The sequence below is a fragment of the Copidosoma floridanum genome, unplaced genomic scaffold, assembly GCF_036245765.1.
Source record: "Copidosoma floridanum isolate Cflo_tuat_1 unplaced genomic scaffold, Cflo_Japanese_pri ptg000021l, whole genome shotgun sequence".
Classification (NCBI taxonomy): domain Eukaryota; kingdom Metazoa; phylum Arthropoda; class Insecta; order Hymenoptera; family Encyrtidae; genus Copidosoma; species Copidosoma floridanum.
In genome coordinates this window covers 16,086,754-16,375,111 of record NW_028321898.1, presented here as the reverse complement: position 1 = coordinate 16,375,111, position 288,358 = coordinate 16,086,754, and the positions used below count along the sequence as shown (strand labels likewise).

At 34.7% G+C, this 288,358-nt stretch overlaps 9 protein-coding genes across 12 annotated transcripts; 4 read left to right on the top strand and 5 right to left on the bottom strand.

The window, feature by feature from the left end:
- Nucleotides 1-51,782: 51,782 nt before the first annotated feature.
- Nucleotides 51,783-54,456, bottom strand: LOC106638955 (man(5)GlcNAc(2)-PP-dolichol translocation protein RFT1). Its single transcript, XM_014352358.2, has 7 exons — nucleotides 54,155-54,456; nucleotides 53,737-53,939; nucleotides 53,463-53,649; nucleotides 53,082-53,369; nucleotides 52,872-53,003; nucleotides 52,165-52,797; nucleotides 51,783-52,085 (listed from the first exon to the last, which is right to left on the bottom strand). The coding sequence occupies exons 1-7, from the start codon at nucleotides 54,212-54,214 to the stop codon at nucleotides 51,927-51,929; spliced, it is 1,662 nt and encodes a 553-aa protein (XP_014207844.2). The 5' UTR covers nucleotides 54,215-54,456; the 3' UTR covers nucleotides 51,783-51,926.
- A 499-nt stretch (nucleotides 54,457-54,955) lies between these two features.
- LOC106644151 (uncharacterized) lies at nucleotides 54,956-57,879 on the bottom strand. Its single transcript, XM_089594749.1, has 3 exons — nucleotides 57,756-57,879; nucleotides 56,074-57,518; nucleotides 54,956-55,963 (listed from the first exon to the last, which is right to left on the bottom strand). The coding sequence occupies exons 1-3, from the start codon at nucleotides 57,877-57,879 to the stop codon at nucleotides 54,956-54,958; spliced, it is 2,577 nt and encodes an 858-aa protein (XP_089450875.1).
- Nucleotides 57,880-58,227: 348 nt separating this feature from the next.
- LOC106638956 (mitochondrial S-adenosylmethionine carrier protein) lies at nucleotides 58,228-60,794 on the top strand. The gene is made up of 6 exons (XM_014352360.3): nucleotides 58,228-58,751; nucleotides 58,845-59,001; nucleotides 59,082-59,191; nucleotides 59,355-59,595; nucleotides 59,677-59,815; nucleotides 60,284-60,794. The coding sequence occupies exons 1-6, from the start codon at nucleotides 58,686-58,688 to the stop codon at nucleotides 60,411-60,413; spliced, it is 843 nt and encodes a 280-aa protein (XP_014207846.2). The 5' UTR covers nucleotides 58,228-58,685; the 3' UTR covers nucleotides 60,414-60,794.
- Nucleotides 59,917-63,015, bottom strand: LOC106638964 (ras-related protein Rab-24). Of its 4 annotated transcripts, none has more exons than XM_014352376.2 (4): nucleotides 62,347-63,011; nucleotides 61,836-61,927; nucleotides 61,478-61,752; nucleotides 59,917-61,294 (listed from the first exon to the last, which is right to left on the bottom strand). In XM_014352376.2, exons 1-4 carry the CDS (start codon nucleotides 62,458-62,460, stop codon nucleotides 61,167-61,169), a joined length of 609 nt encoding a protein of 202 aa, XP_014207862.2. In that variant the 5' UTR covers nucleotides 62,461-63,011; the 3' UTR covers nucleotides 59,917-61,166. The 4 variants fall into 4 exon arrangements, with proteins under 4 accessions (XP_014207862.2, XP_014207861.2, XP_014207863.2 ...); XM_014352375.2 differs by having other exon boundaries at nucleotides 59,917-61,297; nucleotides 62,347-63,008; XM_014352377.2 differs by having other exon boundaries at nucleotides 61,259-61,338; nucleotides 62,347-63,010.
- Nucleotides 63,016-65,311: 2,296 nt separating this feature from the next.
- Nucleotides 65,312-68,486, top strand: Ent1 (Equilibrative nucleoside transporter 1). Its single transcript, XM_014352373.2, has 11 exons — nucleotides 65,312-65,684; nucleotides 66,059-66,208; nucleotides 66,554-66,635; nucleotides 66,714-66,892; nucleotides 66,996-67,090; nucleotides 67,156-67,206; nucleotides 67,274-67,506; nucleotides 67,569-67,803; nucleotides 67,888-67,973; nucleotides 68,039-68,238; nucleotides 68,314-68,486. The coding sequence occupies exons 2-11, from the start codon at nucleotides 66,063-66,065 to the stop codon at nucleotides 68,423-68,425; spliced, it is 1,419 nt and encodes a 472-aa protein (XP_014207859.2). The 5' UTR covers nucleotides 65,312-65,684; nucleotides 66,059-66,062; the 3' UTR covers nucleotides 68,426-68,486.
- Nucleotides 68,487-115,670: 47,184 nt separating this feature from the next.
- On the bottom strand, nucleotides 115,671-121,641 carry LOC149374145 (vascular endothelial growth factor receptor 1-like). The gene is made up of 10 exons (XM_089594583.1): nucleotides 121,619-121,641; nucleotides 121,360-121,530; nucleotides 117,617-117,756; nucleotides 117,327-117,507; nucleotides 117,045-117,214; nucleotides 116,814-116,952; nucleotides 116,568-116,723; nucleotides 116,316-116,468; nucleotides 115,915-116,208; nucleotides 115,671-115,784 (listed from the first exon to the last, which is right to left on the bottom strand). The coding sequence occupies exons 2-10, from the start codon at nucleotides 121,439-121,441 to the stop codon at nucleotides 115,732-115,734; spliced, it is 1,368 nt and encodes a 455-aa protein (XP_089450709.1). The 5' UTR covers nucleotides 121,442-121,530; nucleotides 121,619-121,641; the 3' UTR covers nucleotides 115,671-115,731.
- Nucleotides 121,642-126,817: 5,176 nt separating this feature from the next.
- LOC106641985 (putative inactive allantoicase) lies at nucleotides 126,818-166,677 on the top strand. Its single transcript, XM_089594748.1, has 6 exons — nucleotides 126,818-126,871; nucleotides 129,148-129,210; nucleotides 129,312-129,662; nucleotides 165,827-166,192; nucleotides 166,272-166,454; nucleotides 166,531-166,677. The coding sequence occupies exons 1-6, from the start codon at nucleotides 126,818-126,820 to the stop codon at nucleotides 166,675-166,677; spliced, it is 1,164 nt and encodes a 387-aa protein (XP_089450874.1).
- A 2,002-nt stretch (nucleotides 166,678-168,679) lies between these two features.
- snu (ABC-type transporter snustorr) lies at nucleotides 168,680-258,674 on the top strand. Its single transcript, XM_089594933.1, has 15 exons — nucleotides 168,680-168,710; nucleotides 170,700-170,858; nucleotides 233,510-233,776; nucleotides 241,170-241,484; nucleotides 242,619-242,726; nucleotides 248,644-248,737; nucleotides 248,841-249,001; nucleotides 249,264-249,429; nucleotides 249,819-249,964; nucleotides 253,657-253,864; nucleotides 254,725-254,902; nucleotides 255,073-255,259; nucleotides 255,352-255,617; nucleotides 255,781-255,867; nucleotides 255,980-258,674. The coding sequence occupies exons 2-15, from the start codon at nucleotides 170,785-170,787 to the stop codon at nucleotides 256,192-256,194; spliced, it is 2,472 nt and encodes an 823-aa protein (XP_089451059.1). The 5' UTR covers nucleotides 168,680-168,710; nucleotides 170,700-170,784; the 3' UTR covers nucleotides 256,195-258,674.
- Nucleotides 258,675-268,123: 9,449 nt separating this feature from the next.
- LOC106641986 (prolonged depolarization afterpotential (PDA) is not apparent) lies at nucleotides 268,124-278,815 on the bottom strand. The gene is made up of 5 exons (XM_089594483.1): nucleotides 278,463-278,815; nucleotides 277,417-277,588; nucleotides 277,238-277,343; nucleotides 268,587-268,953; nucleotides 268,124-268,490 (listed from the first exon to the last, which is right to left on the bottom strand). Exons 1-5 carry the CDS (start codon nucleotides 278,617-278,619, stop codon nucleotides 268,417-268,419), a joined length of 876 nt encoding a protein of 291 aa, XP_089450609.1. The 5' UTR covers nucleotides 278,620-278,815; the 3' UTR covers nucleotides 268,124-268,416.
- Between the last annotated feature and the right edge of the window lie 9,543 nt (nucleotides 278,816-288,358).

The following is a 288,358-nucleotide window of genomic DNA, read 5'->3' as shown; positions in this document are numbered from 1 at the left end:
ATCATGTAACGGCTTGGGCCAGAAGGGACGTTGATACAGTTTACCCTCACCACCGGCGCCAAAGACTATGATGTTATTTTTACCCGCTAGTTAGTATGCCTCGTGAATGAGTCGATTTCTGGCAATCGGCGATGATATTTCAAGTATAACTGCCCTTGAGGACGGAGTGGAGGTCTGAGCAGAAAAAACATTAGGTTACTTTGGGGCCCAATCTCGTAAAAATGTGACCAGAGGTGCCATATCCTGCAAGTTGAGAGTTAACAGAAGTTTATTGAGCAAATCGTGATGAGACATGGTTAGAGTAGCAGATATGCCTGCGAATAACACCTCGCAACGATCGTTATTAACGGATTGGTCTAAAGTTTGAGTAGGAGTAGTGATCACCATCAAGGTTTTTTCCACCTCTTCCAGCCGCTGAAGAACCCTGGTTAAATTTTCCTCGGCCACTGTGATACGGGAGTCAAGAGACTTTTGCATCTCTTTGAGCTCTTTTACGTCTGCAGCATATGTACCCGTGTATTGTTGGAACCATACAGGCAGATCCTCTGAACCATGGCCTGTCATGTTTTCTGTAAGGGCGGATTTTGCTGCGATCGACCTCTTGTTCAAGGACTGGCAATGAGTCTGTACGAGCTGTTTTGTTAATTTGCGTAGACAATGAAAATGGTGGAGATTGAATTCGCTTGCCTGGTAGTGGGGTAGAGAAAGAAGACGCAGAATCAAAGCCTTCAAGACAGGTAGGAGATGTGTTGGTCTGCACGGGGCAGAGCTTGGAACATCCTAGAAAATAGCTATCTGTAGGTTTATATTCAAGAAAGCAGCTGTCGTGGAAGCGCCTACGACAGATCGAGCACACGACTCCTGGGTCACAATTTCCATTCAACTTTTTTACAACGAAGACAGCTGTTTGACATACTCACTCGCTTGTTTACATTACCAATACACTAACCGTAGCATGCATGTAAAATAGTGTTGCAACATGACGTGTAAAATATAGCACTAGAGACCTCTAATGGCGCAAACTTGAGGTAGGCATATCAGCCATCGGCTGGTGGGGACAGCAGTGGTCAGTAAAATAGTGGAGGCCCGCAGAAATACGCCCAGGAGACGATGCTTCACTGACTCTAGGTGGAGAGAGTGCGTGTGCCGAAGAGATCTCACCACATTCGCAGAAATGGAGGCTGACGATGGAACTCCACGTCAGGCAGTGCAGGCTAAGGTAACTTGGTGAGTAGGCAGCACAAAATCGAGGCGACACAAGCAGTTTTAGGTTATGGTGGAGTGTTGAGTCAAAAAATGCGAGGATACCAGGCAGGTGACACCGTAGAATCAAGTGAGCAGACCTGGTTTCTGGCTGAGGCTCACCTAGAAACAGACTCCAACTGGAGCTATCAGAGGGGCTTACTTCGGATAAAGACCAGGAGCACACAGAAAACATATCAACACGAGAGCCCACCAGAGAGAGAGAGAGAGAGAGAGAGAGCTATCTATTCAATTTTTACAGTTACAGTTTAATTATAGTGGTAATTGTGATGTATCGAGATCTTAGATAGTCTACGTTATTGGCGTTCTACCTTTATATCTGCAAGTGTCTAAAATACAAGTGCGTAATCGACTGCCTAGCGTGTCATACACCCTTTTCAACATATTTTGCCACAACCTGCCCCAGCACGAAAACATCAACACGTACGTATATGCAGACGACGTCGCGGTCAGCTGCACGTCAAAACAACACTCTCGGTGCACCACCTGTCTAAACGAGCACATCGTCACTCTCCATAACTGGTATAGTCTTTGGAAACTGGTCGTAAACGAGGCAAAGACTATAGCCATGCTCGTCTCTTAGAAAACTCCAAGGAAGAAACTGCAGAAGATAAAGGTCAACGGAGTAGAAATCGACTGGAGCTACTCTGCCAAGTACCTTGGCGTAACACTAGACCGCCGACTCACGTACGTTCGGCACATCAACTACACCCGCGGCAAGGCATACGGAGCCTTCGTGCAGCTTAAGCCCTTCTCCAACAACAAAGCCGTCTCCTAGAAGACCAAGCTGCGCACCTTCAACGCCATAATCAAGAGCATCAGCACCTACGGGATACCAACGTGGGGCACTGCAAAGGGAAACCGACTTCAGGGCATCCAGGGCCCTTTCATGAAGATACTGAGGTCGGTCCTGGGTATTCGGTGGAACATCAGAAATACCTAGATTATCAAGAAGTTTAACATCGTCCCTCCAATACAAGCAGCCCCCGTCCTTGCGTCTAAAATGCGCGCCTCGATTAAGGACCACTCAAACCCCACCATCGCCGCACTCGCGAACCTCCAACCCGGTCGCTTCGACCTTATAAGACGTCCCTGCGCTCTAGCACAGAACCCCGAGGACCCTCAATATAATCTTGGTCTTCAATCTCCCCTGCTTCCATCGGATGCATCATCTCCATCTCCATGATCTCGACGAAACGAACGCGACTTCAATTCGTGCGCTCCCTTCAGGAGTACCCTTCTATCCGCCGTATCCTTTACGGCCTCAACCCTACACAACACTTACACTAATCACAAGTACGCTTCCAAATACTCAATACCCAGCGGACTCACACATCTACACACACACACACAACAACATAAAATTTAAGCTTCTCTAACTCTATTCCGGCGCAAGCCAAGATTCGAGCTTCGCCCAGATGCGTAAGTGCCCCCTCCTCTCATCTTTCGAGAGCGAGTCGGCCTCTGGAATTTTCCATAATTTTTCTTTTTCTTTCTCCTCTTATGCTCTTTTGTCTTCTAGGGGAGTGGTCCTCATGGACCTGTCCCATGCGGGGAAGTTAGTTTTTAGTCGGTAGGCACATCGGGTGAATCCGAAACTACCACCGGATTAGCTGGGGTGTCTATGAAGATTTTTCCCTCCCCGCTCCTTCAAACAAAACATATATATATATATATATATATATATATATATATATATATATATATATATATATATATATATATATATATAAATATGTACATATATACATATATATATGAGATATGTTATGACCGGACTTGTTCAGAGTATGGCCTTAACTGTTTTATTTAAGTGTCATTCGTGGGTCTCTTAGAATTTAGCTCGTGAGCTTTATTTGTTATTTTTTATTGAATAATAATCTTTATTTAAATAATATGGAAGATTTTAAGTAATGTACTTCTTTATTAAATTAATTAAACAATAATTTATTCTTTTAAATACAATTTAATCGGGTACTTTAACAAGGTTCAGCGTAAATTTTTTTACTGATAAATAACTTACATCTATCCCTGATTGTTGTTACTGCTGCTTCAGAATTCCCTAATGCTTCGTGCAGTAATTTTCAGTGTTTCCTTAAACTATATGTATGAGTTCATGGCCAGTAGGATGTTGCGATTTCTGCTTTCTCTGCTATCGTTGGATCCACTTTCAGCGGGCCTCCTTTGCTGTACCTCGCTCCTTAGCGTAGTCCAATACTATTGATGTTCTCGATACGCACTCGAGTTACCTCAGCCAACACGTTATACCTTACATGTATAAGGTACTCACGAGTCGCGAGAGTCAAGAGTTGACTAAAACTTTAGAGGACAAAAGAGAGCAATTTTTCCTCTTGATGGTGCATTTTTGTAGCATCAGAGCGAGTAAAAGAGGCCTTTGGATGTATTAGGTCAACCAATGAGCGATGTTCTTGCAGACTGCGTTAATAGTTGCACGATGATACATGTTATGATTTTACGTATTACGAAATTACATTACAACAGTACCAATTGCATTTTCCTGACAAGTGCGATTGAGTTTCTTATTGGGTCAGTAATGATGAAAGCTCGCATCAGCAATATAAGAACGCCAAATACAAGTTCAATTGTGACAGTCAATTTACAAATTTTAAAATTATTATTTCTGGGTATTTTACATTCATTTTTAAATATAATGAAGTAATGTGTGAATTACAAATTTTAAATCAGTATACATTATCTGAGTTAAACAATTAATGAGCAAGTAACTATTCATTCATACATACAATACGATATATTCATTCACACATACATGCATTCTTACAACGAGGTTGGCCGTATTCTACTTCAGCATATTATGCAGCATTTACCTTAAAGCTAATACATACACGCGCACACATAAACGACGTACGAGCTCCTCTTGTCATATGAGCTTTCTTTATATTCACAATACGTCTTATCTGAATTTGACGGACGGATAGCTTTTAGGTATAATATAATTCGTATCAACTCGGGATGTAACATGTATATACACTCGCGCATGAAGGTATACATTAGGCAGGAAGTCCACTGTATAAGCATGCATAATAAACACAATAAATCTCTTATTGTAATCTCACTGACACATAACGCAAAGTTCCAAAAACCGTTGTAATCGCTGACCACAAAAACTACTCAACACATCTTGCTGAAATTTTGCATTAAGAATGGAGTTGTAAGTCGTGCAGCTGAGTATCCCAGCTACTAACGATACTATTTTCCATTCAACAAGCGACTTACGACAAATTCCACCCCAAACCATCAAGATTCATGAGTGCCACTAATAAAAGGATTTCTGAACGCCAACGTCCCTGGCATAATACCAGGAGACATCGTCCAGCTAAAGCACAATCTGCTCTAACTATTTGAGGTTTCATGGCCATTCTTTCAACTGATATGGTGCAACCAGATCTCCATCATCGATGGTGCAGCTGGCTCTCTATCATCGGGAATAATAATAAGGTATGACTGAAAGTATCACTACTGACCCTTTTTATAAACAAACTCAACGTTTTGTAAAAATACGCTAGCTTTTCACTTTAGTTCAGTAGAATCCGCTAGATGGTCTCAAAGAAAAATCGAAGCCACTTGCAATCGAAGTAAGTGAGTCTGGTATGTTATAATATCCCGAGAAAATGGTCTATTACCACAGTCGTTCACCCACAGTACTTCAAGAACAGAGTAGTTAGTCGTACAGCTCGGTAACCCAGCTACCTTCAAGACTATTCTCAAATAGACAAGTGACTTACGTCGAATTCAACCCTAAACCACGAAGATCATCACCCATACGCTAAAACTTCGAGGGCAGGAGTCAAGCTACCCACAACTGGTTCTCCGTTATTGTGGATAATAATAAGGAATGGCTGGAAATACCAATGACTCTTTTCAGAGTCATCATAAGCCTTTACGCTTATCAAATCACCATCAATCTCATAGGTTCTTTTTAGGGCCATCCAACGTTAAACTATCTTGCCAACATATATATTTTTATAACTATTTCCAACAACGATTCGTCTACTAAAAAACTGTAGAAATTTGGTGACCAAAACGACTAAGCTCCGACAAAAAAAGTGCTTCAGACATCAACGTCTCCAGCGTAACACCATGAGATTTTGGGAAAAAGCTTTACAACTAGCTCCAATTCAGATTGCTGTAGCTTGTCTCCCAACCAGTTTGGTGCTACAACAGCAGGCCACAGAAGACCACTCTGAAGTATTCAGGCAGTCACATTTGCTAAAAACTTCAGTGAAGAAAGATTTTAGCTCAATGGTCCTTCTTAGGGCCATGGAAAGTCGAACTACCTTGCCAACAAATATATTACAACTTAACAATGTTGGAAAAAAAGGATTAGGGCTTATAAAAGTTCTAATCAGATATATTTTTGCAAAAGGGCGAATTAGAAAGAAAACTTCTAATATTTCAAATGTATACAATTTTAGGCATCAAGAAACTGACGCAAAACATTTGTCAATATTGAAACAGCAGCTTCAAAATACAAATAAAAAATCCATCATGTGAGAGATCTGCTTATCATTATAACCTTGCCAGTAATTACTTTAATCTTGCATCTTTTCAAAATAGGTAGAATACTATGTATTTGTAATCATTTAAGCGCTAAAAATTGAGAGATTAGGCTCAATGACTTGGTTGCTCAAGTAATAAATTTTTGAGATTGAAAAAAAATATCATAATTTTTTTTTGTCAGTTTTCAATTCTTACAATTTTCGCAAATAGAACTTTTAATTTATTGTAACGTGAAAGAATGTAAATAAATTGCTCTTTAGGGCCAACAACTTTTTTTTGGCGTTAGGATCACACGGTACTTTTCAGCATCATTATATTTTTTAAAACTTTTTTACAGCTTATTATACGACCAAAACTGCGTTTATTACTAACAAATTTTTTAAAATTATAATTGCATATCAAGAAACTATGGTGTTCCACTCAGTAAATTTTGGGTAAAGCCGAGACTGGGGGCCGCTGCCTACTGGTCCATATTTACATACATACGAAAAACGTAACTCTCTTTTTGATATGAGGGTACATTGCATTCAGCTCATTCGTCAGGTAACGTGATCGTATCTAAGAGAAAATTGCGTCGTTTACGTATTATTGTATACATATGTATACAATTTTAACTTATGCTCCTGTACATATTCTGTATATAGGAGACTCGTACGTATACAGTATGCTTTTATAAGTAAGTGACGCCATTTTTCCTAAGCCACGGTTGCGCCATCTAATGAATGAGCTTTATGCGATTGCAATTATCTTCATAGTCAGATAGCATGCTTCTTCTGATAAAGCCGAGTAGTATCTCGGACTATCAACTTCTTGAACTAACTGAAAATAATTTTTTATTTAAAAGATAACGACTTAATCCGAAAAGTTATATTTATGTTTGCAGGCTAAACTGAAAGAAGTAAAAAATAACCTCCAAGCAGAAAAAACAAGTGAAAAATGTGAAGACGAGAGAAGAAAGGAACAAAAAAAATCGAACACTCAACTTCTACTAAATGCCATCAGCTTTATCGACAATTATATAAAAGAGCCAAGAAGTGGAATGCAAAAAAAAAGCTATCATTGAAGTGATATTTTTATACATAAATAAAAAAAATTTGGTTTTTTATTTTATATTTATTAAGATGAATATTCAAAGATATCGCAAGTATAGTTTAAGTCATTACGTTGTTCAACTGTACAAGTTATGTCATGATATTATCTAGATGGCGCATCAATATATATATAATAGCTAAGATGTATTTATATAGATTGGAACCTCTTAGCATCACGTGACTTCCATGCACTTGAGATGTTGATCACCATCCCTATACGCACCATATTAAGAGGTTAAGAAATACCCTAGATTTCTTAATAATTTCGATCGTGCTCAGAGCTGCTATAGAGAGAGTGAAGGGAATTTTTACCCTGACTGAGGATAATAACTACAAAGCTCTGCTATAAAAATTATGGAGACTAACTATAAATTTAACTGTTCCCTGAATTTTTGCCGTGACTCAGGGTAAAAATTATAGTTGACACAGGATAAAATTTACTCCATTGCTGGATTGTCACAAAATTACCCTGACAATCAGGTTAAGAATTTACCTTAACTGGCTCTTTGTATACATGACATTGTTGTGAGCAGAATGAGCCTGATTTTGAGGATATATCTCAAAAAAAGTTTCAATAAAAAACGGGGGATAAAGATAGGACATTTCTTTTAGACTTATTTATGTATATATATATACTAGTGGGGCTCCGCCCCCCTGCGCGCTCCGCGCGCCAACACCCCGTTTTATTGTGTAATAAGTGTAATTTTTTCAAAATAAGGTTTGTGTTAATATTTTTTAAAGCCTTAAAAAATGACAAAATTAATTGTTAGTATAAAAATAATATGTTGAAGTATATTTCACAGAAATCGGAAGACTATGGCATTTTTCGAAAATACTCGGGAATAAATTTTCTACGCTGGGGAATAATTACTGGTCTGCTTTTAAGGAAATATGAAGAACAAGCTGCTAATTTCAAATAAAAGTGGTAAAGTTTACATAGACAGAGAGATGTGCCCTTGACTTTTTGTTGGTGAGCTTTATTATTTTTTTTAGTGGCTTTCTTTTTTAAATAAGCTGTCTATCCTGTATGCGTCAATAGATATTTCTAAGCTCTCATAACTGTATATGCCCCCTGCGCGCTCTGCGCACCAACCCCCGTAATTGCAAATTAGATTCACGAAGTATGGAAAAAAATCCGAATTATATTAATTATTACTTAAAATTTATATATGTAATAAATGTATATTGATCATAATTCATTACATGAATTTTTAACAATCACTTTTTATTTTTCCTGACTAATGCCTAATTTTTATATATTTAAAACGATAACGTATTGAAAGATTTCAAATATCGTCAAAAATTACAAAATTACGATATTGTGAGAATCACAAATTGATTTTGTTTTAACAGTATCGTTAGTTAATTTTTTTTTTTCTTTTAATTTTTTATAACCAAATTTTGGCCCAAAGGTATTGCTTCTATTCTGCTCCCAAAGCGAATGACCACTCATAGAACTTTCAGACTTCCTTTAGACTTAAGCACTATAGAAAGTGCATTCTTTAAGTTTGAGCCAGATAAACAAAAATTACGTAATGTAGAAGTAATCATTTGGGATGAAGCTTCTATGATACCGAAAAAAGCGTTAGAAATCGTTTATAGGACTTTAAAAGATTTATCTAGTAGTAATAAACCTTTTGGAAATAAAATAATAATTTTAGGTGGAGACTTTCGTCGAATTCTCCCAGTAGTAAAAAACGGAAGCAAAATTACTATTGTTCAAGAAACCATAAAATTTTCCAATTTTTGGCCTTTATTTAATATTTTTTATTTAAAAAATAATATACGTTCAATTGATAAAAAATTTTCTTCATTGCTACTGGATATAGGAGAAGGCAAAATTAAAACTTTTATAATTCCTCAGACATGGAAAACATGTACATGATGTATGTTCTAAAATTTTTAATAATGATGATGATTCTTTTATAAGTAAAGCTATATTAACATCTCACAATGAATACACTCATTTTTTGAACAAAAAAATTTTAAATAATATGGTAGGAACATTAGTAACATACTATAGTTGTGATAAAGCAACTCACAAAGGAGTAGATAAAGCAGACAATAATATTTATATTAATTTCCCTACAGAATATTTAAATAGTATTAAAGAAGGTCTTCCTCCACATGAATTGAATTTGAAAATTAACGCTATTGTTATGTTGATACGAAACTTAAACATATCTGAAGGACTTTGCAATGGTAAAAGATTACGAATTACAAAATTATTTAAATACAACATCGAAGCTGAAATAATCACAGGTGAAAAAAAAGGAAATAAAGTCTTTATTCCAAGAATAACACTACAAACAAAAAATTCTTCTTCGCTTCCATTTATATTGTACAGAAAACAATTTCCATTTACCTTAGCTTTTTCTATGACTATCAAAAAATCTCAAGGTCAAAGTTTTGATGCCTTAGGATTATACCTTAGAAAACCATTATTTTCTCATGGGCAATTATATGTTGCATTATTTAGATGTAGAAACCCAAAAAAAATTTTTTCCAAATTGAATCAGAAAACAAATTTGAAATCAAAAATATTGTTTGGAATGAAATTTTAGAGCAACAAAAAAACTATTCTATAGTTCATTACTATTTTTATACTTTCTTGCAAATTTTCTCTTTCATCAAAAAAGCAAATTTCAGAACCGTCTAGTACCCAGATTTATGTAATCATAAACAATCCGTTTTTTGTAATATGTTTTCAGATACACCATCATGGATGCAAAATTTTATCAGTGTGACAAATGTAACTCAAAATTTTTAAATCAAGAGTGTCTATCATCGCACGAAAAAATTCACAATAAAAAATTTTTCGTATGTGATCTATGTAGCATTATAATATTAGACAAAAAAAACTATGTGGGTCACACAAAGGAATTCCAAAACATTGAAAAAAATTTTAAGTGTATTCAATGCGAAAAAAGTTTAAAAAGAAATTATCACTTACAGAGACATTTAAAAAGTCATGAAAAAAATGTTCAAACAAATATTTGTCAAAATTGTGGAAAAGGTTATGTAAGAACAGAGCACCTAAAAAGACATTTCAGAGTATGTAATCAAAATAAACATCGTAAGTAAGACAATTGTAACCAAATTTCTTGTTATGGTTAAATAAAATAACATGTGAAAATTAGACCACTTGTAACAGTTAATATATTAGGCTTTACGAATATATTTAAATTATGTATGGGGAAGCTGGGGGGGAGTGAGAAGGGGCGCTGGGGGGGAGGTTGGGGAGAGCGGGGGGGAGCTAGCAAAAAAGTAGGATTACTCGAAAAATGCAAGAAAATGAAAGAATAACTACCTTATTTGGGGGGGAGCTGAGGGGGAGCTGAGGGGGAGCAAAACCTCGCTTTAACTCTTACGACTATATAATATGGGAAGATATATATACATATCACCATGTTATGTGGTACAGGCATATTCCAAACGGGTGGGCGTGACATGGTGTGGCTGGGTGAATGCGTGTATAGTAAGGTAGGGGCGAGCCTCTGACCGTGGAGCCAAGGAGAAGCGAGGACGACCGGAAACACATTGTTCCATCGAGGCCGCGCTCGACGTAACTTTTTTTTTCCCTCCTCCTCTCCTTATCCTCCTCGTAAAGCCGCGTTTTTGTAGCAAGCTAAATGACATACACGCACACATACACCAGGTACCGAAACTAAGGCTTCGTGACACACATATAAGGAGAAACCGAGTAAGACAAAGAAGAAATAGTCTACATCTCCCTCCCTCCTTATACGGCGACATCGCCTGATGAAATTTAATAATTTTCTATCCTTTCCCTCTTCTGTGTCTTAACCATTCGTAAATAAGCCGACGCGTGAGCCGGGATGTTGATCTACACATCGGCCAGCGTTCATGCAATGTGACTTGACAACAGCATGCTTTACTCCTACCACCTTCTTTCTCTAACACTTACATACCCAGAGACGCAAAGCCGAAAAATAACGCGAACTATAATACGACCTAATCCCGATAAGCAAGCACTGGGACCAGTATCGTTACTATACTATATTCTTTAGCAAGTAAGCGTCACCCCAAAACCAAAACAACATATGTAAAGGAAGACGGAAAGCATATAGGAAATCTTTCCCTCTCCCTGCTATGAGATGATGCAGACTAATTCTAAGAACCTATGTGCGTCTTGTCGTCTCTGGCCGTAGTGGCAGTGATAAGGAGACAAGATCTTCGGCTATATAAGCCTATGGCCTCCTGCACGAGCAGCTCAGTCTAAAAAAAAATTCGTTCAATGGTCAGGCCAGCTTGGGTGTATACCTAGAGCAGTAGCCAGACTAAGGGCATACGACCTGGAGAACCCGGTTGATGCATTCAATGGTCAGGCCAGCTTGGTAAACCACCAAGAGTAGTAGCCAGACTAGAATACACGACCTGGAGAATCCGGTCGAAGTCTATTCGTGACCTGGAGAATCCGGTCCACAATTTCGATTTAAATTACATCCGGCCACCCAGTTCTTGCCTCGAGAGCCACTTATATTCCCCCTTTTTTTTCTTTTTAATAAAAGTAAGTAACAATACTTTTTAAACTTAATTCTTATATATCCCCTAATAATTTTTTTTTTTTCTTCGCAAAACCCACTTTTGCATGCCGTTCAATCCGGATATTAATGGCCAAGCAGGTGGTGACAAAAAATTATAATTCAAAAAAATAAATTAAAGGAAGCAACGCTAAGTTGTGTGCCAGTTGGTGCAAATGCTAATGGCCAAACAACTAGCATCTATTTAAAAATCAAGCAACGCTAAGTTGTGTGCCGGTTGGTGCAAATGCCGATGGCCAAACAACTAGCCTCCATTTAAAAAAATCAAGCAACGCTAAGTTACGTGCCATGGGTACAAATACCGATGGCCAAGTAGCTAGATAACCCTTCTTGAATCATCTACCCTGTTCCTACCCTAGTGCCTCGTCCTCAACCCTTGCTGTCGTGTCCCCAAGCTACTGAGCGAAAGCTTAGGCCTAAATATAAAATTTACTATTACGCCGTCTTCGACGTAACAACATACATCAACGAGCATACTGACCTTAAATGCACCGTGTATTAATGCTCATATCCATAGCTCAATTTATAGGTGTAAAAACATAAGAGTAGGTGGAATTGCAAGCTGTCATAATAATAATAATAATAATAATAATAATAATAATAATAATAATAATAATAATAATACTTCAAACATTGTCAGTAAACATGTGAATTTACGTATTATGCCGAAGTAGTATTAAAGAAGCAGCCACCAGCCTTCCCAGGCCTAAACAAACGACCGCACACTGTACCCACACCCACACAATTCACACAAATAAACACAGAGCAAATCACAGAAAAACCCCCCGGGGAATCCATAACAAACCAAATCATCAATAATATTTTCAATTTACTAAAACTGCAGTTATAGAGACTCGAACAGATGATAAACGAAAATAACGAAAAAGTAGCTACATTATACGAAATGCTACTAGAAGACGATAACACTGAATCAATGGATTCAACGGCATATATTAACATTCATAGATAAGCAACTAAACATAATATCCGTAAATATAAATTCTATTGTCTCGAACGATAGAAGATACATACTGCAAAACTTAATTGAAAAAGAAGATCCCGATGTACTACTAATAAATGAAACAAAGCTAAAACTCCAACACAAATTTAATATTAAAAATTACAAAATATACAGAGAAGACAGAAAAACACCAAATGGTGGTGGCGTAGCCATACTCATCAAAAATCACATAAAACACGAAAAAATAAATACACCCTTCATACCTAATATACTTGAATAACTCATTATAAAAATGAAACTAAAAAACGCAAACTCGATCTTCATGATATGCGGCTACGCCCCAGATTACTGCGCCACAGCATTTATACAAGATTTAAATAATCTTTTTAACCTCTTCAATATAAGTGACCTAAAAGATTACTACCTACTTGCAAGTGATCTAAATGCCAAGCATCAAGACTGGGAAAATGCCATATATAATGGAAGACGCCTGGCACTAAAAGACTGGGCAGCAACAAATCTGCTGGAATATAAATTAGTACTAAAACACACAAATCTACCTAGCTTCCCTAGAAGCAATGCTTTCATTGACCTTGCAATATATGACTGCAGACTTGTTGCTGACAACCTAACGAAGAGAGGAACCCTGCCAACAATAGACATAGAGAGTGATCACAGAGCCTTTAATATAAAAATCACACTACCACTAGTAGATGACAAATTTGATTTCACACCCCCCACTCACCTCCTAAATTACAGTAAGACAAACTGGTCAGATTTCCAAAGCGAACTGTTAGAACATGACAACCTTAACATCGCTAATAATGAAAATCTTAACAATAGTGAGATAAACTCTTACCTTGATCGAATAAACACTAACATAATAAATGCAATGAATGAAACAGTACCTACGCTACCGGACTACAACTCCGTAGACCTATACCTAAACAAAACGATAAAAAAACTACACAAAATCAAATCTCAATTAGTTTCTCAGCTCCACAAGGAATACAGACATCCTACAAAATTTTCACATATTATCAAAACAGAAACTAAGCAACAAATTAAAAAAATCAAAATCTCAATAAAACAAGAATTTCAAAAATCTGTAAATACTTACTAGATTAATCAAATAAAAAAAATCCCAACAAATTCCACCCACATGTTCCCAAAATTGAATAGAATCTTCAAACAAAAAACAAACATAGATATCCCTAGTTTATACATAGACGAGAACAGCCCACTAATCATGGCAGCAAATATAGATGTAAATAAATACATAAAAAGAGATAAAAATATCATAGTAACGCATGAAAAACAAAAATTAGACGTACTGGGTCATGCCTTCACAGCTGCAAACAAATAAAATGAAAATTTTGGCAAACGTAGATTAAACGAAATAATAGAAAATTTTTATACGAAATTTAACAATAAAATAAATTTAGAGGCCCGGAATAACGTTACACTTATAAATTTTACAAAAAACAAGAAAGCTACAAACCCAACCTGGGGAGATGACCCAGAGTATTTTACTAGTGTTAACGAAACAGTTAAAATTTTTAAAAGTTTAAATAATAAAAAATCATCGGGCCCTGACAATATACCTAATATAGCCCTAAAAAATCTGCCGATAAAAATAATTAATGACTACACGATTCTTTTCAATAACTGCCTAAATAATGTATATTTCCCAAAAAATTGGAAAACCGTTAAAAATTCATACCGATAAAAAAAAAGGGGAAAAACGAAAACGATTCAAATAATTACAGGCCCATAAGCCTTCTTTCAAACATATCAAAAGTATATGAAAAAATAATTAAAAGAACACTAACAAGTTTTTACGACAAAAATAAAATCATGCCAAACCAACAGTTTGGTTTTAGAGAAAAACTAAGTACAGTCCACGCCGTCCACGTACTAACATCTGACATCCAACAAGCACTAAACAACAAAAATAACATAGCAGCCTGCTTAATCGACCTGGAAAAGGCATTTGACACCGTATGGATAAAGGGACTGCTATTTAAACTACACAAGAACAAATTCCCGCATCACATTCTTAAGCTTATAGCTGACGCAGTCACCAAAAAAAAACTCTACACATACCTGAACAACAAAACCTCGAACTTCACGCTGGAACTAAGTGACGGCCTACAACAGGGCACGGTTACTGCCCCAGCCTTATTCAATTTTTACACCGCGGCAATTCCAAATTTTTTCGACTTGAAAAATAACGAAAGCACAAAAATTCTCTTCTTTGCAGACGACTGCATAATCTACACAAGGGGAAAAAATGTAAAAAAAAAATGCAAAGCGTCACGCAATCCTTTTTCGATAAAGTAAAAGACTACTACCAAACTTGGAAGCTAAAAATCAATCCTAAAAAATGCGAAAGAATACTACATAGGGAAATCATACAAAAACAGTGCAAAACGTTCAAAAAAACCTATAAAAACTTCCAACTAAAAGCGGATAACATTGACATCCCGCATAGAAATACAGTAAAATATCTCGGTATAAATCTAGATAACACATTAAAACTAAATAAACACATAGAAATCCAGCTAGAAAAAGCCAAAAAAGCTTTCACAGCAAACGGTAGATTATTCTTCTCCGATTACCTAAATTCAAAAATAAAAATAATAATGATTTGCTACATGCTCATGATAAAACCAATCATAACATACGACTGCCCAATTTGGTTCAACATAAGCCCACCAGTGATGGAGAAACTGAGAGCTTTCGAACGGAAATGTCTCAGAGCATGCACCAAATTATACAGAAACCCGAGAACAAAATTCAAAACATACATCAGCTGTAAAACATTTGTATAACGCAGCCAAAATACCAAGAATTGATTCTTTCATAATGAAACTAATAAGAGATTACTACGCAAACTTCAATAAAATAAAAAACAATTATCTAATAACAAATAAGCTGAACGTAGTTGAGGAATTCCTCAAAGAAACGCTTAAATCTGGTCATATGCAACCTGAATCTTTCATCTATCTTGATAAACAGGCAGGATAACCGATAAAAACAATATTTCAATAATATATCACTTACAAAGGAGAGCAGCAAACAAAAAAATTCTGTATGGCGAATTTATTGATATAAAAAAGACATCTCTTAAAATTGTCTATAACACAGCACTCCCAACCGTTGATGCAACAAATAGATACCTAGATTTGGAAAAATACTGGTGGATAAATAAATAAAAGTATTAAATCCAAATGTGTGTTACCAAAGTTTTTTGTATTATAATGTAAATTATATGTAATTGTAGTGAATAATCTACGTACAGTTTTGATTGACAATGGCTATGCATTAGTGAGACTACATGGTTAATTATACGCTCGCAGTCGGACGGTTTGGCAAAAAGAAATTTTACGGTGCTCTTAGGCTCTATGTATTGAGGATTGTGGAGATATATTGATATTATAAAAATAATATGTTATTTGTGATTTTGCATTTTTGTGCTACGAGAGTCGTAATCCGCAAAAAAGTTAAGTAGAAAAACAAAAGATCGGATGTGCATATTGCGCTTACAAGTATGTAGCTATATGAGCGGAAGGTAAATACATGTTTAGAGGTTTTACTTAAGTCTACTCATTATTCAATCGCTTAAATATAATGCGAAAAAATCTTTGCCATTATAATTCTGAATAAAGTTCTTTAAAAAAAAAAAAATCAGGTGGCTAGAGCTAGAGGGTGGATTTTAGTTTTGCGGCTCCGGGTTCTAATCTCACTCAGAGCAAATTTTTTTTTATTTTTTTTTTATTCCAACATTACTTTAAATGTCTCATACTTTTTTTTGGTGTGTTGGTTCCTAATCTTAGAGTTTCCTCGGTACAGATAATATTCTTAGTCGATTGTTACTACCACCAATTAACCGGGGTTATACTCAAAGAAAGGGAAGTTGTACACTGTTGCACAGTGATCTCTTCATAACTAAGACTGGTTTATTAGTTTCCTTGTATAGTTATGCTGATGTCAAAGATTGTCAGTTTGTCGAGAGAGGAGAGTCTATACTCACCAGACCCATTACTCTCGTTCTAAAGGTCTAGGTGTTTTTCTGGCTACTGCTATAATTTACGTCATCGGTCTTACTGGTGTTAGATTAATGGCTAGAGCTTTGATTGACCAAGCATTGTATGATTTATTGAAAGTAACTGGCCAAAGAGAGAGAGAGAGAGAGAACATAGTAGGATCTAGGATTGTGGACGAAGTGTGTGTGTGTGTGTGTCAGCGTGGATCTAGGACGAGCAAAAGCCCCACCTGATCCAGGATGAGCAGGACGTAGTGGACGAGCGCTCGCGGCTCGCTGTGGAGGCACCTTTTTTTGCTTTCAGGTCAAGAAGCAGTGTTACACTAGTCACTCTTTTACTGGTTATTTCTCCCTCATCACGGACTCCTCGAGGTTTCTAGCTCGTCTACCCAACTTAAGACGGTCTTCAACGGTTCCTTCTGGACCACGAAAGGCACTTCTTTACCTTCTCGATCACAATCTCCTCCCTAATCTATTTTATTTAATTTTAAATCAGCGTAATTAGAGATACGCATTTGTTACTAACGTTGAGAAAATGTTTAGGCAAATTCTTGTTTGTAAAGTTGATCGTTGTTACCAACTCATTGTTTGGAGATTGTATTCAAAAGCCCGTTTGAAATGCTTTCAACTCTCATCCATTCCGTATAGGCCATGCTTGCTCACTCTTCTTAGCTTGCCAAATAATCAAACAGTTAGCTAGCGATTGTGCTTCTCAGTTTTTGTTAGCTTTTGTCATATTAAATAAAGAAGTCAATATGGATAACGTTCTTTAAGGCGTACATGTGCTTACCACAGTAAAAAAGGAAAATATATTGATTGGAGACACTGATACACGCAAATTCTCACTTCGGAAATGAGCTTATAATGATCCACATGTTTTACATGGTTTTTCTTCAGATTTGTTTAGCACTAATCTTCATCAATTTACCGCCTTTGAAGCTTTTGTGACCATTTTGGAATTTTCTTGGTATCCGAAAGAGGATGATTTCCATTATAAAATCAATGTGCCCGAGATAAAACAAGTCTAGACCAAACGGTTGATTCTTTCAACTGCTGCTAAGTTGTCCAATCCACTTGGTTGATTGGCCCCTAGAATTATTTATGCTAAAATCATCATGTAAGAAATTTGGTTAGCGCAGATATGGTGTGACGCAGCAATCCCTGATAAAATTATTGAACATTAAAATCATTGTCTTAGAGAAATTTATGAGTTAAAGGCTGTTACTATTCCTCATTTTAACGATTATTCTTCTAAGTTCGTAATTTTAGAATTATACGGTTATTTGATACTTTTAAGGTTGCATACGCCACAGTGTTGTATTTAGTGTTGTATTTGCAAAGCTTATTCGCTTTGAGTGCAATTCCGAAATCACGCCTCCACTGGGCACTTTCAGAACGATTGGTAGTCATCAAAAAAGGTAATTATTATAAAATCAAGCTTTCAGCTCCATTCACCAGGTGGCCAACCCTTAAATATCGCTTCTCTACAAGCATATGGAAATCAATTAATAGTACTGTTCTTTTCTAATCACGACCAATCGTTCTTAAAGTGCCCAGTGAAGGCGCGATTTCGGAATTACGCTTAAAGCGAATAAAGCATCGTCCCGATGCTTCTCCACTCAAGGTTGATTCTATGCATCTTTGGTCAAAATTTAAGGACGTGTTTTATTAGTTAAGCATTCAGCCTTCCGAATGCCCTACGTTGATGGTAATCGTTGCAGCACTAGTCATGCGTTTCTTTCCTTAGCGTGTTGGTATCATGTCTCTGGAAAGCTAAATCCAGCTAATATTGCTTTCTGAGGAGTGTTACCGACTCAATTATCAACTAGTAAGACATGATTTTACGGAGAGTTTCATCTTCACGAAAAAAGGTTAACGTATCCTGAATTAACTACTAGACTGCAAGATCTAGAATCTTATCAAGCCATGACTTGTGATGAAATTCCTTAAGTTAAGCCATTATATTTAAGGTTTAGTCACTGACATAAATTTTAACGCGTTACTGCGTACTGAGTAAGATTTAGTTTTTAAGCTTGTCTTCACTTACTCAACCGACGATCGTTAAAAAATGCTACACTTTTTAATCCCCGTCTTTTTTGTTTGCAAATTCGTAATATACTCGAAGCGGAAAGTCTCGTTTTGGCTTTCGAATTGAATAATCCAGAGTTTATCCTTATCCAGTATCACCAGATGTTGTACTTCAAACAGGAATACCAGATTTATGAGCGCTCGAGGCTCTACAAACCGAAAGAACGAGTCTTACTTCATTGTACTTCAAAACAGCTCTCTTCTTTCTCTCAAACCGATGTTGTTTATTTTTTCAATTCTAGTAGAAAGTAGATTGAGTTAATCACTACTTACTGATCATAGCTAGCATCTGATCATTTTGCAACCTGCTGATAACTTTATAAATCTTATTATTTGTGATTTCCATCTTCTCATACTGTATGGTGGTACACAACTCACGCTCACTACGTTAAGGCAGAAGTATTGGGTTCTCTGTGGCTGACAAGCTATTCGCTCGATCGTTTCACGCTGCTTCACGTGCCGTCGATATTCTGCCCCAACTATCACTCAACAGATGACTGATTTATTCAAAGCCTAATTCTTCCTCACACCTCCGTTTGCTCGATGTGGCGTTGATTATGCTAGGCCTTTTCCTGTTCGATTGTCTACAATGAAAGAGAGAGGAACGCCTAAAGGTTACATAGTTATTTTTGAATGTTGTTGCACTCACGCCATCTAGCTTGAGCTCAAAGTTACAATACGGAGAGTTTTCTCACCACCTTTAGCAAATTTACTGCTTGGAAAGGTCAATGTACTGACCTATTAAGTGATCGAAGCACTAACTTTATAGGTGCACTCGAGGAGTTGATTGATAAAGTTAAAGTGGTAACTCAATCCGGACCTTTCTTAAATGAGCTTTCTCGTCGTGGCACAAAGTGGCATTTTAACCTTTATTTTAGTGGATCATAGGAGTCAGCTGTCAAGTCGGTCAAACACCATTTAAGACGAATTATTAATAGTTAAATCCTTACAGTTGTAGAGTATTCCATACTTCTCTGTCAAGTGGAAGTATGTCTCAACTCTAGGCAAATTACTCCCTTGACTGACTCCACCAAGGATCTTTTACCCCTCACTCTAGCCCACTTTCTCATCATGCGACCTTCGTTTCTCACCCTTGAACCCGATTTAAGTGACGTCAAAATCTCTAGTTTTCATCAGTGAAAACTTTTGACCCAAATAGTTTAACAATATTGGTGCCGTTGGTCGTACAAGTATCTGCGGCAGTTAGGAACTTAGATGATGTGGTATCAGCCACATAGATCGTTAAAAAAAGGCGATTTTGTACTCATCAAAAAATAGAATACTTCCCTAGGTCACTAGCTGCAAGCATGAGTTACAGAGGTTTTTGCTGGTAGAGACGATATGAGCTGTGTGGTTAAGCTTCGTACAGTTCTCGCGACTTTTGATCCACTCGTGACTAAGCTCATTTTTCTGCGTGCGAGTAGCGAATGATTTGTAAAAGGAGAAAGCGTTCTCATGTCGAACTTTACAAGTCTTACTTTAAGAGTATTAGAAAATTGCATTTAGTACTTAAGAAAAAAGGGGGGGGGATTTTTTTTTTTTTTTGGCTACCTCACTCAAAAATTCGAATTTGGTGGCAGTGTACAGCGATGAAGGCCAATGTTCCTTTCCTATCGACGCAACATCTATAATCAGTCTTGCTCGAGCGCTCGTACCGAACGCACGCTTTCTGCGCACGCCCGTTACGCATCGCTCTTACTCAGACTTGAGTTCTCTCTAAACGGCCGTTTTCAGGGCTACCTAATTCACCTATTTCTCTTTCAGTAAACGCGACTTAGTCGCGCCGCGCGACTGTGTTCCCGCTAAATTATACACCCGCGTACACGCCACCCTCAGAAGTGGCCCAATTGGCTAGCCCTTCACTAGGGCACAGCCAAAAAATGAGCACTGTGGATAATCCACAATTCAAAGTCAGTGTGACTAACTCTTTCGACGCGATGTTAGAAGAAACAGACTCATCATCATCCGAGATGTCCACGCTAAATGGTGAAAGTGTCAGTGCTAGTGCAAGTGACAATAGTGTACAGTTCCCCACAGTGTCTGACATGACAGTCAGCCGGCCAAAGGACCAACGATCCCTCGAGCTAAAAAGCCGAGACCTCCGCGTCAACCGACACGACTCCCAGCAGGAACGCAGCCCGCTCTCCCGTGGCAATACACTGGCCAAAATTGCAGCCGAACTCGCCGAACTCTGGCAGCGGAACGAGTACCTGGAAAAGATTACGAGTGAGTACTCTATCCAGCTGGAAAAATCCAACCGGCAAATTGCTAAACTTGTCCAATCCAACGAGAAGAAGGACAACATTATCACGGCTATTTACACTAAGTCCCCCCCGCGCAGCGGAAAATACCCCGGTAATAGTTCCGGATTTCATATCTCCGTCATCCACAAACCGTGACCCATTAAACCTGCTAAATCCCTCCACTTCAGGAACAAAGCAGCCCCCTTTCATGCCCAGCCCTAGGCCAGTAGAAAATGCCTCCAAAAATTCGACCATCAAGAAACCCGCCGCAAAGAGAAGGCGTACGAGGATCGTGAAATAATAGTTGTCATCCGTGGGGTCAACATCGGCTATACGGAAGCAGAAATCCTGGAGATGATCCAGGAAAAAGTACTATCCGCCCGTCGGGTCTATCGAATGACCGAGGGTGAACAGACCTGGCCCTAGTTACCGTGTACTTAGATGCGTTGGATGCCAAATCCAACGACATCTATAACCTCAGGTCACTCGGGGGCACTTCTGTCAGAGTGGAACAGAAGCGCAAATCGAGTGATGTACCTCAATGCCGTCGCTGCCAAAAGTTCAACCACACGGCAACCTACTGCCGCGCCGCCTTCGTCTGTGGTTTCTGCAGTTTAAACCACGCTACCGCAACCTGTCCAGAAAAGGACAAGGACCAAGTCACCCCTCGCTGTGCTAACTGCCATGGTGAGCACCGCGCCTTCTACCAGGGTTGTCTGAAAATCCCCCAAAAAGGAGTTCACGCTCCAAAGAAAAGCACTACCCCACCTCCCCCCCCTTTTGGGAGAGCCTCCCCTCGGACAACAGCCCAAGGCTCGAACATCTTTCGCCCAGGGATGTCGTACGCGAATGTGACATCCTCTCAACAACACCGAACAGGAGCTTCTTCCCCGACTCCTCTGCTCAACACACCCCCGACCACCAAGACAATCCTCCACTCAATCATGACCCTGCTGACTCGCCTCGACCAAAGAGTGTCCGGTCTCGAGGGCAACAGAACAGCAGCACGCTAGACAGAGACTTTACGCTACTCAACTGGAACCCGAACAGCATCACACACAAAACGACTGAACTCACACACATACTCCAGACAAAAGACATCGACATTGCATGCATCACTAAAACACACCTAGACAACACAAACACACTCTACATACCAAACTACACGGTACACAGACGTGACAGACACTAAAAATCCCATGGCGGAGTGGCTATCCTTGTACGCAAGGGCATCCGCCATCGAGTCCTAAGTACGGACGCTGCCAACTGCGAAGCAGTCGGCATTGAAGTACACACCACCTCATCTGTCTCCATCAGGATCATCTCCCTCTATTCTCCTCCAACGGATGATTCAAACCTCCAATGCGTAATCCCGCTGTTTAACTCCAACATTCCTACGATAGTTGCTGGTGATTTAAACGCCAAGCACAAATCGTGAGAATGCAAACACGAAAATCCTAAGGGTCGTTCCCTCCTCAACCACTTGCGCAACCTCAACATCAACATTGAGGTTCCGAATGAACCGACTCACTACCCCAGCTCACCAGACCAAGACCCAGACATCTTAGACATATTCCTGACAAAAAACTTGACCATCCCTACGGAACCACGAACATCCCCAGACCTCCCTTGCAACCATAACCCAGTCTACCTAGAGATCCCAAGATCCATTCTCACCATACCCGTCACCACCAGCCGCATAGACTGGGTCCACCTTGCGTATAACCTCTAATCCTCCCCATTTAAATGTCGTCCCATGAGGTCCCAAACGGAACTCGACATAGCAGTAGACGAATTCACTGACGAACTCAACAAATGCACACACGAAGCCACCACAACAACCACAGCTCCCCAACACACACTTAAACTCCCTCGCGACCTCCTGCGTCTCATAAAGGTGAAGAAAAGAGTCCAGAAACTCTGGCAAAAAAGGAGAACCCCCGAACTCAAAGTTCACCTTAACTCCCTTGAAAGTAAAGTCAAATCCCAAGTCTTCGAATTCCGAAACAAGGAATTAAACAAATTCATAGCCGAGGCAGAGTCCCACCCAAGAAATGCTTGTAAGGTCGTTAAAAAACTCCGTAACAAATGGCCTTCCCTCCCCCCCCTTCAACAAGGGAACAAACTCTACTCGCTAGATTCGGAAAAAGCAGAGATCTTTGCAGATTTGCTGCAAAATCAATGCTTCCCCAACCTTAGCGCTGAAGAACTAGCGCAGGAACACGCGAGGATCACCCACACGGTGCAGCAACAGGTCCTTGACAATCCAGATTTCGAACACTGCACACCCTTCGAAATCAGAGGCATCATCCGATCCCTAAAAACTCGAAAAGCCCCTGGCAGTGACGGTATCTCCAATAGCGTCCTAAAAATCCTTCCTCAAAAATTCATCACGGCGATTTGCAACATCACCAACGCCGTAGTGCGCCTTCGTTATTTCCTAATTGCGTGGAAGGTTGCTACAGTCATCTGCCTCCCAAAGCTGGGAAAACCCCTAAGCAACCCCGCGAGCCACAGACCCATTAGCCTACTCTCATCGCCCAGTAAAATCACTGAAAGCGTCATTCTCACCGGCCTAAACAAGCACGCCACGAAAAATAACATCCTTCCAGACGTGCAGTACGGTTTTAGAACCAGACATTCGGCCGTACACCAGCTTCTGAGAGTCACCGAAGACCTCTCCGATAGCCTCATCCACAAAAATTTCACCGCGATATCTTTCCTAGACGTTCAGCAGGCCTTCGACAGAGTTTGGCACGAACGCCTCCTGTATAAGCTTATTTAGTTAGGTTTCCCACACTACCTCATCGGCACCGTTAAATCTTACCTCTCAGACAGATTTATCCGCGTTAACGTAGGCAACTTCCTCTCCAACCCCCGTCCAATAACCTCCGGAGTCCCCCAAGGCTCCAAACTTTCACCCACCCTTTTCAACAGTTTTTGCGACGACCTGCCCCAGCACGAAAACATCAACACGTACGTATATGCAGACGACGTCGCGGTCAACTGCACGTCAAAACAACACTCTTGGTGCACCACCTGTCTAAACGAGCACATCGTCACTCTCCATAACTGGTATAGTCTCTGGAAACTGGTCGTAAACGAGGCAAAGACTATAGCCATGCTCGTCTCCTGGAAATACCCAAGGACGAAACTGCAGAAGATAAAGGTCAACGGAGTAGAAATCGACTGGAGCTACTCCTCCAAGTACCTTGGCGTAACGCTAGACCGTCGACTCACGTACGTTCGGCACATCAACAGCACCCGCGGAAAGGCATATGGAGCCTTTCGTGCAACTAAAGCCCTTCTTCAACAACAAAGCCGTCTCCCAGATGACCAAGCTGCGCACCTTCAACGCCATCATCAAGAGCATTAGCACCTACGCGATACCAACGTGGGGCGCTGCAAAGGGAAACCGACTACAGGGCATCCAGGGCCCTTTCATGAAGATACTGAGGTCGGTCCTGGGTATTCCGTGGAACATTAGAAATACCCAGATTATCAAGGAGTTTAACATCGTCCCTCCAATACAAGCAGCCCCCGTCCTTGCGTCTAAAATCCGCGCCTCCATTACGGACCACCCAAACCCCACCATCGCCGCACTCGCGAACCTCCAACCCGGTCGCTTCGACCTTATAAGATGTTCCTGCGCTCTAGCACAGAATCCCGAGGACCCTCAATACACTCTAGGTCTTCAATCTCCCCTGCTTCCATCGGATGCATCATCTCCATCTTCATAATCTCGCCGAATAACCGCGACTTCAATTCGTACGCTCCCTTCAGGAGCACCCTTCTATCCGCCGTATCCTTTATGGCCGCAACCCTATACAATCACTAACACTAATGACAAGTACGCTTCCAATCACACAAGACCCAGCGGACTCACACATCTACACACACACACATACAATAACACAAAATTTAAGCTTCTCTAACTCCATTTCAGCGCAAGCCAAGATTCGAGCTTCGCCCAGATGCGTAAGTGCCCCCTCCTCTCATCTCGTCGAGAGCGAGTCGGCCTCCGAAATTCTCCGTTATTTTACTTGTTCTTTCTCCTCTTATGCCCTTTTGTCTTCTAGGGCAATGGTCCTCACGGACCTGTCCCATGCGGGGAGGTTAGTTTTTAGTCGGTAAGCACACTGGGTGAATCCGACACTACCACCGGATTAGCTGGGGTGTCTATGAAGATTTTTCCCTCCCCGCTCCATCAAACGAAAAAAAAAAAAAAAAAAAAAAAAAAAAAAAAAAAAAAAAAAAAAAAAAAAAACATCTATAATGCGCAGAGGGGTCAGGAACTCCCTGCTCCTTAGTCCTTACTTCTCCGTGCTTGAGAGAGAGATAAAGAAAGAAAAAACAAACAGTAGTGCAAAAGGGCATGAGTAGCAAGTACTTATCTATGCAGCGTTTATTTTCTTTTTTTGAGCTGAGAGAAAACTTCTACATGAAGCATGCGTCCAACTCGGGTATGACTATAAATTTGTCGTGGAAAGCATGCAATCTCTTTCGATAATATGCAACGTAGCAAATTTCTAACCTTAACATAAATATAGAAACAATGATTAAATGATTGTTGAAAAATCTTATAAAAATCAATCTTGTGACTTTTGCAGCAACCGATGTGCAGAAGTGTAAGAAAAAATTATATAAGCGTTTAAATGTTTAAATTCTGTTGATATAAAAAAATGTTCATCAAATAAAAAAATTTATGAAATGCGATTTAATACCAAATGAAATTTAAAGAATTTTTAATAAACTTGAGTTGTTCTGACCAACTTCTTTTGCTTTTTGGGCCTGTTAACATACATCCAATAACCAACAACCTTCGCTTCACCTCCAGTCTAGCAAGGTCGGGAAAAAATGTAGAATATTCGAAAACATTCACGATCTCAATCTAATGTAAGGTAGTCCACTGACTACTGCTCGCGCGTGGGAGAGAGTTAGATGATACGTGTGTGCATTTGTACGACTGTTGTGTGTGCGCACGTGTAAGATTTTGGGACTCTGGTACTCCAAGCACCAGTTCACATCTACTCGCCTAGCTTATCGCATCATTTTGAGTAGGTCACTAATAAATTAAGTCAAACTATAATCAAACCAAATTTTCGTACTAGATTTCTCTGCTCATTATTTTTGTTCAAAGCTAACGAATTTCGTACTTTAACATTAAATGTATCATTGTTTTTGTTATATTGTGAACTGGAGTGCTTTCTTGTTATTTAGCCCTAATTAGAGACAAATTTGCCAAGAGCTGTGTGCATCAGTTTCCTTTTCTTTCTTCCTCCTCTACTTATTATAAAAAGTAATTAAAAAAAACTCTTTGTTTGATTTTGGAAGATAACCAAGTAAGTATCGCGTATAGGGCAATTTAACCTTAGTATTGTATATCTATATATAAGATTGACCTATGTATTGAGAAACAACTACCTTATGGGGTAACGGCTATTAAACGGCTTTTAAAAGACATAACCTCTACATGTTATTTCTCAAAATGTTAGTTTTACACTTGTTGATAAGTTTTAAGAAACTATATGCCTTTAGAAAATCTTTTAAATGCATAAGTTTTCTTTAGGTGTGTTCTAACCAATTGACTACATATAATTTTTTAATTGGATAAGTCTGATTCTCTTTAAAGGTTCATTTAGAGTCAATCAAATTTCACGAAAGTATCACTTTTTGGACCCATAAAGTGTATTAACATTTTTATTAAACTATAAGCTGCTGTTATGTAGGATTCTAAAGGTTCGGGGTGCTTAATAACAACGTGGCAGTTAAACTCAATCAATCACTTTATTGCTATATTCCTTGAGGGAAGGCGCCTTGCGGTCCCGGGTGACTTATTGCGACTATCCTCCTTCTAGTCCTGACGTTCAAGAGCCCTGTGGCCACTGCTGCGAGCCTTTTTCTGCTCTTTCTTCCCCCACTTGTGCTTCTTCCTAATTGTAGTAGCTGAGGCCCATCCCACATAGTATGTTCCATACATACTGTACGTGACACGTCCGAGGCCGCTTCGTTTTCGCCCTCGACAACGTTCTTTCCTATACCACCTCGGGAATGATTGTTTAATTAGTGTCTGTATCATGTTGTTCGTGTTGTAATGTATACTAATCATATAAGAAAAATTAATGAGGTGTTCCTATGAACATCATCGTTAATTTCTCTTTTACAGGCTTTGATTAGTTTTCCGCAAGTTTATAATTGTGTTATTACATATATTGTTCGTGTTTGCGCTCTTCCCTCTTACATAATAAATTGATAAATATGCCCTTGTGGGTCTTACTTTCATTGATGATTATTCAATTACCATTTATTGCTTATTACCTAATTTAATATTTAATTATTTACTTACATATTTTTTTTCCTAAGTTATTTCATACATATTTATTTTCCTCATTATGATTATTGTTTTCCTTCTTTCGGTTTTATTTTACTTACAACTTTTGTTTTGTGTATTCATTTTCTTTTTTTTTTATTTCCTTTTTTTTTGTGTTATACTATATTTATTACATTTAACGCAGCGTCTTCCACACAACATAACAAAAATCTTTTTATTTTTTTACTTTATTATCATCATTATTACATACGTATTCTTCTTTTTTTTTTTTTTACTAGACATCGTCAATGCTTAGGTATTACGGCTCTACTTGTAACTTAGCTAAAGTTTGTTTGTTTCTTATGGTAACTGTTTGTTACTGCTCGTCGGTTGATCTTCTTCTCGCCGCTCACCCCGTACTTGGATAAGTATTGGCTGTAGTGCCATAGAATTCCCCGGATTTTCATTTCTTGCGACGTTGTTTCTGGTTCTTCTTTCTGCAAACATTCTATATAAATTAAGTATAAGTGGGGCCCCCCATTTTAAAATATCGACCGATCCTGCAGCCGCCCCCAACGCTATTTCACCCCTAAAACATGAAATAGTTATCTTTTTTTCCCGTTCTCACTCCTATTTATCGTAAGCTCCTAGGTTACTAGGTTACCCTTGATTAAGGAAAGAGAAAACAACTACGAGAGAGAGAGAAAATTTTTACCTTTCTTCTTATTTTATTTTTATTTCTTTATTTTTATTTTGTTTTAACGTTCTGTGTAAATACAAATGCCTATGCTATACAATTCATTATACATATTTTCCTAATAATCATTAAATGTAATCTAGTATTAGGGCTTGACTGGTTATTACGGCAAGTAGCGAGTGTGGCTCCGTCTTTACATTCAGGGTATATCGTTGCATATAATATTAATGTTATACTTATGTACATCTATATTTGTTACACTATGTATGTGTATGCTATAAACCTAAGGTACATAATAGTCTTATTCCTTAGGAATTTCTTTTTTTTGCTCAAAACTCTGTTTTCTTTTCCACGTCGCAGGTTAGGTATATGCGTGTCTGTATGTTTACAGCGTTGTTTCCGCTGATTCTTGCGACATTTGTGTATGTATTTGTTTATTGTACCTTTGGAAGGTATCGCTTTGTATTACAGTCTGTCCCTATTTTGGTTGGGATGAGCCTGGAGGAGTAGATGATTTGATGATCGCGCCTTTCCGTAGTGAGCAGTATGTCATGTTGGAACCAATACTTCACTCATTTCCCCTAATTATACCTTATCTCCTTTCGTCCCTTTTTTTTTTTTTTTTTTTTTTTTTTTTTTTTTTTTTTCTTTCTTTCTTTTCATGTGACAGAATTCAAGGAGGGAATGTCAAAGGGATTCTGTTGGGTTTTCCTTTTCTCATTGCTGCTCTCCCGGCTGTGTACTCGCTGATTTTTTCCGGTACTCTTCCTTGTTGTTTCCACACAACGCAAAAAAATTTTACTATGACTGGTGCAAGTGCGATTTTTGATATTTTCGTGCGGTTGCCCGAGTCTCTGAAGTTTCAGAAAAAATTTTAGTTGGGTACACGGCTCGTTGTTGATCCGTACGCTTATTTCGGCGTACTGAGGCCTCTGTGTGAGCAAGGGTGGTCTCACAACGTGGCCCCTTTGCCCTTGCGGCGGTACCCATACTGTGGAGGTGTTGGAACCTGCGAGGTTCGGTGCCCCTTAGGGGTACCGTTTCTCCTTGTTTTCCAGGACCACGAGGAAGCGGTGGCGTGCACGTCATTCGACGGCCGCGTGCTGAAGAAATACTGTCGAAGTCTTGAGTCCGGGGCGACTTATACTATTGTTATCGGGTGTACTTGCCACCGGGCCTTCATGGTGGTGGTAGTCGACGTGCAGTTCGACGCTGCTTCCTATCCTCTCGACAGCTGACCGATAATCCAGGTGCGCTATCAGTTGATTTACTTCTCGTCATAGTTGCCAGTTATATACTTTTGTAAATAAAAATTACCATAGGTGGACGGTCCAGTGGACGGTCTGTTCGTCGCCAAGGACGTGACCACCGATCCAGTGTTGTCTCATGACGACTGCGTGCGCCGTTCACGGGCGCTGTTATTATCCAGGAGTGACTATGGCGGGGGCAGGATAGTCCCTGACGGCGGGTGAAAGAAGGACGGAGGAAGAGGGAAGAGGAAGATCTGTCATAGTTCGCGAACTCGTGGCCCACGATAAAAGTGTGATAAAAAATTTTTTTTTTGCAGTTACCCCCCATTATTTCTATTTACCGTTCCTCCATGCTCCTCCCGGCCGTACAAATATGTAACTCAAAAAGGTTTTTTTTTTATACATATATATATGCCTATATTTTGCATATGTCTCCTAAGTGTATACTTATGTGATAATTGTATTGACATAGTTTTAACGCTAGTTAGATAGAGCCACACGCACTTTTTACCCACCTCAATCATCGTTCATGCAAAGAGTAACAAAGAAAATAAAAATAGAATATCACTTTATTATACAAGTTATTTATTCATTTCCTCTCATTATTATGATTGTTATTATTATTCTTATATTGCATGTTTCTCTCTTCTCCTTAATTCCTTAGTCTGTGCTAATTTTAAACGTAATATATTTCCCTTCGTTACGTGTCTTCTCCCGTATGCCTGTATTTAATGAATCTTCGCGGCGCGTCCGGGGGCCGCGAAAGAAAAGGAGTTCCCGAGAGAAGTGGTATTTATTTTCACGTCTATTTCTACCCCCTATTCGTCTATAATGCTATTATTCGTAAGTAACTATTGGGGTGGGGAGCAAGTTGCCGCTTGGTCCCTTTCACTTTTCTTCTTCTCCTCTTCTTATCATCTCATCCCTTGGACACGGAGATTTCAATACACAAGCTTTTTTTATTTTGTCCACATGTGAGACCCGTATTTGTTCGTTTTTCTGTAACTTCACATTATGGTTCCTGTAATCTATGCCGACTATTTTGTAAGGGCCCTCGTATTGGTCATCAAATTTCCCTTTAGATGGCTCTTTTAGTACATACACCATCTCACCTTCCATAAAAAAATTCGTGTTCAGCGCCCTATCATAATAGTACTTTGATCTGTATTTGTTCTGTGTTTGGGTCATTGCTGCCAACGATCGTAATTGCGCGAGTGTCCCCGTTATTTGCAGCAGTAACTCTGTATATGTTTGACCCACCTCTGGCCTCTTGAAGCTTGACGGGAGTTTTGCCTGTTGACCAAATATAAGCTCGTAGGGTGTGTAGCCTGTACTCTCGTGTTCCGACGTATTGTAAGCAAGCATACACAACGGCAATAGTTCGTCCCATTTTTCGGTCTCGCTAATGTAAGCTTTTAAGTATTCTGTTAAAACGTGGTGCATGCGTTCAACTGCCCCGTTGCTCTGAGGATGAAATGCCGTGCTCCCAAGTTTTTCAATTTTGAATAATTGCGTAAACTCGTCCATCGTTTTGTTCATAAAATGCGTTCCTTGGTCTGACAATAATTTTTCTGGCGCTCTAAAGTATGCTAAAAATCTATTCGTTAAGGCTCTTACCGTTTCTTCAGCTGTTGCTCTTTGTACCGGTATTAATACAATAAACTTGGTTAGCCAATCCTGTATTGACAGAATATGTGTATAGCCGTTTGTTGAAGGCTTATTAATTGGTCCGTAATAATCGATCGAGATTTTTTCGAACGGTCTGCTGGGCGTATCTGTAACGAGCATAGATTGCTTTGTTTTTACGTGCACTAGTTTCTTAGTCTGACATGATCTGCATCCAAGTATAAATTGCCTTACATCGGCCCTCATGTGCCTCCAATAATAGTCCCTTGCTATTTTATTGTAGGTTTTATTCATTCCTTTATGACCCCCGATTGTTGATTCGTGATACTCCTTAATAACCTTATATCTTTGATCCACTGGTGGTATAACTAAGGTGTTCATGTAAAAGGTCGCTGTGACCTTGAGGTTCTTGAAAGTTTCCTCAAATTGTTCCACGAAGTAGATCCATTGGCTCATGTTGAGTATTGCCAAGTCACGTATCACGCCTATAGACTTTATTTTATTTATCATTACTAGTGCCTTGAGTGACGTCATGCATTTCTTGATGTCCGATTTTAGCGCCGTATCTTCAAAATGCGATTTAATATACATTCGCATTACCGCGACCTTTCTCACATTTGCTCTCATGACGTCACCAACCATCTTTTTTTATTATTTAGGGCTATTGGATCTATGTATCCACGCTCATATAGGGCGTCTATTGTTTCCGTATCAGGCACACTTTCTGTTACCGTCACGAATACTAGGTTATCTAGATAATGAAATGGGTGATCCTTTGCCCGATGCATTTTTTGGAATGGTTGTATGTCTGTTTTTTTTTCCGGTAGCCACGGTGGTTTTTCATGTGGTAACCGTGTCCTGCATACTCTGTACTTCTTTAGCTGTGGGACTTTAGATAATACTTTTTTTTGAAGGTCTGCTTCCTTTGGTTCGCATTCCGACTCCAGTCTGGCCTTGTTTAAACCAGCCCCCTCATCACTCTCATTGTTTAGTAAGTCTGAACTACTTGAAGAGTCTGGGGGTGGTGGTGGATCAGGTGGGGGCGTGTCCCCATCTTTATAAACGTCCTCATTCATGGAGTCACTTTTATTACGCTCTACTTCTTTAACTCCTTCCTTTTTTTCTTTCCATGATTCGTTTACTTCACTTTTCCAATTTATATTGGCGCCCGATTCGTCACTAACCCGCGATTCCCTTTCCACCGGGCTTTGTTCCTCCTCGCTATGCCTGGTTGCGGCAACGAGTGGTCTAAAGTGGTTGTTGAGGAGATGCAAGTGTACATATTCCTCATTGGCATTAATCGTGAAACTTTCGAAAATTTCACACTTTTTTCCCCTCTTAGTGCCCTGTAGATGTATACAAATGTTCTTCCTGAACTCTTGTGCGAACAACAATATGCAATCATCATTACCATATTCTGTATTGGACTGCAGGATTTTTTCTACCTCCTCCGGGTCAACACATATATTTTCCACTTCGAACATTGTAGTACATCCCGGAGTTCTCGCGCCGTCAATTGCAAGTCACAGGAAAAAATAAGAGAGTCGAATAAGCAATTACCTGGTATTTCTACCGGAAGTTCTTCAATGAGTTCTAAATTCTTATTCGACTCCATGCAGTTTTGTTCTAAATCCGTTCGGCTACATTTCCGCCTCCTGTTTTACTTTCAAGCTTATTACCTTCATCGGTATAATCGTCCGTTACCCCTCTTATTCTTTCATTCCCCGATGGGTTTTCATTTATCTGTGGTGATTCACACGGGGTATCTTCCTCGCTAAAGAATTTCTCTCTATCCCCTGAGCCCGTTCTCTCCTTCGAGGGCTGTTGAGATATGATTGTATCATTATCTGTACTTACCGTCGGATCGCTCAGAAGTCGATCGGTGATAGTATTGGATTCCCAAGCGTCTATTCTGATTCCCGGCTTGCCTTCCAAGTCTCGGCGCTTAACATCTTGTCTAACTTTCGCTTGGAAGTTATCTATTGAGTCATTAAGTAACGCTCCGATCTTTTTGTTTACTTTCGTCCCTTTTTCTGGACTTTCTTTCGTCTGTGTACCCCGTCGCGATTCATCCATTTGCTTCTCGCTTACACTCTTACTAGACGGTCTGCTTTGTACCCCTTCCTTTGGCATCGGTCGGTCCCCCTCGACCGCATTCGGTATTTTCTGTTGCTGCTTGTTACTCTCTTGGATCACACCCCGCGCGCGAGCCTGGGCCCATCGGTCATTCTCCTTCTCTCCTTAATTCGCATCTCTGCTTGACATACCCGCACCCAAACTCATCATCTCTTTGGCATCTATAGGGTCAAGCATTCCTTCTCTCTTTCCGATCAACTCTGTAACCAGGCCCTCCTGTGCCTGCCGGTGTCCCCCGTGCTTATCATTATTCGCATATATGACTATGATCTCTGTACCCACAGTTCCTTCTTCCTCTATACCTTCCTCATTCGCTAGGCTAGCCGCGGCTAGTTGGAATTCCCAATGTTTTACCAGCTCGAATTTTCCTTTTAAAGCCACCGGTGAGTCACAGTTCGCTATGATAATCTCCTTCGACACAGTTTCTATTTGCGGTGTTACTGAAAAATTTGGCGGGTGCCTATGCAGCGTATCCAATTGTCTTTTGCGATTTTTTCGTTGCATCTTCGGTTGTATTTCTAGTTTTAAATACGGTGTGCTTGTTATTCCCACTCTTTTTTTCAAATTTTCTTCTTTGCATATGTAAGCTAATTTATCCTCCGTCAGACCCTGTGATAGGATTTGTTCTTCGCCATTGTTTAAGGATCCTATTTGAATATTTTTCCCCTTATTCCCTTCTGCGATCTGTACTGTCTGTTTACGCGGCCTGCCTATTTTCCCTTGTTTCTTACGTGGTTCTGCTCCTTTACTCTCTATATTTTCACTCGCCACCGGCCACTCTGATTCTGAATCAGCGTCGCTGTGTTCATTGACCGTCAACTCATCTGAGTTATTCGTCTTGCGAGGCTTTTTCCTTTCTACCTTTTTGTTCGACTCGTCTGGATCAGATATTTCTATCTGCCATTTCTTATCCTTTCTTATTATGTTTCTCTCTCCAATTGTCCGCATTTTGAATATTCGTTATGTCGCCATGACCATCTCTCTCCTGCTCTTCAGCAAGTTCATATAACTCTCGTCGCAGTAGTTCAGGATTTTTCTCTCCATCCTCTATGATCGGATTTCGGGACAGTGCGTCCAGTGCCTTATTGGCTATTCCTGGTCTATAAACAACGTCAAATTCGTAGCCCCTTAATTCAGTTCTAAGCCTATTAAATCTTATATCTGGCTTCTTTGATGAGTGAAAATGTTTAAGAGGCTCAAGGCTGGATTGTCTTTTCCTATTTCTCCCTGACTCAATATTGCCCCAATGGCATAGTCAGATGCATCCGTTGTCACCACAAATGGTTTTTCTAGTTCGGGTGCTTTAAGTACAGGCTCGCTGCAAAGTGCATCTACGAGCGTTTTGAATGCTTGTTCATGCTGCTCTTCCCATTTAAACTCTGTACCTTTTTTCAGAAGCTTCGACAGCGGTTGAGCAATTTTAGCGTATCCTTTAATAAATCTCCTATAATATCCAACAAATCCAAGAAATTGTTTGATTTTCTTTGCATTTGTAGGCTTTGGATATTTTCTTGCAGCCTCGATTTTCTTTGGATCCGTTTTTATTTCACCATTTCCTACAATATGGCCTAACACTTTTGCTTCACGTTTTAAGAATTGGCACTTCTTTGGCTCAATTGTAAGATTTGCCCTTGACAATCGCTCTAAAAATCTTATAAAGCGTTTGCGATGTTCTTTAAGATTCGACGCGAACACCATTATATCGTCTAAATATACCTCTACCTCATGGCCCTGCAGCTCTGCCAGTGCAAGCGTTATTGCTCTTAGAAACGTGTTCGGAGAATCCATGCAACCCATTGGCATTCTTTTGTACTGGTAATGCCCATCCGGTCCCGAAAACGCTGTTTTATGAGCATCGTCTTCATGTATTTCGACTTGAAAAAATCCCTGCTTCAAGTCTACCACTGTAATATAGCGTGCTGTCGCCAGATGTTCCAGTATATCGCTCTGGAAGTGAAGTGGATGACAACTGCCCATTGTTATCTCGTTGAGTTGCCTGAAATTCGTTACTACCCGCCAGCGCTTTTCGCCATCCAGTCCTGCGTTTTTAGGTACGATCCACATGTTTGAGCTGTACGGTGACTCTGAAGGCTCTATTATACCTTGTTCGAGTAATTTCTTAATTGCAACTTTCATTTGCTCTCTCACAGCTGGCGGATATCTATACCGTTTCGTTACTATCGGTTTATCCGTAGTCGTGTTTATTTTATGTTTTAAAAGATTTGTCGCTATCAGTTTTTCCCCGTCGAGTCCAAAAACGTACGGGTCAATCTCTGTAAGCCCTCGCACATGTTTTTTCTCTTCTTCGTTGCACCCCGATATGTCGACTAACTCCATTATTTTGTCGACTCGTTCTTTCCTGCAACTTAGGACGTCTGTTTTAATGTTTTCCTCAAGTATTTGAGTATTCTCGTTGTCACGGCCGTCCTTATCACAACCCACGTTTCCCACGATATTTTTCTTCGAACATGTGTAGCTGGCGTCGTTTCTTATCTCATTGCCTAGTTTTTCATTCTCTTCAGGGTTTCCAGTTTCTCTAAACATCCGTACAAAGGCTCTTTCAAATGCTTCTACGCTATCCCCATTGACGTCCGATGAGTCAGCTTTCTTCGTCGTCTCACACTCTAAAAGGTCCACGACTGGGACTGGTACATTTATTATTTCATTTGATATATTTAGACATTCGGCATACACCCTACCATTATTGTTCGTTGCGATAAAATTACCGAACAAAATACCCTCTGTAAGCTTTTGTAGTGGGACCTAGCCCACTTTAATTTTCCTGTGCGACTCTTTTATATACGCATATATAACTTGCCTCGTTTTCGGCACAATTTCGAAACTTTCTGATTCTCGTAGCGGAATTCTCCTTCCATTCAACTTAAGTGTGTTGTCTTCGGCATTCATCTGACCGTTATACAACTTAAAAATATCCCATCCTATGATTCCTTCCACCTCTATGGGAAAGTCATGGGGGACTACGTGTAGGGTACACATAAAGTTTTCTAGGGGTAATCTTATAGATCCCAAACTTTGGCGAGCTCCGTGCGTTACGCCTTTTATTTTTAATTTTTCCCAACTATTTATCGCTACTCCAATATCAAGACAATTCTCTTTAATTATTGAAATTTCCGCGCCCGTATCGGCATAAAATGTCGCACCTTCGTTTATATAAGGGCTTTTTAGAATTACTGTGGGTGGTGTGTGTCCTATTTTTGATAAATTTATTTTCACTGTGCGAGATAGCTGCTGCTCATCTTTTCCTTCAGCTTTAGAATTTTCACGCGTCGTGGCATAAGTCTCCGATACCTTATGCTTGTCGTTATCCATACCCTTCTCTAACACTCCTAACTTCCTCTCATAAATTCCTTCATTTATTGCTTTGTCATTCCCGACGATTGAAGATCGCGTCGAACATCCTGCGAGTTTAAATGTCCGATTTTCGAGCTGTTTACCCTCGCACTTTGACTATGAAGATTATCTCTCCTATAATTATCCCTGCGATTATCCTGATTTGAGTATTGGTTATTTCGCCTGTCCCGATAATCGTCCTTCCTGTGGTCATATCTATTATAATTATGATCTACTTTTCTGTCATTGTAACTATTTCCGTCATAATTATTACTGTTATTGTTATTGTTATGATAATTGTTATTATCGTATTTATATTTTCTTCCCTGGTAGCGATTATCTTGGTTGTAAGGCCTTTTACCATTATTCCCTTGTTGTCTATCCAAAATCCTATCGTTTCCATACCGACGGTGATAATCATTACACGCCACCTTCCTATCATACCATCCTTCTTCTTCTATTGTTTCTTTTTTTGGTTCTTCATCAACGTTAGGATTTTTTATTATTCCTTTTTTTGCATCTTGCCACAGTTTTTCACATCCACTAGTAGAATGGGCGCCATGCTCTCGACAATACGAGCAGTACTTTACATCAGCCACACCATCCCACTCGTCCGTATCTGACCTCCCCACGGGTGGAACGCTACCGATAAGGCCCACCATGGCGTCATACCGTCTCTCGGCGTTATTTGCTCTCAATCTGCTCTTTTGCACTATCATTGAGCGGCGGAGGCTTAATTTATTATCTACAGTAATGGCAGCTTCAATAGCCTCCTCTAGCGTTTTTGGTTGGAACCCTGCGACGTTCCAGTTATACGGTGCCTTTAATCCGTACAGAAACTGCCTCACTGCTTCACCGTCTGATCTCTTTTTCGACGCGTCTTTCTCGGCCCGCGTCAAGTATGGGTTCGCCTCATGTGCCATCATGATTCCATTGTGTAATCGCTGGACTCGCCCGCAATATTCCATAAGTAATTCGTTATTCCATTGCGTGACAGTTTTAAGCTCCGCTGCAAGTGTCTCTATTCCTCCCATTTTATTGAATCTTCGTGATAGAGCCGACAGAAACTCGTCAATTGAATTAAATAACGATAATCGCGTGCAGAATTGATCGTCCGCTATGTCCCGCAATTTATTTCCCAAAAGTCCTATGAAATATTTTTCATACTGGGCAGGTATTGTTCCCTTTACCATTCTAACTATTTGCTCAAATAAGGGAAACTGCACGGGGTCTCTATTATACAGTGGTATACCATTTACTGCGTTGTTTAGATAGCCTAATATATTAAGATTCGAGCCTAAGGCTAACGGTACCCCTGTTTGTTGCCTATTACAAGGAGAAAATTGCATGGTTTGATGCTGAGGGTTATCCCGTATGTTACTTTGTGTCCTTTGAAAAAATTCTGACTGATTATTTATCGGCAGCTCGGTTGGTCGGTCAAATGCAGGGAAAAGGTATTCTGTATTTGTATACACGTCATTTTAATTTTCTTCGTATCCAAACCTCAGCCTACCTGTCCTATTGTTTGATGTATAGTAGTTATAATTTTTGTCATTTGAATGCAAAGGTGGCCAATCGCAGAATGGTATGAAAGGTTGTTCACTGTTTGTATTTTCTTGTTCTCGCCGTTTGGTATACTTTTCCTGCCAACTCGTTTTGCCTAGCCCTTCCACGCCTAATTGATCACGTTTCCTGTCCACCCCTACGTTCTCCTTAATCACATTCTCTTTTGATTCTGATTTTTCTGGTGCAATTTCCAACATCTCTATTTCTGCTGTTTCATTCGTTGGCTCTGCTAATTTTGTATTAGGATTTTTCTTAAATGAAATTTTTGGTTTTATATTTTTAAATATCTTTAACATAAGAACTTGATTTTTCTTATCCATCTTCTCATAGAGTGCATACGATTCGGGGTTGTTTTCAAGCATAACCGTTATTGTATCTGAATCTTCCTGTGTCATGGAAAAAGCTTCGTTTAAACCATCCCTACCGTTATTAATCTCTTCCTCGTAGTCGGACATCATTATTTCCTTCCCCCTTTTTTTTATATTAGAGTGATGTGAGCTTCATTATATTAGTTGATTTCAGTCCACGCACGAAGAAATAATAGAGAAAAAAGGATTCCTAATTTATTTCCGATTCTGTATTTCTATTTTACTGGCTTCTAAAACGAGCGGAACTAGCCGTATTCGGGTTAAGTATTATTTTTTGTACGTCGTTTCCTTAGCTAAAAAACCCCGAGGGACAATAAGTATATATATTTGGGAGGATAAAAAGAATTATTACTTACTTTGACAGAAGGCACAAGACGATGAGCGCCAATATACTCCAAGTCATCCTCTTTACGATGGTTCCTTTTAAAACTGGATGTTGACTCTTGTCCTTTCTTACTCGATAGCAGCTGCAGGTGACTGCCTTAAATTTTCTGCGCCTGTTGTTGCACTGCACTATGTGTGCTTCCCGATTGTTGCCCGAAAATTCCGAAATATCACGTGTAAAAAAAAATTTTATTTTGCGACAAAACCTACCCCACACTTAGCACCAAAACTGTTACGTAGGATTCTAAAGGTTCGGGGTGCTTAATAACAACGTGGCAGTTAAACTCAATCAATCACTTTATTGCTATATTCCTTGAGGGAAGGCGCCTTGCGGTCCCGGGTGACTTATTGCGACTATCCTCCTTCTAGTCCCGACGTTCAAGAGCCCTGTGGCCACTGCTGCGAGCCTTTTTATGCTTTTTCTTCCCCCACTTGTGCTCCTTCCTAATTGTAGTAGCTGAGGCCCATCCCACGTAGTATGTTCCATACATACTGTACGTGACACTGCTGAGTCAAATTATTTAGATTTACGCTCGGTACCGACGGCTACTCTCTTTTATTTTTAATGGCTGGATTAATTTCTAATAACTGCCAGAAATTAAAAATGTTTACTACACAATTATTTTAAGGAACATATTGTCGTATATTTTTAACCAACCGTTGTATAAATTTTTATTTAATATTTACTTCTTTTGGATAAGCCAAAAACATAGTAGGAAAGAAAAGTTGTAAAAAGACTATCTGTCAAAGAAGTGCACACGACAGCAATTTTATCAAACACAACAACGAATTTCGCTTTGTTATCATAAAAGTAATTACCTGTTGTGTGAAATAAAGTTAAGAAAACATTTTTTCTTCTAGTATCAGTTTTAAACAAGTAGGTCCTAGCATACTTCTTATAAAAACTGCAGTCTGTAACGACTTTGTTATTCGATTCTTTTTATAAGAGGTATGCAAGGACCTACTTGTTTAAAAATGATACTGGTAGAAAAAATTTTTCCTTAACTTTATTTCATACAACACGTAATCATCAGCATCTAAACTAATTAAGTCTATAAACAAACAAATAAGTCGATAAAGTAGAAACGTTGGTGCGTTACATTGATTTTTTTATTTAATTATTTTAATTACTTTGTAGACATGCTCTGTATCTTCTCCAGAATATTCCATAATCAGAGGTATGAGTATAACCTTACATGGTATTTTATTTTTATGTATCTCAACAGAGCAGCTTTTAATTTCTGATACAATCTTGTCAAATTTTTGTCTGCATTTTTTGTATTTTCCTTCATCATGAAAAAAATTTGAGTGGTACTATTTGCTTTAAGAAACTCTTCCTGAATTGTTTAAGAATCTACACAGCAACTTATCTGCGTGTATTCCAAAATATTCTGATTTACTTATGTATGGCTACTTCGTTACGAAAGTTTCAAGATCTATTTTAGCTGAGTTTTGTTGTTTTCTTTGAGATACGTATATAACTGTATCATTAAATTATGAATGAAATCATTTTTTTTATCAAGAAGTTAGTAAGTACTGTTTTCATAACTGCAATAGTCTCACTTCTTGACTTTCTTCGGTCTCATTTTGTGGAAAACTGGGCTGACAAGTGACACACCCATACTCGTCATGTTTAATGTTTTTCCGCCTTCTAACCTCAAAATAGCACCTTCGCCTTACTATTACTTTAAAACTATGTGGTAAAAAATTCTCAAAAAAAATGTATGTTTTTTTACTGCCTAAGGTAGTTTTCAGCAGTTTTTTGATTATTGATAAGTATGCGATAAGTTACAGTTTTTTTAATAATAGGGGCTATGTAGTGTTTGCACCATTGCTCCAATTTTAAAGGAGTGGTTTTTTGACGAGGATATTTCAATAACAACGTAGTATATCGATTTCAAATTTTTTACACATACTTCTCGACGCTTATATTAGTTGTGCTGAAAATTTCGTACCTTTTTAGATACTTTTGATTTAGGAAACAACTACCTTTTAGACTAAGTTTGGCAAGTATAAACAAAATACAACTTGCAAGTACAAAAAATCAAAATTTTTATTATAATATGTATATTAGGACATTTACAGTTAAGTAAGACAGTATAATAATACGATTTTACAAGCAGACAAAACGACAACATTTATAAGTTCCGTTTTTGTGGAACTTTCAACCTTCGTCACTTCAGTGGACGAGGAGCTCCCGGTGACCGGGACTGAGGATACGGCTGCGGCGATGGTGTTGCCTCCAGGATCTTCCGAGGCGGCAAGCACAGCTTTGCTTGAGGTGGAAAATGTTGGTAAGTGATAGCAATATCATTAAATGTTTTGTGTCGAATCTCGGAGACAGTGCTACGGCGAGAGGCAGTCAAACGGGAAAAGGTCAGCGAGTTCCGAGAAGAACTCGGGAAAAATAAAACTGTCTACTCGCACGTGATGACAAAAGCGCCGCGGGTGCGTGCTCGGTTGTTTTCGAATGTGTGGGAAAAAGACAGGGTGAGGTAACGAGCAGAAAGAAAGCGCTCGCTTTCCGTCTCACTAACATGAGACCACATGGCCTCTCTCGCGCCAACGAATATAGACGCTTATAGAAGCCCACTCAACATAGGACTGGTGGCGGAAAAAAAATCTGATTAAAAGTAGACAGTAGATGGCGCTTCTATTTACTATTTGGGAATAGGTAATAGTGTCAATGGTGAGTGATTCGTTATTATAGTACGAGAACGTGCCGAAATACTAAATTGTTGCGCTTATGACGTTATTTATTTGGTATAGTAGGGCCCTAATCTCTCGAAATACGCGTGGATGTACTAGCTTAATATCAACCCAGCACATCTCATTAAGCTGAGCAGATAAACGGATGACGGAAAGACCTGGATATTTTTTAGCTAATTTGTAGCTCTGAGATGCATTAAAGGGGAATAATCGAATAATCATGCCTAATACAAGATGGAATTAACTGTCGGACAAGCTGTGGCCCTTTGCGATAAACATATGTAACTATTAATCGTGTAGGACGAAATGTGTAGTTAGCTTAGTTAGCTAGTGCGGGCTCCGTTTGTTTCCAATCGGCAGTCGGAGGTTCGAATCTCGCTCGCTGCAATTTTTTTTTTTTTTCTACGAAAATTGCAGTTTTTTTTTTCTAATCGCTCTCAGTACTTATTATAATTCCAGAAAACAACCACAAACAGAGTCCCCTAAGATATTGAATTTTATACAAAATGGTGAGTTTGTATGCATCAAGTTAATCTCATTGATGAACTAATGAACTCTATTCTCTGTCCTTTTTGAGCAATAAAAATGTTTGTTACTCTGAAATATTAACAATTTCGTAACTTAAATCATATAAACAAGTATTAATTAAACTACATCCAGTTAATAACTACTAAGTCACACTTTATATCAATAATTTATTGAGCCTGGTTTTATTATTTTTTGTCAAATTTTAATACAACAAGAAATACTTAAAAAATCTAAAACTTTATAAAAAAATACAAATAATGATATGGACGTATAAATACTTTTTAGGATTAATATTTAAAAATCTCAAAGAAACAACTTTCGGGAATCAACAAAAAAGTGCGCAATAAAGTTCAAATTATTATGCTAAACGGAAAAAAAATAATCTCAACCCACAATATCTTAAGTTTTTTTGACTTACAATTTTCCTTATTATTTTATTACTTTTCACGAATCACAAATTTTTTTTTTTTCAACAAACAGAACACGCACTGACTTGCTAATAGGATTATTCATGTCTTAATTTTTTCAGTTTGGCATTTGGTTTTTTTTCAACATTTTTTTTTTTTTGGCATCTAGAAAATCACGATTCATCCATTTTAATTTATAAAAAATGTAAACTCTTACAAAATATGCAATGACTTCGTTGCGATGGGATTGACAAGGCTCTTCAACAAGCCAAAAGTCAGAATAATGATTTATTATGCTTGATGTTATTTCTTTGATCAACATTTTATCTACATCTTTGGTATGAGCGTAATTATTAAAAGTCGAATCAAATGTTTCAATACATACCACGATTACTTTAAAAAACGAGTCCGAAGGTACACACAGATTACCGAGTTCATTTGTAGTTTGAAAAACTTTGCAAGTCTTAAAAAATATTAATAAATCATCATTTTGCTCAAAATTCTTATTTTCCCGTGTTGAACTGGATTTACAATCAGCGCAGCCAGATTTTGCCAAACATTTCATAGCAACGTATCCAGCAACGTACTTCATTGAAGCTCGCAGAGGCGTGTACGAATCACTTAATTCGAGTGATTGAGCGTCGAGAGAGTTATCCAATTGTAGATCAGCACTTTCATTACAAATATTAAGCAATTTCAATGAGCCGTTGCTGGATTTGACATTTGTTACTTGCTCTGTGTTTTCGTTACACAAATTGCTATCTGTACCACTCGCTGTGCAAGAATCTTGAGGGTGCGATACGTATTCGTGAGTACAAAAATCAAAGTAACTATTATCATGAAAAAAGTTTTCGTCATTATTTACCTTTTTTTCAGAGCTTTCGTTCTTTTCTAGGGTCTTATGTGCTTTATCAAATTCGGGGGATGCTAAAAGAGCGACCGTTCCGTCCGGTTTGCAGGTACTGGAATGGGAAGCTAAAGATAAATTAGCAATGATGCTGTTCTGTAAATTATATCTAATTTGAATTGCTGTCGGGTTCTGATTATGGCCAGAACGGTCTCGCAATGCCGCAAATAAATTTTCCAACGGGTCCTGTTGTAGACGAGTCGTTAGCAGATAAACTCCCCCTTGCTCTTTCATGTCCTCCCACTGAAGTAGAATACTTTTGATAGTTAAATAAAAACCGTCAAAGCAAGGAGGATTTCCATTTTTATCACTGCATTTCCAAGAATTAACGTACTCTAAGCTGTTTTGTAAGTACTGTATGACTTGAGGGTTTTTATCAGATAATGGTAGTCTTAAAGGATTTTTATCGTTACCCGACCTACTATTCAGACAGTCAAAAAGATCGTTAATATTTTTAAAAAAATTTGCTGTAAAAATACAGTATGGGTGCATAAGTGGACGTTCCGGTGCAGTAGCACCAGCCATAATTGCCGACGAAACCGAGTTACTAAATACTTGAGTTGCCAAGCTGACGTTCATTAATTCAAAGACAGTCGGGTGAGTCGGGTCAACTTGCTTGTCTGACAATTTTGGTGCTGCTTTGCATGGTTGATCTCGCTCACGGATTCTCAACTCGCGAATAACACCCCACGATACGTATTCGTCACCGACCATGAGTTCGTGCTTTCGAAAGGTATTTCGAAGGCATTTAATCAGATGTGGTGCATCGTAATTAAAAAAAATCTTACGCTGCAAACGCTCAATGTACGGTTTTTCTTTTGAAATACTTAAAATTTTAATGGCCTTGTGATTGGGGGAACCGAGATCACACACCATTGATTTAAGAACAAAACCCGCTTCTTCAACATACTTGATCACATCTAAGATTATTTTACTCAACATTTTTCCATTAACAGCATTATGTGACACGTAATAGCAAATAGGTTGCCTCCATTCAAATTGTCTACCCCTCAATAAAAATACCAACACATGATTCCCACGGCGTGAACGACCGAATATGCCTAGATCGGCAAAACCTTCGATCAAATCTCTTTTGAGATCGTATTGCAACCAAGTTTTTATTGACATTTCGTCCCATAATCAGGAAAACACACATTGGTACTGAAAAATTAAATCATGTACAAACTTAATATGTACATACTATATATTTCACATAACCAGGAATAATATGCGCAAAGTTTCTCATTACATCATTTGAAATTTGAAATTCCCGCATGATTCTCATTAATTCAGAGCGCTCAGCCACCAGCGCCTCTACGTGGCTGGGTACCAGAACTACTATCTTGGTACCCAACAAACTCTTCGCCACTTTTTAACACAGAAGTGGGCTTCTATAAGCGTCTATATTCGTTGCTCGCGCGCATTGTACAGCATTGCGCAACTTCTAACCACAAAATATTTTTCTCTCTCGTTCCTCTATAATAACCGTGTGCGTACCCGGTCGGTGTTTTGCTTTAAATGAAGGCAGAAAGAGTGATACATAAACACTCTGGGATTGAAACAACAAAGACAGATACTTGATATTAAATAAAAATGAGAGATAGTTCGTTAAATATTTTCAGTATAAAAGGCAGCAAATTTTTTGTAGATGAGCAGACTTTCAATGCTCTGTCCAGAGCTTGTCACGGTATTTGTCTGCGCATAGGGCCAAATGTGCGAGGCTCGGAAGTCGTGATATTGACAGACGAAAGCTGCATCTGGGCTCATGTCAGGCGTGATATTATAAACGTCGAAGGTGTGTAATATACATTTTTAAATTTTTCGCTGTGACCTGCACAGACATGTGAGGCTTGTGTTCGGCCTCGCAGGACTGTGTAGGTGTCCAGCACACAATAGTGCTATGTGTTTGAGTACATTTGTGTGCACCGAGCCGAGTGACTAGAAACGACTTGTGTTCGGTCAGTCTAGGTTAAGTCTCTAAAGACTCCTGATATTTGTTGTGTTTCAGAATTCCTGATTGGAAACGACATTTTATACTTGCTGAATTTTCTCGACTTAAAGGGCGGAACACTAATACTACCAGGAGATCTTTTTAAAGAAGATTATGAAAATGGAAATTCTGCTCAAAATAAACCCGGGTTATTTGTTAAGTCGGTTGATGTGAATAAGACAGTTGATGAGATAAAGTCGGTTTATAAAACGTCTGATACTGATGCTCTCAATGCTATGGGTAATGGCAGAAAACGTGACGAGAAACTGAAATTAGACGGAAAGGCAGGCATTGAGAACACGTCAGAAAAACAAGCAGAAACCGTTTTTGGACTAAGCACAGGCGAAACTTTTCGAATAAATATAAAGAAAATAGAAACAGTGCCAAATAAATACAAATGGTCGAAGGCAGTGACTGAACGACCGTCGACGTCAAACGAAAATGAAGTTTCAAAATTTCCACAAAACAGTCCAACACACCGACTGGAAAGTATGATGGCCGAATTCGACCGAATGCTAAAAAGGCTGGAGGAAGAGAACAGGAAGGCTGCAGAGGAAAGGAGGAAGACTGAAGAGGAAAGGCAGGAAAGAGAGCGGGCAAGGGAGGAGTTCTACACGGTCTTGCAGAATTTGGACCAAAGGCTGAACAGGTGGAATGAGAGGCTCATGAGACTCGAGGCACAGGCCAACCCCGATACCTTCTCACACTCCACGCCAAGACTCCGGTCAAAAGGACTACTGTACGTACCTTCAGTTAAAAGCTTAAAGTCAATAAGTGAAGACGCGATTCGTGATGATAAGGTAAAAGTCAGAGATTTACTGTTGAACAGAGTAGCTGAGAGATATCATCTTAGGATATTGCGATCGCAAGACCCGATTGCAATTTTAAAAAGTCTGAAAGATTTTAAAAGGCGAGAAACACCCATCACTACGGCCGCGATTCGAAAAAAATTACACGAAATTAGATTTAATAAAGGGAAAGAATCGGTGTCTAAATTTATTGAAAGATTTGAAGAATTGGAGAAGAACTATGAGATTACAAGTACGTCTGGTCCCTTTTCTGAAGAAGAAAAGAGAGATGTTTTTTATACTGCCGTGGTTGGAATAGTACCTAGCGTGCAGGTGACAGACTTCATCCTTAAAATGCAAAGCAAAGACGGAAAGGGTATGACATACGAAAATCTCTTGTGGTACATGTTAAAGGTTGAGTTGGTCGGCCTGGCAGAAGCAACTGGAGGCCGACCCACGAGGGCGGCGTTAACAGCATCATGGCTCCAGGATCGCCTTCGGTGCTTTAATTGCGACGACTGGGACCATATGGCAGACTAATGCCCGAAGGCTGGAACCGGGCTTAAAAAGTGCTACACTTGTGGCACTTTTGTGAACGATATACCAGCCCACAAGAAATGCAGTCCAAAATGTGGTGAGCAATTTAAGTCAGATTCATGGGATTTTAAAAGGCAAGGGCGAGGAAGTCGAGGAAATCGAAGTGGCCGCAGCCGTGGCTGTGGCGATGGTCGGGGCTGCTCAAATTCCCGGGGTTTTGGGCAGAAAAGAGACTCTAGCAACGTCAGAGATAAAAAAGACTCCAAAAGACAGAAAGTTTCTGACCAGGTTCGGAATACTAAGGGAAAACAAAACGCGTTGGGTTCAAATAAAGACAAGAAGTAAAGTGCTCGCTGGACGACTGTGATCCCTGGCCTGTTTGAACCTTGTTACCAGCGCCATGAAAAATTTATAATTAAAATAATTCAACTAGGTGAAATAAATTTATGTCTATTTTTGTACTTTTATAGTTTATTAGCTATCTCAAGTCGGGAGGGAGTGTTGAAGTGCACGACTGTATCGATAGGCTGTAGGCATGCGCGAGCGTACGTGTGCCTGTGTTTGAGGAGAGGCATGTACAGTGGAGGCTGTTTAATTCGTTGAGCGGGAAATATAAAATTGACCAATGAAAGAAGTTATGTGATCGAGTCAGCCAATGGGAACTAAATGTTTGAATTTCCCGCTCAACGAATTAAATGGCCTCCACTGTACATGCCTCTCCTCAAACACAGGCACAGGCACACGTACGCTCGCGCATGCCACTGGCTCTGTTCGGTTCGGAAATGATACGTTGGTTAAGTTTTTGGTTGGTACCTACCCCTACCCTGGCTTAACTAACTGACCGTGCGTTCGCACATGTAAACAATAGTTAATCAGCTGGTCACGTTTTGGCGCACTTTAAGCGCTTTTAAGGTTAAAGAGAGGACTTGAAAGCACTCAAAGTGCGCCAAAACGTGACCAGCTGATTAACTATTGTTTACATGTGCGAACATACGGTCAGTTAGTTAAGCCAGGGTGGGGGTAGGTATCAACTTAATAGGGGTTTACGCACCATCTACCGTACACCCATAAATTCACTTCATTTTGTTACCATGATTGTAAGACAGTTTGATACTAAATATTGACTCAGTAAATTTTAAATTGTTATTTAGGATCTCAAGAGAGCACCGAAATTTTTTTGAGGTGTTAGAGCTTGTTAAAATGATTTTATAATAAAAATATGAAATAGAAGTCATGTTCCTATTTCCGTACCACCGTTCTCATTACCGGACCCCATCTACCGTACGCGTTCCTATTACCGGACCCCATTCACCGTTTGACGACAGATTTGACTATAACCTCACATTTTTGCTTACAACTGCATATCGATCTCAGTGCCTGCTACATAAATCACGATGAAAATGTCAAAAGCAGAGAAAGATGGAAAATCGAAAATTAAGGAAAAAACGCCAAGTCAATTATGCAATTCAAAAAGATAGCAGACAGAAAAATCAAAAAAGAAAAACTATTACAGAGAGAGAAACAAAGATTAGAAAAACAAAATAAAAAATTACGAAAGCAAGAAGAGAAGTTAAAAGCCATTGTAAACAGAAAAAAGTATGTTGAGGAAGATTTAATGGACGAGACAGAAGCTATTGATTTACAAAACCAGATTGGAGAACTTCAAGAGAAACAATTAAAACTAAACCAAAAAGGAAACAAAGATCCATCATGAGTAATTTTTGTAATGCAAGTTATTCTTGAATAATTTTTGCCAAATGATGTTTTATTTAGTATTAATAGATTAAATTGTCGTTAAGCTGAAACGAATCTAAGTTTAATTACTGCTTGTTTATATGAAATAACTTATTTGCATTTATTAAAAAAAAATTTATTCATTAAAAAGATTTCTGTTTCATATCATGAGATATTATTGCTTTTTAATATTTTAATTAGACTGACAAAAATCAGTAAAAAAGCTTAAGACTATAATAGTAATCAACTTACGATGTTATGAATATTCAAGAATAACTTGCATTACAAAAATTACTCATGATGGATCTTTGTTTCTTTTTTGGTTTAGTTTTAATTGTTTCACTTGAAGTTCTCCAATCTGGATTTGTAAATCAATAGCTTCTGTCTCGTCCATTAAATCTTCCTCAACATACTTTTTTCTGTTTACAATGGCTTTTAACTTCTCTTCTTGCTTTCGTAATTTTTTATTTTGTTTTTCTAATCTTTGTTTCTCTCTCTGTAATTGTTTTTCTTTTTTGATTTTTCTGTCTGCTATCTTTTTGAATTGCATAATTGACTAGGCGTTTTTTCCTTAATTTTCGATTTTCCATCTTTCTCTGCTTTTGACATTTTCATCGTGATTTATGTAGCAGGCACTGAGATCGATATGCAGTTGTAAGCAAAAATGTGAGGTTATAGTCAAATCTGTCGTCAAACGGTGAATGGGGTCCGGTAATAGGAACGCGTACGGTAGATGGGGTCCGGTAATGAGAACGGCGGTACGGAAATAGGAACATGACTTTTATTTCATATTTTTATTATAAAATCATTTTAACAAGCTCTAACACCTCAAAAAATTTTCGGTGTTCTCTTGAGATCCTAAATAACAATTTAAAATTTACTGAGTCAATATTTAGTATCAAACTGTCTTACAATCATGGTAACAAAATAAAGTGAATTTACGGGTGTACGGTAGATGGTCTACTTAACCAACGCATCATTTCCGAACAGAGCCACTGTACAGCGCCAGTCAGGTGTGCGCCAGTTCTGATTTACCCTAGTCAAGTGTATACGCAAAACTTCGCTCTCCTCGAATTTAGAAGGTCTGTATACATTGAAAAGTCCGTTATAGTCAGTCGTCAGTTTAGTTTTGTCAAGTCAGTTTAATAAATAACATCTAAAATAAATCTGTGCGTAGTCTCCTCATTTTCCTCAAGCAACAACCCTTCAAAAACAAATGATGAAAGAAATCTTTTATTTTAAACGTTAAAGACTTACATTTGTTTACTACATGGCTGCTCTGTATTCTTATACAAATTTAATTATTTTTAAGATTGGATAAAAAAAAACTTATCTATCCACTGTGCTACCAAATTACATACTGTACTAAAATTGTTTTGCTTGTCATTTCTCCTAACGAGAAAAAAATTTGGACAAAGAAAAATACCACACCGTTGATATAATTGTATTTCATTAACGGGCATGTGGAAGCACTCAGAATAATTGAATTTTTTTTTTTAACATAAAAAGAAAAAAAAAAAAAAAAGAAATACTTACACGGCAAGCAAAAGAATTTGCTATTTATTTTGTATTTAAAACGGTGTGAGACAGATAATATGTGGACAAGAAGATCATACAGTAACATGTCCTACTGATTATCGAGCTTCGTCCAGATGCGTAAGTGCCCCTCCTCTCATCCCTTTGAGAGCGGGCCTCCGAAATTCTCCGTTATTTTTCCTTCTTCTTTCTTCTCTTATGCCCTTTTGTCTTCTAGGGGAGTGGTCCTACGGACCTGTCTCATGCGGGGAGGTTAGTTTTTAGTCGGTAGGCATACCGGGTGAATCCGACACTACTGCCGGAACAGCCGGGGTGTCTCTGAACTGAAGATTTTCCCATCCTGGCTCCTTCAAACAAAAAAAAAAAAAACAAAACAAAAAAAAAAAAAAAAAAAAACCTACTGATTATATTTATCTGCTTCACTAAGCTTTTTTTTAAATTCATGTAAAAATAAACGCAATTACTTGTACTAAGTCGCTTACGTCTAGATTAAAAATTATGAAAACATCGTCTTTCATTTGCGGTTTTACGTTCGTAATTTTCTCATTTGTTTAATTGAAAAATGAAATTTTTGAGAAATCGAAGATTTTGTCAATTTAACATTTTTTTACGTTTTTTATTTATGTAGCTTGTACAAATAATGAAATAATTTTCTTAAAGCCTTATCCTTGCGTCAAGTTATCAGACAAATGACTTTTGTACTCAACCAAAACCAATACCTTTCGAGACATTTGAAGATTATTGAAAAAGCCTATTTTTGAGCTATTTTTTAAAACATTAAATCATCACGTGTATCTTCTCCCAGAAAATCTTAGACATCAAAATGTAAGTCGACTTACCTCGTGATTAGATTGCATCAGATGAGCCATTTTCTCGATATCGAAAAAAATAACTTCTAGGTCAAAGTTGATGTTTCTTGACTAGTTGTATACATATATATATATATATATATATATATATATATATATATATACACACAACTAGTACAGTCTAATAACGTACTGTTTGTGCACAACTAGCATAACAACAGCAACAGGTACTTACGTATAATGCTTCCCGTGAGAAATATAGGTCTGACTTTGATCGGATAACACAATCCAACAGGACGATTTTTAAAAATGTTGCTAGTAATTTAGAACGTGTTGGTAAAATATATAAAGACAATTTGCTGGTTGATACTGCAAAAAAACTTTTAACTACTATGATTCCTGCTAAGAGAAAGTATATTGCAGTATCCATAAAATAAATAAGTTGCTAAAACAACTTTATATAAACACATATATGTTTACTTGAAAAAATGCAAGTTCCACGAGTGCAAAAAAATTGCATTTGAAGAAATACCAACTTTAATTACAAATTTTATAAATTTTGGAAAAAGTTATGAAACGATTAAGACACGCGATCAGTGTCCAATTTGCCTCCACTAATAAAATTAATAATTCGTAAATGCGGGAACAAACAAAAAATGTATCTTAGAAAATCAATTGAAAGCTGATTTTTTGTAGTAATGTAGTAGTGGGGGAACTTTTTTTTTTGACGCAATCCACACATCCTTTCTGCAGACGTGCGATGTTTGATCGCGGTCTTTTACTATATTTATACTCTAGATAGTAACTTAGGCGAGGTATTCAACATATTTATTCTCCGTCGCCATTCGCTTGTGCTCTAAAGAAAATTTATTTCCATTTTGCTGGTCAGTCAGTTTACTTAAGTTGCAATTATAATTACTTATAAATTCTTAAATAACAGTCTTTACACAAAAATGCAAAAAAACACTGACTCGTGTGTCAGTTGTATGGGTGATAAAAATCAGTTGCATCGTTGAAATTATTCATGTGAATGGATAATATGTTATTCATCATAGTAAAAATCAATCTCGAAAATTTTAAAAGCGAAGGGTGTTTGCTAATAGTACATTGTACATCAACAAATTTTTCTTTTCTCAACATTTTCACTGCTACACGATGGAACTTTAGTGCTTATAATAAAATTGTTGTATGAACATCCTTACAGTATTAATACTAGAAAACGCTGCTCTAAAAAAATTGTTCTTATACTGAGCTAGTGTACAAATAAGTTTCATCTATTACGCAAGGCACAATATTTTTTAGTTAATTAAAAACATGACATGACTGTAATAATAATAAAAAAAATGTTGAATTTTATATAAAAAATATAGTTTGTATTTAGTAATTTTACAAAATATACAATTAACATGTGTTATACTGTCATTAAGATATATCTACAGGTAACAAATCAATACGACGGGAAAGAATATCCATCATAATAATAACAATGGTAATGTCAATCGCGTTTTACGTCTCCATTACGTTTCTCAAGCCATTTATTTAAGCCAAGCTTGAGAAGATCAGAATTCTCGTAAGCCCACGAGATGACTACTATCATGAACATGATGACGCCAATGAAAAAGTGCAAAAACTTTTTGTCGGGAAAATAATAAGCCTGTAAAAAACAACAAAGTTATGTAACATTTTTAAATACTGCATTATTTAAAATACCCTTAACAACAAGACTTCCTTACTTGAGAGCATGAGGTAACAAGTGCAGCTACGATTAAGCAGGTACTGAAGAATGGCTTGGGAACCAGACCGGCTAACGGTTGTTCATTGGTAACCGAATACCTTTTATTAATGAACAAAATCGAGTGTATAATCCGAAGTCCCATATTGACACAGTTGCCCAATATAAAACCAACAGGTCCGAATAACACTACGAAAATATAAGAGGCTCCTAGAAAGACTATCGACTCGCAGATCATAATGAAGTTATTCTTGTTGAGGGTTGCACTGTCAGCCGTGGCATGTGTATAACACTCGGTGATACCATTAACTGACAGCAGTAACACAGCCAAGCAGTGGGCTCTTAGTAAAAGTACCGGCAGCGTCGATGATAAAGCATCACCGCCATAGAGCCATAAAAGTAGAGAGGAGTAAGATTGGCCAAAGACTAGAACGATGAGTCCTATGGACGTGACCACGGTAAAAAGATATCTCAAGACGTTTGTGCTCTCGTACATCTTTGCCGGGTTTTGGCGAGACAGCGGCTGACTTCGCTCCACCATTTGGGTGAAATAAAAATAACTGCTTTCTTCGATTGGTCTGAAGACGAATCTAGCTGCCAACGAGCCCAAATTATTCACAACGTCGTACATACCCTAAGTCATATAAACGTTAAATGATAATCAACTGTTTGAAGATGATACTTTTGGTGGAATGAGGATCAATTCACCTGTTCTGCTAGTGTTAGTAAGGGTGAAAACGTCATGATGTATCTTTCACCTTCTGTCAAAATTTGCTTGAGACCGCCTTGCATCAAGAAACTCCATGTTAAAGAGGACAGATTTTTATTGAAATAGGTATCCTGATAAATGGAAAATCTTACGTTACAAGTGCTATTCCAAGTTGGCACTACGCGTGATGTAACTTTTAATGTACATACATGATTTTTAAGCTGACCTGGCAAGAACTCTTTTATTGATAGAAATGGAAATTCAGATTCAACGTATTCTTCCGTTCCATCATCGCTCATCGACAGCCTTCTTTTAAGTTTATGCCTTTTCAACCTTTTTATGTAATGATAGAAGTAAACATAATGACTTGTAGTATAAAAAACAGCCGCAATTAATTGAGCTACTCCAAACGCAAGAAGTGCATTCTCTGGATTAAAAACAATAATAGATACAAACGTAACAGTCCTAAGTGCAATCATAATACTTTCCAAGATAATCTGAAATTTCAAGATAACGAATGTTTGAAAAATATAATGCTTTATTTTGGATTCTTTTTTTTTTTTTTTTTTATCAAATGACTAGTCAGTTACCTTTAGTCTAACAAATAAAAATGCACTAGCAACAAGTTGTACTGCCAGTGACATTAATTCTATCATACAAGAAATTGCTATGGACCACACACCAAAAGTGTAGTACGGCTGAGACGTTTCATCAGCTGATAAAAAAAAGAGCCAAACATAGCCACAAACAAAAGATATGATGCTACAGAGAGGAATCCTGCAAAACATATTATTAAAATTAATTATTCAACTTAATCCTGAATTGGAATTCATCTAACATGGTATAATTATTAAAAACACCAACGTCAACCACAACAAGTTAACAACTTGAGCCCAGTTGTGTTCAGAAGTATTGGTCAGACAAGCTTTGGTAAATGTTTCCTTAGTCAACATTAATATAACAGATTCCATCAACAATAATCGTACATTCATTATTCCAATGAGTTTTGCCCCAACATGTCGAACCACGAAGGCATTCAGTACAAATGTTATACATCTACACATTATCTGTAACATGATAAAATTACTTTATTTGACATTTATCGAAGTATATGTATGTATATGCAAACAATCAAGAATCATTTTATTTTTTTATTTTTTGGCAATTAAAACATCAATGTAAAACCCATCCAACAACAACAAAGTCGAATAGTGTGGTAGGTTGTTAATAAAATTTGCTCAAAAAGATTATACCTGTAAAAAAAAGACAATCAAGAACTTACTTGAAACACAATGTTGAACGAAGCATTTTCAAGGCTGCTCTTTAGGAAATTTGGTGCCATAATGTAAATTTTCTTTTGACCGAAACAAGTAAAGAGGGAGAAGAATAAGACCAAAATAGACTTAGTTAATCATTCTTTGGAAAACAATAATTTCGAATGTTTCATAGGTTACACAATTCCAAGGCAGGAGCACTAGGTGCTACTGCTGCAGGCACACCCTATATCTGAGGAGCTGCAGATCCTCGAGGTAGCCGGCTACGCCAACGTGTCATCATCGAGAACTCCTGATAGTTCCGATATCCCGCAGCTGACGCAATGACAATTGGTGATTAAACGAACTAGTGAAGTTCGATCACAATTATATGAATGAGTTGCTCGAGGACATATGTAGTAGTACCACTCTCACCGCTAGGTGACGCCAACGTTCAGAGACAAGCGAGAAACCGTCCATCGGGGGCTCCTGCCCCCCTCGCTTACCGCCATCCATCGTTGCTTCATTTAGTTTAGATCTGTGTACTTAAATTGGGAGGGGACTGGGAAATGAGAATAAGTATTTCCCCTGTGTGTTTATCTGGGTGGGAAATTATGTCCTCGAGCAACTCATTCATATAATTGTGATCGAACTTCACTAGTTCGTTTAATCACCAATTATATTTCATTTCCTTGCTCGAGGACATATGTAGATGTTTAGAGCTTGTCTGGTTTTCAATCAAAAGTTTATTCTAAAAAGGTAGAAGATTTTCCAAAAGTATTACAATCTATTGCGCTTAAAGAGATTCCAAGATAATTGTTAACTTTAGTTTATTTTTGAGCATTCAGTATGTTTAGTGCAAAGTTGTTGACTTGATCGACGATAGGCTTGTTGTAGAATTTGTTGAACACTTTAGAGGCTTCGGACCAGCCTGCTGCGTTCTTGATGATGCTAATGTCCAGGCCTTGGGCCTTTGCCTTGGATGTGGAGGCGTGTCTGGTAGAGTGTGCTGTGAACTCCTTTTGTATGCCTGTTTCAGATAAAATCTCTCGAATCCATCGACTGATGGTTTGTGTGCCCACTGCGTTATGTGGGGGATTCCATGAGATTAACAGCTGTTGGTCTTTCCCGCGGATGGTCTGCGTCCTGGATACGTAGTCCGTAACTGTTCTAGCCACGCATAGTGTGGGCTTGTGAAAGTTTGGGATGGTTGCTTGCGGGCGGTTACCGCCGGCCTTAGATGTTTTGATTAGGTCCTTGATTGTGATGACTATGCCGTGCTTCGTGAACTTTATGCCTTCGAGTTTGATGAGCTGGAGCGATTGTATCCGAAAAGCTGTTCCTAGTGCCAGTAAAATGCAGCACTTTAGGGTTAGTTTCTTCAAGTCCAACTCCTTGTTCGGTCCCCATGTTTCCAACAAGTCTAGCACCAGCCCAACATCCCAAGTCGCGGCGTACTTTGATTCTGTTGGACGCAGCCTGAAGATCCCCTTGAAGAACCTGTTGATGAGCGCTGATTTCGAGGTGTCGATCCCGTTGATCAAGGCGATGGCAGAGCGCAGCGTATTGACAGATCCGTAGGCTGCACCTTCCTTGTGTCTTCGTGTGAGGCATGAGACTACAACTGCCTCGCTGGCTGTCAGTGGGTCGTGATTATGTTCCTGGCAGAAGTCCCACCAGTACCTCAAGGCCGAGTTGTATTGTCTGATTGAGTTGTCCGCCAGTGAGGCCACCAGTATGTCCAATGTATCCTTTGTTAGTCCCTGTCTTCGGTACGCTTGCCTGATAAGACTCCTGCAGCCAGGGTAAGGCTGTGGGCCAGCGGGTGGGTCAGGCATCTATTGGGTGCGGATAATAAGTTAGGAGAGGGTCCCCAATGCATAACCTCACTTATCAGTAGTTTGTTAAACGTCGGGAACCAGGGTTGTCCTGGCCAGAAAGGGATTACCAAGATACCGGTGGTTGCCTCCTCTCGTACTTTTTTTAAAATCCTCGACAACAGCGCGAATGGGGGAAAGGCGTACCAGAACTCCTTGGTCCAGGGTATGGTGAGTGCGTTGACTGCGACAGCCTCCGGATCTCTGTCCCAAGCACAATACCTGCTGCACTTGGTGTTTGCCCTTGATGCAAAGAGGTCAATGGAGGGCGTTCCAAATTGTGCCAGTATATCTTCGAAAGCGTAGTCTGCCAATTTCCATTCCGTGTCGATGTTTGAGAGCCTTGATCCCTCGTCTGCCAAGTTATCCTTGGAGGCTACGTACTCTGCGAAGATCCATAGGCCTCTTTCCATGCACCATTCCCATATGTGGCGAGTTAGGTCATGGAGTTCTGGGTGCCTGGTTCCTCCCATTTTGTTTATGTAGGCGAGAGCTGTAATGTTGTCTATGCGAAGTAGTATTTGTGCACCACGGCAGTTCCTCGCAAAGTATTTAAGTGCAAGGCAGGCTGCGAGTATTTCTAAGTAATTGATGTGCTTCGTGCTTTCCTCGTCTGACCAGAACCCCTGGGCTTTTCGCGTTCCACAGACGGCCCCCCAGCCTGACGAGGAGGCATCTGAGAAGATTTCCATGTCGTAGGATGCGCATCTAAGTTTGTTGGTGTTGTGGTCGATCTGGCTCAGCCACCATTTGAGGTCTTTTATCGCCCCCGAGGACCAGTTGACCCACTTTTTAGACCTGTGGTTCACGTACCTCAAGGCTGATTGTTTAACCCGCTCCAGTTCCTTGTAATAGAGCCAGCTGTAGGCGACGGCCGGGCATGCTGCGACCAAAACCCCGATTAGAGCCACTAGGTCCCTAACCCGAATGCTGTCCCGGCTGAGGGCTCGTATTAAGTCGGTTTTTATTTTGATTCGTTTTTCCTTGGGTAACTCTAGAGTTAGTTTGTTGGAGTTAAGAATCAATCCTAGAAATTCTATTGACTGCTTGGGGGTCAGTATGCTCTTTTCCCAGTTAATTATGAACCCCAACCCTTGGAGCAGGTTTTGTGTTAGTTGTGCGTGATGTGCACAAGTTCTTTCGTCTTCAGCTAGGATCAATAGGTCGTCGAGGTATGCCACCAGCCTCACGCCCTTTGATCTCAAGGCCGTTAGGACCGGTTTCATGAGCTTTGTGAAAATTCTTGGGGCTGAAGAGAGCCCGAACGGGAGGACTTTAAACTGGTAAAGCACATCGCGAAATTTGAAACGGAGCAGTTGCCGGGATCTTTTGTGTATAGGAACAAGGAAGTACGCGTCCTTGATGTCTAGCCTGCACATATAGTCCCCTTGTTCGATGAGGTTGATGGCCGTTCTGATGTCTTCCATCTTGAAGTGTTGTTGCAAGACGTGTTTGTTCAAGCTCTTTAAATTAAGAATGAACCTATGTGAGCCGTCTTTCTTTTGCCGTAACTGTTCTCCTTGTCATCGTTTGCCAAGTGTCGCACATCTAAGGGCAGAAACGGAGAGGTGGAGTTTAAATTAGCTCTTGTCGTCGACTTAAAAATCGAAAATCGGCCGTAAAGTATGGCTGTTGACCTTAGCTCTAAGACTAAGACTCTGCTCTGCGCCCGAAACTAGCCGTGTGTGCTAAATTGCCTGGCCGTAGGAGGTGTCTGGAACAAAAAGAAGAGAAGGGCCAAGGGGTGATATACCTTCATATGAGAGATCCTCGTCGCTGTCGGTGACCTCCATGTTCTGGCCTCGCAATGTGGCCTTGAGACGAGCTGCCTTCTCCTTCCAGGCGCGGAGTTTCGACTTGGCTTCTTCGGGGTCCATGGCGGTTGTCTCTTACTTGTTGCGTCAGCTAACGCCAAAAAAGGAATGAAGCAACGATGGATGGCGGTAAGCGAGGGGGGCAGGAGCCCCCGATGGACGGTTTCTCGCTTGTCTCTGAACGTTGGCGTCACCTAGCGGTGAGAGTGGTACTACTACATATGTCCTCGAGCAAGGAAATGAAATATAATGAGCTATACTAATACGAATGCTGATATATATATATATATATATATATATATATATAAAAGTATAAATATATATTTATATATATATACTTGATGCTCATCCGTCGTCTGCTACAGCTATATATATAATGTGTGCGTGTGTATTGACCTACTGCGTATAAGTATAAACATTAGTAAATTATTATTTATATTAGTAGTTACTGTACTTAGTATTAGTACAGTTGTACGATAGCACGGCACGGCAGCACGAGCACGCACGATAGTATAAGTACAGTATATATATAGTTATAATAGTAGAAATGTAGAACAGTAACCAGTTAACGTTAGCACGTTAGCAGTAGCAGCGCATCAAGAAACAAACACATGTGACATAATACAACAAGAAAATGACATCACATCACACATCACGACATTCAGTGTTCAGCATCACTTGAGCAATATATTTGCCTATATATTATGCCTTCGCAGCTTCATAGTTAGCGGAAACTTTAACAAAAAACTATAAAAGAATGAGTCAACGATTTTCTCAATCTTATTTTGACTTCCGCGTCTCTGCACGTGCCCAGGGAGTCGAGGCTACCGATTTGTCAATACTTTGCTGGTGAAAAGCAACAGTTATGCATGATGCTTCACATGGAGGCGAAAAGATCAACCGACGCCAAAAACGTCTTCCTCGCGGCTTTAATTGTTAGCAGTCCTTAATTATATCAACTTTACACTGCAAGTGACTTGAACTACCATTTATAGAGGATCATTGGGTACTTTGATTTTAATTTATAGTCTGGAGCCTCGGCTGGAGTCGTCTGTGATCTACTCTTTTTCCCTCTGGACACGCTCAAGACTAGGCTGCAAAGCCAGCATGGCTTTGTCCAGTCTGGAGGCTTCAAGCACATATACCAAGGAATTGGACCTGTGATGATAGGCTCTGCACCAGCCGGTATAGTATTACAACTTATCCTATTTTACGATATTGATAAAACTGTATCTCGGTACATACAAGATTATTTTATTTTATAGCTTCCTTATTTTTCGTGACATATGATGGAGTTAAGTATTTGCTCCAGCCCCATGTACCTGATCAATATCGTTCGATAATCCACATGGGTGCGGCATCGTGTGCAGAAACGGTATGGCTATTACTCTTAATAAATTTTTATTTGATTTTGACTGCCATCTTGCTTTGTAGATTACAGTTATTATTGAATGCTAATGCATTAGAAAAATTTTTCACTCTATTCAAGCGTAAAACTTAAACAAGATTAGTACACAATAAGAAAAATTAATCTGTAGGTTGCATGCTTAATCAGAGTACCCGTTGAAGTAGTTAAACAAAGAAAACAAGCCCTGCTGTATGACAAAGAAAAATTAAAATTAAGAACCTTATTCCGTGGCTATGGCAGTACAGTTTTGAGAGATTTACCCTTTGGACTGCTACAAATGCCACTGTGGGAATATTTTAAACTTTGCTGGACTCGCAAAAAACGCAGAGATTGCACACCTGTTGAAGGAGCTACCTGTGCTGCAGCTTCAGGTTTATACCATAAAAATTAACATTTTTCCCTACAGCGTTCACTTTACGTGATTAATAAAACTTTCATTTGTCGTCTCACAGTAGCGATATCAGCAGCTTTAACTACACCGTTGGATGTAGCCAAAACCAGAATCATGCTGTCATCTACATCAGCAGATAAAAAAGAAGTTAGGATATCAATTATGTTGAAAGAAGTATACAGAGACTTTGGTCTTCGTGGGTAAGTAAAAAAAATTATTTTTTCAACTCTACAGTTAAGAAAGTCGTAAAAGATCTATTGATAGAAATTAAACACTAATTGTTATGAAAAATTGTGTCTTTTAGTTTTTTGGTGAATAATTATAACGGTAGTACATAAAAAAGTAGAAAATTTATTATCAACACCAATTTGAACTGAACAACATTGATCAACTTTTGGCATTAACTTAAGATAAATTAGTACAAATATACGTAAAAGTACTGAATCTAGGAATTACGGGCAACAAATTTTTAATATACACATGCTAAAGTAACAAACAATCCAATTGCGATTCCTTATATAAAATTTCATCACCACGTGATTTATTTCAACACAGAAGGATTTTGCAGTTTCTCAATTTTTTTTGTGATAATTTAGCACTATTTTTACACAGTGTTTTCGGAAATAAGTATCTAATACAACTATTTATGAGAAAACATTGTTTTACAGATTATTTGCTGGTTTTGTTCCGAGAGTCGTTGGTTTTACAATAGGAGGATTTATGTACTTTGGAGTTTACGAGCAAGTTCGACAATTTTGCTACATAAAATTTAATGGTCATACTCAAAATGAAGAATAAAATAAAGTCCTTTTACATCATTTCTTTCTGTAAGACAGAGCTTTTGCTTGTTCATCGTAGAAACAAAGCAAAAAATTGAAGCACCAAAGCGTTTGCAAGCAAAAACTGCTTGATGTGATACATTATTACGTTGTAATAAGAAAAGTATATTTTTTTAAATGATGATTGCTGATATTGAAAGAAACTAGGGTAGCATTATGTGAAACATGCCCTTTGTTTATAAAGACACAATGGTTTCAGCATACATATAACAATTTCATTAAAAATAGAACTATAATAACGTTAATACGCTGTGTTTTGTATTTTCAATTATCAAAAATATGGAGTCATTAAATTTGCACATTACCTAAGAGAAAATCGAAAATTTTTTAAAAACTAAGATACAAGCCTTAAATTTATTACATAATTATCTCTTTTTACGAAATTAACTTTTGTGAGAAAATTTAACAGTGAATGTATTCTTGAGTCTCATTGAGTATTAAAAACATGTTTTTTTTATTAAAAAACTAAATAATTAACAATAACAATTTTTGTCATTTAACAAGTAGAAAAGTTACAGCAATAATTGCATTCATTAATAATACGAATTTGGAAGTATTTTTTATTTGAACCAAGAAATTTCAAAAAAAATTGTTATGAATTTTTTAATAACTCTACATAAAGATTTAATCTTACTTCAACTACTGTGTGGTTAACGAAAAATTTTAATGATTGTTCAGTCAATAGTAAAAAAAGCTTAACAGAAAGTGCTCCTTACAAAACAGAACAACACCATCGAGAAGTTGAGTTCTTGCTCTCAGTCCCCAGAACAATGAAATTCTCCACTTTTCTTTGGTGTACAGGATTTTGCAAGTAATCGTTAATCAATTCACTGAAGATGTCTTCTGCACATAAAAAGAGCCATATCAAAACTAGCTGTACATTTCTTTAAATAAATAGGAAATATATAAGATTGCTTTTTTTCTGCAAGACTATTTTTATGAGAGTGATAAATCAATAATCATCATTATTATGAAGAAAATGGAGATTGAGTTCAATGATCATTTCAATTCAAATTTTCTTACCAACATTTTCTCCAGTTTTACTTGAGGTGAAAAATAATTTAATCCGCATACTCTCTGCATAATCTCTGACTGTTTCTAGGCTTGGATTTGCTTGACAGGTATCACTTAACAAATCCTTTTTAGTCCCACATAAATATATTTTACAATTTTCCTCAACACTTCTTAACTCACGAATCCAGAATTTTGCTTTGTTAAAAAATTCTGCCTCTGTAACGTCATAGCAGATAATTGCAGCTGCTGCACCTCTATAGTATGTCCTAGTCATGGAGAAGTACCTTAAAAGAACATCTGTGAGTAAACACTCAGTTTGAATTACATCAATACAAATAAATGTACTCAAAGTAGGAACCGTATATACCTTTCACTGCCAGCAGTGTCCCAAATTCCAAGCACAAGCTCTTCCTTTTTGTTTATTTTAATAACTTTGGAAGCAAATGCAGAACCTATCGTCTATAAAAAAATTAGTTAAAATTATACAGAATTCATGCATCATCTAAGTAAAATGCACTGTTAGTCATACATTACAGGTTGCATCAAATTACATAAGTAAACAAAGAATGTGAGGGCAATTATTATGCGCACACGACACTTTGGAGTCCAGAAAAAAATAAATAATGGGAAAACAATTGAAAGCAATCAAAGAAGATGCGCATTAGTGATCTGATACTGAGTGATCAGCCAACGCTTGTTTTAGATAACCAGATGACTTTGAAACAATTAAATTATCAACTTATTAACATCGACATGAGCTTAGTCTTATAATCCGTTGTAAAGATCACTAAATACAGGAAGCAGATTTATCTGAAGCAAGCATTGGCTGATCACTCGGTATAAGATCACTAATGTGCATAGTATAGGTATTAACTTACATTCTGGCATACTCCGGTATCATTAAACCTATCGTTTACGTATCTTCGCATCAGGCTGGACTTGCCAGCAGCTTCATTGCCCAGGAGTACAACTTTTACGTCCACGGGGCTCATTTTTTTTTTTATAGTAAGGGAACTAGCTATTCGGTCGAATCCAAATATATTTCCATTCCCAGACACAACTCATACTTGTTTCCAATTTTTTTTTTCAATCCACACTGCATTAAAAAAACACTTTTGGTATACTTATATTTTGATCTGTTCTTTCGACCGAAATTATACATATGATTGGTGAATTAAGTCGTGCAAAGACTGCAAAGTTTCTCAACATAACTCGGACAAAGAACGGTGTAGTAATTGTATTGTCACTAACAAATTAACGATACTATAGTGTAGACTTATATTCGTTACAACATAGAGATAAAAGATCTAATGTCTCTATAAGAACAATTGTTAAAGACCACTCAATTACTCATCCCTAGCCATAGATATCTCGATCTATAGAACGATAATCAGAGCTATAGCTTATATATTGCGCGCTATTCCAATATCGCCGCCAGCAGTTACATATGTACGACGTGACAACGTTGCGTGGTTGGGGGCGCTACTGTCGATTTACTGGTGATGTGATCCGCAATCCCGCCAGCAGTAAAGCAGACGACGTCAGTCTACTTGCTCTTTTTCGTGACATTTTCTGAATGTAAACAAAGCATATTGTGCTAGACGTAAACAAACACGCAGACCAAAAAAAATAGTTTCAAGTGCCAAAAACAAAAATGGAAAAAACAGCTTTACTGCTGGCGGAATTGCGCGGGATCACAGAAAAAATAGAATTAACAGCTTTACTGCTGGCGTGATTGCGCGGGACCATCACAGCAAAAATGTCACGAAAAAGACCAAGTAGACTTGTGGCGGCCCAGCCGAAACACCCAGCGTCATCTTCCAGACGCAAGCAGAAGCTCTTAACTCGAGAGCCCTTCTAAAGCAGGCTCAATCACTGGTGACACTGGTACGCACGCGCCGCAAGCTGTTCCCATCTCTCTCCAACCTCAGGACAACGGACCGCTTCAGCTATGGCGTTGGAGAGGAGAGCAGCGGCCGTTCTCTTGTGCTTGGGAGCTCGAGGAGCCAAGTTGGCCAGCGCGCAAGGCCTCTCCGCCGAGCCCAGCATGAGTGCCAAGCACTTGCACACTTTAAGCAAAACGCACTTCTAACTTAAGGAGGCTTGGGCGATTTTGAATTAAATGCTGGCTAGGTCTGAAATTCAGAGATTATATAGATAAAGTTTGCTAGATTTTTTTAGGAAAACAAAATAGGTAGGTCAACACATTTATTTTCGAGAAAACCGCTTGTGAAAATTCGTCATTTTAACACGCAACCTTACGGAACCCGAAATTCAATAGACTACCGTACCGCAATAAAAAGCTGTGGGCCCACACATTAAATTGGTACATGAACTTAAAAGTATAAAGAATCTATTATTTAAAAAAAAGAATAGGATCAACACGTTAAATTTTGAGAAAATAGCGAGGAAAACATCGAACATCAGAATTGTTTTGTTCAGGTACTTTAAGTGCGCATGCGCTGTACATTCATAAACATACAAGCATGAAAATAGAAGTCTTACACAAGTATAGGTATATAATAGCAGATGAGAGCAAGAGAGTACAGTGTTGTCAGCTTTATCGTGACAGGGCCGTCATCTTTACACAAGGTACCTCGGGAAAACTAATAAATTTTTTAATATCGATTTTCTCAATGACTTTTCCGCGTATTATTGCTATTTTGTTCACACATGTGTATAATCAAAATGATTATAAAAAAAATATTACAAAGAATCATTTGTATGACAAGTACCCCACAGGGGCCCCTCAATAGATACGACACCAAACGCCCAAGCCCCCTTAATCCTTTTTAATCAAAGAAATCCCATGTAATAAATATAGTTTAAGACGTTGATAAGTTTAATATAAAGGTTGCAACCAATTCAGTCTACTTATTTCTCCTCGCACCTGCTCCTGCTCATGCCTCACGTGTTCCCCTAAAGACTGACGTCGTCTGCTTTACTGCTAGCGGGATTGCGGATCACATCACCAGTAAATCGACAGTAGCGCCCTCAACCACGCAACGTTGTCACGTCTTACACATGTATTATTGGGTTATTATTCCGTCGTTCCTGTTTATTGGATCATGGGTGTAATCCGCAATCCCGCCAACAGTAAAGCAGACGACGTCGGTCTATAACTTGCTCTTTATCGTGACATTTTCTGATTGTAAACAAAGCATATTGTGCTAGACGTAAACACATACGCAGACCAAAATGGTAGTTTTCCTACGAGTTTGAAAAGTCTCTGTTTGCGAACCGAGAGGTTTGCGGCCCGAGCCGAAGGCGAGGAACGTAACGAGGTTCGTAAAGGAGACTTTTCGAACGAGTTCCGGAAAACCGATTTTTCGCCCGAGGAAGTACCAGCCTCCCAAAACCACGCGAGGGCGGAAATAGTAGTTTTCCTACGAGTTTGAAAAGTCTCTGTTTGCGAACCGAGAGGTTTGCGGCCCGAGCCGAAGGCGAGGAACGTAACGAGGTTCGTAAAGGAGACTTTTCGAACGAGTTCCGGAAAACTGATTTTTCGCCCGAGGAAGTACCAGCCTCCCAAAACCACCCGAGGGCGGAAAAAATAGTTTCAAGTGCCAAAAAGAAAAATGGAAATAACAGCTTTACTGCTAGCGGGATTGCGCGGGATCACAGCAAAAATGTCACGAAAAAGAGCAAGTAGACCGATGTTGTCTGCTTTACTGCTGGCGGGATTGCGGATCATATCACCAGTAAATCGACAGTAGCGCCCCCAACCACGCAACGTTGTCACGTCTTATATATGTAACTGCTGGCGGCGATTGCGGATTACACCCATAACCGTGGCACTCTAGCAGTAAAGTACTTAGTTCATCAAAGTTGACAGTTGTGCCGCACTGTTAGCATGTATATGTAATATGTACATTAATTGTTGTACATATATATATGTTTGCATATCACAAACAGCTAGCAACGCTAGCATACGACAAGCTGATTAAGCTGATTAGATAAAACAGAAAAAAACAACGACCGAGTCATAGTATACATCATTAAAATGTTATTAAATGCTCTGAATAGTTGACCTAAGATGGTCATTTGATAAGAAAATATACACACATTTGTAGCAATTTAATTAATCATGATGAAAATTTCTAATGTAGTCATTACATCAAATAGTCATTGTACCTTATAAAATTTTTTCTAAGTGCCATGAAATGATAGAAAATGCAATGATGAGTTGTTTATAAAGTACTTCCTTATGAAACAGGTGAGACTGCCAAGTTTTTAATGTATATTTTGTATGATACTAAGCTTTTTCCATTGTCAACCCACTACTACTGATTACTTTTTCCATAATAGTTGTTTGATTACTAATATAACTAGAGTAATGTTTATTATTTTGATATTTGCAAAATAAAAAGTTCTATATGTTCAATGTGTTTTCTATTACTCAGTATTCGGATGACTCATTGGAACTGATGTTAGCTCGTCATAATGTACACTAAGTAGTATATCATTCGTTATCCATTAAGAGAAACCTTTATCCATGTTTTATCCTTTAATCTGTAAATTTTTTGCTATTTGCTGTACGTTAATATACACGCAAAATCAGTATTAGCATGTTAATTTTTTTTTTTCAAGCAATATGAAGAGTTCTGAAAGTAGTAAATCCTTCATAAGAGAGGTAGACAATGAGAGCTGTCAATCAGAAAATAATACAGATGAGGATAATCCAATTGTTGATTATGAAGACAATGAACCTTTTATTAAACATCAAATTCCTGTTGACAGGTAAAATGTACCAATTACTTATAATTAACTAACCAAGACTTCCTCTACATTGTTACATAAGTTTTTGGAAAAATTTCTAGCTTACAATGATACTAATTTGTGTTAAAGTTATTTAAAATGATATTTTATTCCCATACATAACTTAGCTGTACTATAATAGTAACAATAGTCAACTTTGGGTAGTAAGTTTCACTTTATTTGTCCGATATCCAGTAGCTATCCTTATTTGCTGCACAACAAAAGTCTCTTACTCAACTCAATTTAGCATTTGCATGATTCATCTTTGTACTTAAAATAAACAAAAATCGTTTTTTTGTAATGGCATTTAATGTATTGATGTTTTAGGTATAATATAGCCTTCTTAGTTTTTTATTTACTTGGAATAAATACTTTAATTCCCTGGAATTTTTTCATCACTGCTGATGATGTAAGTATAAATGCTCTTGTGGTCTCAAGTTATTCATTAATTTCTCATGCTGACAATGAAAAAACTTATTTTTTCAAGTACTGGAAGTATAAATTTAGAGAAATCAATGAAAGCGAACCACATATCTCCAACTTGAGTCGTATGGATCTTTTAAGTAAAAGAACAGATCTGCAAGCTAGCTTTACAGCTTATCTTAGTGTTTCGAGCGCAATCCCAAATTCGTTATTTTTGATAATAAATGCATTTATTAGTAAAAAGTAAGTCAGACTTCTAAAGCTTAGATACACATTTTAGTTTTGTTATAACAGCTTTGGCATGGATATTTTCTAAAACTAATAATTATCAAAATTTATATTCCAGGTTATCATTGAGTACCAGAATGATTGGTTCTCAAGGAATAATATTAGCTGTATTTATTGTTACAACTTCGTTTGCCAAAGTCAATACAGATAAATGTAAGATTCTTCAAGTATGGTCTTACAATCCTGTACAATATTTAAAAGCTATTAATTTATTTCAGATCAAAATACTTTTCTCATTATTACATTGACAAGTGTGGCAATTGTAAATGGTTAGTATTTATTAGAATATATTTATTGGATGTGAGCAATAAGTATCTCAGATTGAAAAATTTTTAGCTGCAAACGCCATTTTTGGAGGTAGCTTAATGGGAGTAGCTGGAAAATTTTCATCCAAATACATCACTGCAATGTCGAGTGGTCAAGCGTTGGGTGGAATTTTCACTGCACTGACTGAAATACTTTCATTGTGGATCGGTGCTAATCCAATCAGCTCAGGATTATTATACTTCACAATAGGCGATGTAGTGCTATTGCTATCTCTTATTTCTTACATAATTTTAGAAAGAGAGGTACAGTAAATTAAACAGTTTAATGACTTAATTCTAAATATTACTCACAATTTCTTTGTTAGGTATTTTTTAAACATCATGTGATTATTGGTACTGAAGTTACCGTGCAGTCAGAGTTTTCAATCAACAATGAAAATAATTTTTCTGGGGAATCCATATCTTATTCGTCTATTCTTAGAAAAACATGGCCCTATGGATTAAATGTTTTTTTAGTGTTTTTTTTTACAATATCAGTATATCCTGCTGTAACAGTATTAATAGAAAGTCAAGGAAAAGGTCATGGTATTTTGTGGAATGGTTTGTTGACAGTTCATAAATTTTTTGAAGCATTTTATAAGCACCGTAAAAAGCATTGTTATTATAGAAAAATTTACTTTTTAGATGTTTATTTTGTGCCTGTTGTAACGTATTTGATTTTTAGTTGTGGCGATTATGTTGGTAGAATCATATCTGGAATGATTATTTGGGTAAAAAATTTTCTTATTTTTGTTAAAGTGGCATTAACTAATAACTTTTAAACCATAATTTTTAGCCTAAGAAAAAGCCTGGTTTATTGGTATTTTTGAGTTTACTAAGATTATTGTTTATACCTGCATTTCTGTTTTGCAATGCTCAACCACGACATCACTTACCTGTTTATATTCACAACGATGTGATATACATTGTGCTTACATTTGTATTTGCTCTCACTAATGGATATTTTTGTAATGTTTCATTCATTTTAGCACCCACGTAAGTGATGAGCATCTTATTTCATAAATATATTTCTGCATTTTTTCTAAAGTACCAATTTTTCGAACTTTGTAGGGTTGTTGATGAAAACGAAAGGGAGATTGCAGCTGCCATGTTAGGTGCCTTTATTGGTGTTGGGCTTACTGCAGGATCAACTTTAAGTCTTTTGATAGTGAAACTATTGTAAAAAAAATCACTGCTGAAGTGGTATCTTTTCATATGAAAAATTATTTGAATGAATTATAGGAAACGGTTTAATCTGTATGGATTGCAATTATTTTTTTACAAGAATAGTTTTGTAAGTTCGTACCTTATAAATAAATACATATATATTTTTTTAACAATTGATTATTAATATATTAATCCCTGGTTCTGCATAATTTCCTTTCGCTGTGTCTATTGTCTGTTGGTCTATTCGTGCACAAAGACACCAGCGCCAACTTGTGACTGAATGGTGAGTCCGCGTGGTTTGGTTACGAGTACCGAACAGAAATTGAGTTCAGGCACTGAACAGGTCCTGGACAGGTGCCTGAGCTGCCTGCGCAGGACCTGCTCAGGCATTAATGGAATTTTATCCAACGATGTGCACAGGACCTGCTCAGGCTCCTGCACAGGCAGCCTTAGCTCAGGCAACCTGGACAAATATAATCTAGTCCTGAACTGACTTTTACACAATTAAATAGTAAGGTTATGTTACATAAAAAAATATTTTTAAACAGAGAAGTTGATTTCAGTAAAGTTTTATGGGAAACAGGTAAGCTGGGAATCTGATATTGTAATATTTTTTAAATTTTATCCATGTGGCTATTTGCAATAAAACACTCTCTTTTCCATTTCCGAAGTTGTACATACAAATCACGAACTTCATCAATATTGACACTTGTTTGTTTGTTTTTTTTTTCTTACGCACTGTCATTAGTTGTGTTTAATTCTTCAAAAATTTCTTGCTGAATATCGCTCTAAATTTCTTGCTTTTCAAACAGTACAGTTGAGTTTTCACTAATATTATCAGTAAGTTTAGCTTTTTTTTATTATTTCCATTAAATCTGTATGGTTTTCTTTTTTCCGAAACTTTTCTTTCACGAATAATTTACATTCTACATTTATTTCGCGTCTTTCGTCGAGAATAATGGTTTTTCTCCATTTTACATAAAGTGAAAAAAAGGTCAAGACTATACTGTAGTAGCAGACAGTTGATTTTTTTTTTTTTTTTCTTACACTGTCATTAGCTGTGTTTATTTATCAACGCTGATTCAACGTTGAATCAGTGTTGAATCAACAATGTAAATTACGACTGATTTCAGTGTTCCGTCATTCATGGAATCAACGTTGAATCAACGTTGATTCAACGTTGGTTCAGCGTTGATTCAACGCTAGAATCAATGTTGATTCAGCATTGATTCAGCATTGAAGTTTTTGATAGGGACGGCACATTTCTATTCGGAGAATACCATGGATAGAGATAGACGATAGACCCAGTGTTCGTATTGTCACTATTGTCAGTAGAATTCCATCGCCATGGGTTTGGTGATAAAGTTGGCAACTCTTGGAGCTATTCACATAGACTTTTTTTGCTTATTTCATTGTAAACGTTCATATTGAAAAGGGGGTTCCCTTGTTCCGCTAAATTCAAAGTGAGTGAACAGACTGAACAGACCTATACCTTTTTTCCATCAGGCAACAAACTAAAGCCTATGGTCGCAACCCTGCACTAACATCATTCCTGATAATTTAGTTATAGGTAAACGATTTTGATGATATCAGTAAAGTGTGGGTCAGGGGCACGGGAACAGCCAATCAGGAGTGGTGGTATAAAATGAGTTCTCTCTCACACGTTCTGAGTGTTCTGATGTCCCCTTTGGCTACAGAGTGAGGATCAAGTGTAGTGTGGCCAGTGTTGGATAAAGCGGATTTGATTTTGCATTTTTGTCACAAGGACCTATATATAGCTACAGATCCTAGTGAGGAAAATGCAAAAGCTGAATAGAAGGAGGATGGAAGCCAGTGGTTCTCCCCAAATGTGACTGGCAAACTTGCGGAAAATTCAAATTGGCCATATAGTGCAATACGCAAATCCGACACAATTTTAATGCACAATAACTTGATAAGCTAATCCCAAGCTATATAACCCAATAACCCACCGGGCCAATAAGCAGTCTCATGAGTTTGAATGAATAATAAGATTTATTAATTAACAACGCAAGCGCCAACCCCCACACAACACGGGGCGCTTACTTAACGCCTTAAATTATTGATACAATAAATATAATAACGTAAGTGCCAACCACCACATAAACGGGAGTGCTTACTGGCTGCATTAATTGTTGATAAAATAAAATAACGAAAGCGCCTATCCTCACGCATATCAGGGTGCTTGCTAGTCGCTTTGATTATTTACAATAAATAAAATAATGTGAAGGCTAATCCCTACACGACCTGGGAGGCTTGTATTACTCTATTGATTTCAAATAATCAAAGTGACCAGTAAGTGCCCCCAGTTGTGTAGGGATTGACGCTTGCGTTATTATTTTATTTATTATAAATTAAATAAGCGACCAGTAAGCGCCTTGGGTTATATGTGGATTGGTGCTTGTATTATTCTATTGATTGTAAATAATTAAAGCGACCAGTAAGCACTTCAATATGCGTGGGGATAGGTGCTTGCATAATTAATTGATTTTAAATAGTTAAAGTGACCAGTAAGCGCCCCGGGTTGTGTGGGAATTAGCGACTGCGTTATAATTTTATTTTATCAATAACTTAAGGTAGTTTATCCCCACCAGTGGAGCTCATCCATAACTACTTTTGCTATACGAATGAGTACACATAGATAGTAAAGAAAAAGTTGGTCACCACTGGCATACACACATTGAATTCTACATATCTATGTACACTCACACACTCATACACTCGTGGTTAGAAAAATCTGGCTACGTCGCAGCAATACTTTACGTAAACTTTAAGTAAAATTTTTGCTAGTCTACAAGTTTTAATCAATAAAAATGTTGTTTGATTTTTGTTAAGTTTATTAAAAAAAAAAAAAAGAAAAAAAAAATTTTCATTAACCTAACCCTTTTTCCTCACACTCGGTGTAACAACTAATTACAAAACACAATTTCACAAAAAACAACTTCTACAAGTACACATAAATCAATCACGTGTATAAATTTCTAAAAATTATTTCGTTAATTCAATTAATATTTTGTTAATTTGCATCAATTCAAACAGCTGTTCTGCTACATCGATACAGTACGTACATGTATCTATATATATTGCCAGCGACTCATCTCCATGTGACTGCAATATACGCTTTGTTGCCACATATCAGATAACCCGCAATTTATTGTCTGCTTCATTTGGAAAATTGCTAACTTTCAATTTGATTTATTAAAAAACTGTACGGATTGCATCTCTGTGTGAAATATAGTAGATTCGTCATATATTTTACTTGATGCTCATAATTTTTCATAAGAGTTGTAAATATACTTTTTGTTTAATTAATCAAAACGTTCGTTTTTCGCGCAGCTCGCCTAAGCTTACCGTGTTAAAGAGTCCAACTTTGCAGCTTCATATCTCGAAAACGGTACGGACAGTCATAATAAAATTTTGAACATTTATGCATTACACTCTAATGAAGTGATATGCAAAGTTTGAAGAAGATTGTAAATAAAGTAATTTTGGGATAAACTACCTTAAGCAGCCAGTAAGCGCCCCGGTTGTGTGGGGATTGGTGCTTACGTTATTATTTTACTTATAGTAAATTAAATAAGCGACCATACGCTGTGTGGCAGATGCGGGAGCTTCCTCCTTATTGGTATGAAAGCGCCTAAGCCAACTACAACAAAGCTAGCTATGTAGATTGATTTGCGTAGCTGGCTACTGACTAGCTATACTCATATTATTAATGATTAAACGATTTTTAGTGAAGTTTAATCTTAATTATAAGAATGACTTATCCGAAAATATTTTACTTGTACCCGAACGGAAATTGTAAGTAGGCGATCAGTAGGGCCTACTTAGGCTGCCTCTCTTGCCAACTGAGGTCCTACGTTGGCAGCGTCAGGTGAAGTTTGGTAGGCCCTAAGTAGGCTGCCTCCATTGACGTAACATAACCACCTTTTAATCGATAAATATAGATATGTACATATAAGAATACACATTGTATTATAATTGAACAAGAGTCATGCTTCATTTCAAACGAATTATATTTAATTTCTTCATGAAAATTTTTTATCACGGCATTGTTGATCACGTGTAGTTATAAAAATATAACCCTAAGATAAATAGAAATTTTACATAAATGAAGATATAAATGTTACCTCAAAAATATCTCTCATTCACAATTGTTATCAAGTTTATAATATAAACATGTGATTCGTGAGTTAATTTTGAGGAACTATTTAATAATCACTAAAGAATTAATACAAATTACATGCTCACATTGCAGTGTACTTTTTTTTCATACAAAAACATATTAATTCAATTAAATGATGGATGAACTTGATTTGACAGTGGACATCTAAATGACAGTGTACAAGCTGTTAAATGTTAAATTTCATAAACTTAGTACGGTTTTTAAATAGTTTTTATTGAAATTTTTTGAAGCACCAATTATTATTTCTAATTCAGTACTTTGAGAAACTTTGTTTAGTTGACAACAAATTTAATGTCGAATAATTTTGTCAGTCTCACATATGTATCAACTGATTAATCATTCGTATAGGACTCAATAAAAGACACTTGTAACTTGTGTACCTGTGTGTAATTTTACGCTACAGTTTACACTGCAACTGTAGCTGATATAACTATATATACTATTTGAGACGTAAGATAAAGGTAGGTTATGTAGGCTGCCTAATGAGTACCTCACGCACGCCCCCTGACATGCCTACTTGTGCCCTCAGTAGGCCTGTAGGCTGCCTAACATGAACGGCATGAACTAGAGAGGCAACCAACTTTCATTTCTGTTCGGGTAGTACTCTTTATACCGTCCAGATAACGCCACAGTTGAGAGCTTATAGGCCTCGGGATTCAGGTTTGGGTACAGAGAATCCCGCAGTGAGAGTTACGGTCAGTAACATGAAAGTTACTGTCACTAACATGCCAATCTATAGAGTGTTGGAGGAAGCGAATATGCAGAGAAGGAAGAGGCATTTCAGAGGTTCTCATCGGTGCTCCCAAATGTGACTAGTAAACTTGCGGAAAATAACGCATGAGCCAATCCCCATACAACCTGAGACACTTACTGGTTGCTTACTTAATTAACAATAAATAAAATAATAAGGCAAGCTCCAATCCCCACAGAACCTGGGACGCTTACTGGTCACTTACTTAATTAACAATGAATAAAATTATAAGGCAAGCACCAATCACCACAAAACCTGGGACGCTTACTGGTCACTTACTTAATTAACAATGAATAAAATTATAAGGCAAGCACCAATCACCACAAAACCTGGGACGTTTACTGGTCGCTTACTTAATTAATAAACGAATAAAATTATAGGCAAGCGCCAATCCCCACACAACCTGAGACACTTACAGGTCACTTACTAAATTAATAATAAATAACATAATAAGACAAGCGCCAATCTTTGCACAATCCAGGACACTTTCTAGTCGCTTTAATTATTAGTAATAAATACAAAAATAAGGCAAGTGCCAATCCCTGCACAACCCAGGGCGCTTACTGGTTACTTACTTACTTAACAATAAATTAAAAAATAAGGCGGCAAGCACTAATCCCCACAGAAACTGGGACGCTTACTGGTCACTTACTTAATTAACAATGAATAAAATTATAGGCAAGCGCCAATCCCCACACAACCTGAGACGCTTACAGGTCACTTACTTAATTAACAATAAATAACATAATAAGACAAGCGCCAATCTTTGCACAATCCAGGATACTTTCTAGTCGCTTTAATTATTAGTAATAAATAAAAAAATAAGGCAAGTGCCAATCCCTGCACAACCCGGGGCGCTTACTGGTTACTTACTTACTTAACAATAAATAAAAAAATAAGGCAAGCGCCAATCCCCACACAACCTCGCTTACTTGATTAACAATAAATAACATAATAAGACAAGCGCCAATCTTTGCACAATTCAGGACACTTTTTAGTCGCTTTAATTATTAGTAATAAATAAAAAAATAAAGCAAGTGCCAATCCCTGCACAACCCAGGGCGCTTACTGGTCGCTTACTTAACTAACAATAAATAACATAATAAGACAAGCGCCAATCTTTACACAATCCAGGACACTTTCTAGTCGCTTTAATTATAAGTAATGAATAAAAAAGTAAGGCAAGTGCCAATCCCTGCACAACCCGGGGTGCTTACTAGTTACTTACTTACTTAACAATAAATTTAAAAATAAGGCAAGCGCCAATCCCCACACAACCTGGGGTGGTTACGCGTCGCATTATTTATTATTAAAAAGCATTAAATGATAATTTAAACGCGAATTAAGCGCAACCAGTAGTGGGCAGTAAGTGCCCCAGGTTTTGTGGAGATTGGCGCTTGCCTTATTGTTTTATTTATTGTTAATTAAGTAAGCGACCAGTTAGCGTCCCGGGTTGTGTGGGGATTGCCTCTTGTGTTATTTTCCGCAAGTTTCCTAGTCACATTTGGGAGCATCAATGATAACCTCTGGAATGCCCCCTCCTTGTCTACTTATTTGCTTCTCCTGCCTTTTACTGCGGGAATCCTCTTCACCCAACGGTGTAGGGATTTCCCCTCTATTATATAGCTCAGTTTAGGTGACTAATTTTTTTGGTCATCAAGTTTATTTCGCACGTCAAATTTTCTAATTGATTCGCCCCTACGGAGACCGACGTAACTGAATACGCAGCTGGACTCGATGCTTCTGCGTATTTATCTGCCATAGCCGCAAGTGTACCTATTCAGGTTTTGCTCTGTCCTAATAGAGAACATGGCACGACAGTTAGGTGGTAGTTACTCAAGAAATATTAACTTGAGAATTTCGTTGCCACAGTAAACATTAAGCGCTCGAAGCGCAGCCAGAATCATGGAAGGTTTTCTCTCGGATGCCACCTGGCCTTGTATTAACCTCTGCCGGCGCTCCTCAGAGGAAACGCCATATAAATTAATTAGCCGCTCTTTAATGCGATCGTAAATATTTGTTGGTACTGGACTGATGCGAAATATGTCTTGAACAGACTGTAGGGCTTGCATGTCAATTAAGCTTTTCCACTATAAAGTCCGCTTTTGTGGCCTGATTCTTCGTGATGCCCGCGTTTCTGAGGGTTGCCTCCACCTGGAAAAACCAAGCGTCAGGATTTTCACGTGAAAAATCAGATATTTTTGGTTGCTTGTAAATAGCTGCGATGTTCTGGGGGTTTCGGTCGGGATTAGAATTTCCGTTTGCATTTAAATGACATATTAGAGCTGTGATGTGTTGAATTTGCGCTTCTAGTTGAGCAATACGTTACGCGGTCCCTATCGCGATGCTATTTGTAAAAAAATAAATAATTTTAAATGTTAAATAATGTTTGCCTGAGTTTTCTCAGGCAAAGAGCTTAGCAACAAGGTCGGTTTACTACTAATATTGAATACAAAGCATAGCTCCTGATTAACGCAACAATAGTCCGCAGGTTTGAGCGAAGAAAATAAATACAGAGTGTGACGCACGAGCAAAACAAACGTACCAAGCCAACGGCACGAGTGAGCAACGTAACAAAGATCAACGTTTAAAACAGTCATACACCATACTTTTGTCGATTTTCTTACTTTTGGTAATTTGCTTAAATTACATTATTCGATGTTTTATAATTGATGTACGATATAACGGTATACGTAGTTTTTGGAAGACGAGGTTTAATGATTTATTGAACTACTCGATAGCTATCCAAAGTTTCTTGCAAAAATTATTTTGGAACACTAATACACGACTTATTTGAATAATTCTTCAATGTCTTGAGGTAACAAAGCGAAATTTGGTTTTGAAAGCCTGAAACGATTTGCAAATTGAACTCTTGTACTCATGCAGTACCGACGATGTGCCTTACGATACAACGACCCTTGCGTCGATTGTGCACTTGCCGACAGCGATGATCGTCGATTTGGCGATGAGAAGACAATGGTTGTCCCATTAAGTAGAGTCAGAAGCGTCTCAGTTGCCGGTAGCCAGAAGTTCCGTTTAACCTTAACCTCTCGCTGACGAAAGAATGCGAACAACCAGGTCCACCTTTTTTTTCTAATGTTACCCTGGTGCTCGTAATGTTGTTGACCGTCGGTGGTAAGCGTCGGGGTCACCAAATGTAATTTAAAGCGACATTTCTGTGGGACTGCTGTTTTAATGTTGTATATGTATATAAAGGGGCATATAAACGGTTTCTCAAGCTATCAATATAAATAGCTGGGCTTGTTTACTTCTTTAAGGTATATATATAGGATGTAACCGAATTTCACTTTGATCTATGAATGCTCAGAGCTAAGTAGTAAGGTTTTAAAGTACCGTTTTGATGCATAGCCTCTTTCAGATCGTTCCAAACAAGGAGTCCAAAACTTAATATTTTATTTGAAGTAGGTCTCATGATAACAAGTTAATTAGAAGTTCATACATTGTTACAACTGTCAAATGGTGATTCCTTACAAAATTTTACAAATGAACTCCATTTATGTCATTTTGCGTGAAGATTGAGCTCAAAAAAGGATCTGGTAACTCGTAAACAGTTAAAGAGTTTAATGCCTTCAACAGATGTATTACAAGAGTCCCAAAGATGGTCAGAAGGTTAATAAGACTGATTGTAGGCAAATAAGTTTTGAAGAAAAGTTCACGGACAGGGAAAAATGGATGAAAGCCTATTCCACAAATAATTTATACTAAAGTTAAAAGTACCTGTAAACCAAAATGGTTTCCAACAAATTAAAATTTAATATACAGTACTAATAATAAATATTCTTTTTCTCACACGTCGTAAATGAAAATGCACTCAAAAAAAGTATGAAATCGATAACATAGAGTAAAGGAAAGTGTTAACATCCTTGTGTACCATTCTCCGTAATCCTCGAGAAAAAGACCTTGAAAAATGAAAATAATGACAGTTACAATAAGAAGTGGGACAGTTAAAAAGTAGTTTAAGTATTTTAAAACTGCGTTTGTTTAATAATTTTCAATATTTGCCGTAAAATCCATTTTGCTTCGCAAAAAATAAAATGACCGTTAAACTTAGCACATTAAATCATGCATACGTCTAGCTCACCTTGAATAAGCTTAACAATATTCAGTAACAATTATTATAAAATTTGACCTAATTAAAAAAGGTTTCTGTCAAACTTGTGCCAAACTTTAGTGCTAAAAAAGTCAAAGTTTCAGAAAATCTTACTGGCAAAGTTTGGTGAACTTCGGCCAAACGCAAACTTTAAGGAAGTTCAGCCACACTTGAAAATTTTGACGAGAAGTATAAGCTATTAAAAATCAAGTTTGTTGAAGTCTGTTGATTGTCAACGTACGTAACTAACTGGTTTCTTTACATTAACAAACATTTTTATTATGCTTTAATGCACTTACTCATCTGAGAATACAAAATTTTGAACAAGAGATAGAAGTAGCAGTGCCTGAAGTAACAAAAGATGACCATGCCATCTTTGGGGGTTCCACATCATTCGGTAATGGATCTCTACAGCTTACTAAAGACGAAGTGTTGTAACTTGGTGTGTTACAATTTGCAGCTTTGGAAGGTCAATAAATACAATCAGCTAGTTTTAAAAAAATCGATGGCTTTAACTAATTCCGAAGTTTAACTTGTTGTAAACAAAAGCTTAATGAAAGCAGTCAAAGTAACACGAAGCTAAAAACAAAAAAATTCAAAAACTATAAGTAGTAAAGAATCTTGTTTAGTGGACCATAGCTCTACTACAGTCAAACAACCGTCACAGTCGAAACGACATGGAGCTAGTGATTTTTTTTCTCCCAATCATACGCTTTGAACATCGTTATCTAAAGTTCATTTTATCAGTCCCTCATTACGTAATATCTATAGAATTTTACATAGCAATAATGAGTTAACTTTTCTTCTTCCGTAACCGAGGTACTAATTGTTTTGAAATGGGTACTTAAGAGTTAAAGTACATTTTCGTTTTCTAGATACCTGCGAGCCTATCTCAGCCACTGTGGATATCCCACCCAACCTTTCGTTAAATTGATTAATCATATATAAATCTACATATATGTATTTCACCAACATGGTGGTGCAGCGGTGGAGTAGCAGATTCGTTCATCATTGCAGTTAAGCATCATTTGGCGGGCTTAGTACTTGGATGGGTGACTGTTCACGTCTCACCGTTTCGCCTATATTGTTCATTGTCGAGGGTCAGTTATAATATTTAGACATCCCTTACGTCCTCCCACCCCTGTTTTTTTTGCTCTCTTAAGTGCAATCAAAGTCTCAAATGGATAATCAAAAGATTTACATGTACAAAATAGTCTATGTACATCGGACAACGTGATATTACAGTTGTTTTATAAAGATGGTTTATTATTCTTAAAAAATGAGAGGTGGAAGTTGCAGTAACACCAAGGAAAAACAAAGCTTCGAATAAAAGACAGTGCAAGTAGGATCAGCCGTTTTTTTAGAAATTTTCGATGCCAAACTTAGAGCAGCCGTGTGCTCGCACTTTCAAGTTTTTTTCTCTCATTAACCAATACGGGAGCACAACATCGATATGAGCATGCTGCCACTACGCTGCTGCGATGAGATCTGTACAGGCATCAATTTAAAAATAAAACAACCGTCCATAAGTATTTCATAAAACTGATTGAAAGTAACCATGTCATTATAAGAATTGAAAAAATAGATGGTCAATAATAAAAAAAAAAAAATATCTCTTTTTGCTCTCTGGAGTATAGTTTCACAAGTTTTTGAATTGTTTTCTAATATACGTTAACTGACTGTAATACAATAATAGTTGTGAGTATTTGCGTCAATGCTTCCAAATTAATATCGTGCAGGAAAGAGACATTTTTCGATGATATGTAAACGATCTGAAAGTTTTCATATATGTTATTTAATTCTTATATTATAGCTTTAGTAAAAGTTTTGTAACTTTTGCTTTATTTTTGATTAAGCAAGTAACTGCTTATCTACAAATACTGTTGCTACATTCATTGGCTATCGGACAGAAATATATGTTTAAGAATAACTAATTTCGTTTGTTTTTATGATGTTTGTTCGTATTGGTTAAATGTGCCTGACTGAGTAGAAGCAACTGTTATCTTTTAAATATCCACTGAAAATTAAATAGTAAAAGTGTTTTTCTTCTCATATCAGTACTGTTATCAGTTCATGAAAAGTGCATAAAGATACTGCGAGGCGCAGTCACGCTTTAGTTTTTTTTATATACGTCAAAAACTTCTAAATAATGTAGATAAGAATATGTACATGTATGAACGCTCATATTAAATATCCAACTAAACTCTTTCTATGCAGTTTAAACTGTTTTGTTTTAAAATTATTTAGCCTCCAAGACGGCAAAAATTAGTAATGTTAGAAGATTAAACTATGTTAACGGGAATAAAAATTATGGGTAGAACTTGAAAAAAGAAATCGTTTGTTTATTTCTCTTAGTTTGTTCTTTTTTGCACAGCAAAAGTGACAAAAGTATCGAGATGTTCCAACAAATATCATAACATAAGTTCTAACTAAAGTTAAATGTAATAGTATCAGGTAACTCGATGATTACTCAAGCATTATACAAGCTTACTCAAGTATCGTTTTTTAAGGAGGTTCTTAATCATCGTCAAATACCGCCTAGTAATCCAGGGTGATGGTTTTTTCAAAACATATGAGTAAACCCAGAAAAAGGAACAGAATTGACTAGGCTGAAATGTTCATCTGATATTTTTCAGTTGTCTATTACTGAAAAAAAAAAATTTGTTCTAACAAAAAAAATTTTTTTGAATTAAATAAATTATTTTGACGAATACAAACGATAAAATAATTTTTTGTATCAAGTAAATAGATTTTTTTGAATTTTATAAACATAAATTTAGTTTCACAAATTTTATATTTGACCCTACCAAATGTTTTATTACAGAAACTATCACTTATTATTGTAAGGAATAAATATTTAATCAATATCATAATGTAGTTTAAATTTTTATTATATTTTGAAGAATATTTGTTGATTTCGAAATCACACTAAACATTATTACATAAACATTCAGTAACTACGAAAAAAGTTTATTTAATGGTATGATGTGTATATATATATACACATAATATATATAAATACACACCTATATCAATTCTGCAATAATTTTTTAAATCATTATGTCGTTTGTTGAACATATCGTTTTGCTCTCAGTAGTTTCCATGACTTTTTGGAGTTTTTCATTCTTACTTCTTCATTAGCTTTTACTGATCATGTGCTTATACGCTGACCCTCAAATAATCATGGAAACAACTGAGAGCAGAACGTGTTCAACAAATGACACACTGAAATCCGTTCCCAGATCAGAAAGGGGTCAACTCCAGAAAGAATTTTCCTCACAAATGGAACACCTTCATGGATTGTTACTATCCTCAAAACTTAAGACCTTGCAGGAACTACACAGCTCTGACCTTCAAATAATAATTTTTTAAATCAATATGTGAATTTACTTGGAATTAGAAAAGAATTTATTTTTGACTTTAAGACAAATTTAAATCAAAAACGTAGTCAATTTATTATTATTAGTACTATTATTATCTACACGTATATTATATATTTTTTAAGAACTGAAATATTGGAGAAAAAATCCGAAGCGTGCCTAGGATCGAACCTATGTCTTCTACGTGGAACGCTGACATACTGACCGCTGACCTAAAACCTGTTATGCTTTCAGAAAAAAAACGTATGCAATAGCTGTAAAGTGTTTGAGTAGAGTATTGTATTGATTTGAATAAATAGTTTATTTAAATATATAAATCGTAAGTTATTCTACGAAACAAATGGTATGTATCTTATTCAAATGAATAATAAGATTTCATGTAACAGAACATGCATTACAATTACATGAATTAAATTAAAAATTGTTTCACTAATACATTTAGTATATGTTGTACGTTTACCCAAAAAGTTTTAATTCGCAAACCATCACAATACTTGAATCAACATTACTGTTTAACAAACCATTATTTTGTATTAATTTACTATCAGACAAAATAATTACAATTTTATACTTAAAAACCGTTAAGTTCAATACTTCTACTAAAAAAATTAATTGTGTTCGTTAAAGTAATGAATTGTGTGTTTGAATCAAACTAATATTCATTTAGATGTTCACAAACAAATATTATATCAATTGACGTACACGCTGAGTTAAATGAAAAAAAGTGTATTCAGGATAACGTCACACTGGAAAAATTATTTAGTAAAATCTACTAAATGTTGAGTGATAGTTACTCAATGTTGTTGAGTGAACTACGTTGAGTAAGATTTGTACATAGACTTGAGTAAAATTTACTTAACTTCTTAAGCAGAATTTTTACGAATGCTTGAGTTGAATTTTTTGGCCTTGTGTTGCAATATACCATACAAGGCTTATTTGCATTTTTATACGTTCGACAGCTAAGAAAAATAAACCCTGCGTACTGTTAATTAAATTCAGAATTTTATAACTTCCAGGAATGATATGTAATGTCATTGTAAGTTACACTTCAAATGCAAATAAGTAATGATATAATTATAATTTATGTTTATTGACAACAATTAAATATTGGAAATGACTAGGTCTACGCTCATTAAAATGATGTGAATGAATGATTTACACGTGTTAATATAAAAATATGAGTTATAATTATTAAGCATATTATCGTCAACTACACTGAAAGTAATCATCTCTATGCGTACAGTATTCTCAAACATCAGCAGAGGTTATAATGCTCATAACATGCTTATTCTTATATCTCACAGGTTACGATTAAAAAGCTTGGATCACTTACATTTAAAATTAGCATTAAAAATTCAAGCTTCAGTGATCTTAGCATGTCCTTAACAAAACTTTTGTTCATCATGAATCCTTAACGCTTAAATATGAATTTCACGCTCATGCAAACTTCGCTGACTGCAGACACCGCATCGTATACAAACATAAGTATAGTTTTTTTAATTTTTTTTTATTGTAGTGCTCTACGTCCTGCTCCTTTTAATAAGAGCACTACAACGGACACTTAGCACTTGGGAAAGGGACAAGGAAAGGGATGGGAGGCCTCCCATTACAGGACGGCGGTGGGGGGAAATTAGGCAATTTTTGCTGCCAGAAAGTTGCCTAAAACCCTTCCCAAGGAGCATTGCATGGTGAAAAAGCACAGAGGTTCTTACCCGAAAAGTCACACTGGCCGAGAATCAAACCTTTTTTTTTTTTTTTTTAAGTTTTTATTTGCTAAATTAAAATACAGTAGATTAGTACATGCTTGGCGCAAACAAAAATACAAACAAAAGCCATACGAATTAACATTTGATGAGCAGATACATGACTTAGAGCTAAGTGAACTCGCATCTGGAACATATTCACGAATAAAAATAAACTTGCTATAACTTATTTAAGAGACGGAGACCGATTCGTCGTTTGTAAAGCTTGTATCGGGGGATAATTACGGATAAAAAGTATTAAAAAAAAAAAAAAAAAACCCGAGAGCGGTAACGTTACGAAAGAGAAAAAAAGATAAAAAGTATAAAAAGTTTAAGGGGGGGATTATACATATACAGGGGAGGGGCCTAAGAAGACCAGATACAAGAGCGCCAGAGGCTTGATTTTAAAAGATATGAATAGATATCTTGAACCAGTTATAAGCATCAGGGGGGACGACATTATGATTAAAATTTTGGACCGATTAAGCTAATTTTTCGCCTTCTAATTTCGTCAACGAACTTGGCATCGTTCGTGAGCCACCAATATTTTTCTTTTAATCTATGAAAGTCTCGTTTGTCTCGGTCTGGGATTGTGCGGGAGTATTTGAATGTGTGTATGTTGTCTTCTTGTGGGTCGAAGGTAATAAATTTTTTGGGGTGATGTCTTGCTTTATAATAAAGGATGGGTACATTAAAGGCATCCTGTAAGTATCCTTTTTTATCGAAGAACACAAAGGAGTGAGGTGGGAGATAACCCCAGATAGCTTCGGTCAAAAAGTTAGACGTAGCTTCGGCGAGGAATTTATTACAGTAGTAATTATTGACTTTTCCGAGATTGGCAAAGTAGTCTCGATTGCTTTTTAGCAGGAAGTTATCGATGCGAGGAATTCCTGCAAGATTATAGATTGTATTGTTGCTTACGAAGTGCACGGAGTCGCGTTTTCTAAATACGTGAAGGCAAACTCGTAGGCAATGACGCTCAAACTTGCGCTGCTTTTCGATGGTAGAAGCGCTGATGTTCCACCAAATCGATGAAGCGTAGGTTATGAGCGGACGAATCAGCAGTAGGTAGCATATGATTTTTGCTTTAGAAGAGAGGGATTTGTTAAAGAAAAGGCGGAAGTATGCCTTGAAAGCTTTTTTAGCTTTGTCGAGCTGCGCGAGTACATGTGGGGTGAGTTTAAATAGGTAGTCGAGTTGTAGGCCCAGATATTTGACTGATTTTTGATTTTTAATAATGTGAGTAGCATCATAGTCTTTTATAGTAATCTGGAAATTTTCTATTTCTTTTCTTATTTTACTGCCTAAGAATCTTAGAGGCTTATGGAGAAGAGCTAGTTCCGTTTTGGGGGGGTTGATCTTTAAATTCCAATTGGTGTACCATTTTTTACTGCCGGTAACTAGGCTTTCTAGCTTATGTTGAATAACAGAGGAATATTTATCAGCAACCAATATGATAAAGTCATCGGCAAAGCAGGCTAAGTAGGTATTATTGCCTGAATTAAGGCCAAAAAGCATAGGTACGGCGTGTGTTAAAATGTTAAAGAGTTCGGGCGAGTTGACAGTACCTTGCATTAGGCCTTCTTGTATGTTAAAGGTGATGGATGATGTGATCATCCCATTCCATGTAACAAAGGCTCTGTCTCGGGTCATGCTCCAAATCAATTGGATTAGGTCTCGTGGGTATTTGTTTTTAAGTAGGACAAAGAGCAGGCCTTTAATCCAGACAGAGTCAAATGCTCTCTCAAGGTCTATGAGGCAGGCTCCAACTGTGTCGCCTCTTTGTAGATGACTGTTGACTTCGGTAGATACTTTGTGAATGGCATGAGTTGTGGATAATTGTTGGCAGAAGCCGAATTGATTATGAGGTATGATTTTGTTTAGCTTGGTATAGTGCTTTAATGAGTGATTGATAATAATTTCGAAGACTTTACTATCGACGGGTGTGAGGCTAATGGGATGATAGCTAGCTATATGATTAGTGGGTTTGTTTTTCTTGAGGATGGGGAGGACTTTGGCTTTTTTCCAGACCAATGGATAGTGCTTATTATTTATACAGTTATTGAAGATAGTAGTATAGTCTTTGATGAAATTGATAGATAAATGTTTAAGTACTATAGGGGGAATGGAGTTAAGCCCCAGAAAAGGTTTTATTGGGCAGTGTGCTGAAAATTCTAGCCACTTGTGGAACATTAAAGATGGTTACGGAGTCATTTATTTGGGATGGGTTGAGGGCTGTATTTTCGTCGTTAAAGGAAGTGATTGTGATGTTATTAGCTTCTTTTTGCTCAAAATCAAGAATTAAGGTATCTATTTGATTGTTGACTATATTAGAGAGAGGCGTATTAGCGTTTAATTGCCGGGGCATGTTGATGGTTTCTAGGAAGGCTCCTAGCACATTAAGATGGTGTGTCTTATGGTGTGTGTAACAAGAATTTGTCATCAATTTTTGTAAGTTTCTCTGGGTTACAATTGTAACGCTCCAGTAGATTTAGATTTTGACTGTCGAGAAGAATTTTGTCGATTTTGGGTGCTCCCTTGGGACGGAAGAACCGGTTTATTTTGGGAAAGAAAGACTGCGATTTAGTGTGGTCGATAGATTTGATTAGTTTGTCCCAATATTTGTTGTAGGCTACATTATATTCGTTTTTAAGTGTATCGTTGCCTTGAGATATAAGAAATTTTAGATGAAAGATGGTTTCGGAGTTGCGTCTGCTGTTATACCTGTAGCTCTTATTTAGGGTAGTGATAAAAAATGATTTGAATTTATGGAGTTTTCTTATTTTAGATGTGATATAGCTAAGGATGTTATCATTCGGCCTATATTTAGGGACTGTAGCTTCAATCGCTTTTAATATCGTATTGTTTAGGATGGTGATATGTGAATCTATTTCGTTATTAGTTGGATTTGTGTGAGCGGGAATCTCTGAAGAATGGATATTACGCAATGTGTTAGTAAACTTGGAGCATTTAGTTTTTTCATACATGAATTTGAAAGAAGTAGTGGGGTCACAAGTGGGGATTTCTGTATGTAGGCTGAGGTTCATAAGTAGGGCTTTATGATTGCTATTGTAGTTGTCAGTGGCTATTTTGTTGGCTATGAGATTTGAAATATGAAGTCTGTGATCAACAATACAGAGATCGAGGTAGCTGTTAGCGCTTGGAAACGAGGGAGTGACAGGAGGGATAACTTTAGTCCGATATCGAATGCCTTCGGTGACTTCCCAGTGTCTTAATAGTTTGCCTTTAAGTTTATTGGTGCTATCACCCCAGCAGGAGTTACGAGCATTCAAGTCGCCTGCCATTAGATAGAAGTTGTTGCTTTGATGTAGTTTTAAAGCGAGAAATATGTGTGAGAGTTCGTTGTGGAATATTTGTTTGTCCATGTTATTAGCATACAGTGCAAGGATGAATAAATTGTTGTTAGAGGGAAGCGAGATCTTAATGATGGTATATTCGAGGATTAAATTGGTGGCCGACGAAGGGTAGTATATTGTTTCATATTTAATGGATTTTTTAATTAGGATCGTAATGCCGCCCCCTTGATGCTATTGGGTCTGTCTGTACGTATAATATTATAATTTTCGAATTGGATTTTGTGCCTGGGGTTAAGCTTTGTTTTGCTTATGAGAGCAATGTCATAGTCAGCGCTAGTGATACAGTTGTATAAATCAAATCTTTTACTAAGTGAGACAAGAGAGTTTACGTTAATAGCGATTATTTTGAGAGACGTGGGAAGTTTATTAGTATCAGCAGGAGTGCTGACTGTGACAGTACTCTTACTCGCCATTTTCGAGGTTGAATTCGTTGCCTAGGAGCTCGTATAACCTGTTGATTCTGTTAGTATTAACATCTAGGACAATTTGTAGTTGTAAAAATTTATTATCAATTGCTTTATTAATGAGCTGTTCTATACGGAGGAAAAAAAAATCGGTGTTATCATTATCATTAGCATTAAATGAAAAAAAATGTGAATTGTCGTTAAATAAGTATTCGCTCGCTTTATAAGTGTGCCATTGGATGTGGCGAGTATTCTGAGTGTAAGTGTTATTAATATTATTATTATTATTAAATGTGTTGCTAGAGGTTAGGCCTGTGTTTTGGTGAGAAGACGAAACGGCATTAACAAAGGTATCTATTTTATTGACGCGCGCAGCCTGCTCTGCACGGGTGTCGGCTTGCTTATCAGTAAGAATTTTTTTGGCAAATTTATAGTAAGGACAGCCTTTGTAAGAGACTGGGTGGCCAGTATTGCCGCAGTTTGCGCACTGTAGAAGGCTCTTGTCGAGCGAGTCTTTGGGGATGGAGCGATTCCCCGGTTCATGGTTTTCGCCGCACTTAACACACCGAAACCCGAGGAAACAGTTGGAGCTTGAGTGACCGATACGCTGGCACTTGGTGCACTGGAAAAGCCCTTGCTTCCTGAGAGGTTCGCCGGGAATCAAACCACGGTCTTCCAGCGGCCAATCCATGATCTAGCCGACTGAGCCACCGCGCGCTCTCATAAGTATAGTTACATTGTCACGGTTACCCAACTACTTAAGTGAGTTTTACAACATTAGTCTCAGTAAAATTTACTCAAGTAGACTGAGCGAAACTCTCTTAACAAGTTGAATAATTTGTATTCAATAGAAATTTTACTTGGATGTACTCAACTACGTTAAGTAAATTTTACTAAATAATTTTCCCAGTGAATCAACACGAATACTCTTCAGCCGTCGTTTAACGTAGATGAGACGCCAGAATCTTGAGTATCAGCGTGACAGACAATGGCTTTCTCATTCAACGTGTTCTCACAGTACTCGACAACGACTAACAGCTCACCTAAACCATGATCAAATAATTACAACCAAAAATAATTATTTTTAGCATCTATTTGTTATAGAATCCTCACGTTTGCCAATACTTTTCGTGCAGGCACCTAGAAGATTCACAACGTTTAAGTATAGCCCTAGATGTACCATCATTTTCAGTTCTCTCACTACAGCTTAAATAGAATCGCATTCTGCATTCTTATTAAACGTTTTCATAGCTACAATCGTAACTGTCTGATCAGCAAAAATTCCAGATGCTTCCGCCTTCAAGACCATAATCCAAACTCTCCACTTCCTAACTGCTCTTCTAAAAAAAGTCCAATTTATACATGGACATCATACCATTTTCAATTGCAATTTGAAAACTTTATGCCAGTTTTAATTTTTCTCTGGGAAACTCCTTTTTTTTGTCGTATGGAAAAAATTGGCTCGTTTGGATATTAATGTTCTGGACTTATAAGATCAAGTGCTCCTTCTTCAAAGTTATCCAGATAAGCTTTTAACAGCTGCTCTCGAACTATTTTTAAGCCACCATGTAATCAGTTATGGAATTTTTATAATAGTACTTTTACGTCATTGGTACTCTGTTAGTGAAAATTACCGCTGGGTGGGCGGAATTTTTTACTTACTGAGCACTAGGATCCATAAAATCGTATACGCACCACGTTCGGAGGTTAAGATATGCCCTAGATTTCACATTAACATGTTTATTTATGAGCAATCTGCGACATTTTTAACCTCACTTACTAGGTGCCTAATGTACTATTCTGATTTGTTTGCAAACATTTATACTTTTGTGGCACTAACAGAAAATAAATTTGTTTTCTCGCAGAGTTATCTTAACTATGTATGTGTTGAAGATGCAAACACCCGGGAGTTGATACCGCACTTTCATGCTGAATAGCGTATACGATTTTTTATCTTCCTCCATGACCTCCATCAAAAGACGACGTTTCTTTCATGATTTGAGGATCGAGAGAGCTACATAACCTGCAAGGTGGTACTTGCATTCTCTGCTTATTAGAAAAGTATTTTGACGTAATCTGCTTAAAAATTACAAAAATTGGGGCAAATATGCAGATTGTGGCCAAAATCCTTTTTTTGTAAGCAGAGAATACGAGTTCTTGGAACCTCTGAAAGGAATGTTGCTCTTTTGTATCGAAAGTTAAGAAAGAATAGTTGGCCTTTGGCAAGGGTATGGTGAAAAAGTACTTTTGAGAAAACAAAATTTTTGGTACATAATTAGTTTCTGCATAATGTTGCAGTTTAAGTCGTGTAAAAAAAAACAAAAAAAAAAAAAAAAAAAAAAAAAAAACAGAATTCTTAGTTGTTATTTTACCTTTTTAGGTAGTACTTTCAAGCAAAAGTAAACTAAGAAAGCTAAGGAAATTATAATCAGTCAAACAACTATTCCAACCCATGCCACAGGTTTTGGTACCTCTGCAATCAAAATTTGTAGTCTTAAAAAATCTATTTTTAAAGAAATTTTATCTAAATAAGGTGTTACTAAATTTTAAAAATATAATTACGTAGGTTGCTGTTAAATTATCTTTCACGATAAATGTTTAAAATTTTTGCTCTGTTGCGAAGCGATTGCTAGCTAGGAAAGGATAATTTCCACCGTCACTTTCCAAAAAATATCCTAATGCTTGAGTTTGATTGTTGCCCGCTAAAAGTAAGTGTTTCGATGGCTCCACAGGTTTTCCATTCTTATTCCACATTATATTAGGTTAAGGACTTCCTTGTACATAACACGATAAATAGATAGCATTGTGTAAGTTACTTTTGAACACTTTTACTTTGGTATTATTCATATTGGTATTGATTATTTTTGACTTTTCCAGTGAACAAAAAAAGTGTCAAAGATAAATCCCATAAAATTGCATATAAGATTTATTTTTGGCTTTTTTTATTTTCACCATTGGTAAAAAGAAGATAACGCCTTATTCGTAGACTCTGATCAGATTGAAGTTGCTCTGTGCATTCATAGATTTTTTTTCGTATGTTTTTGAGCTGGAGACCAGCACGATAAGTAAAATTAGTATGCTTTATATACTCCACATAATTATCTTCTTCTTTTAAATTGGACCAGTATATTTTCTCGGTAAATAAATTATTAACAGCAGCACAAATTAAAGTAACATTGTCCCCCCGATGTAGTTCATCATATGGTTCTAGGATACCTAAATGATGGTGAGGATCTCCATCTTAAAAAAAAAGAAAGATAAGTTTTGTAGGTAATCAATATTTGAGTTCGAAACTTATATTTAATAAATGGCTACCCGTAATACCAATACGTATTACCGCTAAGTTGTAGGCATAACTATTACAAGCGGCGCAATGTATGAACCCAAATGATTTCGGATTTACCGATACTTTTGAAATGACGTCTGTAATATTTTGCTTTAGTATTTCTACATCCTTAAACACTTTTGTTTTTAGAAAAGATAGATTTTTTTGTTACCTTAGAGATCGCGAAGGGCTAATTGAGAACAATATGTATATTGGAGTATATCAAACTTTTAACTTACTTTAACTTTCAATCGTTAAAATCTAATATTAAATTATAAATAAGTAATACTTAAAGCAATGGTTAAAAAAAAAAAGAAAAAAGAAATTCTCTAACAAGTAAAATATAATGATGCATATAATAATAGATCGAAATTTTGAAAAGTACCGTGAACTTTGAGAGTGAAATTTAATAGTGTCATTCCAGCGTTATTGTTCATTTGAAGAGTATAAGCTCCACTGTCTTCTTTCTGAACCCCTTTTATTAGTAGAATGAGGTTTAGTCGTCCAAATAATACTTCAATATCATGGGTTATGGGCCACGATGAGGTTTGATTATTGTACATAATTAAATGGTTATTGTTATGGTACCTAAGAAAATATTTATATTACCAAAATATAATACTTTTAGACTAATATTTCTTACACCCAAAAACAATGATTTAATAACAGAATTTGTTACCACTTATAAATTGGAAATGGGTTGGCATCTATGTGAGCCACGAAAATCACTGAATCACCAACTAAGGAGTTTTTGTTTTTATCTGCATGTGTCACGTCGATGTATCTTTGGCTGGAATTTATGGAGTCAAATCAGAATTGCATTTCAAATTTCGATCTTAAAATTAGGGAAAAAAACAATAATAAAAAACAAAGGTGTCTTATGTCTTACCATGGATTTTGATGTGCAAATGATTACTCCTCTGTTAACCAAACAGGAATCGATCAAGACATTCGTAATATCCTTCGTCATTGATAGAGGCATTGTACACAGTAATTTCAAATGTTATGAAATCGGGCAATGTATCTTTTTCTTTTTGAGTAAATCACACAGATTGTGTGAGTGTATATGCCATGATGTACTGTTTATTATTGATTAGGTTTTAAATATTAAAATATTAAGTGAAACGACACCCAACTAACGTAGGTAAACTCATTCCAATGATAATTGCACCACCTTTATACACAATCTGGTTTCATAGAAGATATATTTGTATTAATAATTATATTATCTGCCTTATAATTTTATAGAAGTATAACTTCATACTTGGGTACCCAAGCCCCCACTGACATCACGCGTCCGTCTACAGCCGCCTTTAGCGTTGGCTGCAATAGTCGAAAGTTTGCTGCTGACCACAACCTTCAGAGCGCTTCTTTATCAGTGCCACTGCCAGCGAAGCTGTGAATTATTGCTAATAGATCAGTGCAATTTTCATGGTAATTTTCGAGTGTGCGCTATCACGCCCTTTGCTCGTCAGGTGTTTAACGTTTTCTTAGATGCTTTTTGAAGAAGGCAATTTAATGGCGTTGTATACTGTTTGGCAATAACTTTGTAGAGTAAGTCCTGATAAACAAATGCATATGCGTAAATTCATCGTACGTTCAGTTTTTTTCGATTGGCAGAAATTTCGCTTAAGTTGCTGTTTTTACACTTACCCAATTTTTTCAAAAAGTTAAGAGATTTTGTTAAAAAAAAAACGATAGAAGGCTCCAAACTCCACAATTCCAGCCTTGTAAGACGTATCCACGATGTACGAAACTCAAGCAGTTGATTATCAAGTAATTAATCGTGATTTTTCGCTGTATTTAATTATCCAAAAAGTTATTGTACGATTTTAATTCTTAACGTCTCATTGTTTTCACCTTTTCAAGAGAAAAATAATTAACCCAGAGCTCATTTTTTTGTCGTAAAGACTCGTATTTTACCATGTTGTTATGGAAATGATTTTTTTAATTTAAAAACCGACATAATGGCGTCCGAAAAATATGCACTTTTCAGTGATCTTTTTTTTTTATATATCTAGTAAACAAAGGACTGTAGCAGCAAGCAATTTACATAGAAAAGTATCTGGCAGTTTTACACGAATTAAAAAAAGAAGTTGCTCTAGCTTGCTCAGAGTTTTTTTTGTACATCCATCGTTTGATTATTTTTTAATATTAATACTTGAAATCGGAAGTATAACTGGTTTAATACTTACATTCTGTGAACTCATTACGTACGACGTAAAACCAACTCTCCAAACAAGTACAGAGTCATCTAAAATCGATTCCCCTTTTTGAGGAAAAGTCGGTTATTTAAAAATAACAGTGATTAAGAACTTGATGAAGCTGTTTATAATTTGCGAAGAAAAAAAAATTACTGTATCTTTGTTGTTTTTTTTTCGATTTAAAAGTTTCTTTTAATTGGGGTAGTGCAAGAATTTTTGTTGCGTGTGAACACAGCCGATCCCACATGGATTGCCTGGTTCAAATTCAAAGGAGTGAGATATAGATATAGGGGGGGGGGGCTTGTACTGTATAGAAGGTTAGTTTAAGTTAAATTAAAAAAAATAATACAAAAAAAACAAAGAGTGATTAAAAATTAAATAGAATTAAAGGGAGAGGAAGGTTAACACAATTAAGAACAACTAATTAATGGGAAAAAGCCTATGGCATAAAAAACCCAGATTTCTTAAAAAACGAATAAGAATTAATACAATTGAAGAAAAACAGTTAAACTAACTATACCATTAACAATGGGACCAATAATAAACCTATGTTGTGTTGGTATGGGTATGTGTGAGGATGTGCGGGAGGACCTGGTGGTGACGACTCCCAGTGTGTGTGAGTTCAAGGCGAATGAGGGAGGAGTGATCTCCTCTGCAAACCGGCGGGCCCTGCACGGTCGCACGAGTCAGCGTAAGGCTGGTGAAAGCGGGCCGACGCCCGAAAGTCGAAACTAACTACCACCTGCGGCAGCTCAGTAGTGATGTTATGTGAGTGGCATATTCGGGTGAGGACCCTGATTCCGGAACGAGAGACGAAATGGAGCGGGCGAAATGTGTTGAAGACGACATGCACTGAGTAGGTGTAATAGACGTATGATACGTATGATATGTAGTGACGTGATTGAATGCGGATGCGTGGATAGAAGTTAACCTAAAATGATTGTGGATATATGTAGACAGAGATACTGAGCGGATGATGATAGAGGTTGTAGGGTGACGTGACGTATGGATAAGCTGTTCATTGACGTGAGGTGAAATAATTAGCGAGATGTGTATTGAGCAGGGCGCAGATGATGCAGATGGGATAAGCGTAGGCATGCAGATGGGTGAAAAGGATAAGCCGAAAGCGATTGTGAAGGTGATTTCGGGTAGAGAAGGGTTGGATAGAGAACAGAAGAGTAGCATGAACGAGAGGAGAAAAGGTTGTGATGACGGTGAGGACGAGCAAGAGATTGATGGATGAACGATGATCAAATGAGAATGGAGGCTGTAGAGGCACAGACCTAGCACGACGTGTGCTTAATGAGATGTGATGAAGAAGCAAGTCATGAGAGAATGAGATGTAGGTTGAGTTAATGAGTGTAATATGAAGATGAAATACAAATTAAATGAATTATGATAAAAAGACTTAGCGTCTCGATGTCGATGTCCTGAGTCCTGCGGCTCGATGACAGCGGCGAAATCTCCTGCTGACGGTGCAGACTGCAAGCGATAAAAAAAACACTAAGCGTGAAGATGCTTCCAATTCGGCAGGCCAAGCAAGAGAGAGAGTGCAAGCTAAAAAATATCTGCCAAGTCCCGAAGTCCCGACCCTCCCACCACCGCGCCGACGGGACATGAGCCAATCAGCTACGGAGGCGGGCGCGCGCAAGACTCCAGAAAAAAATGAGGTGCGTGCGATTCTGGAATTCGGAACGAAAACGGAATTCGCTCAATTCCGTCTCTCGACGGAACAATTTTCAACAACTAGCATGGTTATGTTACAATAAGGTAAAGTACCCCCTATTCGGACACGAACATTTTTAGGACCAGTATCCGGACAGCTTATTAGAATTTTAATTTTGCTCGTACAATTAATCGTTTATCTCGATAGGAAAATTTTTCCATAATCATTTTAGATACCTTTTACTAAATAATGCATCTTATGTAATTATTTTATGCAAGGTCAATTAACAAAAAAATCAGTTTTTATGAACTTTACAGAGAACTAGAGAGACATTCCTATTATCTGATTTTTCACCGAAATTCACTGCGCATTATAGTAACGAATAAGGTCATTGGAATAATTTAAACGCTTTGGAAATAATTTTATCAGTTATGTTCTTTGATATTTTATAAAAATAATATGAAGTTTTTCCTACATAGTTGATTAAAAAAAAAAAAATAAGTGTCCGGGTAACCGGTCCAATTTCGCGCCTCTTGACTGATAACCGGACAAAGCAACATCATGTGTCCGAAATTCTAGTACGGCAGTGTTAAATGAGCCATTGTTCGGACACATAAGGTGTCTCGTTGTTTTCGCCGTTTATTTGCATGTATCAAAAGAACAATTAGGTAAGTGACACAATTTTACTCAAACTAACTCCTGTAATCACTGAAAAACATGTCAAGTATTTTAATTTATACGTATTATTCATACGAATTTTTTTTGAATGCAAGACTGTTCCTAAAAGGATCACTTTAAAACATATTCCAAAAGGTTGGGGGGTTGGTCATACAGAGAATGGATGGATGACCTCAGAAAGTTTTTTTAGCTATATTAAAAATGTTTGGTTTGAGTGGCTAGTCCAAAATGAGATTCAATTTCCAGTCATACTATATCTCGATAATCATAGTTCTCATCTTTCCATGGAATTACTGAAATTTTGCAAAGCAAACCAGATTGAAATAATTGCACTTTACCCAAATTCTACACATATAATTCGACCCCTTGACGTCGCCTTTTTCCACCCTTTAAAAGAGTTGTACAGAAAGGCTGTTTTTCAATATCAGATGGAAAATAATATAGTTGATTTTAAAAAGTATATGGTAGCTATTGTTTTGAACAATGTTCTGCAAACTACTGACTTTAGTGAGGTCCTTAAGAAAGGTTTTCAGACATGTGGCTTGCATCCTCTGAATCCCAACTCAGTAGACTATAATATCTTAAAAAAGAAAAAAAAGATCGGAGTGGGAGCTGAGAATATTTCACCTCAAGATAGTCATAATAACAGCAGTACTGGCATTGAATCTCAACTTTTTAATTTTTTCAATAAGAATATCTTATCTCCAAGCACATTGGAAGATTTTCTTAGAGAGAAATCAAGTGATGAATGGAGTGGTGACATCAGTCAACGTGATCTTTTCTTATCCTAGCAGAAGTTACATAGACTGTGTGGTACATAAAAATTCTATTTTAATTTATAAATGCTTAAAGAAATTAATTTTTTTTAATCTTAGATTTATTTTTTATTTTTATTTTCTATTGCTAATGTTATAATTGAAAAAATTTACTCAATATTATTTTTTGTCTCAAACACTTTTTATTAACTATGATTTTTAAGTAACTAACTCAAGGAACAATTGACAAATTAAGTTTTTTATCTAGGCTTATTGATTTTTTACTATCAAATATTATTTAATTTAAGAAAAATAATTTTTTCACATAATGTATGATACTCAGAGCATGGGGAAGAACGAAATGATAAAAGCATTGATTCATGTAATTCGGTATCTGAAGACGTAGCTGTATCTTTGGATAGTGCAAATCAGACGAATTCTGGAAGAGAAATTTATAATATAAATAGCCAGGAGTCAGATTTTTACAACGTGATGGCTACTCATGACTCTGATATGAATTTGACAGAAGAAATGTCTAATGATGCTTCTTTTCAAGAAGTTACAGTTACATCTTTAGTAGAGCTTCCAATATTTAATGAATTTGGTGAGCCAATAACTGCAGAAATCATCTCAGAAGTCAATGAGATTTCATTAGAGCCTACTTAAGATGTAACAAATCATGATTGTTTGAATGGTTTGTTAAATTGTATATTAAGTTTAGCTAATATAAATTATTTATGTAATTTACGATTTATTCTTAATTACTTAAGAAAATGTTGTACAAATGCAAGTTATCCCTGCTAATAAAAATAATCTCGTTACGAATGATGGGCAACCTGAAACCAACTTCGAACATGCTGCTGTCGAAGTTGATAGTAATAAGGAAAATAATTGCAGTCATAACTTACAAGTAGCTCATAACGTGGCTATAGATGAAAGTAATAAAACATCTAATGTAAATGAAAGGGAAAAAGTTATTGAACCTGAAAAAGAAACTAATATATTTGATTCGGAGGATAAAGGTATTCATATTTTATTATAAATATGTAATTAAAATAAGTGACTTTTTCATTCGTTTAATATCAGAAATCTCTTAATTTTTAGTTTTAGACTTAACGACAGAAAAATTAAATGCTGTTTCGCCATGTAGATCAATTAAAAATAGTTTGTCTTTGTTTAATTCATCGGAAAGTAGTTTGTCTCAGGATAATGAAGAGATAAACCTCGACCAAAGCGGTAAATAATCAACTTATTCAAAAAATTATTCCAAAATAAAAAGTATTATTAAGCATTCATCTTTTTTGTAGAGGCAAAGCAATTCGATAAAGTTTTCAAGTTACCAAGTCCTATTACAAAAAAGAAAGGTAAAGTTGCAGAAAAGAAGATTCAGGGGAAATCAGCCTATTTTGTGGAAGACCTCTTGAATGTATTAGAGTTAAAACAACACGAGAAAGAATTAAAGGACAAACAAAGACTGTTGGAAAAAGAGAAAAGAGAAAGAAAAAGATTAAAGAAAGAAAAAGAAATGAACATTAATAAGTTAAATGAAGAAAAAAAATCTTAATTAATGGCATGCAAGAAAGAAGCATTAAAAGAAATAAAAGACTTAAAAACTAAGTTACTCACTGAAAAATCTGAAGAGAGTAAAGAAAAAATCAAGGAGAAGTTATCAGAATTACATATAGAATTTAAAAATATTGAAAAATCAATAAGTTTACATGAAATGGAAGTGCTGTCACAAAAATTGGCAATTAAACAAAAAAAAGTTTAAAGTACGATTTGTTATGTTATTATTTTATTAGTACTTAAGGACATAAACGCTTGCATAGACTTAAGTATTCATATCTTGAAATTTTTTAAGTCTTTTAGTGTACAAATACTAATAGTTTCAAGATGTATTGAATAAAATCATTATTTTTTCATTTAAAAAACGAAATATTATTTTTTTTCGCCTGTCAATAAGTTATTTTTGATTGTCCGGATATTGGTTTTCAGATAACCGTCTGGACCCGAATTCGAACAGAGTGTCCAAATAAGGGGGTATTAAGACTTATAATTAATAATTAGTTTATAAAATATTTGTAAAGAAAACAATGATTTTTTTTTTTAATATATACAGAATAAAGCAAAAGTCTTCTGATGTAACAATTTTTTGACTTATAGTCAAATCAGTTTTTTACAAAAGTAAGGAAATATAAGATTACCTAAAGAAATGTGTCCGAATAGGGGGTACTTTACCTTATTTATGTATTAAAAAAAAGTTTAATGTTGAATGCTATTCTACCCAGTTTCTTACGACAAAAATAATCAACCCAGAGCTCAATTTTTTCGTGAAGACCTATATTTTACGATGATGTTGTGGGAATGATTTTTTTATTTGTAAACTGCTAAAATGGTGTCTAAAAAATTTAATCCACAAATTAAGAAAATAATTTATTCGTAACATTTAATTTTTAAATAATACAATATCTCGTATAAGAAGGAATATTTCATCGTGAAAATTTCATGGTATGTTTGGGGTTATAAAATACGTATTTTTACAAATTTTCTAAGTGCGTAAGATTTTTTCTTTTTATAAAAAAATTAATCAAAATTTTCAAATTTTTGACATGGAGTTATTAATATTGTAAGAAATCATTAACTAAATTCAATCGAACTGGTCTCAAATTATTTGGATTTCTGTTACCCACCAGTTACACAAAATCTAACCGTTGCAGGTATAATACGTTAAGGTAGTATCCCCTTTTTTGACTAGATTCACTGTAGAAAGGTTTCAATGTGTTATATACATGTATATATGAGTGTTACCCTAGTTTGTTGCTTATTATTTAACATTCAATAAATGGTTATTTAAAGGATATTAATGTGATCCTTACATATACTCTTCTTTTTATAAAACAATATGACCTTAATCTTGATGTTATTTATTGAGAGTTGACAAGATGAAGAGCTAGGCAAAAAATGCATACACCTATTACAAGTTCTGAGATACATTTTAATTAATAACTCGGTTTAAAAGCTGTGAACAGTCTTGAAATTTTTATTAGAGCTTTGTCTTGCCATAAAATAATCGGACTCAACTAAGTTATGGTTACTTTGAAAGGGTAATGGATGCTAGAAAATAAAAATGTTTTATTCGTCGGAGAAAATGACATAAAAGAAGCCTGTTTGTCATGGTAATTTTTATAAGAAATTCAAGAATGTTTGTTATTCAAATATACTATAAGAGAATTGTAAAAAAATTTTAACAAAAACTTATTAAAACTTATTACAAGAATCATCAGTTAAATAGAGACTTGTACATGAATTAGTCTTTAATAAAAATCAAAATATAAAGTAGCATTATAGGTACATGTATGTATATGCATATATGTTCTGGACATTATAAGTTATGATGATAAAAAATTAGCAAAATTATTAAAATACGTAAAAAATAATTGTAGAGGGCGAAAGGAGTATGAAAAAAACTATTTTTCAAATACCGTTTTAATCTAATAGTAGAGTATATAAAAATATAAAAGACAAAAACGAGAAATTTTGCAATACACTGACAAACAGGCTTTTTGTATCTGATTTGCTCCTACAAATACGACGTTTTAATTTTCCGGGACCCATTATTATCCTTTCAAAGTAACGATAATTTATAGTTGAATACAATTTTTTTATGAATGTTTATGAACGCTAACAACAAATTTTGAAGTTGACTTGACTGTAGCCCAGACAACCGAAATACTCGAATCTTCGGCAGCCACAGCTGGCCCGAACCTATGTGCCCGCTCACACGTGTTACGTAACACACCCCGAGTGGAAACTGTCATACTGTCAAACCTTGCCAATCTTTGGCAAACTTGGCCAAACTCTGCCAAACATTACCAAACTCCGGCGATTTGGTCTTTTAGCAGAGTTAGGCAGAGTTTGGCAGATTTACGCAAAGTTTGGCAAAGTTATGCAAAGTTTAACAAACACATGTTAGTCAAGGCTTGGTAAAGTTACGCAAGATTCGGAAAATTTAGGCAAGATTTGGCAATTTTCGGTATAGTTTGGTAAAGTTTAGCAGAATTAAACAAAATTATGACTGTTCTAGACTGAAGTTTAATAGTTAAATTTATAATTCATGCACACGCGAAGGAGTGAACACACTTTATCTTCTATCAATGTATTAAACCTATAATAAAACGTACACTTAACTATTAAACATTTTTATATAGCATGTACGGTCGCATACATAAAAATAAATATTTTATTTTTACAGGGTTCTTGGTATATTGGGCTATTAGTAAATATGTGATGAATACTTTACAATCATATTATCCTTAAACTTTAATATACCGGTTACAGTATATGCTTAGCGCACCTTAATTTAATGTTAGCAATACATATCTTCTACTATCTTATTAAATTGCGGTAGTACACAAGATCTCAATAACATAGATGGTTCTATGACATTTAAATGCATTTTCTGATGTTTATCGACATGATTTTAATGAGAAACATGCGTGTGTCCTGTATTAAACAAAAATTATTAGATTTTGTTAGCTTTTGAATGAAAACAAAAACTTTTTAAAAATTTTTATAATCAATTTTGCGTACGTTCGTTATAATACCGCAATCGTTAGTTGTAGTTTTAACAATAAAATAATTTCTTTTCTGTTATCTTAAATATTAATTGATTGTATATCCTTAGTCATAATAAATAATTCTAGAATATTTTGTACATTTATGAATAGTATTAACATTTATTATTATTTTTAAGCAATTTTTTTCTATCTCACAAAGAGTACAAGAAATAACTATCATAAAAATTCTATTTCTAGTGATAAAAAAAAGTTGGTGAGTAATCACCTCAAATACATGAGAAGAAGATTAATTTTTTTATTTACTTATAAAAATATGTGCTAGTCCCATTTGGTGCGATACTGTTCTGTGTGAAAGTGTGTGAACGTAGATATTTACTTATGCATGGAGTACATGTATGATATTTTGGATTGTTTTATATGTACACTTACAGAACCGCCATCTACCACATTTATTGGCTCCATGCAAACATTTCGCTGCCCTTATTTCATACCCCTAACCCATGTTAAATCTCCTGGAAGCAAATAGATTCGATTAGATTAGATTAGATTCTTTATTTAGGCCTTGTGGCTATGCCATATCTGGCCCTCAATTAGCAGTACAAAGAATTCATATAAAGTAACTCTTGAAGATACATAGTAATTTACAATATATGATAAGCAGTATTGGTAAACATAATTATAAAATATAGTTACAATATGACAAAATTACAGAAAATATACAAGTTAATGCAAAGTAGATTCACATAGAATTTAATGTATAAATGTAATATATAATAGATAAAAGTAATAACAGTATTATTCTAAGCAATGTGTAATAAAATCGAGTAAATATATAAAACAAAAGTACATACTGTGTAACACGCAAAAGCGCTTTTATAGATTTATTGTTTGAAATTTAGAATATTGAGAAAATTCAAGTTAACAAATAGGCAAATATCACTATTTAGCAGTTGTGTCACCCGGAGAAGACAAGAGCTGCCCTTCCACGATCAAGTATCGATCTCCAAAGCAGGTTCTTGAATTCGGTAATGCGAGACTGATCAAAGACTGGTAAGCACATACGATTTAATAGGTAGATAGCCTGGATTAAAAAGGATTGTCGATAAGATTTAGCTCGAAAATACGGGTAATACAACAATGGCTGCGATACTCTGGTTGATCGTCTGAGTTCATCTCTGGTGTCAATATGTGAGAAACTCTGGGCTAGGTATTGGGGGCAATTTCGTGCGATAACTGAGTATGCCACCGAGCCAAGAAAATAATTACGCCTACCTCCGACTGACATCCAATCCAAAGCCAAGCGATAGGGAGTGACTCGAGAGAATCTGTGTATGTTGCCAAAAACAAAACGCACACATGCATTTAATGCTTTATGCAATTCGGCATTGGCAGCTTGGTCTATCGAGTGATACGCTACACACACTCGTATAATCGAAAAGTGGAAAGATTAAACTTTCAACCAGTTTCTTTTTGAGCTCAAAGGATAGTGCATGTTTAACAAATTTTAGGGCAAACAATGCTCTGAATACCTGCCCTGGCACATGCCTTGAATGCCGACCTCAACTTAAGGTAAGAGTAAGCCATAATTCCAGAGTTTTGACTTCGGTCACAAAATTGATATTTGTATTGTTGAGGGTGATGTTTGGTAAAGTAGCCATATCAATTCGAGAAATAAAAGTAGTACTACTAAGTAATATTCCTAAAGTTTTAGGAAAATTCATTTTAAATTCATTGAGGTCAGACCATCGTGCTACGCTGCTAGAGTCAGATCTCACTTTGTCAAACGCGTCGTGTATTTTGTCAGGAGAAAAATGAAGATACATCTGTAGATCATCAGCAAAGAACTTGTGTTTGCAATAGCGAATGACCTCAGGGAGATCATTAATGAATATTAAGAACAGGAGCGGGCCAAGAGTACTGCCTTGCGGCACACTAGATGTAGGGACCCTCCAGTCCGAAATAACTCGTCCATCTCTCGAAATAACCTGCTTGCGATTTTTCAGATAACTAGAAAACCATCTAATAGATAAATCGTCACAGTTCAAACGACGTATCTTTTCGAGCAGCAGTGTGTGGGAAACCAAGTCGAAGGCTTTGGTAAAGTCGAACAGCACAAGGATGGTTAATTCTTTGTTACCGATGCCAATACGAATGTCATCAAGGATACGGAGCATATACGAGCTATACTAGTACCCGTGGCAGGCACCAGCGACACTATACCCTAGTTTCCATAAAATTGCATGTTAAAGTGACAGCCAGCGCCAGCCCTCCCCTCCAACTCCATGCAGGGAGTCAATACGAGGTAATAAATAAATAAATAAAAATTGAAAAAATATAGTAGATTTGTTCGATTAACAGGTTCCAAGCGCTTGGAGCGATCGGAGTGCTCCGAACTCTAGCCCGAAAACGCGTTCTTGCTCCGAGCGCTCCAACTGCTCCACACGTGCTTTTGGCCCAAGTGACCCAAAAAATCTTTAGTAGTGCCCGGTTTACTTTTCATCTAGTGTAAGTAAATTATCTACAGACAAGAGGTTAAGACAATTCATAGCTAGCTCTCTTACGGCTTTTTTGGGTTGCCTGATTATGAGCACGTGTGTGGAGCAGTTGGAGCGCTCGGAACGATCGGAGCAAAAACGCGTGTTCGAACTAGAGTTCAGAGCACTCTGAGCGCTCCAAGCGCTCGAAACTTCTTAATCAAACAAATATAGTGATTATATTTTTATTTTTTACATAGTGACTATATTTTTATTTCTTAATTAATATTATTAATTTTCATTTTTCTTAACTCAACCTGACTTACCTTGCAACTTAATCTGACTGACCTTGCGTAACTTTGCATAAAGTTGCTTAGCTTTGCCAAAATGTGCCTTAAATTTCTAATTACTGCCTAAATTTGCCAAATCTTGAATAACTCTACCATTCCTTGCCTAACTCTGCCTAATCCTGCATAATTCTGTCTAACTCTGCCAAACACTGCAAAACTTTGTTAAAGGTCCGAATTTCTGGAATTTGGCAGAGTTTTGCAGAGTTAGGCAGAGTTTGGCAAAGTTAGGATAAGTTCAACAAGGTTTGACAGTATTACAGTTTCCACTCGGGATACCACAGTCAGGCCAGCTTCGGAAATAACATATAGGCCAAATCATTTAGCTTCGGTAGCCGATGGTTTTTTCTGATCGGGCAGTAACGGTTAACAGCTCAAATAGTCTGCTGCAGCTTTAATACCAGATAACTTGTTGCAACAATTGAGTTAGCTGTAAAAAGTAAGTTAACTGTAAAAAAAGGTATAAATCCAAACAGTGAATTTGCAAAAAACACTGTTTGTTTTGTACTGATCCGTATGGTAGTTGCCAAAGACACAATATATTGTTCGAATACGAAACCATCCGATATCAGAATTCCAGGTTATCCTTCCAAATGATCAAAACAATCGTAAATGATTTCATACTGAAATTTCTTGTGCGGTTTGTACATCAAAATCTTTTTGTTATTCAAAACGTCCACATGGATTCTGATTAGTGAATTAATAAAGAAAAACAAAAATTGTATCATCTGTAAATATCTTGGAATTTGAATGAATTTCTGTTCAACATCTCCTTATCACGCAAATAATTACGATACGTTTATATTTATTCATTCTTGATAAACAGATTCTTAACATTGTGGAAAAATATGAGATTTTTGGAGTCTTGTAAATAAAACTAGGCAAAACCTATCAAAAAAGGCTCAATGTGTCTGGTAACGTGGTTACAGCTTTCTTAAGTCTTCATAAGTAATCCATATCGATGCCATACGCTTCCAATAACATTTCAATCCTTTAAACCTCCTCCCCCCCAATACTACCAACTTTAAGTAGCCGATGGGAACTTCCCATGACATCATTTATTACTGCAGGAATAAAATCTTAACAATAATAATAATATAATGATGTACAAACATCCCACAACTTAAAACCCCCCAAACCCAACCCCACACCCGTAACTCTGCCAAGGTCCAGTGAATGTTATGGACCCACTGAAAATTACTCAAACTGTTTCGAATTAACATTGAAGCAACCATAGATCCAAATACTAAAAATCTACTAGCTTATGGATGGGCGGAAGATGATGATCATATGTGGACCCTTAAGTGGTTTGACAGCGATCAATTTCCTCTGACAGTTAATGACATAAATAGACTGTTCCCGACAGAGTCGGCTAATTATAAACAACGAATTATAAGTTCTTGCTCTCCTTCTCTTTAATAAAAAAGCGTTAAGTTTCTTTTGTAAAAGGAGGGGCTTCGTTCAAATGTCTCACGCATAGCGGTTGTTGATACGATAGTTGTGTCGATGTTTGCGTGCCTGACAATAGAAGAAGAGGTGTCGTTCAGGGCCTATTTGTCACTACAGAAGCATTCTATCGGTGAAATTACGGAACGAGAAAGGTAAGGGTGGAGAGGAGGTTCCTTTTCCTCTCGTGGACGGTCATCACGAGACATTCGAACATAGCGTTATTGTTTTATTTTTTATTAGTTTGTTGCCATGGCAACTTGTTTTGTAGTTCAAAACGAAGGAGAGAGAAAACGTCATTCTCTAAAGAGACTTTCTGTGAACAACATTGCATAACCCTTTTTTCTTTAAAGAATAAAAATTCCCTTTTTAAAACAGTGTGATTATTTTCTGCGCGTAGTAGCTAGTTCAGCTACATTTTGGTGGAGGCGCCGGGCATTTTTTTGTTTGAATCCCAATTTCACGTGATGAAAAAAAAAGGGGGGGAACGATGTCAAAGAGAAGAGGCGAGGAGCGCCATGGTGTCCCAACAGAGAAACGTGCGAGGACGTCAAGGGTCCTGGAGTCATCGTGTGCCCCTCGTGGGACTGCTGCTGCTGCCATCATCAAGCCGTCGTCGATAGACGCCGCACGCTCTCGTGCACCGCACCAATCTCCGGATAATCCTGTCTCTACATCCAATTTCAGCACCGGGATGAAGATTGAGCTGGACCGCTTCTTCAACGAGTTGTTGCATTCAGCTACAACATCAGATTCAGGGCCCGATCTCGTCGAGCCACCACGGCGACCGGACAGCTCCTCTCCATCATCATTATCAAATTCTGAATCTGATGGTTCCATTGACCTGCCGCTGCCTCCTAGTCTGCGACCGACGAGAGCCGCGCACTCTCGAGCACCACGCCGATTTTCTGCCGATCTTGCTTCGATGGCTGACTTCAACCTTGAGCCGGCGCCACCGATACCTAACCTACAACTGTCGGGCACCACGCGCTCTAGTGTACCTCGAAGGCGTCTTACAAATCCTGCTTCCACAGTTAGCGTCAACTTCGAGCCGCCACCGCCGCCACCACCTGATCCACGACCGACAGGCGCCACGCACTCTCGTGCGTCTCCCCAACGTCCGACCGATCCTGCCTCAACGGATGGTGTCAACCTCGAACTGCCGCCACAGCCACCACCTAATCTACGACCGACGGGCGCCGCGCGCTCTCGTGTGCTTCGTCGACATCCTACCGATCATACCTCCACGGCTCACTTCAACCTCGAGCAGCTGCCAACGCCACCACCTTATCCACGACCGACAGGCACCACGCGCTCTCGTGCGTCTCGCCAACGTCCTACCGATCCTGCCTCGACGGATGGCGTCAACCTCGAGCCGCCGTCGCCGCCACCACCTGATCCACGATCGACAGGCACAACGCGCTCTCGTGCGTCTCACAAACATCCTACCAATCCTGCATTTGCTACTGGATTCAGCTTCAGACCACCGCCTCGGCCAGACAGCCCTTTGTTCAAATTGCCGCTTTCATCATCGGAATCTGATGTCGATATTGGTGGTTTTCAAGAACCACGAGAACCACGCTCACGTTTTATCGAAGAAGACTACGAAGACGAGATCATCTATCAACCTGCAGCATCGTCCACTGTAAATTTAAGAGGCAATACAAAATTTGTTTATAATGGACAGTCACACAGCACATCTACAAACACGCAAATACCAATTTCACAGAAGTGCCCTACCTTTTACAATATTTTTCCATCTAATAATTTAAATACATTGCATCATGAACGTTTCCAATCAACTCGTAGAAATGATAACCAAGTCAGGAACGATGAAAGAGAGATAGGCAATCTTAGAAATAATTTATCGAATTTACGCACAAATAATTTTGTTAGTGAACCTAACCGTTTAACAAACCAGTCGAATGTTGATCCAGGATCGAAATTTTTTGATATTTTAGAAAATACATTGGCCGTTATAAGAGAAAATTCTTCTAATACTACAAACACTACCTTATTTAATCGAATAGCTCATTCAAAAAATTTATCTTCGTTTTCTGGTGATCCGCTCGACTAGATCCGTTTCAAAGAAGCCTTCGAACACTCAAGTGAACTCGGAAATTTTTTTGACCAAGAAAATGTAGCTAGATTATTTGATTGTTTGAGAGGTGAAGCACAGTCAGCAGTAAAAACTCTTTTTGCAAGTGGAAGTAGTTTAAAAAATTAGGTTGAAGCTATAAAGACTTTAAATGATAAAGGCTATTTATATAGTGCGGAATTGGCTAACAACGTTATGAAAAAACTACCTGGTGCGATGCTCGGTAATTATGTACGCTTTGCGACCAATGAAAAATCAGAAAAATCTTATTTGGAAAAGTCGTTAGATTTCTTGTTTAAAGAGGCAGAAATGAATTTAGCTGCAGGAGCAATTGAAGTTCGATCAAATGATTTTCTGAAAGAAAAAATGGAACGATCATCACAAAGAGAGTCTTTACTCGTAACAAGTGTTAACGATTCTAATTCTCGTATTGATGTGTGCACTAACTGTAAACGAAACGGTCATTCGATTGAAAAATGTCGTGAATTTTTAAATAATCCTGTTTTCTTACGTTGGAAAATTGCTCGAAAAGCACGACTATGTTTTAATTGTCTTAAAGAAAATCATTTGCGAGAAAAATACAATCAAAAGAGTTGTGATATATGTAAAACCTTTCATCATACACTGTTACACGTTGACAATCAATCTAGAAAATCATCGCGTTTAACTAGTGTATCCGATACAAATACCAAAAATGTACAAACCAAAGATTTGAACAACTGACTAGAACCAGGATCATTCTTACGAGTTGTTCCTGTCGTTATTTTGAGTCAAAAAATTGTAAAACGATTTATGCACTTCTTGATGACGGTTCAACTGTGACCGTAATGAATGAGCACTTAGCAGACGAATTAAGAGTCATACGTACTGTAACTAATGTATCTTTAAAAGGTGTCGGCGAACAAAGCTCTCTTTTGTCATCAAATGAAAAGACAAAAATTCAAATTAAAGCCGATTCGGAAGTCTATGAGCTTACAAATGTAATGATAGTAAGAAACCTTGCACTACCCATGGTTCGTGTAAGCAACGAGTTATCAAATTTCTGCAAAGAAAACTCGGGCATTAATTCATCTCATTGAAGCGGTACCTGATATGATAATCGGACAAAATTTCATTGATTTAATTATTACACAAGAATATCGATTTTTAATTAGAAAAAATTCAGTTGTTTCTCGCTGTATCTTAGGTTGGGCGATTCATGGTGTGATAAACTCAAGCAGTGAAACACGAGTAAATTTTTTACACTCTCAGAATGGTAATCAAGAAAATCTTAATGAAGTATAACAATTACATGATTTAGATAATTTAGTCCGATCATATTTTGACTTAGATACTCTAGGAGTAAAAAATCATTGCAAATATACACGCGAAAATAGACGAGCGATAGAAATTTTAAATGATACTAGAAAATATGTCAATAATAAATGGGAAATTGGTTTATTATGGGCTGATAATAAAAACATTAAATTTGACGGTCGTGAGTTAGCAGAACGCCACCTTCGCCTTTTAGAGAAAAAACTTTATCGTGACAAAAACTTTGCAGATTTGTATTATCACGAAATGGAACGTCTCATTGAAAATAATTACGCAGAAAAAATTACTGAAACATCAACTCATGAAAAATGCTGGTACCTACCTCATTTCGGAGTCCGACATATAAACAAACCAAACAAAGTTCGTTTAGTTTTTGATGCAGCAGCTAAAACAAAAGGGACGAGTTTTAACGACCTACTATTAACAGGACCAGATTTTTTAAAACCTCTTCTAGGAATTTTTATGCGCTTCCACCAATATAATTACGCTATTAAGGCCGATCTCAGAGACATGTTTTTGAAAATAAAAATCCGCGAAAAAGACCAAAATGCGCAACGCTTTCTCTGGAGGGGTAGAAATAGAAATTCAGAAGTATCAGAATATCGGATGTCCTCACTGTTATTTGGTGCTAAATCATCTCCGTGTTCTGCACTTAACATTAAAAATAAAAACGCTAGCCTGTTTTCATCACAATTTCCTAATGCCTCGAATAGTTTTATCGAAAATAGTTATATGGACGATTTTCTTGATAGCTGTATGACTCTTGACGAAGCTAAAAATCGGGCTAGACATGTAAAAGAAAAGTGGCATTTAAAGTAATTAAAAATAAAGTTTCACCCGATTTAATTAGTGGCAAAAAAAGACCTACGAAACGCGAATTTCTGAGTATAATAATGTCAGTCTTTGATCCATTAGGTTTTTTAGCACCTTTTACAATTCGCTCAAAAGTACTCATGCAAGAAATTTGGAAGAGTGAGATTAAATGGGACGAGTCACTACATGACCGAGAATTTGAACGTTGGCAACAATGGGTAGGAGAATTAGTGTTATTAGAATCTTTCTCAATTAAACGACCTTATCAGTTAAAAAATTTTCAAACTAACAAAGCCGAATTACACTTATTTTGTGATGCAAGCACGTCAGCAATCGCCACCGTCGCGTATTGGCGATTTTTATTACCCAACGGAGATAGTAACGTATCTGTTATTATGTCTAAGAGTCGTGTTGCTCCTACAAAAACTCAAACGATTCTGAGACTTGAATTACAGGGAGGAGTCTTAACCACACCTCTTGCAAAATTAATAAGAGAAGAACATGATTTTCAGATCATTAGGCGCGTTTTTTGGACCGATTCCAAAGTTTTACTGTATTGGATAAAAAAACATCCACAAATTTTTAAAGTTTTTGTAGCAAATCATTTAGATGAGATTCGCAAATACTCTCAAGTTCCCGAGTGGCGATGGGTTCCATCGAAAGATAACCCAGCTGATGACAGTACTAGGTATACTCCCGATGCTCTCAAAGAAAACAGTAGATGGTTACACGGTCCCTCTTTTTTACGTTTTCCTGAAAATCAATGGCCCAAAATAGTCGTGGAAACAAGCGTTGAAAAACTTAACTTTGAAAGTGAAACAGAGTTGAAAGCTTTAGTCACACATATAAGTATTGAAGATCCAGTTATTGATATAAAAAGATTTTCATCTTGGAAAGTTTTAGTGAACACTTATGCGCTAGTTTGTGAAGCTATTTGTCGAATGAAAAAAGAAAACTTTCGTTCTTTAAAATTAAAATTAAAAGCAAAAATCGATTTCGTTAGATTTAGAAATTAAAGATATTCCTAAAGACAGCCGTTTGTTGAGAGTAAATCCATTTTATGATAAAGATGACAATCTTTTACGCACGAACGGTCGACTAAAAAACCTTGACGATGGACTTTTTCCAAAAAATTTACGTATTTTAGACACTCAAGATTTTATAGGTCGTTTAATAATAAAATCTTTTCATGAAAAATTTTATCGTGCGTCATATGAAACTGTGATTAACGAAATCAATCAAAAATTCTCAATCATTGGTCTAAGACAAACCTTGTGCAGTATAATTAGTAAATGTATTGTACGTAAAATGGATCGTGGAAAAGTTGCCAACCCAAAGATGGCAGATTTGCCTAAAGCTAGATTAGGTTACCGATTACAGGCCTTTACTTATTGTGGTATCGATTACTTCAGTCCGATTGAGGTTACGGTGGGACGGAGAAGAGAAAAACGATACGGGGTTTTATTAACGTGTTTAACCACTCGAGCGATTCACATCGAGATGGCTTATAGCCTGAGCACAGAATCAGCAATAATGGCCCTCAAACGGTTTATGTCGCGAAGAGGTAACCCTTCAGTAATATATTGTGATAATGGGACTAATTTTCGTGGTATGAGTAATGAATTGAAGCAAGTAGTAAGAGAGATAGATTTGAGCATGTTATCAAAATTTATAGTTCAAAAAGAAATCCGATTTAAATTTAACCCTCCAAGTGCTTCTCACACGGGTGGTGCATGAGAGCGACTTGTGCGTTCAGTAAAAAATGCCTTAAATGTTATATTTAAAGGACAAACTGTAAAAGAAGAATGTTTTATAACTGCTTTAGCTGAGATTGAACATTCTGTAAATTCGCGTCCATTAGTACATGTCTCTTTAGATCCTCGCGATCGAGAGGCACTTACGCCAAATCATTTTTTAATTGGAAAATCATCTGGCAAGATAAGATTCGGACGTTACGAAAATTAAATTTTGTGTACCAGAAAACATTGGCGAATAGCACAACATTTCGCAGACCACTTCTGGCGCAGGGGGTTACGCGAGTATTTACCTACTTAGATGCCGATGAAAAAATGGTTCACGGAAGAAAAACCTTTGAAAACAGGTGATCTTATTTTGATTCTTGACGATGATGTAAAACGGAATCAATGATTCGAACATAGCGTTGTTGTTTTATTTTTTAGTAATTTGTTGCCATGGCAACTTGTTTTGTAGTTCGAAACGAAGGAGAGAGAAAACGTCATTCTCTTAAGAGACTTTCTGTGAACAACATTGCATAACCCTTTTTTGTTTAAAAAATAAAAGTTCCCTTTTTAAAACAGTGTGATTATTTTCTGCGCGTAGTAGCTAGTTCAGCTACATAGACTGTTAGCTGGTGACAGAAAAATTTAACCAATTTTTTACAGTCTGCTAATCATAGGGGACTTATTTACAACCATAAGCAGCAGAAAATAGTAGTTTTCATCGAATAAGTGTCATTGTCTCCGCGGTCATTTTGTGGCCGTAAGGTAGCCGCGGATCGATGGCGCTTATGTAGCGAATCCTATTTTTCCTTCTGAGGGCACACCGGCCTCTCAAAAACGCACGAGGTAGGAAAATGTATAAAAAAATATTATGTACGCATAAATGTATGGTTAAACATTACAATAAGTTTGAAAAAAAAAACGTTTCAAAACAATTTTTTACAGTCTGCCAATTATTGAAATAAAAGGCCGGACAGTCCAATATACTACAATTGTATTGACAAACGAATTGTTTGAGTACAATCTTTCACATAATAATATTAGTGTGTAAAACAAAATATATGTATCTAGAAACAATGTTTAACAGTCTTCCAAGAATAGTTTAGGGTATCACAAGCATAAGATTGGAGAAATTTTATATGGCAGACAACGATAAATACATATTTTTGATATTCTGGTGAATTAACATTGTTTTTCCTATACATCCCGAAACAATTTTTTACAGTGCCAAACTTGTTTTGTTATGATCTTAACAACGCAAAATATTAAATAAACTGAATAATAGACGAATAGAACTTACAAAGAGCACTACAAAACTTTTTTCAATTTGCATAAAAAAATAATAGTTTTTTACAATGTTTTTTAGTCCACCGATTTTTTCTTGAAATATTTAGGTATTAAATAGACAAAGTTTAAAAATGGCAGACGATTAGTTGTGATATTCCTGTCTATGTTAAGGCAAAAACAAATTTTATTACTAACACTAGCCTCTAACGGTATTTAATAAAAAATCTATTTTTTTTTAGTCTGACATTTTATTGTGCCACTAATTAATTAATTGTTCAATCAAATAATGATTGGCAGACCATTTTTGTGTTTCTACAAGTATATATTGTACATACAAAATATATTTTTCGTTTCCCACCACTACTTTCTACGGCTTACCATTAATATTAAATCAAACAATTTTTTGAAGTATGCCAGTATTGCATCCCGCAATGTAGTTAGAGACTTTTTTAGATTCATCAGACAAAGATGAAAAGAATATTGTGCAGGAGAATGAAACTTTGAATGTTGATGGAGATGATTTCGTTCAGAATAGTGACGCGGAAAGTGATGTTAGCATGGACTTAAACATGTCGCATAAAATTAAATCTGATGATAGCTCCTAATTATTTTCATTTTTTGATTGTGTATTAAGTCTTTTTTAAAGTGCTTCATTTAAACAATTCGTTATTTTTTACCTTCACTTAAAAATATTTTTTCCGCCCTCGGGTGGTTTTGGGAGGCTGGTACTTCCTCGGGCGAAAAAGCAGTTTTCCGGAACTCGTTCGAGAAGTCTCCTTTACGAACCTCGTTACGTCCCTCGCCTTCGGCTCAGGCCGCAAACCTCTCGGTTCGCAAACAGAGACTTTCCAAACTCGTAGGAAAACTACTATTTTGCAGTAGTGTGCAGAAAATAGTTGTTTTTCGCACTATTTTCAGTGTGGAAGATCGATTTTCCCGCATAGCGTGTGGCAAAGGTTTTTCCACACAACAGAAAAATTTTTGCTACACACCAGAAATCTCGCGGAGAACGAATGAAGATACCGTATGTGTACAAGTATCAATCCTACCTGGTGTAAATTTCAACTCTTAACTAAAATTCCTTCTCAATGACTTTTTTTGTTAATTCCATTAACTATATATTATTAAAATTTCAGAACGTTTTATTGGGAATCACAATCCGATTACGTTGGTGCGGGTTTCTTTAACAAAACTTATTACAGTTGTGAAATTCTTTGAAAATGTTTTTGTTCAAGTAATTCAAAGTTTATTTTTTCCTATAAAATTTTAATTAAATCAAATTTATGCTTTTATATTTAAGACATAAAAACACTTTTTTTTTTCGAACGATCATTTGGTATTTTTGCAGTAAGGGGGACCCCCTAAACTCCGCACAACCTTTCTTGCGAATTATCAACATACTTAAGTACTATCTTCCTCAAACTTATTGCGAAAAATCTTGTACGCGATTCGTGCAGGATGATTTCTCACACTTGTGTGATAGACTCGCACTCGTGGCTGGTGACAGTAACTCGTGCCTTGCGCACCAGTCAACTCTGGCCACTCGTGCAGGAAATCATCTTTTCCGCATTTGTTACGTAAATAACTACTATACGAAGTAATTTGTAAGAGGTATGAACAAATTTTTCATACATTATAACAAACACTTGAAACATGGACGGAAATGTTTGCTAATTAGTATTTAGTAAAGTAATTAACTGATTAATGCTACAAAACAACGGCAGACGGTTAAAAAATGATTTATTTGTGAAATACTGTAAGTATGGTGCCAGTATTGGGAGCAAAATTTTTTTTTACTGAATAAATACACTTATATTAATATAAATCGTCTGCCATTTTGTATATTATCTATTTAATAGCTAAGTATTCCGAGAAAAAATTGTCAGACTGAAAATCGTTGTTAATCAACCATGCTTTTCTTTACAAGTTGTGAACCTCTTCTGCCTACATATCTGTAAGTTTGCAAATTAATAAGCCCATAATTTCAAATGATAATTTCAAATCAAATCATAATTTCATATTTAATTTAAAAATTTAAATTGTTTAACAAGGCAGACTATTAATGATCGTTTCTAGATACAAGAAAACAATGTAAATTCACCAGTACGTCCAAAATATGTATTCATAGTAAACTTGTCTGCCATGTGAAATTTCTCCAATCTTATGCTTGTGATACCCTAAACTATCCTTGTCAAACTGTTAAAAATGTTTTATATATATGTTGTTTATTTTAAAAACTAATATTACTATGTAAAAATTTGTACTCGATAAAATCGTGTGTCAATACAATTGTAGTATATTGGATGGTCTAGCCTTTTATTTTAATTAGTGGCAAACTGTAAGAAGTTGTTTTGAAAATATTTTGTTTTTCAAACTAATTGTAATGTTCAACCATACATTAATGTATATAGAATCTTTTTTTATACATTTTTCTGCTACTTATGACTGTAAATATGTCTTTTATGATTAGCAGACTGTCAATTTTGTTAATTTGTCGATTGGTTAATTTTTTCTGTCACCAGCTGACCGTCTAAAAATTGCCAGACGTGAATGAAGAAGAGGACGGCTTTCAGAGAAAAGCGTTATTTTTTATACAACTGTGTCATAAAATAAAGCTGGAAAAGATAGACGTTGAGCGTATGCTGAATGATGAGGACAGAGATGTGTTTTATCCTTAGTTGAGGTAAAATTTTCGATCATGCCGTATGATTGCAGTACGTATGATACAATTTTTATCCATAAGGGCAAATAGCAATAGAATCTTGCATGATTCTACCACTCGAACATACACATATTTTGTCCTTAACAACGAGTAACCTCAAGGTAATTCGAGTTTTTTATTTCTAAAGTGAATTAGTTTTAACTCTGTAGCTGTTTAATCATATTCATCATACAACTAACCATTTTATTAGAAAAAAAAGTAATGTCACGCAGTTTTACTTTTTTGAAGAATTAATTAAGCCTTAACTTAATTGAAACTAAGCAACATTAATTGAAGTTTACAGAGAAACAAAAATCAGGTAGCAGGCAAACAAAACATTGCATGATGTTCCATTCTTCTCATCGTGTGTCGTACGTAAGAGACACAGCCACGAAATTTAGTGATGTACATATACATAAAGTTTAATGAAACAAGTATTTACGAAATCAATCATGCTATGCACCTAAAGTGTCAGGATTAGAAGGTGTCAGTAAATGTGATCGGAATATTAACACAACACAACACAAACATACCTCTTTAATATCATATAAAGGTATCTGGAAAAGTCACTGCTTGTTATTTTGAGAAGAGTAGTATATCTTTTGGCGTTGATTTTTTCTTTAGTTGATTCTCTAAAATATGTGCATTTTTAATTTGTGTTGATGGAAAGAATATTTGCAATATTTCTACCTTGTTCTAAAACTTTATAAATCCACATGTTTGTAACTTCAATAAAAAAAACGTAGTTGAATATTTGCCATGAAACGGTTATTTGTATTATTAGTATTTTTAAGGGTCTCATTATTTAATCAGTCAAACATTTTATAGATACAATTTTTTTTTTATCACTTAAACTTTATAAATTAACATATTTATTACTTTCATAAAAAAACGTAATTGAGTATTTGTAATCAAATATTGTATAATAGTTAATTTTTATTAAGTATTCTGTGATAAAATTGCAACGAATAAAACATTAAATACAAAAACTAGTTCAGTAATCACACGTAGTTACAAGCAACAAAATATTAAAGTATGACGTTGAAACCAAAATTATAACTTCACTAGTTAATTTTTTTTTCTACGTTCTTTTTCTTGTACTTGGAAATAATTTTTTTTTTTACCTTATTGACACCTCCAAACAACGCGAAACGAACGATTTTGTAAACTCATGTAGTCATCTCTTGAGAACTTGAATTGTTCCGATTTTATTTGAAAACGATGGAATACATTACCAGATATTTTACCACACAAAAATGGAATTGGCTAGTTGCAATCTCGTCACAAAAACAGATGAGTCCCGATGTCACTCATACATTAAAAATCTTAATGATTTTTAAAATTATTGACGAGGTGACCAAATAATGTAAATGACGATGCTTACAGACCATGAGTGCCAAAATAGGTTTTGTCATGCAATTCCTTTACGAGGCCCAAAATTAGAAAAATAGTATCGTTACGGTAATCACCAACGTCATTATCACCAGCCTTACCAGAATAACTATATAAATATATTGTACGTATGTACACTCGTGTACGCAAATGTGCGGGTATTTTTGTAGAGTCTAGTATTTTTCTCAAAAACAAAATCATCCAAAGATACTATTTTTTAACTTAGTCCACGTTTACGTATTTACAATACGTAAGTATAGGCCAAAAATTTTAACGTTTTTGTATTCTTTTGCTGACAAGAAGACAAATAACATTTACTAATTGTTTTTATTTTTTTAACATATTCATACTTTAATAATTGCAATTTACTTGTACATTTTCTACGTTAATTATATCAAATTGCACAAAATTGTCGATTGTATAAGTAGTCATTCTAATGTAAAATAGAGTTAGGTAATTCATACAACTAGTGTACTTTAAAAAGTTTAATTATTACTTTTTATTCGTGTTTTTACAATTTGAATTACACGTAACACATCAATCTTGCGCGTAGATGAAGTTGTTTCTATTTCCATTAGAGTTTCTGCGCCCTTAGAAGAAAATTATAATGTTTAATAAAATTGTGCAACGATACGTGTATTTAATCTGAATTCATCATAAATTCAAAATTCATGATTAAAAAAAAGTGCAGTATAGTAATTTTTATTATTAATTACATACCTTTTACAGTAATGCTCAAGAAATTTGTTACTCTTCCAATGCGATTTTGGACTTGACAAGAATAATTTCCGCTATCACTTTCCAAAAAGTTTTTAATGTAAAATACTTGATTATCATCTTCAAAATTATAATGTTCTGACGACTCCAAAAGCACATTGTTTTTGTACCATGTTACTTTAGGCTTTGGCTTGCCATTAGCATAACAGTACAAAAAAATATCTTTAGCCTCTCTTACATCAGCAAAAACTTTCGTGTTATTGAGGTTGGTATTTGTAATATCTGGTACTTCTGGAGCTGTGAATGTATGATGTAATAAGTTGTCATATATATATGTGTGTGTGTGTTGCAGAGTTGCTTTAAAAATAATTTGAAAATAATTTCATAAAAATTTTTTTTTTTACTTTGTAAAGTTAGATTGTAAAATTCCCAAGATGGATTACGTATTGAAACTTTTTGACATTTGTAAGTTTTTTGATCTTTATCCGTCAAGTTCTTGATCTCTAGGATCGTTTGATAAGTAAAATCGGACCTTACCGACTTAATAGATATTTTTTCTGAAATAAAATGTAAAAAAGTTGAAATTTAAGTTAATAAATCACCTAGTGCTATGAATTTGTAAGTTTTTTAAATTAAAAAATTGAATCTTAACCTACCGAATTCGTAATCCTGTTCCTTTTTATTGATAACCCAATTTGTAGAATCATTAGTAAATAAATTGACAACGGCACAGACTAAAGTAACGTTGTCCCCTTCATATAAATCTGTTTCTGGTTTTATTATCCCAAACAGAGCCTCACTAGGTTTTTCATCTTTATAAATAATAAAAGAAAGTCGTTAAGCTGAGAAATCATCAAAGTAAAGTAGAAATTTAAGCTTAAAGATGTTTGTCACATTTATACCAGTAATTAGCACATTCTTTTCAGTCGAATTGCAGTCATAAATGTTACAGTCTTCACAACTCATTAGACTCGTAGTTGTCCTGTTTGTTGATAGTGCTGAATAAATTTTTGTTAGACTTTGCTCCTCTATTAATGAGCTCTGTAACAATTAAATAATCATGAAAACTATAATTTCTATTATTTGGTCTTACAATAAAGCAACATTTCTGTGTTTACTTTCATAAAACTAACCTCAAGTTTGACTATCTTGCATTTATCTTGGGATTGAGTTTCTGGGCACTTTGTATAGAACCACGGTACATTAAGCTTAGGGAGACCATAAGCACTGCAAAATACAGTCGTATTTTGGCTCGGACCCAAATAAATTTTTCCGGTTGGTAGTGTCCAAATTTCCTTGCCAGCTGCAAGTATGATATAAATTAATTAGTTAATAATGCATTAGTACAACACGATTGCTTGTCAGTATTTTATAAAAAATGAAAAAGGAAATGAGTAATGTCATTATTTTCTTACTATTAATGTAAACGTGTATCGTTTCAACATCTGGATTATTTTTGTAATCCTCCTTCTTTATGTTCTTTCTTTTCTCGGCACAGCCGTATCTACCAGTATCACCGAAGACGCTTAACGGCCTTTGAAATGTTGCATTGCGGTCCAACTCATTTTCATAAATCATGTGCTTGGATGTCCTTGTCTTTTTATCAATAAAAGAAAATAATTCAACACCAATCACGAAAAGAAACTTTTTTACAACTGTCATATAAATATACACGCATAAAGTATAGTCATGTCGTACAACTTACATGTTTCCTTTTTTCTGGATAGTAAAATACGAGTTCTTCAGTCTTACTCATACACGTGATTTCAATAGATTGTCCTTCATTGATAGTCACCCTGGACATAAAGGGATGCAGCGGGGGCGAGGATGAGTATCCATGGCAGCCTACAATTTTTGAAAAGTTAATTAAGTCAAGTATACACAGATAAAAACAAAATTTGTAAATCTTATGAGATAACGAATGCAACCATAGTATAAGCAATGGCGTTAAAAGTACGGTGGATTACCATGGATTATATAATTTCAAAATGCTGCTTTTTATTTTATGTATTGATTGTGTGACTATTTAATTATTTTCCTTTGCCCAATTGTAACTTTGTAAAAACGTCATACATGGTTATAAAAAGACAGCAATAACAGGACAATATCATGCACTAAGTATATAATAGTTATGCTGCTAGTTTTATAATCTTAGAGACTCAAGGAATTATCACTTTGATTCTCTATTAAAAATTTTATAGTTTAAAGTCCTTGATTTTTGGTGGGGGAAAAATACTCAAAACGTCGAAATACGAACAATCTAATTTTTCAATGAATTGTAGATTTTTATGAGTAATGCCTGAATATTCAGAGACTTTTTTGAAATGCCAATACTCAGATGGCTCGGTTAGAAAGATCAGTGATAGTTTTCAGTCATTATAATTTTCTTAATTTTGTTACATTTTCTTTTAACAATCGTTGGTGACTGAAATATGCTAAGGAATGCGAATTTTACTTTCATCCCACATTTATAAACACGAAATGATAAATACGTACTGTATGTGAGATGTGCAATAGTAGATGATTAAAGATGCGTGGAAGTTTTACAGTCGGAAGCGAATGAAGTTTCGTCTGACTCAGGCACGGTCTTTTAAGCTGTACAGTGGGAACGTGATAGGTACTTATGACCCCGAAATCAGAAACAATACTTAAAACTTTATACATAGGTATAGAAAAGTTGTTTTTTTTTTACTTAGGGAACTTTTTTATCTTTATACGTTTACTGCGCCCGGAATAAAAAAAAAGAGCTCGCACCTAGTCCAACGGGAGCAAATAATATAAAAGGTCCATCGAGCCTGGTGCTTGCCCTATCAACATTACCTTATAGAGTATAAATACTACTGTTCCTGATTATTGTATGGACTTGTAAAATTATGAAATTATTTGAAAAGTATTTATTAAAAAATCATAAAAAAAATTTTTTTCTTAAACTACGTATTAGAGTTAACCACATCATACATCAGTCATTTCACAAAAACTGTGATATTCTGTGAAGCCCATGCTTCAAAACGATGGATTGAATTATTTTGAGTCAGAACTTTTTTTAAACGGTTTCAACAAATTTCTTCTAAATACGTTTTCGAGAACGAGTCGAAAGAACTTTTTGCGTTCAAGATTGAAAAAGCAGGTTAAAATATCATTTCCATAACGTGAAGCATTTAGAAGTCTCAGTTTTTGCGGCTTCTAATGCCTAGACATTTCTTTTTAAATTTTTTTTTACTGTGTACTATTCAAAAGTTTGAGGTGTCAAATAGCTTTTCTAATAGTTTACGACCAAGAATTTTTTTTAAGTCCAAGATATTTAATTTTTAAGCCTACTGTTGATACTTTTGCATTGCGCGCCACAAATGACTTAATTTGGCTAAGCAATTAATTTTCAGACACTTGGGCTGCGTTTAGATGGAGTCTGGCAGATTCCCAGACTCCATCCAAACATAGCTTTGGAATTAATCGTTTTGTATTCCAAAGTGTACGAGAACAAGTTAAATTTTTTTAGACCCAAATTTGAATGTGGCTATTTGTAGTGGCGTTGCAAATGCGGAGCGTTTTTCCTGGCATACTAAGTGATCATTACCGCAACGCCCCTACTGTCAGAGGGATTTGAAGTTATTGATTAAATGACTGTAGTGCAAAAAAGGGTCTGGGTTACAAATGTAAGAAATGAAATTTCGTCGAAAAATTCTGACTTGGGGATCCACAACTGCTAAAAAAGTACCGTTAGTGTAATGACAAGTGTGTCATTTTGAAATTATTAAAAAATTGCATTTGAAATAACATAGATTTTCAAAAATGACTGTAGAGTTAGGCCCAAACGTTTCCAAGTCGTTTGGACCTCACATAACTAGGGAAAAATAATAAAGTATTCTAAACGTTCGAATGAAACTCAGTTAAATCGTAAAAATATTGTTTCTTAAACATTGTGTGTTAAACAGTTTTTGTAAAATGATCCATGTATATATACTCTACTACAATACAAAATTGTGTTTTACGTACAAACTGGGAAAAAGCGTTTTTTTATAATCAGTGGTTATTTTCTTTTTAATAAACATATGTTAATACATTTTAACGCTTTCTATCGCTTCAAGTAATTAAATTACATGTAAGCTATCATTAAAATCCTACTTAATAACAATCAAACGTTTCGAAAGATTAACAGCTAATGACTAGGAAATTTTCTTTGTTTGATTTGGATGTAGAAACTAATTTGTAAACCTATTCAAACCTTTATCAACATAATTAAAGTATTGTATCTATATTTTTTACTAATCTAAATAATTATGGAATAAACCTATCGTATTTTTTTCCTTCATCAAAAAAAGTCAACCATAAAATAAAAGCACAATATTTTTATTATTTCTGAAAATAACATTTGATGCGCAAAACAATTGTACCCTTAGCTCTCAAAAATAGCAATGCGGAAAAATTTTACTTCATATTTAGCCGTTAAAGGTTCAAATAAATACGTAGAAGACAAAGAGTTAGTATCGCAAGATAGAGTATATCAAATTTTTCCTGGTATGAAAACTGAAATTGAATGGTAATTTTAAGTTCACGAAATCAAATACTGGGAACTCTAGCTAACTACCTACTATTTTATCAATCCATGCAAGTACTTGGCCAAATTTTTAACTGCATTTCAAACCGTGTTGTAAAAATATCAACCACTTTTTTGATCGACAAATTATGTGAAACTAGAAAAAAAATCTTAATCGTTAGAAATTTTAGATATTTCAATATTATTAGTATACAGCTAACATCTGATCAGAAGTAACAGTCTGTCAAAGAGCAGGTTTAATAATGAGTAACACAAATTTTCTTTAATAACACGACATTATTCAATAGACCATAAATAATTGTTTTTATTGACAAACTTAATTATTTTTGGCCATCTAACTTTGTCTGCAATCTCAAATTGGAGAATATATAATACATCTCTAATGTATAGAAGGCTAGGTACATAAAGAGATACATTTTACATTATCTGCTTACGTGCTGAGGGGAAAATAGGTGACAATGAAGTTAGTGTTCACAGTGCATGCTCAGTGGACATTTAAGAATACCTTTTAATTTTTAAAGCAATTAGAATATCGTGAACGAGCAGTTATATATTAAGTTTTACTAATTTTAAGACAAACATTTACAGTATAAAGTATTAAAATGCAATATACAAGTTATGGTTAACAGCCGTAGTTTGAGGAAAAAACGACAGTGCCTTTTCCATATTTAACATTGATAATTTTACTCTTGACAAGTATTGTGTTGAATCGAACGTATTTTATTTATTTATAAAAGATGACATCACCATCACAAGTTTCTCAGCGTACTAGGGAGTCAAACTTTTCCTAACGTTGAAAATGTTAAAAGGGCTGGGCTTTGTTGTTTGTTGTTTTAAGCGCCCGCATGGATAAATTCCTTAAACAAACCGATTGATATAAACTGTATACTCACATGTAAGTAGGACGAGAATAAAGAACATCAATTTCCACCAAAATGGCCACGATAGGCCCCATTTTTCTTTGGAGTTCGACATCTTACCTATCGGAATATCTCTAATGTAATAAATCCTTTCAGCTTGCACGGTTGGACCCTAAAGTCTTACGTTCCAGCTAGAGAAAGGATCTGTGGAAAAACAAAAAAATTATTACAGATAGCTATATAATCCATGCAGTTGTATCGATATTAATAAATTTGAAATATGCTGACATACCAGAAGACGAATCGACACTGAGCTGGAACAACAAAAGCTAACAGCTACTTTTCGTGCAACACCTATAACAGCTACGTACCCCACCACTTTGTAACATTCCTGGTAGCATCGTCATCAATTCTGATGCTCGTCTAACACAAAGCCTTTGTCGTGAAACATAAAATCACTGCCTAGTTATTTTTCAATGAATGCAACGAAAAAGTATTGTTTTTATTTAAAATCTTGCTTAGGCACTTTATCAAACACTACAGACATCTGTAAAAAGTATGCAGGGAAAGGCGGCCCCTCCTGAATTATCTTAGATACTTCAGAAGCAGAAAAATTCTACTACATTTTTAATTATTATTCTCAAAAAGAAACTAGAAACTAGAAATACATTGCGTGATCCATTTTTTGTAACTATCTTATACACCTTACTCCATTAGTAGCAACCCTAGAAAGCAAAGCTTGTTACCTATTTCAATCTATTAACTTTAAAAAGAGCTGCTCAATAGTACTTGGTTCTCAAAAATACAAACATCCTTCGTTCTTTCTTGAAAAACTATTTCGTTTTATTTCCTAACATATTTAGCAGCATAATGTTTATTATCTTAGGCCTTATTACAAATAATACAATTAATAATTATTGTTTTTTTAATGAATCTATACTTAAACTTTTGTAAGATAGCAGCTCGTAAAGTTTTCTTTTTTTTTTTCACAGTTGATAACTGACAGTTATCGACAATGAAAGCATAGGCATACTTTGATTTTGAATTGACAATATTGCGAAAATAATACTTATAATAACCTAAAGTTGCTTATTCTATACTTTAATTGATATGCTAAACCTTAAATAGTTTTCTAGAAACATTTTTATAACACATAGTACAACATTAATATTATGTAGAAAATGTGAAAAATTTATTTTAATTCCAAATCAGATCTTTGAATCGTAGTTTTTGTAATTTATTTTTATCAATTTCAGATTTAAATTGTTCAAATCAAGTTACAGTTACTTGAACCGAGGTAAAGTAGCTAAATTAAAATGCATTAATGTTAATCTTTAGGAACCTTTTAAAGTCGATAAAAAGTTTCAGCAATACCCAAATTTATTGTAGTCAAACGGGCAGCAATCCTCAGTTACAACAAATATTTTTTGGTGAAAAACTTTACGTCATTCTTACAGTTTTTTGTTTTTAAGGAGGTTCCAGCGTTCTAGTGTCGCCATATAAATTAAATAGTTTAGATTACGATAAATCTATAGGTACCCTTTCTTATACCCTTAATTGTCCCGAGAGATCTGTTTTTCGTTTACTGTAAATGTATGCTATAAATTTCAAATCAAAAAATCATGCAAAGTGTTTGTATATTCTATAATCAGTTAACTTAAAACACATTATAGATTTCTACCAAGTGAATTCAAAAATAATTAAGAATACAGACATCAATAAGAGGACTTATAAATAAGTTTAAAAAATATGACTGATACGTCAAAACGCAGAAAATCATTTAATTTAGTGGACAGCATTTCACAGTATAGGTTCTCTGCTTATTTCTCAGTATAACTTACGAAGAAAATTATAAAATATATACTATGCCTATATATGTACATACAACTTATATACTTAGAAAAATCGTATCATAAACAGGAGAATAATTTTTAATGAAGCCTTTTTTATTATGTGATTGGGGTTGAAAGTCAAGCTTACTAATCGAAGTGACAATAGCAGTAGGAGCGAGAAATTTTAATTAACAATATTTTTTGACCTTGGTCTAAAATGACGCATAAACAAAGTCGAGTTACGGTCCATCATTTGATTTGAACCTCTCGTTTATTTCAGTGTTGCCATTCAATTAGCGAGCTTAAATTTTAGAACCCAATCTGGTTCAAGCTGAGATTACGTGGTTATAATTCACTGACATAAGTGGGTTGTAAAAACTAACGATTCGTAAATCATTACTATAATCCTATATCATTACTATAATCATTACTATATTATCCTCGGTTTGGACAAAAAATAAAATTTGAAATATCAGTAACGGTAACAACGGTTCAAAGTATAGATGAAAACCTTGCAGAATGTGTTTTTGGCAAGATCAAAATAGATATTCTATCATGAGAAAAAAATTTAAAGATCAGTCAATACTATTTGTGAATTTAAAAACTAATTAATAAAACATACATCATTAGAAAAAGTTTTTTGTATGGAAACCACAGAATTTACATCGACGAACAAAATTTACACAAAAAACATCGACGAGAATGTTATTTTTGTTTTATTTTCGAACGCTGTACAAAAGTAATTCACTAAGAGAAAAAACAAAATATAAATGGTGCTATTTCACCGGCTTATTTGAGATGTTTGAGTATTTGACCAATAACTTTCAATATTTAGAATAGTAATTTTTATCATTAGTCCAGTAATATTAACTGTTTGTATGTTCAATAGAAATTGCTTTCCAGAATGGTAAAAATTTTGTTACGAAGACCGAAAATTTCCTCGACGTGATAGACACCAGATTAGCATTCTAGCATAGTATATATTTTTATCATTTTATACTTTCAGTGTGATTCCGCTGTAACTGACTTAGACATTTCCCCAGCTAGTTTCGCGTATTGGGGCAGAATCAATGTATGTAAAATTCAGTATTGAAGTAATAAACAACATTAAAAATCGTTTTGGTGGTTTCAGAAAAAAAAGTCAAAATGTCTTTTTCGTTCAGTGCCACTTTTAAGATTTTTCAATTTTTTACCCTCACTCTGCGAACATAGAGCGTAAGTTTATTATCCAACTGTAAATAGACTTTAATAACTTAAGGGTATGGTCAATCTTTTGCCATCAATACTGCAACTGAATTCTTCTATTCATAGTCCGAGAAGTGGGCATATATTTTGGGTACAAAATATAGTCAAAACAAAAGAATAAGCGGGAGTCTTTCGATGGCATTATATAAAGGTGTATTATCAAACTGTACTATAAAGTAAACAATCGGCCGCCGCATTATAAGTCTGTATTTGACACTCTATTATGTTACCGACAGAAATGGGCACTATTTAATTAAGTTGAAATACTCTGTGATACGTTGGTCAAAGTTTTAAATAATGTGAAGTGAATCCTTAATAACTTTACCTAAACGTAATACTTAATCCGTTATTGCATCGGGAATAGTAACTAAAATAAAAAAATGTAACAAATATTTCAAGTACTGAAATTTGAAATGAAGACATTTATTAACTTTATTAAAAATACAATATTAAGAGTATTTTATGCAAAACTACCTGGTATCTGCGTTTTTACCTGCTTTTTGAAACAAATATTTTCCAAGATTAGTCTAAAAATATGATTAAAAGCATACACTGTTTTTCTGAGTAGTCTGGAATCATACGTATGTACTATGTATTATATATTCGTATATTACGTTACGAGGCCGTAAAGTAGCTGATGTACGGCCGCGTGATGTCGCCCTCGGCGTATTCAGGCTGGATCCAAAGCTACAGTAGATGGATCCGGACTGTATCAAAACTGTAGGTTCATTTCTACTCGGGGCATGAAGTTTGGTGAAAGTTTGGCCAAACGTAAAAATTTCCACGCGGGTACCATAAAATAATTGTGAAAACTCATAGATTTTTCTGAGTCACCTAATATAAACTTGGCATATGCGTGTACAAAAATACTTCAGATACTTCAAGCAGAAAAAAATTAACTTATGCTCTTGTTTACATACATTTTTTTCAATTGAAGTGGTTAACCATATATTTTTAAGAATTCATGGAATTCTTTATAAAAAAACTGCATCATTATAATTTTTAAATTTCTTAGGTTTGTGATTTACTTGCGAAGTTATAGTCGATTTTGTAACGACTTCCGTGAATCGAAGTATTAACGTTGCAAGTTTCTAGTTGTCATTTTCTTAAAATTAAAGTGGTTAACCATAGTTTTTATCATAGATAAATTTGGCATACTTTGTTAATATAATCACTTAACTACAGAAGTTTTTATCATTCCAATAAAAACCATTTAAGCCACCGTATAATTACTCTAGTCTGTATTATGTTATTTTCATGAAACTCACGGAAATAGAAGCATTCTGGAATACTTATGAGTGCGAGAGCACTGCCAGCCGTGTCGTTCGTACAGCGCCACACCAACACACACCAAATGAATATACAACTATAACCAGAAAAAAGACTTAGTAGTTCCATGGACCTCAAAAAGCTACGGCAACCTCCCGTAACACTTCAACTACGTATACAGCGTCACTAAAAAGGAGCATTCTCACGAAAAAAAGCATGAGTAATATTTTTCATGATATTGAAATATTTACACCAATTTATTTTTCAGGAATTCCAGCATCAAATAGCGCTGTAAGATATTTCATTTCTAATTTTGATAATTCACCATAATCAAATTAAGGTAGTTCATGACACCTATATTTCTCAACCTACTCGTGCAACAGTTATTCATCAATTTTTTAAATGTTTATTATTGTTTATCGTCAATTAATACCTTAGTAACATAATCAATTTTTTCATCACAAAACTGACAAAAAAGAATTAATAATTTTAACTAGGTGCAAAAAGTTGAGAACAATTTTACCGCTGTATACATATACTAGAAAACAGAAAACATCATTTTAAAATGCAAATGTCTTTAAAATGGCACTTGGCATGTTGATCATCTCTTCACATATAGACCGTAGTTTTGTTATTCGTCTTACAGTCATTTTTTGAAACGATTGTAAACAAAATTTTAAAGTTATGAAAAAAAGAACAGATGTTTTTGAAAGTAAAATATCTTGGAAACGGCATGCCTTAAGGTAAGACTATGATAAGCAATAAAGTGTTTAAGAAACTGGTTGTGAGGAATGTACAAGAGGTCGATAAATTGTAATGATATTGTATTCTCACTGCAGTACATTTTGCTTAATTTGATAATAGCAAACTGATAATTACAATCGCATAACAACAGTAAATGATATATCTACAGATATCTCTTGACAAAGCCAAAGATTTGCCCTTTTTCGCCAACATGGGCGCTTCGAACGTTTTTTTTTATCCCCTCCATGTGTATATTGCTGCCATACTTAAGCTTCCCTCGATCAGCTTATTATTTCAGTCGATGTTTTGTTACAATTCAAATTTTAGTATAACACTATTCATTTCTGGAATACTTTAATTGTTAACAAAACAAATAAAAAGTAAATCACGTGTTAATAAAAATGAACAACGCACCAGCTTACATGAAAGGATTGGAGGAGGTTTCCTGTGAAAAGGTGAATATTTTTGTCATTACTGTCATTAATTGCGACTTAAAATATATTCTACATAATTATCTTAAAAGCCATATCGGTCGAAAAGCACGCCTATAATACCCACGAACAGAAATCATCAGCGATAAAAAAATGTGGTGATAACATCAATCTCAAGAAGATTATTGATAATTGTAGAAAATGAAGAGAAAGCTCATGTATCGAAACATATTATGTAGGTCATTTTATGAGAGTTGCGTTTTTTATGCCTGTTTCAATATAAACCATTTTTCTCTGAATAAAAATTCCGAAATAACACCAAAAAATTTATTGCTTGAGTATCAGATAAAAAAACAGGCTAAAATATTATTACCATAATCTGTCACATTTTGAAAAATTGCGTTGAGTGGTCTGACACTCAAATGAAAGCGTTTCGTATTCAAGAAATGATATCAGATTTTTTCACGACTCAAAATTGTATTGTTTTGTGGTATTTTGATTTGATTTTTGAATAAAATAATGTCCTCTGATATAAAACTTTACAAAGTTGGAACAGTTATTTTATCAATTTTAAAAAACTAAAAAGTTAACATATCACATAATTTTAGTGGCAGAGAATGATGTTAATGAGTATTAATAGGTTTTAATTGAAAAGAGATACATTACTTCAAAAAAGTGTCCAAGTTAGATAAATTTTACATGCGTGAAATGAATCTGAAATTTCTAGAAATGGTAACTGTCAGTTTCCTGGTGAAACGTGCAAGACAGGGTTAGGTTATACAAGAGTTATTTCTACAGTACACCCTAGGCCAGCGATAATAACACCCTGAAAAATGATTTTAAAAGGACACCAAGCAATGAAATCTAATTTAGAGCGTATTCCATGAAGTAAGAAGTTAATCAACTGTTGTGTGAATACCTTTTTTTCATGTATCGTCATTATTTTTACCTGATGATATGCGTGCATTTAGTAAGGTGTGTTTCGAATACTTCTGACTACGTGATTCAACAATAAATTCAGAAGTTAGCCATTTCATATCTAAAAAGTGTACAGAAATGAAACTTGTAATTCATCAAAACATTTTTTCACCAGATTTTGTTACGAGAACACCCTGTATTAACAGGTATGTACACTATTAGAAAGCTTCGAAGCTGAGACAGCCTGACGCTGTATTTTCTAACTTTCTTATAAAGTATACTAAAAAAAAATGTATAACGTAATCATGTTTTTGTTGTTAGTTTAAACTATTATTATTTTAAAAAATTTTTAATTTACATGTATGAGTTAGATTTTTCTTTTAAAACTACTCACTGCTGGTATTAAAAATTTGTATGGGAAAAGTTAATGTACATTTAGCGTATACCAAATGGATCACACAGTTGACAGTATTAGAGCAGATGGCCCTCCGTGGGCGTGATAAACATGTTCATTTGAAGGTGAAATTAGACAAGTAAAGAAATAAGGGCTGAATAAAATTGATATTGAAGACAAAAATGCAATGCATGTATTTAACGTACACAGAATCATAAAATCACACAAATTTGCGAATTATTTGAGTAACCTAATCAAAGCCGTCATAGCCACTGCTTCTCTGGAGGGTAAAAAAAGGCTCATAACAGCCTATGTTAATCACTTTTGCCATCACTAACGAGTCCGACACTTTAGCTACAGGAAGCTGGGCACTTCAAAGCGCTGTTGTACAATTATCTGATACCATGATGCATGAAGAAATGAAATCTATGTATTTGATTTTCTGTATTTAACCTTGTGTATTATACTTTACTCTGCCAAGACGGGTGACGAAGAGGCTATTGTAGTCTCCTATAGTTTTCCCTGTCGACCAGTGGCTACTCTCTCGTGTTACTTGGGTAAAGAGCACATCTTCGGCTGTATACCAGAGCTATCCTCTAGATTAGAAAGCTGGTGATTCGGTGGATTTTCGAATCCTTACGGATCTAAATAAAATAATAAACGAAATATATATATATATATATATATATACATATATATATATATGACTAACAAGCGTCTGTTCAAAATATCCTTGGTAAAACCTAGCTAGCTTTTCAAATAGAATTTTTCTAAAAATGGTATAGTTGTTCTGAAAAGTTATTACATCAGAGTTTCTGATGATCAGGATATCTTTCACTCGTTACCCGATGTTATAAACAAAAGTAGACCAGATCCAAAACTGTAAAAAAATTTTAATCTTATTGTATTTTTTAGGAAACATGTAATGAATAATTTAAGAATTTAATGTTTTATGAAATTTGTATGTGTATATATAGTATGATTATAGAATGGAGGAAGAATAGTTTATGCCACCGACGATTTCTTTGCTGTAGCCGAAAATTTACTGAAAGTATGTATATAATAATGAAGCAGCTTAAATCAATAAACATTCGTTAAATTAACTTGATTTTAAAGTACAATAACTCTTTTGATTAGAAATTTATCTTTCAGTATGAAGAACCTATAAGTAATGATTGTTGTACTGAAGTTGGAAAGTGGATGGATGGTTGGGAAACACGGCGCAGACGAATGGAAGGTCACGACTGGGTAGTATTTGCTTTGAAACAACCATATTTTATAAGAGCAATATGCATCGATACAGCCTTTTTCACAGGGAATTATGCACCTATTTTTTCACTGCAAGGAACTCATCTTAAACATTCGATAGAAGAAGAGGCTGCAATAAAGTCTAAAAAATTCCTAAACCACAAGTATAATGGAACAGTTCAGGATCGCAGTAACCGACTAGGGACAGCAGCAAGTGCGCAAGACAATTTAAACATCAAAGGGCTCAGTACGCATGTAAGTCGTATTATTATATTTTTTCAACTTTCAAATAGTTTTTTTAGAGTATTGTAAAGATAGTCACTTTTAAAAAAATGAACGTTAAATAAAAATTAGGACTACTTTGCAAGTGCACTTGGAGTACGTTTTTTTAGACTGTCTTGATCTCTATTCTTTAGTTATAGGTGTACATCATGACCTTGATGTCTAACATCTCATAAATAATGAGCATATAAAAATCGGTTTTCGTATAATGCTCAAGATACATAATGAAATTAATGAGACTTCTAACTTAAAGCTTGTGATAAAATATTATAAAACAATTAGAAGTAGATAATAATACTGATATAACACTGAAAATATGGTTCTATGGTAAGATTTTATTTTCTTCAACTTATAACAGTTAAATATTTGTAGTAAAAATGTAGTGTATGCTCCGTCGTATACTCATCAGCTGACGATCATTGGATAATCACTATTTGTATGATACTTACATGATTTTTATTTGATTTTTACATGATTGATACCCTACTTTTATCTACATGTCAAACATACATTACCCGATATCAACGCGATAATGATCTGAAGTTTACCTTAATTCTACCTATTAATCAACTAATTGTATCAAGTGAATACCAGGTGATAATTGTATAAAAATTAAGTTATAATCACGGGATGATTATGTTAAAAGTCAGTGTAATTTTTACTTAAGTTTATGCCAAATTGTCTAGTAGTAATTAATAATTATTAGCAGATCTTTATCAACCAATTTTGCACTTTTGATATAAACACTTCTAAAAATAAGAGCCTTAAAGGTATCGAATCTCTGAATTTTATATTGTTATTGGCTGAAACTTGTGAGAAGAGATCAAAGACAGGGCTGGAATTCTACCTGTTGATGTAGTGGCAATTACACCCATTACACCATGTGCAATATAGTTGGTGCAGAGTATTGGGGCTGAACTGAATCGCTTTTATAATTAAAGGAATTAAGTTATCTTTCCTTACGGTCAAAAATTGGACGATATCATACGAATTAACCGCTTATTTAACGAAGATTTAACACTAAGACAGCGCTGATTTAACGTGGAATTAGCAAGGATTAAACGTGGATCCGATGTGGAATCAAGAGTAGACCAAAGACACATTTTGAAGTACAGCATTGTGAAATATTTGCATTGTTTTCAAGGTAGTCTATAACTCTTACTTGAAATCCCACGTGAATTCTGCTCGAATTTCGAATGTTTCATTACACATAAATATTCTATGTCTTATACCAATTGTATTGTTTAGCAGATTCCCTTATTTAAACTTAACATAATACTATAAATATAAATAATAAATCTCGTTTAGATCATAACTGTTGTAGATGATTACGTGTGGTATAGAAGTAGATGTTATTCAATTTAAAAATTACACAAGAGAAACAGCTGAGCTGTACGTTAAACTACACAAATGGTATTACATGCCCGCATCTGTACACAAAATTCTGTCTCATGGTGCACACATAATAAATCATTTTGTACTAGGACCGTTTTGTCTTTTAAGTGAAGAATCACAAGAAGCGCGTAATAAAGATGTACGATTTAGCAAAAAATTCAGCACAAAGAAAAATACTAGATATAATACAAATAAAGATGTGATGCGAAAACTGCTAATCTCATCTGATCCATACATATCGAGTTTTCGACACATAAAGAAAAAAATTAAGCTTGAAATCGATGCAGCTGTAAAAAATTACTAAAATTAACACGAAAAAGACAAAAACTGTATAATTATTAATGTATGTTTCTTACTGATAAAGTTCCAACGATAATCGTGTCTATAATGTAAAATATAGAGTAATGTTGCATCATATAACATACTATTCTTAAAAAATTTGTCCCATTGTTATTCAAAATATATTTATCAATGCAAGATTGGTACGGTAGATAGCGCTCGGATGATAATGCAGATAAATTACCGTAAAATGGTTAGAGATTCCGTATGTGTATGTAATGTGTGTGTATGTCAAGTATCAAGCAACTAATTTGGCATTGCTTTGGAGCAGATACTCATGTAAACACTACCAAGATGTGTGAATGTGAATATATATTTCAACAGGACCAAGTTTTAAGTAAATAATAAGTGGAAGTTCTTGTGTAACATGTCATGTTGTCCAGCATACCAATTTGTGTTAAGGGTTGTCAGCTGTGCAATCAGATAAGTATACATTTTGTTGTATAAGTAGCTTTAAATAATTAAGAATATTATCTCTTTTTCAGAATCAAGGTAAGCACTTGCATTGTATTACTGGTAAAACTTGAACCTGAAACTTCTTATAGCTGATCTTCCATGGTAAGAATGGAGTGGTGCTTCGAAAGGTTTGAATTGATATAGTGCATTATAATTTTGTGTTAACCAATAACCATACAAATGTTACTTACCCAGCTTTTGATATTGTGCTACTAAAATTACTTCTACCAAGACCATCAATGATGGTGACTGCAACACAGACTACGAGGAATAAACGTCATCAATTGTGACACTTGTTCACTGCCCGATGAGAAGTGTCGAACTTATGAGGTAGTCCCCCAACGACTGGTTCAGGACAAAATTATATATAAAATATTTGTCAATATTCTTTTCTTGCATTTACACAGAAAGTTTTCAAGAAGCAGTCAGGTAAAATATCCAGTAGTTGGACACTTTTGACAGACAAAATTTTCTATGCTGATTTATAAAAAACTAACAAAAAATGATGTTTAAAAAAACTTTGCATTCAATATTTTAAATTTTTTTTATTTATTGGAAAAAAATATATCAGGTTGATAGACAAAGAAAAAATTAATATAAAAAAAAACATCATCAAGACCCAGTGTCTGGACACCAGTGTCCAGATCCTGGGACCAACAAGAGACTTGGGACCAGTAGTTGGATACCCCATGTTAATTAAGGACGTTGCCCTGTTTATGAAAATGATTACAGAACTTGACGAAACTTGAAAATATGATAGATTAAACCATTCTGAACTCGAAAACGTTTTTTGGACATACCTTATAATACTAAAAAAAGAGAAATATGCAATCTATGATAAGCAGTTTATCACTGTTCTTATGGAACAGTGATTGAAATAACCTTATAAAACCTGTTAGAAATAACACAAGTGAGAAATATTTTGTTAATAATTAAGAAAATATTTTATGATTCCACCCTCAAAGTTTGGAGCCATGTTATAATGCTTTTTATTAAAATATCAATGAAAATAGTAACGAAAAAAGATGTTTAAGGGTTAACGTGGCAACACCGTATCTTAGAGAAAACGAAGGAGGAAGCGGGACATTGGCGGCACATTCAAATGTACCTCATGTGCGATACTGAATCTACAGCAAGTTATTATAGAAGGTGTTAAGCAACATAAAAAATTATTAATTGACAAATACAAATGTATTCATCGCGGGGGGTATAGTGTAATATATATTAATTAAGGTATCGAATTTTTATAAAAATTTTTGCTTCTCTATTTATAAATTTTACATAACATTACTTGCATCAGTGCCAATCCGACAAACACTTTTATTTCTCAACATGTTTATACAACTCTAATATCACATTCAAAATTACGCATGTAATGATATAACTTCAGTAATAATCTAATTTTATACTTTTGTGACTGACAGTAAGTGATTGAGAATATTATCGAGGGTCAGTCTTTTTTTAATAATTGTTGCTGATCCATTTACTCTGCCTTCTAAAAGGTGAGTCGCACATTCTGGGCCATTTTTATGAGCATCGATTAAATTTTGATAACTGAAATTTGACTCGGCCAATCTTTGCATCATTTCTTTTGAAAGTACACCTTTTAAAGGTAAAAATGTATCCTTATTACTTTTACTGCGCTCCTTTTTATCAATATATTGACACACATCAGCGACAGTTGCATTGATTGCCATTAAATCTTCTATTCTTAAGAATTTTTGAGCTAGTTTTTCTAGAATTTCCACATCAAACTTTGCATCGTGAGCATCCGAACAACAAATTTGTAATTTGGAGGATGCCAAAGTAGTCAACTTATGATTTTCTACATCAACAATTTGTTTTTTAAACAAAGGCAAAGTATCCGTAAAGCCAACAATGACATCTTGAAAATCACTGAGTAAATCACAATTTTTTACTAAATTAACGAAACGCCTAAAAACAAAGTCACATTTATGAGCAACTAAAATACATTTTTTTTCGATTTTCTTTAAAAATTGCAAAACATCGTGTGCAATGACCGATTTACTGTTTGTCTCAACTTGCTGACCGTTTTTATAAAGGTTCTTGTTTATTGGAGTCAAGTTATGAGTTTCTGAAGATTTTGGATTGATTGGTCGCGTTGGTGTTATGTAAGAGGTAAACGATTTTTCATTACATTTTAGGGAAATTTGTAAAATTTCATCTTTGAACATGTCAAACCCTCCTGTTTCCAGGTCGAAAAATACTACAGCTTCTTGATCTGTCTCAAAACTGTTCGTATCACGTAGCTGATTTAATCCTTCACTGGGGATTGTTTCAGAGAAGCTTTCATCAGCATTGAAACTTTGGGCACTCGAAGATTCTTGCACGCCAAAGAGAGACATATGACTGCTATATGAAACCCCTTCTCTTTTTTCTTTTCGATGTTTTAATTGAGAGCGCACCTGAGAAAGCTGAATACGCCTTCTTTTCACATCGACAAGTTCCTCTCTGATCTTGCGTTTTGAAGCTTTTTTGTCACAGCGTTGAATACGCCTAGTGAGTCGATCTGTCGTTTCAAAACGTAGAGCATGAAGAATACGATCGACATAAGCCTCTCTAAAATTTTTTTGTATGACTGTACAAGCAAATCGAAAATCACATGACTGACTTGTGCTGTAACATAATCTCTTTGGAGCCTTACTGCACATCGAATTGTTAAGGCTCTCATTTGCCTGTGAAGATGCTGCCATTAAAAACTTTTTGGCGTTTTCGGCAAGCTTATCAAATAAAATTGTGAGTTCCTTGAATAATACAGCATTCTTCAGTTATAACCCAACATAATTCTCTTTACCTTCTCTAGCTGTACACCAGGATCCACAGTTATCGTGCCTATCAAATGCATGATAAGGTATATTCTTAATGGCAGCCATCATTCGGTCCAGATTACCAACATTTTGTGAAACAGCGTAACTGAAATATTTTTTAAAAGTTTTTATTGTGTCGTGCTGCAATTCACGATCTGACTATTTCAACATAAGCATTTTTAAAAAGCTCGTTTTCAGTTACCAGCTTACGCTCACCTTCGGCCTCAATACCCTTAGCGCTACCCTAAAAGTTTAAGCGACAATCAAGTTCTATAAGAACATTTCTTTTTTCATCAGAGTCGCACTGACGACATTTTCTATTAAAAGTTATATATGCTAGGACCATTCCACTAAGCTTCCCAATCAGAGCACCATATCCATTCAGACTGTAATAGGCGTAACCATTTGCGCGTTGAGTCCATCCAAAATCAAATTTAGCAAACAGTCTCACAAACGTAATTTCTTCAACATTTACACATTCCCTATGGACGAGGAAATCATCTGGGGTCCCTGGAGGCCTAAATTTAAGGAGAAAAGAGGAGGACATGTATGTTGTGGAACTATTTGTTATGATTTTAATAGAGGTAAATAACATTTTTTATTGATTTATAATTTGTATATATGTATATATCAATGTGTATAAAAAAAAAATTTACATTCATTAACTGTTGTATAATTTTAATAATGTAATTGACAACATACTGGCAATTACAACCTTACAAAAGTAATTTTTTGGTAATATTTATATAAAAACAACGGTTGTTGTGTATACCTCAAATACAACAATATTGTAAGAATCAAATTTTTGCATGGTTAAATTTAAAAATTGTGAGATTAATTCATTGTAAGTGTAAAAATCAGTTCATGTAAACTTCAAATTGATTGAATAAAATATTTGACAGGATGTATTAATAGAAAACTACTCACAACATTTTCTTCAGTTTGTCTAAATCTGCCAGGGTCGCTGCTCGTTCTAATTCATTAGCATGGATATAACTATTCTTTGCTACTTCTTCGATGAATGGACCAATGTATTTCTCTTGAGTTTTGTAATTGTTTTTTGACAAAATAGGTACTTCAAAAGTACTTAAGAAGGTGTCAGCCTGTGTGTGCCCTATACCTGCACGTATTGCACCTGTGTATAGGCAATTTTATCAATTAGTTATTTATGAACAGACAATTATTGTGCTAAATATTTATTGTTTCTTACCTAGAGGTGACTTCGCATTTATTTCAAACATTTTCTCAGTACTGCCAGGAAGTGCAGTCAAAGGTCCACTTTCAATTGACTGGACAATACAACATCCATCATATTTCACTTTGAAATAGGAACCCATCCCATGAATAGTTTCATCCACGATATCGCCCATGTGCAGTTTTTCCTGGCAATTTTTGCAGTACATTTGTTTGGACATATGCTTTAAATCAACGATACGCGCTCCTTCAACAGGGTACTTCGAGGTTATTTTGGCTGAGTTTTTTTCACTCTCGTTGGTAGATGCAACTTGTCGTCCCTTGTTGTTACTACCGTTCTCTGATCGCCACAACATGTGTTCGTAAACCTTTTTGGACACATATTTTCCTTTCCAATGGTATCTTTCGGGAGGCATGACACTTGACTTGAATACTAATACCTAATAATAAACATCGATCAGCTGTATCTAGTATATATTCTTTTACCCCATATATAAGTATACTTAACAACAGCCGGTGGTGTTGCCAAGTTTCGATTCTACGTCGATAATACAGTTAACTGGTCAAGACGAAAAGATCCAGGGCAACGTCTTTAAATGAAAAGGAGGTTATGGTGAACATAATTTCAAAATGCTTTCTTACATCTCTCAACTACTCAATGATTATAAACTTTTTTACTACGTGATATAGTTTCTGGTCATCATACAACTTTATTTTAGTTTTCAACAGTAACATTAACATGTTATATTCAATAATAATCAATAATTTTAAGTGTTTTTTATCATCCAAGTACGAGGTATACAAAAAATCTTATGTTATCGAATGGAAACTATTCTTGGACAGAGTTATTTGTATTTTTCGATGTGTTTAGCCCTAATAAACTCAATAAAAACTATAATAATATAAATTTTGCAAGGTAACTTTAGTTAGAAAGTAACTTGAACGTTCTATGCCCAACTATAAATTATAATTTTTAGCGATTTTTTCCGTGTCCGAGTACTGAGTATAGGAATACTCCTATGGTATTAAAGGGATCTATTTTTGGACAGCAATCTTACATGCTTCGCATTTGAAACATGTTTTTTTACGTAAAAACGAAAAAGAGTTTTAAAGATAAATTTTTTATTCGGGCATTATTATGCATTGATGGATTATAAATAAATTTTTTTTTCCTATTTGAAAACGTCTTCTATTCGAAAATGTTAATTATATTGGACTGTCCAACTACTGGTGCTATTTATATTTCTGTCCAACTACAGGGTACTTTACCTTAACACCAAAGTAATCCATCTCTATTGAAAATAACCACGTGGTTTTACCACGTGGTAAACCACATAGTTTTACCACGTAGTTTTTGTCTCAAAATGCCACATGGTTTTTAAAACCAGGTGGTTTTGTAGTACCACGTGGTTTTTTCACCAAGAAGTTCAATAGTTTTCACAAATATAACCTTCTTCTTTCTAGTTCTATTGATAAATTTTTTTCTTGTCTTGTTATATACTATCGTAATAAATACTTGTACAAACAGTTTTCTGAGCGATTTCTGTTCCTCTATTGAAAAAAATCACGTGGTTTCACCACGTGGAAAAACCATGTGGTAAGCCACGTGGTTTTATATCATAAATCACGTGGTTTTGTTTCAAATTAACACAGGGTTCTAAAAATCACGTGGTTTTATTACGACTATGTGGTTTTTTTAAAACCATGTGGTATTTTTAGACAAAACCACGTGGTTTATGATATAAAACTACGTGGTTTACCACAAGGTTTTTCTACGTGGTAAAACCACGTGGTTTTTTTCTATTTTTGAGAATATTGGATAAGACAAACAAACATAGCAAATAAGGTAATCTTTATTTTATATTTAGAAGCTGCAATCAGTTCATCAATCACAATAAATATTTTTCTTACTACCTCCCCCGAAAGTTCGAGTTTTGGTGGCTGTAAATAGGGACGAAAGCCGATATTCCTTCTCTATCGATGCGACATTTATATCGCATAGAGGGGTCGGGAGAAAAGCTCCCTGCTCCTTACTTTTCTTTGCGTGAGAGAGAGGTAGAGAGAGTGAGCAGCAGTGCAAATGTTCATTAGTATTAAGTATTTACCTACGCAGCGTTTATTAATTTTTTTTCAAGCTGTGAGAAAATTTGGAGCACGTGTCGAACTAGAGTGTGATCATAAATTTGTCGTGCAATACATGTTATCTCTTTTGGTAATGTGTAACGTAGTTAATTTCTAACCTAAATCTGAATATAGAAACAATCGTAAGATGATTGTTAAAAAATCTCATCAAAATCTAACTCTTGACTTTTGCAGCAACCAATGCCGAGAGTCGAAGAAATAATCATATTAGCGTATAAATGATTGAATGCTGTTGATAAGCAAAAATAATATTTATACGACATCATTTAGTACCTCATAAAATTTAAAGGATTTTTAATAAAATTAAATTGTTTTGACCGACTTTTTCGCATTTCGGGCCTGTTAACATCCACTAACCAACAACCCTCACTTCACTTGGGTCGTAAATGTTATTGGATGATACAGGCTCTTTACTTTTGCCCTAAACATAACCTACCACTACTGAAGCTAATTATTTTCTGATTGTTAATGAACCACAAATTTTTAGCCGAAGCTGCAGGAAAAACAGTATACATTACACGGAACGTCACTTAATAATGCGTTCCGGCGGTTTACCCCTCGGCTTCGCCTCGAGGGGCAACTTCACCGCCGGAGCGGAGAAGTTGTCCCTTGTAATATAATGTACTATGAATTACATGTTGTGTGTAGTTTAAAAATCTAGTTAACACATGTTAAAGAATGATGTTTCTATATTTCAGAGTGTCTTTTTTGGGTTTTTTGTGTCATAACAAATGTAAAAGTACAAAATAATCATACACTTCAGTTTAAGTTATAATTAGTTTAAGTTAATTAAATTTCATATATAATATTTAAAAATAATATATTACAGCGTCTTACATTATTTTATGGATAATTATATAATTAATTAATATGGTACGAGAATCACGTGAATTGTCACGTAAAAATCTCGTGATTTAAACTGTGATCAATCACACGATGCATAGCATGATATTTTATTTAAATTAACGTAAGAAAAATATTATATTGTAATAAGTATTACAATTATCAAAATTATGATAATGATTATCATGACTAAGATAAGTACGATTTTACTTGTAATTACAATTATTATCGTTCAAAACCAGGATTATTAAGATACATGTACGTAATTAAGACTATAATCAGTATTAAAATAATTATGTGATAATTATGATTATTCTGATTTTTTAATTATTGTGATGATAGTAATATTTATAATAATAACAAAATAATAATAGTAATAATAATAATAATTATAATAATTTCTACAGTTACGACGGTGGTAACAAAAGTTATGATGATGATGAACATGCTCATTCTTTTTATGATTAAAATGAGTATGATAATGATAACAACGATTATGATAATTATAAAATTATGAAGATACTAATTACTATGATTTTTTTATAGTAATAATAGTTATTCTAATGAATGCAATTGAACGAATCACAATGATAATGATGATTGTGTTTATGATTGAAATAAATGTTATGTCTATTACAATATTTATTAAGACTGAAATGCACACACATACACGCGCGGGCGTACAATGACTATGATAATGTTTATGATTGCGATGATTGTAATTATAATTATAGAAATTATCAATAGTATTATTGTTCTAATCGCCATGATAATCATCGCCCGATACCAAAAATCCATATCAATCCATACAGTTTTCTTTATTGGGCGTAATTATCGTCATAGTTAACATCATCTTTATCACAACAATCATTATCGCTATTAATATGACAGTCATTGCATTTGTTTTCTTAATTATTATCATAATCACATCAATAGCCTAAATAATTCATCCTGATCGTAATCACTACCATCTTAATTGTTATTACAGTCATCTCAATTATCATACTCGTTATGTAATCGTCACGACCATAAACATCACCCAATTTTCATTATTATCATAACAATCCTTATAAAAACTATAACCACCAGTGTAATCATCTCTATCTTCATTATTATCATAATTTTGATAATTGTAATACTTATTACAATATGATATTTTTTATTGCGTAAATTTAACGAAAATAACGTGTTTTATCACGTGACTTTTTCATGATGTGTAGCGTAACATTTTGCTCGAAAATATCATGTGATGCATTGTGTGATTAATCACAGTATAAATCACGTGATTTCTTACGTGACAATTCACGTGATTTTTGTAAGTAGGATATCATACTTTGAAAAAAAGTTTGCCTCATATGCGAACAACGCTAATGCTTAATTATTAACTATTGGAGATGTGTGGACTAAGACGCTGAAGTCATAAGATGCAATAGTAAAACAATGAAAAATTTTAGTCAAAGATGTTTGAAACATTCATGTACGAATCGCTTAAAATTTTTACACTTTTCAAAACTTAGTTTAAAAATAATCACGTCGTATCTTGAAGGGAAAGCAAAATAAATCAAAAAATAGGACTAAAGCTACATTATATAATTGATAGTCAACTGATTTTATTATTTTCACAGAGCTTTTAACTATAAATTATTTATACACTTCCAAACATTTACTTACGTTATGATTGTTACAGACTATTATATATACATCTTTATTTATACTATACATATTATATATACATAGTTTATCTATAATTAACTGAAGCATGCATCTTTATTGTAGACACTGTTGTACGTGCTGCGCTTGGCAACAAACTTTTGTTATTTGATCTGTAATTAGGTCCACCTACGGTCCCTTAAGTATGTAATTAAATGAATAAATAATCTAGAAAAGGTATTGTAAACGTGGTGCTTACAGGAGAACAAAAATATTAAGATGCACCAAATGAAACGTATATTATTGATATAAATACTTATACTGCTATACGAATTAAAGGTACGCTGTTGAAAAAGTTATTAAATTTAATAAGAATTTTATTAAATTTTATAAACTCTTACGATGTATAGGTATACTTAATCTACAGAATTAATAAAAAGTTTAATGATACAATAATACAAATTAATGACATTTTATAAAGTTTTGCCGAAAAATTTTCAACGGTGTACACATCAAGAAAAATATAATAATACTTTTTAAAAAATAATCATAATACTATAAATTTCGAGCATAAACAGCAAAGAAATGTACGGAAATCGTGCCAAATAGCTACATTTTGTTTACAATATATTATATAAGACAATATTATTTTAATCTTTGATAAATGATTAGTATTGAATATAATAATCTCCAAAATTATGATCATTTATACAAAACACTTCTTGTTCTTCAAGCTGTAAAAGATAAATATACAGATATGAACAGATTAAGAATGATTGAACAAATTGTAGCAATCAATTACTATTACAATCACTAAATTATCTTACTAATATATAAAGCAAAGTCGCTAAAACCGTTGTAATCGCTAACCGCGAAAACTACTGAACCGATTTTGCTGAAATTTTGCACACTGATTCATGATACTTCCTAGATGGTTTTAGTATAGTTTTTATCTTAAAAAATTTAATAACAATAGCAATAAATGAGCTCAAAGTTTTGCAAAAATACGCCAGCTTTTCACTTTAGTTCAGTAAAATCCGCTAGGTGGCGTCGACATAAATCGAAGCTACCTGCAACACAATTAAATAAGTGTGGTTATAATAGGCCGGAGCGTATCGCTAGCTGTATAGTCGAGCTTCGGCAGCTCATCAAGCTGATCAGAGAATGCTGGTGATAGTCCTGCAGCTGGGTATCCCGGTTACGGACGACACTTCTCTAAGGGGGAAGGAACCCAAGTGTCCCTTCACCCTGAATCTCGACGAGTGCGATCAAAGAAAAATAAATTAATTCCAACCGATGCCGTTCTCTGCCAGAATACCAGGAGACATACCTAGCCAGAGCACAATCTGCACCAACTCTTCAGAGTTGTGTGGCAGTCCCAACATCCCACCTGGTGTAATTAAAGAATTTGGGGCTACAAATGTAAGCAAGGAAAAACAGCTCTGATGGGCACGGGAAGCCACAACGGCTGCCTTCTTGGTAGTCGCGTCCCCAACGCGCTTACCCACATGTTCCCGTCTAAAGATGAGCAATTGAGCAGTTGGTTATCCGGGGAACGACCCGAGATGAGATATTCTTTGGTTAGCGGCGTACCTCCCTCCATCACAGTCTCCGTACATCGAGACTCCCAGGGTAAGAATCAAGCAACCCGTAGCCAGCTCTTCATCATCAGGAATAATAATAAAGAATAGCCTGGAAGTTTTACCACTGGCGCTTTTTAGGGCCATTATCAGTATTTACGTTCCCTACTTAACCATCAATTTCATCGGTTCTTTTTAGGGGCCACCTAAGTGTAAACTACCTTGCCAACAAATACATTTTTATTACCATTTCCGGAAGTGATTCGTCAACTAAAAGACTATATTAACTAAAGACGGGCACTATTAAACCAAGTCAGCTATTCACTGGCAGACGTCACCTGCGGAGTTGTTCTTCGCAAGGCTGGGAAACCCGGTGACCGACGACTCTATATTACCCTCTCGACTCTAAGCATTCAACCAGGAATCACTGATCCTCTCCAAGGTCTGCGCTGGGCAAACCTATAACAGCTATAAAGGAAAAAAAAACTTGAGCCAACGGGACAGCCTCCACTGGACAAGTATCACTAACCAATCTCCCCATCTAAGATCACCAAAACAACTAAATCTGCAAAATAAAAAAGGTGCTTTAGACACCAACGTCTTCGACGTTATACCGGGATACGTTGGAAAAGAGCACTACAACTAGCCCCAAAGCTTCGGACTTTGTAATTTTTCTCCCAATCAGTCTGGGTCTTCAACAGTAAGCCAGAGAAGATCACCCCGAGGTATCCAGGCAGTCACAATTGCTGTTAACTGCAGTCAAAAAAGAGTTAACTTAAAAAGCTCACCGGTCTTTTTTAGGGCCATCGGACGTCGAACTACCTTGCCAACAAATGTATTAAAATTAACAAAGTTGACTGAAAATAGCCTTTAGGGGTCATAAAAGTCGTAAGCATACCAATAGTCGCAAAAGGGTATATTGGAAAGAAAACCTCAAATGTATCTAATGAATACAATTTGAGGCATCAAGAAACTGACGCAGAAAATTTATCGAGATTGAAACAGCACCGTCAAAATCGACAACTTAAGAGTCCATTACGTGAGAGATCAGCTTTCCATTGTACCCTTACAGCAATCTCTGAAATCTTTAAAGATCCTACTTCAGATTTTTTAATGAGTAGAAAATGTATTTGTGTTTTTGTGGCAATAAAGATGTTGGGTTTAAGGTCCAGGACTTTGTTGCTCTGGTAATAAAATTGTGAGATATGAGAAAAAACAATTTTTTTTTAATATAAATTTTTTGGGGGTTTTAAATCTTAACAGCTTTAAAAAATAGCCCTTTTCGTGAATTACACAGAAGAAACCAAATCAACAACTTCTTATAGCCATCGATTATTTTATGGCATAAAGAACGCACGGTACTTTTCAGCATAATTATTTTTTTGAATTTGTACACCTTATTATTTGACCAAATAAACTATATGGATTCCGAAAAAATATGTTTTTAATAAGAAGATTTTTGTTCTGAGATGTATCGGGAATATGTGTAAAATTTTCTAACTAAAAATGTTTCACATTACGTGTCAACACACTACGGTGTTTTATTTAGTAAGTCTCGGGCGAAGCCGAGACGGGGGGCTGCTAGTATATTATATAAGAGTATAGATAAGTGATCTGTTGGGAGTGAAGCGGGAAAATGACTATACGAAAGTATTTAACATTTTCCATGATAAAACTCTATAGGCAGAGCTCTTTTTGATGCATACGTCCAATAGTTGCATTGGCCCAGTATACACAGCAAGGTTGGGTATAAGAGGAAAAAAGAAAAGGATTTGAACACGTTTCGTCCTAGATCGTTGGCGGGACTCATCAGTGTGGCTGTGCCAACGATCTTAACCATAGACGCTGGTGTCGCAGGATGGAATTTTTGCGTATGATATGCATTCACATACCACGGGCGTATGTATGATGGAGCAGAAGGGCTGGACAAACAGTGCAGGATGTTGTGCAACATTATTATACGTCGCGAGTCTAACTCTGATCCAAGACTCAAATATTACTATATTCAATTAGTTAAAGCACCCTCCACTGTCATATGATATAGGAGTAGAGATAAGTGATCTGTTGGGGGTGAGGCGGGAAAATGACGTATACGAAAGTATTTAACATTTTCCATAATAAAACTCTATATGCAGAGCTCCTTTTGATGCATAGGACGAAACGTGTTCAAATCCTTTCCTTTTTTCCTCTTATACCCAACCTTGCTGTGTATACACTGAGAGAAACCTAGCGCGTGATCCGTCCTTAAGGTGGCGCGGTTGAGCTGCCGCTTGTTTGGAACGCACGGGACACCAGACTAGCGCGTCAGCTGCACCACTAGACTGGCTTGAGCGTTGAGCTGTTAGGCTAGCGCAAGTACTGCATCATACAGTGTACCATACGTTAAGCATGAGAATAAAATCGTATCTGTATTTATTCGTCGATCAAAATGCGATAAGTTTGAACGCATTATGACTCAGAAAGCCACTTTGTTTCATTTTCCGTTATGAAAAACTTGTTCATTTTCATCAAAAATTTGAAATAAAATATTTTTTACAAATACTACCACTTTTATCATGAAAAAACAAATATTCCAGCATTAGGTGACTGATAACAAAAATAAAATGTTTTCCTTATTATTGTAGCCAGTATACTGTTCAAACAAACTTCATTATATCTTAAATCCCCTGTCAACCCGGCAATACATACTAAACGATTTATGAATATAGTTAATATAGGTAAAAGTTGTTAATTTTTTTAAATTAAACTTATTTCCGTTATTTCATTTAAATAAAGGCAAGAGAAGATTATCACTTACATTATATTAATATAAATGTACTGTCTAATAAAAATAAGGTTATGTGAGTTAAAAAAAAGGTCATTTATCATGACACCACTTCATAAAGTCATCGGAATATGCTGTATACCTTTAAAAGAAGTGGTCCATCTTTCATTTAACGTACATCCGCAGTAAATACTGAAGCACTATACGTTACATGAAATAGTTATAAAAAGAGTAAGTATTTATATACGGGTTGCTGTACCATATACCAAGTGCTGTACCGTATGTTTGACTGGCTGACGGACTATAGATACATTTGGTAGCTGCGCTATGTACAGTACGTAATGACGATCCACACTGGACGCTCAGTCGGCCCAAGTGGTGCAGTTGATGCGCCACTGATGTAGTCAAGGGCTGCTTGGTTAATTCGCACAACGGCTGTACTTGTGGAGCAGCAGACGCGCGAGTTCTTTCTCAGTGTACTGGGCTAATGCAACTAGGGGTAAGTGTACCTATCTGCGTGCTCTGCCCTATTACCGTGGATTTTGAAAAACTGATGATTACTTGCTTAAAATAAGAAATGTTTCATATAAAATAATTTTTCAATTTTAATAATCTATAATGACGTTAATGTAGATGCAATTCAAACAGAAATATTTGTGTATATTTTGAGTAAATATTTATTTTCCACGGTATTCGGTACAACACGCTCATTAACTGATTGTGTACCCATTTCCGCGGTGAGCGTACGTAAACATAACCCTATACTTACAGAACGCACGACAGTTAACGCGTAATCAATTAGTAGGTAAGCACGTCGATCTAACGTAACCAAGATGAAGAAAACTAAAAAAGGGAAGAAAGGCAAGAAATCGATCGAAATAAAGAAAAACAAAAAGTGTTACTCTCCAGAGACATTAAAATTAGCTTTGAAAAGTATCTATTCTGGAAAATCTATTGCTGAGTGCTCAAAAATCTATAAGATTCCTACTAAATGAATGAGCAAGTACAAAAAAAAGTAATGTATTTTTAAAACAATAAATAAGTCATGTAGAAAGTGTAGGTGAAATTTGCATTTTTTTTTTATATTCCGCAAATACAACTTTCTTCACCCACGGTAATACGGACACGGTGATTGGGACATCCGCGGTAATACGTACACGGTAATAGGTACATAACCACGGTAATACCAGCATACCGTTTTTATTCGTTTTAAAAATATTCTACTGCAGTTTTTAGATTCATAAAATTTTTTTAAATATTCCGTAAGAGATTATGTAAGATTTAAAAAAAAAATATTCCAAAAAATTTTAGTATACCATTTTTTATGGTGCATTTAAGTTGGAATTTTCAGTACGTGCCACGGAGATAGGTACACTTACCCCTATTGGACGTATGCATCAAAAGGAGCTCTACATATAGAGTTTTATCATGGAAAATTTTAAATACTTTCGTATATGTCATTTTCCCGCCTCACCCCCAACGGATCACTTATCTCTACTCCTATATCATATGACAGTGGAGGGTGCTTTAACTAATTAAATGTACTAAATTATATTGTTTTTTTTGGCAGTCTAAGTCAGTTATTCTTTTAATAAACTGGCTTTTTCTTCTGCTTTTAAAGATTTTGGTAAAAAGGCATTAATTTCTTCCAAGTGTTTATTTGTTTTTCATTTTATTAATAACAAAGAAAAGCTCATATAAGTTTGTATCTAAGAATTGACATAAGATCTTACTTAAGATCTTATATAAGTTCTTATAAATTATTTTTTCCTGGGCATACGTTAGTTGAAAAGCTTACTCTCTCACTTAAGACATTTTTATTATTTATTAGTGTTTATTATTACTGTTAAAATAATAATTATCATGATCTCCAAGGTATAGTGGTTGTAAAATGTAATTGATAAGACATAATTATGTTTTATGTAATAAATAATACTTTTGATGTTTTTTGCCATCCAGAATTTTTTACTGTATACTATTCTTTCTATCCTTTATTATACATACGTATTAAAGTATAAATCATACATAAATAGTATGTCTCAACAGTCGTGTAGACTCTTATGCCTTACCATCTATTATAAAATTGCGAGAACAGGATCCATAAAATCAAGTTGTATAACTAAAGAGACCCTCTAGTGGATCATACAATGACGGATATTAAAAAATGTGAAGAGTTGGTACTCAAACATTTCGTAAACAATCGCTTGATATTTCTATTACGTAGATTAAAAAAACGTATCCTTGCGCAATAATCGGAGTCTATAATAAGGAAGTATATATAGCTTTCTAGTACGTTTAGTTTAGTTTAGTCAATTAATGTACAGAAAAAATATAAAGGTCATTATCTAAACTAATAGCATTCCTTGATGCCTTTTGAGTGGAATCTTAAGTTAAGGATTCTATAGAAAAAAACACGTGGTTATACCACGTAGAAAAACCATGTGGTAAACCACGTAGTTTTATATCATAAACCAGGTGGTTTTGTCTAAAAACACCACATGGTTTTTAAAAAACCCCATAGGTTTAGTAAAACCACGTGGTTTTCAGAACCCTGTGTTAATTTGAAACAAAACCACGTGATTTATGATTTAAGACCACGTGGCTTACCACATAGTTTTTCCACGTGGTGAAACCATGTGATTTTTTTTAATAGAGGAACAGAAATCGCTTAGAAAATTGTTTGTGAAAGTATTTATTACGATAGTATATAACAAGACAAGAAAAAAATTTATCAATAGAACTAGGAAGAAGAAAGTAATATTTGTGAAAACTATTGAACTTCTTGGTGAAAAAACCACGTGGTATTACAAAACCACCTGGTTTTAAAAACCATGTGGCATTTTGAGACAAAAACTACGTGGTAAACCACGTGGTAAAACTATGTGGTTTACCACGTAGCAAAACCACGTGGTTATTTTCAATAGAGATATCAACGACAGTAAGTGACTCCTAATTTTGCGTTCAGCGAAGCACCACAACTCCTCTCTTCGAAGAATGTTGCATACGTCGTAAGTCCTGTAAGCATTGAAAGGTCAAAAAATACAGAAACACACTATCATCATATGTAAGTTAATTCTAGTTTTTATTCTAATTGTACTGTTAACAAAAGACTGTCAAATACGAAGTTTTAATCTACAAATTTTTGGTAGTTCAAGTATGAGTAAGGAGCGATGTCAAGTTATTTTTTGGTGGTGTATTTTATCGCTATGCCTAATATTTGGTATAGTTTTAATGCGCCTAGATTACTGCAGCTAATCTTCTCGGCATGAAATCGCTGAGTGTATTGGAAAAATTCACGTTATCGCTAAGAGTTCTCCACGAAGCTGTAATCCTTTTTGATAAGCGAGTGTCATTTATAGCTTGTACCGGATTCCAGTCTTTCACCATTTGTGGCCAAACATTTTTAATATAGTTTAAGTCAGGTGATTTTGGTGGGTGGGATAGTCTGACGATATTTGGATGGTTGGCATACCATTCATTGACGATTCTGGCTGAGTGTATGGGACTGTTGTCCTCGACAACGTAAATTATCTGGCCTATCAAAGTTCTCCACCAACCTGTAATCCTTTCTAATAACACTTTCTAAGTAAGTGTATTCATTCTGAAAATAATATCGAAGAACTCTTAATTATTATAATTGAAATTCCAGTAAAGTTATTTCATTAAAAAAATTTTTTTTTTCTTTACTTTTAATTTAGAGATTAATGGAACCATCCTTATGCTGGGTAATATATCGTAGGAAAGATAAGTACTGTAGAATTTCTTTACTCCTCTGGGTAAGCGTGTTTATTGTCCAGATATTTTGATGTAACTTTATTTGAATCATGTTATATTGTTTTTTTTTAATCCACAATAGATGGACCTAATTTTTTCCGATGTAACTGAAAATTAAATGCATCTATGACAATTTGGTATACTTTATCATAAGCGCTAAGTTTATGTGCCCCGTGGCCACAGATTGTACCATGTAATAGCATGACAATTACTTTCTCCCTTTATGTGTTTAATTTCATAACTATAACCCGATAGAAAAACTGCCCATCTTTGCAATCTGCTTGCAAACATTTGCGGAATACCACGCTTATCACCAAAAATGAAAACTAGGGGTTTATGATCAGTTTCTAAGATAAAACGACAACTGAACAAGTATTAATGAAACTCATGAACTGCGAAAATGATTGCAAGGGCCTCTCGATCAATCTGAGCGTAATTTTTCTCTGCCCTTGTCAACGTACGTGACTTGAACGCAACAGGCCTTTCCAAGCCATCGGGCATAACGTGTGACAATACTGCACCTATACCCGTAGGCGACGCATCACACGTTACCTTAATCGGTAACTCAGGGTTAAAGTGCGTCAAAACTTCATACGACGCTAACTTATTTTTTGCCGTTAAAAAGGCATTTTCGCAGTCTCTAGACCAAATCCATTTGCTATCTTTCTTTAATAGCGCATACAGAGGATTAACCGCCATTGCATAATTTTTAATAAATTTGGAATAAAAATTAATCATACCTAAAAAAATTTGAAGTTCCTTTAGGTTTTTTGGCCGAGAGATCTGTAAAATGGCTTCTATTTTGTCGTCCGTTACATGTACGCCTTTAGCATCTAATTCAAAATCCAGAAATTTAATTTTAGGCTTACTGATCTCGCATTTTTTAATTGCTAACGTTAACCCAATCTTTTGTAACCTCAATAAAACTTGTCATAAGCGCGAGTCATGTTCATCCTGATCGTGCTCGCCCACATAGATATCATAAAAAAATACACAAACTCTTGGAATATCCAACGAAAGCAACTCCATCTCTCTCCGAAACCAGCCAGGCGCCGAAGCTATACCATAAGCCAAACGCGTATAACGAAATAAACCCTTGTGCGTCGTAGGTAATCGTCGTTAATTCTTGAGACGTGGCATCTAGCTGATACGCCTGTTTAAGATCGAGTTTTGATTGTACAACATGACCCTGTAAGGTGACCAACACGTCTTGAATACGTGGAATCGGGTGCCTGTCTACTTTCATGAGAGGATTAAGCGTTACCATAAAATCGCCACAAATTCTAATTTGACCGTTTTTCTTAAATATGGGTACAATAGGTGTGGCCCATTCGCTAGATTGTACCGGAACCAAAATTCCCTCTTTAACTAAACGATCCAACTCTGTTTCCACTAATCCTCTTAACGCATAGGGTACTGTACGTGCTTTTTTAAAAACTGGGGTTGCATTTTCATTCAACAAAATTTCAAATTTTTTTAACATTATATAAGCCTAATTTGCTTGTGAAAACCTTAGGAAACAACGTTTTAAGAGAGAGTTCGTCAATTTTGTTGATGAAAATACCACCGGCTTTAACATCATTTTTAATCATATTTAGTTGCCCCAGCCAATCTTTACCAATGATGGGCACACTGTTACCAGGCAAAATAAATAATTCCAACTCATACAGATTACCTTTGTAAGTTACTAACACTTTAGTGACACCTGATGGCAAAATAACTGCACCAGTACAACTTTTGAAACGACGTCAAGAAGGATTAAATTTACAGTAATGAGCAAAATTTTTGAGATAAAAATCTTCAGAAATTGCCGTGACTACCGAACCTGTATCTATTTCGAATTTTACTAAAACATTTTCTACCAAAAGGTCAATCGTGAGCGATTTTAAAACATTAGAATTCGAGGTCAAATATACAGTGTGCCCATTAGTATTTGAAATAGAATATAAGCTGTCACCAATACCATCGTCGCTTGCCGCGCTTTCCTCGCTAGCTGCATCATTACGAACAAAATATTGTTTATTTTTGACGCTCGCACGACTTTTACTAAACTTAACGTTGTCGCGTTTCAACTTACACACTCGAGCCAAATGACCTTTTCAATTACATATATGACACAAATACTCACTAAATCTACAGTTCGATGCTGTGTGATTTGAATAACCACAACAGTTACACGCGTTGCCCATTTCTTCTGTCGCACGACGATTCTCGGAACTTAATTTTCCTTGAGACTTCTGCTGCTTCGCATCGGCTCGACCTTTGTTTACCTTCTTGTGCTGCTTGGCTGACTTGACGAAGTTAACCGAATTTTCCTCTGCAAGCATACCTGCTGCATCACGCGTGGCTGCTTCCATTGCCAACGCCTTTTTAACTGCCGAGTCAAATGTGAGGTTTTCTTCACGTAGAAGCATTTTCTTGGTAGACTCGCAGCGAATGCCCAAAACAAACTGGTCACGTAAATGATTATTCAATTCTGATGCCACAAAATTGCAATGTTGAGCCAGATCCATTAAGTTTGAGCAAAATTCACTGATTCCTTCTCCCTGATTTTGTGACCTTTTGTTGAACTTAAAACGTTCCGTTATTTCACTAGGTAACGGCTGAAGATGTCCTTGCATTAATTCCACTAACTCCTTGAAATCCTTAGAGAACGGCTTCGCTGGCATGCACAATTTTCTTAACAGAGTATAACCTTGCCTGCCCAGCAAAGTCAAAAACAGCGTGACCTTCTTTGTTTCGTTGACCGAGTTAGCTTCAAAATACAGTTCAAGTTGCTCGATCCACTATTCCCATCTTTCTTCTTTGTTCTCTGACTTGCCATTGCTGCTTTACGACTCGATTCTAGCTGGTCAATTTGTTGAGAATATTTCAAATTTTCTGCCGACAAGTCATTAATATCTTGCTTAAGCTCAAAAAGGCTTAAGCTTATTGAACAACGATGCACTTATCACCTCTGACCGCCATTACACACACTCACACACTGAAAGCCATGCAGTTGCACGTGTGATTTCTACTTTTGGCCCCGTGTAGAGGCTAGCTGACTTTCCTTGCTAAAAAACCGCTAAACATATGCAATGAAACACTATACAGGATTTCACCTTTTATCCTCGTCGCCAATGTAATATCTTGAGGTTTAATCAATAAATGCACACTGAACTTGAAGTAACGTGTATGTTTATTACTTAATACAATGATGAGTACAGAGTGATGGAGAGTACAACTACGCCTTGCTACGCGTACAGTTGCGCTAGGAATGATCGGGCTGCCGCAGTGCCGCTCGCTCGCCCATTACAGCATTGACGCTAGCACTCGCAGTTGTCGCTATGGGGCGCCACTTACTGTGCTCGCTTGCATATACAGTAGAAGTGAAATAAAAATACAGGAACTACAATTTTTAAAAACGAAATGCATTAACAAAAAAAATTAAAGAAAAAAAATAATGGAATGAAATATGAAAAAAAAATGGAATGAAATCAAAAAAGACATGAAAAAATGTAATGAATGAAAAAAAAAAAAAAATGAAATGAAAAAAGGAAAGAAAAAAAGAAGATTAAATGGGAAAAAAAAAGAAATAAAATATAGGAAATACAAAAAATGAAAAAAAAGTTATGAAATGAAATATAAAAAAATATAATGATATGAAACATGAAATAATATAAAACAAAAAAGTAGTACTGTAATATATAATATAGTACTGTATTAATGTATGACGTACTCACGAAGTTTAACTATCGTGAGTACTACACTAAATTTTCTTATTTTTTTTTATTCGTTTTTCAAGTATTTGTTTTAGTGAGCTACATGAATGCAGTACTTATTTTTATAGAGCTTCGTTCTTCCTATGGGTCTGAGGACCCCCTTCTTACCTGAGAATTTGTGTGTCTTTATACTCATCTCATGTTTAACGAATTTCGGTCTTACCGGGGGTCCAATTACCTATTTATACCCGCTAAAGAACGAGGTTCTTTCGTATAATTACGGTCGAACTTTACATACAGATAAGCTCGTTTGACCGTTCAATTATACTTCAGTCACCTCGTTCTCGATATCCTGTAAAATAAACAATACAGCTGTTCAGCGTTATAGAAAAATAAAACGATTTGTTTATTTGGCATCTTATACAGAAGAAACAGAGATCAATAAGGCACGCATGAATTATGACTCCGAGCTTAAAATTATCGATGAATAGTTACTTCTATCAGGACCTACAGGTCTATTGTAACTTTAAGTGAAGATCTGAGAGCTTTCTGACCAACGTGCCGTTTCCTTAATAATATCGAGACTGATACTCTTTTTTAGGACTGCAGACGTACTAGCATGTCTGGTAGAGTGGGCAGAGAAAATTTTTGTGTCTATACCACTAACTCCTAACACATTCTTTATCCATCTGCCAACTGTTTGTGCTCCTACCGGTTCATGGAGTTTTCTTATAGCTACAAATAGATTATCAGACTTATCTAATCTTAGATCTTTGGTTACAGTAATGTATCTTTGGATTGCGGTCACAACGCAGATATTTGGCTGACTGGAGAAACGGGCCAAAATAAAAAAAGGTTGATAACGCCCTGGTTTTGAGGTCTTCAAAAGCTCTGGTACTCTTATTTCTATGCCTTCTTTCGATTGTTTGTTGCTTAGCGTGATGTTGGCTAAAGTTTGGGTCCTATGACTCGTAGCTAGTGCCAACAAGGTAACTGTTTTAAACGTCAGTTCTTTCAATCCTAACTTTTCCCAAGAGTCAGTGTTTTGTAAAAATTTCAAGACTATTTCTACATCCCATATTTTGTCGTATTTTTGCTTTGGTGGATTTATTCTGCCCCTTTCATAAATCGTGAGACAAGCGCGTTCTCTTCCAGTTTGTCGGGCGTGAGGATTGACAGTGCACTTGTGTGTGTATTTAACGTGCTATAGGATGCACCTTCCGTCAGTGAGTCTGTGAGAAAACTAAGCAGACTTGACGTATTAGGAGCCGTGGGGTTCAGTTTGTTGTGTGAACAAAATTTCCACCAGGCCTTTAAAGAGCTGTCATACTGCTTTCTTGTCGAGGGCGCCAAGGAAGCAAGTAGTACTACCGTAGCTGCTGGTGGAACGCCTCTTCTTAAAAACGACTCCCTGATACACGTGTTGCTACTAAGCGCAGGTGCTCCGCTCGTGAGTGACGGTTGCCCCTGAAAGGAGAGTATAAAAGGTCAGGTGCTGGGCCTATAAATAAGGGCATACCCACTAGTAATTCCCTAAAGCGTGGGAACCAGACTTGGTTCGGCCAGTTCGGGACAATTAATATGCCTGAGGTTTTATCTTGGATTATTTTGTTCAGCACTCTCAGAATCAGCGCGAATGAGAGAAACGCGTAGAAATTTAATTCGGCCCAGCTTATAGTGAACGCGTCCACCAGACTGTCCCTCTTGCAGGGTTTCCACGCAAAAAACTTCTTGTATTTGGTATTCCCCGAATTTGCGAAAAAGTCTACTTCTGGTGTGCCTAATTCTCTTGTTATCGACCGAAACACATCGATATTTAGAATCCATTCGGTATCTACGTTAGTTATTCGGGAAAGCTCGTCGGCTACTTTATTGTCGGACGGTCGGATGTAAGACGCGAACAGATAATTTTCCCGACTCTCAGCCCATTGCCAAATTTCTCGGGGCAGTTGGTTGAAATGTGGATAGGCCATTCCCCCCATTTCATTAACGTAGGAATGGGCTGTTGTATTGTTTATACGCAATAGGATAGCGACTCCTTTGGCTTGATACGCGAGGAATTCTAAGGCAAGTTTCACTGCAAGCAGTTCTTTCCTATTCAAGTGATAGCTACGTTCTGTTGCGTTCCAAAGCCCACACGAGTCCGACAAACCGTCCGTAGCTCCCCAACCTGTGTCAGACGCGTCTGTATAAATCGGGATGTCAAATCGATTGGACTTGATACATTTTTTGACGTTTGGTATCGCACGCAGCCACCATGTCAAGTTGGCTTGGGCTTTTTCTGAAATGGTCATAGCGCAACCGTAGTCTTGGTCATTACTTTGTAGGTCTATGAGTTTTTCCCTCTCGAATTTCCACGTATACAGGATCCCAATAGTTGCGCTAGATCTCGTCCAGTCAATTTTTTTATACTTGAACTAATTACAATATCTATTTTTCTAATAAGCGCCGCGGCTTTCTCTTCCGGTAAACCGATACAGAGGTCCTCTGAGTGGATAATCATGCCCAAGAATCGACATTTTCTTGCCGGAGTCAATAGACTCTTTTTTTCATGTACTAGGAATCCTAAGTTTATTAAAAGATCTTTGGTTACTTTCACGTTCTCGTTACAACGCTGTGTACAAGCTATCAAAGCTGCTTCCAATGCACAAAAAATCATCGAAGAAAACAACGGAGTAGAAACCTCGTGTTCTTAAAAAATTTGTAACCAGTTTGAGAATCTTTGTAAAAATATAGGGACTTATATTCAGATTGAAAGGTAAACATGTGAATCGATAAATTTTTTCTTCGAAGGAGAAGCTCAAGTATTACCTGGATTCTTTGTGTATTGGAACCATATAGTAGGCATCTTTTAGATCGATTGTTCCCATGAACCAGTCTTTCCTTACTAACTTTTCTGCTGATCTTATATCTTCTAGTTAGAAGTATGGAGGAAAGATGAACTTGTTTAACGGTTTGAGGTTAAGTATAAAGCGATCCGTTCCATCCATTTTTGTTGCCAAAAAATATGAAGAGAAAAAACGGTCAGTTACTGTTTTTTCTTCCTCCACAGCTCCTTTTTCAGTGAGAGCACTAATTGCAATTTTTAGTCTATGTTTCTCTACCCTAGAGAGTTCTCTCTCCCCTGGTAAATGGTTTTAAAAAATTGTCTCCTGGAATTGGATCTTAAACCCCTTGATACAATTTAAAACGAACTTATCAGAGGTTAGCTTTGCCAAGTTATAAAAAGAAAGCATTAGCCGTTCCGTGACCCTACTTACACCTTATTGTTCGATTCTTAAGGTAGGGATTCCAGCGCTTGGCTCCTCAGTGGGCCTCCTTTCCTTCGAAGAGTTCCTCTTTCACCCCTGGACTGGTAATTCAGCCTGCCTTGTTGTGTTTGTCGGCCAGCCTGCTGGAACGACCATTTTCCTCGCAGGCTTTGTGTGTTTAAAGCTGGTCTTGCATCTGAAAAAAGTCAACCCTTCATCGTAGTGGCCACTGCCTTGGCCCTCTTCAGTTTTTCAGTGAGATTCTCACCAAACAAACAATTGTCAGCCTTAGTTTGCTCTAGCACAGCTCTAGTGTCCTTGTCGACTGCCGCCGTAACTAGAGTCCTTCTTGATCTAGTTTGGCTATAATAATAGAATTATTTTTATTATTTTTTTTTTTTTTGCTGAAGTTTACTTACTTCCTGCCTTTTCTACATGAATGAGTCCCGAACCTTGGAGGGTTTGGGTAGAATAAGAGCTATCACTGGGTTGAGTTTGGGTGCCTTCAGAAATTTTAGGCTGTTCGGGCATTTGTATGCCTCAAGGAGCGAATTTTTTTCCTCCTTCTGTAAGCCGTGCTCTGCGAAGCACTCCTAACCCCTTATGAATCTTTGATGGATGTCCATTTCGACAGCGCGGGAAAGCGGTGGATCGGACCCTAGCGCTTTCTCGAACCTCGGGTCCAACGGCTCTTGGTGCGCTTGCTTTTCAGTCTTTTAATTCCCATTGTCATCTAAGGGATGCAGAAGGCTTGTTACTTAAGTATAATCATGTATCCATACGTTTTCGCACGCATACACGCTATGTACTTGTATGTACATACATGTGTACCCACATATGTTTACCACTAGCCATCGTGCGTATGCCGATGCTCAGCTGTTCTGCACTATAGGTGTTTTGCCAGCACCTTTGTCGTGGCTGTGCACGCTCTCGAGAATATGGCGCACTATCTTTTTAGTGGTTACGTGAGTGTTTTGGTCATAATACCTGATTTTGCATGCAAGTACGACCATGTTTTTTTTTCTTGTCTTTTTTTTTTAACCTGTATTCCGTTCCTCTAACTCCAGTGACCCTTCCTGCTCTGATGAGTTTTCGTCATCGTCAGGCGGCGGATTGTTCTGCATCTCTAAGGCTTCTTCCAGCAACTCTCGGTTTACTCTTATTTTCTTTTGTAGAACTTCAATGTCCTTCTCCGTCAGTTTCTGCTTCATAGCGCGCACAACGAACTGATAGGCGACCGTAGAGAAAACCAAAACAGTCAAGGCTCACGAAGGGATCGATAAATAAAAACTCAACTTATTGCCTATTACGCACAAGAAAAGGGAATAAGAACGAAGAGGGGCAGGTATAGCAAAGGTCAGCGGCACGGCATACGGCGCCACTACTGGTGCTATCCTTTTTCTTTCAAAACGCATACATGCGTGTAAACTCTAAAGTGATGTTCGCACGGGAGAAAAGGGGGACTACATTGTTTATTTTACAGGATATCGAGAGCGAGGTGACTGAAGTATGATTTTGTCCTGAATTAGTCGTTGGGGAATTACCTCATAAGTTCGACACTTCTCATCAGGCAGTGAACAAGTGTAACAATTGATGACGTTTATTCCTCGTAGTCTGTATTGCAGTCACCATCATTGATGGTATTTGTAGAGGTAATTTTAGTAGCACAATATCAAAAGCTGGATAAGTAACATTTGTATGGTTATTGGTTAACACAAAATTTTAATGCACTATATCAATTTCAAACCTTTCAAAGCACCACTCTATTCTTACCATGGAAGATCAGCTATAAGAAGTTTCAGACTCAAGTTTTACCAGTAATACAATGCAAGTGCTTACCTTGATTCTGAAAAAGAGATAATATTCTTAATTATTTAAAGTTACTTATACAACAAAATGTATACTTATTTGATTGCATAGCTGCCAACCCTTAACACAAATTGGTATGCTGGACAACATGACATGTTACACAAGATCTTCCACTTATTATTTATTTAAAACATAGTCCTATTGAAATATATATTCACATTTACAAATCTTGGTAGTGTTTACATGAGTATCTGCTCCAAAGCAATGCCAAATTAGTTGCTTGATACTTGACATACACACACATTACATACACATACGGAATCTCTAACCATTTTACGGTAATTTATCTGCATTATCATCCGAGCGCTATCTACCGTACCAATCTTGCAGTGGTGCTTAAAATTTTTTGAAAACTTTTCGAATTTCTCGCTCAAAAAATTAAACGGCCTCCACTGTACTTTAATATAAAAAAAAGATTATATAAAAAAAAAGCATTCACGAAGTTAAACCATCGTGAGTACTCAACTAATTTTTTTTTTTTTCATTCATTTTTCAAGTTTTTGTTTTACTGAACAACATGAATGCAGTACTTATTCTTATAGAGTTTCGTTCTTTCAGCTCATGTTTAAAGAACTTCGTTCTTACCGTGGGTCCCATGACCTATTTATGCCCCCTGGTTTGTTTCTTTTAATTTTTTTCATTTTTTAAAATTTTCCTTTATTTAATTTTTTTATTTTTATTTATTCTTCTTTTTCTCATTCCTTTTTTTTTTATTTATTTATTTTTTGTTATTCCATTGTATTTTTTCATGTCTTTTTTTATTTCATTTTATTTTTTTTTTCATTTTTCATTTCATTACTTTTATTTTTTTTTTTTCATTTTTTTTTTTCCTTTATTTCCTTTATTTTTTTCTTCTACATCTTCGATGATATTGATCATTTATAATTTTTTTAAAAAATGAAAAAGTACATTGTTAAAAAGTACTTTAAAAGCTTATGTACAAAATTAAAACTTACTGGTCAGATTCCTCATCAGAATATCGTTTTCGTAAATTTGACAATGATAATGTAGGTGTACGTAATTGTGATATCGGTGTGTCTGTATATGCTTCCTCCAATTTATTTAAAGAAGGATATATACTTTATTTTCCTGTGAAATATTTGCTTCTTGTTTTATCCTTATTAACATCACAAGATTCCTGTGATTTTACTTTAAACATACGTTGTTCTCTAAATTCCTTTACTCTTTCTGGTTAATTCCATAATTGTGAAATATTGTTGTTACATATTACTGCTCTTTGTTGCTCATTTTGCTGTTGATTTTGTTGCTGATTTTGCTGTTGATTTTGTTGCCGATTTTCGTTTTCTTGAAATGTTCCTGTATGTCTTTGATGTAGCCTCAACTATTAAAACGTAGAGTCAGAATTTGATTTTTTTTGAATTGATGTTTGGAATTAAAAAATGGACTCGTGTTTCCTCTTATGATTGTATTAATTTGAGGAACACTAAAATTCTTGTTTGTGGTGGCAAAATACGGACTCGTTTGTGATGTGGCATACTTCTGTACTTCAAGAGGATTAAAACTTTGTTTTACATCATGAGGAGAATTAGTCAATTGTTTTTTCGTCAATTCCTTTGACTTTTTCGGTTTTGATTTTGAAGGACTTAAATCCATTTCAACTGAATTTGAAGAACAAACAGATGCTTAAACTGTTGATGTAGTTATTGCTTACACGTGCCAACTGAACATCGAAACAAACTTTGCACCTACAGAAAGTCACTATCACAAAATATTAACACTCAAATCATTAACACCTTGCAACACAAGAAAAATTAACCTCAAAACAAAATACACATGCTTTCTATGTAGCAATCAAAATCGCTTCTCCTTACAAAGACGACTGTCAGATAAGTAAGGAATGTCTTAAGAAGCCTGTTGCGATCGTAGATCATAATTGATGATAGCTGGCGCCACTGCGTGGGAGCCAAAAAAAACTTTAAGGGGACATTCGAAAACTATTTAAAATACATTTCACATAGAAGTTTATTTACAGAAATGTATACACACACACACATATATATTGTTAAGGGGTGCGCGGGGGGGAAATGACGCAGGGAACAGGACATGCTCTGATTTCAGCCGGGCTTATCAGGCTCGGAAATCCTCGACAGCACTCCTCGTATTTTGTACAGGTCTAACGACCTGTAGACCTTACCTAATGTTACTGTAGTAAAGCCTGAACATCGGATGCTTCGCTGGCTCTTAACTCAAGGCCACGTATGTCCCTGATACGTGGAGTAGCTAAATATTCAATGACAGGTATCGGATTGGGATCGCGGAACTGTTAAAGTTGACGACACACATATATTATACATGCATTATTAAAGAGAGATTGTAAACATTATGAATAAAAGAAAAGTATATTAAATCTAAAGTATTAATTGAACAATAAGAAGTCGTGTGTGTGTATGTGTCTATAATTAACAATAGAATGCGTTATAATAAACTTCGGTGAGGAGACCGCTGTCCCCCGTATATTTATAACTATAATCGGCGTACAACTTCCGCATCCTACGCAGTGGGCAAACCTCGTGAGCTTATAGAAACGAACGTGCGCCAAAACACTTGCCTTGACTTACTTGCTTTTCACTTCGGTTTCTGGCGTAACTGGCCAATAGGTTTCTCGGTACTGCGAGAGGAACTGGTGAGCGTCACCATCAGCCAAGCTCCTTGAACTCGACTTGGTAATCGCCGCCTGAAGTTACCGGGTACTCGTGTGACGTCGACCTTGAAACTCACTCTCTCCCGTTCGACTCACCGGCTCGTACACCTAACCTCTCTTGTTTACGCGTACACACCGCGTTCAGCTCCACCTCGCAACAGTTCCCAAGCTAGTCTGCCTCCTTTCTCTCTTCTCCATCACTTCGCTCCCCTTCTCCCGTCTCCCCTCCCCGCTCCCGCGAACCCCTCGTGGCTGCGCCGTGACAATATATATACAAATATATACATATGTATATAAATTATTTATGGAATTTTGCCCTAAATTTCTTATTAAATTTTTAATAAACACCATCAAAAACCATTAAAATAATATGTCACTATATATAAAGAAATTATTTATATAATTATTTAATGACATTGTGACATAATTTGTTTATCAAATTCGTAATAAGTGGCCTTAAAAACCGTTAAAACGATATATAACTCAAAATATACATATATAATGGTTCTACACTATTCAGTTTTGAATTAATTAATTTTTAATATAACTATCTAACATCTTAACACAATGTGCTTATAGAATTCGAAATAAGCAATCTCAAAAACCATTAAAATCATATGTAACTAGATATGTACGTATGAAATGATCTTAAGTAGTTTATTGATTGATTTGTTAAATGACTTATATAATTATTTAAAATTTTGAGATGATTTGTTTATCAAATTTTAAATAAGCTCCCTTAAAAACTATTGATACATTCTGCATTTCTATTGTATATACTTATTTTAATAATTTATTTATTTATCAAATAACTTATTTATAACAGTAATTATAAGCATTATGTTATTGGAAAAAGAAGTTAGGTTTAAAAAAAATCGGACCGTATTTTATGCATCAAATGCATAAAATACTTATATTTAATGCGTAATGACGCGCCTTATCCGATTTTATCTACATAACCATATAAATGCTAATTAAATTTTTTTTTTCAATTTATTATTTACAGAATATATTAATCATTTGTACGGTCAATTAAAAAATTTAATAATTTAAAACTGTGTTTCCAGTAGTATACTTAATGCAGACAATAAGAATTGCAGTAGTCGTAACACCTCGATAGCCCTGCGGTTACAACGCTTGTCATGACCATTTAAAAGGTCATCAGTTCAAATTCCAGTCGCTTTTTTTTTTTTTTTTTTTCAGGAGGAAGAGATTCCAGTAAGCGACTTCCGATTGATGGAAATCTGTCGTTTTAAAAATTCCAACCCCCCAAGCACATGACATAAAGAAATTCGTTCGAAAAATTAAAGAGAAAATGCTAGATTACTCAAGGGTATACGATATTTAGGTCATGTTCTGCTATAACTTTAAAATATTGACGGGCCAGGTTACAGTAACGTGATACATTCCGTATTTACCGTACAATTATGGAACTATTATAAGTTGAAGAAAATAAAATTTTACCATGGAAATGTATTTTCAGTGTTATATCAGTATTATTATCTACTTCAAACTATTTTATAATATTTTATCAGAAACATTGGTTATAATGAATTTCAAGATTTTTTTTGTGTATTTTCATGAATTGGAAAATTAAAAAAAAAAATTCGCGATAATCGTAGTTAGGTTTCCTTTGTAACTCTTACAATATACAATAAACTGTACAGTTCAATTTTGTTATACAACTTACGGGAGAAAAATAGCAAATTTCTAACTGTTACTTATTTAAACTAAAGAAAATCGTTTTGCTTACATTAGTTTTGAGGTTATCTCTGCCTCTGTAGACGTATAGTAAGTTTGCAATAGTCTTCAATATTGCATCCGCCATCTGAAATTTTCAAATTGTAACCATAGATTCGTAATCAGAGGCCCCAATAACCCCTGAGTATGAATGTTTGTCGAGATTCGGGTACTTAATAATATGTTGGCTCACCATATTGGATCCGCCATCCTGAATTCGGAAATCGTGATTCCAGATTCGTCATTAATTCGACCTTGAATACCCCTGAGTAGGGATTTTGGTCTAAATTTAAGCATTTGATCAGATTTCGGTTCACCATATTGGATATGCCATCTTGAATTGAGTTATTATGATAATGCATTTGGCATAAAATATCTTAGAGTATAATATAAAATCATTATTGCCCAATTTCACTCTGTAAAATGAGACTTATGCATTGAAATGATTGTGTTTTTCAGCAGGTTTTGCTCATTTTTAACATTTGAGGTTAGGTCAATCAAATTTAAAGTCGGAAATTTAATGTTGCCCTCGACACATGTCTTGTAAATCATCTTGCCTTAAAAATAAAAAAAAATATCCAACTAGGTCAAAAATTGTGGTCTCTAGACAATTTTGAACAAAAAAAAAACAGTTTGGGCCAACTGTGCAATAGTGCATCAGATCCACTCGCCACTGTGTAGTCTTTCCTCGGATAAGACTTTGGCACCCCCTGCCAGATCACTTCTTGCCAGCAAGGCTGGCTATTTCTGCCTAGCGCCTTTCATCGGATCCGCTCATTTCTACCTATAGCCCTAAGGTGCGTTCAGACGCAACGCCAATTCTTTCTGCAATCTATTTGTATGCACGGGTGCAAGAGAGAGGACAAATGATCCTTTATCTCTCTCGTACCCATGCATTCAAATGGATTGCAGACTGCTATTGACGTAGCGTCTGAACGCACTCTAACACTGTGTTGCATTAACCCAAGCCTGAAGGCATGTGGGGCTAGGAAAAAATCCTGGAATTACTCTGAAGGAAAATTCCATGGAAAAACCTGCCCTGAAACCTCCATAGGGTTGCATAGGAACTTTTTCCGGTGAAAACAGTTTTTGAAAAAATCTGCAATTACCGGAAATCGAGCACTCAACACTCAAACGTCGTTAAATAGGTACCTATCAAGCTTACTACAAGGCTAACGCAGCTTTTTACCTATTGGCCAGGTGCATGTCATGCAGCGCCACTCTTGGTGTCAAAATCGTACAACCGCGGGTACCCACATACCCACATTATACGTCGCAGCATACACCGATGCACACTTTTAGGAATAATTAATTAATTAGAAAAAAATTAGTGTATTTATTCATCTGATGATGGATGTTATCATAGGCTTCAGGAATGTAACACACTCGACTTGTTTTAACTCTGAAGCCTTAAAAAAAGGTAAACAGTTGGTTGAAAGCAGTCATGTGTGCGATGTTACAGAATTGCATAGTGATGAAGTTAGCAATTTGACAAGTGCCGTCGTAATAAGGCAGACCTCGGTTACTTCAGCTCCTTAAAAAGTTCACCTGCATGTACGTTTTATTCAGATTATTTTGAAAATTGTCTAAGTTGCAATGCACATAAAAACTACCTTTATTCACAATTACGTTTTAATAATAGAAATCACAATGATCATGTCTGATTCCGCGTAATTATCTTTTTTTTTGCCGTCTGTTTCTGAGAGAGTGCTCTGGATCAAAAACTAACGAGGCTTCATTAATATATTGTTACATTCAAACATTTTACAACCGTTCTTGGCACCACATGTTCATTTTTTTACATTTGTGTAACTGCAATTTTATAATATTGATACCATTTATGCATTCGTGATAATAACATCTGTAAATTTGATGAGATACTGTTATTTTTTCCTTAATTAAGCAAAAATGATAGTAATTTGGTACCCCAGGTTTCCTGTTTTTGCCACTACGCACGCTGGCGTCGGCTCATCTATTCCCTCCCATCACTTGCACCTGGCCAATAAGCTTTATTTATTTCCTTAAAAATTTTTGAAATGGTATTTTTTATTTAGTTTTTGCTTGTATCTTCACTTCTGATATAATATGCTCCAAGAGAAATTTAACGACTGCCAAACTTTGTCACCAAGTTACCTACATACAGAGAGATTTGGATTTAAAAAACTATATCAATTTAAAAATTACAGCAAAAAATAGATATGACTTTACTTCAAACAAAGCACTGTACAGATTTGCAAATTAACAATTTTTTGTAAATTAATTTCTTAGTCTGAAACTTTGAAGTGTTATTACAACGTACATGTTGTTCTATTCATATTTCGCTTCTACTTATTATAACGTCATAGGAAATGTAAAGAATGGTTAAATGAAAAATAAATATTATTTGTTTTTTATGGCATAACAGAAACGTGCCAAATCATTTTCATTATTTATTATTCAAAATTTTTATTTTCTTGTTCTTATGACTGCTTGAAAATATAAATGTAGTTTTATACCTCTCTATTCGCTGTGTGCATAATATTGGAACAGCGCCCTCATCAGAACTAAACGATGGATTGTGCGTGATTTTAATATATCTATATATTCAACTGATGTATGTTATATAGTCGTACATATATAGATTGATATACTAATACCACGCACAATCTTTCATTTAGTTACGATGAGGGCGCTGTTCCAATGTTATGCACACAGCGAATACTCTTACAGATTTTGTCTTTTTTATATTTTTCATCGTTTCAGCGTTTCTTTTTTTACATTTAAAAAAATTTTGTGTGTGGTAGCTGACGATGTATTTTCAAGTTCAAGTTAACTTTTATTAGTTGTAATAATTGCACGACAATTTAATGTACCTGGAATGACTTTGCATTTTTCAGCCTAGATTTTAAGTTTGAAGAAGTTCGCTCATTATCTTAGTTTTATCTGAGAAAATCTCGGTTTCCTTACATTTATTTTTTGGTTAGTTATACAAAGCTTCAGCAGACATAACATGTTTATTAGAAGTCAGCTGCAAACTCGCTCTTTTCGCAGCTCGTTTTAAATTAGTACCAATGCTATTGGCACAGGCACCCTTGCCATGAGAAATAGCAAAAAAACCATTTGGCTGAAACTCTGAAGTCTGCTTCATACTGTAAAAGATTTTGAAAATTGCTTTTGTTTTTAAAATGTTAACCATCAGCTCCATCAGTAAAGTAATAGACCTTTTTGTGGATCGTAATTTTTTGTTGTTGATATTTTACGATAATTTTTTGATATTCGTATACGACTATGGTATAATGTGTTAAATTATCTAGAATAATATAATTACTTTAATATTTTTCTTTACCTCTTCCTTTGTACCTTATCATTATCGCACATACGATGATTAAACTACAGGTATGTCGTGACCGACAGCCGACGACTCAAACTTAGCGCGGATCCTGTTTGTGAAAAAAAGTGATTTCGATGTAAAAGAAGAATCAGTTTTTTTTATCTAGACTATCGAAAAAAATGTTAGAAAAAACAGTTTTAAGATATAACATGTTTTAAATTTTTTTTAAAGGTAAAAACTCATTTTTCGAAAGAACAGATTACTGCATTGGAAAGCGAAGGAAAAAATACATTGCAATTGTACTTTTAATATATTTTATAATTTAGTTTTAATGTTATAATTGTGAGGTGAAAAGTACTAGATGTTTTGGTGATAGCGTGTGATGCTTGGAAAGTTGACGTGAAACGGCTCATATTTATACTTCATAATTAATAAATTCAAGCTAAATACTTACTTTCCTTTCTTTTGGTAGTCATTTTTTAATATTTTTAGACATCAAATTAAGTTTGAGTGTCTAAAAATGTACAGGAAGTAACCATTTCCTTGAGTTCTGTTTTTTATTACTTTATTTTGTTTTGTTAATTTACTGAAATATGAGTTGACGATATAATATATTCGAATAATTATGTACAAATTTAGAATTGGGATACAGTCGTGCCAATGACCAAACTGCATCCGGGACAACCAAAGACGCGCAAGCACTACATCAAGGTGGACCAGACTGGCGATCAACTCTTTACTCACCTGAGATTCAACATCTTTCCTGATGGTGGTATAGCTCGATTGAGAATATATGGTTTTGGCCTTGCGCAAGTAGACCGAAATTCCGAGGTAAAAAAACAGCCTGTACAGGGTAAGTGTGTCGAGTTTAGTGACGCGTACTTCGGACACCCAAACAATCTGTTGAAACTTGAACCAACCACTGGAATGAAAGATGGTTGGGAGACTTCAAGAAGACTTGATAGGCCAGCCATAATTGATATTGATGACAATGGTTTCGTAAATGTAAAGATTTATATTTTTCACGACGAAAATAATTAAAATCAAGTGATCCAACTTCGGTTCTGATCTAAATATGTTGCAGTATGGTGGCGAGGAATGGGCGGTGCTACAACTAGATAAGACGATTGTGGTAAGCTCCATAGAGGTTGACACTACGCACTTCAAGGGAAATTGTCCAAACAGCGTGAGAATTGATGGAGCTTGCGCTGCAGCAGATGAAGATACAAAAACTATGGTTTGGGAAACGATGTTGTCTCGAAGAAAGGTAGAAATCTTCTATTATATACGCTGTGTTTCACCGTTAATTTTTCCCCGTACACGTGATTTTTCATTGTTTTTAGCTGGATCCTAATAGGAGCAACGGATTAGTTACACTGTTGAAAGAGATAAAACAGAAGCCAATCAATCACGTGCGAGTTGTAATAATGCCGGATGGAGGAATTGCCAGAATAAGAATTTACGGAAACGAGTTCTACACTTCACAGTGAAGTCGGAATTTGCACAAATATTTTATTAAAAAAAAAAAAGTAAAATAGTCACTTGATAAAGTCTATTCATTCGAAATATTGTGAGTTTAAGTTTGTTCAAAGAAAATGTATATAAAAGTATTTTTCTGCCAAATGTTGAAAAATAAGTTTTAACTTTTTGGTTGGATTAAAAAAAAAATTAATAGTTTTAACAAACTGATTGCTTACTCAATTAATTCTAGAATATTTTCAGAAAATAACTATATTTGATATTCAGATTAGATCTATAGTTCAGGTCATGAAGCGTGCAGGAAGCTGAGATCTCCTAGTCTTAAAAAATTTTTTAAAATCAACATATATTTATACTTTCTCATGTACGAAACGTGCAAGTGCATTTTTTAACCAAAAATATTATTAGAAATTAATTATGAAAGCTGTATACGCAAAAAAAATTGTAATCCTTTCACAAACCGAGAGCTATAATAGATATGTCCTGTACGTCCTTCAAATGTACAAAAAAAAAGGATGCATGTGTCGAAACTGTACATATAATGTAACTGCATAAGAGTGAGCGGTCACCATCACTCGTTAAAAAAGTATATGCCGATAAAAGAAAGGCAGCCAGGCACATTGCAAATATCAAGGTACGTTTTCAACGATTAACTAAGAGATAATTATTATTTACAATTAGCTATAAGGTAGGAAAAGCAAAGTGTGTGCGTCAAGCAATGAGAAAATAAAAAAAATAATGAACAGCTCAGTAGGAAATTGGCTTCACAGGAATTTCGAGCACAAACTCGTACCTTTACCTTCAATAAAAGCAAAAGCCGGTGGATGGAAGTGAGAACGAGACTTCTTTTCTTATATTCATGTATACTCAAGTATACTCAAAGGAGTAATGAACATGTATTGAACATGTATGAAACTCCGCGAAGAGAGAAACCATTTACGTGTGAAAAGCTATATTGCAGCTGGACCGGTCTTTTTTTATCTTTTCTCGGTATGCAGGTAAAAGTGTTTGCACTTAATACTCAAGGCTAAAAAATGTCTCCAAGGCTGATTTTCTACACCTGATGCACTGAAATGGTACGGACGCTTCATTCTGGCGACTCTATCCAAAATTATTTTTTTTGTGTTGGAAAATGATTTTTTGGGCTTGTAAAGTAATTATCAGTTATATTCTCAGCATAAGTATTTTTTTTGTTTCATTCAGTTTCAATTGATTAGAAAATTTTAACTTTATCCCCTATCTATTATTATGTAAAGAAAAATTTTAATTAGCTCGTCAAGAGATGTGTCTTTAAAAAAAATTAGTTTTATGTTGAATATGGTTTGTTTGTATCCAAAAGTTTTTTTTTTATATTTTTGTATTTATTATAATTATATTAAATATAATTTTAACACTTAAATCAACAAAATATAAATGTTGTGCTGCTAAATTTTTTTCACGTAGATACTGCAGGTAAAGTAAAAACATCGTCACTGAAAAATGTATGACATACAAGCGCAAAAGTGGAGAAGTGTTTTGAATTATAGGAAGACACACCTTTCGCAGGGACAATTATTACGGAGCTTCGTGCGATGTATGCATGACACGACGAGTTGCTAGTGGCCTCAGGTACCCTTTACCGAGTGAGAGAAAGGAGAACTAAAAAGAGCCATATTCTTCTTCCTTGGTAAGTCCACTCATACGCGTGTGAGAATGGCTGCCAAGTGCCACACTAAGAGTATGCGTGGTCGGTGGTGGGATCTAAGTAGCTCCCATGTCAGGTCCCAACAGTCGCGGGCATGGTCGCTACATAGATGCCAAGCGCTGTTCCTTTCAGTGTGAGAATCACTTTTATGCGGTATAGCTCGGGCTACGTTTAACACTGCACACCTGCACCTTCTGTATCATGCATTGTACTAACCACTTTTCACACCTCACTCCCATTTATCACACTTATTCAGCATAGCAAGATAAACACCAGACTTAACATATATTTGTTTATGTACCAATGTGTGTTAAAAAGGACTAATCTCGCGAGCTGGACAGAGGACAGTTCTTCTGTAGCGTAAGAGTGTAATAGATATAATATGTTGGACGATTATATTTGTTTTTGTTTATAATGCTTCATGCATCACTGGTTGTGTAGAATACAGATGTTGGGTTTTGTATCTCTTTTTGTTACTTAAAAAAAAAAAAAGAAAAGATTTTAGGTGCTTTAATAGCAATATCGAACTTTTGTTCATTTTTCTTTTTTACGCGTCAATTTTTTTTCTTAAAATAAAGACAAAAAAACTCGGTAAAAAAGAGAGCAACATTCTTTATTTTTTAATATCTGACGTTTCGTCGGGTCTCGTTGACCTCTTCAACGACTATTACAAGAAGCGCTTTTTTTACTTTGTATTATTATTTATTAATTTTTTTTGTTTTTTTTTTTGTAGATTCAGTATTTTTAGACAAAGTATCTTACTTTCGTCGACTTATCAAATAAATTTTTAATTTTTTGTTTGGTTTTATAAAAAATAAAAATAATCAACAGTTTCAAGTAATCGGTACCCACAAAAAATACATAACATTTTTGGCACTTTTTCCAATTAATCAAATAAATGAAAATAATGATCTTAACATGTATTTTTTAACTTAAAAATCCATCTGCTTTAAACTTCAATCGTAATCTTTTGCTGTTCCTACATAATTAGATAATGTTCAAAATATTTATATGACATTTCTGACTTAAACTCATAAATATATCCTTAAAAAGCGCCCAAGTACTTTAAAGTGACAATTTTTTAAATAAGAGTAAAGAAATACGTCATATTGTGTAGATTGAACAAGACAAAAGAACGGAAACAGTTTAGGAGTGTAATTAGCGCGACCTTCGTTTAATTGTGCTTGTCTCTAAGATTTAAAAATTGCGTAGCTCTCTTAGAATCTTGCAAAATTGGGAGAGAAATTATTTGGAAGACATTCATAGTATTCATTAAAAATTGTGAAAACTAAACAAAACCATCTTAATCAGTTGCAAACAAACAAAGATATTTAGAAAAAATAATTTAAAAACCAAGCACCTCAATGATAACAGTGTCGCAAATTTACTTCAGTTCCACTAAAAATTATTTTGAAATGACAAAATGCCTTGTGTGCGCCTTATTGTATATTACCTTGAAAAATCTCGCAGGCAAATAATAAAAGCGCATAGTTGAGTACATCATAATCAGTGGGATGAATCTCACGCTCGCGTCGATTACAAATTCTAGGTCGTATGTAAACACTGAAGCAAAAATGTGGTTTCTGTGAATGTATGTGGACATGAATGGATGTGAGTGGTATCGTACCCATGACACATAGTGTTTTCTATAATGTGTATACGTAAGAAATTAAAGGGATTTGAATGAAAAAATAAATAAATGAATAAAAAATAAAACTTTACAGATGGAAGGTCTTTCGTGAGTAATATATACCGATTTATCATTCGGACTTGCTTTTTCACTTAAGTACTGGTCAATTTCCGTAAAAAATTTATTGAGACAGAGATAAGTAAAAATCGTTCAGTGACAATCTTATTCACATAATTTAGGCAAAGACGTAATTCCTAAAAAAACTGATAAATACTTAAAAATGTAGAATTTTCAGTTGAGAAAAAAAATTAGTTTTAGTCCCGGTACCATGATTTATTAGAATTGTACCATATGTGCTTGGATTCGATGGATGATATCGATAAACGATTACTTCTTAAAAACAAAGAGTATAATTTGGAATATAATATTAAAAAAGTATGAAAAATGCAAATGAAACTCAAATTCTTTGAAATTCTCCAATGACTGCAAATCTCAATAACCAGAACCATAAATCCTTTCATCACTAAATAATCTTCGCAGTTTTTCAATTGTTCATTCTCCACAGTAAAATAGTGGGGCTTTTTAAAAAGATACTAGCTTGGAAAATATTGTTGACAACCTTATTTTTTATTTGAAAAACTTTGAGTTTAAAGTGTGAATAAACTATCAAACTTTCGGAAGAAAAAAAAGGGAGAACATAGTATGATTAAATTTTACAGGCCAATTTTAAAACGGAGAGTTCGATAAACTGATACCTGTTGTGTTGTGCACGTTTATAACGCATAGTTGATCAAAAAGATAAAAATGCCGACTAAGGAAGAAGAGTTGCAACGCGAAAGGATTCGAAGGATGTTCAGCTGGAGTAACGGCATTGTTTGGTAAGACACTGTTAAAAAAAATATTTTACAAACTTCATTTTGTTTGATAAGTCTCTTTAAACCTGAAAAAATACATTGTCAATAGCAACAAAAAATGTCAAAAAAGTGCACAAATATGCATATTCACTAAGTATGTCTATTTTACTTGGACCACCCTTTTACCTCTTAATGCTTACACCATCAGAATCCACTTTCACAAACGCAAAAACCGGTCTTATGAAGCTGATGTATGTGCATGTGCAGAATAGCAGGTAAAAATACATGTATAGTTGTGGGCAAGAAAGAGTGAGTTTAAAGTTTTAAGAAAAATCAGGTTACTAGATTCAGATACTCGAAAAAAAGACTCAAGTAAAAGGGTTTTCTTAAACAAGCTTTTATTTGTTGAGCAAAAACGTAGAAAGTCAATTTTTTCTTTGAGATAGTCGTATAAGACTACAAGTAAATTCTTAGTTACTGGTTTTTCTCAATTTTTGTGCCACAAAGTCTTTACTTTTTCTCTCAAATGGATGACCTGTTCTGTATGACTCACGGATGAATACAAGGAATGCTTAAATTACAAATTTACTATTTAGTTTTTTTTTAATTTTTAGAGTACTTTAACTTCCAAAAATTAGAAGCAAAGTACAGCTTTCTACACCACCCTTTAAGTACTACCATAAATATGTCCATGTACCTCGTTATATTCAAATCGATTCTCTTATCTTTTAACATTGAAGCTTGATTTACTCTAGGAAATATTTATTAGCTCATTTTCATCCGTTTCTATAAGTTTTTATACCATTCTACTGTAAAATTGAAAAAAAATTGTGATTAAAGTCTTGCCTAATGAATGATGAAATCGACTTTAAACTTAGCACTACTCTTAAGAAGGCTCCAGCGAACGACTGTGTTATTACTGTACTTATAACAATTCTTGGGTGCTTATCACAAAGTCACTTTTAACTCGCTAATACTCATAAACTACTCAATGAATCAGGCATAAAAAATTTACATACGTTCCTTAGATTGTCTTATTTATCAAAATTGTTATGAAAAAGCGGATCGTGTTGCCAAAAATACTTTAAACCTTAGAATAACAGTGTCTTGCACATTTTTGAAAGACAAAAATTTCTTATCATCACATTATGCGGTTACCTTTGAAAAACTTTAGTTCGAAATGTTGAAAGTAAAATTTTGAGAACCAATTTAGTAAAAAAGCATGGTATTCAGCTGCGCAGCCGCACGTATTTTCGGATGATTTTTTTTTTTACGTAATCTTTTCTAATCCAACAAAAGGGCACTTACATTGGGACCCTAAAGTAATAGTTTGTTGGGAATGGCATAAACATCTATATTAAATATCGTTTAACTTGTGGAATTTTCTTAAACTGCTGATTTTGAACAAAAAACATGAGAAAGGTGTGTTTTTTATGTTATTTTTTATTAAATAGTAAAAAGTAAATTTTTCCTTATTTAAGATAATCTTTTGTAATTACAGTTATTCGTAAGTAAAAATGTACGACTACACCGATCACAGTGATTAGAAGTAAAAATACATCTATTTTTATGCTAACTTAACTTTGGATACAATTCTTTTAAAAATACAAAATAAAATTTTCTAAAAACGAACCGTTATAACAACCATAACAAGGCAGAGAACTGAATTTTTACTTTTCAGCTCCTATAAGAATAAAAAACAAAAATTTTAACCCTGGATAATTAAAATGGGTCATTGAGTTTTCAAGATATGACTGATTATGTACATACACATTTAGGTATACATTTGGACAAAATGACATTTCAATCGCCGATACTGTAAAAAATATTTCTAAAATGTTTTACGGAAACCTTATTTTCAATTCGTACTAAACTTTTTTTCATATATAAATAGACAAAAAAGGAACAACAGTAACAAAACGAAAAAAAAAAAATTTATTACAATGACTTGAAATTCATGGACAATTTTTAAGGAGTTACAAGTTTTAAAAAATTTTTAAGTTAGTCTTTTAAAAAAGTCTTTTAAACGTTTTATTTTTATAAGCTGTTGTAAAAGTAAAATAATTTTCAATATGTGCATGGACAATCATTACTTACGTTTTATTCGGTTTTATTAAATGCTGGCTTTTAACATTAAACTGGTGAGTTTTTATATAGAGATTACTTAATAGTGTGTTATATCTAAAAATTAGACACCATTATTAAATATCAACACTCAGTGGAAATAATTACATCCTTGAGGACTGAAAAAATCTACTGATAAGTACTTTTTGAGTGTAGTTTTCCATATGAATTATAGCGATTTCCTGTGATCAAAACGTTGTATCTTGTGCGACTTACCATCTGAAGTGAATGTGAATCAAAGTGAATATCATATGAGTAAATGAAAGCTTATAAGTTACGTCCAAAACCCTAGATGTCAGCACACTCTTAGCTTCAGTGGATCGATACGCGGATGATTGATTGTTATTGAAGATCACTATCATAAAGAAAATTTGTAACTACATAGAGGTATCCCTTGAAGGTTTAACTACCGAAGGTATCATGCAAGTAGGAATAAGCGTGGCATCGCAGACCGTGTCTTGAGATTCCATTAATCTCTCTCAGTCCAATTAAATTATCACTTAGCTAGAGACTTAGAGATATACGGTACCTATGGTCAGAGGTCTCCCATTTGGATGTTAGATCTAGTATAGTGATTGTAGCAGTAGCAGTAGTAGCAGTAGTAGTAGCAGCAGCATCAGCAGTAGTAGTAGTAGTAGTAGTAGTAGTAGTAGTAGTAGTAGTAGTAGTAGTAGTAGTAGTAGTAGTAGTAGTAGTAGTAGTAGTAGTAGTGGTGGTAGTAGTGGTAGTAGTAGTATTAATAGTAATAGCATAGTAGTAGTAGTAGTGGTGGTAGTAGTGGTAGTAGTAGTATTAATAGTAATAGCATAGTAGTAGTAGTAGTGAGTGGTAGCGGTAGTACGTACGTAGTACCTATACAGGAGATGCGCTATGCGGTATACTATTCACAATGAACAGGATCTATTGCTTCCGCAGCGTCTCCTTAAAACACAGTTTTAAGCTTTCGACCTTGGATACTTCCGTTATCCCAATTTATTCTTCGACGCATGATCGGAATTCAAAGATCATATATGTAGTCTGGGCTTTCAAAATCGACATTCACTGAATTTTCTAATCAAAAAAGAATTTTTCAAAGCCTTTGTTAGATGCAGGAATTATTTCAGAGATATAGTTCACCAGTCTTTTGGAATTCCAAACTAAAGTGAAGTTTACTTCACTAGTTCTTTTGCTCAAGTCCAAAGGATGGAAACATTTGAAAATGAAAGTATCAGATGCGCTTAAAAGAAGACGTGAGTGATTGGTACAGTATTATAAGTTAAGGGAATATGCTATATACTGCACAGTAAGATGTTATTTTTGTTAAAGTAAAATACCTGAAAACGCAATAACTAGTCACGGAACATTAGTGAAACACTGATTTTTGTGGTTATAGGTTTTTGAAGAAAATGTATTAGAACTCTATGTAATGGCGAGTATTAAAAGACATCAAAGATCTCCTTGTTTCCTGGACTTCAAAATAATATTTACGTATAGTTATGTTTTCATGTGTCATCATGTATCCTATAAGTATAAGTTTACGCTACTCTCCATGTATAATTAAAAACTATCGTGTTTCACCAAAATTTTGATTAGAAAAGTACATGAATATACTGTAGCACCAAGTTGAAGTAAGTACAAATTTCGTGTGGACATATACTTACATATGGTTTGTCCACGTAGTGGTCCTGTAGTGTCAGAGTATGCGATGTTTGGGTCAATTTGAATGAATCATGCCCCCTTTCTACGCAAAATAACTTCATTTTTAAATTACGGTTATGAGATTATGAGAGTACACATGTTTTTATTGAATTTTTTATTATTTTTTAATGGAAAAAAAATTAAAATTGAACTATTTTTTTATTAAACTCACTCATTGTTTGTAGATCGAAATAGTTTTTAGATTTCTTGTTAATTCTATTTCACTCTTATGTCCGTGATTTACCTTATTCTTACTGTTAACATGACGTGAAAGAAAAAATAGAATAAACTTATTCTTAAGATAATACTTTCATTACCAAGTTTATTTCTTTAACTTCGACTCTAAATTATTTGGAATAATATCTAAAGAGGAACGCTGTTTTCAATTCACTTTCCTAATAGCTCATCAATATCTACCAACCAATAATAAAGTGTTCCTCAGATCATGCACAAAATTATCTGTATGAAATTTTTGGAAAGTTATAACTTTGAGGTGTTATTTTTTTTTCATTATTTGATTTCAATGTATATGTTCATTTTTAAGTTATACATTGACTTGAGACTGATGGTCTTGAAGAATGTTATTTTAATAAAATGACGTTTGCCCAAGAGTGCATGGCGTTATAACGTTTTTTTTTTTTTTTTTTAAGTAAGAAAAATGACTGCTAATAATTATTTTTATCTTAAGTCATTATTTGAAAGAAAAAAATATGTTGTCAGAACACATGCTCGAATGTACGTATTTTCCGAAATTGAAGGTTTGTACCAAGATGTATACCTACACTGGCTGAAACTATTTTTACAACCGATAAAATAAAATATTCTGTTTTCTGATTGGATGGTAAAACATGTTATAAAGTTATACCACCACATATTAGAATTTTATCAATTTTTTGTATTTTAAATGTCTATTTCGAGATGAATTCATGTTGAAGTATGACTAAATAAGTCTTTTATACATAGTTTGTAAAATACAGGTATTTTCCGAGCTAGTATAAAAAATTTTGTACGCAACTCGCTCCGGATCATCTCAACACCATGTGATAATACAACACTCGTGCACAAGGACGGAAAAAATCTCAAATTAAAATAAAGCGCCTATTTAGTTTCATAGGATTTGAGTTTAAAACACTTATTTCATTTCCTAAACTATTTCACGTAACATGTAAAATTTTATAGCATAGTATTAGGTTTCCAACGTATATCTATTTCGGGGTTTTTACATGTCCCTAATCTCTACCTTCTTTGTTCTTGTTTTCGTAATTGAAAGTTCGTTTTAAAATCTGGAGAAGTGGTGTTTTGGCATCCTGGATACTCATCCCATCGGAAAAGACCGAGAAAAAATCTTGATAACTTTCGATGGGATTCGAACCCATGACCTCTCTCTGGCTAGGAGGCTAGCACGTTTACCATTAGGCCGCCGAAGCTCTTATGTATTTTTTTACATTTAAAACGTAAAAAGAGACATGCATTTGTTCAAATACAAGAATCCAAAAAAACTTTCCATAATCCATACATTGAATATAACCACGAGCTTATTAAAAAAAATTTTTTTTTTAATTACGTCTTTCGTGTATAAGAAGTTTAAAAAGCAAAATAAGACCTGCCAAACAAAATGGGTGACTAAATTTCAAGTCCGTCTTTCAACAATTTGGCCTACGTTGTTGATTAATAAAATGCTCTTACAACATTCTTGATAGTGATGTTTGGGTAATATATCCTTGAAGTATATTTAACTGTATGTCTAATGTTTTTAAAAGATAAATCCAACATTTACGTATGTACACTCAGTGGAACTCTGATCTGTCCCGGACCCTATTTCAGAACTATGGCGTGAAGTACTGTTCAATAATAGGGTCCGGGACAGATCAGAGTTCCACTGAGTGTACATTGGTTCGATGAAGTACATCACCTTGCCTTCTTTCATGTTATCTTCAATTCAATGCAACTTTTTTTATTTCAATGAATTTTTCTTCCAGCCAGCTGTTGTCTTCAAAATTTATTCACTTATGCAAACCAGGCAATTTTTTTTATTTGTATTGAAAATATGAAAAAAATTTTAAACGTCATAGTCACGTACTTGCGCAACGATAGCGCGAGGTGTATATTATGCGGACATGTATATTCAAAAGTTCGCATTTAAATGCTCCACCAATGAGACAAAAAGTTCAATGTGATCGACCAATAAGAGTCACCTGTGTACACCTAAGCACAACTTATAGTTTTATGAATTTGTGTCCTCATAGTATATACCTCGTATCTGTCTGTTCGAGAGAGTTACAAAGCTAGTATACAATTACGTACACAACCAAAGTTGCGTCGATAAAAAGAGTTTCCGCATCTTAGCAAGTACGAATGCTTTTCTTTTTGGATTCTGATTGACAGGCGTAATGAAAAGTATACACGCGTGTGTCTGTTATTTTCGATCTTGCGAAGATTTATCGTGATTTTTACGAGATCTTTTTACAGCGATTGCGTTAGAAGCAGAGAAGATGACGTCACTTGGGTTGATAGATCAGGTTGTTCGTCTTAATAGTAAAACAATTATTTAAAAAATTCATCGTGAGTAGTTATTCTCAACATCAAGGTTATAACTGCAATTTTTTAATTTCAAAATACAAGAAATTTACATTCAGAAATTCGGTTAGGGACTCTTAGTTGGAGTTCTGACGTATCCGTTTTATCTAACTGAGATAAATAACAATTTTAAAGAATGAGATATGTCAAAAATCACTCTCTAATTCAATATTTCATTTTATCACGTCCAAAATAAAAAGAAAAAGAATAAACTAAAGCCAGATATTCTGCACTCACGTTATCCGACAGTGCTGAATTATGAGCAGAGATCAAAATAGCTGACGAGTTCGACGAAAGTCATGTACTATATACAAATGTATTGCACAACAAGAAATATTAACGAGCCTTGTTCGTTTCAATACTATTGCGTGTCTCTCTTTCAACCAATACATACGCAACACAAAAATTCAAGTTTCGAATAGTAACATCAGCTCTTAGCTCTCTTTGACATGCATTCGCTAGATATCGATCATTTTTATTATTCTCACTGACATCCCGTAGGGAATACTAATAGTTCAACCAACATTATGATGTATAAAAAAAGCCAGGTAATCGGCAGAGCATGAAAAAACATGAGTTTCATGCGGGCGTGAGCTACAGGTGCATTGAATAATATCTTTTCCGTGTAAAGGGTTTCTGGGTACATACAATTATGTATTCATGAATACGCTGGTGGTGACATAACCACCGAGTGACTAAGAAATCTAACTGATTTTATTCCCCATCTTTATTAGGCCAAGCCACAAATTTTTGGGTGAACCATTCAATTGGTTATGTGGGATTTTTTGAACTCTTAGTTCAGATGTGATGGTGTAACTTGTATACTTCGTACTTGGTGTAAAAGTAATATTTTTTATGTTATCTTCGAAAAATAATAGTTACTGCAGTAACGGTAAATAAGAGACATCCATAACTATACTTATGTTCGTACGGAAACATAAAATAATTATTTATAAGTCTATTTTTCAATGTAACAATTACAAATACAAGGAATCGTTTTACCAAATTTAAAAAAAAAAACAATAATATCTATAATAATAAAAAAATTACTGTAAGAAAATTAGTATTTTAAATCATATTGAATTTTTTAAATAAGACAAAATATTTTAAGTACTTTAAATAGTTAAAACACCTGTTTTTATTTTAAATCATACCGTTAAATATATATATGGATTAAGTCAAATTACTTTTTTTATAAAGTGCAACTGTATTTTAAATAATTTAATTCGAATTTCAATATATTTCTAAAACTTCATTTCAAATACTTTCAAAACATACAATTGGATTTGATAATTTATTTAAAATATTTTAAGCCAATACAAAAATTTCAATTTAATTTTTAACACACATGCATTTCTAATACTGAATTAACTAACCCAATCTAAAATGTATTTCTCTGTTAATCAGCCTCACTCAGTCTTATGACAAACATATTTTTAGGCACTACTGCTTCACAGAAGTGACTTATATTTTTGCCAGAGCAAAAAGTGTAACGTCCACTTACGAAGACATGTAAATCGACTATCTCGAAAATTTTACATCTAATTGGACTCAACTTTGGTATCTAGCTTCATTTTTATATCACAACCCAATTTCAAATTTAGAATACTTAGTAGAAGGAAAAAATGTTAGCGGCCTCAAGGTTATGCATTTTCCAAAAACCAGATTTATTACTTTGTTTTTATTTATTTTTTATCACTGCGAAAAAGGATACAGAAATTTTGCTGTAGAATTTTTTGTCTCTTGCAAAAGAGCCTATGTTAAAAACCGAAATTTTGATTTGATTGTCTCAAAACCTGTGTTGTGGATCGATCTAAAATTGTATCTGAATATTTTTAACAACTAAATTAAGAGATTGCAGCTAGGCTGACGAGTTTCCTCAATCATATTTCAGATTTTTCAGCATTTCTCTTAGTTTTGAAAATGCCTTGTTCATAATTTGTTGTTTATCCAAACGAGCTGGGGAATAAATAAATTGTATACGTATACTGAATAGTGATTTTTGGTGCGTTTATTTTTTTGTACATCGATGATTTCAAAACAAACTTGCCCTCGGTTGGTAGTTGTATTTTTAGTCAATTTCACAATCAGTGTGATACAAGAAATTTCTGAATATATCACGACTCTTGTCCTATAACTCTATGGTCGACCATGGTGATCACCAGTAAAATCACTACAAAATCACTGCCCGTAAAACCCTTTTATAACATCAGAAATGTCAACCATCGCAAAGTGCCCATAGTGAACAGTACGTGCGTTTGAACAATTTACAATCAAACTTTGAAAATAAGCTCCAACGACTTATTACTATGCGTATAGAGCGAGTTTGCAACCATGATTTATGTACCACACATGTATTGTCATTGTCGTGACATTAAAAAGTCTGACTCAATACTCACTAATACTTTAATCGAGGCACGTGGACACAGTCTGGAATAAAAGCTCAATTAATAGGTCAAGGTTGCATGCACTCTCTTGCGGTGTGCAATGCCTCTTCACCATTCAATTTTTTTGCCGTCAATTTATTTTACTTGTGTACAAGTATCACCTACAATAAAATTTATATTTATGAATAAACAAAAAATCAAGGAATAATCGTTTTTTAGTCTTGGTGAAATAATTTTTGCTATCAATACACACCCACATGCCGTTATTTAAATCCGGCAACATACAAGGACGTGCAATAATTTCAAAGGGGAGCAAAGGGGGGGGGGAGGGAGGAGTCTTGCGATACGCGTAACAGACTTTCTCGAGTTGTAGCGCAATATTGTGCAACGATCGTATAGCCTGAAGGAATCTGAACGTCACGTACACACCTGACATAATCGGCGCAGCGAAGCAGTAGCAGCTTGCCAGCTAATTATGTAAATACAACTGTACGACGAAGAGGGCGAAAGGAGAATTGAGTGCAGGGGAGAGGAGGGAGTCGTGCATTGGTCTGATGGTCATTGTCCGAGAGAAAATCGGTGATCGGTAAACCATGGATCTTTTTAGACAGAAGGATAGTTAAGAAGGTGATTGTATTTAAAAATTTACATTCAAAACTTGAGAATTGCATGTAACCTTCGTTTATTTTTCGCTAAGATATTTTTCGTCACTGTTTCACCCAATAATTTTTGTATGATAAATGTCAAATGGGATGTTTTAAATTTAAAACAAGCTGTAAAAAAATTATTTAAGATCCATACTTATTGCCCCGGAAATTTTTGAAAATGTATAAATAAAAATCTTCAAGACTTTATTAATTTTATGACAAGAAAGATAGGGAAGAATACCCGTTTTTTCATATATATCGTGTAATAAGACTAGTTAACTTGAAGCATACATCTAAAACTTACATCCACGTAAATCTCCCCCCCCCCCTAAAAAAAATGTAAAAATTTGGAAAAATTGTAACTGTTTAGATAAAAATAAAGTATAAAAAATGAACAATTTTTTATCTGCAATAACTCAACTAATCCGTCTACTCAACTCCACGAAACTTAAGGAAAATATTACTCTTCGTATAAAGCGTTGTTTGGAGATAGCGCAACATCAACTTCCACATCCAAAATGGCACTCTACTGCTAATTTCGATTTTGTCCATATTACCAAAATAGAAAATTGAGTTCAAATAGTTCAGCTTGATATTATCCATAATTATACTGATAAAAAAAATTATTTCCTGATAAATATTTATATTTATAAAAAAAGAAATTTTCATCTTCCGGTGCAGCACAGTGAAAAATATTTTCAAATCTTTGATTGTGAAGAAAAACAAGCGTGTAAGACAGAGTGCGGACCGATAGTACTGGAGCTAGGTACGTCACAAGGAACAGGATGTCTAGTACACCGACAAAAAAAGGTGATTTTATAATGAAGTATCATTTTTACTTAACTCCATGCGGTAATAATGTTAAAATACAATTAGATTAACCAATCTAGATAAAAAAAATTTTAATTATACGTTACACAAGTATGTGTACTATATAGTTACTTCAACCTTACAAGCACACAACACTTAAATAGCAAATATTAGTCGGATTCGTCTGAGACTAAGATCATAATCATGCAGCACTGACACGTTCCACTAGTGATTGAAAACGAAACGGTGATTTGATCACTCTCCTCACCTTTTTTTTGTACATTTCAAGCTATCAAGTAAAATAAAAGTTAGGAATAATTTTTACTCGGAGTGTAAACATATTTATATTGCGTATCCATACAAAGATGTAGTTTACATCCTTTCATAACTGATGATTAAAATGTTTACTCTTTATGGGGTAGTGATTTTCATATATTTTTCAACGCAAAATCACTGTTTGTTTTTGAGTAGAATTATTGGTATTATTTGTTTGGAACACAATTGTTCAAACAATAAGTACAAATTTTATTTTTCGTACTAAAAAACTTCTTTTCTTATAATTTTGCTCATCTTACTTATATACAAAGCAAAGTCGCTAAAACCGTTGTAATCGCTAACAGCGAAAACTGCTTAACCGATCTAGCTAAAATTTTGCATACAGATTCTTGACACTTCCTAGATAGTTTTAGTAAAGTTTTTATCTTGAAAAAGTTAATAACAATAGCAATAAATAAGCTCGAAGTTTTGCAAAAATACGCCAGCTTTTTACGTTAGTTCAGCAGAATCCGCTAGGTGGCATCGACATGAAATCGAAGCTACCTGCAACAGAATTAAACAAAACGTGGTTATAATAGGCCGGAGCATCTCGAGAAATTCTACTGTTGTTTACCAGCAGTACATCAGACTGCATCGAGAATAAAGTAGTAGTTAGTCGTGCAGTTACGGTAGCGCCTAAGCGCCACCTAGACCTAGCCAACTACCACGGAGCTAGCTATATGTGGGTTAATTTTCATAGCTAGCTATTGGCTAGCTAAAAGCATATTATACGTGTATATATATATATATATATATATATATATATATATATGCCACATAATGGATATAATATTTGGATGACGCAGTTGATGCAAAAGCTTTATCTCTCTTAAAATGAATCTTTCGTTATTTGAAACTGCCAAAGTTTTAACAGCAACATCTGATTCTAAAAATTTACCTCGTCTGACAACGCCTTGAGCACCCTTACCTATTTTCCAATTGTATAGTTTAAAATGTTTTTCTTCAACCACGGGAACTGACAGTTTCAGATTTTCAATTTTTTTTTTAATGTAAGTATCTTAGGAATTAAAAAAGTTGGAGAAGTTGAACTTTTAATCAGAGAATAATTTGAAGACTCGACAGCATCCATACTTTTTTTCATTGCTGTGGCTTTTGATGCCTGATCCGTCGAATTAGTCGAATCAGCACTTTCGTTAGTGTGTGAACCTTCAACCAGAGAATTACCAGATTGTTTCACTATATTTTTTGTATTACAGGTAGATTGCTTTTTTCCAGGTGATTTTTCAACGTTTCGTGGAACCTCTTGCAGTAATGTTTTGCAGTCTGGTAAATCGCTGATTGAAATTGACTTGCTTTGGTGGTGTTGAAGTGCAGGTACTTTAGCTACTGGTGTCTCTATATTATTCATTAAATCTATACTGACAACACCTTCACTTGGAAAACTGTGACATCACTCCTTACCTGCTGCACATCATGGTCTGTATTAAGATTTTTGTTTGAAGTAGTACTAGCAGTCTTTTTAGGTAGGCCTGTCACGTTTGTTAAATTGGTCAAATATAATAATGACTTTGAACAGGGATCCTTACTTACACAAGATAATTGCTGGGATTGATTACTTATTTTAAGTTGTGGTTGTTGTTGTTTTGAAACTGATGAAATACCTTGTTCTACCTGAGTGGATGATGCCTTCTTCTTGGGATAGTCAGTTGATAGTAAATAAAAAACCATAGGATGACCGTTGCTTCTATATTTTTTAACGAACTGCCACCATCCGCATTTTTCACCCTCAACTTCGAAATCCAATATCACTTTTTCATCGTGCCTTCCAACGACGCAACAAGAATTACTTAGAATAGTACAATTAGCTTTATCTTCATCACTAAATAGACTTGTGAACATTACTTTTAATTCATCCTACTCATAGTTTGTATTTCCATTTAATTCCATTTTTATCTTGCTAGAGTATACTTTATATTTTGCATCCCAATCTTTCCTATGCTTCCAAGCAACGAATACCACTCGTCTTTTGAATTCATCTTTCTTCGAAGACTCTTGCTTTTTGTTAGCAACTCTCTCTTGAGTGTGATATCAAAAATAATTTTAATTATTACAGGGGACATGAGTAGAAAATTAAATAGTCTCACTAGTTACCTTAAGTTTTTTATCAATTTTTTCATTTTCCTTCTGATCAGACTTTGAAATTACTTGAATCAGCTCTTCAAATCTTGCTCGTCGTTTTGTACTCAGATTTGGTACTTTACCTAAAAATATTAAAATAATTATTGTAGGCAGTGTATGATGTGAGGATTCATTATCTGTTACTGTAATTACTTACTTGCTTGTGGAGAGTTGTTATGAGGTACTCTTAGATGATAAGTACAAATACGAGGTTCAAGAATAAAAGAATCATTTTCTGTATTCAACAAGTACGTGTCTTCACCAACTGTGTATGTCAATTTTCCTCCTGGAAAATACTCATTGAGAGTGCTTTTGTTTATTCTTCCATTTTGCACCTTGATTTTAGTTTTTTCTTGGTCAAAAACTATCCACACTTCTCTACACTCCATCTGTTGTACATAAAACATGCATGTTTGAAAAACAATACAAAAATTCGAGGGATATTTGGTATAGGGGCACTTGATAGAGAAAAAGGAAAAACGATGAAAAATTTACATATTTATTACCTTGACTTTCACTCTCTTCTTTTGCAGACTTCTTATACGTTACCAAGACAAAAAGCAAATGAGAGGATTGTTCTGCACCTTGTCTGCTATGTACATGTTCCTAATCTTATAGCTAGCCAGTAGCTAGCTATGAAAATCAACCCACATATAGCTAGCTCCGTGGTAGTTGGCTAGGTGGCGCTTAGGCGCTTCCGTATGCAGCTGGGTACTGGGTATATCCCGGTTACCGATGACGCTCTTCTTCAATGGGCAAGTGACCTCAGTCTACTTCCACCCTAAACCTCCAGGATTGACGAATGCCATGAATAAAAAAATTTAGTAACCGATAACGTCTCCGGCGGAGTACCAGGGGACGTGTTTAGCCAGAGCACAACCTGCTCCAACTATTCAGAGTAATATGGCCGTTCCACCATCCAGCCTGGCGCCGTCAGAGAACTTTTTACTACAAATGAAAACCAGGGAAGACAGCCCTGAAGAGCACGGGCAGCCACAACGGCTTCTTTCTCAGTAGTCGTCCCAACGGCATACCCACATAAAACGTATTCTCGAGGCCCACTTTCCCGACTAACGATGAGTGGTTGGTTATCTGGGGAACGACCCAAAGACGAGATATTCTTTGGTCAGCGGCGTATCTCTCTCCATAACGGTCTCCATACACAGAGACTTCGAGGGTAAGAGTCAAGCTAACTGCAGCCAGCTCTTGATCATCAAGAATAATAATGATAGCTGGAAGTTTCACCACTGACCCTTTTCAGGGCCATTATAAGTATTTACGTTCCCTACTTAACCATCAATCTCATTGGTTCTTTCAAGGGCCACCTAAATTTAAACTACCTCGCAAACAAATACATTTTTACTACCATTTGCGGAAACAGTTCGTCGACTAAAATACTATGTTAACTAAAGACGGCCACTATTAAACCAAGTCAGTCATTCACCGGCAGTCGTCACGAGCAGAGTTGTTTGTCTCAAGGCTGGGAACCCTGGTGACCGACGACCCTATATTACCCTCTCGACTCTAAGCATTTAACCAGGAATCACCGATCCTCTCCAACGTCTGGGCTGGGTGAACCTAACAATTATGAAGGAAAAAAAACACTTGAGCCAACGGGACAGTCTCCAACGGGCAAGCCTCCCTGTTGTTGCGGTCCAATAAAAACCAATAAAAAATTTGTCGATTTTATAATAGGATTTGTCCATTGGTTTGTTATCGGTATTTGCACCCGTAAATCCAGATAAAATCTGTAATGGTCAAAAATAGATTTTTAATGTAACCAGGACATCATTGATATACAAATTGATACAAATAATCACACTTTATGTCCTACCATCCGGATAGCAACACCAAAATGGGGGAACTAAAGTTTTTTTTACAAAATTCTAATAAAAATGAATAACTAACTTATCTTTCAACTTACATATGAAATACTTTAATCCCCCCGTTTTGATGTTGCCATTCGGATGGTAGGATCAAAATTTGTCGGTTTATTTTTGTTCAATCATATCCTAGTTACAATAAATGATATAGAAAATCTGTTATTGACCATTTCAGATTTTATTTGGATTAACTGGTGTAAATACCGATAAGAAACCGATAAAAAAATTCTACTATAAAATTTTATTGGTTTTTATTGGACCATAACAACAATCACAAACCAATCTCCCCACCTTAGATCACCAAAACAACTGAGTCTGCAAAAAATAGAAGGTGCTTTAAGGGGGCTCCTTCGCGAAAGTTCCCAAACAGAGATATATTATTTCTTGTAAATAAAAGTCTACTGAATTTAATGGTGGTCTAAATTATATTTCGAATGGGTCAAAATTTTGAGAAATCCGAGCTCAAAGTTGTAACTATTAGCACGTGTTCCTATGGGGCAGCGTGAAAAACAATTTGTTTTCGTTTATAATAAACCTAAATTAAAAGTCCCAGCAGACTTAATATATACGTTTTGTAGATGAAGTCTTCCTCTGTAATATGCTGTATTAAAAATTGTGGATAAAGGACCATTTTAGCGAGATATTTGTGATGGAAATAAATAAATAGTGTCCGGGAGGTCAGGAGGTCACGTGGGTAGCAGACGTACTTGTTCACGACATATATATACCATATACCTATATATTACATTGCTATACTACACCAACACAGGTGGTCTGGTCTGGTGGTGTACCCTCGTATGCACTAGACTGGTCAAAACAATAATTAGTTTTTCGTACAAAGTTAAACTGCACACATAAATATCATTTTTCCCACTTCATACGTTATTAAAAATATCATAATGATTTTCAGACACATTTGTTTATTGAAAAACAAAACTTTATTTTTTGTTTGTCTTTGACCTCAGCAGTAGTCGTAGGAGCCCCCTTTAACACCGAAGTTTTCGACGTTATACCAGGAGACGTTGGGAAAAATCTCTACAACTAGCTCCAAAGCTTCGGACTTTGTAATTTTTTTTTCCAATCAGTCTGGGGCTTCAACCGCAGGTCAGAGAAGATCACCCTGAGGTATCTAGGCAGTCACGTTTGCTGTAAACTTCAGTCAAGAAAGAATTTACTTGAGAAGCTCACCGGTCCTATTTAGGGCCATCGGACGTCGAACTACCTTGCCAACAAATATATGAAAACTTAATAAAGTTGATAAAAAACAGCCTTTAGGGCTCATAAAAGTCTTAACCATACCAAAAGTCACAAGAGGGAGAATTAAAAGAAAAACGTTATGTAAATCTAATGAATACAATTTTGGGCGTCAAGAAACTGACGCAGAACATTTATCGAGATTGAAACAGCAGCATCAAAATTGAAAAATAAAGAGTCTATTGCGTGAGAGATCAGCTTTTTAATCAGTACCCTCACAGTAATCTCTTAAATCTTCTAGATTTTTAAATACATAGAATATGTATTTGTATTTTTTTGGCGATAAAAAATGTAGAGATAAATCTCCAGGACTTTGTTGCTCTGATAATAAAGTTGTGGGATAAGAGAAAAGAAATTTTTCTTTAATATATATATTTTTTGAGAGATTTAAATATTAACAACTTTAAATAATAGCCGTTTTTGTAGATCATATGGAAGAAACTGCAAATCAACGGCCCTTTAGGGCCAACGATTATTTTTTGGCATAAAGAATGCTCGGTACTTTTCAGTATAATTATATTTTTTTTTACTTTCAACAGCTCAATATTTGACCAAATAAACTGTATGGATTTGGAACAAAAATGTTTTTCAAAGAAAATTTTTTGAAAAGTGTCAGGAATAGATGTAAAATTTCGAACTGAAAACGTTTCACATTACATGTCAACACACTACGGTGTTCCATTTAGTAAGTCTCGGGCGAAGCCGAGACGGGTGAATGCTAGTTTCATAAATAAAAGGTCTCCTATCAATTTTTCAAAAAACATACGTAAAAAAAGTCATGAGCTTTTCAAAACTTTAATTTTAATATTATTAATACTTTTTTCATTCTTAGAAACTTATTATTTCTGCATGTATATTTGTACCAATTACTATTTAGATACTGTTGTTTCCCTTCTAAGCTCTTGTTTGTGCCAAATAAGCACAGAATTTTTTTTGTCCTCATAGTGCATACCGAAAGTAACAAGTATCAGACCCTTAGAAAAATTATCTTTTTATAAATTATAAAAATGTAAACCGGATCCAAGTTACTAACATTCAGAATTAGTTGAAAATAGAAAAACTTGAGTCTTTTAAAATCCATAACTTTATCCAAAGGGAAAATTTACGAATGAACTCTATTCAATAAAATTCACCGATTTTCAAGTAACAGCAAAAAAGTGTAGTTTTTCTTATATGTTTAGACAATTGGGTTTTAAAAAGAGTTGTGCCATATTGACGTACAAATGATCAATACATTCGAGTTCTACACTCCAAACTCCAAAATTTGTTTAGTCCATAGATACCCTGTTGGACACAGGGTCCACATCAGCCCCATACTATAACTACATACCCATCACCTCTAGGACTACAGTAGGGGCGGCCCTCTTGCAGTCATGCAACTATACGGTGCTGCAATTTTCTTGAATAACGATTTTTTTATACTTATCGCTGAAAAATTCATACAAATTATTCTGTACATGAAGAACACGCATTTAATACATACAATTTTTTCCCTTTCTCTTAACATAATATGTTTATTTAAACAGTAAGTTTACTATTTAAGAATTGAGATTCTTTTTTTTTAACACAATTTAAGAGATCTCATAAATTCTGCAGTATCTACAACAGTCACTATTTCATGTCAGTTCCCACCATAGTTATTTCTTGATTTAGAAGTTGAATGCATTATTTTTCATGAATTAAATATTTTATTTTATTTACTTGTTTTTCATCTCGATTTCAACGGAATTTTGTAACATCTACTCTTGATTTAAACTCTTGATGAAAAGTCTAGAAACAATAAACTTTCGTTTATCTTACGTTTATATTATTTTTGATTAACTTCTTTAAAAGTTGTATGGAATCATTGAAGAAAAAAAAGTTTTTATTTTTTATTTTTAACAGTTAAATGGGAAATGAAGTTTTTTTTATTCACCATGAAGTAAGATTATTACAAATTTCTCATAATGCATTTTTAACCCTTAATAATACGAAAGAAATCTGGTTTTAACCATCAAAAATCTTTATAACTACTTGAATGAGGTATAAATCTTGAAAAAAAATTTTCGAGCAGACAAAAAATTGAAAAAGAAAAATTTAAACCTTAGAACATTGAAACCACACACACAGAGACATACTTTTTCTAAAAATGGTATTTTTTTACTTGAGACACCATAAAAAAGTATTTCTAACATATTTCCACAAAAACTTAATTTTTTACCGATACAAAACTTCCTCTATGAGAAAGCAAAAAAATTCTGTTATAGCTTGGGCTTAAAATTCAAATTTTATGAAAAGAAGTTGAAAAGTCTGAATAACTTATGCGTTGCGTAAGCGAAGGTGCTTTTAAGTTTTATTATAGACAATCACTCACATCATTATTATTATCCTCTTGATAAAAAATAAACAGATGACATTGTTTTATGCAGCAACGGCAGTATTCAAAACTTAGTATTCTTGCGTAGTTGTCCTTAGTATAGATATGCTTTTGGAAAACATTACTGCATAATAGAACGTTAATATATATATATATATATATATATATATATATATATATATATATATATATATATATATATAATAGTGTAGGTCACCTTACATGAGGTATTTACATTAACTTTATTATCATTTAATTGGTGTTACATTCATATACTCGTTAAACACTCATAACATATGTTGATACAGTAGTTTTCAATACATTAGATAATAACAGTTGTATTTTTCTCGCAGTGTAAATGCAGATACAATAAAACAACAAACAGCGTAGTCGCAATTAATATTGTCTCGCATTGGATGCTTAGTTATACTATCACTTTCTTGTGGTTTAGTGGGATTTTTATCAGTGGCTTGTTTTTTTGGAATCATGGATTATCATCTCGAGCCAGAGCGCACAGAAAATATCTGAGTGACCTGAGTGAGCTTCGAACCCACGACTCCTCGAGCTGTGTCGTTTTGGTGGCTAGCACGCTAACTACTGAAACAACGACGAGCTTATATATATATATAGACATTGTACCTCTAGCATGGAAGAGAACAAAGATATATTATAACGATGCATATTTATTTGTTTCATTCAATATATATATTACATTATCGTCAGTATTGGACTATACGGATAAGTGCACCTATATCCGTGCCAGTCCGTGCTACGTCTTAGTACCATGGCCTATAAAAAACTTATAGTTACTTCCTTCAAATATGGAGATGTAATTATACAAATTTTTACCATCAAAAATCAAAAAGGACATTGAATTAGATTTAATTAAAAAAAAATTGTACATTTATTGAGTTGATATTTATTTTTTCGGTACTCAGTATAACGTGCTCATTAATTAATCAAGCACGAATTTCCGTCATAAGTGTAGTTTTTTTTTTTTTTTTATTGTTCATCATCGCCCATAGGCTCAGATACGGATTTTTTACACAAGAATAGTGTTTTTTAGCCATCGATGCACCTGAGTTATGACCAGATGTTTAGACGCATATAAACAGCTGGACCAACTTTAGTCATCAACACCTATGATCACGATGTCGAAGCGAAAGAGAAACCGTTAATCGACCCTCGGGAATCAAGAGCACAGGCGAAGCGGCGAAACCTGAATGGTCATCAGACGGTCACCCATCCAAGTACTAACAGCGCCGAATGCAGCTTAACCTCGAAGATCGATGGAACTGCAACTCTATCGTTGCGCCACTGCGACCACAATGAGTATAGTTAAACATAACCCTTTGCAGTTTAACACTGTATGTGAAAACATGACCGACGTTAGAGTGCATATACCTTTGGATATGAGGTATCAATCTTTCTCTTTGTTTTATTCTTTTTCGGTATGAATACTATCCATATAAACAAGATTGTGGTGGCCCTGATTTTACTTAAACGACTTTTTTGGTACCTCAATTATTAATTGTATAGCTTTCCTCGAAAATAAGTGTCACGTTGTAACTACGAGTACTAAAATAGTTTTCAATTAATGGTTGTACAAAAACTTGTAGCTAATAACGATAATTATCATTGTATTAAATTGATTACAGTCTTAAAAGTCAATTTTTTTTTATCGGGGAACAATACTTATGTACAAATAAAACTAAAAATGAAAAAAGAGTACGTGACAAAAATTTAGAGATCAGAGATCTCGAAGTACTAGCTTTTAATATTCAGTAAAAATGCTTGGAAATACTGTCATACTGCAGCGCGTATATTTGTATGTTTTTTTTTTCTTTTCTTCTACTACAATTACCCATCAGCGCATTTAAGGTAGTAGTCGACCAGAAACACTTTTCTTACGATTTTCCTGAAATTTTGTATATGGCTTAAGATAGCAGTTATTCATCATGAGCCAAAATTTGAAGAGGCCGGGCGGTATGGTTTCAAAGATATTAAAGTTTTAACGTTGAACTTTTAACACAGAAGGTATAGAAAAGTGCCAGATTGGGGGTCGATTTGTGAACGAAATTGCTCATATCTCCAAAACACTTCTTACAATGTTTCCAAAAAAATAGTATGATATAATTTATATTATAAAGCAACTGTAGTTAAACTTTGAAAGGGCTCAGCGACATAGTTTTTTAATACGAGCCTGGCAAAATTGATAGCTTTAGTGCAGCTGCATGAGAAGAAAAAGGACAGCTGTATATTGCGGACCTCATAACCTATGCATATACTACAGTGCAGTATGGCACGCACTGTAGAGCGCTCGACTACTACCTTAAGTGATGAAACTATTTAGTGAGCATTGAGTTTTCTGTCATCATTTTCTAAGTCTGAATTGTAATCTTAGTTAAATCCACGTTATATTTGTAAAATTTTGTTCTTTTCTATAAAAATTATGTTTAAACTACAATGATAAAAATGTCTCTTTTTCTAAAGTGCCCTAGATTTAAAAAATATTAATATAGTTGTTTTTATGTCAATTTCTAGTAGAACAGTTTTATACATGTCTACAAGCTATACCTATCGTCAGTAGGTACTACCTCAAGCCAAGATGACATCACAAACAGTATGATTATAGAGGCATAGCAGGTATACGATGGGTTGGCTTGTCTTGCTTTTGCGGTGAAATTAAAGCTTAGATAGCAAATACTTTACTGTATCTATTTGAAAATGTAGATATAGTTTTAAAAAAAACTTTCATTTCTTTAATTGTAAACATTTAAACTTTGCAATAGCCACTTAGGACAGTAAACAAATCAAACATAAAAAGAATCCACATAAATTTTCTTTCTAAAGACACGTGGGTGTCAAAGTATTTGTAGTATTCATGGTATTTATTTTTTTTATTTTTAAGGGACTATATCCTCTGAAACTTGAGTCATAGGGGTAAGGTTATAAATATTCACTTAAGCATGAAGACATATAACTATCCCTAGAATGTTTTTTTACTTATACAAAAAATCCATTCCAAATCTCAATGTTTAGTTTGTCGCTTAGTTAAAGCAACAAAAATTCAAGATCTCTATAAGTTACCATGATAAGAGGGATAAAATGTTTTCGTAAATATATCGTTTCAGAAGCTGTAGAGTAATTTGAAATTTTATCTAAAGTTTAATCACACAATATTAAATTTAATTTAAAAATTAATTAAAATCATAACGTTAAAACACTTAGATGGGATACTCACTTAAGGTAATTTGTATTATGACTTTATAAAACATTTAAACGAAGTCAATGAAAAACATTTTTGGAGTTTTTCCATTGCAGAACCATTTAGACCACCAGTTTAAAGCTTGTAAATTAAAACATCTGAATCTTCTATCCAAATAAATTAGATGCAGGGAACTGTAGTTAAAGTATTGTTTTTGAATTCCATACATATCCAGATAAACGTTATTTGTAACCACATCTAACGTTATACAACTCTACATTAAATCATTCTATGGCTTAGTGTAACTCCCAATCAATAAAATTACTTCTTTGACGCTTATTTTTGTTGTATATAAATAATGGAATACTTTCCTTCTTTACGTTAAAGAAAATCTTTTTTTCTTTTATATTAAAATACATAAGTTTGTAAAAAACTTTTTATATTTCAAACTTTCTCACTTATAGTATGCTAAAAAATAAATTAATTATGAAAATACCAAAAAACAAAAAGTAAGCTTTTTTTCTAAATTTATTTTCAAGTCATATTTAAAAATGATGATAATTTTAAACACAAGTATAAATGAACTCTGTTTGATTCAAATTAGCGAAAGAAATTCTGATAAGTGCCTGTATATATTTACATATACAAATATATACCCACTAGCAGCCCCCCGTCTCGGCTTCGCCCGAGACTTACTAAATAAAACACCGTAGTGTGTTGACATGTAATGTGAAACATTTTTAGTTAGAAAATTTTACACATATTCCCGATACATCTTAGAACAAAAATCTTCTCATTAAAAACATATTTTTTTGGAATCCATATAGTTTATTTGGTCAAATAATAAGGTGTAAAAATTAAAAAAAATAATTATGCTGAAAAGTACCGTGCGTTCTTTATGCCATAAAATAATCGATGGCTATAAGAAGTTGTTGATTTACAGTTTCTTCTGTGTAATTCACGAAAAGGGCTATTTTTTAAAGCTGTTAAGATTTTAAACCCCCAAAAAATTTATATTAAAAAAAAATTTTTTTTTCTCATATCTCACAATTTTATTACCAGAGCAACAAAGTCCTGGACCTTAAACCCAACATTTTTATTGCCATAAAAACAGAAATACATTTTCTACTTATTTAAAAATCTGAAGTAGGATATTTAAAGATTTCAGAGATTGCTGTGAGGGTACAATGAAAAGCTGATCTCTCACGTAATGGACTCTTTAGTTGTCGATTTTGACGCTGCTGTTTCAATCTCGATAAATTTTCTACGTCAGTTTTTTGACGCCTCAAATTGTATTCATTAGATACATTTGAAGTTTTCTTTCCTATATACCCTTTTGCGACTATTGGCATGCTTACGACTTTTATGACCCCTAAAGGCTATTTTCAGTCAACTTTGTTAATTTTAATACATTTGTTGGCAAGGTAGTTCGACGTTTGATGACCCTAAAAAAAGACCGGTGAGCTTCTTAAGTTAACTCTTTCTTGACTGCAGTTAACAGCAATTGTGACTGCCTGAATACCTCAGGGTGATCTTCTCTGGCTTACTGTTGAAGACCCAGACTGATTGGGAGAAAAATTACAAAGTCCGAAGCTTTGGGGCTAGTTGTAGTGCTCTTTTCCAACGTCTCCCGGTATAACGTCGAAGACGTTGGTGTCTAAAGCACCTTTTTTATTTGCAGATTCAGTTGTTTTGGTGATCTTAGATGGGGAAATTTGTTAGTGATACTTGTCCAGTGGAGGCTGTCCCGTTGGCTCAAGTTTTTTTTCCTTTATAGTTGTTATAGGTTTGCCCAGCACAGACCTTGGAGAGGATCAGTGATTCCTGGTTAAATGCTTAGAGTCAAGAGGTTAATATAGAGTCGTCGGTCACCGGATTTTCCAGCCTTGTGAAGAACAACTCCGCAGGTGACGTCTGCCAGTGAATAGCTGACTTGGTTTAATAGTGCCCGTCTTTAGTTAATATAGTCTTTTAGTCGACGAATCGCTTCCGGAAATGGTAATAAAAATGTATTTGTTGGCAAGGTAGTTTACACTTAGGTGGCCCCTAAAAAGAACCGATGAAATTGATGGTTAAGTAGGGAACGTAAATACTTATAATGGCCCTAAAAAGCGCCAGTGGTGAAACTCGTGAAACTTCCAGGCTATTCTTTATTATTATTCCTGATGATGAAGAGCTGGCTACGGGTTGCTTGATTCTTACCCTGGGAGTCTCGATGTACGGAGACTGTGATGGAGGGAGGTACGCCGCTAACCAAAGAATATCTCGTCTCGAGTCGTCCCCCGGATAACCAACTGCTCATCTTCAGACGGGAACATGTGGGTAAGCGCGTTGGGGACGCGACGATCAAGAAGGTAGCCGTTGTGGCTTCCCGTGCCCCTCAGAGCTCAGAGCTGTTTTCTTCCCTTGTTTATATTTGTAGCCACAGATTTTCTAACTATACCAGGTGGGATGTTGGGACTGCCACACAACTCTGAAGAGTTGGTGCAGATTGTGCTCTGGCTAGATATGTCTCCTGGTATTCTGGCAGACGGCATCGGTTGGAATTAATTTTTTTTTTTTGATTGCACTCGTCGAGATTCAGGGTGAAGGGACACTTAGGTCCCTTCCCCTTAGAGAAGAGTGTTGTCCCGGTTGTGCGTAACCAGGATACCCAGCTGCAGCACTATTATCAGCATTCTCTGCACAGCTTGTTGAGCTGCCGAAGCTCGACTGTACAACTATCGATACGCTCCGGCCTATTATAACCACACTTATTTAATTATGTTGCAGGTAGATTCGATTTTATGTCGACGCCACCTAGCGGATTTTACTGAACTAAAGTGAAAAGCTGGCGTATTTTTGCAAAACTTTGAGCTCATTTATTGCTATTGCTATTAAATTTTTTAAGATAAAAACTATACTAAAACCATCTAGGAAGTATCATGAATCAGTGTGCAAAATTTCAGCAAAATTGGTTCAGTAGTTTTCGCGGTTAGCGATTACAACGGTTTTAGCGCTTCTGCTTTATATATTAGTAAGATAAACTAACGTACGTCAGAAAAAATTTTTTTTATCCTCATGCGATACTTTGGGGAGAAATTACCAATATGACATATAGAAATATATACATACATATTTCTATATTATAAAATTATTTTGGTGGGTTTGTCCACACATTCCCCCATGCCCCCCCCCCCCCAAAAAAACAAGGAAAAATTCTCTATATTTCTCTATGAATTTGACCCAACAAAAATGTGTAAGACCCCCGCCACAGAAACTTAGAGTATTTCCAGAAAAAGTTTAATTATACTCTTTTCTAACGCCCACACACCTCTCATCGTCCCCGCACACACTCTCTCGCAAAATAAGGAAAAATTCTTACAATTTTGTTGTGAAATTATATTATAGAAGGGTATACATGCTGAGTAATTCCCCCTCGGAAAAATTAGAATTTTTCTTAGATACCTGTTATTGTTTATATTTGTCTACACCTTACCTCCACTGTTTAATAACTTCAATTTGTGTTTCTTCTGTTTCATCAGTCTGTCTAAATAACAATAAATTTGATTATGAACAAAAACTTTTTGAACAAAGGTAGTTTATGAGGTGGAAAGTCTCTATGTTATGTTGAATTACATGACATTTAAATTCATTTTATACTTTGAGTTATTATTTCTATTTAACCCGCTAAACTCTACGTGGTAGCCTGTGTCCATTTATTTGAAAAAAAAAATATATATATACATAGCTATGCCATGTTATTGCATTCGACAAATACATATGCACAAGCAGAACCTTGGTACTCTATGTATGCATCCAACAACTATTTTATGTGAAGTGGTAGAACGCTGCCTTTCGTCTGGAGGGCTCGGGTTCAAGACCCCGCTCCATCACTTTTTAGCGGGTACATTTGCTGTTTTTTCCATATGTTCCAAACGCTGTTGAGCTCCTCGTCAGAATGGTGTAATGCTACCGTGCAATCTGAGAGTAAGAGAAACGGTGCCTGGCTCTGCGGTGTTAAGCGTACCGCGCTGTTAGAACAGTAAGAATCAACGGTGCCTCGAATTATTAGTTCTCGAGCAAACAAATTTAAATAAACCTAATAAATATATTTAATATGGCATACCGATGTCACAGTAAGTGACACAAGGCTAACCACAAAGACAAAGACAAAACATGTACGACTGACTATACTTATATTTTAGTCGTACATTTGTACAAGTTTTCCGTGTTTCAATAATTATTTGTACATGCATTAGTAATTTTAGTTTAAAAAAATAAATATCACACAACCGCCAGGTCTTCTAGCTAAACTAGAATTATATTACTTATGTATACTTAGCTTTGGATTGCAATTCTAGTCACATGCCTTCAGTAGTTCTGTCAAGCCAGCAAACGCAAAAATTTCAATATAACAAAAAATCTCAGTGTTTTTTGCATGAATATCAAGTTTTTTAAATGATTCTATTGAGTTGAGTATTTATACACCGTTCATTAGTGTGTATGTGGGGGCGTATGTTTGTGACTTAGCTGAAACATATATCATGCACTAGCCACAGACAAATATGCACAAGTGCATATGAATATATGTAAGCTATATAGTAGCTTGGCCTTACGCAGAGAAAAAAAGTCAATCTTTGTTTTGCTAACTGCAACCAAAGGTGAAGCCGAAAAACTCGTTTTAGGAAGTAGACAGATTTAAGCCTTAAACAATCTACAGCGTATATTGACGAATCTACAAAAAATGAGATAGTCCGAAAATAAATAGTTTTTAATTTTTAATTAACAGTTGCTAGCTGTCAAGTTTCTACTATTTAAAAAACTTTTCTGATTTTTGTAGATTCAAGATTGCTGTGCATTGATGGCCACATATTAAAAGTCAATTTATTTGCCTTTTTGGTGGCGTAGAAAAAATACATAAGAATATAAATTTACTATAGGGTTGCCGTAGAGAAAATCACTGCTATAGGAATAAAAGTGAACTATACAGGGCAAATAAGAAGATTGGAGAAAACATGAGGAGAGATCACATGTAAATTTTGTTTGAATGAAAATAATGCAGAAACTAATGGAATGTATCCTTATTTCTTGAGGAAGCTTTAGGGGTTATAAGGAGGGTTGTGGTCACTGGAAAATGTAAATTTTGCACTTAAATAACTATATACTATATAAATGTATAATTTTTCTTTTAGATTAGAGGTCATTGTGTAGGAAACTGTTTCTCTAACGATTCTCAATGAAATGAGAGAGAATTCATTCAATTGTCACATTTTTTGGGTGACCTATTTAATTAACCACTATTCACAACCTCAGCAAACTTCACAGTGTTTTTTTGGTACACGCCCTCCCCTGATCCCTACACAGCTTTTTTTTTTAAATTAGCGTAAACAATTTAGTAGACAAATATTAGTGTAGACTTACATGAATTCTTAAAATCTCTTAAGGTGGTTTTTTCATAAAATGACAATGAACAGAATAAAATGAAACCTTGAGGAATCATTTATTAAGTTACAGTACACTACCTCTTTGAATTTCAGAGTAGGCTGACAAACATAAATGCAAGGAAATGGTAAATGAAAAGTAAATTCTAAACATGTGATCTTATTGTACTCAACTAAGCATTCCTTTACTGACAGTTGTGGCATAGTTATTTATTTATTGAACATAATTAAATCAAAAACTGACGCAATAAAGCTTACACAACATTAAACATGCTACCATCGCGAAATCTATATTCATGAACTTAATCAAAAGATATTAAAATAAACACAGGCATGCATTTTCGTGTCGTATGTTAAAAGCATAGGTAAGCACGAACTGCTGGTATTTTAAAGTTAAGTAAAAATTTTAGATAATCATTCCTACGAACTTTTATATCAGATATCATGATCTAAAATTTTGAATCAGTACTTAATTGAACCCAATAAATAATAATAAAAAAGAATAGTTTGAAATTTAATCGGTATTAATAAATATCAACTTAATAGTTGCTCCTTTAACTCGGAAGTCATGAAAGAACCACCTTTATGTCAAGATTAATTTTTGGACAGTTCAACTTCTTTTTTATTACCTGAGTTTTAAACCTTAAGAGTAAATCGAATTATTCATGGATAAATATTTGTACCTAATAGACCAAGTATCACATATTTAGATGACAAAGACATTTGAGATTGACAAAGAGATTGACAGTCAAAAAATTTTGAAGATAATCACTTGAGGGACTGTAAAGGGCTGTGGGGTCCTGAACAAAAAATGTCATAAGTTAAAATAACAGATACAATGACTGAATTTTCCCTTATTTTGTTGGAGGTTGGTAGGGGTTATTAGGACTGTGGGGGTCTGTCGGGGGAGAGTGTTGTACGGTATCCCCTACACAAACAAGCATATAATGTAGGGGGGTGTATGCAACATCCACATTCAGCTTGTTTTGTTCACATTAGACACTTTAACCTTCGTTTTTCCCTCTTTATTCAAAGATGGAGTACTAATTAGTGACAAAAAAAGTGTACTAAAAAAGATGTCTTAGTCATAATTTGGCTAAAAACATTCACAATATTTATGGCACAAAAAACCTGCTAAGTGCAAAACCAATAGAAACCTATGTTTTCATGAATTTCAAACATTATTTTTACCCAAATAATCCCTTGGACGGACAAAATAATTATAATGCTTCAGTTGAGTGATGCACCAATAAATTAATTGTCATAGTTGGATGTGCCCATATGCTATAAAAAAATTGTAATATTCGCCTTTCAATAATGCAATGTTGCCAAACGTACGTATTGAGAGGTAGACGAGCACACTGCTAACTTGTGCGTCAAAAAAATGGGACATAAATTAACCACCTTGATTTACGAAGTAAATAATATGTACGTATTATGAGATGTGCCGAGAATTGGTAAACTTGATATTTCATTAAATCTTTTTTCTACTGCATAAGTATACATTTTACTAAAATCATAAAAGACTTTTTGTACTAGAAATTAAAAAAGGAATATCATACAATAATCTCATTGAAAATCGTTACACAATCTTATTTTATGAAATTTAGAATTTAAAAAATTTGGCGGCAGATACGTAACTGGCATTCTTCATTTACTTCAGTAAGCTTATCACCAATGAGCAAAACCTGAAAATCTTAGCAACATAAAGTTAAGTGTGGCTATCATTAGAATCAGCTCAACATAGCGCCAATTTTGTAACAACCAAGTTATTGTAATTGATATCCAGCTTCATAGTAAGTTAATTATTGACATACAGTAATAAATCGTACACATAACCTCAAAAGTGAGCAGTCCTAGAGCTCTTTATTTTGTTATTACCTACTTAATTAACAATATTTACTGATTTTAGCTAAAAAATGAAAGAAAAAAAGGGAAAAAAGACTGACAAAAAATAGCCTCTAAAGGTGTAAATAAGAAGCAATTGAATAAAGAGGAAGAGCAACAAAAAAAGGAAAAGAAAAAATTAAAAAAAAAAAAAACAATTACAAGAGTAAAAAAAAAAAATAGAAGAGGCTAAGAAAAAGTTACAAGAACAAATTAAAGATATTCAAAAACAAATTAAATAAGAAAAGTAGATATAATAAGATTAATAGATTTTGTTCTCTTAATATTTTGTTGTTTGTCAAAAGTTGAAGTTTATTGTCTTGCATAATACTATTTATTTATTTAAATTAGAATGTAAATTAATGAATACATTAAGTTGAAATATAAATAGCAATTATTATTATTTCCGACAGTTTTTTTAAATCTCTATTTTTATCTTTATTTGAGCTTATTTTCTTATTTTACAAAATTGTGATTTTGTGGGGTGAACTTTTTTATATTACTATACTTATTATTAATTTTTACGAGCTACCAAATATTTTTTTTTATCGTGGTAGGTTCAATCTAACAGTTTTTGTATGTCCCATAAACCGGGACTGACTGAGTGGGACAACTGGGCCATGCTGTATTTTAATGTGCCATTAATTAGGACTGTTAGGTGACGACTTGCGTAAATTAATAAATTTTCATTTTTATTCTATTTTATTCTGTTATATTTCATTCCCAATGATAAAATTTTAAGACTCTTTACAGAGTCATACTCAACGAGAGTTTAAACACATGAAGTCAGCAAGTATCAGCCCCATAGCAAGTAAGACGAAGAAGTTTTAACCAAAACTTCGTGCAAGGTGCATTTCTTTGCGCGGCGTTTTAGTCAGTAGTCCGCTGCCGCTCATCAAGTGCAGACGTTAATAACTAATATTAAAAGATTGACCAGACGTTCCGTCTTTTCTCTGTTTCCTTTTATATGTATACAAGTAACGTAAAATAAAGTGATACAAAACTAATTAGAAAAAGAATTTAAATTATTGTAAAATAAATAATTATAAATCCAACGGAAAGAGGAAGTACAAGTCATCCGAATTAATAATTTATTAGTGGAAAAAAGGTAAGTTAACCTGGATATTATATTCAACTCTCTATTTCTTCCTTCCTTTTTTTTCAAACAAACAAATAGTTGGACTATCTGCTGTTCCGCAGCCGATGAAGGAGCGTGAGACTGTAGTCCACAGTTTTTGGTTTGAAGCTGAAAACAAACTTAAATGACATTGAACGTTATTTAACAGGGACCTCATATTTTTCTCCATTATTTCAAACTAAATTATTATTGCGATCTCATTTATACACTAAAATAAATTTTTTATTGCTAGAACACATAATTTTACATTATAATACGAAAAATTTTCTGGTCATATGTATTTTTCAGCTTCGAATAGCTTCTTTCACTTATAAGTTCACTTAACCGTGTCTCACAATCGGGAAATTTACCTTATATCAGAATACGCACTGAAAGACTCTACTTGATATGATTGGTATTTCAAGAAGTATATAGCGATATACAAAAATAAATTGATTTCTTTCTCTTTGCTGGTGCAAGACTAATTTTAGTACAGTATGTTAAAATGTATTATAAAATATGTATACAGACCTTTCAGAGTGTTTTAACCAAAATTTTTACGAGTTAACCTTTTTTATAGGAAACCTAAAAAATATTGCCATTAAGGTATATGATCCGTTGCTACTAACTAATCAAACTTTTTGAACTTTTCTTCAGTTTGAAATGTGTTATACATTAAATTTTTTTGTCATAGAAAATTTTTTGAAGTAATATATCGGTACGAATTTTTAAATTATTTGTGTTCAAAACATTTTTTTGACGTAGTATATGTAATAAAGCACAGCAATAACAGCTTTAAAGGCATACGTAAGAAATCAAACTATTTTAATGAGTAATACTGTAAAAATCTTCATAATTTGTACTTTATTTTAGTCCTTTGAAGTCATAGTGTGTCAGGACGAAATGAATATCAGCTTATTGATAAATATTTCTCTCATTTTAAGGTCATACAGCCATAACCTATAAGACTGTCCTGATGGAAATCATGATTATTGTTATTATTACTTTTGATCTTATGTAAAGTGTTTTAATAGAAAAAATAGACAACTATATTTTTGATACGTATATTTCCTTAGCCTCGTACTGAATCTAGTAAAGTAATTTTTTTTAATTCAAGCATTATTTGTCATGGATGGCATCATGAGATACACTGAAATGTCGCCAGTTAGGAGCAATTGGGACTTGACTCAGCTGAAGAACGTGACAATTTGGCTCTTCGTAATAAAGAAAATGGGGTTACCAGGCGTTAGAAGATAAAAAAAGTTGTTTGCCATTCCAAAGTAAAAAAAAAAAAATAACTAATGCTTGAAAAAATATTGAATTGTTTTTTCCTCCTCCAAAATACTAAAAATCTCTTTGTACCTCGTAATACTGAATAATCCTGTTCATTATTCCATTCATTCGTGCACAGCTGAATCACAACCTTGTTCGTTCTTGGTAAAAAAAATTTAATAAAGTACCCAGTATTGTTTAACAGTTAATAAAAATGTACAAGTGCACAACGTATAAAGTAGTAAAAACAAATGAAAAATAAGGTACCTTAAAAACTAATGCAACTAATGCATAAGCGCATACCAAAATTAGGAGGAACGATATTACTTAATACCTAAAAATAACGATGCTTTAGAAAAAGTTTATGAAAATGAAACGACTCAGAGCATATATACATGCGCACAGCTGCTTGTGATTGGTTGAACGAAATATCAGAAGGGGATCGTCGGTTTCTTTCTAGCCTACCAATGTGCCAAGTATGTCAATCACAAGCAGCTATACGCATGTATATATTTATGCTCTGAGCCGTTTGTTTACATGCAAGAATTTTTGCCTGATTTTGGCTAGAGAGGACACAACCTCTGCATCGACTCGGAGTGAATAAGGTAATAACTTGATTTAATATTTGTATATACAGAGCACGCGGTGGCTCAGTTGGCTAGGTCGTGGATTGGCACGCGGAAGACCGTGGTTCGATTCCCGGCCAGTGCGACTTTTTCGGGCAAGTACCTCTGTGATTTTTCACATGTACTTTTTCACCACGCAATGCTCCTCGAGGAGGGCTTAGGCGACCTTCTCGCAGCAAAAATTGCCTAATTTCCCCCTACCCCTCTCCTGTAATGGGAGGCCTCCCATCCCTTTCCTTGTCCCTTTCCCAAGTGCTAAGTGCCCATAGTAGTGCCATTTATAGGAGCCGGACGTAAAGCACTATAATATATGAAAAAAAAAAATTTGTATATACAAATTTGATTAAGTGACCATCGAGAAACTTAAAAAAACTTTTTTACTCCAGCAGTACTTAATTCACGCGCCACTACGATATTCGCCGTAGTACTCACCCTTCCCAGAAAAGACATCCATATTATAAAACTGGCAGTACTTGAACGGTACTCGAAGAGGTGACTATTTTGACTATATTGTGTAGCCTGCGATACCGAGTGAAAAGCTAAAGTTTGGGTAAACCCTCATGTAACACGGTTATGATCTGTACACATAGAGGGAAAGTTTCGCGCGCACAACGTACGCAAATATGCACACCCTCATTCCTTGTTGTGAGACACACAATACGCGTGTACGCAACTGATAGATGTGTACGTAACAAACTTACATAATTGCCGAAATTCATTTCAAAAGCTCTTTACGTAGAGGTTCATTGGTGCTACTCGCGATTCGATGGATGATGCATATTCTATCGTGCGTCACACTTGATTAACGCCACTCAATGGACGTCACAAGATACAAAAAAAAATTTACAGGAAACCCTTTCATGGAATTCCTCATTGGTTAGGTGAACGAGTCAACAAAACGCTCAAATGCGTAAAGGCGCCAGTGGTGAGCCAAATATGCAACACACAGCAAGACCCCGATTATATGCAAACTGTGCTTCTTTTCGTGTAAAATCAAAGAAATGTTCAGTAACATCTGTCGGGCGCAATATATTCAACAGACATGGACAATAAACAAATATTTTCGTGAATTTGCCAGAATAAAAAATTATTGATAAAACGTTATAAGAGAATACATATACGTAACAGCTGACATGGGTACAATATTACTATATACGCGCAATCGACTGCCATCAAAACTCAAAAAAGCACAAACTGCACATTTTGGATGGAATTAAGTGTTATAATCGTCAAAATAGTCACAGTTTTTCTCGGTTTTTCAGTAGTAATTGGTGTAGTATCTGAAAATTTCAGCACCGCGTAAAGGCACCGTGTAATAAAGGTGCCATCAGCAGCTTGCTGATATTAATAACGTAGTCGAGGAGCAGCTGGCAACGTCACTATTATTGACCCCTGGCACTGACGCATCCAAAAAAATTTTCCCGACTGTATAGCGTTGTACGACAACACGCCGACTTTTTTAAAATAAATATCACAACTGACGCGTCACCAGAGCCGCGTTATTCGCACGCTGTGCCCCTTCGCTTGCATTGCAAAATACGATGTAGGTACTAGGACTCATCGACCGATGAAAAACTCTCACACCGTTGCGATGATTTTACTCGTTAATATTGAAGTAAGTCTTCATTATCGGATGCACTTTGAACCGTCAACAAACGAGGTAAGCATGACCAGCTGACCATCAAGTGGCCAGCGAGTGCGGTTCCGATGTCGAGGGGAGCAGCGCTCGCTGATGATCGGCAGTGACACCCGAAAGATGAAGAAAGGGGCAGGGAGCCCGATATGGGTTGTTTGGTATGACTGCCTGTTCTCGTGCATACTTATATATACATGTATATAGGTAGTGGTCTCGAGAGAAAGGAGGCAACACTAGCAGCAGCAGCTGGAGGAAGAGGAGAAGGGAGACAGTAAGAGTAAGATACGAAAGAGGAGGAGGAGGAGGAAGAATCGCCACTCACCGGTCGCCCAGCCACCTCAGTCTCGCGGCAGGACTCAGACAGGTCTCTTGTTCACTACTTATACTCATTTGGAAGAGTTGTCGAGGTGATCGCGCTCGTGTGTGCGCGTGTATATTTCTAGGCTGAAAAAAAAGGGGGGACCTCCTTGTCGTGTGCACTGCTGCCGATTTTCTTTGCCATCGCCACACGCTTACACCGTACCCACGCGCGGCCAGAATATTCGGCCTACTTTTTCGCTCCTTCGTAAAGTTTGCCGTTGTCAAGTGGAACCGTATTGTACAGTGTATTGTATTGGTTTGGCGTGTCTGATTTTTATACTTCGTCGATGCGTGCAGCAAAGGGACAGACGCTCGTTTTGGAAAGGTACAAGGACACCGAGCGCAGATGAGATCTGATGAGCTCCACAGTCGCACGAATCAAAGCGCAAGGAGATAAACTTGTGCGAACGAGGATAACGAGGGAACGAGAAACGAAGGAACAAAGGAGAACAGTGGGAAAACTTTTCCATCGCCGCTCGGGCTGCTTACTACGGTGTGCGAATCATTTTTAGCGCCGATTCGGTGAGAGCATCTTGTTGATTGAAATCGGCAAGTGTGACGCCTCCACCGATTGTTGCAGGTACTTATGATGATTACTATTGCGATTGTTTCGTTTCATTTTTGTCTTTTGAGCAGCTACAGATCGGTATGAGATCGGTAATCGTAAAAGCTCATTAGTGGCGAGTGAAAAAAATCAGAGTCCCATCTTTCTTTCTTTGTAAGTCTGAAACTACACTTTAGGCTTAAATCAACGCATATTATTTAAAAGACGCGTATATTGTCTACTCGTGCGAGTCCAACTTGAGCTCGACAGAGTAAAGGTATCGTCGATCGGTTGGCATCGAATGCGAGGATGCTCACGGTGCTGCAAAAAAAATGTCCTTGTCCAGCCTGAAAAAGAACTGTGAAGACACCACACGACGGGGGAAGAACACACTCACGTTTTTACACACACACACACACACACGCACCACCAGGAACGATTACGCAATATTGATTTCTAATAGGCTTTCGGCGGAATACTTTCTGGGGAAATCGCGTGCGGCTGGAACTTATTTGACGAGATTGAGTAACCACGACTCCAGGACACTCGTGTCCGTCGTATAAGTCACACGCGACTGTAGAAATGGATTCTGAGCCTTGATGATACGGAATATACTTACTTGTTTATTCCAGGAGCACTATTTTGCAGAAGAAACGTGCGCAGTGCGAATTACATCGGTCCAGCACGTACATTGTAAGTGTCCGATTTCTCAGGTCAGAGACAAAAACGCTGGCTACGTATTTCCTAGCGAAGATAAAACCGATGCGTGTACGGGGGGTGGGGAAATATCAGAAAAAAAGCTTGGAAGACGAGCGCGAAACGTGAAGAGCAGATAAACTTTTCTATACTCCAGCGTAGGAAAGAGGGAGAGAGAGATATTTCATAAGTATTATAATTCCGCGGCTCGCTCGGATCCTAGCGAAACACAACTTTCTCTTCTTTCCCGTAAATAAGCACTTGCTGTACTTTGACAATCGCACAATGATAATAATAAAACCGACGGCACGGCGTATTCGAACGGCGCGTGTATTTTGTGCACGTTTAAGCCAAGGATCGGTTTGAGAATCGCGTAGTGCCGTCAGAGACAGCAGGTAAACACAATACTATCAACAATCACAAGCCATTTCTCAATTAAACACATACGCACAGCCACACGCTTGGGAAGAAAATACAACAACAACAACAACAACAACAACAACAATAATAACATAATGAGAACATAAAAACAAATACGTCGAAAGAAGTAGCAACAACCTCTGCGTCTAATAGTAACGCAAACACAAACGCACGTTTCGGACAATGAAATCATTCGGATGACCGTAGGCGCATTTATTTATACACGAATGTTGATAGCATATATGCGCAAACGTCTGCGAACTTGACCCCTCCCGAAATATAAGGAGCTGAGCTGCAGCGCTTATTCGCTTTCAGGAGGTGCACATACACGCATGTGTGCACAGGTATTGAATTATTCCACGAGCGTGCGTAACCTGCACGCGGGGAAGGAACATCACGAGGCTTCGTTCTGACGACGGCATTTTTGCGCACTTATTTGCGAAAAAATGTGGGGATCACATCGGGTTCGCGAACTGCGCGTGGGTACTCGAAAAAAAAATTTTACACTGGTGCTAACTCCATACGGGAGTTCGGTTGACGAGAGATTTTTTTTTCTTTCGAGTGTGCACATGGAGCACGTATTACTTCCTATTTTCTTTTTCTATACCAATGTGTATATACATATTTATGTATGCACGTACAAATATATCCGTGCACGCATGTCCTGGTTGAGTGCCTTTCCGTCTTTCCGTGAGTGCATGTGTTTTATCATCGAGTTTACGAGGTTTTTTAGGGGAAATTCGCGCCTCAGTGGAACTTTTTACTCGGACTGACTGGCGGTGCGTGTTTCTCGGGAAGCGTTGCGCGTTGTTAGATTTTCGAATAAACGCGTTTTTGTTCGGCAATTTTTTCGCTCTCGTGGCAAGCGAAACTTGTACTTTTTTCATTTTTTTCCCCCTTTTTGTTATCGACAGGTATTTGAAGACTAAGCACAGTTCGGACGGTAGTGAGCAGTCGTCCCTCGCAAGGTTTTTCAGTGAATTTCGTCACTTCCACGCATATTCATGACTGACGTTCAACGAAAGCTTTTTACTTTCTCAAAAAATAAAAGTCAAAAAAATCGGGAAACAATTAGCGCTCGGGTGGCAGTCTAATGTACTGGGAATCACCGTATGATACTGTCGCGCATGTATCGGCTGATCAAGAAATCTATTGGCGTGTAGTACGTTGCGACGCGCGTTCGGCTCACTCATCGAATTTGATGTATAATCAATGGCAAAGTGTGTGTGCGTGTGTGTGTGTGCATGCGCGCGTGTTTATTCATCCAAGAATATTTCGTACATACCGCGAGACTCAATTTTAAGTACGTGATGATCAAAGAAAAATGTTTGATTCAAACAGCCGCACGAATTTTTAATTTTAAATAATTTTTCACAATAACCAAATAATGATTCATACGTATTTTATTTAATGGTAATGATTCATACATGTGTACGGATACACGCGTATTATGAATACACGTGTGACGGGCAAAAAAGGCCCGCACGAAGAAAAAAAAAGTCGTGAGGTTTCTGCTGTTCAGAGAACGTGCGCAAATTAAGCAAAGTCATCACATCTTGTAAATTCAATCTCGAACGGGAGAAGAAGACAAAAAAAAAGTTATCGTTCCAAGACTGCTCGTATGCTCTCCGCAGATGCGCGTGTGATTCATTTGCGCGCTCGCGAGCCAAGCTGCGCGGTGCGTACTCTGCATATTGATGAAAAAAAGCCACCTCAAAAAATGATATACTCGTTACGTACATGAAATTTCAAACGCAGTTGGTTTTTTCCCCGTCGCTTTGGTCGCTATTTTAACTGATGCGATTCGAATGTCCTGTTCTATGTTTGAATGAGACATGTGACGTGCGCGAGCGAGCATGGCTGTTCAAATAATGCGAGATCCGATCTGACTGTTATGTCAATAATCTAAAACAAGGATGGCAAACATGCAGTAAGTGCGCAGTAGATATTCGCCTAATTTATTAAAATACTTTGCATCCAAGGAAACACAACAATTTTTTATCCTTAAACAAGAAAAAAAATTGCAATCTAACGTAGGTTTGTTTGTATACATCTACAGTCACAAAAATACCATCGTTTTTAGTCGAATATAATTATTTTCCAGAACAGGCTGGAAAAGATTCGTCATGCAAGCATACACAATAAAAGCTGTAGGACCAAAATGCATTCGAATAAATTATTTACAACTCCTTGAGAGTGAATGTTTCAAAAATACTTTTAAATTAATGTCTTAAATTATTTTTATTTCAATACCATTTCTTATAGAGTGAAATAAAAAGCAACTAGAAATTAATTCGCTTGACCTACTGAGACTTTATATATCTTTGGTAGTCAATGTTTTGATCCGTCACATTAATACTGTAGTTTAACCTCCGAAAAATTACAATATTGTCTCATTTATTTGGTCCTTCAATGAAACGATACGATTTTGCATTTAGAATTTACATACAGTCTTTGACCTGAATTTCCGCGAATAATCTTGTAAAGTTAGATTTTGGGAACAAAAATCTTGAGCAAGTTGATGAATTTCGTTTTGAAAATTAACTGCTCCTGATGTAGGACTTACACTTGTGACAAAGATTTTCCTTCATGACATTCACCGTAGAATCTCGCACGGTACACTCCACGTCATTCTGGAAAAATTTGGAATCATCTAGGAGAGATAGAGGTTATGTCCACATCCTTTGATCAAAGAAGGTATAAAATCAGTATCAAGGTATATATAAATAAAAAAGACCTTTAAAACGTAATTTGTCATTAACCTGATACGAAGATGGTATACTTTTTTAGATTTGAATTTTGAATACTTGGGGTATTACTTTCATCTTGGATAAAGTACATGATATAATTAATATTTCTTATCGATAACTAATACATCTCCTGTTTCTAAAGAGAAAACTGTATTACTCTTAAAATTTGCATGGTAGCATAAGCAAAGTTGTCGAATTCAAGGAAAAATATGTGGTTAGCCGACATTTCTTTATATGCCCGAGAATCCATTGGTAAGACTATCCACTGCAGCGGGATATACAAATTTATTATAATCAAGAATTACTCTACATAACTATTGCGTACTTCAGGCAATCATAAGCTCTGCACATTTCATAAAGAAAAAAAAGTACATTATTAAACTTATATGTTTGGTTTATTTTTTATTTCTGAAACGGAAAAAATGTTTTTTTTTGTAACCGTTGTCGGTGATTTTTTGTATATATACTATACCATTACTTAAAAATCTTCGCTTTACTAGAAAAAACCAATGCCACATACATTTATAAGAGCGTTTAAGAGTTGTGTCATTTTTTTTGTTTTTTTTTTTTTAGTTTTAGAAAACTAATTATTTTCTAGTCTGACTTTTTTAACACAGACTCGTTGAAAAATAAAGAGTCCGAAGGTGATACTCAAACGTAGTTTTTTGTCTCTGAAACTCATACATCGATATATCTACAAAATTATTTTTTATACAACTTGGTTTACATTTTACTTCAGAAGGTAAATGCCAATTTGATGGATGAGAGATTTATTTAGAAATGGTTACGCAATAATTTAAAAAAATACACTAAACTAAGTTTAATTACCTTTTAAATGAGATTTGTTTAATCAGCTTTTAAATGAGACTTGAATGATACCTTATGACTTTGATTTTCTAATGAAAATTTTAAATCCAAACTATTTAAATTTCTGCTTGAAACTCTACTCGTATAAAAACCACATCATATCCAGTGCCTCTGTGTTTATGTTTTGTAAAATTTGTTTCATCAATATTTACACAATAGGCATGACTCTTCGTACATAAGGTACATTTTTATTGAATCAGTTAACCATTCAATTATAACAGAGAACATCGACATTTACAAAAGATATCATGAAGCACATTGTAACATAAATGATGTATTTATCAGTAACTAACAATGAGAACAAAAATCATTCCAGCCTAAATTTTGCTGCTTTCACGATAAATTCAAAGGAAGTTGAAAAACTAGCTGATTAACTTTTCAGTTATTTTTTAGAGTATCACCTCATTAATAATTCTAGAAAAATTAAATATTCCCAACAAACATCGTCTACTATTATGGCATTTTCTAGAATTGTGTAGCACTTGAGCTTTTAAATATAAACTTTTAAAATTTTAATTGAAAACTGAGACAATCGTAGCAAGTAAAATGTCATTTTATGAAATATATTTACCTGCAGGTGTAACTACAAATTAAAAAATGTAATTTCAGAGTGCCGTATGCATAAATTGATTATATTACTATCCGCGCCCTTATTTCTTCAGTTTGTTCTCAAAAAATTCCTAATAGATCCTCCCTCATAATGTTATGATTTCTCCTTAGTTGACAGCTGACATTCGGTTCATACAAAATTGATAAAGTCAGAATCCCCTACTATTTACCAAACAGAAAGTATCTGCAACTTAGCTTTTCAATGGATCAATCAATAGTTGTGTACAATAACTTGAAAAGAGATGTGAGTACATGGAATATTAGTTTGGGAAATCGAAATAGGAGCTATAGATTAAGTTTGATAAAAATAGGAAATAGCTTACAGAGAAGGAAAGCAGGGAGAGATATTTGATTTGATAAGCGTTCAATTATGCCTTTAGACCTTAGGTTGATCGTCAGAAGAGTGGGAGAGAGAAGAGAGAACTTGACTGGTGGTGCTTCGCACCTCGCTTCGCACCGACTAAAAAAATTCTTTCAAGTAAACTGGCCGTTGTAACGCCACGTTGTCATGTATAGAATCGTTACACTTACAAAAGATTATAGTCACAAATTATTTATCTGTATGTCCAAACAAAGCGTCATACCTGGCTAGATAAAGGGCCAAAATATCGACGGTGCACCTGATTGTTCAGCAACGAATGAAGGTGCAAATAAGCGACGACTAATTTTTTAATGCATCGGAAAACATCAATCACCATATTATCACCTTTTGTAAAAGTGGGCTTTATCTTTTTAATACATGACAAAAATATGTACATTTTACATAAATTAAATAATTAATTTTGTAATAAATTAAAGTTACCGTAAGCATTATGATGATAGTCCATTACAACAACTAGTATTTTTTCGATGCCTATGCCTACTCTGAACTGACGAATTATTTATTTCTTGGCTTCTTTGTACTTTCGTCAACTTGAACGTCAGTAAAAAAACATTCGTGGTTTAGCTACAAAAATAGAATGCACCGTCATTTTTTTCCCGCTCCCCTTTCCGAGACTAACTTTGGAACCTCTGGAACGTAGATACAAACAAAAATTTCAAATTGATTTCATTCGACAGATCAGATGCACTTCACGAGCTCGTTAAAAATACTTTTATTTTTTAAGATACGTTTTTGGCAAGTGGATTATTAATTAACAAACAGTATTGACTGTTGGTAGACAATATTTTTCACTTCATGGAGCATTTATTTAAATCTTGGTTAAAAAATAATGTGTGGCCTACTTAATATGTACATTGTAACGTTATTACCGTCATTGATATTTTATACTTTAGTTCTTGTCCAAACCAAGGATAATTATATAAAACATAACTTTCATGACATTTTATAAAACAATAAACGGTCTTAGTAACAATGAAAAAATCGTTTATTTGAACAGTCCATGAATGTCGTTTAAATCATAACCACTTGATCTGCGCTTGCACCAATTGTACATAAAAGGCTTCATTCGAAATTATTCTCCATTTTAAGACGAGATTGATATTTTTTGTAACAAATTAAATCAAAGAATAAGCATGCCACGTGACCATTGCATTCTGCTTGGTCTACGTTTCAGCTGCATCACGTATCGTTTTGGAATGTGAACGTTTTTAGCACCACCTTATTTAATTGCTTACTAGTAAAAAGTTAACAAGCCTACCGGCTCAATCGAGCTCAATAGCTCATTGTTGGATTCAAAAAAGTTACTTCTTCATTGTAGACAAGCATTCTACAAATAAAACGTGCTGGTTTAATTCAGAAAAAAAATTTATTCTAAGCAACACTATATACAGTTATTCAACGGTGCTTTCAAATCACAGCAAGGTGTTTATGAGATTGTTTTCTTAGTTCATTATTAGGCACACCTCTACGTCGGAAGGTGAAATCAAACTTTGCGGAGAAAAATTGTTGAAAGATACGTAAATGTAAGTAAACAAAAACCTTTGGTTTAAATCGATCACGCACTCTGGTGTCGTAGAAGAGCATCGCGACGATCTCATCATGTATTGGAAGGTTGTCACGTCCAAGTGTCATTTGTACGATGTGCATGAGCAATTCCACAAAAAAATATCATCCGTTACGTGGCTCTCAAAAGATTGAAATTATGATTTCTTTAGACTTTTGTGTATTTAAATTGATAAGTGGTATTCATACAAATAAATAAAAACAAAAAATTACTAGTAATGCCTTTATTATCATGTTATTATTTGTTTTTTAAAATAGTTCAACTTTTTTTCGTGGTTAGTTAAATGGCCTAAGGTGCCTGTATTATGTTCCAATAAAATATTACTAAAGAATCCAGTAACAAAAGCTCTGCAAACCAAATCAACTTTTAGTTCTTAATAATTTGAATAAAATAATACTTTTTCAAGTTTTCTGAAGTTTTATATTTTTCACAGATCTTCAAACAATTTTTAATCGTTTTTTAATTAAAAAATAAAAGTAATTTTTTTTTTTTACGTTATTTATAAAACTGTCCCTCAGTTTTTCCTAGATCTTTTACTATAAAAGTAAAAGATTGTCACAGTACTATGAGTTTTGTCCACATTACAAGTTTTCAATCTTTTAACTAAAGAACTGTACAGAAAAAAAAAAAGTTACTGAAGACATTTTTCACTCGAGGACATCCAATTTATCTCAAACAACATACCAAAAATTGTTATACTCCGAAGTTTTAAAAAAAATTGAAAATATTTCCGAGAATATAAAAGCAAAATACGTTAAAAATCTTCTAACGGCCGGATAAAATTCTCGTACTTTTATTCCTTACATTCAGAAAGGTTTTTGTACTCCTAGAGGCATGTAGAAGAAAAGTCTCTGGATGAAAGATGCACCTTAAAGAAAAAAAAAGTTTGAGTTTTATTATGGAATTGCTCATGTAAGTATACGTATACGTATCATCGATTAGGGTGATGTAGCCACACCAACATTACCACCCTCTTGATAACCTCATAACCCCCTTTTAGGTACTCCTACTTAATTATTACTACCCCTAGCATCGCACCGACCAAAAAGGGGTGATATAGAAATAAAGAGACACGTGACCACGAGTTAACCCCCTCCGGAATTGATTTTCGCATCGAACGGATAATTTGTCTCTACAGCAATTATTATTATTATCATTCGGACTAATATACAAGCACCAGTGAGCAAACTTCAGTAGAGCTCGGAATGTCGACGGTTTCGGTCTATTCTGGTACGGCAAGTTTTTTTGAGAAATTATTTCTTCTCTGCGTCGAAGATGCAGCTTACACTAGAATTATAATAAGTGTATGAAACGCAACCAGAGATGTAAGGGCCATATTTGGTCGCTAATAATCATTGGAGTCGGTGGTAGTGTGTGTGCGTGGTTGTGCATGCGCATGTGAACAACAACGCGTGTGGTTTTCTCGTCATTCCTGGTCGTGAAATGATTATACCTTATAATGGCGGTGAGGCAGCGCAGAATGACAAAGGAAACAGCAAGAGATTAAATTAAGGGTTGTTTGGCGCAAAAATAAGGTCAGCTAATTTTCTTTCTTTCTTTCTTTTTTTTTTCTTTATTTATTTTTTTATATAAGTATATACATATGTATATACATACTTGACATTGACGTCGTTGAGATCATAGTGTAAGAAGAAAAAAAGTTTGTTTTTTCTAGTGATTCTTTTCTAAGGGGAAACTAAGTTTGGATCTTGGTGTGCGAAAAAACTAACATCAGAATATCTGTGCGTTTGGAAATCCTAACTGATTTGTGCAGTGGAAATTACTGTCTTATGTCTGTATAAACAGTCGTTTTGAACACTAATAAAAAATTGCGATTATTAGCTACATTTATTTTTACGTTTTTCAAATACTGAGCCAATAGAACTCAAGAGGGTTAAGATTAAAAAAAAAAAAAAAAATGTAACTCTGAGAACATATTATTAAAAGGTGATTATAACGAAATAAACGAAAATCGAGACTTTCTGCTCAAAGTAGAGAAGGGAAAAAAGAAAAGAACACGTGTGTCGAATTGCTTGGGAAGTTTTTACACCTTTGACAGTGACTGAGACGAAAAAAAGGAAGTACAGAGCTGTTGGCTCGGAGTTACTAATATACTACAAAAACACACTAAAATTATCCGACGAGATGTACAGCGCCGCTTGTGTGTGTACTTGTGTGCGTTGTTGGATCCATCAGTAGAGAGGAAATAATGTACACGTACACACGACAGCCATCGATTCTCGGTCTCTGATTTCCATATCAATGAGCATAGCACACTATACATCCATCCATTCAGTGAGAATGGAATTTTACACGTGGTAGTCTGACAGTCCGAGAATCGATTACCGCAGTGGTATATACGTGTGTACACATATATAAGAGAGTCCAGGTATAAAAAATCATTTTTGGTACTTTTAATAAGCCTGCATTGGAGAGAAAGTTTTCATGCCAGAGTTACCACAAAATGAACAGAATACTTGAAACATACAATTTGGAGCTTGGAGTAACTTTTTTCTAGCTGTATTTTAATATAAGAACAACATTTTTTCAGTTGTTTTTTGCTCTTTCTTCCCTTTTTATCGTGTTTTTCTTTTTACTTGACAGTTGTAACCAGTTATTAAAAAAAAAAAATAATAATAGTTATAATAATACTAATAATAACAATAATAATAACAATAACAATGCTTATAATAAAGTATTAGTAAGAAGCTTTAATTTCTTCCAAAAAGAATATGGTGTTTGACAATAAAAATGGGATTCGAGCTTATTTTGCGCATCTTATTAAACATTTTAAAGTGACTACAATATTTTAGAGTAAATTTCTTAGCAAAACAGGTTATAAAATTGTTAAAAATAACACTTTATCGTTAATTATTATTACTATCTCCTAAATACGGTACAGTGTTTAAAAATAATAAAAAATAGCCCTTTGAATAAGTTTTACTTACTTTTTTTAACGTTAAAAAAAGTTCAGTATTAAACGTTGCAGTCTAAAAAGATTTTGAATACAAAAAAATTTAAAAAAAACATGTACAATTTTGAATTACTTCCCAACTGCCCAAGCTTTGGAGTTTCCTAAAGAGTAGTTGAAAGTTTTTTAAAATCATTTTATTATGTATTATTAGGTGTTTTTGTAGTAAAAGCCTTTCGAGTGAAATCACGATGAAAAGAGTAAAGGAGTAAATAAGTAAAGTAAAGTACAACTTATTTTGGTATTTCACAATTCAAATAAAAAAAGTTTTTTCTAAAGTGTGTCACGTTCCCCGATTCTCTCGCCCAAAGTCGATTCCTTCTTCAATATGACGTCTCGTACAAGGAAAACTTTCTCTCCCATATGCACCTTGTACAAGTTTTTTCCATTTTTGGGTATCATATAAGGAATTAAAAAAAGGAAAGAACGAAAAAGTTATGTTACTCTATTGATTTTTAAAAGTATCAACATTCAAGTACATCAAAAATTTATCTTAAAATTAATGAATCCTTCATACAAGAATTAAAGGCTATTGACTTACCTACGAAAAATTCAACGATGAAAATTCAATGGTTGAAGATGGTATATAATATTTTGAAGGAAAAAGATGGTATTGATGGATAGTACCTCAAATATAACAATTTTTTTTCTCTTTTTTATTATTAACGTATATAATGGGGTGAATTAGTGTCTCAAAATTTCTTGAAAACATTACTCACATAAAATGCTATGATTATGTTAATTATTTTAAGAATCATTATACTTTTGTGTAATGAGAAATAATTATTAATAAGTTCCCTTAAAAGCATAAGTTTTTTGCAATAATCTTCGTCTTCATATATATCTTGAAACCCATTAAGTCACTTAAATATAGATATACATGTACTTATAAGTGACTACACTTATGCATAATTTAAAGCACATTTACTTAGACACAGAGGCATGTCGATCGAACTCTTTCCCCTACTGATCAAATTTTCGACACCATCCGACTGAAAAATATTTAATACACTCTTAAACACATGCGTATGCACAGACATTGCTTAAAAACATTTTTTTTTAGTATAAAAAGTAACAGCAGTATAAATGAATTGTGCGTTGAAATTTTTTTATGTGTGTCACCGCTTTCTCTTCGAGATGGACAAAATACAGATTCTAAACCCGTTTTATGTGGAAATTAAAGTTATAAGACACAAAAAATCGGCTAGACGGGAATGTTGAAAGTATAAGATAGGCAGGAAAAATTTTAATTAAAAAAAAGTATTGTAAGGGTATTAGACATTACTATAGGTATATTTATAAACATAGTAAAGTATGATTGTAGTGAAATTTAATTTTTTATTGCAATTAGTTTTACTATCAGGAAAAAACATCTTTTGATCCATTCAGAAATAGTTTACTTATAAAACAAAAGAAAATTATTACTTTTTAATAACAAAATGTCAAAGTAAAATCTAGATAACAATTTTTCATCATACCTTAGTCGAAAATACGTATTTGCTGCATCAACGTCGATGAATCTTGAACATGGCCATGTTTGCATGCAGACATTATAGCATATGGAAAAACTACACTATAACTTGTAATCATACATTTTTTATTTAATTAGCATTAAAAACATACTAATAATTTTTACCTTAACATTTAAAACAATTGAAACATTTATTTTTATCTTTCAGAATTTTTACCACGATAAAAATAAAAGTTGTTGGCAATGTTTCCGTGAAAAAAACAATTCATAATAGATAGCGCTTCCTTGTCGAAATTTGGAAAATTTTCCATTAAGACTCATCGGATGAAGTTGATTGCTCCATATTAGGTCCAGTTGATTAGTAAAAACGGAATGTCTGATCGGCGACTGAGGAAATGTGTACGTGCATGTGTGTGTGTGTGTAAAAAGACGATATTTATGTTTTGATGCCTACCCTGGCATCAAACAAAAGAACAACTCAGTGGCTGCATATATAGGAGAGGTAAGTAGAGAGACATACGAAAACTTGAAGCTTCCCGAGTCTCCATCGCCTCTAAAGACGGTGCTGAGTCGAGGACGAAAGTATAACGTACAGCTGCATCCAATTCCATCAGCTGAATCGCAGTTGAATTGTTAAGACTATAATAGTGAACGTACTTTTGATCAGATATGAAAAAAAATAGTATGCACGGGAAAAATGTTGAAAACCCTGCACTGCGAGATATATGCCCGAGACGAAGCCAAAATTCAATTCAATTTTTTTTCTTTGTTGTACAATGTACTAATATTTAATAAAAAATTATTTCTGAAAGGTGATTAGTTGAATTACCTCAAAGGATTGAAACACAAAAATAACAACACTCGAAGCTGTAGATGGTTGGAATCGATTACTATCTTTTTGAAGTATAACTATCACATGCAACTGTTGATGTGTCATCGATGAACTAGATGCATATACAATGTAAGAGTTTCTACAGATTTGGAAAAACTGCGAAATTGTTTATTGCTCAGAGATCTCGCATACGGGTTTCACATTGCAAGACCTTTTATTTACACAGGTACGTTATCATTTTTGTCAACCGGGTAAGCCCGAAGAGAAATGTTATAATACTATTTACATGTTAACATGTGAAAATAGCGGGTTCAAAGAAAATTTTCAAGTAATAACCAAACAAATACTCTATCCTCATTACTAAAAGTGATAATAGTTAGAGATAGATAAACACAAGACTATAACTCAGTCATAGCACTGCGCACTTTCTCGTTACATAAGTTTTTTTGTACATACATATTCGCAAATGGGTATATCTACCCGTAAAGTCTCAAGAATAAAGAAATGACTGAAAAAAAAAAAAAAAATATTTTGTAAACGTTTTCATTTGTAGCCGACACGCCGTAGCCAGTATTAAAAAGCAAAATATTCTCAGTTGTTGTAGAAAAAGCAAAAATTCAGGAAGCAAATCAATAAACTCGACACCACCTCTTTTCAACACTGACATATTCCCTTCTTGTAACAAATTGTATAGGTACTGCACATGGGGATGTATTGTCAGCTCACTATCAGTATTGCAATGAAATCGCATACGTAACTATATTCAAGCTCTAGAGGGAAGAGATAGAGAGAGAGAGAGAGAGAGAGAGAGAGAGAGAGAGACAGAACACCTGTAGGTGCACTTTCACACGGATACTTGTGATTAGATAACGAAATCATGCGGATATAACTTCAAGATGGGGTCGATGCATTTTTCCGAACAAACCAGCCTCTCACCTGCAATCAACTTGTACGTATACGGTTACAAGCAAACAAGTGGCATAGCCAGCACTTGGGAGAGGCTGTCGTTTGTCAGAGTTCCGTACAGACCTCGAGAAAGATGAACAGAAATGGAGGGAGGCAAGTCAGGGGAGCGAGAAAGAAAGCGGCATACGGAAGTTATTACCTAATTCGCGTAATCACGTAATTCAGCGCTTTGGCTGTCTCTTTCGTTACGACATGCACACACCATCGTACTTGGCTATACGTACTAGCACATTTTCGCTCCTTGATATCTTGTTACACCGGCAGAAACTGTTGCTGCCGCAATATTTTATGTCTCGCTGTGCGTGTATATGTGCGTCTAGATGCTATAACTGCATTGGTGGTCTGCAATGTCTGCATTGCGTTAACTTCCTTCGTTTCATAAGGTATTCCTTCCAAAGAGGTCCTTTCTAGTCGGATATACGTCTATATTTATTATATACGTGCTTGCAAAATTAAAAAAAAAAAAAAAAAAAAAAAAAGACCCATTATGCGCAGAGTTACTTTGATTTATTTGCCCAATGAAAGAGGGAGAGAGCCGCAATTCCAGTTGAGCAACCTTTTATTTCCACCGTTACTATTTTTGTCTTTTGCCTCTTGACTCTCTCTCTCTCTCTCTCTCTCTCTCTCTCTAGCTATCTGGGTAATTCTTTGGATCAACGATTGGGAAAAAAAATTCATCAACGTAACGTTCCTGTAGGTGTGCGTGTATGGTTCGCAGGTTACGAAACTCCGAAAGACAGTGTAATTGATGGTTCTGCAGTGATGTTGTGAACGTCATAAGTACCAAACGGTGTACAGCGGATGTTTTTTCTCAAACTTGTATGAGAACTTGAAAAGTAACATTTTACTCATCGAGCGTGTGTGCATCAGTAAGTTAGAGTGATCAAAGTCTCGTGTTTAAATGCTTTTCAAACTAATTTTTGCGATATGATAACAAAGCAAACATTTAATTTAGGGTAGGGGTATCGCATGGGCAGAAACAATTTTTTACTAAAATCTGATATACATTGTGCAAGATCTTAATATTATGGCTGGTCTTGAACTTCCACTAGATTTTATTTTATTTAAATTTTTCAGAGCATGTTTTGTTTTTCGAAGCATTTCAAAGACGTTTGTTTCAGAAAATTTTTCCAAAATATTTAGTACGCAAAAAGTAAAATGCTACTTTTTGTGCTAAATGGTCCATTTTTATGTATTTTTTGTACGTTTCCGAATAAACAATGACTTCTTAAATGCAATAAATTTTTGACAAAAAGCAATAACAATGTTGATTCAAGTATTTTTATTAATGTTTTTCCAGAACTTACTTTGTTTATCATATTAAATATAGCTCGTCATTTTTTGCAGAAGCGGTATCTATTAGAGAGCGAGTATTCCCTCGATTGTTATGCAAACACAGACATGTAATCACATAAATAATCATAGGTACTTAGAGGCACCAATGTATTTTCTTCTCCGTAACATAATAATGAGACGAACAAGATGATCATTTCAAAAATAAACAGCGTATCCATATGCAACAATATTGTAAAAAGCTATTATGAGTGAAAAGAAATCCCGATTTGGAAATTTTACCGACTGACAATAACAAAAACAGCAAACACTTATCCTCGAAAACAGTTTTTCTTGCATCGATCCTGAAAAAAAACAAGTTGGCAGATACAAGCTGGAATCGTATAACTGCCAGCATGTGGATGAATCATTTTTTATTTTCCTGAAACTCTCGAACCGACTCGTCCCTGATTAGTTGGATTTTTTTGCACGAAAAAAAATTTTAAAAAACCACTCTGGTGATTCTTCCAACAGAGTGACATTGCATTGCTAATTGATATACAAATGCGCGCATTCATGATCGAGTTTTTCCTTCGTTCATCTATGAACTTCTTCTTCGTCGGCTTTTTCTTATTCGTTACCTCTTAGACTAAAAAAAAAAGCTACCCCAGTCTCTGTGTTTGCCACAGACTGACGTAAATGGTCTGGTCCCTACCTGTATTTGCATTATCTTCCACAGAATTATTTTATCTCACCAAACAATTCGAATACCCGAGTAGTCAATTGGGGTTGTAAATCGAGCAACCAATCCCCCGACCAACGTTCATACGTGTCACTGTAAACGAAAAACTAGTCTATTAGAAAAAAAACTGACCACCAGAATAATGGCGCGTGAGTGCATGTATAAAAGATACCGCCGGCAGCTGATATTGAAGTTCGTTGTGTACGTGTATCCCCTCTGAAGCAGCCAAAATAACGATCGTGATTAATATTACCATCACATAATGACCTTATACCTACTAGCTTACGTGGTGTATCACAAGCTCACAAGCGTACCTGTACTCATGAATATTAAAAATCATACTTTCTTTCAATGCTTGTTTTCATGGCAAGAATAAGCGGCTTAAGGAGGATACGTAAGCATTTCTGCTATTGTAAGTATAATTTGTTTAGAGTGTACCAAGTATTAAGAGAAAGTTGGCTGGGCTTGAAATACACGTTTTACGATAAAAAATATCTAGCTGTACCCAATGCAAGTCTTAGCAGGAGACAATACATGACACACCGTGCCCTTTGACGTTATTAGATGTTAATAAATTTTCACAATAATTTTTATAAATCATTGCAACTGGTGTGCCATTGAAAATACTAATATAAATGGTAATGTGCTCTTTTTCTCCAGTTTTTCATCCCAACTGCAATGCCTAAGCTCTAAAGTTATAGTCCGTGGGCCAGGTATAATTCTATATGTGTATCAAGAGGTCTAAAGATAAGCTACTTGCATAAAATCAGAATTTTTTGTTCATAATAGTTTCAGAGTTACCTGCGATTTACCATATCCATATAGGTTTGGTGCTAGTGTCGACTAATACATGTGTTTTAAATGCGAATTGGGTGTCCAAGCTCCAATGTTTGCCGGTTGTGCATGGAGCTTATTACCATATGACTAAATACATTATGTTGTGTCAAAATAGCCATGTCTGAGCCTTAGAGTGACGATGAACCATTTTAAAAAAAAAAAAGGCAACTCATAGTAATATTGGCCTACGTGCTAAATGTATAAAAAAAAAAAGAGTATTGTTAAATCACACAAGTAAAATTATTGACAACTTTCAACACATATGTACTGATTTTGTTTCAAGTTATTTGAAATCGATATAAAATAAGTAATAAAACAATTAATCAGAGGGGCTAGGACAGTCGATCAACATTAAACATTTTATTATTTGTACCTCCTCGGATTGCGTACAAACTTATGTAAAAAGACTTAGCAAAAAACCGTTCCTAGACTATTAATTTTACCTTCTTTATTTTTTTGTAATGAGCCACTTTCATTAAATCTAAGTGTCAAACAAAATTTTTTCTAATAGTGATATAGTTAATGCCAAAAAGGTAAAAAAAAATGTAAGAAATAATTTTTTTTAACCCTTTTAACCTCAAAATCATTAATGGTTAAAGTTCATGACACCATAGTGAGGTAAATCACTGTTAAAAATATGAAGACCTTAATACGTAGGACATTTAAAGATCAAATTCAATGACCACTGATTTTTTACTGGAAAAGTCATGTGTAAGGGTTGCAAAATCTCCAAAAAAAAAATAACCTTTGCACACAAGTAAGACATATGCAAGCTCCAAACTGACTTCAGTATGAGTAATTTATAAACAATCATCTCTTTTTTATTTTTTAGCCTTGCAAAGAAATAAAATCAATATACAAGTCCAAATTTGATATTACGAAATAAATTAATGAAATTTTCTTTACTAGATAAAAAGAGAAAAATAGTCCTGTAGTTCAGATACTTTCTTTTGGATTGTAGTCATTTTTTTTAGATTTTAAATGACAAATTTAAATCTTGAGTTAAATACAAAAGCAAAATATGTATAAAGATTTAAACGAATACGCAAGTCGCAAGTTCTCTTTGACCCTAATCTGAAAACCTGTCATGCAATCTTCAATTGAAAAAATCCAAAGACTTTACAAAGAGAGTTTTGTAGTCAAAAACAATACCTAATTCATGCAACGAGTTTATTATGAAATAAATTCAGACAATACGTTAAAAAGTATTTAAAAAGAAATGATTAAAGTGTACAGATTTTTAATATAAACTTTTTTTCTAACATGACATTATACTTAAGGTAGTACATCGTATATTGATTGATTTACCAGGTTTCGATGAAATTAAAAATATTATTTCGATTTATTTCGTATTTCAAAACACTAACCTACAAGATACTTATGAAAGTCTACAAGGAAGACGCTAAAAATATAAATTATATTTTAGTCACCTCAAAATACTTATTAGGTGCCTGTGAGATATTTAACTAGCGATTGAATACATACAGGCATACAAACCCGTTGCCATTGAAATGAAGTTCTCAGTTGATTAGTGCGGTACCGACAGTGCTACCTTGATAAAAAAATTAGTAATGACGTTGTTATTGTAAATTTTTGTACGTAATGATCAGTGGTGTTTGCTTTAACGAAAAATCTATGAGTATCACAATAATTTTTTCATCATGGTTATAGTCATTGTCATCATCAAACGGCATCATCATCGTAGTCATAGGCATAATATTATTATCATTATCACAAGCGTCATCAGCACCGACAACACTATAAAATCAATCAAGAAAGAAAACAGAAGAACCAGTAGAAGGCCTTGATAAAAGTGAGTTGGTGCGCATGTTTGCTTCTTTAAAAAACAAATAAAAAGTCTCAAACCTTTCACAACTTCCAAACAAATACGTACAATTAAACATTTATGAAATACTTACGCAAGCTTTGAGTGTGTCTAAAAACACAAGACGACTTGTGTTGATTATTTGAGAATGTCAGACGATGGTCAGACCTCAGACGGTCGGACGGCTTTTTCTTGCGCCAAGTTGCAGCATTTCCATTGGCAAACATAGGCAGGTACATGTGTGTACATACATATGTCAGGCTCGTCGATCCTTGCATACTCTGCTGCGTATGACGTGCAATTGTTGTCGTACTTATGCTTGACGTAGAAAGTCCACCGTTAAATTAAATGAGACGAAAACTCACAATTCAAAGTTCTGATAGTTTGGTTGCCCAATGGCCTATCTATCCATTATATGTACGGCTGTGAAGAGCTATGAAGGTTATGGAAATCTTTAAGTCCAAATCTTTTATCAAATGTAAAGAAAAATTAAATGATACATAAGTAGTTATCTCGTCTCAATAATCGTTCAATAGACAAACTATCATTTTGTGGTTTGGATGATTAAGGAAACTTTCGTATAATGGTAACTAAAAGTATCGTGTGAAAGAAAGTTAGTAACGATATTAAAATCAGCTGTTCGAACATATACATACCACTGTTAATAAAAGTATACGTTTTGATCTCCGTTTTGATTGCATATTAGAGATAAAAAAAGTATTTGTTATTTAAAGAATAATTCTGTCGTAACTATAATTATGAGAAGTAAAATAAATCAATATATACTAACCTTCGTTTGGCCACAAAAATTGATTGAAGAAGCTGCGGCCTTCATTGCTGTTGTTTTTTATGCTAATGCCACTTTTTTTTCCGTCCTATAAATAATATACTACTCATCTAGGAAGAAAAAATAAAGGAAACCTCAAGTCACTGGTATTTGACACCTGAGACGGAGTCAAGTATGACAATATGGCTATCTAATGAAAGAGTACGACGTGTAGGATACAACTAATTCGGTATCGTTAAAAGTTTAATGCAGTGACCAAAAATGGTGGATTTCTTTTTACTACATCTTAAAAAAACTCTATTTCTTACAATTGTCAACAATGCAAAATTATTAAAGTTTGTAAGTATAGTCTTTGACTTTGGATAACAATACAATGACCCACAGCCATATTATCCAATTTATATCTGGGGATATGCTAGATGTCCAGTAGTTGATCCGTAAATTACAAAGTTCAATCAAAAACTGGACACACACGCTGGCAGATAAAATGTATTTATATATATATATATTACATGTACGTAAAGTATATTATTTTTCACTACGTTACATACAAATTATATTCGCATGTGTGAATCAATTTTTATACTTTAATGTAAGTGAGCAGCATCATCCTATTTCAGAAAATGATTTGAAAATCAATAACAAATTTTTTTCCTTTTTTTTTTTTTAATGTCGATTTTCACCACAAATTTACAGCACCAAAGGTTTTCATGGTTTCGGGGATATAATCCTTTTGTACTCCAGAAAATGAGCTACTTTGACATAACAGAAAATAACATTAATCTCTTAATTTAATATAGTAATTCTGAATTAGTCCGTTAAAAGATAGTAATTATACAGTTAACTTTTTAGTTACAGATAATTTAGTTTTATCTACGTAGTCCAACATTCGTACATATAACACTTTTTTATGCGTATTAGAACAATTCGGTTGTTGATGGGTAGCAGTTAATGCTCTTTTTGTGCCATGTAATGATGGTAAAGTAACTGTAGGTAGATTCGAAGTGAAATGTTATGAATTAACAGAGCAGTTAAACAGGCATTCAAGCACTAATGATTTCAGATTTTAGTTCAAGGTATACATGAATATCAGTGATTGCAGTGTTGATTGAAATACTTAGATCTACTATATTTTTGCAGCACTTTTATTAACAGAAGTGGAGTTATTGGAGAGTAATTGAAGACGTACTCAAAAAAATGAAGACATATACGATTAATAGAACATTGTAATTTTCAACTATTTCACCAAACTAAATATTCGGAACTTTTAATAAAAACTTGAGCAAATAGTAGCTATTCAAAGGTATCTCACTGCTTCAGAAACATTTTAGCTATGACATTTGGATTCTCCTCATAAGATACGAATGATGAGGTACGGTACGTATTTCTAATGCTTTGGATATTTTAAACGATCGGGATATCTCTATCACTTCAAGTGCTAATAGCGTATCATTTGTTTTTTATGATTAAAATTAAATGTTTCAGAGAAATTTAATATTTTCAAATGAAAAATTTTTAGGATAATTTTTGCAGAAAGATATTTTTTCAAAGTATCACAGTATCAGATGGTTAAACGTCATTGATTACTACATTTCGTTAATCATCATAATTTATCAACACTCAATAACTATTGTTCAGTACGTTAATATGTAATTTTTATAATGTACATTTTAGCTGAAGCGATTTCGTTAAACTCTAGGAATCGACGCAGTAAGTTTTTTATGAGCAAATTCATAATTAATTCTTGTATTTGTCTTTAGAACTATTAGGACCTTTTGAGCTTCCATGCTCTTAGCATTTTGCAAGTTAACTTTGAGGATTTTTTCACTGGAGGCCAATATTTAAAATATCATTCATGTGTTATCCATCGCGACCCAAGAGAGTGATGCCAAACAATGATATCAGTTAATATGATATTTATTAATATACTCTGAGGTATAAGGATCACAGGGAACATACCAAGATTCATACTACAAAATCACTTTAACCTTGAAACATGAAATTCTGTATGCTTGGGAGTACAAAAATAAGAGATTGAGACAAAAATCATACGTAAGTTTTGCAAGACAGCGTTAATTCGAGGTGCAGTGTTACACGCGCCGAAGTCCGGCGTTCTTGGGCACCTGCAGTTTTAAAACCAGATTCGACGCGGAGAACTGCAGCAAGAGAGTCTATTTCCCAACCTCCCCTTCACTTCGGAGGGTTAAGTATAACTTTCGCACGCACGTGTACGTATTCAACGTTGGTTTACAAATTTTAACTCGTTTGCCCAACGGTTCTTCGCAGTGCCACATAACAAAACATTCGAGAAATCAGTAGGCAACTTGTATATTGGTCGTTGATTTCTTCAGTTCTTTTTACTGTCATTGCGAGCCAGTATAACTTGAGAACTGATGAAAGGTGGTTTTTGTCAAAACAATATATTAGTCGAAAGTGCTAACTATAGAGTCATCACCGCGTTGTACTTATACCTACTTTGCTTCAAGAGCAAGAGGGAAAGTTGTGTTATAGCATTTTCAATAATGAATACCATTTGGTTGCCTTTTTTTGATTTTACCAAAGTATGAAACGACAAAAAAACGCTAACTAGGAAACAAACCATACTACACCAACAATGAATTCGTTCGCTTTTCTCCTGTTATGAGCGTGCCTAAATACTCATACGAGCACTCATGCACGACTGGCATTTCATATTTCCAACCTTGTAATGGTAAAAAGAAAGTTCCAAGATAACGGCCTTAACACGTGCCTCCCTTCTCCTTCTTTATGAGTTTATGTTTTTTGTACCTAAGCGAATTTGGTGTACAGTTGGTACAGTATTGTTCGAATTTTACGATTTATAATGTCTTGGTCAAAAATCAAGAAGGTTCTGATGAAGGAATCAATAAATTTGTGCGAAAAAACTGATTAAGCAAAGATATATTTTTTTAAGCGTGCACAAGACCAAACGAGTATGAAGATACTCGTACGTACTGACAAAATGATGATAATGATGATAATTCGTTATCTCTAGAACTGCATAGATTTTTCTGCGCGATTATAGAACTATTGCTATGCACAATAACTATTGAGTTCATGTGCACTTATGTACGTAGTGTACCATGCAGGCCACGCAAATATACACGTAACGACCAGGATCGTGTTCAACTATACATCATTGCTCAACGCCTGCGTGAGTTCAAGCGCGCATAGTATCAGCCAAGGCAAAAAGAAAGCTGAGAGTAGTGGATCCTTGCGTAACGCTCTATGAGCTTGTGCACGCGTTTGTGCGTTCGTACGTGGCTGTGTGGGTAAGCGGGTGCGAGGAAGGGGGTACCCCGCCATCCCGGGTACCAGCGCTCCCAAAAGTGGCTACCGAACTTGGGGGGAAATTCAAATTGGCTATATGGAGCAAGACGCAAAACCTCAGATAACTCGACAACATTCCATACACCATAACTTGATCAATTAATCCTAAGCTATTTAACCCAATAACCCAACGCGCCCATACGCAGTATCACGAGCAGTAATAATTAATAAAATAAATTAAACAATAACACAAGCGCCAATCCCCACACAACCCGGGGCGCTTACTGGTCACTTTAATTATTAAGAAAATTAATAAAGTAGAGCAAGCGCCAATCCCCACAAAACCCAGGGCACTTTCTGGTCGCTTTAATTATTGATAAAATAAGTAAAATAACACAAGCGCCAATCCCCACACAATCTGCGACGCTTTCTGGTCACTTTAATTATTAACAAAGTTGATAAAGTAGAGCAATCGCCAATCCCCACACAACCCAGGGCGCTTTCTGGTTACTTTGTTAACTAATATAAAAAAAAATAACACAAGCGCCAATTACCAAACAACCCGAGGCGCTTACTGGTCACTTTAATTATTAACAAAATTAATAAAGTAGGGCAAGCGCCAATCCCCACAAAACCCAGGGCACTTTCTGGTCGCTTTAATTATTGATAAAATAAGTAAAATAACACAAGCGCCAATCCCCACACAACCCGGGGCACTTTCTGGTCACTTTGTTAATTGGTGTAATAAATAAAATAACACAAGTGCCAATCCCCACACAACCCGGGACGCCTACTGGTCGCTTTAATTATTAATAAAATAAGTAAAAAAATAACACAAAAGCCAATCCCCACACAACCCGGGGCGCTTACTGGTCACTTTAATTATTAAGAAAATTAATAAAGTAGAGCAAGCGCTAATCCCCACACAACCCGGGGCGCTTTCTGGTTACTTTGTTAACTAATTTAAAAAAAAAATAACACAAGCGCCAATCACCAAACAACCCAAAGCGCTTACTGGTTACTTTAATTAATAACAAACTTAATAATGTAGAGCAAGCGCCGATCCCCACATAACCCAGGGCGCTTACTGGTCACTTTAATTATTAACAAAGTTAATAAAGTAGAGCAAGCGCCAATCCCCACACAATCTGCGACGCTTTCTGGTCACTTTAATTATTAACAAAGTTGATAAAGTAGAGCAATCGCCAATCCCCACACAACCAGTAAGCGCCCCGGGTTGTGTGGGGATTGGCGCTTATGTTATTTTATTAATTATATCAATTAACAAAGTGACCAGAAAGTGCCCCGGGTTGTGTGGGGATTTGTACTTGTGCTATTTTATTAATAATTAAAGTGACCAGTAGGCGCCATGGGTTGTGTGTGGATCGGGGCTTGTGTTATTTTATTTATTATATTAATTAACAAAATGATCAAAAAGCGCCCTGGTTGTGTAAGGATTGGCGCTTGTGTTATTTTATTAATAATTAAAGCGACCAGTAGGCGTCCCGGGTTGTGTGGGGATTAGCACTTATGATATTTTATTTGATATATTCATTAACAAAGTGATCAGAAAGCGCCCCGGGTTGTGTGAGGATTGGAGCTATTGTTATTTTACTTATTTTATTAATAATTAAAGCGACCAGAAAGCGCCCCAGGTTGTGTGGGGATTGGCACTTGCTCTACTTTATTAATTTTGTTAATAATTAAAGTGACCAGTAAGCGCCCCGGGTTGCGTGGGGATTGGCGCTTGTGTTATTTTATTTATTACATCAATTAACAAAGTGACCAGAAAGTGCCCTGGGTTATGTGGGGATTAAGGCTTGTGTTATGTTACTTATTTTATTCATAATTAAAGTGACCAGCAAGTGCCCCAGGTTTTGTGGGGATTGGCGCTTACTCTACTTTGATAATTTTATTAATAATTAAAGCGACCAGAAAGCGCCCCAGGTTGTGTGGGGATTGGCACTTGCTCTACTTTATTAATTTTGTTAATAATTAAAGTGACCAGTAAGCGCCCCGGGTTGCGTGGGGATTGGCGCTTGTGTTATTTTATTTATTACATCAATTAACAAAGTGACCAGAAAGTGCCCCGGGTTGTGTGGGGATTAAGGCTTGTGTTATGTTACTTATTTTATTCATAATTAAAGTGACCAGCAAGTGCCCCAGGTTTTGTGGGGATTGGCGCTTACTCTACTTTGATAATTTTGTTAATAATTAAAGTGACTAGTAAGCGCCTCAGGTTGTGTGGGGATTGGCGCTTGTGTTATTTTATTAATAATTAAAGCGACCAGTAGGCGTCCCGGGTGGTGTGGGGATTGGCACTTGTGTTATTTTATTTAATATATTCATTAAAAAAGTGATCAGAAAGCGCCCCGGGTTGTGTGGGGATTGGCGCTTGCTCTACTTTATTAATTTTCTTAATAATTAAAGTGACTAGTAAGCGCCCCGGGTTGTGTGGGGATTGGCGCTTGCGTTATTGTTTAATTTATTTTATTAATTATTAATGCTCGTGATACTGCGTATGGGCGCGTTGGGTTATTGGGTTAAATAGCTTAGGATTAATTGATCAAGTTATGGTGTATGGAATGTTGTCGAGTTATCTGAGGTTTTGCGTCTTGCTCCATATAGCCAATTTGAATTTCCCCCCAAGTTCGGTAGCCACTTTTGGGAGCGCTGCCGGGTACCCTCTGGCCTGGGTGGCAGTGTGGCACTAACACGTTCTCTGGTTCTCTCTCTGAGAGCGTGTGTGTGTGCGTTTATACTCAATGCCTTAAATAATTTCAGCAATTTGTTTCCATAACCTATGAGGCTCACTGGACGAGGTTGTAGCTGTCAGAAAAAATTGTGACGCTCATATCTCAAAACATTGTCGAGCAAGATTCTATTGTAGAAATTTAGTGAAAAGTAGACAAGAGTTACTAATGGGAAAAAAGGAGAAGCTTACATTTTCGGGTTTTCATTGAGGTTTTTGATCTGTTGTGATGATCTATAGACCATTTGGCGATATTTATGGAAGTCACAATGACAGTCATAGATTTTGAGATTTCAACCACAAGTTTGATCGAGTACGAGGTTGAGAGTGGAGCTTATCAGCTTTACCTAAATGTGATTAATGGGATTTTTTCGGGTTGAGAAAGAAAAATCTCCCGAAACAATGCCATAGTAGTGGTTACAACGAGCTTCAATAACGTTGGTGTGTACTTGAAATGCAACAAAATTTTTTATGGTATACGAATAGCCAGTGTCATGAACTGTACATACAATGTAATACTGGTACCAAATTATTTCAAAAAAACTCTTCCTTAAAATCACTCTTGTCACTATAATAAAAAATTTGAACTTTTGATTTTGATTTCAATATCTGTAACTTTGGTTTTGCGGCTTTGATATACATATAAACCGATTTAAAATGAGTTCGAAAAAAAATGATTTCCCTTGCATAACTTGAATGAGTCTACGGCTTCCTGTCTTGTTTTCTGCAGGACGAAAGTGTCGCATCCTTTGCCAGATAAAAATGGCCACCCTCTTTTTTACTTTGGGAAGTTGAAAAGTAAAATTTTATTCCTTCATTAAAATTATGAAAAAAAATTAGTAGTTCGCCTTTTTAAGTACTTTATTTTCAGTCCAAATGTATTTTTGTTCCACCACTTGTACATAAATAGTGTTTCGAGAAGCATTATTAACGCTTTAGTTAAATTTTTCATAAAGAACTTAAATGGGTTAAACAGTTAAGTTTCTAATAAACACTTTTCTTTATTACCATATGTTGGTTTCATAAGGAACATGTTAAAATTAAATTTTAAATGCTTTCAATAACAAATACATTTAAAAAAACTGCCCTTGGTAAAAAAAAATTATTTTTTATTTGTACCAATAAATTTAAGCCATAAAAATCATATTACTTCCAATTCGCCTGCAAAATCAGTTAGTTAAACTATTTCATTGTTAATATAACTCATAAGAGAAATATTGAAGGTACTTATTTAAGTATATGAATAGAAAAGATCCGTATTTGGCAATATCAAAAGAAAAAGTAGATCACGTGTAACATTTTCATTACGAAAGAGTGGATATCTGTTTCATGGATGGCCTTTTCCAACTCGAGCTAAGCCCATCCCGTGTCAAGAGCAGTGATTGGGAGAGGACATGAGGAAATACTAACCGGGTAAAAATAACTGTTACTTGAAAGCGTAGTGAAAGTTCAAATATGCATTTACAATAAATTATAGTCGTGTTAAGAGCTTACTGAGTGAAGCATTCAGCTCAGCTTTTGTGCACGGACTGAAATTTAGTGCTACGTAGAGCACTATTACATAGAAAACCTTTTATGAAAAATTACAAGAACAGTTACATTATTAGTTAAAAAATTTACGAGTAGAAACACAATAAATCTGAATCTTTACTGATAGCAGTGAGCATCATACGTAGGAAGATATAAAAGTATAAATCTATTAGCCTCTAGAGTTTGATAGCAAAGGGATAAAATTAATCACAATACATCAATCATTAACTGTTTGTAAACTTGCGCAACAAATTTAACGACACATTTTAAATGTAGAAAAGGTCCGTTTACCATGGATCACAATACATTTTAACTGAACAATAGCTAAATTAATCTTTTACATGAATAACGAAATTTGTAAAAAAAATTTAACAAGTGGCTAAATTTATGCAAAAATAGTAAATTTTTGCATCAAAAGCACAACTACTATGTTTCTTACCTGAGCAAAAAGTGTAACTTCATTCGTATAAGTTTTAACAAATATTTTTGATTAATAAGTATTAGTACTACTTATCACTTGGTTTTGGCTATATTTGTGACTTATCGTTATTAATACCATAATAATCAAATTTTTGATACGAAATGTGAATTCTAAAATGAAAAACAATATGATCGACAATTTTTTTAAACCATACATAAATCCAAACCCTAAGTTGTATTTGATATAATGAAATATTTTTTATAACTTTCAGAGTATCAAACAAGTCTTAAGAAAATACAAAAAATATGGAAAGTTTGTATTTTTTTACGATCTACAACTGTGGTATTCATAACTTTGAGCACTATAATCAACGAAAACTGATTTTTCAAATTATTTTTAAATTATTATTGCCTTCTAGTACATCAGAATTATAATTTAAATGAAAGAAAACAATAAAAAAAATTGTTCTTAAATGAGATCTAAATTTTTTTTCCAAAAATACACACACCTGTAAAAAAATGATTTATTTTATACGGTTTAATGGTTTCTTCGACTTTTTCAGTATGAAGACGGTGTTGAAAAAATAAATAAAAATATTTGAAAAATCTATTTTTTCTGACCCACACTTTTGTCTTTGAAACCAAATATCTAAGTTATAGAATTTTTTAGATATTCCAAAAAACTACTTTTTCGAACCTGTAAAATATCACCTCCGACTATAGAGGCATAAAAAAAATTCTTTTTAATCTAAATAAGTAGTCAAAAGTTTTATTTGTTTCATAAATCTACATTTTTTCTCAACTTTGTATTGACCTAAGAAATCCACTAAAAAAGTAACATGCAAAAAACTGATTTTCATTTGAAAATGAATCCTCAAATATTGAGTGCAGTCACATGCATGTAAAGATGATCTGAGATGGTCGATTTTTATGAAATTATAAGTGGTGGTTCTACTTTTTTCTTGGAAAAAATATGCATAAGGTACTTTAGTGAAACAGTCGTGTCTAAAAATGACTCGAAAAATGAGAATAATATTATTTGAAATAAGATTTATAAATAATAGCGGTAAATCAAGGTTTGAAAAATATTTGTGCCCGTATATCGGCAACTCTTTTACATTACAAGCGATAGCTAATATCTTACGTAACAAAATTTTCCACAATGAAATTTATGATATGATTATTGCGAGTACTGGAATTCTGTGACAAGTCTAGGCTTACAATTTCGAGTAACAATCAAGACCCTATAAAAATTGAAATAATTTTTAATAATCATAAAACGTTGAAACAATTTTTTCATAGCTATTCTAAAATATTGTCTGAATTAGAATATTAACCTAGATACAAAGAACATTTGTAAATACTCAGATTATGAATACACGAAAATACATAGATATCCAAAATAATTCAAACTAAGCAGATTTTTTAAAAAACCTGATATTTTTATTCCAGTGACGGCGCCTTGAAGAATACAACCGATCTAGAGAATTTGAGTAACTTGGTCAGTAACGACAGCACGATGCAATCAACCACGGAAGCATCAGCAGACACGCCGTCGGTGTTGACGCCCACGGCTTTGTCCACTCCAGCCATTAATAATCAGGCCTGGAATCGACAGCAGGCTGTCAGCGTCAGGCACGCGTTCAAGTCCTATGGAAGTAGCAAAAATCCAAATCATGTTTTATCTAACCTAAACATGACCGTGGCTAAAGGATCTATGTGAGTATGGATTATACTACCGATTTTTGTTTGGTTCCTCGTTGTGTTTGCAAAGTTTTTTTTCCAAAAATACAACTCTTAGCTTAAGAAACATTGTTTTATTATTTTGTTGTTTTCCTCATATTTTTAGACAGTTTTGAAAAACTGATTTTTTGCTAATATTTATCAAAGTCAATTTACGAAAACTAGAATCAATACGAGCTAACATTTTTCGGGCCCGGGGACTTCATCTTGGAAACGTAAGGTGCATCTTTTTTGACTTTTTTTCATTAACTGCGCTTGCAAAAAAAGATGCATCTTTCATTCTTAAGATTAAGTACCTGCTGGGAGTGCACAAAAAAAATTTTTACGACTTTCTTATTTTATTTAGAACAAAAGAGCGTCACGGGCTTTTAGAAAATCTCATTATAACTGAGATGAAGGCGCTGTTTATAAAAATTTTACTGTACTTCCACATTTTTATCATGTAATTACCATTAACATTCGTACAAGTCACCATGTGTGTCGATAATCAATCAAAAATTACACAAAGATACAATGGGTTTTGTATATTGTTACCGGATAACGTTCCGGGCTCTTGGCAAAAAAAGAGCTTTACTGGTTTTTATAAATTCGTTGAAAAATTGAGATTGTAACGCACCAAATGAAAATTAAACTTTGTTACTATACTTATATTATATACAAAACAGCTATATTTTCATCCATCACCTTCTAAGTGGATAATACAACCACTCGCAAAAAAAGTGACATTCTTTAGCGTTGCGGACTCGTAGTTTTTATTTTGGGGAGATCGAGTTTACAAACTCTCAAGCCTCTAGCTCTGGCTTATTGGAATGGAAAAATTGGAAAAAATTGCTGCAACTTCCTTCACTTCACTATAATACAAAATGTCCAAATTGAAACGCCAAAGTTGAGTTGCGGGCATTTGTGAGAACGTTTTCGGTTAAAATGTTAAATTTGTCAGATTTTGCTCCCACAATTTAAATACCATCCAACTTTGAGATTCCATGCCGTAAAAAAATTTAAAAATTCGCATTTTGATTCTAGGCGTCGTCAAAACTGCAAATTTTCAAACGAGACATGAGCCTATATAGTTAATTTAGTCCTTTATTTGTATTTTAAACTAAATGAATCCTTTTTTATAATTTAAATTCTGTTGTGCCTTCAGTAGTAAGCATCCCTAGAATATTAAAAAAAGTTTCCAGATCAATGCATATATATATTTACACGACATTATTATAAACTAGACCACGGAAAAGACTGTTTTTTTTGGCAGAATGACCCATTAAGTTCATTCTATAGCGTAGCGAAACTAGTGTCTAAAATTGTAGACCATAACTTGAAAAAAAAATAAAAAAATAAATAAACTTAGCAGGTAAGGGGACCCTGGTAAAAACGAAGGTCTAGCACGTGTAGTCAAAGATAAAAAAATTTAGAAATGATTAAGGAGGTTCAATCCCTCGCTATAGTTCATGCGACGCTCTCTATAGTTTAGTATGTCGTCTGTCTTTCTTTCTCTCCTGTAACAACATAACCTTTTGTAGTTTTTACCTTTGTTATTAATCAATTTCTTCTCTCACTAGTACCCTCGAGATATTCAATAAAATTAAATAGGATCATTAGATATTTTTTTATCATTGATAACATTTTCATCTAAAGTTCATTGTTAATAAAAGAGATACATGCAATAGATGCGCTGAAAAAGACGACAGCCCATAAGCCTACATGTAAAAATTAGCTATATATGAATATTAATTACTCGGCTCCTAGGAACTCTCGTGCCTTCAAATTTTGACAGTGTCATTGTTATGACTTTATTCATTTGTAAACAAACTTTCGTTTAATTCTCATCGTTAATTATCTTACCGATAGAACTCTCTTGAATAATATAATGTAAAACCACACAAAAAAATGATGTAATACATTATTATACCACCCATACTAGTCAATAAAACTTTACAGTAAAATATTACCATTTATAGGATAAGTAAAAGATTATTACACAAAATCAACTAAAAATGGATTGGAGGTGTGCAATACATTCTAATATAAATGAAATGGTATACTAATTTTTAATATGTGATAAACCTTTTGAAAATATTTTTGAAATTTATACAAGTTAAATATATTTCAAATTATCAAGAAAAATTTATATCATCGTAATCTCTGCATTCTGTTTTTATTCCTGAACCTGCTTAAGCACTTTTTTTTGGAGTGTATGTCACCAAAAAATTATCTTAAAATTTTTACACATTAATATTCAAGACGTTTTGGGATTGTTTACGTCTTTTTTATAAACATACAGCAGAAATAAACAAAAATTTTAGTGTTATGTTTGTATGTTGACTTATTCCTCCCTGTTTGTTTACCTTAATGTTTGCAGTGCCTTTTTGAAGCTTGCAAAAAATTGTATTTTTGTTATCTTTAAAAAAACTTAAATTTGATGAAATTTACTGTTGTATAAAAAGGTAAAGTAAAAAATTAGATCAAACATTGTTAGTCCGACATCTTATTTTTCACTTTTTACCTTGTATTCTCAGTCAATCTTGTCAAGTGTAGGCTCCTTTCTTTCTCTTTTCTTGTATCTACTTCTTACAGACAAAGACATGTCAAAAATAGAAGCATCCAAAATTCTTTATTCCTTTAAAAGTAACAATAATAGTGATAATAATACGCATAAACTTAAAAGGCAAAACTCTCCTGTAGATATATTAGATGAAGAAAAAACATCAAAATATCCTAAATCTACTACCCCTGATTTTCTATCTGATTTTCAATAACCCTAAACAAAACTGCACAATTTTCTCCTATCTAACCTTTGACCTAAACCTTAATCCCAACAACTTAAATACATGCAGTATGTTTTTTCTCTGCTCACTTAACCCCCTATCACTGATTACCCTCCTGCTAATCTCGCCCTACATTAAATTATAACAAAATCTTAGCCCCCTCCCTTCTCAGATATCTGACTGCTCTATTGAAAAAAGGAAAAATTAATACCATATAGACATAACTATAACTATTTTTTAGTGGTCGCGGTGGCGCAACGGTAGAGTTGCAGTTCCGTCGATCTCCGAGGTTAAGCTGCATTTGGCGCGGTTAGTACTTGGATGGGTGATCGTCCGGTCACCATTCAGGTCTCGCCTTTTCGCCTGTGCTCTTGATTCTCGAAGGTCGATTAACTGTTTCTCTGACGCTTTGTCTACGTGATCATAGGTGTAAGTGAGTTGGTCCAGATGTTTATATACGTATATTAACATCTGGTCATAATTCAGGTGCACCGATGGCTAATTAACACTATGTTGGTGTAAAAGAATGCCATGTCTGAGCCTACGGGCGATGATGGATAAAAAAAAAAAACTATAACTATTGTTCCCCTTCACTTAGGCAATCCATTCACGAAATTTGAACAATCAGGTCTAATCAACATTTGTATCATTACTTACTACCGAGACATCGCTAATAGCTTGTTGAAAATGAATAAGAAGTCTAAGTGATTGACATGTAGTTTTCACAATTCTAAAAGATTTCATATTCAATTTTTATTTGTAGAAATTTGTCATTCACTTTTAGAGTTATAGTCGTGTTAGTGATAAATCCCATAATGCATGTTGAATTGTTGAGTTTTCAGTAGCGATTTTACAAGAAATAAAGTGGTTGGCTCTAGTATATTTTTATTGAAAGCTAATTTGGCACACTATACTTATTAGCATAATTTTGAAATTTTAGAGATTTTTATCATGCCAGTGAAAATCGCCCAACCCAGATTAAAGACACCCATCTTAAATAAAACTCATAAATCACTCAAAGGGTAAAAACAGTAGACTTCCAAAACCACGTACAATCACCTGAATCCTACGACCAAACTAATTGACTAAAAACATTCACAAAGTCAACAGCCTCCCCATGATCTTTCTCACAAGTTATTAAAAATTCTCTTTTTCCGAAATCCTACCCCAAGAAACCATCTTTTTTCCATATCTACTCTACACCTAAAAGGGAACAGAGCTTCTTCCAACGCTAACAAGAGATAGCTCTTACCTGAAACAACACTTTTAAATAATAGCTTCTCTATCTCATCACATAATCATTATTTACCACTTTCAATTCAACTTAAACCAGACAATGGATACTCTCCAAATATAATCCTCTCCTACGAAAACCTTCACAATATCTTTATATACCTAAAAAATAATGACACAAACTTTTCACTCTTCTAACCAGCTCATACTCTCACCAAAAACTAAGAAAAATTCTCCACTTCTCTTGGACACTTCATAATTCTCATTACGGACACTAAACAATTGATAACAGCAAATCCATCTGACTCGATGAATAAATTAAAAAAAAAAAAGGAATGGGCCCTCCCCAATTAAAAGTATTTCAAGGGAACTACGAAAGCAGTAGAAGCTAAATACATAGCCTTACCCTTTACTCTGATGACTATAACATTTTAATTTTATGCGAACACTGGCTTGAAGACATTAATCATATTAACATCCCTAACTTAAATATTACTTAGAGCTACGTTGGCTCAGTGATAAGCGTGCTTATTACTGATACAACGCTGTTCTAGGGATCATACGATCGATTCCCGGTGAATGCAGATTTTCTCAAAAACTGTTTTCATCGGGAAAAGTTCCTAAGTAACCCCGGCTGTTTTGGGGCGAGTTTTTCCTCGGAATTTTCCTTCAAAGTAATTCCAGGGTTTTTTCCTTGCCCTACAGGTCTTTGGGCCTGGGTGAATGCGAAACAGTGTTAGGGCTATTATAGGTAGGGATTAGCGGATCCGATGCGCCAGGCAGGGATCGCCGGCCTTACCAGCGAGCTTCTCCAGGGATGCCAATTAGCCTAGATTCGATGCTTCGGCAGAGAACAACGGCTTAACCGGCGAGGAGTGGACGTCCTGAAATATGGAGTCTTCTCCGGGGAAGGGTTTTACAGTGGCGAGTGGACCCAATGCACCATTGGTGCAGAGAGTGTCAGCTTAACTGGCAAGGTGTTTCACCGGAGATACTAACACTATGCCCATGGATTAGGTATGTTATACATGTAAAGAGTTTGGAAATGGGTGCGGCAATACACCCCCACTTATAGGTGGTTAGTGGGTGACCCCGGTGACTAGGCCACTGTTGCGGTAACCCGGTAAGAAAAAAAAAAAAAAAAAACTTCCATATTTTCGTAAAAACAGAAGACCAGGCAAAACATGTAGATCTCGCCATATAAACTAAACTTAACATTATTACTAAAGACTAACTAATAAATACCATGTTGACAAATGTCTAGAATCTTGTGCCATCTCCATATCTATCCCTAATACTAACGGAACTTCTGCAAACCGACTCCTAAAAATCTCTGTTTACTGTTCTTCCTCTGCCAAAATAAACTCTAACGATTGGAAGAATATGTCAACTCCCCGAAGAATTTCAAATAATTATTGATAGGTAGCAATTTTAATGTATACCATGTTGCCCAGGGCTCACACAAAGTCTGCCTATCAGAAGGAAATCTATACGACTCATTACTTGAATAAAGCCTCGTCTGATTAAATGACGGTTCGCACATATGTATTTATACACAAACTCTTTCTACTACAGTACTAGATTTAAATTCTAATACCCCTAGCTTTGTTTCTTCATCTTCTTTAGATCTTAGTAGTATAACATATATAATTCGGCACTGCCCTATTTGTAAATATGAGAGAGCCTCTCTATTAAAAACTTTAAAAATTACCATCGTAAAAAATGTTTTCTGTTGACTTTAGCATTAAAATTTAATTAAAAGATTATCAATAGCAGTGTATCATCATGTTTTAATTAACATATAGATATGTCTTTTAGGCCTCATTAAATCTTCATTGCTATTTCACATCTAAAATCTAATCTAAGCCAATATTCTTCAACCCAGCACCACACCCAAGCTCCTGGAAAATTTATTGCACCATAAGCTTTTAGGCTGTACCATCTATCTTCATTGAATAGCATGAATTTACTGAGGGTCATTCCACTTTAACAAAAACTACTTTTGAACTTAGCCACTACGTTACGTCAACATTTGAGGCGGGATCACACGTGTACATTATTTTTCTTGATATGTCTAAAGCCTGTGCTAGTGTGGAACTGCTTGGCATGACTTTCAAAAAGTTTCCTGATATATTTAGAGTATTGTAAGGCTCATATATTGGAATTATTACTTTTGTCTCTCATCTGTGGTTGAGCCTAGTGTATTAGTAGTAGATTTATTACTAATGAAAAAAAAATACAAAATTCTATTAGTCCATAAAACACAACTAGTAGTGACCCTCCATTATTCCATCAGAAGTACCGTTACTGAAAGACTGAAGTCTCTGTCTGACGTAGAAGTCATTGTAGGGACTTCATAGAAATTCAACGTACATATAGACGATGTTGCCTCAAAGTCTTTCATAATTCTTGGCTTCATTTAGAGATATACCCTTGATTTTGTAAGACCGCAATCCATAATTCATTGGTACAAGTTCCTAGTTCTACCTCAACTTCATACGAGTAAATGAATTTATCGATATTCACGACCAATAACGAGTTTTTGAGGCAACTCATTTTTCAATTAAAACTACTAGTTTTGTAGGAAGATTTTTGTACATAGCAACTGAAAAAAATGTGCCACTTCAACCAAGCCTTGAAGATAGATTTTTTTACTTTCCAGGAAAGCGCGTTACTAATTTTGCTACCAAATTCTCGGACAATTTATCCATCTCTACTCATAAATGCAGCAGTTATTTGATCTCCTCCCACACAAAAGAGTTTCTCTCAACTTGACAGAGTATTTCATCGAGCTCTTCGTTTAGCCTGACATAAAACAATTAGTTCTATGACCTACATAGACCATGATGGTTCAAAATTACTATCTCAGTTTTCACTTTAATCCACTAAATCTCTTTATAAATACCATGACTGCCTAATATTTTCAAACTTGCACATAATTTTATCAGATGAGTGGAGCTTTCCGCCCTCTTTTCACTTAGTAAGTTTAAGAAGGCCATACAATTTAACTATTCAAAATCATCATTTTCATTGATAAACATGATCTACCATACTATTAGTGAGAGATAAGAACCTTTATCTATTTTACCATAACCACTCCTCTGCTTATTTAATAAATTGGCTACATAGTTCGCCAGTGAGGCCGGCCATATGTACGAATTATATACAGAGCGGAAACATACCCACCAGTCAGTTGTCAACGAGGTTGCCAGCACTTTCCGTCCCCCTATCACAAAGTGTAACATGTCACAAACATAACACAATCTATTGGTATATTTGTATAATTTATAAATTTCTTCTCTTCCATAAACATGTTAAATGCTTGCAATTACAATTAAAAACACGTTTATCAATTTAACCTGATTTACCAGATATGGGCTCCTAGGCGCCAGTGGTTGCGGCAAGACAACGCTTCTCTCATGCATCGTTGGCAGACGACGACTCAATTCCGGCGAAATATGGGTTTTGGGTGGCAAACCTGGCTCAAAAGGTTCTGGAGTACCTGGAAAACGAGTTGGCTATATGCCCCAGGAGATTGCGCTGTACGGTGAATTTACGATTCGCGAGACCATGATGTACTTCGGTTGGATCTTTGGCATGTGCACATCTGAGATTGTCGAGCGATTGAGGTTCCTGTTGCAGTTCCTTGATTTGCCATCTCAAAATCGTCTTGTCAAAAATCTTAGGTGAGTTTGTTATTACTACATTGTAAAAATACCTAATTTTGGTTATTATATATTCCTTCTAGGATTCTCAAGTTAGGTACTTACTTCTGAAGTACTTCTTTGCAACATGAGTTCCAATGATGTTACTAAGCAAATTTTTTTTCCAGTGCTTCGAAAAAAAAAAAAAAATTAATTACGAACATGATTAATTATAACAAGCATTTATATAAAAGTATAAAAGAGTACTTGCATGTACATTAAGGTGTCCTTTATTTTTTGAACTTAATGAGTTCAGTTTTAATGTCCTCGAATGTTGATAATCCAAAACTAAAATATCAGCCGTGAAAAATATAACAGTTTTTAATTTAATAGACAGCTTTGAACTACTAACGTATATTCCGTATATACGCGAGGTAGGAAAAAGCAGGCTTCTTACCATAGGCTCAAAGTGCAATTGCCGTTTTGCGCCCTCCAGCCACACTTTGCATCCTTGTGATCACTTTGGGCCAGCGAGCAGAAAAGTTATTTACTGGGCGCAAAGTGTGCCCACGGGTAAAAAATTACACTTTGCGTCCTTGGTAAGAAAAACAATATACGTGACTCAAGCACAAACGTACAACCACACCTGTCAGGGACTCATATTTGTACTTTGTACCCTGGTTACGTAATGTATTATTTTCCTGCCTCGGGCGTTTTTGAGAGGCTGGTGTGCCCTCGGTAGGAAAAATATCATTCGCCACAAAAGCTCCATCCCTCCGGGGCAACCGTACGAACCCTCGGGCCGCAAAATAGCCCCAAAAGCGATGGCGCTTATCCGACGAAAACTACCATTTTAACCAAAAATTATTTTGATATTAAATACCTTTCAATACAAAATTTTTTTTGTATCCATCTAATATTGAGTTTGTCACCTAAAATACAGTAAGTTAGTCAATCTACTCATCATGCGACTTTATAGTTATGCATAGTTTAAAAATTGAAAATCATTAAGTATTTTTTTGTGAAATTAAAGTATTACCAAAAGCTATTCCATTCTTTTTTAATTATGTATTGAACTTTGTCCACTAAAAAACATTTTTGGCTTATAGTAACAGCAACTAAACAAGAAGCAAAAAGAAAAAGTAAAAGAATTCAACAGTAAAAAATTTTTTTCAGTGGTGGGCAGCAGCGACGAGTCTCCTTTGCAGTAGCTCTAATGCATGATCCAGAGCTGCTCATTCTAGACGAGCCCACAGTTGGAGTCGATCCACTTCTCCGACAGAGGTATAACTAATTTTAATCTACCAAATTTTTGTTTCATCTACATATCGATTCTTTTAGTCTTTATCTGGTAGCTTTTTTGTTAATACTTATTGCAGCATGATGGTAATTTTTACAAAAAAAACTGTATAAGCTATTTGAGAACACATATGTTTATACGTTAAGAACTAATGCAATAATATAATTGCTTAAGGAAGCTCACATCTTGATATCTATAGTCAATTCACTGTCTAGTCTATAAAATCGTATACTTAACTTGCCATTGCACTCAAAATTACTGATCAAATACATTTAATAAACCTTAAAATACTCATGAAAATTTTTTATTTCTCAAAAATTTAATTTAAAGTCAGAAATTAAACTATTAAAAACTAGTGGACAGTGGGTGTTTGGGTACTCAAGTATAAAGTTATACTTCTATAAAATTATATAGTAAACAATATAATTTTGAGTATAAAAATACCTTCCATGAAACAATATTGTGTACGAAGGTGATGCAATTATCGTGGGAATGAGGATACCTACGTTGATTGGGAGTGATTTTAATTAATATTTAATAAGTTATCGATTATAAACAATATATTACGGCACAATACAATAAAAATAATACATAGGCTGGCCAGTCCAAGACTGTGCACTGTCATCGAATCTTCCGGTGATTTTAGAACAACATTCTACTGCCTACGCTGATAAAATCTGTAATGTCATGATCACATCTATCACATACGATCCCACACTTACTCCTCGTCCATATTTAATACCCAAAATATAATTGTATTCAGAAAATTAAGAAAAACCATTCTGTAGTATAGTTTTCTTCAATAGGGTAGTATTACATACCAGTGAATGTCTCGTCGGGACGTTCATCACACATAGGGTTTTTTTGACAGACATTATTCAAACGTCAAACGTATATTAAAATGGCATAAAAAATACCTACAAAAATTGCAGTCATCAAATATAAAGAAGATTCTTTATAAATACTTTTAGAATTTTTTTCTATCATTAAGTATAACTCAACACTTATTTTTAAGCAAGATTATATATATAACTAGCAAAGTACCGGATTTATACCTCAAATTTTTAACCTCTAACGGGTAAGCTTTTTAGATTGGTTTTTAATAATGATACAGGTCATTGATACTTTGAAATAACAGTAGTCTTGATACTCGTAATTTTCAATACTCTATAACTAAGATTAATTTCCTACTCCAAACGGGAATTCGGAATTAAGCAAAGTACTCAAGTATTTTTATCCTAAATCAAACAGCTCTGGCACATATAAATAGGTGTATTATTCCGTTTAGTTTTAATTCGCTTATAAGTTCTAGAAAATGTAAGTAGTCGCCGGCAAATAACTAAACCTAACAAGGGCAGTCCGGAGCAAGTTATAGTATCTACCTTACCGATAAGGTCAATTTAATTTTTCAGCCGCATGATATTTTTTATTAAATAGCTAACTATTTCATGAGAAAAAAAAAGTTGACAGACATTCTTGGCATTTTCTGGAATAATTCAAGCCCAGACTTGAATAGATTCATCGGCAGTTGGATGAGAAAAACGTAAAATAAGATGTCAAACGAATGACGCATGTTCTGATTTTTTATTTTTCTCTCATGTAAGAAGAATGCGCGTCAACCTTTCTGTACGCGTGAAAATGTTTGGAACAAATGAATTACAGAAAGTGGAACTAATCAGCTTAAGATCGGTACGCTAGGACATTGATACGTCTCATGCAAACTAATCGGAAATATCCGCAGTAAATGGTATTAGTTTTAAAGTAAATTTTTTAAAGTCAATTTATTAATAACAGAAAAGTTATCACACATTTTTTATTCCCTAAAAAATATATAAAACCTGGTTGTAGTAAGATTAAGTGCGATTTAGAAACGAAAGACAAAGAATCAGATGATGAGACATTCGTTTGACATGTTTTTACGTCTTTCTCACACCAATTTTTACCGAATGTCGTCGAGTCTGGGATTAAATTATTCTTAGAAATGTAAAGAATATGGGTCAACTCCTCTGCTTCTTACAAAAATGCTAGTTATTTAATACATAACGTTATACGGCTGAAGAATCATATCGATAAAATCTGAAACTTTAATTTTCTCTGGACTGCCATTAAAGTTGCAACATTCTGAACGAATTAAGTGGATAAACTCTCAGATCTCCCTTGTTGAATTTATTTTGCTCAATGTATTATCATATTATCAATATATTAACCAATGCATTATCATTAGAGTTTGCTAGCTTATTTTGGAATGACAAGAAGTACAAAAAACTTCATACATAATCCATTTGGTAATTAGATAATGAGCTTTTTTAAAGCTTACAGATGATAGATAGGGACCTCAAACAATAATGTGTTTTTATTATTTTCCTATTATTTTTGAGAAACTAAATCTTTCATAGCTATTTTTCAATTGCGTTAATACGCGAAAACAGACAGTAAAAACTTTTTTTCAACATTTTGTGATGTAATTTTTTTGTCGTACTACGCAAACATTACCTAATAGATAACTGTCACTGTTCAGAACTGTAAAAACTAATATGTGAGCAGTAGAAATTCTAGATCATGAAATTTCATCAATTTACAGTGCTATAACACTAATTTCTATTTGAATTCTAGTGGTGACGCTACGTTAGACAACTTATACAATGTCTTCAGCAAATAAAGTCTGAGGATACTTACACTTACAGTACTTTGCGTAAGCTTAAAGTAATTGTTATACACAAAAACACATGCATACATACATATTTTTCTTTTTTTTTGATATTGTCATTAAAACAGATTTTTTGAATTGTTGTTTAAGCTAAATATACGAGATCAATGTTAAAAAATGCCAGTCTCTTTTATTATCTCTGTGTATGAATGTATGTATGTGTAATCAGTCATATCTCAGAAACTAACAAAAGTTGTTATTACGATTTCTTAATTAAAAAAAAAATATTGTGTATATTTGGGTAAAAAATATTTTATGCTCATTATTGTAATGCGTGATAAATTTTTTTTAATCACAAACACTAATATTTTTTTGTAAAAATGAATCATATCTTAAGATTTTATAAATTTATTTGGAAAATAAATTGTTTCAAAACTTTTCTTTAAATTTTTACAATAGCATGGATGAAAAAATTTAGTGTCATACGCGCCAAACTGAACTAGTTTTTACAATTTTTCAAATTTAAATACTCAGTTTTTTATATTTTCCTTATAATTTTACTGATAGAGCATGAAAATAACTTGATTGTCTACTTTATATCATTTTAACCCGACTATACATATATATTATATAGGCAAAATAATACTTTTTTTGTGTTAGTCATGTATGATAATTTTATTATGTATGTGAAATTCCGTAGACAGATTATAATTATTCAAGGCTAAAAATGTTTATTTTCCTACGATTATAGCTGCTCGTAGATGTTTATATTAAAAGTATTTTTTGATATTATATGCTTAGATATTTAGAAGTGTTTTACCATGATTTAATGTGAGCGCTTTTTCTTATTGTCTTAAGTGTTTTTTTCAAGCTGCTCTGAGCAGTTTGAGTTTTGTCACTCACCCTCCGTATCTGCTCACGGCCAACTTAATAGTTAGACCATTTTATTCTGAACCTTGCGTTTAGAAAAAAAATTGAAAATTTTTTAAAATGACGCGTCACGATCACTCATCTTATAATGATGACATTATAGAGGGCTAATTTTGTCGAGATTTGGTATAGAATGATAATTTAGCAATAGAAATACTTCATTACCTTTAAACATTATATGGATATGTATATTAAGTTTTCGGAAGAAAATTCAAAGCTACAATCAGATGTATATGTAAGAGCACAGTGTCATGTATTGTATGCTGCTCGAACTTACGTGTAACTTTACTACGCCACTCAATTTATCATGAATGAAGTGGTTCAACTTATTTAATTGGATCACTAGATGGCTGCTGAGTTTGATACAAGATGGCACCTTTGAAGAGTTTATCTGTTGACTTATATACTCTTATATATGTATAAGTATGTTTGCTTATGGACACGAAATCACGCCACCTTAATTAAAGCACATTAGCACCTTATACGGTTGAAGTTTGTGAGTAAAGCTATTTAATAAATTGTTAGTGTATTCTACAAGAATGATTTTCATAAAAGAGCCAAAATTAGATAAAATATAAATTAAAGAAACATCATTGTGAAGAAGTTTTTTCTCTACCAAGGTCTTCTTCTTTTGCATCGGATGAATGAGAAGAAATTTATTGTTGAGAGAGGCCTGCTCACACGTACTTTGCCAATGATGACACAACGTGCAATGTATTCTTAAAGCGTACCGATTTCGTGATACCTCTCGTGCTCATATTATATTCCTGACTCCTCTTTTTTTTATCATCTTGCTCTGCATAAGTTTTTGCTACCTTGCCAAACTCTTGACAGTTTTTTTTTTTTTTTTTTTTTTTGTCATGCAACTTTGATAGTCGTTATTCAAATAGTATAATTTAAAATGGAAAACCAAGCTGGGGTTTCAACCTTCAAATTACAAGTCAATATGCTTTCGTTTCCTACATGGGCGCAAAAGACCCGCAGTAAAAGGCAGTAGACGGTCCAGTATTATAATTCGGAACACTGATACTTTATTCAGTAGATTAATTATTTGTGTTAACAAAAATTTGATTTGTAAAATATTTCATTCTTTAAAAAAATGTTTAATCAAAATTTGTTAAAGTCACTATTTTTTAATAAGCTAATATTCTAGTAAGGTAAATGTCCGTATTCGTGGATTATGTCCTTATTCATGAAATGTGAAAATTCATGTACTTGTTATACAACTTACTTGATTTAAAAAATCGTTGTAGTTGTATATTTTATGTATCTTCATAAATTCACAAGAAAAATTTCATTTTACATACAATAAATGACCAATTTTAAAGATAATTCCATAAATAGGGACAAAGTCGTAGATAACCTATCTTTTGAACTGTACGTATTATGGCGCAAAACTTGAACAAGGAATTTATATAACTTCTAGTAAATAAATAAACGATAAAATTATTTTTATTAAATAAAATAGTATTATGCAAGTGAAAAAGCTTTAATTGTCTTAAAATATTGTACCAAATATGCGTTTTTTAAAAAGATTTATAAATAGGGACATAATATGAAACAATAGGTACAACGTTTCATAATTATGTACATTTTGGTCTTATAATCTTTATAAAATAAAGTATTTTAACAAGTAAGAACCATATTTAAAAATTAGAATAATAATGGTGAATTTATAGCGCACCAGCTAATACCAAAATTTCTACCGTTAAATCTCACAGTTAACAAAAAACAATCAAAGGAGCAAGTATGATGAAATTTATGGTCAAAATAAGGACATTTACCTTAGCAGAGTAAGAAAAATAATGACTATTTAGAAACTAGAAGATCCATTCTAAGAAACTCACATCAGACTGATGAAACAAAAAAGATACATGTACGCATACGAGGCTTTCCAACAAATAAAAGTGACTCTTGTAGTGGTGTTGATGTGAGAAAGACTCAGGTATCAAAGTAGAAAAAAATAAATGGCTGTGTACGATCAGGCATATATTGAGAAGTTTTAGTATAAAAACTAAGTTGTAAAATGACAGTTGCATTCATTAATGAATTAAAAGTAGCACGTCTTTGTCTTATATACTAACAATACTTTGTTGATTATCCCGAACATTATACTTCTCTAAAAATGGAAAATTTTAATATTGGCAATATTTCTGATGTGGCTCATTTAATTGAAAATATAATAACGACGATATAACTTAGAGGAGATTTAGCGTCCGATGAACATTTGTATTAGATGAAGTATAAAATAATCGATTATTCTTTTTTATTTAGACTTGTTTTAAAAGTAACGACAAATTTTTATTATAACCATATTTTTACAGTATCTGGAACCATTTGGTGCAAATTACCAAAGACGGCAATAAAACAGTCATTATCACAACCCATTACATTGAAGAAGCTCGACAGGCCCACACAGTAAGGATCAAACATTTTGGCTTGCAATGATAAAATGAAAATATCGCCAAGTCTGAGTTGCTTCAATACTTTAACATACATGTAATTATTTTTTTCCAACCAGATTGGCCTAATGCGAAGTGGACGACTGTTAGCTGAAGAATCTCCACGAGCCCTCCTGCAGATGTACAATTGCCCATCACTGGAGGAAGTTTTCTTGAAGCTTTCCAGAAAACAGGGTTCCTACCCACCCACTAACACAGAGCTCAACTTTTCTAATAACATGAATTTCGTAAGTGTGTTTGGCCTTAAAATATGAAAGTAAGAAATGGCCCTAAAAAATTATTTTCCCGCTGGTTGTTAAATCGAATTATGAGTACTGCGTATAACGTATCAATGACAATCATTTTTGTTGTCGTTTTGAAGCACGTAATGTACCTTTTGAATGTATTCTGGACATTTTTTCAAAAAGTACTTGCTCTAAGATAGTCAAGAATAGTTTTCCAATAGAAGGCATCGCTTTCACATTATTTAACAGATTCTGTTATACACTAAAAACATTTTGTTCACTTCAACAGGCTTCATCTTACATTAGTAAGAAAGACGAGCCAGTATATGCAACCGAGGAGTCAGCAGTGATTGGTCTCACTTTTCATCAGAGCAAAGAAGTTCTTATTCACGATACAACCAATGGAGTCGGCAGCCACTATGACGTAAGCTATGTATCATATACATACTTCAAATGACCTTTTTTGTACGTGACATAATTTTTTAATTCGAATCAGAGACACGTGAGTTTATCTTACACAATAAAAAATATTGCAGTTTCCTAGACGCTTTTTTTTCACGTGTACTTGTGTAGATCTTTTTTTCTCTTTGAAAGAAGACAAAGAAATATTCTAGTCCAATCTTACCACGGAATATTAGCATGTCTCTTAGCAGCACTCTTCTGTATAATTATGAGGTCTTTAATCATCACCAAAAAAAGGGAGGAAAACTGTTAATCTTAATTATGTATTACAAACGCATTGGAACGTAAATCATTTTATTTTTGATAAAACTTCTTAAATAAGAAATAAATAACTTAATTTCTTGTGAATAGCTGAATGGCAAGCCATTACCAGGCCACAAGGAATCCACGATTGAGTGCGAGGACTGCGATTTTACAGATTGTTACAAGGTAACCAGTACCGGGAAAATTCGAGCTCTTCTGCAAAAGAACTTTCTCAGGATGTGGAGAAACGTTGGGTACGTAAATAAAACTCTTTCCTAGAAAATTTTCAATACATTTTGAATCGTTTTTGACACCTTCAAATACTCTGAGCTAAAACCCAAAGCATTACTTTTTGGTTTTTCAGTTAACAGTTTTAAAACTTTTCTAACAATTGTAATAAAAATATATCTAAAGTTATTACGTACAAAATAAGAGTTTTTATATTAAATTATCAATTTTGTTTGTAATTGTAACGGAAAAGGAAATGCGAAAGTCCATACTTATTCCAATTAGATGTTAGATTTAGTAAATTGTTTATTAAAACTTGTTTTAATGTTTCAAGAAAATTTGTTCATAATACGAGAAACAATTGTTACTACACATTGTTTAAGATAGCTCACAGGGGCGGCTTAAGGGTGGGGCGAACTGGGCACTTGCCCAGGGCGCCAGATAGGCAGGGGCGCCAAGTAAATGACAAAACAAAACACTGTAGTATTGTAAAAACCATTTTTTCTAGTTAAATTAAAAAATGTGGGTATAAAACTTAAACTATCACGATGAACTAATTCACCATTTACATTCTTAAATTTAGTTAACCATTTTTTCCTTGGAACCAATAATACTTGAGTATCAATAATAAACGATAATCAAATAAATATGATTAATATTCTACTGAAGTGTCGCACGGTATAACTCAATTCGTCTATTTATATCTTTCCCAATAAAAATGTGTTGCGCAACAGTCGATTAAGACAAAGATATTTTTACAACAATATTTAATTAGATTACTACTATTTGGAATACTTTATTTACACGTAATTACATACACACATAAACGCACACAGACACACTCATAAACAAATCTGTGCGTGGGACCTTTCACGTGAACTAACACAGAAAAAATTTGTCCTTTAAATTTCGGGGAACGGTAGTACTCGATGAGAACGCTATAATGTTATATTTTCATATTTTTGAGTAACATCTTCACCGTTAGCCACAGTCACAAATATTAAATTTTTCACTTTGACCGCAACCTTGTGAATTTTAGGGGGAAAATTATGTGGGTAAAAAAAAAAAGAAAAACGTTTTCGTTAACGTTTTTTTCGTAAAATACGATAAAATTATTTTAAAATTTTGTAGGTTGGACTTTCAGCATATTACGGTAGTTTTTTACTTGAAAATCAAAGATTAGGAAAGTATGAAATCTTTATAACTTAGTCTTGTTGTTTTTTGATAAAGTACATACCCAATTGAAAATGTATACGTAGTTTCGTTACGTATTTGAGAACGTATCAAAAATACGTCATATCAATATGTAGTGTTTGTTTGAAACCTTTCGTCACCTAGCTGTATCACGTATTTTGCAGTCATGAAGCGTATGTCTACGTGAAAACAGTTTTACTATATGATAACGACGGGCATAAGCATGATCGTAATACTGATGTAAAATTATAAACATAAAAGAATTTTAAAACGTATATTTTAGTCCCTCACGCAAAGTGCTTTGCACCCTAGGGTCTACTTTCCGTCTACTAGTTACTTTCCGCCTACGGGCAGGAAGAAACATTCTGGCCCTGCTGGACTGAAAGTTTGCTCCCGCCCTAGGGTAATTGGTGGGAGGCAAGTGTGCCCACGGGCGCAAAGTTGCACTTTCCACCCTCGATACAAAAAATGTCGCTCTCACCTCAGGCACAAACATGCAAAAATTTTACCCTTTAGGCGCGCAAGTACTACTTTCTGCCCTAGGTGAGAAATACACTGTTCTATATCTAAAGTCGCTGTAATATGCTAATAACCCAACCTACAAATTTTAAATAATTTTTTTGTATTCTACAATTTGCCCACTGAGAGAAGTTGTGTTAAAAAAAGAATTAAAATAATAAAACTATAATAAAAATTACTGTATTGTATAGGAAAGCTGAGGCATACTCGCCATATTTTAAAAATAACCATGCTACACAGTAATACCGGATTATATTAAAAATGTTATTTGACATAGTAATTTTTACTTTGTGCAGAAATAATTTTCATATTAAAGTTAAGTAAAAAATATATACATACACATATATGTTGTACATGAAATATATGTATATATATATATATATATATATATATATATATATGTAATTAACAGAACATTAAAATTAATAGTTTTTTTGTGAATAGATATTTTTTTCCTTTTAGAATACAGATACTTACTGACGTGTTTTAAAAACATTTTATTTTAAAAGAGATCTGCAGTGACTGGGAATTAAACCTTCGTCTTTTGTAGATTTTCTGTAGACAACACTGTTAACAACAAATAATCAGTCGATTTCAAATTAATTGTCTGCAGGTATCCATTTTTAACCATAATAAATTAAGAAATATGTTTCTTGTCATGATTACATTAATTTAGCCTTAAATTTTAAAATCAATAGGCGTGCATACCTATAGATGTTGTACAAACTTACTTTTGATCATAGTAATTTTTACTATACTGAATGGCAATGCAGTGAATGAGAAATTTTACTATGTCGCATAGCAAATTCTACTTTAGAATTTGGTACGTTTTAAAACGATTACAATAAAATTTACTATGTTGTGTAGCAAAAATTGTACTATCACAATTTTAACTACGTTAGGCATAGTAATTTTTATTATACATTATATACCGTGTAATTATTTTTGTACGGCTGCTACACAAAAATAATGACTTTAAATATAATAAAAATTATTTAAACGTAACCATTGGTGTCGTAAAGTAAGTATGTCTTAGCTTTTCCGAAAAGTATAGAAATGTTTAGTACAGTTATTATCCTTTTCTAACACCACTTTTATCAGCGTGGTCAGATTAAAAAATTCGAAATTTGTGACCATCACGGACGGCGAAGATGTTTGTCAAAAAATTAGACAAAATTACTAAATAATTTTCTCATGAAGTACTAACCATCTCCAAAATTTGTAGGGCTATGTAGGGCGCCAAACTGGTCAGTTGCCCAGGGTATCAGAATGTCTTAAGCCACCCCTGATAGCTCATACCCTGATTTTATGCTTATAACCATGTTGTAGATTAAAATAATATTATAAAAGCTTTTAAAAGGTCTAATTACGTATTATTTAACCTCATGAGTGGGAAATAATGTTTTGTATGTGTATTAAGTATGGGTGACATAATACATTTTATGTCACAACAAAGGGGGCGCCTTCCGGGCGAATAAGACTGATAAATGTAAATTATTTCAATTGCCTCTAACTAAATTTGTGGTGGGCACAACTGTAGCCTGCCTCAGCTTACATTAGTATACACAATTACTTTTTTTTTAAATAACTTTTTGAAATGTTTGGAGCGATAATAAACGTAATACATGAGAAAATTTAAGATTCACATGTACCCTACTTATTCGAGACGAAATTATGTTCTTTACGAATGGAAAATGATACTCTTTCGATGTTATAAAACAAAATAACCATTAGAGTCCGGGTAAAAAGCACACTTTTCAACAAACGTTTGTGTACATTTTTTAAAAGTGAAAAAAGGTATGAGCTATCTTACATCGAGTGAATTTTGGAATGGTCATCAATAAGTAAAGTAAAATCTTTGTAAAGGGAAATTGAAACTCTTGTTAATTAAACGGTGAGATTGAGAGGGAAAACTTTCTATTATTTAATATTCTAGACAAAACTTTATTACAATTTTTTAAAGTATCATAAAGCAATAAACACTAATCAAAAATTTCAATTGCAGCGTAATGCTTTTCATATTTGCGCTGCCAGTGATGCAAGTAATACTGTTCTGCTTGGCAATCGGAAGAGATCCCACAGGTCTCAAACTTGCAGTCGTTAATAGCGAAATGTTCTGGAACAACAAGAGTTGCCCAGTCTACGATAATTGCACTACTAGCTTTCTCAGTTGTCGGTATCTAAAGTATCTCGACAACGATACGATAATAAAGGTGAGTCTTGAACTCTTCTCTTATTAGTACTGACTTTCCCTTCACTGTAACTCTATTATTAAAATGAATTGTTCAAACTTTGCATGCGAAAGTCTTTCTTACTCACGTTACTTTCGAAAGCTGTTAAAAAAGTATTCGTAATTGAGGTGGTTCCCTCGACTACGGACTTTAGTTACGAAATTTATGAAACGTACATGTATGTCAATTCGTAGGTGCTCAGAAACAGGCCGGAATTTTTTAATACTTTTTGTCTGTTTGATTTTTTCTTGAAAAAAAAAAAAAAAAAAAAAATTCATAAGGTTCATCCACTTGTAAATAAACGTACTAACGAAAATTTAAATGAATAATTGGCTATTCCATACTAATCCTTAAAGGATTTTTTATCAATTTGGACGCTATAACGTGCCTTTCCTTTAAATATTTTCTCAATTTTTTTTTGCTGTTGCATACTAAAACTTAAAATTTTGTTGACCAACTTTTAAGGCTTACTGGAATAATGTAAAAAAAAATTCAATTTTGGCAAATTCGTAGTATATCTTTGCTGATAAGAGACTTAGGAAATTTACATTTAGCTTAGAATTCTTTTGCATGACGGAAAAAATTTCTTATCACTGGATAAAGTTTGGACAACTATACCGAATATCAAAGGAATCCTTGTCTCACTAGAAAGCCACCATAGAATACACACGCTACTTTTCACGTTGTTACGAGTAATTACATGTAACTTTGATATGACATAAGTAATTTTAAAAGAACCGGAGCGTCGTTTACTTACCTTTGCTGCCATGTATTAGAAAGAATCCATGAGCTAATGAAAGGCACATCTCATATTTTTGTACGTACGTGTTTGCCCTTGATAGGAGTACTACCCGGACCCAGAGTCAGCCAAGGAAGCCGTGCGGAGAGGTAAAGCCTGGGGGACTTTATATTTCACGGAGAATTTCACCGACAGTTTGGTAGCTCGAATGCTGCTTGGCAAGGACACGGATATGGATTCCCTCGATCAGAGCGAGATTCGAGTCTGGCTGGACATGTCTAGTAAGTTAAACGCGGGAAAATGATTTATTATCTTTCCAACCCCTCTCTCTCTTTCTCTCGTTGGCTTTAACATTCCACCAGAGTCTGTAGCCATGGAATAAACAATTCTCAATTAAAAAAAAACAAAAAACCGTTTCTAACTATTATGCGTTGTCTCTTAAAACTACCAGATCAGCAGATCGGATTGATGCTGGCACGAAATATACAGTACTCGTACAGAGACTTTGCCAAGGATCTGTTAACATCATGCAACGAAAATTCAAAACTAGCAGATGTACCTATTCAGTTCAAAAAACCCATTTACGGATCGAACGAGCCCAGCTTCACAGATTTCGTGGCACCGGGAGTCATTTTAACGTAAGATTTGAATAATATGTTTATTCAAATTAATAAATCATTATATCTTACTATAAACAACATCCAGCAAATAATGAAACTCCAAAATCCAGGATTGTATTCTTCTTGGCTGTGGCGTTAACGTCATCCGCCCTAATCATAGAGAGAATGGAGGGTCTATTGGACCGAAGTTGGGTGGCAGGCGTCTCGCCAGGTGAGATCCTCTTCTCACATGTAGTCACCCAGTTTGTCGTGATGTGTGGACAGACGGCACTAGTTCTTATTTTCATGATCCTCGTCTTTGGCGTCGAGTGCAAGGGTGATATTGGCTTCGTAATTGTACTAACGATACTTCAGGGTCTGTGTGGCATGTGCTTTGGTGAGTAGACGCTTTTAATTTACTCTTCAAACAAATACCAATTTTTAATATAGATATTATTGATTTGGTTATAACTAAACGTGCATTATTGTTAACTGTGTATTGTGGCGATTTCTCAATTACGCTAACAAAATTTAGTTACCAACTGATTTTTTCGTTGCAGGATTCGTGATTTCAGCAATTTGTGAGCTTGAAAGAAATGCCATTCAGCTAGCATTAGGAAGTTTCTATCCAACTCTCTTACTAAGCGGTAAGCACACATTATATTTTATAACACCGTATGTTTAACGGTCCATTGAAATACGTAAGTGCTATCTAAAAACATTTTTTTAATGAAATGATGAATTGAAATGAAAATCCAGGTGTGATCTGGCCAGTTGAAGGAATGCCAACGATCCTGCGATACGTATCGCATGGTCTACCACTGACAATGGCGACAACCTCACTTCGTTCAATGTTAACCCGAGGTTGGAGCATTACAGAGCCAGACGTCTACATGGGCTATGTATCAACGATCATCTGGATCATCGTGTTCCTCACGGTGAGCTTGCTTGTGCTCAAGTTCAAGCGTGGCTAAGCAACAGGGATAACTACGGAAAAAATAAACCTGGTCAAAATGAGCGTTGTCATTCAACTACACATAACTATACAGTTTAAAACATCAAATTGCTCCTTCTCTCTTTGTTTTTCGCTTTGATTTAATTTTTTTTATTTTTTTTACTCTTTTTTTTCTTAATTAAAAATGGCAGTAAAACTGCGCCCTTTAAGTAATTAAGAATTTTTACAAGAGGGAAAGAGAAAAAAGTCGTGTGAAGAAAAATATGATTTTTAGAGACTTAGAGATGCGCAAAAGATGTGTGTACCTGTTACTCGCGCGTCTTTGTCATTATTTTTATGTTTTAATTATTGTTGATTTTTGTCTTTGAAAAAATATATCGAACATCGTCGTCAAGTGGGAAAATTAAAACGAGATGTCATAGCTTTGTCCATCGCATCGGACGAATGACAGAAGTGTAGGACCTGTATTTTTCCAAGTATGAAAAAGGATACGAGGTAAATGTTTTACCTTTCTATCCTCTGCTATTAATTTTGTGGTCTATATATATATATAAATACGGAGTAAAGAATTTTTATCATCGTGTATATTGCACTTAGTGCCTGAACTTTTTTTAAAATATCTACGAATGTGCTTTGTGTTACCTGCATGCGGGTCTGTGTACGTGTCAATGTAAAAAGTTAATGATATTTCTTTTCCCATGCTGAGCCTTATCTTTTACAACTTGACGAAGATTTAGAAAAAATTACTTGATTTTTACTCGAGCCGCTGTTGGACAAATTTTTTTTATGGTTCATGCCTTGGAAAGTAAAAGATTTTAAAAAATCTAAAGGAAAAACTCAAGTGCCAATAAAACTCAACTGTCAATGAGAAATTAGTGTAAAATATTTCAAATGCTTACGCAAGGCCCAATATTACTACGGGAAATTAAGAATCAGCAGTTTCTTTCGGAGTAGCTTATTTGGATCAAAAATATTTAGGACGTGGCCGGATAAAATTAATGTTTTGAAAATGGTGCTACCTACTAAATATATATTCTCAGTTGTAAGGAAAAGATTATAAATATGAAAAGAAAGCTAGAATAATCACTTATCCATACTTTGCTATAATCGAACAACCACGATTATTTACAATCCACTAATGCTCATAACTATTACCACCCTACCTTACCAGCAAATTATAAAGTCAGGTATTAATCATTCATCGGGGAGTCAGAGTTAGAAAACCAGGATAGCACAGACTCTAAATGGAATTTACTGAAACCATATTTTCATGCTATTTTGACAATTATAGTATTTTTTGAGCACATTGTTGGCACTGCACACTGTCAATGTGTAATCTTATCGACCGTTTTTTTGTTTAATTCTTGAAAAAATCAGCGCAATTAAATGCATTTTATTGCAAGTCTTTAAATGACCAGTTTACAAATTTAAGATACAAGGAAATGGTTTTTTGTTGATTAAAAAAAAAAAGTAGAACTTTCGGTGTATTTAAAGATTATGTCCATACGTACTGATTAATTAGGAATTTGATATTAGTTTACCATATTTTTTTTTGACAATCAGATTGAGAACATTTTGTTTACAATACTAATACTTACCAGTGTTATACCCCAATTAGGTTTAACAAATATAATTAACACTCACTTTTTTTTGCTTTTTGTTTTTCACCTTTTGTAACTTTGACGTATGGTTTTGATAAGGAAAATAATTTTCAACTATTAAAATGCTCACACTCTACTAAAAATTATCAGTTGAACATCTTTTATTAAAACCTTTTTTCTCCAAACTAATTTGTTTGTGAAATATAGTGAAATAACTGAAAAATACACGGTTTCAGTAAAAAGTAGGTTATTTTATCACAAAAACCATGGCACGATCCTTACTTATTCTTACTTTATTATTGTTTAAAAAATTTTTTGTTAGCTTTGTTTTGTCAAAGTTTGTTCAGAGTCCGATAAAAATCCCTGGCTTCTCAAGTGCATTAAGATCTTTACTTAGACATGACTCTATTGTTGTCACCTAAGGGGTTATTTAAGGTAGAGAGCAGAAGCTAGAAAGGCAAAGCACAAGGCTGAAATGGCAAGTCTAGCTCTGGATTGTATATATACTTACGAAAGCGTTAAGTACAAGCGCATTTGCACTTAGTTTCTTTTACATTTCTGTAAATACAGATATACCGAAAAATGTTATTTCTGCGATTTTTTTACATCATGAGAACTAGTAAAACTCCCAAAATTAAATTTGAGATCCTGGAAAGTTTTTAAGTCTATTTATAAACAAGCATATGTTTTTTGTAGATTTTTTAATGTAGTTAATGCATTCAAATGAAAAAAATTAGTTTAGCTCGTTTGAATTATTTATAAGTTATTTACAACGATAAGTTTTACCAAATTTTCTCTTTCTCCTTTAGAAGTTCAAAAACTTACGCACTATTTGTTTAGTCATTTTATTGTTGCAATTGTTCTCTTATATCACTTTACATTTCTATACTTGATCATATTGATTACGTTATTATGTACATGACAAATTATTTTGATTGAATGAAATGTTGGGAAAAATTTCATATTTTGCCTACTGAAATCTTGAAAAATTCGGAAATTAAAAATTCTTCCCATATTTGTAAAAATACTGGTTTGTGCTTTTCTGTCTTCTGCTCTCTGTCGTGAATAACTACCTGCGGTCACGGTAGCAGCGGGTTTCAGGTTGCGATTTATATAACTTTGGGGGTGCGGTAAGCTTACGAGTTCAAGATCTGGCCTTTACTCACTTGGCTAGCACCTCTGGGAAACTAATTTCTCAAGTGCACATTTACAACTGTGATCTGATAGTTCGGAAGCCATATAAAACAAGAAGTCCTCATTGATATAAAAGTTGCGTTGATTTACAATAAGCCTGAGGTGGTTTTTTAATATGCCAATGACGATAGCAATACATGTTGAGTAATACTGCAATGCAGAGTCACTATACCCACAGTTTATCAGAAAAGTTGTAAATTAATTATGAACATCATAGCCATCAATGCAGCATAATTTTTTGAGAGTATGCACTACTTTGAGAGAGATATTAACTAATACAACATTCAAATATTCAAGTGGTAAAAAATGAAGTATACAAAACCACATTAAAAATATTTTGATTTCAAGTTGTGTACTTATAAACGGTTTTACATCATATCGACGCCTCGTACGAAGTCTATCCTTATTCAGATTTTCCAATGTTTATTTAAATGAGAAAATGTAAATAAAGCTAGACTTCGTACGAGGCGTTGATGTACAGATGCATATACAGATGCACTTTTTTCTTCAAACTAACAGAACTCATTATTTCACCGTAATACTCCAAAAGATGGAACTTTCGTTCCGCTTTGTCGAACTTTAATTTCATCTTCCGGTGCAGGATTGGTGAAAAATCGTACACAACCCAAGGGAGGAAACAAAAAATTCCTCAGATGGCATGCTTATCAATCTGAAACATTCTTTAATTTTCTACCCTAGGTGAGTAATGTACTATTTCTTTACTCTTAGACAAGTCATTGTTAGCAGATGGCGAAATATGTATGGCTTAGATGGTCAATGTACGCCATAGTCGTATACAGAGAAAAGAAATTTCACATTTTATTGCATTTTAACTAAATTTTGTTAATAATTGCGTGACAACATTAACGTATTTTTTGTTTCATGTCAAGCAATTAGTGAGTTAATAATCAACTTCATTTACTGTTGAGACTAGGTAAAAATCGATACTATTGCAGCTTGCCACAAAAAAAGAAAGGTTTTGTATTAGCATTATGGATTTTCGTGTGACGTTAATGGGTCTCCCTATGTATATACGATATGAGTCCTAGCAAATGAGAGTTTTATGAAAATTTAATGCTATTTAGGACTGGGGATGCATAAAACAGAAGGAAACGTAATAAAACAGTGGGCTTATACAAATTTAAACTGCTGGATTTCTTAAAGTGCTCAATAAACTATAAGCAATTCACTAGACTATTGGTTGTGATTGCTTAAATCAATGATGATTCAATTTTTTTATTCTAGATAACTAAAGAAATTTTTTTCTAACAATAAATTTTTGAGATTGCTGTTGAAAATGTATTTTTAAAAAACACATTATATTTTCTAGAGCATCAATCTGGAGTAAATAGACGTTAAAATTTTTCTCAGTCAATGATAAAATTTGATAATCTTTATCATACTGGTATCACCTTGGATACTTGTTTTCAAAAACCGTTTTTCGTCAGCCCCCATTGCTTGGACCGCATTTCTGGACAATGATTTTAATTAGTATTTGTGAGTGTATGTGTACGTATGTTTTAAAGCCATGTGTCCGATATATTAAGTCGTCAATTGTTGTTTATTTTGTTAGTAAGAGGAATGGGAAGAATAAAGAGATTTACAATATTATAGCTACTGTATTATATACGTATGCAAATAGTTTCATTCACAATGGTACGATCGAGATAGGTATTTTTGAGAAAAAATATTAAAATTAGTAAGAAACTATACGAACTATGCCAACTATACTTAAAAGTTATAATGGTATTTAAGGATTGTAAATTGTTTCATTTTATTAAGGTATCTCACAACTTTAAAAAGAGATGATCGACCAATTTTGTGCACACGATATTTTATAAACTGTTGATATTTGTTATTATTCTAGTATATTTAAATGTCATCTTTGTCAGTTAAATGAAAATTTGCTTACAAATTTTATAATAATGAATTGAAATGAAGCAAAAAAACAAGCACGATAATCGCAAGGCAACGAAAAATGATTATTCACCGTGTGATGCGCTTTAAAAGTACAAGACCTAAAGAAAGGTAGAGGCTGAGAGTACGTAGACAGCACCAAATATACAAGAATATATGAAAACGTTGCCTAGATTAATTATAAATGTGACAAATTTGTGTAAGTGAGTTAAGTGGATTAATTAATGATACGTGAATGACAAGCATCTAGTAAAAATTTGCCTTATTATTATTCACAGATGAACATTTATAATGAATTTAAAAGAAATAGTTAACATAAAAACTATTTTTGGTTGAGTCATGCACGACAACCTGAAATGATAATTATAAAAAACAAAATATGTTTAAAATTTAAAAAAATATTAATTAATGACTTCCTTATGTTCCTGTACGTTTCTTGCTATCTGAAATGTTTTTTAAGGTGCTGCTTATTCAGTGTGTCTTACTACAAACTAATCAATGTTTCGTAATGCCTACTGACATTTTACCTTTTTAACTGATTCTCCTTTAGATCAAAAATATTGTACAGTTCACAAAAGAAAAAGAAAAATTTCAAAACTGACGTAAGCAACATAATTTCTGTTTATGTCAATGCGAATTAAAAAAAAAGCAAACAACGAAAATAAAGTAATGTTAAAATAAATAAATTGTAATATAAACGATAAACACTCGAGCTGGGATGAAGGTAAACTTGTAATTAGTTTTTATTTTTTATAAGCTATTTTAGATGTTTTATGGTTAGCTCTAATATAATGTACTTGCCCATGACTTAAATATACGTCTAATAATTTAACTTGTAATGATTACAACAATCTTCAAAATTCAAACTGTACTTTATTTATTTTACCTCCAAATTAATTTTTTTTTTAATTTTCTTTTAAGTTATATTTAGTGGTTCTGTGCAAAACTGACCTGTGGATCGATTTTTCGAATTTTTTTTTCGCTGTACTTGTAAAGCTGCAACATTTCCCGTACCTACAGTGTCAATTATTATGACAGTAGGTAAACTATTAGGAATATGCCTGTACCTCATGACATGGTGTTACATATATGACTACTAGAGGAAAAGTAGTACAGATCTTATAGGAGAAATTAAGTTTTTTTTTTTTTTTTTTTTTTTTTCGTGGTAAAAAAGGTGTTAAATACAAAAAGTTATTGGAATACAAATTATTAACAATATGAGAGTGAGGTTGTTGTTTTTTTTGATACGATGAAATCGTTTATTAAGGTGGTTCTTCACCTAACCCATTTACTTAAACTTACAGGGAAATTTGGAGGGATTGTTATTAAAGTTATAAGGCATCTTTCTTTAAAATTTCAAGTCCCTTTATCAGGCAAATTTTTGAAAACAAGTCAGTCAAAAAATGCACTTTTAACATGTGTTCTTATGTAGGTTACTTTTCCATACTACGATATCATGTAATATCTCATAAAGTAGACTTAAGATCGTAATAGAAAAAGTTTATAGTGAAAGAAGAACTTTTCAGCTTTCTAATAATATAACAAAAGTTTGGGCTAATCAGGGAAATAGTATACGATATTTAATCGTAAACGAAATGTTTGCCGTGTAAACTGCGGCAACGTCTGCTTGAGTAGGAGCGTACATGCCATTTTCAGAACCTTGCGTCAAAAAAAAATTTTTTTATAACTCTTACTCTGACTTTATTAGCTTGTTTATTTGTATGTAAATGCAATGATATTATAGTCAAGTGCCAGTAAAACATATTTTAGGTTGCAAATAATAAGCTAATCGAAAATTAGAAAACCACAGGGTCCCGTGTCGCTTTGATACGGCACCATCGTGAAGAACCACCTTAAGGCAGTAAACAGCGTTTCGAAAGTACGAAGTACAGGTAACCCTACATTGAGCTACTCGTTTCTTCTGCTGCTGGTGTCGCTGTTGCCCCTACTCAGAGGTAAACAAGACGCATGATATTAGGTTAAACTGCATTTCGCACCTTTGAAAAGATGTTTTTGGCCTTAATAAACGATTTCATCATATAAAAAGAATAAGAACCTAACTCTTAAGATGTTAAACAAAATATATACTCCGGAAACTTTTTGTGTTGAACACCCTTCACGAAAAAAAAAAAACTTAATTTTTTCCATAAGGTCTATACTACTTTTCTTCTCATTATCATCTATATATATATATATATATATATATATATATATATATATATATATATATATATATCGCCATGTCACGTGGTACAGGCATTTTCCCAATGGGGGTTCTGAGTCACCCCCAGCTCCCCCTGGTGTGAGGTGGTGGAAGAGCCGAAGAGACCAATTAGGTGGTGGGTGAGGAAGAGATGATGGTGAGAAAATTCGGCCAGCCCACGGTGGAGGAGCTTGTGCAGTGGTGAAGATCATTCGAGTGGTAACGTCAGGGCGCCTTGTGCTCCAGTTTCTGCCATGTCGAATGGTACCAAGAGACGACTCACTTCCTTTTTAACTGTGAATCATCAGCTCTCACGTCAGGATGGCCAAAGTGATGTAGGCTATACTGACAAATTTAGCGTATATCAGAGAAAGATTTTACTTATTTCCTTATTACTGTACCGTAAAATTGTAATAAAAAAATCATTATATTTCTGTAAATGGGAGATGTAAATTTTAATTTGCTCGTATCAAGAGTTCTCCAGAGTCAGTTTCAATAAAACATCGAAAGTGAATTTATCCTTAAGGGGCTGTTAGAGCGGTACAGCCATTCTCAAAAGTTAATTCAAATTAAAAATTAGTGTATTTTATGACTATTCTTGATAAATCATGCGAGCTATTTCATATCGTACAGCAGAAGATTACTAACAAGTGAGAAAATAAAAAATTAATACTTCAAAATCGAAATTATGCTCCATGTTTTATTTTTCATTTGCTGTATATAGATATACCAATAGCATTTTCGTAAAATTTTTAATTGAAGTATTTCTTAAACTGTGACGGCTTGCTTCCTCAAATTTGGATATGTTATTTTAATTGTTACTTACAATTACATACTAGTTTTTTGAAAGAATTGTAAAAATGTTTTCCAAGTTGTTGGTAAAAATGTACATTTCGCGACGACGTTCTAATAAGATTCTGTGTATAAGATACTAAGTTTGCTATTTTTTTTTCTCAAAAACTGTGACGCTACAATTCCTGAAATTTCAATATGTTGGTAACGTAATGAAAACAAACGCATTATAATTTTTCGAAGACTGTCGTAAGAAATTTTTTTTTCGCTCTAACCCCCTTAATTTAGCTGCAAGTTAAATCATTCATCTATAGTAAACAGACAGGCGTGCTGTTTAAGATACAAAATCCTGCCAACAGTGTAATTTTGACCACAGGTATATTTACTTAGTTCACTCTCCCGTGTTTTCGTCTGTAGCAGAAAGCTGAACGCTAAAACAGCAGAAATTTAAATGTCCTAGAACTAAACTTATTTTGCTTCATTCATATAACCATAAATATCAATACCTAATAACCTTGTAAATATAAGGGCATAGCTGAAATAGTCTTTTTTAGTTAAAAAACCCCAGCTTTGCTTATAATGCAATGATTTACAAAGACGAACGAAAATGATTGAATTTTTGAAGACTAGTTCCAAAAAATGTTAAGATCTTGGTTAACAAAGTACTATTATCTTCAAAAGCCAAGTATAAAATAATAAATTAAAATTTTCACACCTAAAAAATAATACACATTTATCAGACATAATCCAAATAATTTGGACGTCTGTATTTCAATTTTCAATTCATCGGATAAATCAAAATATAAAACACAGATTTCCACTCTACTTGAAGAGTGGCTAATACGACAACGCTTGTGTAGTGACTTTTCACTGTTCAGTACCAGGTGCATAATGAAGATCACACTTCTGTCTGACTTGCAGAAGCAATTATTAATTATTTTTGCAAAAACAGATCAAGTGTAAAGCAAATGTCTGTATTAAATTTTGTTCCAACCGATAAATTAAATTTAGATGACTTTAAATATCATTCCCAGACATTTACAGTATTTAAAATCTGCCTTATAAGTAGATGTATACTGTTTTTAAGGTTTTATAGGTGTTAATTTATTGTTATTATTATTATTATTATTATTATTATTATTATTATTATTATTATTATTATTCACTTATCCCATCCGATAAATTGAATTTGAGTGACTCCAAACACGATCTACAGACTTTCACAATATTTAAAGTCTGCCTGATAAATTTACACTTACGTAGGGCTGAAGGAGTCTTCTGATTCGTCGAAACTTTTTGATTCGGCAATCTTACGCGTGAGGAAGCATCTTCTCCCTAGTTTCATGAAACTGAGAATTGAGCCTCATAGCCTCACTTCAGAATTTAAGAATCCATGTAGATTTCCACGTGGATTTTCTACGTAGACTTTCATGTGGGTTAAGTACAGATTCTTCATGAGTTTACATGAATTTCACGTGAAAATCTATGTGGATTTTCTACATAGAGTTCAATTGTCTGTATGGAAATTCACATGGATCTTTCAAGTAGTAATTTTTATGAATTTTCCGTAAGAAAACTACTTATGTAGAATAATAAGTACACCCATTCATTACAACTTTAAAAATGTTAAGTGCTAAGACAGTTGCACTCCGCATTATGTATTCCGTCCATTAAAATTTATATTAAATATTCAATTAATATAGGTGGGCATGTTGACAATCCACTTATATTTAACGTAAACAATTTATGTCAAGTCCTGCATAAACAATCTATGTGGAATTTCAAATAGCAAATCCATGTCAGTGGTCTCGTTAAACATCCATGCAGATTTCTACGTAGGAAATTTATGCAATAATAAACGAATAAAAATCACTAAATTTTCTGTAAGAAAACATAAAAATAACTCCGTGGAAAATCCATGTGGGCTTCCAAATGGACAATTCAACTACACGTAGAAAAACCAAATAGATTTTCACGTGAAATCTATGTAAATTCACAATGCATCCACAATGAATCAATATGGAAGTCCACATAGAAAATTTATGTGGAAATCTACATGGATCTTTGAGATTCAGAGGAGAGCCTTTTAGTGAATATCGAGGGAGTGATGATACAATTTGGAGACCGCTCGAGATAAGTCGATCATTATTTAATGCTCATGGGAAGTTTTATCATATACACATATACTTATGTATATACAGATCGGGATTTATATACATACTAAATACTCTTTTCAATAATTGTTAATTCCATAAATATAATACAAATTTTAACAAAGCATCTGCATTAAAACTGTTGTATTTATGTTAGAATTATCTGACTATACTTATTTTAACTCGTAAGATCGATCGGTTTCACGTTATCCACCTAATAATACAAAAACTATTTTTTGTGTTGACATAATCAACATTCTTTGCACAAATAATGATTGCTTAAAAAATTATAGGTAAGGTATGATCAAAATGTTAGAGAAGCTTAAGTTTTTTCAAAAGTTTTTGTATTTTAAGGAGGCTCAACACCCATATATAGTCAAGATAACAGCAGTGGAAGTACGTGACCATAGAAAATGAATACGTAAGTAGCTGTATAGTTTAGAAAGAAATTATTTTTTCAATCACATGTACTTTATTTTATAAATTGAAATTTTAAGGTAAAAAAATACATTTTTATATTATATTCTTAGTTTTTTTAAAAGCAATTCAGCGAGTCACGCATTTCGCAGATGACGCTCTAACCATCATTTTTTCTTTGTGTCAGCTTCAGGGGGAAATATCTAAATAAAATTCGCATCAACCTTTATCTTTCTTACGTTTTATTGACAGAGCGTTATTTCAAATATAAGTCACTAGGTTTTTGATAATGCGTAAGGTGATTTGTGTAAGTTATAATGCAACTTCTGGTGGAAAAACGACCCCTCCCCGTAAGAGTCTATGCATAAGACGCTCACTTAAAACGTATTTTACTCAAAATTTTCCGCAGCAAACCATACCCTAATTTTGTACAATGATATAATGCATATTTATGAATCATAGATTTTAATTTCATCTGTTTTTAAAGTACTTCGATGTACGTGTTGAGCCTCTTTAAATCCCACTATAAAATACAAAACTTGACATTTTAAAATCGATTTCATGACTTTGCATGTCTAACGTTGTATTGTTTAAAACTGTTTTTGTTTTTCATTGTGTAGTTTAGTAAAAATTAATCTGATAAACTGTTGTATGAATTTTAAAAAAAGGATATTGTAATTTTACATTATAAATCTGTAAACGATTTGCAATTAATTTAATGATGTATTTTATATTATAACAAATAATGCTAAGGTAAGGTTATAATTTTTATTTAAAGGCGACATAAGTACAAGAAGGAAAAATCCACAATTCAATTAAAAATTTTTTGTTTTTTTTTGTTTTTTTGTTCAGCATGTACGATTTATGATCTCAAAAAGTTTGTTATTGATTACTGTTGTATAGAATGAATAGTTTGTGTAACTTTGCCTTCTACTTTTGTTAAAGATAGTTATTATGAAGTTTTCTACACTTTTACTCTATAATTTTCAGAATACTTTATTTTTACTGGTATTTTTTACGAACAAGTTTTTTTTCAAATAAAAATTTTATAATTGCAATTTGAAATTGTGACTATGTTCATTTAATAAGTACATCTTAAACATCAAATACTTGTAGAAACAAATGAACCAAGTATCATATTTTGCGTTAATATAAGAAAGAAACCTCTAATACGGCTTATGAATTATACTTTTGAACTCTGAACACTTTAATTTTCCTAAATATTTTATATAAGTGCTTAAAACATTCATTCTTTACTTCAACATTTATATGCTTCCATCATTGTTTATAAGGCCTGATAAAATCACTGAGTCATCGTATTTAAAACAATTAAAAAGTAAAAATGTAATTATAGGAAGGAGTAAAAATACAGCTTGGTAAAAGTTGTTTCAGTTGGGTGGAAGAGTCCTGTGATGTTGCTGTATTCCACGATTACTATGTATCACGTTATTTATATAGGGAAAATTACGACAAAAATTACAGAATCTTTCTGTCAATGTACTTAGGAAATACCTACAAAATTTTTTGTTGAGTGTTATCAATATTTTAGAACATTAGTATGACTAAATAACAGTAGTTTTCATCCACAATTAATTTTATAAATTAATTTTATTAATTTTATAGTTAAGTTTTTAAACTTGACATATGATAAATACGATTAAACTACTAGTCTTTTATCTCCCATTTTTCCCAGGAGTAGTAACTTAATATTTTATCTTGAGGCACTCACATTAATTTTGTGGCACATTTCTATCTTTAAAAATTTATAGCCAATACTTTCATCTTGAAAATTTCTTGTCAATGTACTAACCCAATTGTAACATTTTATTAAAAGTTAATTGTTAATTTAAAGTAGTACATAGTTTATAAAAAAATGTTTTTCTGATTTTAGAGACGTTTAATTATATTTTGATAGTAAGAAAAGTAGAAAAGAAAAGACATTTGTAGATCTAAGTTTTGAGTCATCAAATCTTCATTTTGTACTTTTCGTCTTCGAAAAACCATTGCTGGTTATCTTCAGCCAGTTTCTTCCAGTATCCTGTAAACATTTACAAAAGTAAAAGACAATCAAATGATACTTTAACAAAGTTAATAAGCTCTTTTTCTTAATAGTCTTGTCAAATCAGTATCTTACTTGTCAATAACTCATAATTTTCCTCAGTACCACCAAGTTCATGGGGCAGTACACCCATTGAAATCTTCTTTATTATCGTACGACCATCCCCCTGATGTACGTGCATGCGTTCCTTGAGCTTCTTACTCATAAACTGCTTAAACATGTTCAAAACTAAATTGACGTGAGTCGGAGCGTTTACATAGTCGATGGAGCGAATCCGAATGGGATAACTTTGCCAGAGATTGACAAGCCGACTTATTATCGTTGGAGTTATCTGTAGAGCATGTCCAAGCTGAACACCTGTCATGTCGTGTATCGCAACGATACCATATAGCGATGAGCTTACATGGTCACGTACGGCCAAATCCAATAGCATCATACTGACCTAAGTATGCATTTATGTAAAAATTAAGATACCATTTAATATGATGAAGAATTAATGAAGGAAAATCAATAGTCACAAGAGTACAGTCATAGTTAGAAGTACAGTTGTACACAGAGACAGATTGAAATGAATCAACCTTTCTCTAGAAATAAAATTTTCATGCCAGTCGCTTAGAAAGTAAATATTCCTAGCCAGTAGGGCATGGAAAGTCGCATACAACATACGATCCTAAGTTAATACGCCTCATTTGGTCCGTTTGTCATCCTTGGCTTTGCTTCGGAGAGACAATATTTGGACGATGCGAAACTTTTATTTTCCAGCCTGGCATCATTATATACTATTCAGTTTTATTAGCCAATATGATTGAAACATTATTTATTAACATATCAATGGGATAGTTGAATTGACGCATTCCATGTTTTAAGGAGATTTCAGCGCCCAAGTGTCAAAAAACTAGATGTATACTATTCAGAAGTGGAAATTTCGCTGAATTTTGTGATGCCGTTTTTTTATACCGGTCAAAATTTCGAGATATTCGAACTTGAAGTTTTCTCTTTTAACATGGCTTATACTTATTTACAAAATCACGTGTGAAATTTATAAGGGATAGAACATTCATATCTAAAATATTATATTGGCATTCCCGAGATCCAACCGAACAATTTTCTCGTTGAAAGTTTTCCAATAAGTTGATGATAAATGACTTTATTTTAAATACAAAGGTGCTCGGATTTTTACAGTGAAAAAAAGCACATATTAATAAACGTGGAGTAAAGTACTGACCGAGCACAGAGCCCATCTCTTCGATTTGATTAATGTGATACCAGCTGGAGCCTCCTTGAGTTAAATACACTGTCGGAAAAGATTATCATGATGACTTGAGGGTCAGTGACAAAGCACACGACCAGTAAGAGCTAATTTCGGGAGTACGAATGAAAACTCCAAAAAATCAGGTGTTAGTTTGAGTAACGTTTCGTTAGTCTTAACGCCAACCTCATCAGGCTCACTTTATTAGCAAAGAAAACAAAAACAAAAAACACAAAAATTTTTGTAAATTACATTTTAGGGCCACTGTTTGTAAATATTAATAATAGATACTCACGTCTATATCGGTAAGACGATCGTTACAGACTGTTGGTCACCTATATAAACAATAAATGTACGTTTCTTGCGAATATAGATAACGTATGTACGTATTTGAAAGATATTACTTATAAGAACTTTATATATGTTATTGAGAAATAAGGTATCCTCTTTTTTATTTATTGTTTGCTTAGCCGAGTGTACGTGTAGCATTTCTGATATTAATCTTTTTTGTCTATTTGGTTCATGATCTAGTATTTTGGTTTGAGAAAAATTAAAATTATGGTTGAATTCTTTCATGTGTGAAGCGACAACAAGTTCATCTTTCTTTGTATCCCTTACAACCCGTTATTTTTCAAATTTTGTTCAAAAAATTTGAAAAAATCAAATACACAATTTTACCCTACTATTCAACACAAATTGGACTGTGTTATCATTCTTGGAAAGGATAAAATTGATAAGCTCGATCAAACCAATGTCGTGTATCATTTCTCTTGCGATTCTTGCTCTACATCATATGTAGGTGAGACAAAGAGAGCATTGAAAAAACGGCTAAACGAACACAAAAGTACAAAGAAAGATGAACTTGTTGTCGCTTCACGCATGAAAGAATTCAACCATAATTTTAATTTTTCTCAAACCAAAATACTAGATCATAAACCAAATAGACAAAAAAGATTAATATCAGAAATGCTACACGTACACTCGACTAAGCAAACAATATATAAAAAGAGGATACCTTATTTCTTAATAACATATATAGTTCTTATAAGTAATATCTTTTAAATACGTACACACGTTATCTATATTCGCAAGAAACGTACATTTATTTTTTATATGTATATGTAGAAATACATACATGTTTGACACTTACGTTACTCGTTTAAGGTGACCAACAGTCTGTAACGATCGTCTTAACGATATAGACGTGAGTATCTATTATTAATATTTATAAACAGTGGCGCTAAAATGTAATTTACAAAGATTTTTGTGTTTTTTGTTTTTGTTTTCTTTGTTAATAAAGTGAGCCTGATGAGGTTGGCGTTAAGACTAACGAAACTTTGCTCAAACTAACACCTGATTTTTTGGAGTTTTCATTCGTACTTCCGAAATTAGCTCTTACTGATCGTGTGCTTAGGCACTGACCCTTAAGTCATCATGGAAACTATTGAGAGCAGAACGACATGTTCAACAAACGATATAAGGAAAAGATTATCACTATTCCAGTCTGTTTAGTAACTGCTCATAAATATAGATTTAAATACGAGCAAATTCATAGTTAACCAATGGAGAGTTTATAAATGATTATAAAAAGGCTAGGAACAAAAATAAATAAATGTTTACTCGATCAAAGCCCTTTGTAAAAAGAATTTATAAAAGTATAAATCATTGCTCTAACGTAAGTAATACAATTAAAAAACAATGACATTTAACGCTTGGAAAGATTAAATACAAGATGCAACAAACATTTTTGTTCATAAATACATGTGCATGTATACATTGAGTACATCATACATCGAAAAAAAAGGATATTATTTTTTGAAATCATATTTGAGTAATTGAGGACCCGGATCGAATAACTCGCCCGACGCTCGAAACAGAATTTAAGTTCGCGACCAAGGGGCCGATTTTCAAAAGTCCTTAAATCGCTTTTAAAAAAATACTAGCTTATAGACAGTAAAAAGCCGCATCTTTTTTTCAAATATTTTTTTTATCCGGTTAATACTTTTCGAGAAAAAAAATAAATACCGTACTTTCTGAAAACTCAAATCCAATGGATTTTAAAAACATATATCGCTGTTTCTCAGCCAATTATTATCGAAATCGTTTGAAACTTGGTATGGGATCGGGGAATACCTTAGCGTTGCTAATAAGCTAAATAGAATTCGTTTTAATTGTCATGAATTATAAATATTTAATGACAACGTGGTAGTGCAATAATTTCCAAACTTATGAACTTTAACGAAAAAAAGTATGCGGGAAAGTTTCAGCTTGACAAAACTTCCAGCGACAAAGTTGTTCCTTAAGACTCGAAGAAGTTTTCCTTAAAGTTTCAACTCGATTATTCAAGAAACAGCTGAGATACATAACTTTTTGTAACTACGTGCACAGCTGGTAGTAACTGCTCCACGTTGGCTGTGAACCAGCTCCTGCATCAGGTTAGGTCGTCTGCTGCATACTGGTGACAGCTTTTCGCCTGCCGTTGGTCATACGTGCATTGTTTACACTTTATCCATGAGACAGGAGCTGGATGTGTCGATTGAGCTTATAAGAGGATTGCTATTCACTATCTAGAAACGTTTAGATTATTATACAAGTGAAAAATGTCGAGCAATCAGTATTCTGAAGGAAGTAGAAAAAGAAAAAGAAACGAAGGTGATTGGGAGTTTAATAAAAGGAAACGTGCAAGGAATGAAGTGAGTTTTTCTGTTAACTCTTTCATGAATATCGTATTTATAGTGATATCAGTAATTTGACGTGAGATTTATATTATTTTATAGGGAAAAGAGTTTACGCCACGAGCAAAAAAAGTTATTCCAGAAAAAGTATTTCAACCTGTTGATTATTGTTGCACAAAAAAATGTTATCTAAACATTAAAGAACGTGAATATACCTAAGAATTTACAAATAAGCAAATATGTCAGAATAATTTACTATCCAAATAGCTGTATAAATGTTTATACTGCTTATACAGGTGAATCAAAAGAGTATAGGATAGAATCTCAAGTAACATTCGATGATTTAATCAAAACTAAACTAGCAGAAGCGGTTGGACTTTGCAAAGAAAAATTACAAGATGTAAAATCGCTGATGCAGTATTTAAGTAGTGAAGGGCAGGAGATTTACAATAATTTTTTTTCGAAAAGCTGTGATAAAAACTAAAAAAGAAACAATAAAAAAAGAGTTGACTAAGACAAAACTTATAAATAAAGAAACTGTTAAATCAAAAGCGGTAGTTAAAAAAGACACAAAAGAATGTTTATTAAAATAAACGGATTCCGAATAGAAAAATGTATAAGTTTGATTTAAGAAATATTTTATATGCATCACATGTATATACGTACTTCGAATTGTGTAAATATAAAGTGATACTACAAAACTATTTGATATTAATTCAATATAAATATCCTGCCCCCGTCTCATGGATAAAGTGTAAACAATGCACGTATGACCGACGGCAGGCAAAAAGCTGTCACCAGTATGCAGCAGACGACCTAACCTGATGCAGGAGCTGGTCCACAGCTGACGTGGCGCAGTTACTACCAGCTGTGCACGTAGTTACAAAAAGTTCTGTATCTTAGCTGTTTCTTGAATAATCGAGTTGAAACTTTGAGGAAAACTTCTTCGAGTCTTAAGGAACAACTTTGTCACTGGAAGTTTTGTCAAGCTGAAACTTCCCCGCATACTTTTTTTCGTTAAAGTTTACAAGTTTGGAAATTATTGCACTACCACATTGTCATTAAATATTTATAATTCATGACAATTAAAACGAATTCTATTCAGCTTTTCAGCAACACTAAGGTATTCCCCGATCCCATACCAAGTTTCAAACGATTTCGATAATAATTAGCTGAGAAACAGCGATATATGTTTTTAAAATCCATTCGATTTGAGTTTTCAGAAAGTACGGTATTTATTTTTTTTCTCGAAAAGTATTAACCAGATAAAAAATTTACACGAACAAAAAAGATGCGACTTTTTACTGTCTATAAGCTAGTATTTTTTTAAAAGCGATTTAAGGACTTTTGAAAATCAGCCCCTTGGTTGCGAACTTAAATTCCGTTTCGAGCGTCGGGCGAGTTATTCGATCCGGGTCCTCAATTATATTCAATTATTCCTAAAATTTTAGTTGGTGCCAATCACGAAGAATACATTCTTATGTATCTTACTAATATATAAAGCAAAGTCGCTAAAACTGTTGTAACCGCTAACCGCAAAAACTACTGAACCGATTTGGCTGAAATTTTGCATACTGATTCATGATAATTCCAAAATGTTTTCACAAATTTTTTTCTTAAAAAGTTAATAACAATAGCGATAAACAATCTCAAAGTTTTGCTAAAATTAGGTAGTTTTGCGCTTTAGTTCACTAGGATCCGCTAAGTGGCGTCGGGGTAAAATTGAAGCCACGCGCAATCAAAGATAGTGAAGAGTGGTTATAAGATGCCGCATCGAGATGTCGATGGTCGTAGCTGTTTATCGGCAGTACACAAAGCACAGAGGTGTTAGTTGTGCAGCTGGGCATCCAGGCTATGGATGACACTCTTTTTTTATGGGTTAGTGAAAAAAATCGGTTTTTACCCCGGATCACGGAAATAACCGAGTGCCACGGAAAAATAGGCGTTTGGAACGTCAACGTCAACGACTCCAACGGAGCATTAAAAGACGCGTCTTGCTAGAGCACAACCTGCTCCAATATTTCAGAGCTTTGTGGCCGTTTAACCATCTGGCCTCGTGCCGTCGAACAATTTTCTACTTTAAATGCAAGCCAGGGAAGACAGCCCTGAAAAGTACGAGCAGCCACAACGGCTGCCTTCTTCGTGACCATCCTGAGGGCATACCTACAGAGAAGGTATTCTCCAGGCCCACTTTCTCGACTGATGACGTTCAGCGGTTGGTTATCCGGGAAACGGCCCGAAGACGAGATATTCTTTGGTCAGTGGCGTACCTCCCTCCATCATGGTCTCCGTACACAGAGACTTCGAGGGTAAGAGTCCAGATACCCGCAACCAACTTTCCATCATCAAGAATATGGATAAGGAATAGCTAGAAGTTTCACTACTGGCCCTTTTCAGGGCCACTTTAAGTATTAACGTTCCCTACTTAACCATAAATCTCATCGGTTCTTTTAAGGGCCACCTAAATTTTAACTATCTCGTCAACAAATGTATTTGTACTACCAATTACGAAAACAATTTTTCGACTAAAAAACTATGTAAAGCCGGCCACTATTAAACCAAGTCAGTCATTTACTGGCAGATGTCACGAGCGGAGTTGTTCGTCACAAGGATGGGAAACCAGGAATCATCGACCCTCTCCAAGTCCAACGGGCAAGCATCACGAATAGTAGGATAGAATTAGCTTTTTGAAAAATTAAATTGCTATTGAATCATAGTGGTAGTTATTCTGTTTCTGAACAATCTAAATAGTTTTAGACTTTAAATTCTGTCAGATAATGGCCCAAAAAAATGGTAAATGTGGTCAAAAATGGTTTTTCGCGTCTAGAAAAAAACTGGAGAGTAGGAAAAAAAAGTTGTGATGTTAAAAAAGGTGCGAAATCTCAAGACGAAGAAAATGAGCTCCAGGAGAATAAAATTGGCACATCCGTTTTTTCGCAATTTGCCAAAAAGTGCTCTTTTGGACCGTTTTTTTAAAAATCTAAAACTAACATTCATTTGAGTATTAAGACTTGAAAATTGAATTCAAGGTAGATCTTGTGCCCCTTCACATACACACTAACTTTCAATAATATCGGTTGTAAACTTTTTGCAAACCGCTGAAAGAAGCAAAAAATGGTCCCTCCGCAAAAAAGTTGGATATGGCTGGTTTTTCAACATATTGCCATTTTTCAAATGGCATAGAACTAGTTGAGAATTATTCTACAACCTACCAAAACGTCGTACTGTTCGATATTCCAGAAGTACGCAAAAAATCGATGTCAAAAAGCAGCTATTTTCCGTGGATGCGGCGGCGCGGCGAGCCGCCGACGTAGGCCATACCCCCTCTCTGCATCATAGCTGTGGAGTTTGCGAGATATATTACAACCTAATAAAGTTGAAAAAAATAGCATTCAGGGCTCACAAAAGTCTTAACTATGCCAAAAGTTGCAAGAAGTCGAATTGGAAGGAAAACTTTAAATGCATCTAATGAATACACTTTTAGGCAACAAGAAAGTCACGTTGAACATTTATCGAGATTAAAGCAGCATCAAAATCGATAAATAAAGAATTCATCAAGTGAGGGATCAGCTTTTCACTGTAACCCTCATAGTCATCTCTTGAATCTTCCAGATTCTTAAATGGGCATAGTATGTATTTGTATTTTTGTGGCGATAAAAAATGTAGAGATTAGGCTCCAGGACTTTGATACTGTCGTAATGTAGTTGTGAGATAAAAGAAAAAAACTTTTTTTAATAGATTTTTTGTGAGTTTTAAATCTTCACAGTTTTAAAAAATAGCCCTAATTGTAATTATACGGGAGAAACTGCAAACCAACGGCCTTTTCGGGCCAACGATTATTTTATGGCTTAAGGAATGCACGGTACTTTTCAGTATAGTTATATTTTTCTCACTTTTTACATCTTTTTACTTTCACTTGACCAAATAAACTGTATGGATTCCAAACAAACATGATTTTAATAAGAAGATTTTTGTTCTGAGAAGTATCCGAAATAGATGTAAAATTTTTAACTGAAAACGTTTTACATTACATGTCAACACACTGCGGTGTTCCATTTAGTGATTCTCGGACGAAGCCGAGACGGGGGGCGCTAGTATTTATATATGAGGAAGTTCACAAAAAATATCCCGTTTTTGTCCCCCATTTTAATTAAAAAAATTTTTTCGAGGCACACCTTCGAGATTATAGGGCTTATTTTACTCGTAATCCGATGTGCTATCAGGAAAAAATTTTGAATAAGGATTTTATTTAGAGTGACAACCTTTTTCCGTGTTTTACATTTTAAAATTGAATCTATAGCTATCGTATGTATGGATATAGTTTTAACATATAAATCACGGAAAAAGGGTGTCACCCTCACTAAACCTCGTGTTAAAAATTTTTCTTCATAGTTCACGGCATTAAGAGTAAAATGAGCCCTATTTCGAAGGTATGTCTTAAAAAAAAATTTTTTATTAAAATGAAGGACAAAAACGAGATATTTTCTGTGGATTTCGTCATATACATGGTATATATATATTAATATATTCATATAGTATTCATACATTCATAAATTAACTTACGCACACGCACGCGTGCGAGCGCATATGTATACACAATATTTTCACTTTGTTTATGGTTAGTTACAGTCAAGTCGACTAATATATTTCACTAATATTGAGACTTTTGATCTGAGCTGAATAGAGAGATTACACTATATTTAGTTTTTTATACCATGATTATAGTTGCAAAGAAAGTACAAAAGTATGAAATACTTGATCATAATTCTGCAATAATAATAAAATATATGGTTTTAACTTACCTTCAAAAAATCCGACAGTTTATGTTTTTTGGGATCGTGTACGCAAGCTCGTACAATAAGAATCAATCTACCCTCTTCGTTGACTTGTCGTAAGGGCAGAAAAATGCTGAAATTGTCAATAATTTAAAAAAAATTTTTAACTTATTTGTCATTTGATGTATCAATTACATTTAATTCACAATATACTGCATCCAAGATCAAGGAGCTCCTGCAATTCTGGAAAAAACGGATCCCTGTTGGCAAACCATTCGAGTGATACTGCTCTCTGCTCGTGATACTTTCTTAATTTGAGCTTCGCTTTGTCAACGTCAAATTTGCAGCTACGCAAAAACCGTACGATAAAAAATTCATCTGTAAGCAATAAAATAAGAGGTCAATAAATTGTGCAAGCACTATATACACATGGAAACGTCTTTTCTGCATATCTTTATGTAAATTTGACAAAAGATAATGTCTTATGATGCACGAAAATTTTCTTTTTCAAGAAAAATAATTAACTTATACGAGTATTTAATAATTTAAGAATAAAAATGTAATCATGCATCTGACCGATAAATAAATAACAGATTACCTTGTCTTCTGTAGTCAAGGCTAAGTGGGTAATTATTATTTTTGCACATTATATTAAAAAGAAAAGACCGTCCCAAATAAATTCTATTTGCCTTTATTATGATATTGAAAATTTCGCAATTCCTACGTTGAAACTTAGTGTAACTTAGTCTAGTTAAGTGTATTAGAGGGAGCTCAAAACAATTAAACAGTTTTCTTACAGTTTATTTTCTATTTGTTTTTATTTATGTCTATCTCATCAGCTAAAGAATATCCGTCAAATATGTATACATCTCTTTGCTAAAGACATACATTTTGATAGACTTATTTTTAAAATTCAAATTTATCCTCAAACATAAAAATTTTTTTTTGAAGTTGAACAAATTAACTTTACTTTTAATATTTAAAATTATTTGTTACGCATGTCTTATTCTAAGTTTTATCGGGTTTTTCATTCAACAGATAAGAAATTTTTGACAAGTATCACTAAAAAAAGTTACAACAGAAAAAATATAGAACTTTTTTTACTAATACTAGTCTAATTTTTCAAAAACATAGTTGTAAAAATTTTTTCAAAAAGTATGAAACTCCGACATTCGAAAGGAAACATAATTTTTGCGATCTGCCATATATCATTAAAAATACTATTGTTTATGTACGACAATTTTAGTACAACCTGTCCTTGTATGCAGATCATCGTTACTTTTCACCCAATTTAGAACTTGCTCTATGCACTTATCGCGTTCCACATCAAACTCATTTAAGTAAGCCGCGGCAAAATCCTTCTGCTGCTTTGTCAGCTCCAATAGATGATCCATATTTTCTTCTGACATTACGTTAAATACTCCGTATGTATCAAACAGTTATTTGTTTACATTTGGCCTGTTATTAAGGCAAGGTTTTGAATAAAAAATTTGCCTTGACTAACGAACTATCTCTGAAAATAGGTGTTTGTACGTTAATACATTTGATCGTTATTGTATTAATTAAGCTATTCTATTTCACAAAAACAGGCTAAGTTTATAACTCAACTACAGCACTCACAAACAATCATAATGTATCACGATCATTTTAGAACTGTGCGATTATCCCAGCTCTGACACTTACCAATGCTGATATGGCTGAAGTCATATACATCATGTACACGACGTATTGCGACAAGAGCGCCTGCATACAGGAAACTCTTAAAACAGGCATAGTATTTGCGTGTATACCATTAACTGATAAAACAGTGGATGATGTTGAGTTTTTGCTCCTTAAAGAAGTACCTATAACGTCTTATCTGTTTAGTAGAGTTCACTCCTGGGCCATTGAAACATTGTGGTGTTGTATTCGCTCCTAGATCATTAAAACGTACTGTTGAGTTTGCTCCTGTGTAGGAAAGTGTCGTAGTTTAGCTAAGAAAATAAAAAGTTCTGAATAAATTAATGTAGGGAATCCATCGCCACTAACCAATCAAACTTTTCTTGAATTTAAAATGTATCATACATTAAATTTTTGTATGTTATCGAAAAAATTTTTAAGTTAATGTATCGATACTAGTTTTTAAGATATTTGAGTTTGAAGTATATTTTTTAACATGAGCTGTAATATATTACAGCAATAACAGCTTTATGGATAAGTATTTTAATAGAATGTTTTACACATCAAACCCTAACTTGTTCCAGTTCTTTGAATAATTGAAGGAAGTTCAAATGGAAGTTTACATTAAAATGGGTTGTAACAAAATAACTATTAAAAGTTTTACAAAAAAAAATTTTTTTTACAAGTAAAAAAGATTCAAAATGGTTGTTCTACACAATATGAATTATATGTTAAGGCAGTTTCGAAAAAATGTTTATCATAAAAATCCTTTTGAGTACTTTAATTCAACAAATAAACTACTAATCATCTAATTTATTCAACAATATGCTTAAATGATTCTACGAGCGTCTTCTCAGAAATAATAGAAAATACAATAAGAAAATAATAAAACTATTGTACTAAAGACGTTCATTACAGACAGCGTTTTCTTCCTGAAATTTTAACAGTATGTTCGTAATAATGTTAAAAAGTCACATGTAAAATTTGAGACCGTTTTACAGCACCATTTTTCAGATATTAAATGTTGAAGAAACTTAAATACAACACGTAATATTATGGCAGAGTCACATAAAAAATGGAATTTATATGAAAATGGTCTATAGAATTCGGCTAATTTTATTTTGTATGACACAGTACTCTGGAACAAATATTATACTAAATTTTTAGAGGGATCAACTATAGTAATTTTTTCAAGAAAATAAAAGATAACAGGTCTATGTGCTTGTATGTAGGTACACTCAGAGAAATTTTTTTATAAATTTTATCATAAATGCCCATAAAAATTACCGTGCGGTACGGTAAACGTGGGACTAGGTCGTCCCTCCGGACTTTTTACCTAACCTTATCAATTTTTACCGTTACGCCCAGTAAAAATCATCGGGCGCCCAACAAAAATTCCCCTCACGACTCACGAGCCAAAGTTCACTGTAGGTAAAACAGAGACCGTAGTTAAATTGCATTGTATTTAAAGCAATAAAATTATTATAGTATAATACATTCTTTATTATAGTATATACATTCTTTAAAAAAATTATGTTTATCGGACAGTCCGCTTGCAATGTCAAATAAGTTTAGCTTAAAAATCTTTACATAAATTTAATTGATACATTTTAATTATTGTAAAGAAATATTTATTTATACTGGTACAATATCTAACCGGTTACATTGATAAAAAAAAAAAAAAAAAAAAAAATGACAACAGTGATAGCGTACTACAATCAAGTAGTTAAAAAAAAAACATTTTTTGCCGCATCTTGTACTGGCAACAAATACGTTAACTGTGGTCTTTGTTTTACCTACAGTGAACTTTGGCTCGTTAGTTGTGAGGGGAATTGTTGTTGGGCGTCCGATGATTTTTACTGGGCGTAACGGTAAAAATTGATAAGGTTATGTAAAAAGTCCGGAGTGACGACCTAGTCTCACGTTTACCATTCGGTACGGTAATTTTTATGGGCATTTACGATAAAATTTATAAAAAATTTCTCTCAGTGTATACTAGTTTATGCAAAACAGTTGGCAGAAGCACCATGAACTGAAAAAGGTAAGGCACAGTAATCTCAGAATAGAAAGGTAAAAACGCTGTGTATACGAATGTTACCGTTGTTAATAAATGAACTTGCATGACTGCATATTTATGACACTTCTCAAAGAGAATCAACTTTTCCGAAGATATTTTAACTAGTTTAACTTTTGTCAATGTCCATCATACAATTTACCTAAAATAGATTATCAACAAGCACGTATTATTTTTGGAGTTTGTTTTATTTTATCTCTAGAGTATAAATATTTTAAAATAACATTTGCATGTTCATATTGATATCATTGACATGTTGTAATTTTTTAGAATTTCTCCATGGAGATATAGCCAAAAATAAACAAAAATCTTTTTATAATATTTATAGATCGACCAATCCTTACTGTTTGTGCACCTCCATATTTTCGTTGCTCTTTTAAAAACCCGTCAAAATTTTTATTTTCTTGGATTTCAGCATTCCCTTTAAGATATGCCATTTTTTATATTTTTTGAAGCTTATGTTTTAACAAAAACATTAAAAAATCATTCATGTACGTCTGTACTAACTTTCTTAACATGCTAAGTGTTTTTTTTTTTCCTTTATTTTATCTTTATTCTACAAAAATATTACTTAAAACTAAGAAAATCAAAATCATATTTTATAACTGTCATGCTTTTATACACCTCTCTAATTTTGTATTAATTTTCTTTGTTAAAAACCGTAATAAAATTAGTTGCATTCATGATCACTGTCATAATCATCACATTGTCACTATTATATATTAGTCATTTTAACTACGAAAGTTTGTTTCATTCTTCTGTAATCATTAAATTGCCTACTTGATTGGAAGCTCTTACGTATGTATTGGTGCCGTATAAAGAAATAGAGTTCTTTTACCACCCTTCTAAAAAAAGGAAGACTAGCAGTGAACAAAACTTACCCGATTGACAATTCTTTTTTAATTATTAATTTTTGGATAGTTTTTGTTTTTCTTTATATACAGACATATGCACTGTTGATGATGCTAACAGTCTAGAATATGGTCAACTTTCACAGAGGGGATTGATCATATGGACGAAAAAGATAAAAACTTATTAGTAAGTTGAAGATAGGAGATTGCGATAAACTTTTCTTTAGAACTTAGTATTATGCTTTTTACCAAATGATCATTCTATTTTTAATTAGTGACAGCAAAAGACATTAGCTAGATTGTTACATCGAGGATTATCATGTCAGCATAGGTAATTAATATGTATATATGATGTTGTGTAAGCGCTAGAACGCCTATAATGTTCTTTAATTTAAAATCTTATATTTCCATTGATAGAGAGTTTAAAGAATCTTCTCGAGACTTTTCATGTACTCATGCGTAACACCTCGTGAGTCAAACTTTTTTCTTATACTTAATGCCATAATCACTATGTGGTAGTGGAAAAGCTGTAATCAAAAGCTTTTCTGCATTGCAAACTAAGACAAAACTTCCAGGTGATATCAATAAAAAAACTAGTAACTGTAGATACGTAATTCTTTTACAAATTGGACACTTTTTTCACCGTTACTTTTTTTTATTTAACTAAAAATTTTATTATGGTTTCTATATCGAAAAAAATATACCTATTCGAAGATTTTTTTTTTTAAGTAGAAGCTTTGCAAAGCATAACGTGTCATTATTCAACTAATGATGAGTATGATAAGGAATAACAAATATTGTCAGAACAATTTCAAAAAACTTCAACAATAAAAGGCACTTTACAATTCTACTGCATGACACCGATCTCTCTTCAGAGACTAGAAGCAAAAACTTTTTTGATTAAATGATAAAACAATAATTGTAAAAATGTTTAAATAGACATTAAGTTGATTATAAGTCATGTTTCTAAATAAAAATGAATAAATTTTTTCATTTACTAACATGTAATGTCGGTAAACTAAAAACTACCAATAAATTTTCCCCTACTCATTCCCTAGGAATGTTGTTTTGAAAGCACTTGAGCAAGGACCAAAGTGCATTTGATAAGAGGTGAATCGCCTACAAGTTACTGAGACCTGCAGTACAATGATGATTTATGTACATGCACGCTAGCCTATGTTGACCAGAAATGCAAAACAAAATATTTTTCTATAACCGTAGATACAAAAGTTTAACTGGGAACAGTTAAACTGAAATATTAAATGCAGATATAATTTAAGATTAACATAAAGTTAAACATTAGGATAGCTTAGAATTCATACATAGAAATAAGCGAAAATATTATTAAAAGCCAGAATTGTCACAAACAACCAGTACACACTACACCACTAGCAAACAACTACATTACATACTAACTATAACAAACCTGGTACACAACATAAGTAACCTTCAAGGGATTACCCAGTTTTTACCATTCAAGTTCGCAAGCTCATGATTTACAGAGTAATTTTATTTTTGCATCGCAATAATAATTTCATAAACATACTGCAATAGTCTAATTTGTCATCTAGTTGATTGCTAACACTTTTTTCCAAATGTAAAGGAAAACGGAAAGTAACCCTTCCCCTTTCCTTGACTTGGAGAGAGAGTCCGTACGCCTGCCTCCAATAGGGGTAACAGAGTTTCTGATTCCCAAGGGTACCACGAGACGACTTCCTCTCTAACTACTAGCAGCAGAAAAACATGTTGACTAAAAGTCTACCAAAATTCCGTATTATTTTTGTAACATAATAAACATTTTGTAACATTAATACAATTATTGTTATTACTATTATTATTATTATTATTATTATTATTATTATTATTCTTATTATAAATAACACCACTAATATTATAATTATAAGTTATTACGGCAGTAGCCACCATTTTGGCGTTAAGTAGTAGTATTAATTAATAAATCACCAATCGTTTGTTCACCCGAGCATCAATCGAATTGTCAAGCGATTTTCACCGCTCTTTTTGCAACGAGTTTAGTTGAACAAACGACCGGCGTTTAGCATTTGTAAAAATTAATAATAGCCTGTCATAATGTTAAGGTGAAATTGTATTAAAATCCTGTCAACTTCGTATGTAAAAGGGAAAGAAAGAGCATGAGCAAGTGAATCTCCTACCCTTCTCTTAGCGCAAAGAGGAGAGTGAACCGGATGTGGGAAGTGCCAATTTCTGAGTGGCTATACTAGAGCAGTTCTAGCCAATGGAATTTTAGGCTATTGTCGTTTTTGCAAGATTTTCCTCCAGCAAGCTCTCTTTTGTTGTTATCGAACCAGCGCGTCACCGAGGTCCACTACTCCTTATAAAAAGGCCCAGAGACTCTCTTAATTAGGACCCTTCGAACGGTAGACTGAGTAGTAAGAGTCCGCCTCTGCTACCTCCCAGTCTACCACGAGGTAAGGACTCAGTTAATTTTTGTTTTTCACCCTCGAACGGTTGACTGAATAGTTAGAGTCCGCCTCTACTATCACTCAGTCCTCCATGAGCGTGTAGCAAAAACCTCTTTACTTACCTCGGCTCGTACTGGTTCACCGTGTACTCCAGTTATATTTAAATAAAAGTAAGTGTGAAAGTTATAACTTTTTAGTATTCTTTCTTTTCCGTTTTTAATCTTTTTCGGATGGGTCTATATCTAAGTTGTTTACGGGCGCACCAATATCTGCCACGGTATTGGTACGCTAAGATCCTTGAAAATTATTTAAATTGATTACGCGCGCACCAATATCCGCCACAGTATTGGTACCCGTGGCTCCTTGAAAATTGTTAAGTTATTTTTTATGCACGCCACTATCCGCCACGGTAGTGGTACTATCGGAGCAAGAACTAACAGAATTAAAGCGAAAATCGGTACTCGTGACGGTATTAATACATCCGAGCCCGGTCGCGAGAAACAAAACTTATTCCCGTAACGGTGCAGGCATCGTCTAGATTGCGGACGAAATACTCTTCGGTACACCGCTCTGGATAAAATCGACTAACTTTAGGCACACCGCGCGCAACTTAAATGCATCGGGATATTCCTTGCATAATAATCGCTTCAAGTTGTGTTAAAACAGTCGTAGCTCCTTTGCAAATATCGTGTCGTTAGTTAGAACTGTCCCTTTAGCTCCGTGTCCCATTAACGTGCCCAGCGTGTGTCCCGAGTTATTAAGCGAAAGCTTAGACTCGAATAGTACGTCGCGCCGACTTGGTTGGCAGCACTATCGGCAGCTGCCAGAGCAGGTCAACAGCTGAGATGACGACTGTACAGATATAATACACAATGCGTCAATTTTACGATCTCATATTAGTTGTTTACATCGAACTAAGGTAAAAGCACCAGTACGTGAACACTTCCTAAAATTGCACCAGTAGATTGAACAGCTTGAATAAACTGTTTTCAATTTAAGTGGACAAAAAAAAAAAATTTTCTGGTATCCTTTGATCGTTCTTTAGATAAAACAAAATTTGTATTTCAGTAAGTCTTTATACTCAACGAGAAAAAAATTATTTATTCGTGCAACTTGTATGAGGTGGCTTGTGAGACTATTCAGGTACTGGTACCATTAGGTTTTACCTATGCCCAGTACTCGAACACATAAAAACGATTGAAATCCCTGTTAATCAATAATAATAGTATGTCAAGCCAGTCGTTATTGTTTTCATAATATGTTACCAATGAAATTAAAAAGAAATTTTTCGATTTGGTTATTTGCAATACATAATAAAAATAGAAATCAGTAGAAGGCAGCTAACATAACCTCTCTCCCATTTAATTAACATGGGATGTTCAAGTACTCGGTCAAAAATACGTATCGGTACCAATACCTGAACAGGCTGTTCATCTACTGGGTCATTGGTAAGAAAACTTTAAAATTAATTTATTAATTGTACACATGACCTAGAAAAACTTTTTTGTTTTTTTTTTTTAAAGGAAAAAATATAAACTTACTGGCGCAATGACTGTTTTGTTGTTATGCAAATCAGAAATTCAATAAAAATGAGAAAACAAAGACTTTATGGAAAAAGTGTTCACGTACTGGTGCTTTTACTTTAAAGGCGAAGGGTTTTTGCATTCGCTAACATTTACGTCCCGAGCGAAGCGAGGGTCGTTGGTTAACGAATGCACAAAAACCCCGAGCAAAAAAAATACATGATCAAATAAAGAAAATAGTTTTATTTTGTACTATTTAACATGTTACATATCATTAATTTATATTGATTCATTTGGAAATTTTTCTCCATTCAATTGAATTGACTTAATTTACAGTACTATATTTATATCTTAATAATTTCTTTTACATATCTTATCATATATGTTAAAAGTATTAAAAAAATTTTAAACATGAGTATTGTTACGTACAATATGCTGGGCATATCATACTGATTCACCCTAGTAACGACAAGCCTACGCTAGTAAAGGACACCAATAAGGGGAACGAGCTTATGTAAGGCCCTGCGAGAGACGAATCGGGGCACTCGAGCGTCTTTTAGGCAAGAGACCGAACGATAAGTAGAAAACACCGCGCGAAACACCCGTAGCACCAAAACTGTTACGTAGGATAAAGAAGCTGGTAAGGAAGTGCGTCATGAAAAGAACTCAACTCGTTGGTCAATTATTTACTTATTAGCTTTTTTAAGGCAGGGGTATCAGGCGTGTGTGTGTTTCGCGTGGTGTTTTCTACTTATCGTTCGGTCTCTTGCCTAAAAGACGCTCGAGTGCCCCGATTCGTCTTTCGCAGGGCTTTATATAAGCTTGTTCCCCTTATTGGTGTCCTTTACTAGCGTAGGCTTGCCATTACTAGAGTGAATCAGTATGATATGCCCAGCATATCGTACGTAACAGTATTCTCACAGTTACAATAATAATTATTAATGTTTCCATTAATGGTACAATTTTCAAAAATAATATGAGAATCTTTATTAAAACTGAGTGCACTTGAACTACAGCATTAATTGCAGTAGTGCTACTTCTACCAGTGTTAACTCTCTTTCTCTACAGATGGCGCACTGACATGGAGGAAAGAAATATGAAAATATCTAGGAAAGGAACAAAGACTTTCGACGCATGGAAACAGGGAGGGAAGTCGAAGTTTCGACCCAAGTAGGAAGAAAAATTTATTAGTTAAAATTATGTTCTAGTATTGTTATAAAAATATACATTTATACTTTCAAGTACAATTTTTAATCTTTTCATGATTGTTCGTCCTTTTACAGCACATAAATTTTTATCACGGTATTTGGCACACTCATACTTGATTAAAACCTACTCTATGTACAAATCTACCAAAAGAAAATAAGACTACTCTTTGAAGTGTAAGTCACAGAAACAGTTTGTCATAATTTTTACAAAGATACTTATCGATCAATTTTACTAATATATAAAGCCGCTAAAACCGTTGTAATCGCTAACCACGAAAACTACGGAACCGATTTTGCTGAAATTTTGCATACCGATTCTTGACACTTCCTAGATGGTTTTAGTATAGTTTTTATCTTAAAAAATTTAATAACAATAGCAATAAATAAGCTTAAAGTTTTGCAAAAATACGCCAACTTTTCATTTTAGTTCAGTAGGTGGATCATAGAATCCACTAGGTGGCGTCGACATAAAATCAAAGCTACCTGCAACAGAATTAAATAAGTGTAGCTATAATCCGCGCGAGCAACGTACCTAACACGTAGTTGTTCACCGACAGTTCATAAAGCCTAGAGGTGAGAGCCGTGCAGCTGGGTATCCCGGCTACCAAAGACATTTTTCTCTATTGGACAAGCATCTTACGTCAAACTCCAACCTGAATCACCATGATTGACGAGAAGCCACTAATACTAAAACGTTCTGAATGCTAACATCTCCAACGAAATACCAGGAGCATGTGATGAGCCTTACTGATGAGTCCTGATGTGCTCTGGGGACGAAACATCAAAATAATCTTTTCTTTCTTTTCATGGCATCACTAAGTATGCCAGAGGCTCTTCTCTCTGGCATCCTCTGAGCTAGTATAAGAAAAACTGAAGCGTTGGGGAAAAAAATCGAAATGCAACTCAAACATGCTCTAACTAAATTAACATCAATGAGTTTAATGTCCAATCCGATACTCTGACAAAATTCCTGGTCGATACATAACGGCAAAAGTGACATTACTACAGTTCCCGAAGACTGTAATTTAAAAAAAAAAATTCCTTTTTGATACTCTAATAATAATTAAAAAAGAAGTATCCAAACTTAGTCTAAAACAAAGAGTTCAAAGGGTTATCGGAAAGATGAACAAAACTTTCAATTTTGATGTCGACTGCAGTGAAGGAGGCAATGAGACTAGATCAAATGATGAGCTGTCTCAAAATAATATTTTTTAATTTTGTAAAATGGCTATAGCAATGGATTCAAAAACTCTTAAAGTAATCTTCTGGAACTGTCAAAGTCTCTTAAACAACCGCTGAAGGCTGTACCACCATCTGAAGGAGCTTGACGTCATCGTCTGCATTGATTCCTGGCTAACAGCAAAGGTCATCGCTGAATTTCCAGGCTTCAAA

What these genes read in the sequence shown, in the direction of transcription:
- LOC106638955 (XM_014352358.2), bottom strand. Translation starts at nt 54,214, where the DNA reads ATGGCACCAAATTTCCTAAAGAGCAGCCTTGAAAATGCTTCGTTCAAC. An exon ending in CGTTCAACATTGTGTTTCAA is followed by an intron (nt 53,940 to 54,154) that starts GTAAGTTCTTGA and finishes ATCATGTTACAG; the next exon opens with ATAATGTGTAGATGTATAAC. An exon ending in TTGTTACCTCATGCTCTCAA is followed by an intron (nt 52,086 to 52,164) that starts GTAAGGAAGTCT and finishes TGTTTTTTACAG; the next exon opens with GCTTATTATTTTCCCGACAA.
- LOC106644151 (XM_089594749.1), bottom strand. Translation starts at nt 57,879, where the DNA reads ATGGACCCCGAAGAAGCCAAGTCGAAACTCCGCGCCTGGAAGGAGAAG. An exon ending in CGAGGATCTCTCATATGAAG is followed by an intron (nt 57,519 to 57,755) that starts GTATATCACCCC and finishes GATGACAAGGAG; the next exon opens with AACAGTTACGGCAAAAGAAA. An exon ending in AGGCAACCACCGGTATCTTG is followed by an intron (nt 55,964 to 56,073) that starts GTAATCCCTTTC and finishes CGCACCCAATAG; the next exon opens with ATGCCTGACCCACCCGCTGG.
- LOC106638956 (XM_014352360.3), top strand. Translation starts at nt 58,686, where the DNA reads ATGATGCTTCACATGGAGGCGAAAAGATCAACCGACGCCAAAAACGTC. An exon ending in GATAGGCTCTGCACCAGCCG is followed by an intron (nt 59,002 to 59,081) that starts GTATAGTATTAC and finishes TTTATTTTATAG; the next exon opens with CTTCCTTATTTTTCGTGACA. An exon ending in TACCTGTGCTGCAGCTTCAG is followed by an intron (nt 59,596 to 59,676) that starts GTTTATACCATA and finishes GTCGTCTCACAG; the next exon opens with TAGCGATATCAGCAGCTTTA.
- LOC106638964 (XM_014352375.2), bottom strand. Translation starts at nt 62,460, where the DNA reads ATGAGCCCCGTGGACGTAAAAGTTGTACTCCTGGGCAATGAAGCTGCT. An exon ending in ATACCGGAGTATGCCAGAAT is followed by an intron (nt 61,928 to 62,346) that starts GTAAGTTAATAC and finishes ATTTTTTTATAG; the next exon opens with ACGATAGGTTCTGCATTTGC. An exon ending in TAAAACTGGAGAAAATGTTG is followed by an intron (nt 61,298 to 61,477) that starts GTAAGAAAATTT and finishes TTTTATGTGCAG; the next exon opens with AAGACATCTTCAGTGAATTG.
- Ent1 (XM_014352373.2), top strand. Translation starts at nt 66,063, where the DNA reads ATGAAGAGTTCTGAAAGTAGTAAATCCTTCATAAGAGAGGTAGACAAT. An exon ending in TTTTCATCACTGCTGATGAT is followed by an intron (nt 66,636 to 66,713) that starts GTAAGTATAAAT and finishes TATTTTTTCAAG; the next exon opens with TACTGGAAGTATAAATTTAG. An exon ending in ACATAATTTTAGAAAGAGAG is followed by an intron (nt 67,507 to 67,568) that starts GTACAGTAAATT and finishes TTTCTTTGTTAG; the next exon opens with GTATTTTTTAAACATCATGT.
- LOC149374145 (XM_089594583.1), bottom strand. Translation starts at nt 121,441, where the DNA reads ATGTCGAACTCCAAAGAAAAATGGGGCCTATCGTGGCCATTTTGGTGG. An exon ending in AAAGAATGTGCTAATTACTG is followed by an intron (nt 116,724 to 116,813) that starts GTATAAATGTGA and finishes TTATTTATAAAG; the next exon opens with ATGAAAAACCTAGTGAGGCT. An exon ending in CTTGAGCATTACTGTAAAAG is followed by an intron (nt 115,785 to 115,914) that starts GTATGTAATTAA and finishes TTTTCTTCTAAG; the next exon opens with GGCGCAGAAACTCTAATGGA.
- LOC106641985 (XM_089594748.1), top strand. Translation starts at nt 126,818, where the DNA reads ATGAACAACGCACCAGCTTACATGAAAGGATTGGAGGAGGTTTCCTGT. An exon ending in AGGAGGTTTCCTGTGAAAAG is followed by an intron (nt 126,872 to 129,147) that starts GTGAATATTTTT and finishes GTATGATTATAG; the next exon opens with AATGGAGGAAGAATAGTTTA. An exon ending in ATGACAATGGTTTCGTAAAT is followed by an intron (nt 166,193 to 166,271) that starts GTAAAGATTTAT and finishes AATATGTTGCAG; the next exon opens with TATGGTGGCGAGGAATGGGC.
- snu (XM_089594933.1), top strand. Translation starts at nt 170,785, where the DNA reads ATGCCGACTAAGGAAGAAGAGTTGCAACGCGAAAGGATTCGAAGGATG. An exon ending in GATCCACTTCTCCGACAGAG is followed by an intron (nt 242,727 to 248,643) that starts GTATAACTAATT and finishes ATATTTTTACAG; the next exon opens with TATCTGGAACCATTTGGTGC. An exon ending in AAGCTCGACAGGCCCACACA is followed by an intron (nt 248,738 to 248,840) that starts GTAAGGATCAAA and finishes TTTTCCAACCAG; the next exon opens with ATTGGCCTAATGCGAAGTGG.
- LOC106641986 (XM_089594483.1), bottom strand. Translation starts at nt 278,619, where the DNA reads ATGTCAGAAGAAAATATGGATCATCTATTGGAGCTGACAAAGCAGCAG. An exon ending in TGATCTGCATACAAGGACAG is followed by an intron (nt 277,589 to 278,462) that starts GTTGTACTAAAA and finishes TATTGCTTACAG; the next exon opens with ATGAATTTTTTATCGTACGG. An exon ending in AACTGTCGGATTTTTTGAAG is followed by an intron (nt 268,954 to 277,237) that starts GTAAGTTAAAAC and finishes ATGCATACTTAG; the next exon opens with GTCAGTATGATGCTATTGGA.